The 248,206-nt window shown below is 42.5% G+C and overlaps 4 protein-coding genes across 8 annotated transcripts; 3 read left to right on the forward strand and 1 right to left on the reverse strand.

Annotated features, from left to right (window-relative positions):
- The first annotated feature begins 13,492 nt into the window (after positions 1 to 13,492).
- tead4 (TEA domain transcription factor 4) lies at positions 13,493 to 42,510 on the forward strand. Of its 5 annotated transcripts, none has more exons than XM_083972854.1 (11): positions 13,493 to 13,700; positions 25,578 to 25,642; positions 26,760 to 26,831; positions 28,337 to 28,471; positions 29,308 to 29,351; positions 29,629 to 29,690; positions 29,909 to 30,039; positions 31,088 to 31,261; positions 36,561 to 36,701; positions 40,387 to 40,539; positions 42,144 to 42,510. In XM_083972854.1, the coding sequence occupies exons 1-11, from the start codon at positions 13,694 to 13,696 to the stop codon at positions 42,255 to 42,257; spliced, it is 1,098 nt and encodes a 365-aa protein (XP_083828980.1). In that variant the 5' UTR covers positions 13,493 to 13,693; the 3' UTR covers positions 42,258 to 42,510. The 5 variants fall into 5 exon arrangements, with proteins under 5 accessions (XP_083828980.1, XP_083828981.1, XP_083828982.1 ...); XM_083972855.1 differs by having other exon boundaries at positions 26,760 to 26,822; XM_083972856.1 differs by having other exon boundaries at positions 13,641 to 13,695.
- Positions 42,511 to 47,158: 4,648 nt separating this feature from the next.
- mansc4 (MANSC domain containing 4) lies at positions 47,159 to 49,522 on the forward strand (the record flags this gene model as incomplete). Its single annotated transcript, XM_083973258.1, has 3 exons — positions 47,159 to 47,378; positions 47,502 to 47,636; positions 48,642 to 49,522. The coding sequence occupies 3 exons, from the start codon at positions 47,159 to 47,161 to the stop codon at positions 49,520 to 49,522; spliced, it is 1,236 nt and encodes a 411-aa protein (XP_083829384.1).
- Positions 49,523 to 50,453: 931 nt separating this feature from the next.
- mrps35 (mitochondrial ribosomal protein S35) lies at positions 50,454 to 58,531 on the reverse strand. Its single transcript, XM_083973243.1, has 8 exons — positions 58,395 to 58,531; positions 57,575 to 57,627; positions 57,250 to 57,417; positions 56,271 to 56,331; positions 56,037 to 56,176; positions 54,125 to 54,234; positions 53,959 to 54,028; positions 50,454 to 50,979 (listed from the first exon to the last, which is right to left on the reverse strand). Exons 1-8 carry the CDS (start codon positions 58,525 to 58,527, stop codon positions 50,710 to 50,712), a joined length of 1,005 nt encoding a protein of 334 aa, XP_083829369.1. The 5' UTR covers positions 58,528 to 58,531; the 3' UTR covers positions 50,454 to 50,709.
- A 14,112-nt stretch (positions 58,532 to 72,643) lies between these two features.
- kcnq1.2 (potassium voltage-gated channel, KQT-like subfamily, member 1.2) lies at positions 72,644 to 237,670 on the forward strand (the record flags this gene model as incomplete). Its single annotated transcript, XM_083974225.1, has 18 exons — positions 72,644 to 73,143; positions 87,017 to 87,107; positions 92,204 to 92,330; positions 92,526 to 92,604; positions 92,703 to 92,799; positions 94,129 to 94,269; positions 96,785 to 96,895; positions 97,116 to 97,211; positions 98,002 to 98,139; positions 101,040 to 101,205; positions 104,512 to 104,538; positions 106,205 to 106,258; positions 106,587 to 106,704; positions 174,847 to 174,922; positions 175,858 to 175,952; positions 177,286 to 177,326; positions 179,163 to 179,224; positions 237,359 to 237,670. The coding sequence occupies 18 exons, from the start codon at positions 72,644 to 72,646 to the stop codon at positions 237,503 to 237,505; spliced, it is 2,166 nt and encodes a 721-aa protein (XP_083830351.1). The 3' UTR covers positions 237,506 to 237,670.
- Positions 237,671 to 248,206: the final 10,536 nt, after the last annotated feature.

Below are 248,206 nucleotides of genomic sequence, written 5' to 3' on the forward strand. Positions count from 1 at the left end.
CTTCAAAAGATGAATTAATATCATGACACAATAAGATAACACACAATATGTGTGTAAGGCAGCTTTTTGTTCAGTGACCTAGAGAGCTCACCACTTAATAAAAGGGTCAGGGCTCTGAGGGCCGATGCACTTTTGATTTGAAGAAACACAATAGGCAGGATGTTTTTATCCTTTAAATGATCCAAGTAAAAACTGGTTCAGGACAAGTGTCATGGTGGTGAAGTACGGTAGTCAGGGCAACAAACTGGTGAGGACAGACTTTGCAAGAGATAGGCTACTGTAGATGAAAATAGAAAGGTCAAACTGTTGCAGCAGAGACTCAGATATAATTAATTTTTGTCTTTAGGCTGAGTCAAGCTCCAAAAACACCAGATGCTACGCTTCCCACAATGCAACTCAATCACATCTCAGTGTTGTCTTTCGTTGAAGTCAGGATTACTGCAGTTATTTCACGAAGTAATTTCCGTCTCCAGAGCCACGAAAGACATTATACAACATGTACACAGGCAGAGCGTGTGAGCAGTGAGTTGACTATGACATGTGAAATCAACATGTATTGTTGTCCTCGCCAACATAATGAGTCCTTTATAGCTCCAGGGGGCGCTGTTTGCCTCTTCTTAGCAAATAGACTGAAGTTTCCTTAGAGAAAAGGAGAGTAATGCCTGAGTGCATGGTTTTCACTACAATATATTATGTACAATATATATTTATAGGTATTCACTTAATTAGTAATGACACACCTTAATCATTGGTATTAGAGGTCAAAAGTTTAGTTTAACTTTTGTGTTGTCTATAAAAGAGTATAAAATAATGACTCAATAACTACGTCACATCTTTTCGGTCAACTTCATTCCAACTCATTCCTATGTCTTTTACAATTTCTTTTGGACTGTTATGGTCATTAGAGCTCTTTGACATAAAACCATATCTCATTTTTGGAATAATTTTGACTGCCAGAGGACCACATGTTGGTGGAACATCTCTAACAGGTCAAAATTTAATCAGGATACTGTGAAGTAAAGTGAAAACCATTACACATACATACATTTGGATGAAACGCCTAAAATTAAATGCAAATTGTGATCATTATTACATTTGCTAAAAGGTGAGGAACCATTTATTTCAGGGAGTTTTGTAAAACAGGACCATATTTCTGATATTAAAAAAAATAACAATAGAGATAATCAAGTCAGTATCTTTGCAAAAATTACACATCAGTGGAAACACTCCCACACCTGTAAAAAAAAAAAAAAAAAGGTGACTGGAAAGCACAAAGCTGTGCACAAATGATACTTTCAAGTGTCTCAGATCTGTCCCAGTGAACAAGTGACAATAGTCACACAACTGAGCACAAGTGAGAATCTCAACAAATGCTGTGTGAAATAAAGTTGGCCTATAGCTACTCATTTTTTAGAATAAAGGACTCAAACTAGTTATTTTAGAACTCAGGTCATGACTGTAGTAAATTTTGGCATCACTGCCAGTAGAAATAGATGTGTTAATGGAGTGTTCAATGGTATGTATTACCCAAAATGCCCACTAGAGGAGTCTGTAACCCAGTCCATGTTCTTCTGCACATGTTGTCTCACAGAGTCCAAAGGTCAGTTTCACATCTCAGACAATTAAGCCTTTAATGTCCTAAACAACATGTCCAACAGTGTGATGGGTTTTGTCCTCTCATGTGAGGACACAGGTTGGGTGAGAATGAGTGAAGACTTGGGCTGAAAAGAAAGAAAGACTGTTACAGGTGAACTTCCCAAAAAACATCACTTTGTTTAACTTAACGCTAAGCTTTAAAAACCCTCTTTAAATATTGAATCACCTGACAAGAGGCAACAGGGATGTGAGCTGCTAAGAGGGCACAGAAAGCAGTTGAATCATGCTCTAAATTTAGTTTGTAGAGGATAAACAAATTAATACTGAATATATGTTGTGACATGAAGCTTGGAATAAGCCATGGAGGCTGTAACATTACAGACATTTAAAATATTTAATGTCAACATTAAAGCATTATCTGTCCATGAAAAGTGGCATCAACACAGAAAAGTGGACTCGCTCATTGTTCCTTACAGCAAAGAATTGTTATAGCAGGAGAGAGAGATATTAACCTTACTGACATTATGGACACATTATGGAAAAATGTCCTTTGCAACACAACAATATAAAAAAAACAATGAGACAATTATCATTCAATGAATTATTTATTAATAACTCTTATAGTCTGATTTGGTACACTGCTAGAAGACAAAGTTGGAGAAAGTTGTAAAAAAAAAAAAAAAATCATTTTATTTTATTTCTAGATTTTAGCCATACAACCCTGACCCCCCCACCCCCCACCACCAGCAGATCTTCTCTCACCACCCCTTCCTTTGCTTTGCTTTCCTTTCCTTTTCGGAGCCCTCCTCCCCCTCGTCATTACGTGTTGACCGGTCAGACCTCCCTCCCTCCCCTCCCCTCGCCTCCCTCCCTCCGTCCCCTGCTTCCCTCCTTCCCCTCCCCTCCCCTCCTTCTCTCCCTTGGTCTTTTTCTCTGGCTTTTTCCAGGCTTCATGTCATACCACGGCTAATTCCTGAAATTCCTGCCCTCCTCTCGCTTCAAACAAACGGCTTAAGGAAGGGGACGAGGCAGCAGAAAACAAACAAAGAAAATATAGAAAAACCCTACAGAGTCCACTCTTCATTTAAAACAAACAAACAAAAAAATTATCTAATATCACTCTACCTGCCTGTCAGCTAATAGAGCCTCACCAGGTAAGCTCTTAACAATCATTTTATTTTATTAAGTGTTGAACTGTACAGACTTTAACTTCGTCTTACTGTCTGTGTGTAAACTTTGCCTGTTTTAATATCGTGGATGTGGAGTCCGGAGCTGTTTCTCTCGGCTTTCTCCGTCACTGTCGGAGATAACATTCCTCAAATATCTCACATTTCTTCGCTCGGATTCCTACATTTTTCTCTTTAATTCCTGTAGTGGAGCGCGCGGCTCCACTTCCTGTGCTCCAGCCGGAACTTTTTTTTTTTTTCCCAGCCGTGTGTGCGACTGTGCGGAGGGGCTCGCGTCATGGTGGTGCGGTCAAACATTAGCGCCTGTCTGGGTAAAGTTTTACACCGGGAAACTGAGCTCATTCAAATTGTGTATTTATTAACTCGCCCGGTAAATTCAGAGGCTTTCTTTTTCCTCCTGCCCTCTGTCAACAAGTGTGAGTAGACTCCAGTGTCCTGACGCTGCGCTGCTGCTCTGGCCGCGGTTGTTGCCTGTGAGCCGCTGCTCTGTCTCCGTCTGTGACGTGATTTCATTGTCTTGTCGGTAATTAAAACACCTGCGCTTTAATGACGCCTGTTGGACTTTAGGCTGCTTCAGTGAAAGTTAGAGACTGTGAGTGTCCTGCTTCTTAAACACGCACTAACCGCAGACGTGCAGATGTGGAGCCAGTGTTTACTTGAGTAAAAACAGTAAAAGTAGAAATAACCACATGTGTTAAATAGCCCACTGCAACACAGGTAAAAGTCGGACACGAGATTTGACTGAAGTGAAATAGGCTCGTAGCGGTGTGTAGCTAAACGTTATCTGTCAGGGCATGTACATTAGGCTACATTTATTGTTATTATAAAATATTTGAACAGCGTTATCTTTCTACCTGTAGCCTACAATGTGGCGCTGACTGTTGCTAATTGCAGCTAACTAATGACAACCATCAAAGGGCAGCCAAGGGTTTCAGCGAGGTAGAATAAAGCAGCAGGTGGAAGATGAAAGAAAAAAAAACTCGAGTTATTAAAAGCATCTTGTATTTAATGGTCCCTTCATAAATGTTCTAACATAATCTTGTATTGGATTAATATTTGTGCATGAATTGATTGTATCTGAAAGAGGTGGAATTAAAACTAATATTGTTTAATCTAATGCATTATTAGTCTATAGGTTGACAATAGGACCCTTTTGAAAATTAATAAGAAAAATATATGAAGTGGAGTTAATGCAGCATGAAGGAGTATAAGGAAACAGCAGTAGGACATGTAAATACCATAGTCATCCAGTGTAAAGTATATTTTTGCTGTACATGAATGTTATCATGTGCTTCTCTTCTGTTGTTTTTAATGTATAATTAATCATAATGTTATTATTAGTAGTATTTCTACAGTTGTGTGAAGTGCTTTCCTGGCCTGATGCTTTTTATTCTCTTAATAATCTCTGTGCCTCTGAAAACCATCCCCTATTTGTTTGCATTCATGTAGGATCATAGTCTGTTATATTACATTACATTTGGCAGTCACTTCAGTCTGAAGTGATGTGCAACAAGTGCATTCAAACATCACAGGGGCTTAGAGCTGGATGTCATCGAGATATGAACAAAGTGTTGTTCATAATAGAGCACTGGTGTAAACCGAGGTACGATTAATAACATCTACTGTGTTTAGTCCAATTATCAGATAATTATTTGAGTTTTATGCAACTTTATACCTCAGAGGCAAATGTCCTTCTTACTCCACTATATACATTTGACAGCTATGGTTACAAGTTACTTTGCAAACTATATCAAATATCAGCTCATAAAATATGACGCATTGCAAATGAAGTCCACCTCCACCAGCTACTGAATATGACCAAACCTCTGCTCAGAGTACAATGCATTATGAACCACACTGAATCATTTTGATCCACTTGTGTCATTCAACTGCATAATGCATACTTAAACCTTTCATACTTTATGTGTTGTCGATAATCCTGCTATACATTTATTTCACTGAGTATATTTAAAGGCTACATTATATTAATACTACGTTTAACAAAAGAACAATTGAAAATCAATAGACTTCTTCCTTTGCTGGGAATGAGACTTGGTTAATTAATATAGCTCATGCAGGTGTCTTCGAAGTAGAAAGTTGGACATCTCACACCTGGAAGAAAAATGCGGCTGTTTCCTTTTGAGACGCTCACTTCGGAAACTTGAATGGTTGGGTTATCAGTGATGATTCAGACATAACTTCCAAGGATTGTTTTGAACGAGGAGGAGCATTTCAGAAAGTACCATGTCTCATAATGTGGTGAGGTAATTCTGATGAAACACCTTAAAGACTGTTGAGCACAAGGTGAAATAACTTGTGTGGGGCTGCACTTAAAAAAATGTTTTTTTGTAATGATCATTTAATGTGCTGACTATTTAATGAAATATGAGAAAAAAAAAGTTGAATATTTATGATGGTATGATATTATGAACTCAGAAAGCTAGCAAATATTCACATTTTAAAAGAGAACCGGTTAAGTTTTGGCAAGATGTGCTTCATAATTTCAGCTTCACCAAATGTGCTTCTTCTTAAAAAGAAAACCCAAAACAAAACAAGTTTTCAAATTCCATCCTGTGTGCGATTGTGTAAGTACAGCAGGTCAGTGTGCGACACACTTTGTAGCCTACTGTCAAGTGTCTTTTGCTGGATTGTCTCAGAGAGAGCAGCGAGCGGGTAGTGAAATGTTTTCAGTCACGGTTCAAGATGGCCAACACGGGGTTGCAAGTGTGTGCATGTGTGTGTGTGTTATGGTGTCCCGCTGGGCAGCTGAGAGGAGTGTGTTTTCCGACAGGGCAACAGGTGGAATCGAGCAGTGTGACAGTGTGACAAAGGGCGGAGGGAGGGAGGGAGGGAGGGAGGGGGGTTAAAAACACACCTGTCAAAGCCTCCTCTGACGCGTCCGACATGCAGCCAGAGGAGTCTGGGGTTTTTCCAGGACTTGCTCCTTTTTGTTTCCAAAGGCTTTAGGTTGACTATTGTCTCAGCCAGATGAATATTGTAGTAACATGAACTCTAAGCTTGTATTGTTTGCCTCGGTTGTAGCTTTTGTGCATCTGCATGTGGGGGTTGTCGTGTGGGTGGATGTGGCTGGGCCTGGAGGTGGATGTGTGTACGTGTGTGTGGGTGATAGAGTGGAACAAGTGAGAGGGGAGGTGAAACAGTGTTTAAAAGGTGTGTGTATGTGAGCAAGCAGGGAAATGTGTGTTTCAACTTTGTTTGCGAGTCAGAGTGTGTGTATGTTGCGTTGCCCTGAGACAGGTCCTCTCTGTAGCGGAGGAGTTATTTTTCTTTTTTTTCTTCTCTTTTTGCATTGCTCATCCCACATAGCGATCATTCCTCCTCCGCTCGCACGAGAGAAAGGAATAATGCCTCAGATATGAGCCTTATAGAACAAAGACTTTCTACAACCCACCCCACCAACAGCACTGTGCACCCACAGCGCTGTGCCATGTGTGTGACTGTGTTGTTGTCTATTGATTCCAGTCCTGTCTGATGGATCTCTGTGTTTGGATTATCTGAGACTGATCTGATAGACTCTCTGTCCTCTTTAGGTAACGGCCACACAGTCCTGCCCCTCTGTTTCTCCTTGGATGCCGTTAGATGAGGAGGTGCAGCTGTGGGATTTTGAGGATCAGTAATAACAAATATACACTTCGCTACTTAGCAGCTCGTTTCATTTTCACTGAATATGAAATGAAAGAGATGATGGTGTGATGATTTTTCTTGGGGTTTGTACCAAACAAGCCCGTCCAGTAAATTTGAAGAATACGATAAAAAACCTAACTTAATTCAGTGAATATCACATGGTCTTATTGCAAGTATATTTTTGGGGCATTTTTTTTTGCCTTTATTTGACAGTATAGTTAGGATAGACAGGAAATGGGAAGAGGGCGCAGTAAGGGGCCACTCAATGTGGGATTTGAACCGAACCTCTGCATATGCCTGCTTAACTTAATTTAATTTACTGGTTTATTTGACAGGGACAGTGCAACACTAATCAACATAATTTAAAAGAAACTGCAAGTGAGCCAGAGTTAGCCAGTAAGGCTCCTTTTCATCCGTTGTCCCATGGCCAGATGTTACAGGAAACCTAAGAACCAAAAAAGGGTAACAATTAAGCAATGCATTAAAATACAACTGAACCTACATATCAATTTATCTAATAAAAGCTCATAATAACAAATAAAACATGTAGCCTATATAGAACTGACATAATTGCATGCTCAACCACTGTGCCACACGACACCTCGCTTATTGCATTTTTGATAATATTTCAATTAATTGTGCAGCCGCTCATATGATCTCATCTGCACAGTCATGTATTTTTTGATCCCTTTCAGTGGAAACAAGCTGTAAACAAATGATACGACACCAACACAAAGTGTCTCTGGCCACGTTCAGTTAGCTCTGTTTAGGGTCTCTATCGATTCCTGAGAGAAATATTAGTTTGATGCTTAATGCTCCTCTTATCTGCTAGTCTGCTGTTGTTTGAGTCTGTAAAGCCAAAACAATGAGCTGAAATCCGCTAAAACAAGAGCCAAGGCACAGAGCTGCTGGATGTTGATTTATTCTAGCTGCTTTAACTTCTAAATATTTTAGTTTTATTGGGTTACACTACTCAAAATTGATCAGATTGATCATTTAATTTGTATGTTTTAACATTTCCCTCCTATGATTCAAAAATGTTTAACTTCTTGTTAACATACTGTAAAAGTTTACCGCTCAGAAGTTCCATCTCTTCTATGTAATTAATGAGCTGAAATAACCAATGGATGAATCAGTCATTGACATTATTCTGATAATGGATTGTCTGAAGGAGGGGGATATTTCTTTGTATGTTCCTATGAACATGACTCATATCTCAAATGCAAAATCCAGAGTTGTATGTGTACACATAGCGTATGTGTAGGCTATTGAACGTGTGTGTGTGTTTGTGTGTAGGGCTCAGAGGCTCCCGCTGGTGCAGCTCTGTGGGACTCTGTGCCAGAGAACATGTCCTCTCAGCAAAAACCCGACAAAACAAACCCGTGTGTCTCCACTGGCTCTCACTGCCACTTTCCATCGCATAGCCTGATCCCATACTGCTGCCTTATTTTCACACTGTTTCCTGCCTTTACATTCCCGGCCTGATTAGTAGAGATTGTGACCAGTTGAGCACACACACACACACACATACACACACACACATGGTCACACGGTCACACATAGCCTACACACTCACCAAATACACACACACATGCATGCTCAGACAGATGTAGACTGGATGGATATTAGCAGGTACTGCAGCTTTGTGGACCTCATGAGACAAACAAACTTACATAAACATACTACTGTTTGCACTTATTCACAGGAATATTGACCAACTACAGGTGCAGATCAGAATGAATCATTTATTGATGGATGATTGATTACAAATTAGTTTTATTATTAACAAATCATCAGTTATATTAAATAGATTCATACTATGATTAACTGGATGTCTTTTTATTTGTTGGTAAAATTGTATTGTGCATTGTTTACTGTCTGTGGTTCTACATAAACTAAATGATTATATGATAAATCAATTAGTTGAAGATTGGCTGATTAACTGATAATGAAAGCACTGCTAATGAGGCAAAGGTGAACAGACGCTCAGTTAACCTGTTGATTCTCGTGGTGTGTGTCAGTGTGTGTATTGAATATGTTTTTTGTGTGACTGCTAGGTGTTGGTGTGTATTGCAGCCTTGCTTATGAACCTGTTCTGCTTGATTTTGTCAGCATGTGTGACTGTCTGTGGCTTGTGTGTGACATATATTTGCTCTAGTCTTTGTTGAAGTGTGCTATTTCCCTCTGAATGTGTTGTCATCACGAGTGTGTTTGTTAATCAGTGTGTGTGTGTGTGTGTGTGTGTGTGTGTGTGTGTGTGTGCAGTTGTGTTTAGTTGTAGGGCAGTCAGGGGGTTACGTGGCTCCCTGTCCGCAGCACCAGCTGAGGGATTATCCCGTTGAGCGGATCCAGGGAAGAGGGGCCCTCACTGGGGGTGGATGGGAGGCTGGGTGGGATGATGGGTGAGGGATGCAGGGTGGGGTGAGTTTGTATGGGGGTGGGGGGTGTAGGTGAAGGGGGCTCGTTTGAAGGCATAGCCCAGGTTAATTAACCCCACGGATGGTGTGACTGTGGCTTCAAGCAGCCGACCAACAGTTTATGGCCTCAACAGCTCAGAGTGGTCGTTGAAAGTGAAATTTGAGTTATGGTTTCTGATTGAGTTCATTAAAGCAGAAGTAAGTGGTCCGGTCGTTTTCGCTAATGCTGCGTTCCAGGCAGGCTTTTGAAATCGTAAATTACAGCTTCAAGTCACAACTCACGACTTTGTAGCGTTCCAGGCAACCCACTCGTGTTTTTCCGACCTGTTTTACCGGTGAAAGTCACTATAACGGCCACTCGTAACTTCCGACCGGTGAACTCGTACCAGATCGAACTGGTACGACTTCACGGTCGGAAAAATACGAGTTTCCTTGAACGCACCATAACAGTCCTCGTCCCTACGTCGCCACATTCACGGCGTCCCTTGGCTGCACACACAGCCCTGCATGCCGTTCTCTCTCCTCATTGGATAAAAACTGTAGGATACGATAAATGTTTTCTCTTCGGCTCAGAGCAGAGCAGAGGGACTGAGAGACCCGTGATTCAGACCAAACACTCTATGTAAGTGATTGCTGTCGGAAGATATAACTATTTAAGACTTATATTAACACAAATATATCACTTACTTCTGCTTTAAGTTTTGTTGGCCAAGGAGCTGAATCAGTGATTAAAGGGATAGTTCAACATTTTGGCAAATTGGCACATTGCCATAATCCCTATAGTTTTAGGAGTAGGTTTGTTACCTTTTAATTGTCGGTGCAAGCTATTACTAGGACGGCGGAGCAGAGCTGTGAGCTGCTCAGAGCTTCGCTACGGAGGCTAGTGGGATTTCTTGGTTTCCCTCATCAAACTCATCAAATACACAATCCATCAACTCCAAAACGCTCTGGTGGACAAGTTGTGACCTGCACATTCACCACGCTATGAGATAATAACAGAACGTTACCAGACAGAGTTGTTTTGGAGGTGAATTCATGCAAAAATAATCGGGGGCAGTTTTTCGGCAAGCAGTCTCTGCATTTGCCTCGAAAACAACTCCATCTCCTAATGTTCCGTTATCATCTCATAGCGTGGTGAATGTGCAGGTCACAACTTGTCCACGAGAGCGTTTTGGAGTTGTTGGATTGTGTATTTGATGAGTTTGATGAGGAAAACCAAGAAATTCCATCCGTAGCGTAGCTCTGAACAGCTCGTGGCTCTGCTCCGCTGTTCTAAAAATAGCTTCACTGACAATTAAAGGTAACGAACCTACTTCTAAAACTATAGGGATTATGGCAATGGGCCAATTTGCCAAAATGTTGAACTATCCCTTTAATATTATGGCAGAGTGGATTGTGATGAGTTGCTCTAATTGTAGTAGTATGTATTCCATTTTTATTGGACTTTTTGGATAACATACACAACAGCAAATTAGCACCATGACTACAACTGTAACATCATAGTATCTTTGTGATTTGATTTATTTTCTGTTTTGTTTTAATTAGAGGTTTTTTTTCTGTTCTTTTGATTTATTTCTGTAGTGGTTGATGTCTGGTTACATACTACTATTGATATACAGCTCATGTGAAAGCACTCTTTGTCTCACTTTCTTTTTGCCACACTTGCTCAGCTTGAACAGAGGCTGGTAAAGCAATCAGCTCCCTAAAACCTTCACAGCCTCACAAGAGAAGACCTGTTAACTAGATGATTGTGAGCAGTGTCACACTTCCTCCTGTTTGGTGGTGATTCAGATTTGTTATTGCAGGTAAATTACATAAACAATAAATAAATTAATCATCAGAATAGAAGGACATTTAAAAATATATATTGTTAAATATAAATGTTATATTGTTGCATTTGAACTGAGTTCCTTCAGGTGGTATTAGTGCTATAGCATTAACGTTTTGGTTTTCAGTAGCAGGATGTTTATTTAAAATATTTTTTTCAAAAGCCATGTAGCTAAGTACGACCTAACAGGAATATATCTAACGGAAAGACTGGATAGTGATTGAATATGAGGGTCTGGAACTAGGAAATGTTGTGGATTCCTTCAGAGAAATACATGTAAGTTGGATTATCAAAATACATGCTGAATGTGTTTTGGTCATTTGTTTAACAATAAATCGTACTAATGGTTTTAACCAATACCACCCCCAGTACCCGTATCATGCTGCTCATGTAGGTCTGTGGCTTTCTCTCTGTCCTCCAGCCCTTTAAGTGTTTCTGACCGTCTGTTAGTGTGTCAGAGTTTTGTTTGTAAGGGCAGGAGTTTATTTTATCCGCAGTGTCTCTTTGTGTACACATCTGTGTACACTGGTGAGTGTGAGAGAGGAGAGAGATGGGGAGAATGGCCAACTGGCCCGGACGCTTTGCAGGAAGTATTGTGGAACATCAGGGGGCTCAGAGGAAGAGCGAGGAGGAGGAGGAGGAGGGGTGGCGGGAGGACTGGACTGGCTGGAGAGTCTAACTCACTCCCTACAACTCACTGACTCAGATCACTGCGACCCCTCCTCGACTCCAGCCTCGCAGGAACTTGGACCCGTGTTCTGCCTCGACATGTTACACACACACACACACACACACACACACACACACACACACACTCATGGCTGGGATTATCACTGACGTAACACTCCCTGCTTTTCTCCTTGTTTCCCTAAATGGACATGGAGGTCTCTTCCATTCACGGTGGCAGGAAAAACCACTGATGACAAACACAAAAGCTCTGTTTGTACTGACTCACAGGTTTGTGAGCTCTCTCTTCACCGTGTCCCACCGTCCGTGCCCTGATTCCACTTTTCTCCTCCACGTCCGCCCGGAGGAAGAGGCGGAGCTCGTGTCTGTCTCATACTCTTCACCCAAATGTATAAGTGCGTGTGTGTAGTGTGCACATCCTAAACAAAGTGGTATGTAGAGAAAACAGGATATGAATATGTCGGCCGTCACACATGCCTTTTGCTGTCAGTTGTGTGTGGATCTCACTCGCTGTTCGGCCACTTTTTTCTGTCACAAATAGCCGATGGAATGTAAAATTAATCCTTTTAATTAGTCGTCTGGCTAATGGAATACTCCCCCACCCAAAATAATTCACATAACACATTAACTGGGATCTATAAGTTTAATAACACAGTCAGTTAGTGTGCTGATGAAGAAATGAGCAACATAAAAAGCCCCCTGGCCTTAATATCCTGGTATGATCCTCCTTGGCATGCATGTCTGAGGACGGTGATCCCACTTTAATGTGTCTCCTCATTTGTTTTGCTTGAGGCCCCCCCACCCCCCACCCCCTGCGCTCCCCTCTCTGTCTCAGTGCTAGGTGCCACGTTGTTATTTGTTTTCATGGTGGCACTAACCTAATTAATGATCTGAGGTGCTTTTTCCAAGTCAGGATTAGCAGCTGTGGGCCTGATGTGATCGTGTATTCGGCCACAACGTTCATGTGACAGTGGAGCAGCTAGGACGCTAACCAGCTGCTCAGGAGTATTTATTCAACAACAACAAACCACATATAAAATCCTTGTTGGTCTGACTTTGGTGGAGTTTATGAGACCATCCCTGAAAAGCTGTTTTTGTGAATGAATCATACAGTACTTAAATGTGGTGTGAAGTGTCAGTCTAAAGCAGCTTGATTTGATTAATTTGAACTTTGATGTGAGAATTGTACCCGTAATTAAGTATCTTTAACTACTCTGCAGACAAAATGGGCAATTGATAGACCACACCGTTGGTTAAGTTAAACGACCTGACAGGTTAAAGCAGTGGTTCCCAACCTTTTTTTTTGGCTCATGACCCCATTTTGACATCACAAATTTCTGGTGAGCGCCGTCATTCAAGATGCACAAGCTCAGATATTTGCTGCATTTTATTTGAACTCGATTTATATTTGAGAAAGTAAAATGATCAAATATAGTTGTTTAATATTGTGTGTGGCTTTTTTTTATCATCATTTTAAAATGAATAATAATTAGTTTAAAAATATTTTTATCAGTCTTTTTTATCAATTACTAGACATTTCAGGCGACCCCACGTGGGGTCCCAACCCCAAGGTTGAAAAACACTGGGTTAAAGCCTAAACGATTAATTGATAAATGGAAAAAAGGTATGAACACATTAATTGATCTTGTTGACAAATCTTAGTGGCAGCCCTTTCGATTACTTATTATGTATTCCCTTTTCTCCTTCATGTGTGTGTTTTCTGTATAAAGATTGCATGCTTGATTGTTTGATTGCTTGAATGAAGGTCACAAGGAGAACATGTGATCATGTCAGAAAGGTTTGTGTTATTGTTTCACAAAAAATATGTTTGTAGAAGAGCAACCTGAGAAGTCCTTCTCACGGAGGTTCAGGATTTTAGAAACCTCCTCCTTACACAGAAACACATTAGTTAATCTTCTTTCTCTTCCTTCCACAGGACTGTCCTGCCACACCCAGGCTCATCATCATCATCATCATCATCATCATCATCATCATCATCACACCTGTGGATTTCATACAAGCCGCTCCACTCCCTGCAGCCTCCTCCTCCTCCTTCGTCTCCGGCCCTCACCTCCCCCCGGCCCCCGGCCCCTGACCCTCCCCCCCCCCGGCTCTGTGGGTCCCCTCTCCGTCCTCCAACCACGTCTGCGGAGTGGGTGCAGGCTCCCTCCCCCAGGGGTGGGAGCGAGGAGCTGGGGGACGGACTCGACAAACCCCTGGAGAACGATGCAGAGGGCGTGTGGAGCCCGGACATCGAGCAGAGCTTCCAGGAGGCCCTGGCCATCTACCCCCCATGTGGCCGCAGGAAGATCATCCTCTCTGATGAGGGCAAGATGTACGGTACGCCCACCCCTTTCGTCTTCTGTCCACCTTCTTCCTCTCCAGTGTGATGATAAGCACAAGGCCTGGGGACCTGCTGACATGCAGTCCAGGGTTGAGGAAATACCTTAAATTCAAGTTAGTCAGAGAGTGATGGGCTATTTTCTTTTATATAGAACAAGAATTATAAATCTTAAATTTTTCATGCAAAATGTCCTGCATGAAAAATGTCTATAGACTACATTCCTTACAGTCTGAACTCATATCAAGCCATATCAATGGCTACAAAGTCTGAATATGCAGTTTGAAGAGGAATTTAAAGAAATAACAATAACCTTTGCTGCTGTGAAAAACGGCTCTGTTAAACCATTGGTATGTAGCGCTTTAGATTTTATGATGTGAATGAGAAGTTGATGATAGATTCATCTGCAGTGAAATAAATAGGGTAGCACTTTATTTGAAGCCTATCTCTATAATGCATTAAATAACCATACTTATAATGAGTTATAATGCAGTTATAGCACTGTATAACTTTAGTTATAAACACTCATAAATGATCAAAATGCTTTATAACAATTATCACAAGACACTATAAAACATTTTATCATGACTTATAAGGTCAGGTATTATAATACGTTATAATTTTTAGTAACTCACTGACAATGCCCACATCGATAATGCATTATAAATATAGTTATAATGTGTTATAACTGGCTTACAGACGTGTATAACTATCATTATGAACACTCATGAATTATCATAAGGCTTTATAACAATAAGCATTTATGAGTGTTTATAACTATAGGTATACAGTGCTATAACTGCATTATAACTCATTATAAGTATGGTTATAATGCGTTATAGAGATAGGCGTCAAATAAAGTGTTACCAAATATTTATTTCTTATTAACTGATACGTGACATCTCCTGTGTTGTGGAAAAAAACAAATACTCACTCCCTACTAAACTTCATATGGTCAAACAATTAGTTTCACACAGTCTCTCCCACACACAGAGACACACACACACACACACACACCCATTCACCACCACTCCTTGTGTTCATGTTTCACATCACTCCTGCTTCCTGCACAGCTGTCAGCGCCACTTGGTCCCGTAACGTTACAGTGCGGTGCGACGGGGGGCGATGTGTCAGACGCAAGGGCGCGCGCACTCATATCACTCCTTCCTCTTCTACGCAACATGGCCATCAGGCAGAGTTTGTTCATCTCGCATCAGAAGCAGCGATATTTAGCTGAGTCATTTTTTTGGCCAGACCTCTGTCTCATTGTATCTCTGGCTGTGAGAGTGGAAAGCACTTTACAGTATTCCTGTTACCGAAATGAATCGCTCACCATAAACATCTTTAGAGGAGCCCTTTCTCACTTCCTACCCAGAGTGCAATGCGTGTAATTAAATGGCGCTGCTGTTCATTTTGCCTGTTGCTGCTTCAGGTAAAATCAATCCGGAATAATGCAGGGATTTAGTAGCTTGATGAATTATCTCATTGTTCTTCTTATTTGACTACAGAGCGGCTGATTTCTTGATATGCCCCGCTCTGATTGTTTATTACCTCACATTTAACGATGATTTGAGGTTAAGGAACTGAATATCTACCCTGTAGGTATTTCCTCACTGAATCTTTGGATAATGTCACTGCCAAACAGGTGTTGGGAAGGTGAAGCGACATTCCTCCACGGCATCTCGCTGAAAGACGTCTGGTAACAGATGGCTCTGGCTGCGGAGCGTCCTCCTGCCTGACTGTGTGATAGTGGATCTGCTCGGTGGAAAAAACGGGGCGGATGGAGGTAGTGGCACTATCAGACAGCCTCTGTCATCGCCTCGTTTTGTCACTGCGCCAGACAGCTCCTTTAACTGTTAGGTCTGCCTAGCCTAGCTTAGCCACCTATCGAGGTCATGGCCATCCTCCGATCAACACTTAAACCCTTATAAAGCCTGTAATAATAGTTGGAGGAGGAGGGGGGTCAGGGGGGAGAGGGGGCAGGTGGCTCATGGTGTGGCTGGGTGGACAAAGGTGGTGGTGGTGGTGGTGGGGGAGATTCTTGGCAAGGCAGGCACTGAGGTGCCCCTTCCTCCCAGTGGGGGTCAGGGGCAGGTGATGCGCCAGGGAGCGCGTTGGCCCGCCAGGAATGGCATGTGTGCTTGGGAGCCTGAGGGTTCAAGGCAGCTCGGCTGTAACCCTAAACCAGAATAGACGTTTACCCTTTGAACGCCTGGAGGGGAGGAGGAGGAGGGGGGGGGGGGGGGGGGGGGGGGGGCAAATAAACACCAAGGTGGGCTGTGGTGTCTTGCGTGGCCTCTGGGCTCAGCAGACCACTCTCACACCTGTCCACTGTGTGTGTGTGTGTGGATATGTGTGTGTTGCAGGTTGATAAAGGTAGAGGTCTTCTGTGATTTAACTCCTCACATCTCTTTGTCTCAGCGTCCCTGTCTGTCTTTGTCCTTTATGAACAACCCCCCCCCCCCCCCCCCCGCTGCCACTCTCAGCCCGTCTGCCTTTCAGCTCACCCCCAGCTGCTCCCTGAGTTCAACCTCGCGGCCTCGCTGCAAATCCAGATTTATGACTCGAGAAATGAGGCAAGCAAGACCGAGGCCTGATGTGCGCGGCCCCCCGAGCTTTGCCCCCGTTGCCCCCGTGAACAGCTCGAACCGGCTTTTTCCCTCCCAGCTCCACGGTCCTCCCCTTTTATCACCATCCCTGGGGTCACAAGTGGCCAACAACTCAAGTCATTCAAGCCACCACAATCAATGCAAAGCCACTTTGAAGGTCTTTAGTGTTGTTAATGCTGTTAGAGCGCTGATGGGTGGTCTTAAATCACGCAGACAAATCAAATATCAGCTGAGAATATCTCTGAAAGCCGCACATGAAATGGTGAAGCGACGATTTGAGATGTTATTTGGTGTCCTTGCACAGGTTAAATATCAACACGTAGACAAAACAAACTCCTAGAAAAAAAGAAAAAAAAGAAACATTGACCGAGAGCGACATACTCCGAATTTCAGGTTGAATTCCCCTTTGAGGAATGAATGCCATTTTTCACCAAACAATATGATATTGAGTCTCCCAGCAGCGAAACAAAAGGAATGTGTTCGGATTGCCTTCTCCATTGTAAATTCCCAAATTGAATGGAATGTTTTTACCCCATATTCCATGTACATTCGCCGCATTTCTTTCCCATAATGCTGTGCATAGCACTGGCCCTCGCGCCCATTACTCAATAGACCTATTAGCTCGCTTATTAGGGACGGTGTCACGGATATTGTGGCCGTTATGTGCTCCGGGGGTAATTTGACATGCATCTGCCAAAGAAAACATTTCCTGCCTTGTGTGGCTCTCAGCGAGAGACGTGCCCTGTAGTCGGACTGAAGGCCTCATGCTGCAATAATGGAAAAACAGTCCCAAAAACTTTGTGCAGTGGAAACCAACGTGCTGACAGCTCTCACTAAAAGAATGTGCCATTAGAAATATGATTATGTTCCCTGTTTATTTGCTGCTATATAACTGCCATATGGATTTATGGGGGCCTCTTTTGCAATTGTAATTGTTTTATTTCATGATGCCTTTTGAATCATTTTTTTATTTAGCTACATTAAATCTTGCACCACATCATGTTTTATGCAGCTGTTTGGTTTCTTCACACTCGATTTCCTCACATCTGTTAGCGAGGCACCGTTTCTCACATTTGAATGCGTCTCGGTTCCTGTGGAAGCAGAGGAGATAGAGAGACGTGGATCAAGTCAACAGAGCTGCTCTCAGTAGCTGCCGTGTTTTTCTGTCAGCGCGGGACAAAGAATACCCACACAATGAATCACGGTTTCCACTCAGCTTGGCCTGTGTCACCACATTTGTTGTTGTTTTTTTGTCAGGCCGTGCAAATATGTTTTCATCTGAGGGCGATCCTTGTTAAGAATGTGATTAGAAGAGGTCGGCGGAAAGCAACAGCGAGTCCTCACCCAGGTTTAAACTCTGGCAGTAGAGTGAGAGATTCACCAGTGACCTTGACCCGTTGACCTCCTGAAGAGCCGGTGTTTTCAAGTGGTTTCCTTCCTTGTAATCACGTTTCTGCTCTCTGTTGGTAGACGTGCACTTGTGCAGCACATAACTACTTGATTTTTTTTGTTTTTGTCCACATCATCACATGATTCCACTGAAAGGCAATAGACATTAATATTAAATTAATGACAGCACGTGAATGCTAAAACACATTTGAACAGGACCTAAGGCTGTCGATGTCTGCAGCAGCAATTATTAAAAACTCTTCTGGTTGCTCTCTGTCAGGTTTTCGAGGAACTCCCCTGCTGATAATGAACTCCTGGAATCTAGGCACTGCTCCCTCCATCTCTATCACTCTCTTTCTCTATGCACTCGTCGTCTGTATCTCACAGAGCAACCCAGAGACCAACCGTGGTGAGCATTGGCAGCCATGTAACCGCGGTCGGTCCCTGTCACTTCATCTAGATGTCTCAGACCAGCAATGTGGAGGGTAGAAGGCTCCTTACAGAGCAGACATCTGTTGATCTGTCTATGCGATTAGCATACGTCCAGCCTCGTGCAAACTGCCTTGGCATAAATCTCTGTAATTGCAAAGACACTTGTGGCAGGTTGTGTTAATATAACATGACAACTGTTAAATTTACTCCTCGGCTAGAAATACTATACTTTGTCAGAAATCAAGAGCAAACTTTAGATTTGGCTCCTGACAGCAGTGCATGTGGTTACGGCGCTGATGAGTGGAGGTCTCTGCGCGTCTCTGCAGACAGGAAGCTTTGGCTTCTGCCAGCTTAAATAACACCTGTGAGAGACAGTCAGAGACGGACTCACACACACTGGGACAATAAGAGATGGGAAATAATCATTTTATAGAACTGTGTATATGGGCGCAGTGAGAGATGACTCAAGATATAAACCCCATTTCTTTATGACTGGAAACTTAATTTAACACATTTAATTGTCTTTAATTGACCTACCGATTACTTGAAATGAATTAATTGGAAATGTGTCAACTGTTCACTGCGTCTGTCGCTGTGTCTGTTTTGTATGCCTGAATTCAAAAAATATTTTTTTGTGAAAAGTAACTAGATTCCTTTTATTTTTTAAAAAAAAGTCTGTAGCAGCACATACTGAGAAAATAGTTATTGCAAGTTTAACATTATTTCATTCACACAGGCACCATTCTTAGATTTTGTGAATCTCTTTATTATTTGTTCATTTTATTTTTGTAAATTTGTAAATTTTTATTTGGGGAATAAAAAAACAACAGCAGATCAATTTATTGTTTAGTGCAAAAAAAAAAAAAAAAGTATGGTCAGTCACAAAGAAATTAACCAATAAGTTAAATGTCATTGATGCCAGCTCTAACTTTTGTATTAATAGTATATTATACTGATCAAACTACACATATTTGAACCTCCACCAGCTGAGCCGCTGCATCTGTCCTAATGTAGTCCCTGACTGGCTGCTGATGTGGAGGCTTCATAGAAGTCTTTTCAGTAGGCTGCGTCCAGGCTCTATCAGAGGGGAAATGACACCCAGCCAAGACATTCCTGCAGCCTAAATGTGACCTTTGTTTTCCTGTGCAGACAAAGTGGGGCATATGTGGTGCAGAGGGAAAACGTATGGCTGGCAGATGTGCCTCCATACAGGATGGCAGTTACACATACAGTACATGCACAACTGTGCTTACACACACTGAGCACATGATCAATAGCATACATTATATAAAAAAATATTATTAGAAATTATACATTTTAATGAATTACAATTAGAAATGACAGATTAGCATAAATGATAATTGACATGAAACCTAAACAACAATAACAACAACAACAGAAACATTCTGCCACAGACCTAAACATAGCAAAGCTCATACAAGGAAATACAGAGATGACTGACTCATTGGATTTAATGTTAATTATAATCTAAAACATAATTTAAGGGTTGGGGTTTATTTTGAAATAGAGTAGAGTCTCTGTACATAGAGTTGTTGTAGAACACGCACACAAACAGGACATGGACTCATGGGGTGATGTTGGAGCAGCAGATGTAAGACCCGGTGCGGACCAGTCAGTATATAGGAATGTGAGGAATGCACTGGGCAGAGAGAGAGAGAGAGAGAGAGAGAGAGACTGAGAAGGAGAGAGAGAGAAAGAGAGGGAGAGATCAGATCAGGCCAGTGATGACCGCAGCCACATGGGCAAAGGGCAGATTTACAACCAACCAGGCCTCAGTGGTTGGACACTGCAGGCCGCCTTCACTCACCCTGTGCACCTCTCTTTGACCTCCAACAGGCCGGAGGAGGAGGAGGAGGCAGGCGGCCCTTCAGCATCACCTCACTCCACGAGTGAATGTGACATATTATTTAGATTTTTCTCACAGATGTTTGTGTCGTTGTTTTCTTTTGTACTTGTGTGGATTTGGGGTCAAATGTTAACTTGCTGTTCCAGTGGTCCGCTCCAAATCCACCACCTTGAAGGGATGTTGGATCAGCACCATGACCTCATGAACCAGTCGGCCGTCATCTGAGTGATCCACATGTTATGTTAATATAGTGTTTATGCCATAGTCAAACATTCTCTTTGGGCTGCCAACACAATTTTAGTGCCACAGCATGAAAGTAAACCATTGAGTTTTATGTAGTCGGATGAATTTTAAAAAATGAAGTTACATTTAAGAACATGATATCAAATACAAATTCAAATTCAGTTTTTTGTCACTTTCATGAAAAACCTCTGTTTAACATGGGAGCGAGAAGCCGTTCTCCCTGTCATGTTGTATGCAAAGATAAAAAAAGGCGACACATTCTATTATTTAACCAAAAGGCAGTTCTGGGAAGAAATACATAACACACCTGACTCCACAACACTCTATCCAGCTCATATAAAACATAGCCAGGTTTTACTTGTGAGGACATCACATTAAACTGGCTGCGTCTTTCTGCAATTAGCACTTCTGGCTGGAGAATTAATCAAACGTTACACAGGTTGAGTTAGTCATAGGTGAAAAAAGTTGTAGGATACAATATCCCTCAGCCAGGGAAACTTTTAAAAGTGAAGAGGTGCTTTAAATACAGTTCTAACCCTGGCTATGTGGATACTGAAGCAACATGTAACAGCCAGATAAATATTTCTTATAAATAAGTGTTTCCTGCGTGTCACAACTCAGCAGTGTCCCCAACTCTGCAACACTTGACTTTGCTTCTGCTGCGGTCATTTTTCATGCCCTTAAGACATTTTTCCAGAATCAGATTTCCCCCAGACAAGTCCGTGACTGCAGGCGGTGTGATAAACAACATCAAACTGTGGACCAGTGGGTGATGGTATAATGTTCCTACTGACTTTCCTGCAGCCTCTGCTGGCACAGGTTCTCCGTCTGAGCTGCTCCCATTGGATATCATGATCTCATCGGTGTGTGACTGAGTCCCCTCTCTGATCTCATGGGTGTGTTGGAGGGTATTTTTGATGGGCCCTTCCCCAACCGCTCACTCTAGGAGTGGTAGGGCATCTGATACAAGTACACGAAGCAAACCCGCTTCGACAGCCCATTAAGGAAGCTGTTTAATGCTTGCAATACATATCCGGCTAATTTTGAATGTGGATACGGTCGATAAAACTGCGTGTCGTTTGCACTGCTGGTGGTAGAATACCTTATTAAATCATTATGGCCCAGAAGGCACTTGTATGTTTGTACATAATAAGGATGATCTGTATTAATAAAGCATTTTCAAAGTGTCTGACAAAAGGCAGAGACATAAAATCAATATAGGAAAAACAGATAAAACAATTACATGTATACAAGCCAATGCAGAGAGATTTTAAATAAAACAGTTGACTGGAAAATAAAACCAGGAAAAGGTCTCTGATAAAAGTCCAGACTAAAAGGAGGTCACAGATTCAGCTGACTTGATTTCCTCAGCAAGGTTGTTCCAGAGTCTCAGAGCAAGTTTTCAGGATGTACAGTATATATATTTATATGCATGTGCACAAATCCTTAGGTGACTATTTTGCCAAGCCCAGTCATGATGTATTCTCCTGCCCTCTTACCTTAACCTCACCATCTAACTGTCACAGCTGACTTTTTAACCTGTTTTAACCCTGAGGGATCTGCTATCATGACAGATTTGGCAAGATTAAGATTAAGATTTATTTGTCATTATGCATTTACAACAAAATAGTGTTGGAGCAAAACCCCCAGATGCCTAAAAAAAAAAGAAAGAGAGAGAGAAAGGACAAAGAAAAGCAACAACAATAGCTCATAGCTTTGTTAGCCATCCTGCTGAACAGATACGTTAGCGTTTTCACAGAGGAACATTACAGCTCTAATTTATGCATTGTTCACGCTCTCGTCTCCTCGTCCATGTGGTAACTTGGTTCCTCACTGGTCGACCGAGTTTGGATAAATCCATAACATAGTTTCACAACTGTGTGGCCGCCAAATGAAAAGAAGGAGCTGCTTTTCTGAATTCACAACGAGCTTTTCATTCATCTGTGGAGACATGTTCGCGCATCTGTGTCTGCTACTTTGAAAATCCCTATTGGATTGGATACACCATGTACATTTTACTGTACGCCGAGTGAAGTCTCCACGAGATAAAATGCTGGGAACTGGAGGAACTTGCTGCTGTAATGTGAGGAACTCGATACAGCCAACTTAATGTTCATTTGAGCAAAGCTCTCTGTTCGCCTTTTCAAGAGTTTGATTGCGAGGAAATGTGGAACTCTTTCTTAATCCCCGGGGAATTAAAGAAATATGTATTTAGGGGCTCGAACAATCGGCCGGCGAGTGCACCTCCTGATAAACTGTGAACGGTTGAGGAGTTTCAGCCCTGAAAGGAAAATAAGATTGAGACAGAATGAATGTCTTAACTGTGTGTGTGAGTTTATGTCTATATCTCTGTGTGCGACTGTGTGTGTATAAACCGAAGTAGACAGCATTTGAGAGAGGGGTTTAGCCCACAAAAGCTTCACACAAAGGCAGTTCTACAGCTGGTTAGTATGTGTGTGTGTTTCAGGGACGGTAGCTTTACAGGGACTAATATTGACCACCTTTCTTCCTCTTTTGCTTCTCAAGCCAACACTGATTCATTCACTGATTCACAAATAACATCACTCTGTTGTATAATCGCAACAGTTTTAACACTTTTTGAGATATAGAGTTTGCCGTTGCTTCCATACAGTTATTCTGCAGGCTGTGGAGAGATTTCCAGGAGATGTGATTCCCGCTCTTCCGAAAACCTCAGTCAGTCTTGGCCCTTAAAGTCACACAGAGCAAGAAACACATGAAATTTAAAAATGTTTCAAAGGAATTCCAAATTAATTTGGCAGAGAAAACTCAAAAATACACTAATTATGATGCATATTACTGTATAATTAGGTATAATAAGAAATAATAATCCTGCACAGTTTCCAGTAACCTTTACATAACCCCTCTTACTGAAGCTGTGAACTCACAGAGTTTATTAACAACATAATGGTTGCGTTCACTTTCAGCTTTACCTCAGAATAAACTGTTTAGACAACCTGACTAAACTGTTGGCTTGTTTACATCCTGTCTCATCGTCCGACTGCTGGTGTTTTTGTTGCCCTGTCTGACTGCATGTAATGGTGTTGCTGTGTTTCCAGTTACTTTGTTGATTGCAGTGGAAATGATGCAGACAGAGCCAGAGGATAAAGTGTTTTTTATTCTAAATGATCCTGATTTGACAGTTAAAGATCCCTTTATCCAATATGTACAAATTATAGAATATGACTGGAAAATCATGAGCAATAAGGAGGAAAGTCAGTCAGAAGTGATGATGGCCTCTATCAGTGCCTCCAGCCAAGTGCAGGGACCAGACGACCGGTTCACACGAGCACAGGGAAGAAACCGTGTTTTGCATTCCGCGCAGAATCTGATCACTTTTATTGGCTGACGAAATTTCTGATGAGGGTTCAGCCGGGTGTCAGTTTTCCTCTTTTCATCATGTGGGGGGGGGGGTCACTTGATTGGCTGGTTGTGTGGAGCGCTGTGAGGTCTGACCCCGAGCTCCGCTATGCCGGGGAAAATCTGACGGGTTCGTACCGGTTGTGTGTCGTGACTGATCTGTGTGTTAATTCTCATGGAGATGTGGTGCCAAGGGAAAAATGACCGTGTTTAAGAGGTGGTGCAAAGTCTAGCAAAGTCTTGTATGACTGTGTATGTGTGTGTGTGTGTGTGGGGGGGGGGGGCTGTGTGGGAGCGTGAGAGATGTCCTCTGAGTGCAAGAGTTGTGTGATTCACTCTGAAACTGATCTTGTGTTTGTCTTGTTCCTTTAGTTCCTCTTTGTAAAGGTGCTGATCCCAGATGTATGGCTGCTGTAAATGATTCTTCCTATTTATAATTAATTGGTTATTGCTGAGATTACTCTGACATTTTGTCCATATCTTTCCCATAATTTCCCAGAGAGCAATATGACATATTTAGATGGCTTGTTTTGGTTCAGATCCGCTGAACAACAGCTTTTAGAAGCTGCAAACAGAAAGAGTTAAGTTATTTTTTTGTCAAATATTGAGTCACATACCTGTCATTCCATCACTTTTTGCATGTATTCCCTTTACAATAAGCTTGTGTGTTTATACAGCCATATTGCTTTATATCCTGGTTCTAAATTTAACCCATTAAACCCTTTGTCTGTCGTTGTGCAACATTTTTTTTTCCCATTTTAGCCTCTAATCGAGAGGTTTTAGTTTGGGTGAAGACGGTGAAAAAAGCCAAATGACCGTTGCCGTCCGCTGTAACCCGACACCGTGGTTGGCGGGGAACGAGCCCAAGATTTACTGTGGGCGTAAAGGCATATTCCATAAACATTGACACACACGCCAGCTGCCTGGCAGCCTCACCAGACTGGGCCCCCTTTGGTCAGTGGCCTGCGCCGTGTCTGTCCTGAGTCCGGTCGCAGGATCTCATGGCTGCGGCCTCCACCTGCTCTGCCAATGTGACCTGTCTGTCAGCAGTTCAGGGGGGGGGCAGACAGAAACTGACGCAAGCTCTCACACAGACAGATGTATATACTTAGTATTACACTTACACTTGCAGTTTTCAGCGATGACACACTTGACAGCCGTGACACTTGCTTCGAGCGTGTGTGTTTGCACATGCGTCTCTATATGTGCATGCATGCAAACTCTTATAAACATGTGTGCACACACACACGGGCAGCTAATTTAGCTAATTATACAGTGACTTCATCTCTGTGTGCAAAAACAGAAACAGAGATATACAGTACACATATACATTCCCTCATTCCTCTGTCTCTTGTGTTCTGGTTTGGCCGAACATGCAGGCTCACTGATGAGTTAATAGTTAGCTTTGGTAAACATTTTTAATTCCTCCTCACTTAGATCTTGCTCTCTACACCCCCCCTCCCTCCTTTTTCCCTGTATCTGTGTACATATTGTCATATTTAATGTAATTATTTAAATGATTGTTTAATTATTATTTTTATTTTATTACATATTTAATCTCCTCAGGGTTTTTCAAGCTGCTCCAATCTTTCATGTGGTTGGATATAGCAGATAAAAGTGGGCAGCATAAAAATGTTATGTTAACAAAAACATCTCGAGTAAGAAATTTAACATGGAATTAAAAAAAGAGGAAAAATGCTCTTTGCTCTACCTCCTATTTAATATTCTGCCTTCATTTATTTTTTGGATGCTACAGTATTGCATGTTTGTATTCACATTTTAATGTTATTTTGCCTCTCAGTGAAAAATGAAGGACAGTTAGTCGAGAACTAACGGTCAAATTAATTTCATGATGTCAAGCCGGTTGCACGGTGGCTGACAACTCTGGAAAATGTCCAGATAAAACTTGTGCAGTTAGTTTTGTCAGACTGAAATAATGTTCTCTGGACTCTTTACAGGACGAAATGAGTTGATTGCACGGTATATCAAACTTCGCACAGGGAAGACGCGGACCAGGAAGCAGGTAAGTCCTGGAGCCAATGCCATTTGAATCTGCTCCTATTTTTGAACCGCTCCAAAAAGTCCTGTCCTGCTGAATGATGCCCCAGCACCCCGGGTACCCACACCACCCCCCTCCCCCCCTCCGGAGTTGGACATGACGATTGATTTAGGGCCAGGGCCCAATGCACAGATGCTATAGGATCAAGTGTCGGTGTTATTTCTTCACCACCTCGTGGATCTGGTGCTTGTTAGAAGGGGAAAGAAGCTGGGGAATATGGTGATCCGTACGGGAGGCTGAGGTGGGACGCGCTAGGGATTTGGAACTCTATCCACACTACGGTATCTGATATAGATGGACTGATGTATGGGCAGTGATGGATGTGGAGAGAAAGGGTCCCTGCTAAGTCATCTGGCAGAGTCAGTGAGAGAATGAGAAGAGATGAGTGGAGATGAGGGGAGATGAGGGGATAAGGGGGGGGGGGGGGGGTGGGGGAGGTGTGTGTGGGGAGAGGGGGTGGCAGTCACAGATCTGAGATGGATGGTGGGACAGGTTGGGGAGATAGAGGGACATCTGCTGGTGTCAGAGCAGCAGACTTAGTGACTGTTCTGTTGCACTACAGTTGAGTAACTGGGTGCAATTCAAAGAGAGGAAAATAAGATATGTTGTCATGTAGGGAAGATGACATACTTTCATTTTTGCAAAATAACTAATTTAATCCAGATATGATGTCAATTCATGCATATTAAAAAAAAAAACATATCATTCTACTTGGCTTCTTTGGTATCTGGCTGTGTGTGTAGTTAAGTTTTAATGTGTTTCACTTTTGAGATATCCACTTTTGAGATATCCACTCATCCTGTGTATTGTACCTGGGGTGTAGAACGTACTCCAGTGAGGTTCTGAGGAGGCTAGGTACATTGTGGACAGGTTGTCTCTCACACACACCTCTGGCCAATCTATAGTCTCAGATTCAGCAGTATGTTTTTAGTGGGAAATTAAAAAAAAAAAAAAGGCACCAAAACCTCAAGCTGGAAAATGATCAGCAACAGTGCAAAGGACAAAACCATCATTCCTCCTATATGGCCCATAAAGGCAACACTTTGTGTGCCAACAGTTATATGTTGTCTGTGTTGTCCAGGTATCCAGTCACATTCAGGTTCTGGCCCGACGGAAGGCCAGAGAGATCCAGGTGAAGCTGAAGGTACGCTACGTGAGTCAACTTCTCTGCTATTTTTTTTACATTCAGCAAATGTTTTTACAGTATTAATTGCTGTGCATGATTTTCAGGGGAATAAAGGAGAGTTAACAATACGTGAACTTCATCAGGTTCATAATTACAAATAAACACCCGAATGCACAGACACTTTAACAGGTTTCCTGCCAAGATGTTACCTGGGAGGAAAAGTCTGACTGTCATTAGCATGTTGCGTCGTTATTCGAGATGGAGTCATCCAGGGTTTTCAGATCATAATGGAGCCGTGGTGCCTGCATTGGCTGAGGTTATTATCCTGATTTTAATCAAGTTGAGCAGCAGCAGATGGAAAGAAGTTGAAAACATTATTACCCTGTGTTATTTCCTCCCGTAATGAAGTTTCATGTTTTGTTAAAGGTATTTCAACATGCATGGCCCCTTGCACTGCCATGTATTCACATTCCATTAACACAAAGGCACAAACCACTGGCTATTTTAATTGCGCTCCCTAATTGATGCTAGTTTTAAATGGCACGCTGACACATTTCGATGAAATGTGAACATATTTCTGGGAGCCCCGAGGCTTACTGTGCACAATTATGAACAAGATGAACCAAACGCAATTGTCAGGAAACAAATTAATCTCTGTATTATTCCTTCCAGGTATTACTCGTGGTAAGTACCTCAATAAAAGTTTTCCTGTGTGGTATGCTGAGAGCTTACACATCCCTGTCCCCCCAGTACTTTCTCAGTTTACATTTCTCATCCGCATACCCGCACCGGCAGCAGGCAACAGGACTCTCCCCTCACCTTGGACGGTAGCCACCAGGGTTCAGCTGGCAGAGCCCAGCGTCGGTCACAGGGTTGGCCCCCTGTCACAGGCCTTTTTTAAATACGTCTTTGGTGTAACTGAGCTCCCTACCACATGTACCCCCCATATTTCAGCTATGCCCTTGTGTTCGCCAGTTCTGGGAAGAAGAATGCACCGTGTGGCCTTGCCCATTAGGGCTGGGCGGCAAGTGCTTGTAGTCCTCTGTGGTTTGGAAACTGCTGAAGGAGTGGATTCAAAAAACAAGAGGCGTATCGCTTTACAGCGCAGCATAGGAGAGAAAGTTTTCTAGCGATCGTCTAGGCTGCTTTAAACTCTTTTCAGTGGCAGTAGTAATTTGCCATTTTGATTCTATTGTGATAAACATACTTAGATATCCCTGCTGTGCGCCTCGTCTTCCAATATGACCTCCAGCAGGAGCTGGTTGTCATCACCGGCTTGCCCCCGCCAAAGCAATAAACTTAACTCTTGACCCAAAGGCCCTTGACTGTAATATCACCTTCTCTCCAGCTCCCCGCCTGGCAGGGATTCACCGATGATGCAAGCTGGCCTCGACCCTTCGTTTCCCCTTTTAGGGCTCTGCCTGTGTTGCCGGTGAATGTTGGGAGCTGACTTAAATGGAGTCCTTTGACCACTCTCCTTTTGCGTGACCGTCTGTTTGTCTCACCCTCGCTCTCTGTCCTTCTCTCTCCAGGACCAGGCTGCCAAAGACAAGGCCCTGCAGAGTATGGCCACCATGTCCTCGGCCCAGATCATCTCACCCACGGCTTTCCAGAACAAGATGGCTCTCCAGGGCCTGTCCAGGCCAGCTTACCCCACTGCTGGTGGGGTGAGTCCCTGCCCACTGACCCCCTCCGCCATAGTGTGTTGATTAACTCAGAGCAGTAGAGCAGTTATAGCAGTAGCCAAATTTATGAAATAAAAAAAAAACGTGTTCATCCGAAGTGTGTTAGGGTTAGTTTTATTTCCACATCGCATTATTATTCCATCAATGTGTGTAGTGATGCACGTCCATCACTTTCCAGGATGTTGGTTGACTTTATATTGTAACTTATATCCATGTATAGCATTTTACAGATTTATAGGATAGTTCAACATTTTGGCAAATTGGCCCATTGCCATAATATTTATGGTCTTAGGAGTAGGTTCGTTACCTTTAATTGTCGGTGCAAGCTATTTTTAGAACGGCGGAGCAGAGCCTCGAGCTGCTTAGAGCTACACTATGGAGGCTCATGGAATTTCTTGGTTTCCCTCATCAAACTCATCAAATACACAACCTGAGCAGCTCGCGGCTCTGCTCCGCCGTTCTAAAAATGGCTTGCACCAACAATTAAAGGTAACGAACCTAGTCCTAAAGACCATATATGTTATGGCAATGGGCCAATTTGCCAAAATGTTGAACTATCCCCTTAACATTGTTTGCACCATTCACATTTATGAACCTGCGGTTTGAATACATATGAACTGACCCCTTTATAACTTCAATTAATTCAGAGTTAAAGTAGTTCCTATAGAGGTGTTTACTGTGTGTCCTGTAGAGAAACTTCAAAACTTTTTTATACGACACATTTAAGCTTGAATATCTTACATTTCTCAGCTCACGACAGACACAATTAAACAAATGTTGAGTAATTAATTAATTACACTTCTTTGTTTTTGTCCTAGTTTTGGCACGGGGCCCTTCCAGGACAGCCAGGAGGCCATGAAGAGTGAGTAGCCCTTCTTTCCACAGTGTTCATCAGTCATTTTTCATGTGATCAGCTTAATAACCATTAGATAAATTTCAGTCAGGAAGCGAATCTCAGAACAGATTAAAACACATCAGTGCAATTACAAAGAACAGTCTTCAGCTGTCTGACATTCAGCATACCACTCTGCCCCCTGCATCTTTAGAGGTCAGCCAGTCCAATTAGTATATGAGATGGGGTCATGAGGCCGAGACAGTGCATAACATGCCTCTCCTTCTCGTCTGTCTCGTCTCTCCAGCATTAAGCCCTTCTCCCAGCAGAGTTACACCATGCAAGCGTCCGGCCCGGCCCCCATAACAGGTGGGTGCTCTTTCTCCCCCCCCCCCCCCCCTCCTCCTCCTCCTCCCAGCTGTGTTGACAGAGGGCTGTCATGCCGGCAAAGTGATGAGACAACCCGGCTCGTGATGAAGAGCTCGCAAAAACCTCAGAGAAATAGCTGCAATGTCGCTGCATTTTCAAGTTTGACTTCAGCACACTAAAACCGCACATTCACGCACTCACTGCCCTCTCGTTTGCAGGTTATGAAAGCACAGCAGGGTTGTCCATGTCTCCCGGTGCCCCCCCTTGGCAGGGTCGAAGCATTGCCAGCTCTAAGCTGCGAATGCTGGAGTTCTCTGCCTTCCTGGAGCAACCGCAGGATCCAGAGACCGTGAGTAACAAGACTGGAGTTAACTCTGTCAAACACACACAAGTTTGTTTAGTTAACTTGATTTTTTTTTTTTATGATGACACATCTTACTGACAGTTGCATTAGACCAAAACTCACTTTATTCAGTTCTTTTAGATTTTTGTTGTTTTGTTTTTACTTGCTTCCAATCATACTCCAATTATTTTTATATGATATGTGTCATATCATATAAAAATAATTGGAGTATCATATGAACACCTACTGATAAACATTAGTTTCTGTCTAGATAAGAACATATGCTGTCTGAGACCTTTTTTTGCAGGACATATTTGTTAGAGAAAAAACTCTGGCACAGACTATGGCACAAATCTGTCTGAAATAAAACAGACGAGAATCCCTGCAGTTAGTCTGAGCTGTGATACAAAGAGTCGAGATACAAGGAGGCAAAACTTTTATAATAATAATACATTTTTTTGTTAAGCACAGATGCTCAAAGGCACTTTACATAGATAGATAACATTATAAAATAGATCAAAGTAGATAAATAGAAAATAGATAAAATAAGTGAAACAGTATTAGACACATAATCATACACATGATCATACATTAAAAGCTAATTTAAAAAGGTGAGTTTTGAGCAGGGATTGGATGTGTGTGCAGTCCTGGATGGATGTGGGGACCGATTTCCTGAGACCATCTTATACACAGAGTTCATCTTATACACAGAGACCAAGTTGAAATGATTCTTAATTCTTTAATCCTTCGTGGTTTTGATGAAGGCTGTGGCAGCGACTCACAGACATCACAGGATCAAAAGTATTAATACAGTGTACGCACAGCGGCTCATCACATGCTCATGAATGGTGCGAGTGAGGGAGAAAAGGGCGGGACCCTTGAGACAGGTGATAGGATGTTACAATAAATATGATGCAATGGAACAGCAGGCCCAATGTGACAGATGTCCTGGATTGCACGGTGCACTTGGCGTTAGATGCAACTCAGCAAAGTGGACATTTGACATTTTTGGCTCTGTTCGCCTCCTGATATGCACTTTTGTCTCCCTCTCCAGTTCAACAAACACCTGTTTGTGCATATCGGCCAGTCCAACCCGAGCTACAGCGACTCCTATCTGGAGTCGGTGGACGTCAGGCAGATCTATGACAAGTTCCCCGAGAAGAAAGGAGGCCTGAAGGAGCTGTTCGACAAAGGGCCGCACAATGCTTTCTTTCTCGTCAAGTTCTGGGTAAACAAGTCCACATTAAATCCACCTTCAATCCAGCTCTTTTCAAGTTCAACTGAATCACACTTTTTCCTGCATCCTCAGAGTGCATAATCCTCCCCACGCTATGAAGGTGAAGTGAGAGCACACTGAATACTCTTGTTAATGTTTTGTAGCACCTGTCGGCTGTTAATGGCCTAGCGGTGTTAACGGTGTTGAGATAGCTTAAGCGTTGGAGTTAAAGGAACTTAACTGTGATTTTAGGCTCAGAATGAATGGAAAGTCATCGCTCCCATGACCTGATTGGTGGTTTACATGCGAGCAGAGACAAAGACAGTGCGGCGCAGCGTGCATTTGGTGCGGGGGCCGCATTTGTATATGTCTGTGCTGTGTGTTTGTGTGTGTATTTGTGATTGTGTGTGATGGCAGCCTTGGGGAGAGTGGCAGGCCTGATCTTTCACTAGGGGAAATGTGAGCCTAGGCACCTGTCTCTGCACTATTACACTCCAACCCTCATGCCCTCCCCCAATATATTTATTTATAGATAAACCCCCCCCCCCAGAACGCACACACATACAGAGACAAACACACAACGCCACTGACTCACTGCAACACACCGAGAGAGGTGAGAGAGTCGATCACGATGACAAAGTTGACTTAAGACGCAGACGGATGGAGTGTGTGTGATATCATTGAAAAGACGAAAAGAACTATGTAAGTTGAGGCCAGGCAGACAGAGAGAGAGAGAGAGATCAGCGGAGGAAGAGACAGATGGAGAAATGGGGCGTATGAGGGGTGTAACTGAAGACGTTTACTTTGTTCATCTGTCTCATCTGGCCTCCTCGCTTTACATCAGGACAAGACCTTTGGTATTTGTATCATGCAGCACACGTACACAGTTACGAAACTGACCCTCTTCTTTACCTCAGGGCACCTCCCTACACGTATACACATACATGTATGTGCAATAAATAAGAGAAAGGTCTCTTGGACGTGAACTTCACAGAATTTTTGTAAAAATTCATGGTATATAATTCAATACCTCTCTACATGTATGGAATAAATTAAGTCAAATGAAATGGCAGTTCTCATCAGGCTTGAATCTTAAAGGGGAACTATGCAAGTCTGGTCACTTTTCTGCTGTTTTGCTAACCCTCCTCTCGGCCATGTGCATTTGTTTACAACAACCCAGGCAAGAAATCAATCAATAGGGCAGTATACAGCTCTGGAAAAAATTAAGAGACCAAGTCCAAAATGTTCTTAATAAATCAGCTTCTCTACGTGTGGCAGCCGTTCGATTCCAGTGTCTATTGACTTTCAACACAAGGACATTTTATTCTACTTAACCAGGCACTGATCATCTGATCACCTGAGCCAACTCATATTTAATGAAGGTTAAAAACCACTGTTGAGATTAAAAATTGAGATTATTCCACCACAGTGATTTCTGAAATCTTTCTAAATGAAAAAACATTAGTGTTGTGTTTTTTTTTTTTTGTAATTACTATGAACTTGTTTTCTTTGCATTATTCAGAGTCTGAATGAAAACACTGGAAATTTTTTTATTATTTTGACCAGTTGTCATACAAATGACCTCAATGACAATATTTTTATTTCAAATTTGGCAGAAATGTTGTCAGTAGTTTACAGAATAAAACAAAAGTGCTCCTTTCACTCAAACTCATTCCCATAAATACTAAAACCAGAGAAACTGATAATTTTAAAGTGGTCACTTAATTTTTTTCCAGAGCTATACTGTATATCATATACGTACGTGTTACGACGTGTATATTTGTGTAGCCGTTTCTGTCCTGTCATACAAGAGATTACGGGTTATGGGGTGCGATTCTGTCACGATGCGCAGAGACGAGAGCTGGGACACTGCGGCAGCGTCCCCGATCTTGCAAAAGTGTTTTTCAGCCAAGACACGCTAGGTGGACGGCAGAGAGCCTCCATTCTCCCTGTAACAAGTTACATGTCATTTATTTAACCATCACAAAAAACAAAATGTAGCATAGTTAAGCTAAAAACCCTGCATAGCTCCTCTTTAATGGCTCTTAACAAACTCATCATGTTTGTAGCCTCAGAGATGTTGTGAGTCTGACTGTGTGTGCAGCATCTCAGAGTCATGAGAGCCTTGACTCATGAGGTTGTCTGAGGCTGAGCATCGCGCCTGCCATGCTCTTTGTCTGCCGTAACCTCCTCTCTTCGACACCGAGCGGCTGAGGGACGGTTGCTCCAATAGCAGAGAGACAACCACGCACCGCAGACCCAGGGGTCCCATACACCTCCACCCAAAGGGGGTGAGCTGTTGGCTGCCAGAGGAAACCACAGCTGACAATGGTTTTCCTGCTGTGGTGTTCAGTGAGCAGATCAGCATCCACCTGCCACAGCCGAGTCCAAACCAACAGGGGATCACCTTTAGACTCAAAGTCAGCCACAGTGCTTTGTGAAGTTGTTTGGAGCTTTTAGCAAATATCTGATTTGGGAGAATGGATTTTGACGGTAGAGACACACTTCAGAGAAAGAGTGATGACAAACCATCATCTTCACAGCTGTGACACATGATTGCCATCACGATCCACTTGATCAAAACTGCGTTATGTCAAGGTCAGGGGTGGCTTGCAAAGCAGATGAATAATATAACTGGTGTGGTTTGAAGAGCGAATGTCAACTTCAAAGTGCTGTCTTACAATCCCATGCCACCAGATGGCTTTGTATGTATGGCATTACCCTTCACATATGTTTGACTGCCACATTATTTATTGTGGGCAGATAAAAGACATTGGTGAGTGACACCATATTTGCAAGTAGTCTTCTCCAGTCCTTGGACAGAGCAGCTGGTCGAGCCATGGCATTTGATTCGGGGGCGAGGGGGAAGGAGGGGATGAGCTGCCCTGTCATATATCATAAAGGAAAAAGAGAGCAAGACAAGCAATAAAGAGCAGGAGATAGAAATAGGGACACACAGACAGTGTGAACAAGAGACAGGGATGGCAAGAGAAACGGTGGATGGCATGCAACCAACAAGTCGTACATCAGTGAAATATTACTCTCTTGATTCATGCGGTAGGATGGTGGAGTCAACAGTTATGACCCATGCAGCTCTGTGCTGGAGGAAAACAAGCTCATATCACTGTCCCCTCTCAGTTGTGTTCATCTTTCTGTATCCCAAGGGGGTCCTCCAATTCTCAAGGCATCCATGACAAAACACAGAAATACTCCAAAACAGCTGGGCATTTCAACACCCTTGCTCGAAAAAAAAAAAACAACCAAAGAAAAAAAACAGCAAAGATGCTCTCGGCCATGAAAATAAGCAAAATGAAATCCTCAACACCTCCGAAAATACGATTAACCTCATTTATGCCATTGTAAAAGATGGGAAGGGCCCGTTTGATGTCGCCACAATGACACAGCCACGTGGCAGGTCATGACTCGAGGGTGTGCTGAGGCGCAGGTTGGCATGGTGACGGTGACAGGCGGCTGGCCCAACTCCAAAGCTATGGCATTCTAGATTGAATTTCCAGCAAACCCCCCTGTCGGCCGCTGGCTGCCCCTGTCCCTCTCCCCACCTTCCTCCTCGCCCCCTCAGCGCCCGTGGCCCTGTCCTAACGGATTGTCTCACGCCTTTGAAGTGCCGAGGGAATCCGATTTGAGCTGGCTCTGCTAAATTGTTACACAGCCAGCCTGCCCGCCATGATCTAATCAGCCAATTGCACACTTCTGATTGTAATTGGATGAATTCCCTCGCAGGCTGTTAGGGAAGCAGGGAATGGCGGTTCGGGGAGGGTCACCAGGCCCCAGGGATGAAGACAAATAGAGGAATTACATGAGCCAGGGATGAAGATGAACGGGTGATGAAGAGATGAGAGGAGGCTGAGCGGTGTCTCAATGGCCCATTAGGAGACAAGAGCCTGACAGGGGAAAAGGTAAAACAGCCCAGCTGTCTGATGGAGGAGGCGGCACCTCAGTCTGATCCACAATCAGATTATACCTGCCTCAATTCAAACTTGAACCAGTGGCTGGATCAGAGGAAGATGAACATCCACCTGAAGATGAAGAAGCATATACATTTAACTTGATGTCATATTTCCAACATAGGAAGTTCAATCTTTCCTTTTTGCAAAAATAGATTTTGTTAACAGCAATTTCAATGTCACTTTTAGGAATGAAGCCTTGTATAAAGATGAAAAAGTAACTTTGGCTTGATTATTAGTTTCTGGTTCATTGGTAAGAATCTTGGTTCTTAAAGGGATAGTTCAATATTTTGGCAAATTAGCCCATTGCCATAATCCCTATAGTCATAGCAGTAGGTTGGTTACCTTTAATTGTCGGTGCAAGCTATTTTTAGAACGGCGGAGCAGAGCCGCAAGCTGCTCAGAGCTACAGTACGCTACGGAGGCTCATGGGATTTCTTGGTTTCCCTCATCAAACTCATCATACACAATCCAACAACTCCAAAACACTCTGGTGGACAAGTTGTGACCTGCACATTCACCACGCTATGAGATAATAACGGAACATTACCAGACAGAGTTGTTTTCTGGGCAAATGCAGAGACTGCTTGCCAAAAACCTGCCCCTGACAGGAATGCACATCAGCGGTTTTGCATGAATTTACCTCTAAAACAACTCTGTCTCGTAAAATTCAGTTATTATCTCATAGCGTGGTGAATGTGCAGGTCACAACTTGTCCACCAGAGCGTTTTGGAGTTGTTGGATTGTGTATTTGATGAGTTTGATGAGGGAAACCAAGAAATTCCATTAGCCTCCGTAGCGTAGCTCTGAGCAGCTCGTGGCTCTGCTCCACCATTCTAAAAATAGTACTGGCTGGAGACACCATAGAATTGCACCGACAATTAAAGGTAACAAACCTACTGCTATGACTATAGGGATTATGGCAATGGGTCAATTTGCCAAAATGTTGAACTATCCCTTTAAGAATTTTATGTATTATCATCGTAGGACTTAAAAGACACACTCACACAAAGAGATACACAACATCTTGGGAATCTTGAGGCTGGATTTGACAGTGTTACACTAGGTCAACAAGGATCTGGCCATTGGATGCCTTGTGGCTTTACAGGGAATCACTGAGCTTTTGTTGAGCGGTAACACTTTGGTGATGCGTCTTTGAGACAATCTTTAAGAGCAGAATAGTAGGGCTTGATATTTTGTTATAGATTATGGAGTCAGTACTGTATATCCCTGAGATTTTGGATGCCCAGTGCAGAGGGTGGCACATGTCTTCAGTTAGAGGGGGGGGGGGGGGTTCCTTTTGGGTTGGATCGACACGTGACACGTTCTCTGTGTCTTCTCTCCAGGCGGATCTCAGTGTGAACCTGCAGGATGACAGCAGCTTCTTCTATGGTGTCTCCAGCCAGTACGAGAGCTCCGAGAACATGATTATCACCTCATCCACCAAAGTCTGCTCCTTTGGCAAGCAGGTGGTGGAGAAAGTGGAGGTAAGACAAGTGCCATCAATTGGCATTTCATTAAAGGTTAACTTGAACAGAGGTATTTCAGTAGTCAGGCACTTTCAGTACCCTGCATTTATTATGAAATATTACTATATTTCTTAGAGGGTTGTGTATTTGTACTTTTCAGAGAGAAAGGAATGTGTGTTTGCAGCCATACAGCACAAACATTACATGACAATGTGCAGTAAATTTTTAGCAGCTGCTTTCAAGGGCATCAATTTTTTCTGGCGACAAGAGGGGGTCACGTGTCCCTTTCACTTTTCAAAATTCCAATTATGTTCCCCACACTTTTCTGTTTTATAGGGTTCACCAACTATGAAGCCCTCATAGTACAGATGAAAGAAGTTAAAAAAAATACAGATATACGCATCAAGGTCATCTTGTCTTTGTGAGATCACTACTTTGCCTCTAAGGTCTGCCGTTCAGGCTCTAACCATGTGATTGGTTGAACTTGTAAAGTAAAAGGGAGAACTGGATTTCTAGTTAAGGTTGTATAGGCTGATAAAGGTTTCCTTGGCTCTGATGGGTCCAAATCATATGAGGAAATTTAACAGAACAGAACAGAAATTAAATTAGTCATTTTACAGCTTTTCATTTTCAAACAACTGTACTTTAAACAGACGAAACATCCACAAGCATCACATTACTTTCATGATAGATTCTGCTCAAGGGTAAAAATGTACTATGTCTACTGTCTTTGTTACATTATTTTTTGTGAAAATTATGATTAATGTTTTTTATGTACCAGTGACAGCACATAATTATAGTTTTCTTCTGAAAAGATGCCAAATTTGAGCATTGTATTATTGATATAGAAATTAATAACTTGTTAGTAGCTATATGTATATGTTCATTATTATTATTATTTTATTTAATCATCAATTGAGCAGTTATACCCCCATAAATGTAGGAAATTTCCTTCAAAATTAGAATTTTATTCCTTCTTCTTTATATTATCATTCATCATTATTGTGATGATTATTATTATTATTGAAAACCCAGTGTTGTGGCTGTTACAGTATATAAATCAAGAAGTTGCATCACTGATTTCTGGACAGATTAGTGCTATTTCGACATTTCGGGTTCATGACCACGTCAAAACCCACACTTATCATCCAGAGGAGTGAGTAAGTGCTACTTGTGCAGATGGATTCCAGTCACTTAACGGCTGATCTGTGGTCAGGAAACTGACGTGATTCTCAAATCTCCCCTGCATGACTAACTGCCGCGCTTCCCGTTAACTAGACACAATAGTGGCCCTGCCCCCACCCACCGCTGATGGATTGTACAATATAAACACATACGGGTGGTTGACGAATAACACAATTCTGACTGTCCGGGTGTCACATAATGATACAAAATTATATTTTTTAAGAATATATATGTAAATGTTGTTCCTCTGACAAGATATAGTACAATAATACCAACGTTGTTGGTGGTGTATTAAGATTTCTACTCAGAATTTTGATCCAAACATCAAAAATGTCATACGGTGTGACTGTCCGGCATATGTGTGACCTTAATAATAAGAGCATATTTCCAAATAAATTATAAATATTTGATAGTTGTACAATGCATATAAAATAATGAGGTGTTTTTAAAGCCCACAGAAAGATTTGATGTCTGTGCATAATGTCCAAACAAGTTTTGACCAAATACATTTTGTCCGCAAAATGGGCGTCATACGGTGTGACACTATTTTGTATATTTTGAATGGGCAATAATTTGGACATCTTAATGATAAAGAGGACCACACTCAACCAGGAAGTTACAGTAACATCTCTGGAGTGGTATGCCAGGTCAAGAGGTGAGTTCTGCCTTTTAGATTTTTATTTAAAAAGCAATATATCTGACATCATCAATAGTGGTCAATGTTTTGTGTCTTATGGTGTGACATTATTTGCATTAAAAATAATTATTTTTCACAAATATTACTTATTAATGCTTAAAAAGTATTGCTGCCATGTGGTGAATAACATGATAACTATAGGCTAGCTGTTTTTAGTTGGCTAATATATTAACTTAACTGAGCAGAATGTCATGTGGTGTGACACTTTGTCATAACGGTGTGACGGTTTTTCTAAGTCACACCATATGACATATCTGTCACACCATATGACATTCACTTTATTTTGCATTAATATTAATATAAATAAATATACAAAACACACAAATTTAAGAAGTTTGATGTTAGATTTTTTTATCTATACAAATAATATTTCACATTCCAATTTTATATTTCATGTAACCATATTTTACCATTTGCCATGCTGTGCATATTAACAGATCCTATTTAAAAATAAATTTAAGTAGACTGGTGAAATGACATGTGGAAAGGATCGTCTCTGTCAGGAGTCGAAGTGGCAATCAGGGCTTCAGTCGTATGCCAACATGGGACATATTGTCTAACGACTTGACCACTGAGCACCCCCGACTGGGAAATAATGTTAAATGTTTGATGTTTTTTTCAAAACTGTGTTGATAATTTTTTGTCCTAATGTAGAAATGTTAACATTTCATCATAAAATATTCACATTAACTCATAAGTAGATTTTAACTGCTAATTCATGCTGAGTACACAATGTAATGTAATGTGTCTATATTGGACCATGGTTTTGTGGATGATGTTATTGTTCTAAGACTTTAGTTCAGCAATTGGAATTCCCGTGTAACCTGTGCCCAAAATCAGTTTTTTATTACAAGATATGACCTCAATTGTTTTTGTTTGAATGTCAAATACATAAAATACACTTTTTTGCATTTTTGGTGCAGTTTGTCATGTGGTGTGACACTCATGTCATTTGGTGTGACGCTCACAATTGTGACAAGAAAACAGCTTTGTTAGTGATAAATTGTGAAAATATCCATAGACCACAAGGAAAATAGAACTACCAAGAGTCTCAAGCATTGTGTTAGAGTTATTACAAGGTTTAACAGAATTATTCTAAAATATCTTGAAAGATTGAGGAGCGATGTCATCCTTTGTATGATCATTTTGAAAAATAATCCAAAATATAATACATTTTCACAAGGAAATGTTAAATATCAAATCAGTCATGATTAAAATGTATGAATCAGTCAGTTAGAAAAGAAAAAAGTACCCCATTTTCATTTTATATAACATAGCTTTCATGTCACACCGTATGACAATTTAAGGCACTGATACAGCAAATTGATGAAAAAATGCTAATTTTGATGCAAAATCTTCAAGAACACATATATATGTGTAAAGTTAAGAGTCACGACAACACAAAAAAATTATTTTCAGGGATAATATTTGAAGTTTTAAAAAAAATCTTTTTTTCGGCTTATATGTCAACCACCCATACACACACATCCCTAGGTAGAGCCATCTGCCTCAATAGGCCACATGATGATATTTAATGGCTTCATCATTCGATTATGGTTGTCACGAGAAATATGTTTATTGTCATATCTGGCATGCCGTATGCTGCATTAGGTATATTATATTACACATATTGCACCTTATCACATAGATGTCCATATCTGCTGTATCCAATTGGCTTACAATGGAAGATATATCCTTGTTTTTTTTCCATATTATTTCACATTTGATCCTTTAAAGTGTTTTAAAATCTCCCATCACGTATTGCATGTTCTCATATTTTGGACTGTATGCCTTTTAAGTATATTGCATCTGTTTCTCCAGACGGAGTATGCACGTTTTGAGAATGGGCGCTACATGTTTCGGATCCATCGTTCCCCATTATGTGAATACATGATCAACTTCATCCACAAGCTTAAACACCTGCCAGAGAAGTACATGATGAACAGCGTACTGGAGAACTTCACTATCTTACAGGTAAACACAATGGTCAGAACTGTATATGAACTGTGTGTGAGTGTGTAGAGGCTGCGGATTTTATTTTATATAAGATGTTGGGCTTTTCTGTTACATATTGGGATAAAGAGTTGGGCCCCTCCTGGTTTTAACTGTGGCAGAGAATGGTGTAAAGTAGGAACAGCTTCTCCTGCCTTGAAATGAATTTGAACCGATTCATGCATGATAATTGTCCTTCATCATTCACTTCATTCCATTCGTGCTATTAAGAGACGATAAAGCACACAGGGCCAAACTGCTTCGTCCTAAAATCAAAGTGGTTGCGCTGTTTTCTATGTGTAACCATGGTAGCTGGTGGCATTTTGTTATGTTGTCACAATGTTTGTCATGTTTTGTAATGTTCTTGCAGAGTGAAAACATATTTTTTCATGTGTCTGGTTGGACTTTTCTGAATGAGTCGGTGTGCTCCTCAGACAGCTGAGAGAATGGAGTCACCATAGTAACTAAGTGGTCCTCGATACCAGGGTTCAAAGACATTGGTGTCCCTTCCATTGGCGGCTGCATTCCTACTGGACAAGGGACAATGACCATATTGAGCCCACACTGACGACTATATGGCAGCATGTCATTAGGTTCCTCAATGGGCTTATTTAGTTCATATTAACCACAAACAGCTCACACACAGATGTTCACACACACACACACACACACACACACACACACACACACACACACACACACACACACACACACACACACACACACAGACAAACAACGAATGCACGCACACACTGCGTGGCCAAGAACAATGGATCAATATGCCCCAAGTGTACCTAGTGTTCAGTGCAATGCAATGAGCATAATGAATCGATGAAGTTGTGCGTTTGTCTTAGGCTTGCTCTATTTCTACACGCCTGCATTTTAGACACAAACTAACCATGCATATATAATAAGAGATTGTGTATTATATATTATTTATTATTAGTGTTCTATTATTATGTAGCACTTTAGAGGGTTTGCATTTCTATCTACTACAGCAATGTTAATCATCTCCTATAGTGTCAATAAATAGATTTGTTGGTGTAGTATGTTCATATTGGTATGTCAAGTGTGACTGTTAAAGAGGAACAATGATCTTAGAAGCAAAGGAGTGACATTAAAAGAAGTAACAGCATTATTGTGGCAAAAAATGTGGAAGCAAATGCTGCTGTTATTAGATTTTATTGGAATTAACATACTTCTATTTTTCTATTTTTTATTATTTTATTTCTATTTTATGTTTTTTTTTTTTTACTTGAATACAATAAAGGCATGCATAAACATACTTCATACTACTGCTTTGGTATTGAAGCCATGTTTCTATCAAAACCACACATGTAGTGGTAGATAGAATTTGCTTTGTATTCTAATAATGTGGCTCTGTGAGGACATTTCACACACTTTGGTGACACTGAGGCTTTCACACTCTACAAAGGCCCTATTGCACGTTTCAGTGGGAGAGTGAATATATTACATTAATATCAGAGGTTATGTTTTCTATGAATATGTGTCAAAAACGTGTTTGTAGTGTCACTTTAAAAACATGGGTAACCACAGTTGGGTTCGTCTTTGTGTTTTCTCCACAGGTGGTGACTAACAGGGACACACTGGAGACCCTGCTGTGCGTAGCCTACGTCTTTGAAGTGTCCACTAGCGAGCATGGCGCACAGCACCATATCTACAGGCTAGTGAAAGACTGACACAGTCACACAGTTGGAACTTACCTGCTATAGACCCACTGTAGCACCTCAGTGAGCAACAACACTAAACAATGGACTACTTCCTCCGTGAGCTTAGAGCTGAAACCATACAACTCGGTCAGGAGCCCAGAGAAACACTGGCTTTGTCAGCACGCCCAGGAACGCTACTACTGCTGAGGAGGAGCTGGATTTGAGACTGTGGAAGCTGACACAGGCTTTGTGTGAAAAGTGACGTGACGAAGAAGAAGAAGAAGAAGAGGAAGATGAGGACCATAATACACTGTGGTCTCTATACCAAAGGAGCCAAACCTAGCCAACAAGACCTGCATGAGAGAGTTGTCATTGGTGGTGTTTTCATCTCATTTTATTAGTGCTTGTTTTTGATTTAGGTTCTTTTACACACTTTGCATGTGCAGGAGAAGTTTGCTACAGAGGAGTTTGGCTGCCTCAGCGCGCCACCTAGTGACGTAAATATGAATAACAACGGGGAAACGTAATTGAAATTAGACTGAGAATCCCTCCTTTGCACATCCATAAAATATCACTGTTTTTTGGTGCCAATCTTTTGTGTTATTTGAGCAATTGAGTAATTATGTACAGTGCCACATCCATCATCTCCTCTTAACAGCGTTATGAAAAAAAAGAGGCTAAACTGATTTAAAAGAAAGAGCTATTGTATTCACTTTGTTTGATGTTGTCTTATGTTTCTTGTATTGTCTTACTGTTTTTGATTGAAGAGTATCTGACTACAACAAAAGGCACATAATAACACTGCTAACTTGAACCAGATTTGAATCTGTAAGCTGATTACAGAATTTGTCTGTAACTGTAACTTGCCCTGAAGTGTCAGATGAAAATACAAAGTGTTTCTTACATAACTCTGTTGCCGAGTTTTGAATGATGTGAAAACTGTGGCCACACACTGTAAACCTACAAATATATATAATGATCAGTCTACGGGGTTTATTATCAATATCTACATAAGTATATTTTATTTATATTATCCATACACATATAGTTAGTATCAGAACAATGCTTTCACATTTCCTGATTCGTTCAAACGCATTGGCAAATGCATTGGCATTGTTCAGGTTACATCACCAAGGTTACAGATCAGTGAATAAACACAGCTAAAAATCATAAATTAAATAAACTGCACTTTTGAACGTGATTTTATGAAACAGTCTGTGTCTAAGGTGTTGGATTGCAAATGAATGTTAAGGCACATGAAAATCAAAGAGCTAGTATGCAGAGTAAAACCTTTAGATGTTTTTCTGTTGCTTTACAGGTGGGCAACTGGACATATTGGATTGTGTTAGCTCCTTCCTACATACTAATGAACTCGAGAGGTAAATAGCAAAAATAATACTGACTCTTACAGTAGGCTATGGTATTGGTGAACTATGTGTTTCCCACAGTGCACAGGGGTAGTAGAGAAGTTGCTTGCACCTAAAGAATTAGCCTAGTTCCAAAAAGACCTCAAGCAAATACAAGGGGTAGGAGGTCCTGTTTTTCCTCTATTGATTATTTGTTCTGATTCAGTTATTTATTAGTCCACATCATGGTTAAAACTGCCTAGTGCAAGTCTCACAGGCTGAGGTGACCCTTCAGGTTAATGATGACAAACAGATCTTAAAGACACGAAACACCAGTACACCACTGAATAAACTTCGTCACTATACTGGCTCGTGCGCTTTCAGTAGAAAAGGCTGTAGTACCTCCTCCAGGCCTGTGTGGAGCGTGTGTGGCGCTGTGGCGCTGCCACACATAAACACCAACAACAGAGAAGAAGACAGACAGCTTCCCCGCACGATTCAAACTCCAAACATTATAAGTGGATTAAATGTTGACTGGGAGTCGTGTCAGTGCAAATATGACGATCGATAATGATTCAACGGGTATAAAAGTAAGGTCCAGGTGCTTCAGCTGGCCTTTGAGAGAGACTTGACCCGAAAATGTAGGCTACAACCCAGTGGAAAGACGCTGTTCTTCGAGTGGCCATTCGCCGCATAAGTTACTCTTCTAAAGGTAACGCTAAGCCTTCTTTTAATGCATTTTGCCCCCCCGTGGCATTGTTTATAACACTTAAAGCTGAGTGGGGTTTTGTCCTGTCTGAATGTATGCTGCATCTGGCTGTGTGGTCTCCTAGCCAGTTGTTTCAGTGGGTAATGGCTGCGTGCGTGAGTAAAAGAGAGATGAGAGGCACACTGTGCAAAGACGGTTTATAAATCCATATTGAATATCTTTGCGCTGTGTGTGTGTGTGTGTGTGTGTGTGTGTGTGTGTGTGTGTGTGTGTGTGTGTGTGTGTGTGTGTGTGTGTGTGTGTGTGTGTGTGTGTGTGTGTGTGTGTGTGTGTGTGTGTGTGTGAGTGAGAGAGAGAGAGAAAGAGAGAGGAGAGAGAGAGGACTGTAATTTCTTCGATGTGAAAACCATAGACTGTAAGGTGAAAACGTGCTCCTTTGTCAGCTTGTTTGAATTAAAAATGAATGAAAATTGAGTGCTATTGAATATGCCATTATTATAAGTTTTAAAAAATTAAAGTGACGGGTAAAATTAGGCTATGACGGAATTTTTATGACCCCGTCAGTCAACGAAAAGGTTTAGCGCAGCCTCTGCTGGATGTGTCTGTTGCCATCTGGTGGTGTTGGGGCTTCATTACAGTTTTCTCACCCACAGTTCACCTTGGTGAAATCTTCAGGCTGAGTTGAACCAGAGACGTTCCGTTGAACAAAATGACTGAAAACTTCACTGTGTTTTCTGGTCTGGTTGCCATGGTAATCATCCTGTCACTGTTCCAAATCAATGCATAAATTGAGAGCAGATAGATCAGACATTATAAAACCCTATATCCACATGTGAGTCTGCTGGATATGTGTCTAATAGAGCTACTTTATACTTCCAGTAAAAACTATTTGGCAAATTGTGTAATTATTTTTATTTTTATTTTATTTTTGGTGATAAATTAAATGTAAAAGTAGTTAAGAGGTTGTGGAATCTAAGACCAGATGTCTCTGCTGTCAACTAAATCCAATCCCACTCTCATAAAACTGAATTACACAGAATTGTTTCCTTGTGGGTTGTAGCCTATTCACTCCTTAGCCTCTTTGTCCCAGAAAGGTGCTGCAGACTCCCAGGTGTAAACTGAGAGCATGGCACTGTGAATGAGAGAGCAGCTCACACAGAGTGAGAGACAGCTGCAGCAAATCCCAAACCAAGGAGTGAAAGGCTTATTCTGATAATCCCATTTGAAAGAATTGAGGCAGATTGCTACAATTATGTCAATCCACTCTCAAATGCCTGACCTCACTGAGAACACACAGCTTATTCCTAACAGAGGTTAGGCCCTACTGGTATTTTTAGCCTGGTTCCTATGAAACTAGAGTAAGTTTTACTTTACAGTGTGATGTGGTGAGGTAATACCTGCACTGTGGAGATGCGTTGAAACCCCAGCAACAGGGAGGGATTAGCTACAACAGGCCTAAATAATTGACACTGTGCTACACATTTACAGTCACAGAACCCCTAGATGGGATTTTACATTCAATGAACAATTAGGTTTCTTTTTAACATCCTTAACTTGGAAGACATTTACATATTTATATACATTATTTATATTATAAATTAGCCTATTATTATCATATTTATATTTGATATGTGCTGTCTGTTGTGTCCAATCTGGACTACTGTCTTTTATAATAAATTGGGACACTACAGGTGAATAGGGTAAACATTTTAAATAACAGGTATCACCATGAAACTTCCCAAGTTTATCACTTACATTTAGACAAATATTTTTTGTATTAAAAGTTTTGTCAAATTGTATGTTTAAATATGTAAATGGGGCAATATCTAATGAAATAGCCTATGTGCTAATTTGCCTACATTTCCAGAACAGAAATCTGAACAATGGATAAAGCCCCTTTCAAAATTCTTGTTTTATTTTGTTGACATATTAGAGTCAGAGGTTTTTACAGAGGGGATTTTGGATATCTCTTTTATCACTCTGTAAATGAGAAAATACTTTCACCAGCCCTAAAAAAGGCTTTGAATGATTGGCTAGGAATATCAACAATCCACTCTGTAAAAACCTTCAGAATATAGACAGTAATAAAACTGGAAGGTTTGGTGTCTGTAAGTGCTGCTGAAGTGAAGATTCGGGCTCAGAGTCTGAGGAAAGATCATTTTGAGAAAACGGCCTTTACTTGTACTGTAAAATTCCATATTAATTCCATATTGTTAATGTAAATCGTACTTTTACGATTGGTTGCAGATACGGAGGAAACAACCATTTATAGAGCCTAATTGTTCGGGACTGAGAGAGCTTTACATGATATCTGACATGGCATGGGTCAGACAAGGACACCGCTATGTTAACTTTTGGTGAATTCAGGAAAAATCTAGCCTACTTACGAAAGAGACAAAATGAAGTAAAATTTAAAACCTTAATGTGGATTTTCTACCATTTCTTTAGATTTTTCTGAAAGAATATAGGCTACATGTTAAGGAAGAAAAATAGCCCCAAATCTCAAAATTGATCAGTGCATGAAAAAACAGTGTTTTTGCCTGTAGTGTCTCGCCTTAAAGCTGTAGTGAATATTCCCGATCTGCATGCTGTGATGTAGTCGTGTCAGGAGGAAGAACTGATGTGGTTTAGAGATCGTAGATGGGCCCTGGCCATGTTCCTATAACAAAGCGCTCAGTCTGGACTCCTGACGCACGGCTGGGTCTCCACCTCCTCCAGGTGCGTCGCTCTGACTCACCTGGAGAGGGTCTGGTCTGGTACCAGTAACACCTGACCACCAGCTGCACTCCACTCCACGCCTGTCAACTCCAAGTCATCATCCCCTCAGACATGTCGATGCTTCGTAATTTAACCTGGTCTGATTTACATTATGCGCCATGAACGTCACATGGGGTTTGCTGACGGTCTTGAGTGTGGTGTGCCGCACTGAGTCGAGGTGCTCTCCGACCTCTTACTACAAAAACTGCTGGATCCGACGTTTCCCGGGAATTTTCATCGACATCGAGGAGTCTCAGAGGAGAGGAGCGCAGCTGCTCAGGCATTACCAGGAGGAGACGGCGCTGAAATGCAGCCGCACCTGCTGCCTGACCAGAAACTGTGAGTAATGCGTCCGAACCAGAGGAGTCGACGCACACATGCGCTGAGCTGTGTATTATTGACATTCCTTTACTTTTAGTCCATTTGTAACAGCACACTCTACCTCCACCTCTCCTCCTACAGTTTCCTGCAATCTGGCGATATTTCACTATGACAGCACTCAAGAAAACGTGAACTGCTTCCACCTGCACTGTCCAACACTGGAGAGCTGTATCCTCAGCCACAGAGGCAACGTTGTTCTGTACAATATCACTAAGGGTAAGGAGGCAACCTGTACTCCAGACTATAATAACATGCTGAGAACATCTGTTACATGAGTTTATTCTAATTTGAACCTATGTAGTCTGTTTATACATGGCCTATCTATGTGTTTTTATTAGCATACAGTGTCCTGTTTGTATGAAAACTGAAACCAGGGCCTACAGCTATTCTTTAAGTAATTTGGACTGTAAGATGCATATTAATCATTACTACTTCTAGATCTACAGTAGGGGTAGTGGGGAGTTACTGGTACAGTTAATCAGTGAATGAAGTGCTTATGTAGTTTGTATAGTTGGCTTTGCAGGTTCACATTTTACATTACATTACATTTTATCTGTTACTATCCAGCAGTGCTCTAACTGGCAACTGCTGACAACAATTACATGTTACTGACACACACACCTATTAACAACCTCAACATTTCAAGATGGAAAATACTTTTACTTCTGATACTTCTCAAATCAACCCAGCTTTATATACATTAGCACATTCAACAAAATGCAGAGATTGATCAGCAATCTCAATTCACAGCAACAAAAGAAAATAAACGTAATAGAAAAAGAAATTATGATGAAATTATGAATTGTAAGACGGGAATCAGGCCAGGCACTGTTAAAATCAGGTACAGTTAAAAGCTAGGGAGAAGAAGTGAGTTTTAAGGTGACATTTAAAGGAATCAACAGTCGGAGGGGAGAATCAGATGTAGAGGGGGAGGGAACTCCAGAGTTCAGTGGAGAAGGCCCTGTCCCATAGCGGTTAGTTTAGTCCTTCATACTTGAAGTTCATACATTTTTCATCAATATTAACTTATTGGTAGAACTTTTTGAGCCAAAGTAAAACCTGCTATAAAAACATCTACTTTTATTCCTACTACTAACAACTATAGTCATAATATAAAAAGTTGTTTTTGTTTATCAATTTCAAGTCAGCTAATACGCATTGATTATTCATAATAATAATAATAATAATTTTAAAAAGCGTATATAACTCTTCATGTCTCAGGTGTGGATCCTGACCTGCTGGTGTTTGGAAAGTACTTCACCTCCAACGTGCGTGTGTTACCCCACCACTACAGTCGGGTCAACGCCTCAGAGCCACTGCCCTCAGACAAACGCCAGTTCATACATCCACCTCCGCCTGCGGCCCTGCCACCCACGTCCACACCAACAGAAAAACCCCCTACGACGACAGGCAGCGTGCTCACCACCACCACCACCACCACCTCCACCACAGCAGCTGCTACCACTACACTGCAGAGCACCAGTCAGCCTACAACAGCTTCCACAACAGATTCCACAACAGTTTCCACCACTACAGCCACATTGTCTCCCACCTCATCTGCTCCTCTGACTGCCCCGGAGAACCATGCACAAACAACAGCGACAACCAACACCCCCACCATTTCTCCTGCACCCAGCTTTACTACAGCTCCCTCAGCAGCCACAGCCGCAGCCACAGCCTCCACCCTCGGCCGTCACAATCCTGAGACGACTCCTCTCTCATCCGCCACAACTGCACAGCCCTCCACATCCGGGTCTACCCAGCAGCACGCGGCCACCTTCTCTCAGTCGACCAAGCAATACCCCAATGACACCAAGGGCAGCCTGGGGAGGAACCACACGGCGGGCGGGGAGGGAGGTCAGGGAGCCGGCGGAGAGGACACTTTAGGGGGGTTGGGACCCGGGTGGCACGTAGCCGCTCACACCCTGCTGGTGGCTGTGGCCATCTGTATCACAGTGCTGCTGAGCTGCTGTTGCTCCATCCTGCTGGTGGTGAGCTGGAGGGGTCAGAGGAAGAGGATGGGACGCTACCGAACATCGTGGAGAGGAAAGAGAGGCTCCATGCGACTGATAAAGTATGTGCTGGTCAGAGAGAGCTCCTGAAAGAGAGAGGCCAAGAAAAACAAACACAGGACTGACACTTCTTTGTTTTTAATGAATGAATACTCCATGAAAAGACATTTGATACAAGTAAAAAAAAAAAAAAAGTTTTATTTTTCTGAAACAGGCTTATTGCTCACTGGATAATTAAATAACAAAGATATGCTTTACATAGCTTTACTTTAAACATATAGGGTAGGAAATGTATGTTATTGTCAACTGATGCATTGAGGCAGAAATACTGTATATTTAAACTGAGCAGGCAGACATATTTTATGGCTTAGATGAGATTATCAAAACATTGTTACCATGATTTTGGTTTCACTTGTGACTTAATAACTTTTGACAGAGGAACCGAACACAGCCAAATGTGTTTGACCACAGCAATTTGCCTCGAGAAAGACGATACGATGTACGTTTGGCTGACCTATATTTTGATGTGCTTCAATGAGTTTAAACTGATGTTGATGCCAAACCTTGAGGACATTTGCCAGTTGTCTGCAACTGGTCTCTTAAGTGGGACTTGGGCGCTCCTAAGCAAGCAAAAAAAAAAAAAAAAAAGCAGCTACAATTCAAGTGTTGTTCAGCTTGTCAACAATGTGTTGTCCTTTATGAGGCTAAAGGAGGAACACGTTTTTGCTTTGTGGCCCTCAGTGTTTAACCCTTCCACATTTGAGGACATCTCGGTGCATTGGGTTTCTCCTGACCTAGAAGTGAACGGACCACAGACCAAAACTCTTAAAAGAGGGGTGAGGAAGGGCGAGGTGGTTTTCAATCGCCTGCAGCTGAAAGCATCCTTTCACTGTGGTCCCGCTCCTCGACCTGACAGTGACGAGAGTGGGATGGGAGCTCGGGCTGGGCCAGGAACTGACTGAATGGAGCTTTTATCAGATACAAGCTTTTACCCATCATGCACATGAACTTCAAGACAGAACGCTGATCAACAACAGCACATGTCAGACTTTTATTTTGTATTAAAGACATCTGATATCACACTCTTGATAAGACAGTAGATTTATTTTGGAAAATAAATACATTAGTTGAGACCTACGAGGCTGCAGTTATCTGGAATAATCTCCTGTTTGTGTTACTGGTGTGTAGATGAAGGTTGTTTTTGTAGATTCTGTTACAGCCCAGTGTTGCTCTTGGTCACTGTCTTCATGTAAATACATTTTGTACATTAAGCTGGATCACAGGTTGAGTACTTTCTTGACAGCCTCTTTATACTGAAGCATGGTGCTTTCATTCTCTCCTTCGTTCTTCAGCCGTGTGACCGAGTCCTTATACTCCTTCACCTCGCTTTTTCCCAGCAGCTGCTCTCGCACTTCCTCCTTTTCTCCTTCCCCAGCTACTTTCATGCGTACGAGCGTATCTAAGATGTTCTTTTGGGACGTGCTGTCCTCCCAGCTGTATTCCTCCATGTCTGCCACCGTCTTCTCGGCCTCCCAGGCTTCCGTTTTCTGAACGATGAGAAAAACAGAGCATCTCTTAGCTTTACACGCAGATGGAAAACTGACCCAACTGGCCTGAAAACAGAAGCTGTCCTGTTAGTGCTGGATTGGAGTGGTGTGTACATTTTATTACATGCAGCTATGATGTTACATGTATTTGTAGCAACAAAAGATATAAAGAAGCATGTTTAGCGTATCCATTTGATGTTGAAGACTCTAGTTTGGAACACCATATGGCTGCAGATGTAAAATATGAGGGTCTTTGATGCTACTCTCACAGAGATAGTATTTCTCCATATGTAGTGCTCTGTCCGTTGCCTGTCTAGCTGTCATCACATTCCCTGGAGAACAATAGGCTCCACTGTGCAGCAGCTTAAAGCAGGGCACTGACAGAGCCTGAGCCCTGCTGCTCTCCAGGTGTTTGAGGTTAATGACCATCATTACTGTTATACATATCTGATCCACATAACATCCCATCTGGACCGGATCCAGGTCCTAGTGAGTGAAGAGCACTAGATACTTGCGAGTAGATGAGTAGCTTTGTTTTTGAAATATTGAAAACCTACCGAGTTGTTTTAGTTTAAGATCGCTATGCTGGAATGATGGATCTTACTTTATCCTTTTGAAGTGAGGTTTTTGATTTTTAATTGTGAAATTTGTAACCCTTTATTTTACAGGCTGCTAATTCCGTGATAATGTCAAGAAATAACAATTAATTGTGTAGTAATGTCAAGAAATAGCCTAGAAATAACGGTCAATTTCATAGAAATGTTATGTTTTTCAAAGCAAAAGATTACACATGCTTTTCATGCTTTGAATTCTTTGGCAAAGGTCAGATTTTGTGCATTTCTTTCTTCAAACTAATTTCTGGGCTATTTCTATGCAATCAATCGTTATTTCTTGGCTATATTTCTCGACATTACTATGAAATTGACTGTTATTTCTATGCTATTTCTAGACATTATGATGCAATTACTTATTATTTCTTGACATTATCACATAATCAGCGGCCTGTAAATTAAAGGGTTACCGGAAATCCTTCCATTACTAAGAAGTTTGGTCATCATAAAGAATATCTGATAATGTGGAAGGAGACAAGGAGTCACCTGTTTTCTCAACTGAGCTTATGGACCTGTCAAATAGCATTTATATTTTCAGTTAGGGGAACAAGTGTTAGGCACAAAAGCCCCTAGTAGTTAACGCCCCCCCCCCCATGTTGGAGGCAGCTTTGAGCAGTCAGAACCAGCACTGGCCTGGATTAGCACACACACTGGAATTAGCAGGGAAGGTCTGCCCCTCTTAGTGGGGAGATAAAATCACCTTAGTTGCTGCAAACAATTGGTCTCTTTGTGGGATAGCGTTACGACCTGAACGCTACGGCGCTCTCACAGCTTCCACAAGCCTGCTGGACAAGCACTGTGCCTTCCATTGTGTGTCCGAAAAGGGCAATGGACAGTGTTCTGCCTCCTGGCTCGGACACCTTTCCCGACTGAGAGATTTTTCTTTTAATGTGACTAAGCCGTGATGGGAAAAGCTCCTGAAGGCAGAGGTTGCACAATAGGGGGAGTCATTTTCCTTTATGTGGCTGGCTGCACATTCATGCCATCAGCGCCTGGGCTAATGACCTGGTGGCAGACTCCTCTGATGTGGCATGGTTGGCTTAATGCAAATGAGTATCAGGGTCAACACCTGATAGGGGGGAGTCTGTTTTCTCCTCATCTGTGGGGAAATGTCAGCTGGACAATGCTGCTGTTTGCCATCCTTCTGCCCATTCAACTCCGAGACCTCCCTAATGGGCCTGGTCTCTCAGATCCCAGAGCAAGATGGACCAGTATTCCCCTGGTAAAACGTGATTGTGCTGTGATGCTTGCAGGGTGTAAATGTCACGAAGGAGTACAAATATTTAACAAAATGTGCCCAAATAGATTAATGCCCTACTTTCTGAATACCACCACAAATTCTAGGAAAACTATGTGAATTATACAGAATAATACATGCAGCAGTAGATGAGATCAGCCATTATACTGGATGTGATCTCAAATCTTTCAGAAGAAGAAAACACTAATGGAAAGTGAAGGCAGATCATCAGTACAAGCACTGCAGGAGAGCAGCCAGCAGATGAATGAATAGTTGTTGAGAGAGAATAAAAGGTCAGTAAACAAAACAAGAGACAGAGGACAAGGCCAAATTAAATTCTGAGCTGGTTGGGGTTAAGGTGGGGGCTGAGGATGTGTCTTTTGAACAGCTCATCTGAAATAGTGACATGTTGATTAAACTGGCATTATGTTAAAGGGATAGTTCAACATTTTGGCAAATTGGCCAATTGCTATAATCCCTATAGTTTTAGGAGTAGATTCGTTATTGTCAGTTGAGTGTAAGCTATTTTTAGAACGGCAGAGCAGAGCTGTGAGCTGCTCAGAGCTACGCTACGGAGGCTCATGGAATTTCTTGGTTTCCCTCATCAAACTCATCAAATACACAATCCAACAACTCCAAAACGCTCTGGAGGACAAGTTGTGACCTGCATGTTCACCACGCTATGAGATAATAACAGAACGTTACGAGACAGAGTTGTTTTCGAGGTGAATTCATGCAAAACTGCTGATGCGTGTTCCTGTCAGAGCCACTTTTTCGACAAGCAGTCACTGCATTTGCCTCAAAAAGAACTCTGTCTCATAAGTTTGATGAGGGAAACCAAGAAATTCCATTAGCCTCTGTAGCGTAGCTCTGAGCAGGTCACTTCTCTGCTCCGCCAATCTAAAAATAGCTCGCACCTACAATTAAAGGTAACGAACCTACTCCTGAAACTATGGCAATAGGTCAATTTGCCAAAATGTTGAACTATCCCTTTAATCTGTCTGACAACTGCTGCTTCTTGGTTTTGGCAAGGGCCTTGTTTTCCACTCCAACTGATGTATCTGTCTTCAGTTATTACAGACACATGTTGGACACAGAATTGACGTGGAGAAAAACCAAATTCTTCCTCACCCAAGACTCGTGGTAAAGCACAGTCAGCAGGTACATGGCGTAGTCGTGATTCTGCCGTCTCAGGGGGCAGCTGGCAGAGAGAGGGAGGTAAAGGTGAAAAGGGGAAATAATTTTTATTTCCTTACTTGATCGTTAGATGTAGAAAACTCAAGAGAGCGATGTCTACCTGTCGGTTGTGATGGTGAGGACGTCTGTATTTTTGCAGTATCTCTCCCCAACAAGCTTCAGCATCTTCTTGCGTGCGTGGTCATCCAGATTCAAACTGGACAGCTTCACCTTTGTGAGCAATGACACCAAAGATTATCACAGGAGAAACTGAACATAATATGGAATTGTTTATGCAGCAGTTTCTCACATAAGCCTGTGGGATGAATACATTATGAGAATGTAAAGACAGATATACAAAAAGATTAGTGAACAAGTGATTTTCATTGTGGACTGTCTCTCTCTCTTGACATACACAAACAGTGTTTAGATTTTTACCTGCACAGAGCTTTGACTGTGTTGATTAAAATACTATACTTTTACAGATGAAATCACAGCATGTATGCTGTGGCCCGGGATAACCTCTAAGCCCCATGCAGAGATGATAGACAATGTAATCAAGGAATAATCTCTGCTTGTCCATCTATCATGGCTCAGATTTATAATTCATACAATGGGGGGGGGGGGGGGGGGGGGGGGGGGGGGGTGCATTTATAGGTAATATAAAAGGTAATGTGTGCACATGTTTCTGTGTATTAAACATGATGAAGTGACAGCACAAAGGTGAAATAGTTTTAAAGTGTTTGGACAAACATGCTGTCAAAGTCTGTTGGTTTCAGTCACATGCCAGTTTTTTCTTTCCTCAGTTTCCTCCACGACTCTCTAACTAAAGCAAAACCTACAGTGTGTGCTGCTCATTCAAAACACTGAATCAAACACTAAACCTAATTTAATTTTTTTTTTCATCAAAGTTAAAATGGTTTGGAAACTGACCGTGTGAGATTAGCTCCCCAATCTATCTCTCAGCCTAATCCACCAGGATTAATGTCTGTATAATTCCTACCTTGCTGATATAATCTAAGGCAAAGTGTCAGTGGAGCAGATGGCTGGTGATTAATGGTTAAAAAAAAAAAAAAAAAAGAGAGACACACATTTCCACCTTTTTAAAAGGGCAGTTGAAGTTCTGCGTATAAAACAGAATTGCTTTTGACATGATTTGTGAAGAGTGTAAACACATTCATGATAAACAAAGAGCCATCAGCACAGACAGTCTAATTATCCACATAATGAAAACAACATAAGCAAAACAGTTATATAAAACTGAAAGCTACAAAAGTCACAATGACCTTGTTTATAACTGATGCAGAGTGTCACTGAATTTAACTTTCATTTTCCAGGTCAATTATAATCTTATAATTCAACAGACCACTTACATATTATCGCTGATGATTTTGTCTAAATTCTCACGTGGATTTTCAATGTGTAACTTCTTGGTGATGGACTGCGGGTGTTACGTGTTCTGTGTGTGTTTACATGTATGGCTCTGGTGTGTGGGGAGGATTGCATATCTGTGGATTAGTGGTTGGGGGGGATTAAGAGGAATATTAAAATGTCTCAACAAATATGTCAGTGGCAAAAATGTTTTGGTACTTCTTTCAGTGAAAATATGAAACTATTAAATAAATAAATAAACACTTTTCCAGAAAACTAAGAACCTAAACTAACACGAAAACAACAATTTAGCCTAAGCACATACTTATATGTAAAATAATTCTCCAGCACTAATCTCTGTAGACTTGATGGCATAATTTCTTAGGTTTGAGGTCAACAGACAATGAACGTCTCTCCAGGATAAGTCACAGGGACATGATGTCAGCTGGTGATTATGCATCTCTGTAAATCTCCAATTTGATGTGGGAAGTCGAGTGTGGAGAATCCTGACATGTAAAATGAAATGTTCACGGTTCGCCACACTTGACTTCATGTACATCAACAGAACTCAGTTAAAAGTCAATATCATTGTATAAAAACAACTCAAATCAAGACAGAATCCACACAGAAGATATTGATAATGATGTAGCAGGGAAACTCACCTTGAGATGAACTATACGAGCTGAGGGGTTTCTGATAGACGGGCCGGCAGACAAGTAATCCGTGCTCGCTACTTTAATGGGAAAGTGCTCATCACATTTGGCATCAGTGTCCAAGGCAGACGGCCACTCTGTACAGAATGCTGATGGTGGAGAAAGACAATTTTACAATGCTATTATATAACCCAATTAGCTGCTGACGAACACTCAGAGAAAAGACTTGTACGAAGAACTTACGTTTCAGAGCCTCACAGTGTTTCTTGATGGCCCCGGGTGTCAAATGCAGAAAGTTTGGTACCTGAGAGAGATAAAGAGTGAGAGGTTACGTGAATGGAACAAAAACATGAAAATAAGCAGCAGTTTTAATATCTAGGAATGAATTCCAGAGAATGTAAACAAACTCACTATGGCTGTATTACTGCAAAAATTATTTAATGCTGGATTTCAGAATTGACTGGTTTTAAAAGGGTAAGGTAACAACCATCCTCTTCCATCATTTGAATAAAGGGTATTATATAATTTACAATTACATAATACCTTCTATTCTATACCTACGTCAAACTGAATTTCTCATAAATCCCATTATTGGCTTGAGTGTGGTCAACAGCACAACATCTATGAGTTGTGGTCGAACAAAAAGTGATATAAAAGGATAACATATATATTTCATGCGAATATGTGTATGGATGCAATGCAACGCACTTTAACCCATCCAAACAGAGTTTAAGACCAGTGTTTGTCTGCACGACACAACTTCAGCTGTGGCGGGTGAAAGCAGTGGCTCTCCTCTGCATGTGGCCTGAGTCCAGATGGAGCAGCTGGTGTTTGGACACAGCAGCACAATAATCCGGGCAAAGGGACTTGGCCATCAGAGCCACGCAGCAGAGCAAAGAGTGCTCCATCAGTGCTGCAAGAGCACTGGCCTGCTGGTCAGAGTGAATAACTTCTAAGATAGTAGGGTAGCTCACAAACAGACAGAACCCACAGTCAATTATAGAAGAATGTGGTCACTTTCAATCATATGCATATAGCTGTAAAACTAATGCAATGCCCAGTACACAAGTCAAGTGCTCTGTTTCTACTGTATCTAATGAGTCATTTATGCATATTTCTGAGGAAGTGGTTCCCTGTTTTTCTTGTTCATCTTTAATCTTGAGAAGCTGCAAGTGCAACCCTCCATGTCTGTTCAGCGTAACCCCACATCATGAGGTCTGACCTTGATCAACTCCAGGTTTCCGTGCTTCTCTGGAGGAACGCCTCCCCTCACAGGGTAGCCCATCCTCACAGGCAGGGGGACGGCGTTGGGTTTAAAGGGGGCTGCTGCTGGATAAACTGCAGTCCAGTCCTGATCCAGAGCCATCTTCTCTGTCCTGGGCTCCCCTGCCTGAGTTCCCAAAGCACAGATCAGCAAAGAAAACTTTATTATGAGCAAAATGAAAAATATTCTCTGTTCATTATCTAAACCAACATGCCAACTTCATGGATGTAAATCACCATAAGTGCCAGTAAAACAATATGCAACACAAATGCAGTACACTTACATCTCTCTTAGATTTCCTGGCCGAGGATCCTCTACCGCCTCTCCCATTGGGGCCTAAAATTAATAACAAGTTAAACCACACACACAAGCAATTTTTAATGTGACAAGATCCAGAATAAATGCCGAAACACACTTAATTCTGCTAACACTATTTTCTAAAGATAAGGACACATTTACTGCCAGACACTACTATTTATTAAGTGCGCTTTTGTATGAGCATTCAACAGGCTTACAAATAGGTCCACTGTAATTAATGTGTAAATGGCAGGTGATATCTGCAACACTGGCTTATCCATTTGTTTGTTTTGCTTCTTGTTGAGCCTTTTATGGTCAATTAAAGCTCAAAACATTAGATGATTTGCCTGTCAAGAAATTGTTTAACTGTCTTCACACTACCCCCTTGGTCAAGTTTTAGTGTAGCCTAAATGTATTCATGGGCATTGCTGTCTTTGTGAAATGAGACAAACAAGTTAATTTCTTGCCACGACCTTGAGCTTTAGTAAACTGTAATGGACATGTAACAAAGTAAGAATAGCAGAGTACGTTAACGGAGGTCAAAAGGCTGCAGCCCTGTGGTGAAGACCTTAAAAGAAAGAGAGGGGGCTGAATCTGTCTGTGAACATAGATGCACTGACATCGTCATGCAGCTGCATGTTAGTTTTGCCTATTTAAGTTAACTAACTCCAAGTTACAGTCATAGACAGTCCTCCTGTCCTGTCAAAGGACATGAGGTGGCTACCAGCCTGTCCATCGGTTAGCTTAGCGTGCAGCTGTACGTCCTTCCGCTGTCAAAGCCTCCGCTGTCAAACAGAGACACTCACCTGTGTTTCCAGCAGAGGAGTTTACGGACACCGCCGTGGAGTACGTGACTCTGTTGACTGGTCTCTGAAGTCCGAGACCAGTTACATTTATTCGACCTAGACACACAATTGCCTTGCTTGTGAGTGAAGCCATGTTTTTCACTGTCTGGGTGAACTCGGCTAGCTCATTGGTTACTGCTTTATGTCGCCGTTCTGCGTCTGCGCGGTCGCCATGTTGGAGCGTTCAAGACCCCTCGGTAAAAACATGACAGAGACGACAATAACTGAACAGTCCAACAAGTCACTACAAACTTGACCCTACGTTTTTAGGGAGTTCCATACTCCATATCATGTTGTGTACAACATACTACACGTTTGCATGCTTACATAGTTTGTTTTTGAAACTAGTAGGCTAGCCTAGGCTAAATCATTTTCTGATAGGTAGCCTAACATGAAAACATCCTACAGTTTGGAAAACACAAGCAGAGCTGGTTTAATGGCCTCTTGGTAATGACATGTGCTATACAATGTATCTAATGAACAGTTGGCAAAAGGGGGTGACCAGGCTTCAGCTAGTATGCCTACTGTCATTTGTGGAAAAAAATGAAAGTACGGTAATTTTTTCTATCAGAGGACAGCAAGCTGGTTGCTCTAGCTCTCCTGCCAACAACACCTGAGATTTTGGACAGTGGGAACAATGCCTATTCAGCCTTGTAGCCTACTAAAAAAACACTGTGTTCAGGGACAAAGATGAACAAGCTACAAAAATACCTGCAGCAGGAGAGTACTACTACTTCGCTCCTCTCTCACATATTCCTAACATGCACCTGTAAAGCCATACATAAGACTTATTTTAATTTTTCTCCCAAAAAGGTAAACATACTGATGTGTCAGTCAAAGTAGCCTACTATTTTAGTCAACCAAAGGGGGGAAATTTAGATAATTTCAGTGATGACTTTATTTGTAAGCTGAATTCAAGACCTGTCTTTTACAGTGTTGTAATTCATTTTCTGTTTTCATTAGAGGAATGGATGAAAATGAGGAGCTGGAGCTATGTTGAGTATCTCTCCTACAAAGCTATCTCTGCAGGGCTGTAAGCAAACAAGCTTTAGGAACAGAGATATTCATAACCTAAAAAGAAATGGAAAGAAAGGTATCAACTGGTGGATTGCTGGCCACGTTAGTGCAGTGTGGATGGTAAAGACACAGGGCTTGACATTTGCTGGGTTTTTTTTGTTGTTGTCTCCATTCAGTTGCTGCCATATGGAAAAGGTTTTGCTGCAGGTTACTCATTTAGATTTTACCAGCCTACACTGATATATTTTATTGCTTTCTATTGATAAAGATGAGTGTAAGTTCACTCATTGCCCACTTCTTACTTTGCTCCAAGTAATACAACACAGAAGTTTCATAATAAAACTCAGACTCTTTCCCCCCATATCCCCGCCGGACTGTAGAACTCTGGACGTCATTCATCTTTTCTTTCTCTCTCTCTCTGTCTCTCTCTGTCTCTCTCTGTCTCTCTCTCTCTCTCTCTCTCTCTCTCTCTCTCTTTTCTCTCTCATATTTGTCCCCTCTTCTTTGTGTGTATATCTTGTTGCTGCTTTCTTGGCCAGGCCTTGCTTGTAAAAGAGATTTTTTTTTTTATCTCAAGCAATTTGCCTGGTAAAATAAAGGTAAAATAAAATAAAATAAACAACGCATACCATTAATTGCACTGGTTTGGTAATGTTAGTTATTGCACACATTGCATTTCTGTGTTTCACACTGGTCTCTAAAGCAAATGTTAGCCTGTCCATGTCCAAATATAAAGACAATGTCGGACTATCAGTGTAAAGTTGATTACACAAGATGTTTCCTCCACCTGTTGTGGTGCTATTTGTTCCTGTTTTACTGTAGATACTCCAGCAACTGTTGAGGCTGATCTGAGCTAATTCATTACAAATCTCTCTTTTCTCTCTCCTGTAGTGATGAAGTGGTTTTCCTGCTCCCTGACTGCGCAGCTGCCCCCTGCAGCAGTAGCACTGAGCCTCTCATCTCAATGGGACATTCCTGCAGTCATTCAGTCCAAGTTTGACCACCATTTAGATAGTAACCAATGCACATGGCTGCAAAGGTAACCCAACCTTTTATAGCATGGGGACATAGAATACTTACTGAAAACACCTGCTGCAGCCTCTTCAGTCCAAATGTTAGATTTGTCTGAATTTTCACAGGTGAAACACCGTCTTTGATTTTGTACATAGGGCTCTTGTTTAACAATGTGAAGCGCATGGTCTGAGTCGCATGGTGCAAGCCAATTTAGAATGTGTATGTGAATGTCTTTTTTGCAATTTTACCACCAGAAAAAAACTCTGTATGCTGGGCCAGGCACATGGGCGAAGGCGGTTGTAATTTCTTGTTAATTGTTCATGGGAGTGTTTTAGGTCTGACTAATCCCAGTGCCTTCTCCCATTTCCTTAAAAAGCTGTGTGTACTTGCCCCTCTGCATGTTGCTATAACAATGGCACAGTTTTTCATGCAGAGTAAGAATCTGTTTACGGTCAGGTGATTACATATTGTCACCGACCAGTGACCCAGTGTCCTGACACATGTGGTGTGGCCTTTGCACTCTGAGGGGCAAAGAAAGGCTGAGCGAATCAAGAAACAGCATCATGTCAGACACATTATGAGTGGATAAATTTAGGTGATGAATGGTAAAGAGTTAGTAAGAAACAATGCATGTCTGGGGGTCCGCGCAGCATTTGTCCATATAATTTTTTTTGAACAATTTCTCATGTCGGGGCTACAATACAAGAGGGACATTACAGACGAGCAGGGAGGTATTTGGATGTTTTTTGGTGTGTCTTTTTGGACGAAGAAAAGTGAGCACCATTCACAACCATTAGGCTATATGGACAAATACTACAGCTGTGCGGACCCCCCCTTCTCCGAGAAGGCACGGAGGACTCTGAAAATTCTCCCAGCCCTTAGTCGACATGAGGGTGAGTAGATAATGAGTGAAATTTGAATTTTGGGTGAACTATCCCTTTAACATAGAGATGATTTTGGGGAATTGTGCCCAATCGGGTTTAACTCTAAACAATCTAAGGCAGTAATCTTCTTAAACATCTCAACATGCTTAAACCATATTCACCAGTATTTGCAACAGCCTATTCAACTAATTAATGGCAGTGGATTAACTTCTGCAGTAAAGAAATCCACTCCTGGTAATATATGGCTAAAGCCTGGTTAAACCATCCGCACAAGCAATGGATGGATACAAGCAATAAGGACTTTGGTTAAGGTAAGTTCATTTGAGTCACTTGCTGTGTTACCTCCTCTAGCCTACCCTGGGCCGTAAAGTATACCCCCGCAGCCCCCGCGAGGCGGGGGGGCCCCCGCCCGTTAAACCGGGTTTCCACCGAATCAACCTTTTTTTTTTTTTTTTACACCGCAACATATGGTTCACGTCATGATAACTTCTGTATTATGGCCATTGAAGCTTCCACAGTCCATAGTTCTCCTCTTTGTTTGATATTTCAAGAGACTTCCTAACCATGGATAGCTCCTATAGGCAGGATTGCTCTGTAGTGGGGCAGATAACTGTAATAATCGTTCACTTCTGGAAACAAGCACCAAAATTGGCACACATACTCTTTAGGGATTGCTCTTTTGATAAAACCCGTTAGCCACCTAAAAATTAAAGATGGCGGCCATTTTTCAAGATGGCCGCCATTGAATATACAGTAAAATTGCCTTTCGGAATACAATCGCAAAGACTTGTCCTATTTTAATGATCTTAGTATCAAATAATACATTTTTCACTATGCAGAATCCAAATTTGGACCCATGGACTTACTCACTGGCTTCCTTGTACCATATATCAGTCCTGGAATCCTAATATTATGCTAAATTAGAGGTTAATTATGTCTGACTCGGCTAAAATGCACGGTAGTGTATATCGTAGTAGTGTTAGAGGTTTAGTGTGTGTAGCATATTCCTGTACTAGGCTTCCAAGCTGGATATGACACAATTAAGTGTGTATGTGTGTGTAGGCCCCCACATACTAGACTCCGCGGACTCAATGCAGACCCAAAGCGGATACAGTAATATTGCATTTCGGAATACAATTGCAAAGACTTGTCCTATTTGAATGATCTTGGTGTCAAATAATACATTTTTCACTATGTAGAATCTGAATTTTCATGTTAAAAAATGTTGGGGGGAGTCTTGTACTCCTGGCAGGGTTACCCAAGCCGAACAGGTCGAAGAGTACAGACTAGACAAAGAGTGATCCCCCGTCGCTATTAGTCAAGTCAAGTCAAGTCAATTTTATTTCTAGAGCACATTTAAAAACAACAGGTGTTGACCAAAGTGCTTTACATACAAGATTAATTCAAACAAAGACGGGACAGACACAAAGGAACATTAAAAACAACAAGTGAGGGGGAATGATGGTATGATGGTATGGGAGGTTCCAATGAGACTGAATTAAAAGCCAGAGAGAAGAGATAAGTTTTTAGCTGAGTTTTAGATGTCTGTGGAGGGTGAAGATCTGATTGTTTGTGGGAGACTATTCCATAGTTTGGGACCAATAACTGAAAAGACTCTGTCACCTCTTGTTTTTAGTTTTGTAGGTGGGATGAACAGCAATTACTTGTCAGTGGATCTGAGCAGACGAGAGGTAGAGTAGGGGATGAGGAGTTCTGAAATATAATCAGGTGCTAATCCATGCAATGCTTTAAAAACAAATAAAAGTATCTTAAAATGAATCCTATATTTAACAGGTAACCAGTGAAGTGTGGCCAATATAGGAGAGATATGGTTGATCTTTCTGGTACCAGTGATGAGTCTTGCTGCTGCATTTTGGATTAACTGTAAACGGGATAGGGCTGATTGGGTGAAAAAACTAGGGGCTCAGTTTTATTTTGATTGAGCTGAAGGAAACTTTGAGCTATCCAAGATTTGATGTCCTTTATGCATAGTAATAGTGCACTGACACTACCCAAGTCAGATATTTTCAACGGGAGATGTAACTATGAATCATCGGCATAACAGTGGTAAGAGATATTGTATTTTCTTATCGAGCCCAGAGGAAGCATGTATAAAAAGAATAAAATAGGTCCTAAGATGGAGCCTTGTGGAACCCCACAAGGGATGGATGCAGAGGAAGAGTACATATTGTGCATTTGGACAGAGGCTGATCGACCTTGGAGATATGAGGAAAACCACTGAAGGGCCATTCCCTGGATACCAACAAGATGTTCTAGGTGGTCTTAGAGGATGGGGTGGTCTACAGTATTGAAAGCTGCTGAAAGATTTAATAGAATCAAGATGCAATGATCACCAGAGTCTAGAGATGTTAATAATTACTAACCCTCACCTGGCTGGCAGTGAGAGTAATAGACCTGGAGTTGCAACATGGTTGACTAGGTTTTGGAGTCTCACATAGAAATGAGGTGGAGAACATTATTGGCCAATGATCAGACAGAACATACAGTAACTATTGACTTGAACAATCAGGTCAGGGAGACCAGATGTTAAAATCAAGTCAAGAGTATGACCATGCACATGAGTAGGTTCTGTGACAGACTGGGTAAGATTGAAAGACTCATGCAGAAAATCACAGGTAAGTGCATTAGAAGGACAGCAGACATGGATGTTGAAGTCACCTAGAATTATTACATTGTCAGAATTAATGAGCACTGATGATAAAAAGTGGGAAAATTCTTCAATGAATGATTTGTTAAATTTAGAGGGGCTATATATGAGTACACAGAGTACTGGAATTGATCTTTCAATCTTACACACCATATATGCAAAGCTTGTGTAATCATTAGTTGAGAAAAGTTTACAGTTAAAATTTTACTTAAAAACCATAGCAAGTCCTCCTCCCTGGCCAGTGGTGTGTGGTGAGTTAAGATATTTTTGGAGGACACAATGCAGAAAAGGAGCTGATATCACCAGGTCTTTGCCAGGTTTCAGTAAGACATAAGGAGTCCAGGTTGTGAGTTGAAATAAAGTAATTTAGAATGAGACTTTTGTTTGAGAGTGATCTGACATTGATGAGTGACATTTGAGTCACAGCACTTGTAGAAGTATGGAGAAATGTACAAGGGTGATGGGCCAGGATAAGCAGCTGAAGGCCTAATGCTGATCAGGTTGTTGTGATTTTGTGGAGATCTACCAGGGACACTATGATTTGACATGGAGCTGGTGATGACTACATGTAATCTACACTAGATGCTAAGCTTATTAGACAGCACTGATAAATGGTACAAGTAAGCCAGTGAGTAAGTCCATGGGTCCAAATTTGGATTCTACATAGTGAAAAATGTATTATTTGACACCAAGATCATTCAAATAGGACAAGTCCTTGCAATTGTATTCCGAAATGCAATATTACTGTATCCGCTTTGGGTCTGCATTGAGTCCGCGGAGTCTAGTATGTGGGGGCCTACACACACATACACACCTAATTGTGTCATATCCAGCTTGGAAGCCTAGTACAGGAATATGCTACACATACCAAACCTCTTACACTACTACGATATACACTACCGTGCATTTTAGCCGAGTCAGACATAATTAACCTCTAATTTAGCATAATATTAGGATTCCAGGACTGATATATGGTACAAGGAAGCCAGTGAGTAAGTCCATGGGTCCAAATTTGGATTCTGCATAGTAAAAAATGTATTATTTGATACCAAGATCATTAAAATAGGACAAGTCTTTGCGATTGTATTCCGAAATGCAATTTTACTGTATATTCAATGGCGGCCATCTTGAAAAATGGCCGCCATCTTTAATTTTTAGGTGGCTAACGGGTTTTATCAAAAGAGCAATCCCTAAGGAGTATGTGTGCCAATTTTGGTGCTTGTTTCCAGAAGTGAACGATTCTTTTGTAATTTTGCAGTTATCTGCCCCACTACTGCTGTGTTGTCGCCGCCGCCGTCCCCCCCCCGTCATCGCGGCCATCGCCCCGCCGCCGTCGCCGTCACCACCACCACCACCACCACCACCCCCCCCCCCCCCCCCCCCCCCCCCGCGCGCCATCCCGCGGCGGAAGGCCGCGGGGGGCCCCGCACGGTTACGGTACGGCGCTGAGCCTACCCTTAGGTCAAAGCATAGCACTGGTTTAAAAACCATCTTTGGCATAGCCTACGGGCTATGGGTAGCCTGACAAGCCAGACTAATGACTATATCTATTAACCATAGCTATTAACATGATATTTTTGCTGCGCTAGGGCAGAGACGTTATATGCCTAGAAGGACTTTGGCTAGGGTCATAGAGGGTGCGTCTAGATTTCTAGGCTAAAGTTGGCCAAATGAAGACCCCAGATCCTGATTGGCCAGCTTAGATGGTTGGGAAGCCAATGAGCTGTCTTGGTGGACGTCACATGGTGGAAGAATGCGGAAGGCGGGAGCCCAGCCAATCTCCTAATTAACACACCTGGAGGAAAGACGGAACACGGGGAGGAGGACGAGACTAATACATCCATGGACGAGACACCTAACACAACACCCTGTGTTGGGGGGGTGTAAATTGCATGACTTGTGTGGTTAAATGACTAGCGGAAGCCGGAAGACGAGGTAGGTGAGTAGCACCAACTATGTCTGCCTAGCAACTGCATTTGTTTTGTTAGCTAACAAGCTAATTAGCTTGTGAATTAATTAGCGTTGGCTCAAGACACACTGACGCCCTGTGTTAACCATAGCTACTTGCAGGATAACCTTAGTTATTAAGTGTCACGCCTGGGCTCCACATGCCCACCTCCTTTTGCACTGCCAAGGCGGTGATTGCAGAGCTGCTCACTCTGAGCTACTGGCTGCAGCCAACACTGTTGGGACTTTTCCATATTCTGAAATGTTGTTACTGTTAGCTGGCTTAACAGCCAGCAGGTCATGGCACTTGTGTGTTGTTTTTGGTTGGCTCTAATGAAGACAGGCTTTATTGATCTGTGCTGTTAACTTTGTGTTGAGTGGCAGTTTTCATTGTCTTTGAGATGCCTTGTTAGGGACTTGTGGCTAGAGGTGTGTAAAATGAGTCTTTTGTTTTGGTCTGAGATGCTGATTATTTAGTCTGACATCTAGTGATAATTATTTATAAGCTTTTCTTTTAATAAGAAATATATTTTGATTAATTGTATGTAGCCTAATTATTACCACAGTCAAAATCAGACAATATGGAGCTATGAAGAACTTTTGTAAAATTAAGGTAATAGGGGTCATGTTAAAAAAAATAACTAGCTATGGCAAAAGTAATAATGGTGGTATTATAGATGCTACAGTAACTCTAATCATGCGTCTCTTCTTGCACGACATACTGTTTATCGATGAGTAGTTTTGCAAATGCTTGAAAAGTATATGAATTTGAAGTGGACTGTGCTCTATTTCCTGATGTTGACAAAAAATGGCAGTGCCTCATTGCCAGTGTATGTGCAGCTACATTACGATGTAAAAGTAATATAATTTAACCTACCTAATCAGCTGCCAACTTCATGGATAGTGATCTCTTAAAGTAAATAAAGAAACCATCATTAGTCAGGAAACCCATCAGTTCCGTTTGGAGGGTATCGTGATTCAGATGGCTGGAATGAGATTTATGTGTCTCCGCAGTACCTGACTCACCGTCTACTGCATAACTACCAGCACCAGGAGGGAGCCATCAAAAAACTACAGCAGGGCGCCTTTGGACAGGCTTTCCGCTCAGACCACAGTTCTCACAAAGGTCACCTTTTCATGTGGGACCATGTCATCATATCCTTTCATGGATGAGGGTTGAATCTGAGATAGAGAAATTGCTGAGGCCTGTGTGCCACATCAGTGAAAGGATGGGGAGAGACGGGTAAGAAATAATTGACATTGCTCCAGTAATTACTGTTTTCATGATTACAATATTTTTTCCTTGTGCTCTTTTTAGGGATTGTGATGCAGCACATGAGGGTGTGAGAATCTTTTGCAGGAGAGAATCTGAACTGGGATGCCTAATGAACTACTGATGTCATTGGTCCTCAAGCCACTTCTGGTAATCAGCTGAATAAGTGTATGAAAATCCCATAGGCAACATCTGAGGCGATTTCTGTGACTCCGTCTCAAAGCATCGTCAAAGATGCTGATAGCTGTTCTGACATTCAACCTTCTTTTTGTCTAGCGCGGTATATTCAGCAGGTGTACATCCTCTGTGGATGCCTTGGTGATCATAACGCCTATCTTGTACAAGCATGGAAGAATGGTGTAGCTGAACCAGAGGCAGGGCAAAGTAACTAAAGTTCCTGTTTGGATCCCCATCAGAGGCACATCTCAGCGTGAAAGTGACCACTTCCATCGGGCACAGTGAGTCACAAGAGCAAGCGTTTCCTCTGAGCTGTTTCAAACTCAGGAGTTGATGGGGGAGGCGTGGTAGAATTAGCACGTCTGGTGGCTCGGAGCTGCCAGGTGTTGGACTTCCAGCTATCTTTGATTCAACTTTGATTCTTGACCTCAGTGCAGTCTTGGAGCAGGTTCTGGGGGTGAGAGGTATCCTACTCTTCATCCCACTAGCAGTGGAACCGGAGAGAAGTTTGGTCTAGTGTGTATTCAGTGTGATTACTGTCCAGCTCTTTTAGACTGTCATAAGCACAGGACCAGGACAGACTCTACCAAGCTGTTTCAGTTTCCCTCCTGTTCACCTGCAGCTCCACCATCTAAAATAAATTTAAATAATAAATCAATTTTATGTGTAGCAGAAGTGACAGTGAGGGGACCACTTTCTATCACTACCATAGATTACTACTGTAGATAAATAATACTAGACAGAATAATTTGTTTTGCTATTTGACAGTGGATTATCAGCCATATAACCTTGTGTTTTGAAGTTTTTTCCAGAGGGGGAAGGTCTTTATTTTGGACCTCAAGTGCTTGCCAGCTCCAATGAAAAATCTCAATTTTATTTTTGACTTTGTGTGTGTGTCTTGTCTTCAAACTCGTAGCCTATACAGTAACTCCACTGAATACTGAATGCTTTGACCATTGTATAAACAATGCCACAAATATTGTAAATTTAAAATATTGAATTTTCATTAGACACCAAGATATATGGGACTGAATATGATAATACAATCTGCAAAAGGACTCTTATGCATTTCGATCCACCTTCAGTAACTATCAGTATCATGTTCAGTTCTACATGGGAACCAACAAAAGGGCAAATGGTAAGCATGTGGCAATGGCATTGTGAAGGGTTTGACTCTGCACTGAGTGGGTGAATTTTTAGTGCCTCCTGCAGGTGAACAGGTGTAAGGCTCATCAAGGCAGGGCTACTAACTGGGTGGGTAAGGGGGTCAACTGTCTACAGTGATCCCAGAACTTCAGGGGCCCCAAAACAACATGTTTATACTCCATTTCATGTTTTTGAAAATGAGTTAGAGACTTGCACCATATCAGAAAAACCAATAGTACCCAACTTGTGTCTATTATCTTGCCAAAATCTAAGCTTCAAGGCCTGAATTATTTGATACAAAATTGTATAGTGTGAAAAATATGCAGTATGTAATGTTTTTAAGGCTATTAACTTGCTTTATTACTTAATAGCCCCCCCCCCCCCCTTATTATTATTATTTTTTTTACACACAAAGCCTTGATTGAAATGTAAACATGTTGAGTTTAGATACAACTTGGATATTTAATGAGTTGACACATTTGAACTAGTAAAACTTAATAATCATCTCAGCTGGAGCAAGGGGATAATGAGGCAGTATGATGGAATGTCAGTAAGTAGGCTAATACATAAGTAATACAGAAACAACTCTTGAAAAAGTAATTTCAAGAATTAATGACAACAACCCTTCATCATCTGTATTTACACTGGTGTATTATCTGTATCCACATGTGACCAGCCGATGTCCCTCTGCCAGCTGCCGCTTTTTGCAAGTGTGGTACGTTCAAATATCCTCGTAAAAAACAATTTCCCCCGATGTTGGAAACAAACATTGCCCTGTGGCTATAGCTTCCCTCACGAAAACACTCCCACAGCAACACAAGAGTGAGGTATTGGTCTTGTTTTTGGCTGGAACCGGTTTCAACACACCTTAAGATAAGGTAAGGGAGGTCTATTTGTGATCTGTAGCCTATTACTTTAAAAACAGGCTGACAAATACCTTTTATACAGCTCATTATATTTAAAGTAATTAAATTAAAGTAGGCTATTGTAGGGATACATTTGGCATCAAACAAACCGTGGCCGTAAAAGATAGGAATCTGTATAGAAATGTCTGACACTAGTTTGTCTTATTTCTGTGTGTCTGTTTTCCATCATCCTGGTTATAGGACACAAAAAACTCGCTAATATGGTTTAAGAGTCGGGATCAAACCAATTGATTTTGTCTGCTCTAATGGATACTTGAGCCTACATTGAATAGCTACAGTAATAGAACATTACAAGGGTACCACTCCGCTGAGCACTCATGTCGTGTCAAAAAAAAGTCCGTAAACCTTGAACGCAGCATTTTGGTCCAGGCACAGGCGGCGATGCACTTCAAAGGGACAGGTCCTGCAGGCAGCAGCCGATTGAAGACTTGTGCGCTCACAGTGTGTTACCCATGTGTCTGAGCGACTGGGATCATTTGTAATTTCTGTAGTTAAATTTATTTACCACTCGGTCCTGTTTAGATTATAAATAACAAACACAAAAGCAACAAACAAACAAAAATCACGGACTTGTCTGGCTTCAGGGATAATGTCATATTTGGCGCCGTTAACAACTTGAGACGTGTTTTTGGACTCGCAGGTAAGATTTGGCACTTTGGTTTGACATAATTTTGTTGTTTAATTTTTCAGTGTCTCAGCTGCGACCAGTAGCGTCCAGGATTAATTCATTCAAACATTGACATAACATTTGCGTGATTATGCAGCTTCATTAAACATGCTTATTTGACTAGTGTCGAGTTGGGATCAGCTGATAATTTGAGGAAAAGTTTATTTGTTTGGGGGGTGCTTAATTTACTCTAGCCTACACGCGGTTATTTAATTTATAGAAGGCTGCGGATACTACTGTAAGTCAGGGTCGGTTCAGTATAACGGAAAGTCACCCAATACTGTAACTGTAGAGTCCCCCAGCAGCCTGTGCAGACATGACGGTTCATTGTGTGTCTCAGGACTGTGTGTTTTTAAAGGTAGAAACTCTATCTAGAGGGAGACAGGAGCGCCTGTGGCTCCTGTCATCAGTCCATCCGTAGTTGAGGACAGATATGGACGGGGCTGGCTGCTTCCAATTAGCCCACCTCTTTTACCCCGTGAGACTTTTTCCGATCCATTTAGGCAACATCCGGCCATCTATCACACTACCTGGGTCAGTATCTTTCCACAGAAGACACTAACCCACCTACTTACCACTGATACTCTAAGGGATGTAAGTCGCAAACGTGGCGTGGACACTGCAGACGGAAAATGTTTTAGTCAAGTTTTCACGCTGGCTCAGACTCGGTTACAGTCTTATTTCATTGCCATTTGTAGGCAAAAGTCATTTACAGTAAGTTGCATTCCACTTAATATTTAGGTTGTGTTTCTGATTTCAGCTCCCGTTTGTGCACTGATAGGTACTGTACCTGAGTCTCTGCATCTGCTGTGCATCATCACCTCTTGATGTCAGGTGGTGTGTGCCTACAGTGTGTAGTGGGATCAAAAAGTTTGAGACCTCCTTAGGAAACCACTAACATACTCGCCCTTCATAGGCTGTGTGCATATAGGCTACTGTATTGTCTATATAGAGAATTCACAACCTAAAAACCTGTAGGTGGTCTAAATTATGTGGCTGATCAGTGGAAATTCAATTACTATCCTCAATAATGGCCAAGAATCCCCTTTATTATTAATGAATATTGATGACAATTTAGACTCTTGATATGAGTAATTATTCCCTTTATTCTTAATTTTTGATTGGCATTTGGTTTTATGTGCGTTTTTAAATAATGTGTTTGGCTCACAGGGCTGCAGCCATCGACTGCTTTAATCTGTCTACTTTTTGTCCGGTTGCACGACGATTAAGCTTTTGTGATGTGGCAATGTTTTGTGAAACTAGAAAGGAAGGTCATGCAACTGTGGTGGTTTAATGTGTTGTGGGCTGGTGTACATACAGGATTATTTTCTCTAAATGTGAGTTAAGTGCATGTTGTGCATTATTTTTTTTTCACTTTAACCAGATAGGGAACTAGGCAGGTGTTGACACCCATCAAAGACGCAACAGGATGTTGTTGTTGTTTTTTTTACAGTATGAAATCCTAATAGAGAAAGCTGGCGGAAACGGATTTGTGTACTGACCTATGGCTGCCACATTAACTCATACGATTCTATTCTGGGAATATTACGTGCCAGTTATGCTTTTGTTATGCTTACAGGTCATAAGTCACAGTGTCAGAACCCATAATCATTTGCAAAAGTTCATAGAAATGGAAATCCCCCTCTTTTTTTCCTTCTTTTCTTTTAGCTTCAGCAACACACCCTGGTGTGGTACATGCTGTAGAAGCAGGTTAGAGTCAGAACTAGGACTGTTACTCGATGAAAACCCCTAACTGGCATCAGTGACCTATAAGCACAACAGGTTTTTGATCCTAATATGGCTATAGTTCAAAAGTAACATGTTAGAGGGAAACACCTTTAGTATTTGTGGGACTCTTATCTGATGGTATTAAGAATTTAGTCATGAAAACAGCAAGTCACTTCCTGTCAAGATCTTTCAACCATTGAATGTATTTTTTGGCAACCTTCACCGCTTTACTACTCACACAATTAAAAGAAATTTGTATTGTGAGTTTTATGTTGGGACTACAGATGGAAATTAGCCCTAGTGGCTAAATCTGGTACAACCATCTCTTCATTGTTCTAAAATTGATTAATGGTATTGTACACTGTCCTGTGATAATAAACTAAACTAAACTAAATGTTTTTTGGAAATACACCCCCTGTAAAGAAAATACATAGAGTATGAAATCACCGTCACTGTATTTGTATGATAGCAAAGTAGTGTTGATTAGGCAAACAAACGTTTACAACATCTATGACTATGACAGACGTTAGTTTAGCAGGATCATTGCTGGTGGGGAAGGCTACTATCTCCATGACTCATGTCATTTCTTCCACTGCAGGTATGGACGCACATGCAGCTCAGCAGACAGAACTCCTGTCTGCAGCAGGTAGCTAGGTGTGCCCAGCCAGGTGTTTTACCCTGCCTGCACCTACAATCTCCAGAACCCTCCAGAACTTTAAGTGTCCTTGGACCTCTCTGAGCTAGACCACCCTGTGGGGGCAACATGGGGGAAAGACGGGCGCGCTCCTTCCACATGACGTGCCATGTGCAGCGCGACTACGGCAGCAGGATGGGGAGTTCCTTCATTAGTTGCAGTCCCAATGGATACGCCAGCACGAGCCTCAGCCTCAGCCTGGACCAGGACATGGACGCTGACCTAGCAGCCTCCACCGGCACTCCAACCAGCAGCACTGCCGTACGGGCTCTTGCACCCGACAGGAGCCACTACTCTCCTGTTTCATTGGAACTGGACCCCACAGCGGTGAATAATGGATCAGGCATTCCCTGCTGTCCGCCTGCAGACACAAAGGACCCAGCGCAGCAGACGATACACAGCCAGCCGTCTATCACCTCTGTCCCACCACCTCTCCCTCGTTCGAGCTGGCTGCATCATCACCAAAAGGATTTCCGCAGCCCTTACACCAAGACTAGCATGCAGGGGGATGTTTACAACTTCCTAGAGAGACCTGCTGGACTGAAATGCTTCCTCTACCACTTCCTTGTGTGAGTACCTGTCTAGTTCTGTGTACAGTACAGACTTCAGGTCAGTTTGGCAGGATCAGTAGATGTCCTGATCATAGTTTATGACGACCTTGTTTAAAGCTTTAACGGATGAATTATAATAAATAGACTCTATAAAGTAAGTTAATTCCATAAGTGCACATACAGAAACATTCTCCCTGAAAACAATGCAGCATAAAATCCAAAACACAGTCCACAAACTTTGACAAACTAAATAAAACTAAACCTGATAAGGCTTAACTCTAATGTCAGGGCTAAGAACCGTTAAAAAAAAAAATTCAAACAAAAGTCAAGTGCCTCTTAAGCCAAGCGACACAGGTCTGCGCGATGTCTCTTAGCGCCAATCCCTCTCTCGTTAATTACATCTAGGGCAGCTCCTTTCCAGTATTAGGTTCTGGTTCACAGTAACACAAGTAGAGGTGTCTGTGGCCTGCTGGCTGTCAGCGTTTGTTTTAAGATAGCCCAACAGAAGCAGGTCAGTGTGATCTGTTCAACCACACCTCTGGCCTTGATGAGCCTGCTCTTTTCTGCTCTTCAACCATCATCAAACCAGCAACCTCATGCATGAAACATGGAGCTGCCTTCTTGATGCTGCTAAGATGACCTGCAAGAAGAGCGCACTGACCTACAGTTGACACATAACTTGAATGAGTCATTTTATTAACTGTCACCTAGGAATGTCGTCTCTCCTTTGTCGGAGCTCAGACTATGATTAAGCTAGAGTGTTTTAGCAGGGTGGAATGATGGGAAAAGACTGTGCTTCACAATTTGTTTGGGATAATATATTGTTTTTGTGTTGGAATGAGTGGTAGAAACCATGTAATCTAATGCTCGTTCTGGAAAATAATCAAACTTTTTTTTAAACTTAATTCATACATCACCTTTTTTGCGAAGACTATTAAATATCTGATTAATGTATGAGAAACCAAATAGAATCTTTTATTCTCTTTTGAACACTACCCAGTGCTAGTTTAAGCTTTAATTCAAACGTGTTTAGCACACTGGATAAATATTTGTATCACAGAAAGTTTCCAGTTTAATAAATCACCTACGGTGAATACAACTATGGAACAATATGTTTTGATTATTGTGTTGCAGTAAGAGCACCGTTACAATTATCTTACATTTTTTCAAAAATCTAAACAAAACTCTTCCAAGGCCACAATTAATTTCCAGGCCAAGAATAAACACCCAAGCATGTGACGGCAGGATCTTGCATGATCTCCCAAGTGTCCCACAATTTAGCCCTAGACATCATAGTAAACCCTGAGCCCATGGATTTAAAGCAGCTTAGATCAAAATATGAATGATAATAATAGTTAAGTTGAAAGGCCTCTAGTGAACTGCTCTGTTTACACCCAGCTGCATCATACAGTAAGTCAAAAGAGAGAGAAACTCATTCCGGCACTGTGGCGGTGTGAAGGCTTCAGAGCTCTGTTTCAAGGAATTATTTAATTGCACTGTACTGCAGCCCCACAACCACAGTGGACTTTTAAAATGTATTTTCCATATATCTACAGATTTAGGCAGAATAGAAACATGCTAATACAGCATCCTCATCTTTCTACCAACTCATTCTAAAAGGATGTTAGGAGGATTATTGCTGCTGCCACTGCTGCTGCTATAGTTACACATGCAAATAACAGTATCCACCACTCCATGGATTGCTTTCTTGCCAGTTTTGTTGAAAACAAATACACATGGCTGGGAGGAGGGTTAGCAAAACAGAGAAAAGGTGTCTGGACTTGCATAGTTCCCCTTTAAATAAGATTATTTTATGTACAAACTCTAAACCACATGGTGCATATTGACCACTGGCCTCTAATAACCACCACAGTAGCTACAAAACTTGACTTTCTTGTTTATTACCTTAGCAGCATTTACCAACTCATATAACCTCCTTTGATGTAGGGTCATAAGGACGTAACATTTTTGACATTTTAGGACTTTGTATGGTAATTTGTGCTAATGAGACTTGAAATATTGTGACCTGTTGCAAAACAAGTTTTTTTTTTTTGCATCCTGTTTTCCTGTTTATTTTATTTGCAGAAACATAGACGCTGTGGTCACATGTGGCTACCAAATATTTATATTTTTTCAAAATGTGCAGTCAAGGATGAATTAAAAAAGGTACAAGTTAGACGATAATCTTGTTGTGGTGTGAGTGGGCAGTGGCCAAGGAAATCACAAGTTTATCCTCTCATTGAAATATTATGATCGTCATCAGTTTGCTCACAATGTAGTGCATCTCACTTTTTGGTTATGACTCAGCGGTTAGGCAACTCTGACTAAAAATACACATGACATTGTTTATTTTACTGTGCAACTCCTGGCAACAGTTTTGACATCTTCAACCTCTCGGATGCTCCGTTCCTACAAATCATCCCTGATACAAACACATTTATCTCTACAGTTCTTTAACTTAGTTGCTTTCCAAAGGATTTAATTATTTTAACATCCCAGACTAACTTTAAGTCATTAGAAATAGTAGGTACACCCAACACTTTTCAGCTGTGTCAGTGTGAAATTGTGCATGAAGAGAGGCTGAATTAGTCTCTCCATCTCATTAAAATAATACCTTTGTCAGGCACAGACGGATGGAAACCCTGCAGTGATTCTCAATTCTACTGGTTGTTTGTGTGTTTTGTGTGCCATGCATTGCTGATAATCCGTCCCAGCAGTAATTGAGGCTCTAATGTTCTCCCCTCACAGAGGAGAGAGAACCCGAGCCTGTCCTTCATTTAGTATTAAACCCTTCTGACTGATTCCCGCTGACACTCCTTTAAGTAACTCTTACTTGTCGATGGCTATCACTGGTGGCCATCTATTCTCCTGGCCTCTTTAGAGATTGGCAGGGGAGAAGGGACGCATAAAGGGCCGTATGCGGCACTCATGACAGCCCTAATAGCCGTGCTCCACAATAGGATGACACACACACACACAGACACAGGTGGCTGCTTTATTCATCACTACCTTTATTGTGTGCGGATCAGCAACAGTTCCACCACTGGCAGCAATTTCAGCACACACACTGCCAGTACATGTTTGCATGTTTGCAGACACACAGACATGCGTCTATAAGATCACACACATGCAGAGGGTTGGATTGCATAAAACAATGAAAGGAAATACTCAAAACACTGACTCATAAAGGCTCATCTCAACACCCCATCTGGCTGCTTCAAAACATCTGTCCAATCAACAGGTACCATAAATAGGACACACACCATTTACAAAATAGAGATTAAGCAACCCTGACGAATCTATGCACAATGTACACATAGTGTAAGAGCATTGAGGTATTCATTAGATTTGCTTTTTTGCTTTAGTCTCAAGAAAAGTTTTTGAGTTAATTCCTTTACTCGCCAACAGCTGTCTCCATCAGTGGAACACTCTTTTCTACTGTAGTTAGCATGCTGACCAGCTAGCCCCAGCCCGGCCTGTCACTTTCTGATCACATTTCACCATAGCCCACTTTTCCTTTTATATTATGAAGACGATGATGGCTGCTGCTGGCTAGAAACCGCATTTGGCAGCAGAGTAAATATGATATTAATTTCATATAAGTGGTGTATCAGTAAATAGTTCAATCAAATCTAAGAAGACATGGTTACTATTTTAGACTTTATGTCATAACAATAAGCAGTGAGTGGTTAATTTAAATGATATGCCACAAAATGCATATAATATATTAAATGTCACATATGTCCAATCCCCAAAGGTGATGGACAGAAATGGGTAGAAATCCCTTGGACTTGGTGCGGTATATGTGAACATGTGTCCGAAAAGAGTCTTATGCAATTGCATGCAGACTCACCAGCTCACAGACAACCTGGGACAATGATCCCCCTCACAATTAGGCCACTCCATCTGAGTCTTTTACATAACCAAAGGGAATAAACATTTATGTCCTGATGATTTCCAAATGCCCTTCTCAGACTGAAAGCAGATTACAGCCATACCTCTCAGTCTTCTTATCCACCCAAGTCTCACAGTTCACTTTCTTACTGAAGAAAACGTCTACTTGCATTTGAGACAAAAATGTCTAAGTCAAACCATGAAGAAAATGTGAGCCCAAATTTCTGGTTTAATCCTTCATTTCTTTAAATTATCCTTGTTTGCAATCATACATGGTGTATCTGATCAAGGTCATTTCCGCTGTAACGTCATCACACCGCAACCCGTTTGCCGCGGAGAAAGCATTGCACCTGTTTATCCTCGTGAATATGCAGCAGGCCAGATGTTGTTTGGAATACTTGGTTCTGTTGTGTATTTTTATATCTGGGCAGATTATTGAAATGGCTATAGTGAATCCTCAGCTTCCAGGCTTTCCCCTACATCTATGCAGAAAGGAAACCTCTTGTTGGATATCTGCTTACAAGAGATTACTGACTGACTGAAGAGCACTGTATGGCTCGCTCTCATTTCTCTAGTTAGTTAGTAGTAAGTTAGCACTGGGGAATATTTTTTCAGGTAAAGGCAGTTATTAAGTCACTTCACCTTGCACTTTTAGTCACCTGGCACTGGCACATTTGTGGTTTTTTTTGCTATGTTATTTTTGCTTGTTAGATGTAGGCCTAATACTTAGATATGTAAATAACTTCTTAAAGCCTTATTTTTTTTTACACCAAATAATTTAAAGCTTCAGTTTATTAAACCAGAATTGTGTAGTCAATACAGCCTAAATAAAATGTCCATAAGTATCTCACAGTTCACAGACCATCTCAGATGTCATTCTTTGTCACACCCCAAATGCATGGTACTCAATTTAATAATAAGGCTGCAAAATAAGCAGAAAGCATCATTTTGCAATTTTATGTACAGATATTGTGATTGCCATATGCAGTTGTGATTTCAGTTGGAATAGTAATTTTTGCTTTTCATTTTTACACAACTAACATAAATGTGAGTATGTGATTTTTCCCCCCCCTGAGTCTTGAACCAAGCAAATATGTCCCTTTAGATCTTTAGGACATGATTTGGCCAGGGTTTTTACCTTACCACATTTTACCTTGTGATTAATTGCGCACCCCTATTAGATATTATAGTCTCTTTGATTCAATAGTGGGCAAACATATTGATTTTATTCCCATAAATAATCATTGCAGCCTGAATTGGAAATAACAATGTTTTTATTTATCGATTGTGATTGTGAAATGCTACCATCACTACATTGTCTTGGCCTTTGAATTTTTAGTGGTGTTTTTTAAACTTGTAGCACTGTTGTCGTGTTGTGACCATATTCTTTACAATGGCGCATGAATCTCCAACTGAATTAAACTCAGAAGTTTAGGCCACTGCACTTTGGTTATGTATATTGATGATGCTGAACCTGACATATTTGTTGAAGTTACTTATGAATGACACTGTCACTGCTGTCTGACACCCCTCCCAACTATTTCTCTTTTCATTCATCTTGCCCTCCAACCTGTAAGGAGATTTACATCTATTTTCCAAGTATTTGGTGGACAAGCTGATGGCTAAGCCAGGATGGAATATCCATGTTTGTGGCTGGTGGCTGATGTGGTGTAATCCACCCTAAGCTCTTCCATGGATGGGATAGGGGGTGGGGGGTGTTAGGGCTAGCAGTCATGTCCAGGGCAATTTGCATGCTTTTAGGTTGAACTTTGTGCTTGTCAAAGTCACAAGCTCCTTTCCTCATGCAATACCCCAAGAAGAAGCTTCAGAACAGAGAAATGTTAAACTGAGAGAAATTTTTTAAACAGGAAGTAAAGTAATCGGACTAACAAGGAACATATTTTACAAACAGTATGGACAATGTCTACTCTGATATAACCTTAGACTCAATGCAGGTGTTTTCCTTAAATGACCTTCCTCAGCAGTCATATCAGCTGCAGCATTAGCAGTATTGCACCAGCATATGCATAGCATCACTGATTTAAATAGAACGCAAATTTTTACTCAAATGTGAGAGGTAAGTGACAGTTTTAAATAGAAATATGTGACTCTGACTTAGAGGAAAGTGAGTGGTTTGGATCTTTGGATCTCATGATGTTTGCTGTGGAGGTAGCTTGTTTGGTAGTTTACACTAAACACTGAAAATACAGTTGGATTGTGGTAGAAAGTTCTCCCAGCCTGAAATATAATATTTGTTTGAGCTGATTGTGGAATTGTGTAACCTTTGGATTTTGTTTTGTGGTAATATTGGCAGAGAGATTACAAATGGCTACTTGGCACTAATAATAACACATGGTAATGGTTTTGTGAGACTAAATTGGTTTGAATGTTCACTTTATGATGTTGGATGTCTCCATTGTTTGATGTTTAGGGTAGTTTTGTTTGAGAATCCCAACAGTTATTGTAAACCTGATGACACTATTGACACACCTTCATTCATATGTCCATCTACATAAGAGCGACTGAAGGCAAATGCTGCAATATGAGACTACTTACTGTAATCATCTTAACTTTCTACATCCTTTGTTACCAGAAGGTTAAGTTGGTTTGTCACGGATCTTAATGAACCGTGGACTGGACACCTGAGGGATAGCTTTCTTGTAAAAATGAGGCAATATAAGCTTAATAAACATCACCTATAGTACATACAGACTGGTCTCAAAAGTGTGGTTAATGAGACATGTTTACACTTGAAAGTGAATATGATGATGAGTACATACATATTTTCTCCACTTATGTCCAAACTGAAACAGACACACTAACACACCAAGGAATCAGGTTACTATGGAATGTAAGAAGGAACAGTGACAACATCTTCTTGAGAAGATCACCTTGAGAAGCACAAGAACCATTAAGAAATTAACAAAACCTTAAAGGGATAGTTCAACATTTTGGCAAATTCGCCTACTGCCATATTGCCTATAGTCCTAGGAGTAGGTTCATTACCTTTAAATATCGGTGTGGTTTTGAGATCCGTGGGGCAGAGATGTGAGGTGCTCAGCTAACATGGTATGATCCCCTGTCCGTCAAAACTCATCAAATACACAATCGCTCTCGTGGACAAGTTGTGACCTGCACATTCACCACGCTATGAAATAATTATGTAACATTACAACACACGAAGCAAATACTCGGAACTAGTACTTGTGCTTTTGAAATCACTCCGCCCAGTAGCCATGTCTGGAATGTAGTTCCGGCTATGCATTTGCCTCGAAAACAACTCTGTCTCGTAATGTTACATGATTATTTCATAGCGTGGTGAATGTACAGGTCACAACTTGTCCATGAGAGCGTTTTGGAGTTTTTGGATTGTATATTTGATGAGTTTTGAGGGACAGGGGACCTGTACTGTTACCTCAGTTGTGTTCGCTGAGCAGCTCGCGTCTCTGCCCCGCAGATCTCAAAACAACATGCACTGATAATTAAAGGTAATGAACCTACCCCTAGGACTATAGGGAATATGGCAATAGGCAAATTTGCCAAAATGTTACTCGTCGTCATCATATTCACTTTCAAGTGTAAACATGTCTCATTAACCACACTTTTGAGACCAGTCTGTATGTAGGTGGTGTTTACTAAGCTTATATTGCCTTAGGTTCACTGTTGATTGAGTGGAGGGTTTGGTGTGGCTCTATGTTGGACTTATTTTAGTGAAGCTGGAAGGATCTGCAGTCAGTAATTCTCACTAAAGCCCCAGATGTTTTGTTTTAATCAGATCCCAGGGGTTTGGCCTGGCTACATAAGGTTGGCTAATGGTCGTGAGTGAGTGACCCAGTCCTGTCTGCAGCAGACACCTCCCCGGGGTGTCAATCCAGAATGCTTTTGGATATGACATTGGAAAAATGCTGAATTGTGCTGTCTAGTTACAGTATCTTCACACAGCCTGACTAAATGCAGCATCTCAAATCATTACAGTCAGGTTTTAGCAGTGGTTTTATCAGGGCTGTGTGTTTTGTGTTATTTATTTAATTTTGTGACTCCAATCTTCAGACAGACACACAGGTTTTGATTTTCTTTTTTAATTCTTGGCATGAAACAAAAACAAAACTCTTGATCAGTCTGACCCTGCTGATGTACTTGAGAAGTTGTGTGAACAACAAATATTCCATTTCGGTCTCTTTAATGCCAATCAAAAATTTGAAGAGATACTATGCTGATACATACAATATAGAATTTGCTGCAGTCTGCTGTTGATTATCCTTTCTAGTCAGTTATGGCATTCATCCCATTTCTGGCACAGTGTTTGGAGTCCTGCGGATATTGCAGTGCACCGTTATCCCTTTAAAACAAAACAAATGCCAAGTCCCATACGCTGAAGGGAAACAGATTACATGACCTGGTCAAGGACCTACATGACCGTGACATCATATTTATACTTATCCTAATAAAATGATCTTATTTCAACACAAGGGGAAAGGATTTTGAGTTGACTTGACATAGCTTTGTTCTGACTCTGGCTGACTGGTCTTTGATAATGCCACTGCCTGAGAGCCTAGCAACATGTAACAAGTAGTTGGTCCCACTGATCAGTCGTTGCACACTTCAGGTCAGTGAATGCTGAGATAACCACAGTGGAAAGATCTGCACGCATGATTTTCATGCACTGATGATTAAGAATATCAATGTTTTGTTATATAGTGTGTTCATTTGCATACAATCGTGGGAAATTTGTTTTTTAAAGCTGAGAATGTTAGTTTTTAGTAGCCAGCAGAATTCAACAGCTCCATCAGATATTTTAATGTCAATATTTTTTTTCCGTTAACAAATGGCTATACATTTCATTTGTCTGAACAAGTTCCCAAAACTCAGACACAGATGAAAACTGAAATTATATGTTTCATGAACTTGAAAAAATTTAGATGGCACAGAAGGAACATCTGTAGATTCTACTAAAGACTGATGAAGCAATGAAGTGTAGTTCAGTGTAACTCAGAGTCTGTCCATCCATCCATCCATCCATCCATCCATCCATCCATCCATCCATCCATCCATCCATCCATCCATCCATCCATCCATCCATCCATCCATCCATCCATCCATCCATCCATCCATCCATCCATCCATCCATCCATTAATTATCTGGGGTTGGGTTGTGATGGGAGTAGGTTAAGCAGAGGGTTCCAGGTGGCCCTCTATTACTTTTATTAAATACCAAATACAAATAATAGTACAAATAAAAAACATTTATTCTGTATGTTGTAAAAAAAAAAAAATTGATTGAAAAAACATCTTGTTAATCCTGTATTTTTGAAATCATATTTAAAATTGAGAACTAAGACAGCTTTGACATGACTGGCTCATTCCTCACTGGTGAGCTCTCCTGCTCCTGCTTTTATGTCGCGGCCTGCATGTGGAATCGTTTGCTTTTAGTGAGATGTACACTCTACAGGGGGTTGGATTGGCTCTGAGCTTAGTTTTTAGATGTCATACACATCTGAAATCCTTCACTCCCATATGTCGAGGACACGGCACCAAGGGCGTGTCTAACCATGGAATCTCATTGGCTACCCCAGTCGGCACTCCAACATCCCCCAAGATGTGATTGGCTGCTTTCAAAGTCAAAGGCTGAACCATTTTATCAACACAACACATGCTGTTCATTTCAATTGAATTTAGTTTAATTATAATTTATTTCCAGAGCAAAGAGAAGACCAAACCAAAATCTGATCCTCACTCCAACAGTGGGATGCCTTGTTTTATATCTTTGTCTGGTTGAGGTGACATGTACACTCCATGAACCCGTAGTAAGGCAGAGGAGATGATGTCACCTCAGCTCACCCCTGTTGATGGCTGCTTTCCTCATACTGTAGGTTTGGGTCTACACTGAGGACATTGTGCTCTGAAGCCTCTGCATTTTTCTTGTATTTGAGTTTTAAAAAACAATCCAAGGGAGGAAGGGGGGTGGATTGTGGAGAGGGGTAGTGAGAACTAATCCTTTGAATAAAATCACTGTCCCATCTGGTCAATGTGTTACAGTGTGTGTGCAAGGGGAATCCTCCTTTAGGAGTCTTGCCCTCCATCACCCCACTCTGTATTCTGCTTATTCTATCACCTGAGTGACCAGAAATGAGCAAGATCTTTTTAATATACAGTATCACACCCTCTACTCCGCCTCCTTAGAAATTTGGATCATGTGTTTGAATATACAGGTGAGTCTAAATTGGGTGTCTCAAACACTCCTCTTTTGGGGATACTCTTGATAATTTAGAAATTACCGGTATAGATCAAACCAGAAGTGTGGTAGTCTCTGCATTTCCTGGAATATATATGTTTCCGCATTATTTAGTATGTTCCATGAACAATGATAAACAACAGACACTTACATAACTCTCCCAGCATATGGCATGTAATCCAGCTTGTAGTACACAGCATCATAATGCACCCACTGCTGTGTTTTTAAAGTGAGCCTGATCGTGATGATGATGATGATGATGCATGCAAACACTTATGATATGTCATGTAAAAGCACTTAAAAGACGTGTTCTGTGGATTATTTCTGGGATGGTGAAAATGCACACAACAGATTCTGCTCTTAGTCCTGCATGGTCAGAGAAGACTCAGCAAAGCCGCTCATAAGACTCTGAAAATTTAGAATGAACCAGTGAACAAGTACATTAACAGCAGTGGCTTAAGAAGTAAATACACCTTTTAACAGAGTTGGTAAATAAAAAAATTAATAAAGATATAAAGTAGCTGGGATTAAATGTTCTGAAGTTGCAAAAATAATGCAAGTAATGCTCACTTTAAAAAAAATAAAAGCAAACAATCAGATTTTTTAGGTGAATTTGATTTTAAGAAAAGCAATGAACATAAAAATAAACAAATATAGGATGTCACTATCACAATCAATCGGTTTGTAGGACTTTGATTTTATTGTTCACTTTGTGGAGAGACTTTCTCTGTTTTTGGCTTCTCCAGTCCGAGGCTGTGATGTGTGATAGCAAACTGAATGTCTCTGGCCTGTTCCTCAGGCTCTGGGAGGACACGTATAAAGATAGATTGCAGATGAAACAGTAAATTGAGAAAATAAATCAGCAAATGTATTGCTGTTAAATACCTGTTGGTTTCAGCCTTACCTTCCTCCCCCACTTCAACCCCCCCCTCTCCCTCTTTCCTTTTCCATGTCCTCTGCCTTCATGTAGGTGAGCTGGTGGTGGATGTCCCACTCGCATGGCTATATTTGTAGACTATGTATATACACTGACAGATGGACGGTCTTGTCGGTATGTTTCAATGTTGCTAGGAGACGTGGAAACATCCTGCAAGCTGTTAATACAAGCAGATTGATGACAAAAAGAAAAACTGACAAAGTACCTTGACATTCGTGCAGGACAACTGGTTAGTAAATCTCTTGACTCTTTTAATTTATAGTAAATAGTATAATTCTCCAGTGTATGTCCCAGTGTCAAACACAGAAGGGTTGGATGATTTGTCTGTGGAAAAATGGTTTTCAGTAGTAAAAATCTACATATCTTCTTTATAATTTGTCCCATTCAGGTGAAAACACATCAAAAAGGCCAAAAAGAGTGAATTTAATCCAGGTAAAAAGTGGCACCGTGAAAAAGTGTGAATGCAATTGAAGGTTTCAGTCAAAACATCATTGTCAGAAAAACTTATAGACAACATAGTGGCAAAATAGTGTATTAGACAATTAAATATAAAACACATAAAGCTATATAGCTAACTGGGAATCAACAACAACAAAGAAATGTGATTGTTTTTGGGTTGTCTGTGTCAGTCTCGTGGACATAATATCTCAGTAATGTCTTGATGGAACTTCAGAATTGGCAACATTGTTCAATGGAACTCAAGGATTGACTGATTACACGTAAGGGGTCAAAGGTCAAGGCCGTGGTGACCTTACAAAACATGGTTTTTGCTGTGTGAAAGAAATTTCTCCAGAATTTATTTAGGGAGTCATTTTAGAGTTTTGCATATTTGGTGGTCAAAGGCAGGAGGTCGTGGTGACCTCACAAACACTTCAAGCAATTAAAGCAACACATCACACAGATGGTTAATATTTCAAATGATCAACCACATCACACATACCATTAACACACGTAAACGTACAAAGATTCCACACACATCCAAAAGAGGGAGAGTGAGGAGGAGGGGGGGGGGGGGGGGGGGGAAGTATGTACATACAGTATGTCATTGATAGGGGAGGAGGTGGGAGGGGGGGCTGGAGTGGTGAGGGGTGATGGGGTGATGGGGGGTGGGGGGTGGGTATTGCAAATGTTACATGTTTAAACTATGTGTTTGCTCATCTATCTATCTGATGTTTTTTTTTTTTATTTATTTATTTTTATTATTATTATCATTATTATTTTGCATTAATTAATTTTTATCTGATTTATTTTTTCTCTTTTGTATGTACACCGAGCCAACAGCCCACTACACTACAGTACATGCATCAATTTTCCCCTCTCTACTTTCATTTTCACTCCCACCCTCTATTCTATTCTCATCATTCTCACTCCTTGTTTTTGTTTTTTTCTTGCCTAATTATTTCACCCTCTGCTCTGCCCTCCCTTCCTGTCCCCCCCTCCCTCCATTCGTGCATTTATTTAGTCACCTAGTTACCTCCCTCGATGCCAGAGGTGGGGGACCATCTCGGCTGCCCACGGGAGCTGAGGGGCTCCAGGGATGGGTAGGCTGGGGGACTGGGGGGAAGATTGACGGATATGACTGCTTTTGGATAAGACATGAACATGATCGTAACCCTCTCCAATCATAAAAACTGCCCTTCGGACCAACCTGAGTGGAACCCTCCCGTAGGGGTGGGTTCCACTCTAAAAGGAACCGACTTACAACGGACTGGCCACCTCCCTCGGGTCTGGTGGCAGCCCAAAGTACGCAATAATTAATGTGATGGAGAGAGGTAAGAATAATCAAAACGAATCTAATATTTTAAGAATAAAACAAACAAAATAAACCCAAATCAGGGAAGGAAGGGAAAAAGAAAAGAAAAGAGAAAGAATGATTAATTAATTGATACCCCTCCAGTCCCGCCCTCCTCCCACCCTGGAGGTCTTGGCCCCCGGGGCATGCTGGGGATCTAAAACAATGTTACCCTCTATCCTTTCTTACGAGACTATTTTGCTTCTTCCTGTCTCTCATCTGTCTCCTCCCCCTTGTCCCCACCTCCATCTCATGCTTCCATCGCATACTCTCATCCCCTCTGTACTTTTCTCTGCAATCTTACACAAGAAGTCATTCACACATGTGTACACACACACACACACACACACACACACACACACACACACACACACACACACACACACACACACACACACACACACACACACACACACACACACACACACACACACACACACACACACACACACTCTCACAAGAGAAAAATAGCCTAAATCTTTACCTACCTTTGATTATTCATTTTCGCATTCTATTTGTATTTATTTCTTCATGATATAGCTATATCCTTCTTTTTTTCTTTTCTTCTTTCATTTATTATGAAATTTACTAACTTTATTACCATTATCATAAGTATATATGTGTCTTGTTTTGTTCTTGTCTCTTCTCTGTTTGCCTATTTGAAGTCTTGTTGGTATGATATTGTTATTTGTTAATCACCCACGTTGCACCTTTGTAGTTTGTCCGTAGTAACTGTATGTCTTTTCACTATATGGCACTATTAAAAAAAGAAAAAAAAAAAAAAAAAAAAAAAAAAAAAATATTTCAAATGATCCTGGATAAACAGGGAGGTAGCCCGAAAACTCTGAGCGGCAGAGACACACAACAGTGAGCTGGTGATTGTCGTTTCTAAATGCAGCGAGTAAAACCGAAAGATACTGACACAGAACTTACAACAATGAAGTATCGCTACTTTGTTACTGTTCATTAGTGGAGCAGTGAGTGATAAATGGTGAGTGGAGATGACTGACTGTGTGCACTGTGTCCCTCCCTACAGCTTCCTCATGGTCCTGGTGTGTCTAATCTTCAGTGTCTTGTCAACCATAGAGCAATATGCAGACTTTGCCACCGGGACTCTCTTCTGGATGGTGAGTACCTTCGTTGTGCTGCTGATAATCAACAAACCACAGTTCTGCTGATATGATGCTAATAGATGAGCTGGCAGAAAATTTGCAACTATTTTCCCAAGCGATGAAGCATCAAGTGATTTATGAATAAAAAGAAAGTTGCAGCTTCTCAATTGTGAGAATTTGCTCCTTTTTTGCTTTGCTTGACCTAAACAAACCTTTTTGATAGATGATGCCTTGTGCTCTGAGACCTTTATTGTGTGGTTTTAACTTTTAGTTACCGTAAATAATCTAAACTGAAAATGATTATTCATTGCAGCCCAAGTGGTGCTCTCTTGATGATGCATTACCACTAATCTAAGAGAAACAAGGCATGTGTCAACTATAGTAAAACATTGAACATTTGCTTTTTGTTTGTAGTTTAATAGGTTTTCCTAATACCTTAACAGATATTTTCTAGAAAGGTCCTGACAGAGACTGACACCTGAGACAACAGACTGAACTGTGCTGCAGTACCCTCCTGTATCCACACGATGGAGACAGATGATTTGGGCTGGGAGGGATCTGAACCCGCCATCTTACACCACAGCTCAAAGATATTACAAAGCTCAAAAAGATTAATCACTCGAAGTTAGTGCGAGTTGGTCTACACCTGCCAGCTTGTATTACATGCACCCAAAGCACTTTACAACAACTAATATGTGTACAGAGATTATGAGCATGGGTATGTTCAGGAGCACCACTGTGTCAACACTGGTTATGCAGAGCTATTTGGCTCCACACAGACTATATACTTGCTGATACTTGCTGCTAAATGGACTTTTTTGTGGCTTATTAGGCCATTAAGGCTGCTAAGTGATGCAATAAATCCAGGGCTTACAACAGGTAGAGAAAATTACGACTGCCGTTTTGGAAGCTCTACAAAGAGTTTGCATCATCTGTCTCCTGCCAGCACACTGTGAATATAAATACACACGTAGCTACTGCATACTCGTGCACAGTTTACACAGACACTTACACAAAGGCTGCACACACACAGACACACACGCGGCCACGGGCAGGCACACACACTCTCACAAGAGCACAAACACACACACACACGTACCACCTCCTGAGTCCTGGGGGCAATCAGAGGACAGAGTGGACACTGTGTTCTGTAAACTTTTGGCCAGTGCCCTTTGAAGACCTATTATCACAGTTATTCATTTATTTATGTGCAGGAAGAGCCAAATACTCTCTGTCATTATCTCTCTCTTCTCTTCTCCCTGACTTTCTTCTTTTCGGTCTCTCCCCACCCTCTACCCTGCTCTCTCCTCTCCCTACACCTTTTTTCTGTTGCTTCATTGCTCAAGATAGCAGCAACCAGCAGCCTCGTAGCCTTAAGACATCAAAAAAATCACATAAATGTAGTTTTTTTTCTTTCACATGGTTTATTTCAGTGTGTATAGTGGGATCCAACGTCTGACACCACTCCCCCATTAACTTGTATGTGTAAGTGAGTGAGGGTGAGTGTGTGTGTGAGGGGGTGGAGCTGTGTGAGTGGTGTCATGGTGGCGTATACTGGAGTTAGCAGCTATACTTGGAAAGTTCAGGGTTAGTTGACATGTGTGACTCGCAGGCTGCTTGTTTTGGATGGCAGAGGGGGCATTAGGCCTTGAGGAGATTTGGCCTTCAGGGCAGCTGCCAGAGTAAAGCTGTCCAGGCGGGGCAGGAGGCGTACAGGCCCACACGTGTCTCCCTCTGCCCAGGTCATGCTCATCAATTCACTGTTCGAATTTTGATACATATCACACAGCTATCCCTCTGCCCTCACTGTGTGTGTAGGTGCACACAAGCTGCAACAGCACACCTCAGTGAAGCAGGAGAGAGGCGGGACAGATCCTTTAAGTCTGAAGTCATTAATAAACTAATCATATAATAAATTAACATGGTTTTACATAACATCTTTAAATATGGAATCAGTTATCCTTTTTTTTTTTTTACATTTTGTTGTGGCCTATGCTGGGTTTGGCTCAGCTGTCCACCGTTGCAGTAAAGCTAAAGCCTCAAGAAGAAACCTTATTATTTTTGTTTCATGTTTATGCATTTCTGTTACCGAAATGAAAGATTATAACTAATTTAATTTAGTTTAAATTATAACTAAAAACTACTAGTTTTCTCAGAGGTGTGAAGGGTTTGTGAAAGGTGATGCAACACAGTAGATTAGGAGGATATGAAATATTTAATTCAATGATAATTGTACACTTTGTTGGTCCTTACCACCAGAGAGAGAAAATAAATAATGTAAGAACACCCCCCCCCCCCACCCCACTTACACACACCCATACACCACACACAGACACAGATTGGTTAAGTTGAGGAGGTGATGGTGGTTTGCCCTCTGTGGTTTACACTGAAAGCATGTGTGAAGTTGTGAAAGCAGCACAAGATGACAATTTTGATGACAGTGATTGGAAATCAGAAAATGATGACTAATCGGAAACCTAGAGATTGACCAAAGTTATTGTGAAACAAGTAGACGTAGAGACGGTGAAATAAGTTACCTCCATCGTGCATCAGGTCAGGAAGAACCAATGTATCAGCAGATCAAAGATCAACATTAATTTTCCAGGAAGTACAGTACGGTAAATAATTTAACAAACATGTTCACAGTGCAAGAGTAAAATTAAGAACAGTAGAAGACACAAGTTATCCCAGCAGTCATTTCACAGTGACTTACAATGCTGCATTAGCACTCATTAACTCATAGCTAGCTCGTTTATGCTGACCTTGGTTAAAAGTAAGTTGATCATGGAAAAACATAATTCTACTAAATCATAAATTAACAGATTCTTCTGCATGGAGGGCATGTGAGGAGTCTATAAAGATGCTGCTTATAACAGTGTAAGTTAAAAACTGAACTCGGCCTCCAGCACTTTGGTCTCCATACTAATGTAAAAACCTTACTGTGGAAGGAGAAGTAAGTTGGCTGCTGAGAGTAGGTTTTACCTTGTGATTATCAAGAATTCATGAGTGAATCTTACATACTAGAGGAAAAAACACACTTTGTAATATCTTTAATTCTGAGATCTGAAATGACTTTCCTCTGAAGCGTATGCAATTGAAATGGGATTGACTTAATAGTCTGGGATCCAACTTAAATAACAAGTCTATTACTTTGGATTGTGTCCCATCCATGAATTGCAAAAGCTTTGCAAAGCTTAGGTCAATATAGATGTAATTATGAGCGACTATTTGTGTCTCTATGCGCGTACGTGCACCTCCTTTGTAGTGGGACACACGGATGAAGCAATCTAATCACATTTTCATCTGATACCGTAATTCCCAAGCAGCTCCTCAAATGAGCTTCATCCGCGTCTGGCTTGATGAGATTACCGCCGCGTGAACAGGCAGCTGTTTTCAGCAAACATGTAGTTGCCAGTGTCTGATACACAAAAATACCCCAACATCTGGGTGACCCATTTTATAGAATTATTAAGAGTAATCCTTTCAAATGCCCCAAATTCACGTGTACCTTTGACTTTCAAATGTAACCCAGATGTCCTAATTACTAAGCTTAATGAACTGGGATTCTGTAGACACTTTGTGCTGGTGCTGATGTTTTGGTCTCACGGTGTGGCAGTGTTAGTGAAAGCTTATTGTTTTTTTTCCCCTAAAAACATATATACAATGGACATTATTACCCCCCATGATAAGGTAACCAGAGCTTTTGTAAATAGAGTGGAAGTTCCCACCTTGTTGGCCACTGACTGCTTCAGTTTCATCTGGACTGTTCAGATATCTGTGCAGATATAACCCTGTGTTGTCCACAATTTTTTAAGTGTTAAACAGATTTAGAAATGGAAGAGATAGAGCAGGTAGCCCGGTTCCATCTTCCAAGAGTTAAAATCACATGGTCTTTCAGCCTGAGCATCAGGTTATTTCATAGATTTACTGAACCTCTCTGTCTCTTTTTATCGCTCGGTGTTTGTCTCAAACTCAGTGACAATGAATAAAAAGAATAGAATAGAATAGAATAGGAATAACAGTTCTGACAACTTAAGTGCAAAAAAGACAGTTAATGAACGAATATAAGCAAAATACAAATATTGAAAGCAGAAAACGGATCTCTCTGTCTCTCACTGTGATGAACATAATGAGGGCCATGTTAGCTTTCAAATTAAAAATCATTCCCACTCTAATTTTGCAAAAGTGTCATTAATTTTACAAGTCAGTGCAATTTTTGTACTAGACTGACTGTGTACTAGGATAGGGTCTGGTGTGATTGACAGGTCATTGTTTTTGGGCTGTGTGGTGCCGTGTTATTGCAGCAGGGCTCGTGGTATTGCGTTTCATACACGGGGTGGTCAGGGATCAGCCAGTGTGAGCAGTCAACGAGATGGCCACCCACATGGCCTCAGATTGAACAGACAGTATGGTGGCTAAATATCACAGATACACAGTGGCCAGGAAAGTGATCTCCATTGGACAGACTTAATTAGTTCATAGTTGCACATTCTAGAGAAACAAATGCACAATGGCACACAGTGGAACATAATTAAAAATCACCAACCTGAACAGATATTTAGGTGAATGATTATCGCTCCAATCAAACCATTATTTGTCAGGTTTTCATTACAAGCATCTTTATCTATCTTCAGGTGAGATAGAAAGGTTTACATTTTTACATTCTGTTTACATTTTCCACAGGAGCTTTCCACATCAGATGCTTATTTATTATTCTTATCAGTGTGATGGCATTTTATCCTGTGCTTTCAATCACTTAGCCATTGACCCTGTCTCAATGAGAGCTGTCACCAGCCATGTTATCAGCCTTCATCTTTTCTCCTGGGTGGTTTGGTGGTCTGTGTCCTCCTAGACCGCCTCGGTGTGTCTTTTTCTCTATGTCACACACCTGTCATTGCCCACTCATATCACATCGTGAACCATGATGATTGATTATAATGGTCTTAATGCTTTTAGACTCGTGTTAATGCGTGGCAGTGCGTTATCACCGCTTTTAAATGATACCTTATCTACTTCCACATCCTCTTGTCCTGTATGTGTTTCACAATTACTGTCTCTGTACCAATGGTTTAATGTAACCCCTTGCTCTGTGTTTGCATTGTGCTCCACAGGAGATTGTACTGGTGCTGTTCTTTGGCACAGAATACATGGTCCGGCTGTGGTCGGCAGGCTGTCGCAGCAAATATGCAGGCATCAAAGGACGTCTCCGCTTTATCAGGAAGCCCATATCAATCATAGGTGCACCTGGGATTTTGCTTTGTTCCCATTTAATGCAATGGATGAATGAACTGTTCTTGTAGATCAACAGCTTAAATCATTCAAACCATGTAAAGCTTTATTTTAACACAACCTATACCAATTCCATCCATGAGTTTATGACAGTTTTCAATTTTCAATTTTTTTTATGTGTGTCTGTCTCTTTTCCCCTCACAGATTTGATTGTGGTCATTGCCTCAATCATTGTGCTGGGTGTAGGGTCCAATGGCCAAGTGTTTGCCACGTCTGCCATCAGGTACAGATATTATTTTGCTCTTTAATTCATAATTTACTCAGAGCTATTTTATTCTGTAGAAGATCATAAAACAGATGAGGTGTTGTTTTGTCTTGCAGGGGCATCCGCTTCCTACAGATCTTGCGCATGCTGCACGTGGATCGACAGGGGGGAACATGGAGGCTTCTGGGATCTGTAGTTTTCATTCATCGACAGGTGGGTTTAAAGGTCCCTATATTTTACCAGTGTTGCATTTGAAATTCTGATATCCTAATATGGTTGTATTTCTAAAAACAAAAGTCATATCAATGTAGTTGCACATCTTCTCTTGGTAGCTCTAGTAACAGTAGGGTGGTAGCTGGTAGGTGTCAGAAGCGAGGCTTTGAGCCATAGCCACTAATATAATCACATATCTCATAAGCAGAGTGAAAAGGAAATGCGTTTATTCTTGTGTTGTGTCATTTAGCAGCAGCTTCCCCCCATACGCTGCTCATACACCAGGCAGCAGCTGTAATCCATACCCTAGTCACAGCTTATTACGACAAATCCAGCATGCACAGTCGGACATAAATGCACACATGTGCACAAATATGCTGCAGCAGACCAGGCTATATAAGGAGAAGAGAGTAGTCAACGTTGCCTCTATTTTTTTTCTTTTTTCATTGTATCCTGGTACACTCACTTTAGTACTTTCTCAGGCTGATACACAATGAAGGCAGAGGATGTAATGTTCTTTCCTTAATCCCTGAAGTAGACAGTGTTCTTTGGTTGTAGTCAAACCTGACATTCATCTCTCTTTGATGCACAAAGAACAGGACTGATTACTGAGGATTGTGTGCAAAGGTCAAGAAAATAAATGTAGAGATGAATCGAGGATGAGCCTAATGTGATTCGTTACCATCCCCTTTTGTCAGATGACCACTTCATCAAATTATCTCCTCTGTTTAGTGGAAATAGATTTATTTTCATAAAACTACGGTCCACATGGGTTTCAGCCTCTAACATGGCCCCAAAAACTGTGATCCCTCTCTGCAATGACACTTTCAAAGAAATATCAAATGTATAAATGTCACTTTTTCACCTCATCTGACTGGTTAAGTTATGTTGAAGTATAACATGTGCGAAAACACTCTGTGCCTCTGGCATAGTGACGCTACAAGCTGGTCTCCTTAGCACACACAGACATGGCAAAGACCCAGACAGGGATAAACCAATCTGACAGCTCTTGTTATATACAGTAGGAGGAAGTTTGGCATCAGTTAGGGGCAGCACGCAGCATGTCATTTGAAACTTCTGCGTTGTTTTGAAGTGATGCTGATGTGCGCTGTCAGCAACCTGGCTCTGTAACGCCTAGAAAATAGATGAGGACAGATCGTCAGGATACATTTTGTATGATGATTCTTGCCCTTTAAAAGCATTACTTTAATACTATTTATTTATTTTTGCAGCTAATAGCAAATGGTAAAATAGTACAATTTCTTTTACACAACCTTGGTCTTGGTATATCCTTCATGCATATATAATCTCTCACACCTTTTTTTTCAGGAGCTGATCACTACGCTGTACATTGGGTTCCTGGGCCTGATCTTTTCCTCCTACTTTGTGTATTTGGCGGAGAAGGATGCTGTGGATGAGGAGGGCAAGACAGGCTTCTCAAGCTACGCTGATGCACTGTGGTGGGGAGTGGTAAGGAAGCGAAGAAATGCTTTAATGGGAATTTGTAGGCATTTCCAAATATTTGTGGGATTACATCTTCTGAAGTTACCTTTTGCAGCACATAATACTGGGATCCCTGAATGCTACTTGGATTTTCTCAGTATAGTTTATACACTTGAAAGGCCTAACCACATGCATATGAAAAAAAATTCTTCTGTGTGAAGAGCTGGAACAAATCATTTGTACAATGCACTCTCAAGTGGAGCCTTGACTGGAGAAAATGGAGATGGCCACTCTCGTTAGACCAATTATGAACCCCCTTGTGTTTTTTTTTTATTCTCTCCATTAGTTCTTCATGTAGCATGCATGTGTTGGTGCAACACTTAACACAGAGGCAGGTGTGGTGAGTGGAGCTGGTTTTGCCTATTGCTCTCTGTGCAGAGGCTCAGGTTTCCGGAGCAGTTAATTAAACATTTGAATTGAAGCCGCAGAGTAATGAGAAACCTATGGCAGCCTTGTGCAGGGGATCAGAGTGCCACAAAGAAACGGTAATAAACCATTCACCTCTGGGCTCTTTGGCTCAAAGAACTTTTAAAGCACCTATATAAAGTGTCAGTTCCCTTAATTAAAACTTTAATTGTAGGATTACTACCTTTATGTAACGGAGGTTAGAGCGGGCACAGCGCTCCTCTCTCCTCTATGGAGAGATGCAGAAAGGCTGTTGTTTGTGTTGCTCCGTTCACAATGTTGTGAAAGACACAATCACAGTTGGGTATTGGCACCTTTTTTGTTTTTTTGGAGACTGTAAGCTTGAGGATCGTATTATCGTACAAAAGCTCACAATTTGCTCAGGTTTGTAAGTGTGTGTGTGTGTGTGTGCGTATTGAAATGAGATTGTGCTGATTAGACAACACTAAGCTCTCCCAGCATGTATTCCTTCTCCTGGCATGGTTTCCACATTCGGATGTGCAGGTGCAGGGCACAGCTGGAGGACAAGCCAATGCCATGATTCATATCCTTCTCTCTCTTTCTCTCTCTGTCTCTTACTCTCTTTCTCTCTCCATTTCCCTGCTTCTCTTCATCTTTTGCCAATTGCTGATGGATAGGTAATGGCAATTATATTAATAACTTTTCTGAATTCAAAAGGGACACAGTGTGGTGGGGGAAAATGAGGGAAGATGATATCGCCAGGCTTGTAATTTTGTGGATGGCACTCATGTACAGTTTGAATCACATGCACTGTATATGTACACAACTCAGCACAGCAATCAGGTGTGTGACCTTTGTGTAGATATGAAGAGGTTTTCGCCACACACCCTACACTCTGAATGAGGGGTGTTTTTGAGGAGACCATTCCACTCTGACGGTCAGGAGGACATTGTTTAGTCATCGGATTTGTGGATGAGGGATTAAATCCCCCACCGCTGCCCCAGCCACCACCACCCTCCCCGCCCCTGCTCCTTCTTTTTTAACTTCCCAAAGCCCTTTTAAGTATCTCACCTTACATCAGCCGCTTTGTGTTAGTGCACAGCAGTGGCTCACGAGGTGATACCCCATAGACACCCACGGTAAGCCAAGTGTGTTCTGAATGTGTCAGAATTGGCTCGGCTTTCAGAGTGGGTGTACATGCAAATGCAAGAGGTATTTGTCCCCCCCCCCCCCCTCACCCTGGCAAATTCCTACACTCACTGAGGATTAGTGGGTGGGAATCTTATTCCCTTTGAGGAGCAAAAGCCTGAAATGCTCAGGCCATCGCTGACAGTTGTGAAGCAAGGCCAGAAAGGCTGATGAACTTTTCCTTTATTGTCTAACTCCTGTTATTGACTGCTCTGCTAAGAGCTCTGCACTGACTGACATTTGTACAACAATGAAAGGGGATTTTTATCCCTCTCACTCAAGTTTGATTTAATTGTACATTTTTTATTGAAGCAAGAGACAATGCTGCATTGGAGGTCTAATTATTCATGTTTATTTCACATTTGTATGGGGAAAGATGAATTCAGTAGCCACAGAATTAAAAGAAATGTGTTTATTAATTTTCTTCATAAACAAACATACAAAAGACAGGACCGGACTAAACAGCAAAACCACACAACAATTACAACAACAACAACAACAACAACAACAAGCTGGGAATAGTAATGCAAAAACCCAAACAACTCAGTTCTGGGTAAATGTGACAGATACATTATACAACTTAGGGTGTAATACAGTGGAAGCTAGACAGGGATAAAAATAAAAATAAAATAAATTATACCGTATTTTTTATACAAATGCTCTTGTCAGGTATTTTTAAATTGCTGACTCTTCTGACAGACTTTGTTTTTATAGTCAGACCTTTTTTGGGAAATGAGAATGAACTCACCGTGGTTTCCATACAGTAGTGTAGCTTTATTAGTTTTTCTACTCTCTGATGTTTCCTGGCCTTCCTTGCGTCAATATAGGGCCCTGAAATGTGTGGAGATTTGCATGTTTGAGTTTTTACAATTTGTCCCTGTTAATCTTGATATTTGTTATCAGATCCTCATTCCCTGTCTGTCTCTAGGTGACCGTCACCACCATTGGTTATGGAGACAAAATCCCTCAAACGTGGATAGGCAAGGCCATCGCCTCCTGCTTCAGTGTCTTCGCCATCTCCTTCTTCGCTCTGCCTGCTGTAAATACAATTTTAATCCAAATTATATGAAATTCGTGAGCAGTAAAGAAAAACTTTTAATATTTATCACCATTGTTTTTCATTTTAATTTAGACTTTTCTGTCGCTGTCCTTTTTAGTAATGATATGATAAAACATGTGAATTTATACCTGTAATGTGATATTCATACATTTTATAGAAGTGTAAATGGATATGAAACAACCTAATTTTCCCCAATCAGGGTATCCTGGGCTCAGGGTTTGCCCTCAAGGTCCAACAGAAGCAGAGACAGAAGCATTTCAACAGACAGATCCCTGCTGCAGCCTCCCTCATTCAGGTAAATGTTAGCATTGGATGGACGCTTCTTGACTGTTAGGGCATAATTCTGATGAAAAATAGAAACACTTCTGAGTTCACTATCATATTCCAAAACTGTATATTAAAATCAAATTCAGAAGATGCAGCCAAATATTGTTGAATGTGAATATACATTAGGTACCCGGTCTGACACTGTCCAGCAGTAATTTAATAGACACATGCTCTCTCCACCATCGTTTGTACTGGCCCCTGAACATGGCTACAAAATCTTCTCAATCTGATTCTTATTATTTGAAAAGGTGTAAACTTAGACTTTGCAGATCTTGCCAGTGCAAATCTCAGAAAACATTGGACACTGAACAGAGAAAAAAGTAATAGTGTTTGTTGTCTGGAAATTCCCACCGAGCCGTGGAAAAGGTGAGCTGCACACCACTTGCCAAGAGTAAAATGGTGGATGACCAAGCAACTATTTTGTGCCAAAGCTAACCAATACACGGATAACAGTTACTCTGGACACACTGAGACACAAGTGCATGCAGTCTAGACACCTGTAACACCTGAATGCCTAACTGTCTATAAAGAAAGAAGTACTGTATATCAGGATCAAACTTAATTCAACTTGATGATGAATAATGATTTTATCTAAAATTTTCTTTAATTGAACACAATTTGTATTCCACAGAAATAGAACAAATTTAAACCAAAACTCCATCAGCACTTGTCAAAGCAAACTGCAAATTTGCCTGCATTCGTGGCTGATTTTGATTAGTGTGATGAACCATTTCTTTGTGTTAACCTGTCCTCCTCAGACGCTGTGGAGGTGCTATGCTGCAGAGAAGCCAGGTGGCTGTGCTGCGACGTGGAAAATGTACGTGCTGACTCCAGAGGCTGTCACCACAGTGGAATCTGACAACTCCAGTCCTTATGTCAGGAAACTCAACATATCGGTAATTATTCAATATAACTTCAAGTCTCAGCCGATGATTAGTAAAATTTGCAGCTGCAATTGTTTTACTCTTCTCAATCATTACCTCAATCAAGGGGTTTGTTTTGTCACCTGTGTCTGTTTGTTTACTTGTCAGATTACACAAAAATACTCAGTGTTTTGCGCCAAACTTGCTATAGGGATGGGGCAGGATCCAGGGACAAACGCATTCAGTTTTCATGCAAAGCTAATACAGAGATGGTTCCAGGATTTTTTTTCACGTTCACTTGAAATCGCAAGATAACAATAACAATAGCAGATGTGACATAGCAGTGAGACAGCTGTAGAGCTGTATGACTTTTATAATGCTGACGCCATCGTTTCACACAACAGGTAATAAAACCAAACAGCTGTCCTGCATAAGGATTAAAGGCAATAAATAGATAAATCTAGACTTAAGAACAAAAGACACCATTGTTTGGCCTCTGCTGAGGCCACTCCAGTTCCCCTGAAAATCAATATTAAGTTTGTCTTTGATGCTAACCTGGTGACACCCTTTGTTTAAATCCTTGTCTCTCTCCTCCACTGTGTATGGTGTCTCCATTTTGATCTTATTGTTAAGGTGAAACCCCACCTTGAAAAAGTTAGTCTTTAAACTTTGGGCATGTGACCATTATTTGTTCATCCTCTGATCTATCAAAACACACACATTTCTCATAATGCATACAAAAGCATTTAAGTTTTGCAGTCGACATTTGACCAAGTCTTTTGAACCTGACCTGTGGAACATCATGAACCCTTCAAAAGAGTGTTGTCAGAAGAAGCCATCAGGCTGCCATACTGCAGGGCAGAGGGCAGTTTTGCATCCGTCTGGCCCACATCGTATTGTCTCCTTGTGCAGTTCACCTTTCACAACAATATTAGCTATGTTGCGTCTGGGCTATACAGCATAAAAGGGCAAGTTTAGTTCCCACAAACATACACACAAGCTGAAGGACACACAACACAAAACAAAACACACAAAACTCGTGCACACACAGCACCCCCCCACCTCCCACCCTCCCCTCGAAGGCCTGACTCCACCAGGATGACTCGAGGCCTTTGTCTCCGCCGCACAAAGACTCAGTCAGTTGAGATGATGTCACCGCCGCCTTTCTCATGGGAGTAAACCTTTGTCTAGTAGAACAACAACAAAAAAATCTTTGTGTAGCATTGAACCCACATATATTGGGGAGAATGAAGGCTGCTTCCGCTCTTTTCTGTTTCAGCATGTGACTTTCTCCTCTGACTTTCCTCTCTCCCTTTTCGCTGTCTTTCAACACCCTCTCCCTCTCTCTCTCTCTCTCTCTCTCTCTGTCTCTCGCTCACTCCTGTTTCTTCTCTGTCTAGCAGACTTTATTTTACCCTCTCTTTCTTTCTTGCTTTTTCTGTTTCCTCTCATTCTGAGTATTTCCCTCTGCCTTGCTCCAATTCACATCACTCATTCTCCTACATCTTGTTCTGTCTAACTCCACCACTCTGTCTGTTTTTCTTTTTCCTTTCTCTTAAAATCAGCGTAAGTTACAGTTTCTACCTCTCTCTCCATCTTTCTCTCTTTTCTCTCTTTGAGTCACCACCCCTCCTCTCTCACTCTCTTTCCTAATGAGTCATTCAAACTTTGCGTATTTGGATTGAACTGCTGGCCACTTGTCAATGCCAAAGTCTGACCCACTGAGTCCAGATAATTGAGTTTCTACAAAGGCCACGTCCATGACGTTGGTGTGGATTAGTCGGTCTAAGGATTGGACTGGGGGACCGCTGAGCTCCAGAAACTCACTGACACATAACACATGGCTGTGAAAACCTATGTGTTAAAATGAGATAAACAGCTACCGCTTATGTCAGCAGTGTGAGAGCACAGATTTTGGGAAGATTATGGCGTATAACTACGGTATGAACGAGTCAGGTAATAAAAGAAATGATGTGTCTTGGTATGTCAGTGCTTTGGCAGGGTTTGGGTTTTTAACACTAGTGTGAAATCACTAAATTAGTTGATTCATTGTTCCAAAAATAATGTTTCCTGAACAACTTTGAACACCGGAACTGTATTCAGATGTACTGTGCTGCTACCAGGCTATCACACAAAATGTATACTGAGCTATAGTATTACAGTGTCCTGTAGTGTTCAGTTCACAGATGCAAACTGAGTTGGTAAATGGAAATGGAATATATTTGATTTACAGGAAAACTAGTTGTAAACACTACGTCTAACATACAGTTTTGGAAGTGAACCAGTCGCAGATCTGCACACAGGAAAACACAAGTAACCAGCATTTTTGGTAACAAGAAGATTGTGCAGGTGGATCTCACCTTTAGAGTAATGCAAGAGCTGAAACTTCAGTTGGAATGGTTTAATCTATGGGACCAAACTCCTGGCCCTCCTTATTCTCCTGGCAGAGAATGAGACAATTGTTTCTGTATAGCTGTATGTTGCAGTGACAAATAGTCTGTAATACAGAGTAGGTAGATACAGTACAGTATATACTGTATATGTCCATCTTCATAGAGAAAAACTTTTTGTGAATGCACAATGAGTATGAGAATGAGTGGAGGGTCACACCTCTCACACCACTTTTTTCTTTCTTTCTTTCTTTCTTTCTTTTTTTTTTACTGATCTTTTATTTCCATTTGCTTCGTCAAGTTTGAGTGTTCTGTTTCCAGCCAACGAAAAGTAGGTGGGATGGGGTGACACTAAAATAAAAATGCTGCATTTGCCAACTTCAGATTAGAAGTGAGGCTCTGCCCCAAGTGATGGTTTTGATGGACCTCTGTTTTATTTCTACCTATTTACACAATGGATGATGATGGAAGATCAGCATGACTCTGCTGATTAAAATAACTTTTAATTGTGTTAACGGGGCTGATGTTTCCTGTGTCTGCCAGAAAAGGGGGACCAAGAGGAGGCTGAAGTCCAGAGGTAATGGCTCCATGGGTGTGGCCTCAGAAAGGGCTGTGTCAATCCCCCAGATCACCTATGACCACATTGACGATTCTACGGAGAAGAAAGATGCCTCGTTCTTCCTGGAGGAGCCGAGGGGGAGTGTTGAAGGTAATGCAGTGAAAAGACTGAACTGCTCATGTTACCATAATGTGCAGCGACAGTAACAGGTTGATACTGTAGATGTTCACTCACACATATTTTATATGTTCACTCTGACGTCCACTAAGTCTAACAGGTTTTTCTTCCAGCGTCTCTCAGACGAGTCAACCAGCCAAGATTACACATGAAAGATCTAAGCCCTGTTTTATTACTGCTGAATCCAACTGACTTCATTTTGGATGTCTTCATAACAGAGGTTTTATTCAGAACCTGACACCTCAGAACGCCATGTTCTATGAAGGTGTTTTGGAGGAAGGCGTTTCTCTTTTCAATTGCATTGGATATTGTTGCATCGATATCTTTGCCATTTTTAATACAGTTTCAAGCCAGCTGGCAACGGAGCCAGTGTCATGTGGAGCACACTCAACGAACTGAGTTACTGCAGTAATGAAACCAACCTTTCTCTCTTCTTCTTAATACAGTTTTGTTTGGTGATATAATGTGTGTTGAGGGATGTGAAGTGATGTCATGCTGCCTTAAAGGCCTTGGAAATCCATTATTTCAGTAAACGTTTGGTGTGTTTTTTGCATTCAGGGAATTCAAGTGGCCAAAACAACTCCATGGGAATGACATTTGTTATGGCACTTTCTTTAGAAATATTAGCTGTCAGATACGATTTCTGTTTGTCATTCTGATTTTGTACGTCTGTGAAAATAATACAGACGATACACGTATTCTTACACTTTTAGGAAAGTAGAGTCACCACAAAGGCTGTAAAGCCAAGATCTCACCGAGTGCCACTAAGATTGGTCTGACAGCTGAAGATGAAGGGCTATTCAAATGCATTTACACTTGAGGTATGGGTGCTTATTGCTGCAACTGCAGCCACATGGCACAAGCTGACAAGAAATCACAATTGATGTTCATAGTGGGGATGTTCATAGTGGGTAAGTGCTGCAAAGACAAATTACATGTGTGAGAAAAGCTGGTGATGACAGAGGGTGATGATTACGTCAGTATACTGAATGGGCAAAAAGCATGCTGTATATTTGGAAAAAAAAGGCTAGTCAGTCCAATAATACGTGTTTATTGCTGTCTAAATTCAGTAAATGTTATGTTTAGTAAATGTTAGCTTACTTAATACTACCCGAATCAAAATGGTTTGCACATTAAATCTACATAGTAAACATCAGCATGTTTATTTTGTAAATGCTCTCACAGACAATAGCATATCTCTGTGTCACTCACAGAGCTGCTGGCATGGCTGTAGTCATGTTTAAAGTTTTGTCATTATCACATTGTCATTGTTGCACTAATCTGAAGTAGTTTAATTACAGAACAGACATCCATCTATTTGACTGTTGTTTTTAGAGCTAATCTCTTGTAAAAGATTGCAGATCGGTCCTCTCAGTTCATACAAACAGTGCAGACCATTACACACTATTGGTGGAGTTGTTATGTGAGGGTTTCTCATTCTCACACAGTAAACAGAGGCCCTGTCCTGATCCTCTTAGAGCCAAGATGGCTGCCAGGTGTCTCTTGCAGGCCAGATGGAAGCCATTACAGTCTCAGTGGTGATTAGAGGTCATGGTAACAAGCTCTTTACTGCTTCACTTGTCCTCTTCGCAGGCCACAGACACTCACATTGGGCTTAGATGGAAGAAAAATGACTTTTCAAGGTTACAAGTGTGAAATTGTTTTTATACCACTTGCCATTCACCAATATTGTTGTAATTCTGCCAAAACCCAGTGTAGTGCTTTTGTCATGAGTGTGAGAATACTGTAGCTCGACCAGACTCAATGTGTTTATTTTAAATAAATCTGTGTGCAGATAATTATAATTTAACATATAGTGATTCCTAATTGTTACCCACAATAAAAACAATGTTTCTGCTTTAAATACAGGTCTGCACAAGCAGTATGTCATTGATGGCTGATTGATGAAGGCAACAATTGTTTGACTTCCTGTGTTAAAAGCCAGCCCTGCCAGATGAATTGACCTAGACTCCGGGTTAATAAATGCACTTAATGAGTTTTTCCTGTCAAAGCGTGCAGTCATAAAATGAGCTGGAGTAACATAAACTTGACATAAAGGCAGGCCATCACAAGAGGATCAACCACTTATGAGGGGAAAAGTTGTTTAAGATCCACCCAATTAAGCAGGAAACTCCAAAGGAGAGAACATGTGCTCTGTGGAAAGTGTGTGTGTGTGTGGAAAAAAATCTATTATCAAATTTAAAGGCAAGGCATCTTTATTTATATAGGACATTTCATACCAAGGGGCAACTGAATGTGCTTTACATAAAGACAAAACATTTAACAGTAAGAACTAGAAACATAAAAAATTCCATAAAAATATACAATAAAAAAAATAAAAAAAACCCAGAATAGTAAAAAATTATAAACATTAAACATACAGTTAAAAGCAATATATTATGTATTAAAACAATTAAAGCTGAAACAGTTGGTAACACATTTTATCCAGTATCCATTCACATATTCACATGCGTCATAATCATCAATGGATAAGTCGTTGTTCTAATAATTTAATTTTGTTTTCTAATATAATTACTTAAGTGTAAGGCAAGTTGAGACTATGCAAGTGAAAACCTGACAAAACGGTGAATGTACAGTATAAAACCTGACAAGATGGTGAATGTATAAAACTGTGTAAAGAAGGCAGAGTCTGCAGCCTCCTGTCACTAATGATAACAGAAAACAGTGTGGGACTGTATGAACTTTGATTCAGATCCATCCATAAAACAGGCATGAAACAATGAAGTCATCCGTCCACACTGGGCCTCCTGCTTTTTTATTTATAGTTTTAGGTATCACTACTTCATTTTGGCAGTTGCAAAGATATTATTTTAAAAAGCTAAGCAATTGCCTTTGAGACAGGTCACCCAGCCTTTGAAAGAGTCACGTATGCACATCATGCATTAGGTTTGGTGTTTTATAAACCACATTTTGCTGTATGGGGATTCTGAGTCAGCAAACATTGTTCTGCGGTTTGATTGTGTCAGAGGGAGGGTTAGTGGCGGGCAGGGGGAGCGTCAGGGTCTGAAATGTCAAGAGAGTCAGTAAAATGGCAAAAGTGGGCAGAGAGTGAATGAATGCAGGAATGAACTGTGACACACTGTTGTATTCAAAGAATATGAATGAAATGAAATACAATGAAACGGTTGTGTGAAGGAAAGCTTCTAGAGATGGTTGATTACATTAGTTATAAGTTTGATAAGATCTTGGGACAAATTGTTGTGAGCTCCAGCTATGCTGCAGACCCATATTAATAATATTCTCTGGCTTTCTTCACAGGCATCACTCAGCTGTTCAGACAGACAGGTGAGTCTTTCTAACACCACCATCACAGCTGAGATACACTGAATGGGACTCTGGAGATTAGGTTTTCCGTTGACAAATATTTTAGTGCACTCTGTTCTCATGGCAGCTCCTTCAAGTTTCCATTCCATAATCTTGTGTTTCAAGACATAAACTGGACCAAAATGCAAGTGACAAGAAGATAACAATGAAGACTGGTTTTATATAGTCGTTTTTCTTTGTCAAAACGACACGCACAAAGACTGATTACATGGTGTGTGTGTGTGTGTGTGTGTGTGTGTGTGTGTGTGTGTGTGTGTGTGTGTGTGTGTGTGTGTGTGTGTGTAACTATTGCACTGTCTAACCAGGAGCCTCTTCCACTGTTTAAGTACTTCTTTTTCTCCCATTAAAAACTCCTCTGTGTTAATCATTAGCTAGCCTGCCTTTTTAATGTGGCCCAGACAGTATTTTAATTAGACTCACTGGCTGGCTGGGCCTTTGTCCCCAACTGGACCAAACCAGAGCCAAGTACAGAGAATTCAGACACTGGTCCTGGGTTGACCTGGCCTGTTTTCTTTACTGGGTGCCCTGCCAACACCACGGGTGAGGAACAGGGCTGGCCTGGCTAGGAATGGGCAGGGGCCTAGGGGACCATGGGGACCTAGACAGGGACACCGGAGAGAGGGAGGGGGTTGTGGAGTTGATAAGCGCCCATTGTGGAGCACCAGTGGTCAGAAATAAACTGGTCATTGTTTGATTTAGTCAATGTCCGGCTTATCGCTCCACTTATCTGTCTGGCCCCACCTACCTCCCTGTCTGTGAGAATCTCTCAATGGTGCTCTCTCTCTCTCTCTCTCTCTCTCTCTCTCTCTCTCTCTCTCTCCCTCTCCTTCCATATCTCTACCTCATTGACTTTTTTTTTTACTGTAATTATTTTCGTTCTTTCTCTCTCCCCTGAACTTGGCTTGTTCTCTCTCAACCAAACACGTTTGCACTGATGGGCTAGATAAACTACATAATGTTAATAAACCCTTATCCTGTTTGTGTAGCTGATAAGCGGGTTCACGTCTCCTTCAGTGAGCTGAAGTTGGGGCTAAAGGTGGCTCTGGTTAGCTTTAGTTACCCCCCCTCCCCACCCCTTCTTTCTCTTTCTCCCACTTTCTCTCCCTCTCGACGGCCCTGTTTCTCTCTATTGCCGTCTACGCTTCCGGATTGGACAATGTTAAACAAACTCGATGATGGAATACAAGAGCGACTGAATGGCTTTTACTTGAATTGGAATGGTCATTCTGTTCTCGGACACAGATTTGCCTCTCCATTCTTTTTTACAATGGAGGCCTGGTGGTTTGGAGGAGAGACTTGTCAAACTTCGCTGACAGTCTGACTGCAGGTCAAGACCCTGCTACACATGTTGTTCTTTGCTGTTGTTTTTAGCTGTGCCAGCAGCCATCCAGCTGCACTGCTACACCAGAGCACTGCCCTTTCTGCTTCTGCACATGTTGACTCCTTGTGGAAATTGTCAAATAGAAAGTTCCCTGATATATAGAGAGATATTTTTTGAAAGCATACATGTTAACTCCCAATGAAGAAACCCATTGATATAAATGGTGTGTATTTCAACTTGTTTTCCTTCTTTTTTCTTTCTCCTGTCTTTCTTTTCTCCTATTCTAATCATTTTGCATGGCATCAGGCCCTCATTATCATTCTTGGTCGTCTTTCGCTCTGAGCTGCCCTAGCTCTCCAGGTATCTTTGTTTCTTTGTGTTTCTGTGTGTGTTTTGTGTTACTCACACTCACTATTACAGCAGCTTATTTCGCAAATTATGTCATTCATAGTTACCTTAATGTCCTATATACGGTAGTATAAAATGAGTCTCTCTTTTGATTGGCACAGAGACCTGTGAGAGGATGTAAAAAATAGAATTTGGGACAGTTAACACCTGCAGTGTCTTTGTTCTGAATTAATTGAAAAACATTTCCTCAGAATAGATTAAGCAGATTCTAACCTGTGTACAGTTCACAAGCTCAGTATGAGTGTAGTAAAATAATACATGTTATTTTTGTGCTTTGCAGTAAGGAAGAATCATAACAACAGCACGTCCGTCGACATCTCCCGTGCCAACAGCTTAACCGACGAGCTGGACTTCATGAGTGAAGACATTCCCCTGCCAGTGGTGACTCGCAAAACTCAGTAAGTCCCACAACGTTTTCCCTTCGCTCTTCTCTGGAGCCCCCCTATCTCCCTCCCATCCATCACCCCGCACTGACCTCCATTCTCTGATCCATATTATACTGATTTCCCCACTCGTCATCGTACCTAAAGGCCTTTTGTGAGACCACAGAGCCCCTCTAGCTGCTGTCTAAATGAAGTTGTTTTGTTGAACTCTCTTGAGGGTTAAAGAGACTCTCAAGGACCAAGGCCATATCAGGTACAGAGAGTTATAAAGAGGATTATCCCTTTAGTCTTGAGGGAAATGTCAAAGAAATCCCTCTCAATAGGTTGTAGGACATGTAAAGGTACTGAGAGCTTGTCGCTGCATGCCCTCTTAAGGTTGAACATTCTCCACCGTTGGGTGCTGTGTGAATTGTAAATGCGTTTCGATGACGTTTGTTCCTCCCATTGATCCACTCATATAAATGAGTTGCATTAATGTAAACCAAAGTGTAATTCTGAAGTACTTTGCTTTCTTTGGGAAAACACGTTAATGAGGAACACAACAACAATGTGAACCCTCCACTTCTCTATTGATTCCTCCTGTCTTTTCACCTGCATCAACAGACCAGTACACATGGGGCCTGATCTACTAAGATCTCAGATAAGGGCCGCTAAATTGTGTGCTCCTGGTAAAATTTTGTTTAAAGGACTTTTAACACACCTGAAAAACTGCCACAGTTTGCTGGAATGACCCGGATGCGAGGAAATGCAGAGATATAAGAGCCTTTGCCCTGGCAGGAATTAAATCAGTAAAAGAAAAAAGCTGTGCCAGTTAAGACTTGCCTTTCAAACGTACTAAATAAAGACGCAAAAACTTCCACCACAATCTGTTTCAGGTTTGGTTAATCACGTTGCGTGTGCTAAATAAATCTATTTGCATCTACTCCTCCCAATATTTTGCACGTTCTGGCAGAAACGCCCATATTTGGATATTCATCGAGGCAAACGTACTAAATGCATCACATATGCTTTTTTGCCTGTTTGAGAGACGCAATCCTCAGTGCGCCCGGTTAGTAGATCAGCTTGCGCATTTTTTTGCGAGTGACATCAAGTTTGCACACGTTTTTATACAAGCAAACCTTTAGTAGATCAGGCCCAGTGTGTTTTCATGTGTTTACACCAAGAGCATTTACTATAGAAAGACAACATGTTGTCTCTACTGTTTGGCTTATTCCCTGCAGTGTGGAGACTATTTTAATGCTTTTCCTATTGGAAAACAGTCATGTAGCATCTGATGCTTCCAGATTAGGTGATTGCATACTTGTCTTTAAAAAACAGTGCAACACAGGATTATTGTGTAGATGATGGTTTTTGTCTATCATGAATAATGGATAAGGTTAATCCATAGTGTTCGACTGCCTCAGTGACCTGCAGCTCATGTGCCCTCAAGTCTTTGGAATGTAATTTGAGTGTTATCATATGACACTGTGACATGTGAACATGAGGTATTGTTATGTCTTTGTGTTACATTGTGCCTGTAGTTCGGATATTTATCCTGTGGTCCAGAGGAAAGCTTGTGAACCAACACATTTTGGTTGGTTTGTTTCCTTTGTTTTTGTTACTTTCTTGTTTGTCATCATGTCCAGTATGTGTTGTTGAAACCATCAAAATTGTATTTTTGATGGTTGATGGTTGTTCCTCTTTGTGCCCAGTCTTTGTGGTTTATACCACAACACTGTGTGTGTGTGCTGCAAATTCACATTGGTGTGAATTTGATTATTTTTCAGCACTAGGGCACATGAGACTAGATCTTTGTCATAGTTGTTTTTAAGTATTTACTTCTTAGTTAGCATTGTTCTCCCTCTGGTGGCCCTGCTAATATACAGTCACCTCTGTCACTCAACTCCATTTCTGGCCTCTGGCATTTCTGACTCACTCTACATTCTCCTCCTCTTTGTGTCCTCTTGAAAACAAAAAGCCTTGTGCACCTTTTGTACAGAGGACCACAGAGTTATTGCCATGTACGGCAAAGCTCTTACATAATATCCCCTAATTTCTTGTTTGTAGTTTAGTTTACTAATATTGACAGGGTGATAAAAACTCCCCAGCCCTTCAGCCCCAAGTAAAGACATTAACAAACCAAACTCAAACAGAAAAACGAGAGTTATGAGCTGCGGAATGCCTCTTCTCTCTCTTGCAGTCTCTTGACCTGCCCGTTTGTGGCAATGGTCCAGGACTCTTTCTCCACACACCACTTGAATTCCACAAGGTACTGTACTGGCTCTCCGGCTATTCTTCTTCTTCTTCTTCTCTCTCTCTCTCTCTCTCTCTCTCTCTCTCTCTCTCTCTCTCTCTCTCTCTCTCTCTCTCTCTCTCTCTCTCTCTCTCTCTCTCTCTCCCCTTTTTCCCCACCTCTGCATCCCACCATCCACCCTGATCTTATCTGAGGGTCCAAAGAACACCACGGAAAATGTCAGTGTTGGGTTTAGACAGCATAGAAACCACGACTAGCCACCACCCAAACTCCTATTAATCATTTCAAATGTGATATGTGCGCCACTCCTGGAAAATGTGATTATACTTTCACATATTTTACTTTTTGGGTGTTTTTATTCCTCAACAGAAACCAATTGTTTTTTTGTTTTTGTTTTTCAAATTAGTCTACATCATTCTTGAAACGTCCAGACTGTTGCAGTGTCTATGATTATGTCCACCCATGAATCAAACAGCATTAAGATACTGTAACAGTGACTGATATGTAAAGCATGAAGGTAATGTAAGGAAAGGCCTGTGGGTTCTTATGCATCTGATATTGCCTGCGCTGCATTATTGTCACTATCACACATTATTATATAATTGATGGATATCAGCCATACAGTACATGTCATAAATACACGTTTTGTATTTCTCTATAGTGTTTTTTTTTCCTGTTCAGTGAGTCCTGGTGTTTTTAGAAACTGTTACATAACAGCAGGGTCATAGGTCACATCTCCATCACAGCTGCCATGTTTATTACTGTTAAAAGTGGTAAACTTAAAATCCCAAAGTGTCAGTGAATACTCCAAGTTTGTTTTAAAAGAATATGCAAAGAAACATGTCATGTGTACTAATCCAGTCCGTGTACCCCTAACAGAAGATGGCGCTTGACCTTTACTGTATGCAGGCAACATGTTCGTACAATATACCATAACCCACAGTGTTGTATTGTTATTGTGAGTACAGCCTGAGTTACAGTCAGCTTGAATTGTCATTTTATATCACATTGGATCCTGTAGTTAATCTCAGTTGAAGGACAGAGTCAGATTTCCTGCCAGTTCACTAATCTGTCCTCCTTTATTATAAATTACATAAATAGTAATCTGTCAAAGATAATTCAATGCCATTTTGTGGCCTGGACATTTGTGTACATGTTTATATGTATATGTGACTTATTTGTGCGTGCATGTGGGTGTGAGACTGCTGGCTGTTAATGCCCAAGTGTGTGAGAAGGAGTCTTCCAGCTGCAGAGCCAGACAGTGTCTATTTGTATCTGTTGCAGTGCTGCTGTGCCCATAACTCAGCTGTAACAGCCAGGCACCGAGCTGAGCCATGCTGGGCACTCCCATAACAGCTGGGTTGTTTTGCTCCCAGTGTCACGCCACTAAGGACAGCACTGTCATTTGGCATCCTTATCTGGATTTCTGCAGACAGCTACCAGATCCACCCTTACTGCCTCAGGCAGCATGCACGCACACACACACACACACACACACACACACACACACACACACACACACACACACACACACACACACACACACACACACACACACACACACACACACACACACACACACACACACACACACACACACACACACACAGTATCAGCTTTCTGTTATTTTATATATAGAAACTGGAGCTTCTCCTCACCCACTAGCCTTAATGTAAATTTGACATGAGCTGGCTCCTTCCTCAGTTTTTATTGCTGCCTTCATCTATACATTTCTGGTATTTCTATCACTTTTATTTCTCTGTGCCAGTGTTGGGTAGAACATTCAACTGTTTGTTTGGCTTTGCTGAAACAGGCTCTCAAAATGTGTGTGTGTGTGTGTTTGTTCACATGTGAGAGAGGCATCAATACAGCTGGCTGTGACGTCTCTGGGCTTCTGAAAAGGAAGTGGTGCAGGGCAGTGTCCACACGCAATCATGTCTTTTTCTCCTCTAGACCCAAAACACACTCACATGCTCACATGCGCACACACACATATACATGCGCACACACACACACAGGCAAAAGCAACTCTGAGGAGATAAATCTTTATTATTAGTGTTTGTTTGTTTAAAACCACCTTACGGCAGTGATTGTTGGATTTTATGAAATGTCTCAAATAGAAGAAAATTCAAACAAACCGTACACTTGTTCCACAGCCGTCAACATAGTTCTTCCCTTTTTACCGTAAACACTTCCTTCATTATTTGTTTACTTGGCCCTGTGTAAATGAGGCTTGATTTTGTTACAGTTCAGACAAACACTGATTTCCGTTGATTGTGTACATGCGTTAGAATGTGTGAGAACCAAGTGGCTTAGTAGTTTGATATGATACAGTGTGTGTGTGTGTGTGTGTGTGTGTGTGTACAGCTGTATGCTTTGAGGATGTGCATTTCTGAGATTTACTGGTTAACTGTTGGATGAAATCATAACAAACCCCGGCGAGGCTGCTGATCCTAAATCCACTCTGAAGCAGGTTGACTTTTAGCCTCTTGAAGAATGAGTAAATGTTTCCAAGTACACTTGTACGGCCCCAAACAGAGGAAGGCCTTGTTTAGCTGATTGCAGTGATTGTGTCCTATCTCTCCTTCTCCCTGCTCTCTGCTGTGATTCCCTCTCTGCTCTGCCTCATCTCTCAGCCTCTCCATGCACCCCAAAGTCCCATCGCCTGCTTCTTCACTCTGTCAAGCAGCACCCAGATCAGTAATGTCCATCACCCTCTGACCTGAGGCGGTCGCCCCTTCTCCCTTGCTGGGTGTGGCCAGGCTCTGTAACCCCCCCCCCCCACTCACCCCCCCTCCCTCTCCTCTTCCCCCTCCTCCCCCTCGTCTCCTTTCAGACCTGTAAAAGCATGCATTGGCCACCTACAGGCAGCTCTTAATTAGTTCCCCTCTTACAAGCTAGCCGGAGATAAACAATGAAAACCCACTGCAGCGCCACAGGAGGGGACTGCAGGCAGAGACACATGCATCATGGCCCGTCGTCTTCAAGTAGGGGCCTCTCTCTGCTGAGCAACTGGCGTCTTTTGTGCAGAGCTCTGAACAAATTGACTTTTTGTCTGCGCGGCTTCTGTATGCCTGTCTTGTACACTGTACCCTGATATTAATGACATAGAGGGGCGTTTGGAACATATGTTGTTTAGTCGAGAGGAAAACATCTAAAATGTATTCATGGTTAATGTTGCAGGAGTCTTTTTAAACCTTGGATATCGTCCCTTTGACAAATGTTTGTGATATAAGCTTCTGCCACAGCCCTCCCCTCCCCCTCCTCAACTTTGTGCCTCAAACATTTGCCAAGAAGTTATTTTATAGGGCTTCATGCAAGATTCAGCAGTGAATCTAAAGTGAAAATATCCAATAAATCCTCTTAATATTTTTGGCTTCAGTGCCAAGTATTAGAATGACAAACTAGACAAGGCAAGGGCCCCACTTCGGGCACATGTGCAAGACACACATGCGCACACACACGTATGCACACAGACAAACGGATGGGGTAAGATCTGTGGCCTCCTGCCCTGCAGCAAGAAAAGCTGCCCGGGCGCTGTTGCTTTATGAAAAGATAGAGAAAGGAACGAAAGAAAGAAAGAAAAGAACAAATTGTGCCCCAGTTTCTTGACTTTCTGCCAATTTCTAGAGCATTAAAAAAGACAGAAAATAGTCTTGGGGCAGTAAAACAGCCACACACTGATTCATATTCTCTGTGCATGGAGGGATTCAGAAGTTAATCTCATTACAGACCCTGGGCTTTTTATGTGGTTACTGACCTCCACTCTACCTTTACTCACTTGGACATATTAGAAATAGTTTAATTGCTCTCACTCGGCCAAAATGCAACCAGCATAAATGCTACACTTAGGCTGGCAGTACAGTGCAATTAAAATGGAAATTGGCTTGTTCTTACAGGCATTAAGTTGGCTGGGGTTGCCGGGTTTGAGAGCGTACAGGCCTCCAGTCAAAACCTTTCAAAACTTAACCACAAACATTCATTGCCCCTGTTACGATGTGTCTTCATTGGGTAAACAATGTCATGCGATTAGTTGCAACATTTTACATGTGGGCTTTAAGCGTCATGTCAACCAGCTGACTTGTTGTTATTGTATTGTTTGCCCTGTAGTGATTTAGTTACATACTGAAGCATGAAGCATCGCCCAACAATGCAACAATGCAGATTTGTTTGTTTTGCTCCAATTTTTTCAAAGATGTCTATTGCCAAGGATGTTATCAGTTGTAATAACTACCTCATAGGGTGTAAGCATGTAAGGCATTCAGACCTCAAGCACTGGTCAGGAAGAATGTAACTGAATATGTGTTAATGCTATACAATTAATTCTGGGTTGTTGATAAGAATATTCTCTGAGTAGACTTCTACTACTCCTTCATGCTTTATGTTGTCGCAGGTCACAAGTGAGTCTTCTGGTATGGCGTTTGCTTGCAGATACAGGTGGAGAATATCCAGTGTGAACAGCACCGCCTACTGCAGTAAAAATCATCAGGCTTTTATCTAAACTAGTTATTTTTAAGTGTTGCAGAGCTCACTAAATGAGATACTGTAAGAAGTATTTGTGAAAAAGCCAAGTCTTGGAATCTCTTACTTCTTCCTGTAAAACACGTAGCTGATTGGATCAGGACACAGTCTGATCTAAACCTCATACTGTATGCTGCAGAGAGAGAGAGAGAGAGAGAGAGAGAGAGAGAGAGAGAGAGAGAGAGAGAGAGATGATAAAGACCTCACCAGAGCCACGAGAGAATCAACAGGCCGTCTTTTATAGCACAATACGTCACACCCAGGGCAATAAAAGGCATTTTCATTAAGTACTTAATTAAAGAGCACATTTTCTCAGGCTTGACTCTGGCCATCCGGCGTTAATGAAGGCCCTCGTGCTGCTGTTTTAAGGGATGAGAGTGTTTACTCCCTTCGGTGGTGTTGGTGGTTCTGGAGGGCTTTTTATGGCGAGAGACCATCAGTGAAGGGTGGGGTGGGGGGGGGATGGCCCACTTTATTGCCTCTCACTGCTTGTTGGAAAGTCCAGAGACTCCACCAGCTCTGCCTAAATAAACCATTCCAGGCCAAATTAAAAGATACTCTTACCAACGTGATCTCTAACTACTGTATCCAGATGATGGCTCGTGGCGGTGGGTTATCATACGAGTGCCATTCTTGGGTCTTTTAGCGTCAATGAAATCTTCCTGGAGGGTACACGGTGGTAGAGTGAAGGGGAGCCTGTCACTGCATGCTGGTTTGGTGAGTATCCTGGTGTGGTTGCAGTGTATCAGGGTTCAATCCAGCGTCGGTATGAACCAGGCCAGACTGTGTACAGTAGCATAGCAAGCCGCAGCAAGCCAAAAAGAGCTAGGCCGACAGCAGGTGGGTTCATAACCTGTAGTTCAGTATCAGATTATCTCTTGCTGAGTTATTTGACATTATGTTTTTGTATAGAAGATGATACTGTGCACTGTGCATGTTTTCCATGTCTTTTCTCTCCTTAATCCAAAGTGGGTTCACTTGGATGCTGGCAATGTACTCTGTGGTACATTCAATCGGTTGCTTTTAGTTAATAATCATATAATATAATCACAACAAGAGCTTATTCACTCTCATAATGAGGCTTGAAATGCTTTAAAAAAATCAGGACTGTTGCACTATGTGTGTATTCTTATCACAGCGTGGTCACACAGGACAGATGTGTGTCTGGAGGAGAAATGTGTTTTATGTTTTGGTGTGTGTGTGGTTGTGTGTGCGCAAAAATCTTAGTTCTCTACCCGAGCTTCCCTCTGTGCCCTGCTTTGCTTTGTTCAGTATCAGTTTCTCTTCATCATTCCTCCAGGTAGAACCGTCACCTGTACTCCGTCAAATGTAGAACCAACTTAAACAGAAAGTCAGAAAAGATAACAGTAATAATAACAATAGTAATAATAATAATACAAGGAAATAAAAACAAACAGATCTCGGTAAAAGAAAACTGACACAGGAAATTGCTGTTTTCACATGACTCACTGGGCCGCTTTGTGTGACAGCTGCAATTTTTTTGTTTAGGGGCAAGACAATTTCAGAAAGACTGGGAAACGTATTTGTTTTGATTAGACCTTGGTGTTACACACTCACAGGACAAATATAATGACAATTAGTGTTTTTGTTAGCTTAATTGTTTCCATACTGGACTTTATTTGGCTATTTGGAATTTGTTTTATTCAATAATGTTTGTGCTAATGGATTGTAGCATTGCAACAATGAGGTTAAACATACAAATTAAACAAATTAACCAACATAATTACCCAAAATTAAATTATTAAGATGCCAGTAATGAAAGTCAGAACAATGTGGCTTGAGGATATTTTTCCCCTGCACAAACACGGCCATAAATGAACTGATGATAAACTCCAGAGGGCATGGAAGTGGTTTTCATTAACCTTGATTAATTGCTGCTCAATTACATTCACATATAATCACATGAAATACAAAACAGGAAGTCACAAAATCACATTAAGTGGAGGCCAACAAGAATTTGATCTAAATGAAGATTGTTAATGCAATAATGATGTTGTATCTATGCAATTACATGTTTGGTTTAATGGCGGCCGGTTACAGTTTTAGTAAATGTTCTGAGATATTCTATTAAATGTTTCGTATTGAATATTATAGAAAATAGAAAAAAAAAATGCTAGAAATAGTTATTTATCTTAAGCATTTTTTTCTTTTCTTTACTCAATGCATAGGCCTACATGTTCCTGACCAACAAACCTATTAGTTTTTTAATATGAAATGATCAAATTGCATCTATAGTGTATTCAGAAAGTATTCAGACCCTTTCACTTTTTCATACTTTGCCATGTTGCAGCCCATGATGAAATCACATGAATACATTTCTTTCCCTTATCATTCCCTTAGTATCACATCATGATGATTTTTTTTTTCTTTCCAAATTTATGTAAAAGGAAAAACTAAAATATCACCTTGATGTGTAACAAATATTCAGAACCATCTAGTCCCTGAGCCTCTCCTGTGTTGTCCAGGACATGTGCTCTGGGTCACTGTCCTGTGGGAAGGCGAACATACAGCCCGGTCTTGATTGCTTTGAAACCAGGTTTTCATTAGGTTATCTCTGTTCTTTCCACCATTCAGCTTTTCATCAACCCTGACCAATTAGAGACACGACGGTCAGAACTGAGGCCAAACTGTTTAATCTTGGTTTCATCAGACCAGAGGATCTTTTTTTCTCTCATCGTTTCAGAGTCCTTTAGGAGCTTTTTGTGAGCAAAGTCCAACCTGCTTTCCCTGGAAGTTTTCCCCTTCTACACACAGAATCTCTGGAGCTCGATGAGAGTGACCCCTCGGGTCCTTGGTCACATCTTTTACTAAAGTCCTTTTCCTTTGATTACTCACCCGTCAGAAGAGTCCTGGTTGTTTTAAACTTCTTCCCTTTAAGAATTATGAAAACTATTGTGCTCTTGGGAATCTTTAGTACAGCAGAAATATCACTGTAGCCTTCCTCAGACCCTGAAACACTGCTGCCTCTGATCTCTACAGGCAGTTCCTTCCTCATCATGGTTTTTGTTTTTTTGCCTGAAATGCATTGTCAGCTATAAGACTTTAAACAGGTGTGTGCATTTCAAAACCATCTGCAGGTGTAGAAAGATGATCAAGAGGAATAGGAGCCATCACTGTCATAGCAAAATAAATAAATATGTGTATCTGTATATTAATGTTATATTTTAGATGTTGTGTGTAGATTGATTAGGAGGGAAAATTAATCTAATTGATTTCAGCATAAAACCCCAGCAAATCACAATATGAACACAGTCAAGGGGTCTGAAAACTTTCCGAACGAACTGTGTGGTGTTTAAAATATTTTTTGGTAAACACTGCAGTTCCCCTGATCTTGTAGTTGCTGCTGACTGTGGAATAAAACATAGTAATTCAAATTATGTGACAGTAAGTCATCAGTACTTTCTTGGGAGTGAGTGGGTTGGACTTCTTGGTACCTGGTAGCAGAATTAATTTGAAGGTGATTCTCTGAAGTAAAGTTTCAATCGAAGTCCCGGCCTCAGAATGTTTCTTATCACTCTGACCACTGTGAAAAACAACAGCGTGCAAGACTCACTTCCCTCTATCACAATGCCATCAATAGGCCTTGCACAAGTTTTACAGGCGACACCCCTCAAAGCCCCACACATTTGCAGCTTCACCACAGAGAGTATGCTGGAATTTGGCGCGCTCTTTGCTTCTCAGAGAAACCCAACCACAGTGTTCTTGTGGTTGTGGAATTGGAAGTTTATCTTACATGTGACAGCTTGGCAGTACGAAGAAAAAAGATAAGCAATGCAGAGAATTAAAGCGACCAAAAAGGCTTTTCTTGTACATGCACTGTAGTCTTATGATAAAGAAGCAGTCGGCAGGTTATCAGTCACAACCTTAAACTTGTCCGAAACCAGATGTTTTAAAGCAGGGGGAGTAAAAAGCTGTAAATCATAGAAGTTGGACAGGTAAGCCACGGCAATGCGTTTGTCACCTCCACCCCCACACGCACACGCACACACACACACACACACACACACACACACACACACACACACACACACACACACACACACACACACACACACACACACACACACACACACACACACACACACACACACACACACACACACACACACACACACACACACACACACACACACACTTCTTTCTACTCCCCAAGCATATTTTTTCCACTGCTGTTAATAGGAGCCATATAGAGCCCAGTTCATAATGAAAGACCCCCAGGGGCCATGGTAGTAAATGAAACTAATAACCCTCTAAATAAGTCTCTTCTAGTGCTGAAAGGCCGGTCTCTTTATACTGAAAGTGTATATGTGCTGTAAAGTCTTTTCCAGCCTACTACTGTAATTTTATGGCTCTGTTTTATCCTTTTCTTTTAAAGCCTGTCAGAGAAATTGGGAGGGAAGTCAGAGAGAGAGTGTCAGTGGATCAAAGTGCTGCAGGCTCTCCTAGTTCGAGGCTCCGAAATGTAGTAAAAAACAAATCATAAAATTACATCATGTAAAAATATCTTGCATGTTTTTATCTTTTTTTAGGAACTGTATGTAACAACTCATAGCCTGACATGAATGGCACGTGTCATGTGAAAGAGTTGTCCGAAAAGTCATGCAATAAATTAGGGGCGACATAATAGAGCAGTATAATCCAGGATTTGTGAGAATTTGTATGCAGTTGGACAGAAAGTGTCCATTGTGTGTGTTGTGTGTGAATGAGCTGAAGGCATCTTTCAGTTAATATGGATAAAGAGAGGATAGAAGTCATGCTCCAGTCAGGTTGAAAATCAAACAAGTAACACAACATATAAAACTCTTAAAATTTACATTTAATAATTCAGATTAAGTTAACGATGAGTCTGTCTCAAAGATGACGAGTCTGGCACGAGAATTAAAAATTTTCCAGACCAAACCATAAGTGTGTAAAATAGATACCACAAATTATCAACATGATAATAGAACCATAAATTGTTTCAACCAAAAACACACTTTATAAAAATAAAAAAACGGCAAAAAAAAATTACAGATTCAGATATTAGAAGAAGCCCTTCAAAATTCATGTGTTTTCACTAGGACAACAGTAAATTTGACCCCATTACAGATGTTTTGATGGCGACAGAGGTGATGACATTGTTCCACACTTAGCTCATAGAAACACTGTATAGACCACATGCTGGGGTTTGTCAGAGCAGCGCAGAGTGGTGCAGCTACAGTTAATGTTTCTAACTGAGTCAGAGGGTGGGGATGGAACAAACTGTGAAACACCATCACACAGACCCATTCCCACTGAACACATCCACACCATTTATTTATTTATTTATTTATTTTTGAGTCATCCACATTTGGGTCTAATTAACTAGGTCGGGGCCAGGGTTTTACAAATACTACTGTAGTACTATTCTATATATTATTTTATAACCTATTACATGTTGCTGCACTACACTCTATATAATGTTATACTGTATTACCATACCTCTCCTTATGTTTCATATCCCATAACTGTTTAATACTATATTATGTTACTATCTATTTCTATTAGATGATATATGATATTGCATTTCTGTTATATTATATATATATATAGTATACTTTTTTATTTTGTGTTTTAATATTATTCTGTGGTTTCAATTCCTATTTATGTTTTTGGTCTTAATTTATATTCTTGTATCTATTTTCAGTTTTTCTCTGTGTGTGTAGCTCTGCAGCTGCAGAATGGATTTTCCCACTCAGAAATGTCAACTTATCTTACACTACTACAATAATATTTTAGCACTAATGTCTCATTGAAAAAATGCTTTTAATTAAATTTAAAAAAAATCTCCTGGCCTTTTTCTGTGAGTTTTGTCATTACTTTAAAGGCAGGATTCCTGTCTTGATCATTTAAAAAATGTTTTAGTGCTGTCCCCCCAAAAAACAAATGATCACTACAGGCAATATAAGTCTGAGTGTGAAATGATGAAACTACTTTCATCCTCTTAGTATGGTCTAAAAAAAAGAGGCAAAGTCAGAGCTATAAAAAAGCAGCTTGTGTGACATTAAAAATGTAGAAAACAAAAAAGTAAAGATTCCCATATCACACAACTGTAGTTTTCTTAATGGTGACTGTCACTGCAGCTCTGGAACTAAAACTGTTTTGAAAGTTTTCTTTTTACCAATAGTATAAAGAAAAAAAAAGTGTAAAAAAAAAAAAAAAAAAGGCTTATTGTGCCTGAGGCAGAGACGTATGATTCAACGGTGAAAACACAGGTCGACAGTATTCCAACAAGAGGTTGAATCTTTCAGTCTCTTGTGCTCACCATGTGTGTTTATGAGGTGTGAGCAGCAGTGTCAGTGGGTGAAAGGACGAACATGCTCGCACTGTAAGTGACTCAGTCTGCTTGAAAGGAGACGTTTTTTTTGTTAGTTCTTGTTTTGTTTGGTCTGTAGATGCTTCTTTAGACTGAAGGACTGAAATAACACAGCAGTGTAAAAAAGCCAAACGTCAGCAGTACCACAGCGAGTGGAGGAGGGGAAGGACGGAGAGTTCCCCGTGTGACCAGCAGGCTGTGCTGTAGCAACATCACTCCTCTACTCACTGACGGGCAACCTACAATCACTTCTCTCTCTCTTTTTTATTTATTCTTTTTTGTTCAAATTTTTTTAGTGTAGATTTAATAATTCGGCCTCTGCTTGGTTTTCCACAGAGAGTAAGAAGGAAATGGTAAGTGTAGGGTTGAGCTCAAGTGGAAATGTCCTTGTCGGGGTGTTTTCATGAGTTTGGTGTCTGCAGTCGGGTGTGCCCATTACCAAAACCATCAACACTACCACCACCACCACCACCACCACCACCACCATCGTCGCTGCTCACCCGGTCAACCTCTCTGCCTGCAATTCATTATGTTTCTATCCCGCTTTTTTTCCGATCTGCAGCAAGAAAGAAAGAGAAAAGTTGAGATGCATGAAAATAATTGACAAAACCACACTTTCCCTCGCCTGTTTTTCTTGTTGCGGTCCGGCAGTGCTCAGGTTTTTTTTTTTTTTGTGTGTCAGACATTCTGCTCTGGTCGAGCTGTGAACAATAGCTGTGGTGTGCCAGTTCCAAAACATTTGATAACAGTTTGGCTTCAGATGAAGATTGTGCGCAGCCACTTTTATCTTTGAATATAGAGCTATCTCAGTCTGGGGCTAAAGGACTGATCAAAAGCTGCAAGTGTGTATATAAGTGTGTGTGTTTGCGTGTGCATGTATACAGTGGGTGTTGCTGTGAATTTGCAAGCTCCATTTGGTGTGTCACTCCAGTATTTACAACATTCTTCCTGACTGTAGGTCAAGTCACCCTCTCTCTCTCTCTCTCTCTTTCTCTCTTTTTCCCTCCTGTTCTCTCTCCCTTTCCTCTCTGTCTCTCGGTCTCTCTCTTCCTCTGTCTCTTGCACGTTTGGCCTGGCCTCGGTACAACTCCTAGCAGTTGTCAGTTTCAGGAAATGCACTGCGCTCTGTTGGGAAGTGAGGTATCTGCCTCTGGGCCAGCCGTTTTTTTTTTTTTTTTTTGGTAATTTTTATCGGCTGCTTACGGGAAGCAAAGCTCCTCCGTGCACACAGAACCACTCACTCAGCCTTGCTCTCTTCTCTTTCTCGTGATTGCATTTCAGACTGATACATACACTGGCCAGATGAGTACCGGTAGATTGAGGTATTTAAACAAATAGATAGCTGGATGGATAGAAGCCTCTTGTGCACACACATGCGCACACACACACACACACACACTCACTCACACACATGCTTGCCTCTGAACAGTGTATCAGATTAAAACAGAACTCACATGATCTGCAGGGCAGTGCTGCAGAGAGGTGTTCAGGAAAGCAAGGAAAACAAGTTGTATGTTTTTGGCTGGTGGCTCAACTGTGACATATGATCAAGGCAAGTGTGTGCATGAATGTGTGAGTGTGTGTGTGTGTGTAGGACTGGGGAGAGTGGCACGAGTCCAAACAGGATATTGTAGTACACGGGAGCACAGATTCTTCCTGCGGCATTTTGGCTCTGTGGGTTCAGGACAGCCTCGACGACAAGCAGACAGCAGCCCCCTACATTGTCATACACACACACACACACACACACACACACACACACACACACACACACACACACACACACACACACACACACACACACACACACACACACACACACACACACACACACACACACACACACACACACATCCTAGCCTCCTATCAGATGACTGACTGAACAGCCAGCCTCCCTTTCTGAAAGGAAAACAATATTATTGGACTCAGTGACAGTTTCCTGAAGGAAAGAGCAAGCTCCATAGAAACAGAATAAAAACAATCAGTCAGTTTCATGTGAAGTTTTGGGCACTCATCAAGAAAATAATCATGTTTAAATGCAACACATCCTCTCACACCACACATTTTAACTTTGCACTAGAAAAATCTTGATAAATGCAGTTTAAATTCTTGGATATAATTCTGCTCAGCCTTTCAGCCTTGAATCTGAATACATAACAAGTTGGCCTTGAACATTTATGGTGTTTTGCTACAGTCAAATCACACCTCCGACTAAAGTGCATTCTTCACACTCATTCTAATGGAGTAAAGACTCAGGCATCCCCCAGACTTTCTCCTTAACATAGTTTGTCCTTTTTGCACAAACTTCGGATTGGAGTGGAAGTGAAGGAAAAAGTGTGAGAGGGAGGGAGGGAGGGAGGGAGGGAGGAATGGTGTAAGTAGGACCTCATCTCACAGACCTGTCGGGAGCATTAAAACAAGCTGTTTGTCAAGTGCCAAAGCCAGCAGCACCCATCCACTCACTCTATCCTGGGTGCTTCATCCTCAGTGGTAGCAGCAGTGTGTGTTTGTGTGTGTGTGTGTAACTGTGTGAGTTTATGTGTCTCCTGGTCTAGATAAATAGAGGGACAGCCAGCTAGTTAGGTGGATGGACAGTCGGACAGACAGAGAGAAAGCAGTTCTGAGCACCATATGGACGTACTGTAAAAAAAAAAAAAAAAAAAGATCAGATCTTGAATATAAACACTGAACCAATTTGAGCAGAATGTGAGTCAGGGCTAACTAAACTATTGGTTTTGGGTTAAGACCAACAATTCTCATTTTCCTCCATTCCCCTGTGTTTCTCCCTGTTTCTCAGTAGCTCTATAAAACGTTGTTTGGACAAGAAAGCAGACATTGTTATTTGCCTAAATTTTATTAGTAAATATTACTTTATGAGCTCTGAGTTTCCATCATTTTTGAGCAATTTGCATTTGGTCATTTGTGTGCTATGAAATCTAAATCAGGTCCTCATTTGTTATTAAACGCACAGGATTTTGTATTGAACGAGAAACAGCCGTAATAGTGTTATTCATTTAGTTTCCAAACAAAATTTCTTATGAAATGATCAGTAATGATCATCAATTTGTTCCATGAAAATCTAGAGGGAGTTTTCCATTCACAGTTTCATGTAAAAACTTGGCAAAAGAGGTTCAATCTGCTAAAAATTAAATACACACCATGGGAATGACCTCCGATTTAAATCTGTTCTGGTTTGTTCACTTTTTAAAAAATTGTTTATTCATAACAAACTCACTCATAAACCTACTAAAAACACCCCCTGACCATTCTTCATGTGTTCCTTCTTAATTAGCAAGGTTATGACTGATAAAAGATGAACCTATCCCACTGCCTTTGCTGGGAGTAGATTCATATTAACCCCCAAGCAGGGAAAAGCAATAGGAAGCCAAAGCAATAAAAGGCTTTGACATTGATGGGCCTGTTTCCCAAACACTTAGACGACCTTAAGTCGTCTCCTCTCAAGTCTGGCTGGAGGGGCCAGGGCTCCACTTCTTATTGCTGTGTCTGACCAGAGTCGCCATGCCCCAGAGAGGGCCGACGTTTGGTCTTGGCCCCTTAGTTCCTGTCTGTCTGTCTGTCTGTCTTCTGAACATGCTACAGAAGTCGGGGGGCAGCGCTGGTGGGTGAGGAATTTCTGTGTGTGTTGAAGGCCTCCAGCAAACAGTCCTCACAGTGTCAAAGCAAATACAGAGAGCAGCTCTCTTGTGCATAAAAAGCACTATCGCTGCCTGTCTACTGATTAGACACAAGTGAAAAAGAGAACAAGAGCAAGACTGGTGATAATAAGCAGAAAATTTCATGTGTGTCAAACACAGATGCTTTTGATTGTACAGTAAATTTGTCACGGAAGAGTCTCATGACGAAACACCAAAGCAGAAATGAAAACGGCTGAATTTATTTTTTCTTTGAACCCTGCAGTTGAGGAAAACACAAACAAAGTTGGAGAGTTTCACTACAGAGACAGAATCATTTTCAGCATCAGAAAAATGACTCGGCTTCACTTTCATGTTACATTGAGAGGATTAAAAGCCCACACAACCTTCTCCTTTTCAGGTTGCTGTTGAACAACTTCTTAACCCCCTCCGTCCGTCCGTTTGGCTTTACTGACTGGATTAGGTTCATGCACAAGGCCCCTACTCATGCCAGTGGATTGCTTATGACAGGCCCTTATGCAGACACCTTGACTGCCATGAGCAATTACTTTAAATACACAGGAGAGGGCCAGAGCTGGGCTGACCTGTGGGAGGGTGAGAGGTGGAGAGAGACAGAGGGAGAGAGAGAGAGAGAGGTAAAGAAGAAAAAAAGAGAAACAGCCCACAGCTAATTGTAGATTAGGAAAAATTTCTCCTGAAGCAGTTTATGAAGGCTCAAAGAGAAAAGTATCAATACAAAACACAAGTGGGGGAAGAAACAATACAAGCTCTTGAAATTACATGTGAAACATCTATGAAACCTATGGCTGTCATTTGTAATCAGATAGTATCCACATTCCCATCATGCAACTGAATCTGTTTCCACCCTGTGGTTCTTACAACCTGTTGTTGGCGTTGCTGAAATCCATCCACGCCTCTGTTCATTTGCTACACTTCAGATAGATTTACGTGTGTGTGTGTCTGACAGTGGCAGAACTGACAGCAGTACCGATCCCTCCCCGTCTCCTTGAGCCTGGTCTGTCTGTTGATCAGGTTTCACACAGATCTGGACTAGCTCTGTTACACTACAGGCCTTGTCCGTGCTGCTGCTGCTGCTGCTGCTGCTGCTGCTGTGTGTGTGTTTCTGCTGGCTCTGCTCTGTTTCACCTAAAATAAGGGAGGGTCGTCAGACACTCACTGGGCTTGAAGAGTGCAAAGGGTTCGTGGGGTTGTTGATGTTGAGGCTTAGTTTGCAATTTCTATAAAAGAGAAGGACTTGTTTCTAATGAGGCTGTGAAAGGCAGTGGTGCTGGGTTTGCTTCTAGGTCCAGGTTGTGGTTGTTAAGATTCAGCAAAAAATAAAAGAAAATAAATGAGGAAAGAAAAGAAGCAAATTGTTTTTATTATATCATTATAATCATTTTTACATTTTCTCTAACTGCTAAACTTGGACCCTGCTTCTACATGGAAAGATGTTTTCTTACATAGCTGAGACCATCATCATCCCTGTATGTTAAAGGGATAGTTCAACATTTTGGCAATTTGGCCCATTGCCATAATCCCTATAGGAGTTTCGTTACCTTTATTTGTCAGTGCAAGATATTTTTAGAGTGGCGGAGCAGAGCCGTGAGCTGCTCAGAGCTATGCTACGGAGGCTCATGGGATTTCTTGGTTTACCTCATCAAACTCATCAAATACACAATCCAACAACTCCAAAACGCTCTGGTGGACAAGTTGTGACCTGCACATTCACCACGCTATGAGATAATAACGGAGCGTTACGAGACAGAGTTGTTTTCGAGGCAAATGAAGAGACTAAACTGCCCACGACAGGAACGCACATCAGTGGTTTTGCATGAACTTACCTCAAAAACAACTCTGTCTCGTAGTTTTCCATTATTATGTCATAGCGTCGTGAATGTGTAGGTCACAACTTGTCCACAAGAGCGTTTTGGAGTTGTTGGATTGTGTTTTTGATGAGAGAAACCAAGAAATCCCATTAGCCTCCATAGCGTACTGTAGCTGTGAGCAGCTCGCAGCTCTGCTCTGCCGTTCTAAAAATAGCTTGCACCAACAATTAAAGGTAACGAACCTACTCCTAAAACTATAGGGATTATGGCAATGGACCAATTTGCCAAAATGTCGAACTATCCCTTTAAATAATGCTGGACTCTTCAGGTTCATTGCAAAGACAGGAAACGCAATGTGATCAGACAGGTTTTAATCACACCTGATATTAGCCAGATCTATTTTGCAGAGAAAACAATGGTGAATGGTGAAATGTCCTGATCGGTCAGTGGTTAACACCCATCACTGACGCCTTCGGCTTTGACCTACTGTACTTTTTTCCCCCCTCAACATTCTGTGCTCACTTTCAGTTTTTGTCTTCAAAGGAACTTTATTAGTCTACAACCTGTCCAATCATCTGACAGCTTGTTTCCCTCTGGTCTTTCCACATCCCTGTGTTGACTTAACCAATACGGCGTTAGGGCCAATACAACACAAATAAAAATCCGCTGTTAAAAAATGTTTTTTTTCCTTTAGCCTTAATGTCCGTCTGTGTGCGAGTGTGTCCGTGTGTGTGTGTGTTGCGAGCGGAGGTAGTGTGTGTGGACAGCAGCACAAGAGACCAGTTGATGAGAGTGTTAGATCTGTGAGGGAATGAAGAAGTGGTGAAGGCCAGAGTTTGTGTGAGGTGAACCAGAGCTTTTGCACTTTGCTTTGCTTCACTTCTTTGCTTCGCTCCTTCTCTGCATCGTCTCTTCTCCTCCTGACACACACGCACGCACGCACGCACACACACACACAAGCTGTAATGACTAGAAGTGTGTGGAGCTGCTGAGCTGTTCCACATGTGTAGGGTGCGTCAGATCAAATTAGGCCTCGCTGACAAAGGGCCTTTTACACACAGGTGGATGATGGGGGAGCTGGGGGTGGGCTGCAGTCGACCAATCAGTCCAAAAGCCAGTCAGTCAGCAAAAGCAGCCAGTCAGTAAGTTAATCAGTCAAACTGCCACTCAGACAGCAGAGACTTCAGCTGCGCTGTGTGTGATGTTTGGACCGGCCAAGTGTGACCTGACAGCTTTTCCTCCGCTCCAGAAGAACTCTCAGAAATGTGTGTGGATGTCTGGGTTTTCTTCAACTGTCTCACCGTCATCATCATCGTTGTCGTCGTCGTCATCGCTGTGAAACATCCTGACCCTGACTCTAACATACTTCGGTGAAAATCGGGGCCCTGCCTGCTTGTTGCACTTTCTGAGAGGAATATATACAGCAAGCCTCGCCTTGACACACGCACTTCACCCCATCTAATCACAACACACAACACAAAATCACAACAGCATGTCAACTGGCTGTGTTTGTGAGATGAAAAGTACAATTTCCAAATGTTTGCGACTGTGTTTACGTCTCTTTCCCAAAGTTTATTACATCCTCTCTCCAAGTTGTCACTTTTCATATGTGAGCATACCGTAAATACCCCTATGGCACACACACTGACACACACACATATACAACCCCCTGGGTGCCGGGGTAACCATAATGCTGCTGCGGTAGTGCAGGCTGAGTTATTACGTTTAATCCGTCTAATTGTTGAGTTTCATAGAATGGGACCCAGTCTGCCTTGGAACTAATTCTGTCTGGGCATTCTATTTAATTCGCCACACTGGGCCCTAAGCTCTTCTAAAGGCAGGCTGCCCCCTCCCCTCCACATCGCTCCCTCCACCCCACCCTTTAAGAATATAAACCCCTTATCTTCTTCTCTCCCTCCCTCTCTTGCATGGCAGAACACTGGGTGACTTGTGCTGGAGAGTGATTTCTCAACAATCCATAAAACATTCTTCTGACGTTTTGGACATCCACTCTAATGAGGCAGGATAATGGGCACAGAGCTATCATGAGCGGCAGAAAAGGGCCCGGCAACACCGGCTTTGCTACAGCAGACACTTTTAAACAACAACAATATGCAAGTCGGTGGGGCAAGGCATGAAATGAATGGAAATTGAGATGCACGTCTGGAGACGGCTAAAGAGGAGCGTATTGACAGCATCACGTGTACGAGCCAGACCGCAGAAATACCCGTGTTATGACACAAAAGCTCTCCAAAAAAATAAATCCAGGCCCAAAACCAATCGCGGATGTTGCATGTGTGCGTGGAAGTGTGCGCTGCAGCTGGTGCTTAATTGTTGCCACTGTACCAAAGTTGAAACAATGAAGTCGGCGTAGCTTAGCTGACGTGGTTGCAGGCTCGCCCCCCAAAAACAATGCTGCTTTAACCGATCAGGCTGGTGGGGGGTTGATTGGTCGGTTGGTTGCCTGCTTGCGTGGCTGAACGGTGATAATCCGCACTCGCAAATCCCATGCGTTTAGTCAAATTATTCCAGGCCTTAAGGCTCCCATTGTGGCCGCTGGCTGGTGTGCTGATGTCTGAGTCCCCCCACAGGGACAACAATGCCACCATTCAAGGCCACTCGCTGCTGCTGACGGGCAATTTCAGGTGTGAATTGGCTGTGTAGCCAGTGGCTTATATTAAATGACCTGAGACATGACCTCCAAGGGGTAGGAGAGGATAGAAAAGGGAGGGGGGAGAGACAGAGTAAGCATTTGGAAAAGAAAGAGAGATTATGTGGAAGAGGGGTTGCCCGCAATCTTGTCAAGTGCTGTCATCTTTTTTTGCTTTGATGGTCTTAAAAAACTGGCAAGAGCTGCATTATTTGGAGAAGAAATGAAGAATGAGAGGGAGGTAAAGAATGATCCCTTTGGCCTGATATACTGTCCTCTCTTCGCTCTACTCTGTTCCTGCAGAACCTCTCCTCTGTCCTCCCTCCTTCCCCCCAATAATGTGCTTTTAATCATATCTCCTTGGCTGGCTCGCTTGCGTGGGTGAGCGCCGCGTCCAGGCCCTTTGATGGGAATCTACGATGCGCCCAAAAGTCTTTTGAAGTGGCCGGCCGGGGAGCTACAGGGGGGCTAGCTATGGGGCCGGGAGCTTTGATGTGCCAGGGCCTGGAGAGGCCGGCTGCATGCTGCCCTGCACCGATCTGTCAGTAGCACAGCTGCAGTGCTCGCCGGGGAGCCCCTGCCTCCAACCCTGACTGACTGACTGACTGACTTACTCACCTAGTTGACTGTATACACGCTGTACCTGCAGAAATCAACACCGGCAGTCAGAGGAAGGTTGACGCTTTGGTCTGTGGTCCACCGACAATGTGGGTCAACTTCATACATACAGTGTAACTGCTCTGTATAAGCATTTATTAATATGTTGTTTTGAGTGAATATATCCCCAGAGGTTATTTGAATCCAAGTCCTGCTGCAGAGCGTTGAGTTTCATTTCTTCTTTGCTTCTCCTGCTATTTCCTTTATTTTCTGTCAGGCAGCTCACGGAGAAAAAAACACTTAGCGGACGACTGTTTTCTGCTCAAAGTCTATGTAAATGTGCCATTGGGAATTTTTTTTTTTCAGTTTGACTATTGCCAAATGGAATCTGTTTTCTCCGCAGCTGCACGAAACCATTAAAAAGAGACCATGTGTTCTAACCTGTTAGGTTTCAGTCGAGCTCAACCTTGGCTCAACTCTCCACCTGGAGAGGAGAGCACTTTCCAAGGCTGAAGCTATTGACACTTAGCTCACTGCACAGATTTTCTCCCCTCTAGAAGGAAGATGCATTAATTGCATGACTGAAACTGAGAACATTATTCAACGGCACAGATATTTCTTTTATGTGCATTACCACTCCACATTTCTTTTTAGTGTGATTTATTTCAATCTTCCATATCATTGCGTACAGCCGTTAAATGATGATGAATGGTGCAGAGGGTACAGCAGTGTGACAGCTGTACAGCTTAAATAAAGAGTGACCCAAAGTCTTTATTTAACTGAACATTGTCAGATAAATTATCATTTATTTATAAGTCAGATCACACAGCCAGGAGAAACCAATACTATATTTGATTATTTCAAAGAGAAACATTCAGTTTCTTTATTTTTTTTTTTTACCATGGGCTCTAAGACTAAATAAAAATGAAATAAAAACTAAAACTAAGCCAAGTTATGGGTTTGCTGATTTATCCATCTGTACTAATAATAGCATGTGTATTTTTTATGGAGCACAGCCCCGTGTGAGCGAAACTATACGACGGCAGCACTCGCACATACCAGAAAGCACTGGATTTTCTAACTGTGCTGGCAAAGTCAGACTCTGCAATAAATGTTTTTCAGCATCGGCGTACTTTCACTCACCACACTCATTCACATCCATCACCTCACTCCCCCTTTCTCAGGCACCTATGAAGTGCTAGCGTATTTGCTCGGTCTAGAAAAGTCGACTGAACACATACAGTAGGTGTGCTCTTTTTCAGCAGCACCCTGCTTCACACTTACGCACTTTTTACACACGTTCACACCTGAGAGTCGCCCAGTGTAACTGCACAGGGTGTTCTGTGCTGTTATAGCCACCACGCATTTCCTTTTAGTTTCCTACTGTAGTGTCAGTACAGTAGTTGTACTCGCACATTCACTTTTCTTTTTTCTTTTTTTTTTGCAGTCAGTGCCAAAACCTGCAGACAAATGGCTCCAAACCAAAAAAATAACTGGCTTTAGCAACCGCTGTGGTAGTAATGGTGGACGGACAAGGGGGTAGATAAATGATGGGATGACTGTGAGTAGTACCCCAGTAGGAGTCATCCATTCCTGAAGGATTAGCTTGACTGTAATGAAAAATGACAATGGTGAATGGCTCTCCAGTGGCAGTTTGTTTGTTGACTTTGCCTCTGGATCCTTCCGTCCTCTGGAGGACGTATCATCCTCAGTTAACCTCAGCTTCAGTAAACATCACTTAGATTTATGGCTCTCCGCCTTTCACCTGTGGTAGCAATCCACTGCAGCAGCACAACAGACCCGCGCTCCATTTTTAGCCTCCATCCGTCACTGTATGTGGGAATTAATTAAATCTGTTTTCAAGTTTAATTTTTGCGCTTATTAATCATCTTAAAACACATCGTCCTTCTGAGGCTGCGTTTCATTTGCTTGCTTAAGTAACTTTGAGGCTGGAAAATTAATGTCATTCCCCACGGTCTGACATCATCATTTATACTGAGCTCGTTCCTGCTCTTTGTTTAAGTTGCATGGTGATGTTTTCCCCACGCTTTTCACATTTACACTTCTTTCCATTAGGTGGGAATTTTCTGCATGTCTTATACATTATTCTATACATTTCCACTCAAATTTAGACTGACATATTTTGTATATTTGAAAACTTTGAGCTCTCCTCGTGGCCAAGGTTCCCCCATCAATGGGTCAGGGGGGGTTTAAGGTGTTCCCACAACAAGGACGGAGAAAGTTCTGCCCACTCACCTCAATTTGAGTTTAACATACACATACCAGAGCTTGTTACAAATCTCTGCTAAGGGTTCTGGCATGGCTCTGACTCGTTTTTTGGGGCAAAAGGCGGAATACAAATCTGCATGCAGCTCTTCACAGTTGCTGGTGAGAGCTGGACTCCTCTGGTGCCGGGCTCATCAGATGCCCTCAGCATGACCTGCGAATGCAAACCCGCTATCTCCAACACATCTGTGCCTAGTTAAATGAAGGTTGTATTTTAGGCCTATTATAGTCAAGGAGACAACGCGGCCCGACTGCTAGTTTGACCACTCACCCCTATCTGACTTGCACATGTGGTCAGTCACCATGGCAACGTGCTGAAAAGACTGCTTCCTGAGACTTTGTTGTGTTTGGGGCTTGGCAGGGCATTGTAACCTAGATATTATTTTTAGTCCGTCAGCAAAGGCCCCAGTGTGTGTTGATTTAGGATGTGAGCTGACTGCCTGTTGGTGCACACACACTTATGAACACACAACCTTCTGAGTACACTAATTCACTGACCCACAGAGACAGACGATATCAGACAGTTTTAACTTGCAAAATCATCTATTGACAGTTTGTGTTTCTGAAAGCGCAGACATCTGTCAGCCAATCTCAGGTCATTGAAGTCATCATCAGCAGTGACGGTATGTGAAAAGCTCTCTGTTTCTCTGCTCCTCAGCTGTGTTGTCCCACACCCATCTGTGGCCTTTTATTGCTTTTCTCTCTCTCTCTCTTTTTTTCTTTGACTCTCTCTCTCTCTCTCTCACTCTCTCTCTATGCCTGTGGCAGGCAGTAATAAAGGTCTGACAGGCAGAGCGTGAAGGTCATGGTTATTAGATGGTAAAGGCGAGAGCCACAGCTGGGCTGGGCAGGCCTCCTCTCTGGCAAAAGTGATGAGTTGTGTGCATTGGTGGGGGGGTGTGGGGGCTTCTTATTTGACACAACGTTTTTTTCTTTCCTTGGGGGCCACCTGGTTTGGTGAGCGAAAGGCCTCGGGCTCTTTTGATGAAGTGTGAGGTGTGAGTGAGAAGAAGGGGTAGTGATTAAGACCAAGCCAACAAATGGAAATACTGTCCAAGTGATGTGTGTGCGTGCATGTGTGTGTGTATGCGTGTGTATGTATGTGAGCTGGTCTGAGAGCCCCGCGGGTGTTCACACCTGCTGCTCCTCCAGCTCTTCTTGAGCTTCTGGTGGCCAAGGTTGCAAGAGCTCAGCGGTGACACATGTAGAAACATGCACACACTGCAATCCCTTTTTGATGAGATGGTAGCTTTTTAATCCCTCAGTTACTCAGACCAGGCCAAAGATCTGTAAGTGTCACTAAAACAAAGCACTGAGACTAAGTTCAGCTGAGGTCCACGTCCTTAAAAGTGGAAAAATGGCGCCGTGTAACATCTATAAATAAGAACTCATTGAAATGAATTTTCCCTGAGAGCACAGTGAGATAAATAGACTCATTAAGATAAAACAAACATCATGAATACATTACAACAGCTCTTAACTGTCATTGTTTCATGCATGCACTTTTAGCGTAACACTTAAAGGGGTGCCGAGTGGCGCAGTGGGTTAAGCAGGCGCCCCATGTGTTGAGGCTATAGTCCTCGTGCAGGCGGCCCCGGTTTGAGTCCCGCATCGGACAGTCCTTTCCTGCGTGTCATTCCCCCTCTCTCTGCCTCCCCGTTTCCCGTCTGTCTCGACTGTACTGTCAAATAAAGGCATAAAAAAGGCCCAAAAAATATACTTAAAAAAAAAAAAAAAAAAACCCAACAGAAGTAAAGCAGACACTGTAATGTGACTACATGGACATATATTTCTTAACATTGACAGGGTAATAAAGATGTTGTGATCCAAGGCTGATGTCAGTTCATGTTTAACAACATCTCAGAAATAATTGTCACTAGCCTGAAGGTGTAAATGACATGAGCTCCTCCTGCTGACACCTCAGCAAGCTCAGAAGGTAAACTCTGCATTTTCTGACTTTTTCTGGAGAATAGACTCTTTAATAGTACTTTCTTATCTTGTGCATAATCATCTCAAACACACAGGGATCTTGGCTCTTCAACTTGGCTGCTGCTGGACTGTTTGATCAATTGTGATGGATGAATATTTAAATCATTATTCTACATATTTTGGTCTTAATTTAGTCTTAGCTAGTGTCATCATACACAACGTACACAGTTTGCGCTCTTCCGTGCAAGAGGGAGTCAACTTCAGAAATGAGGAAATGCTTGTTTTTGACCAATGACCTGCTTGAGCTGGAGCCACCAGCAAAACAACATAAAAGCACTGTGCTGAGAATTCATCAGTGTAGCAGGTTGTAGCTCTGCCCAAAACATTTCAGACCTCTGTTTTCAGGGTTTTGGAAAAGACCCTTGTTGATTTATCAAAAGCAAAACAATAGCTATAACTTGATACACATATAAGTGATTCTCACTTGAGACAAAGACACAGAGAATCAAACAGAAATGTAATAAGTATAGATGGTTTGTATTATGTCCTCTTTTTTATCAAAAATATTGTCTTTGGGTGACGTCCAACTTTTCTCCCAGTCTCTGCCAAAATCTGACTCTTCCAAACCTCAAGTATTCTCAAGGGCTTAGAGCTGTTATGGAAAAATAGTGCAGAGAGAGAGAGAGAGAGAGAGAGAGAGAGAGAGAGAGCAAAGTAGAGTAGCTCCACGTCGTAGTGATGCATTCAGCAGAGACTGAATCAGCCTGCTTTTATCTGCTCCATACACAAATCTCATCTGCAAAATGCCTCATCTCCCAAAGCGTTCTAGGATGAACTCCTCTCCAACCTCATTTGCATTGATATGAAATTTGGACAAAAATCTGATAAAGGGGGACACCCCTGGGTGGTTACGGGGTCACTAGCCAACCATAAAGGAGAATCCCCGCGAGCCGCCGCCACCAAGGGCCAAGAAAAGACGCACCGCATCGGGAGAAAACAGGACTCAGACTAGGGCTCATTGTGTCTGCTATCTGTTGCTACACAATGAGCCGTCTCATTCTTTGGGACGGGTGTCAGGAGTTCAGCCTTTATCGCCACGACCTGCGTTTGACCTCGCAGGAGGGTAGAGATGCAGCTGAAGAGGCCTCGTCTAAGCTGTTGAGACAGACGCACACCCCCGGGTGCTTCTATTAGGCTCATCACTCAGGAGGAGCCAGGAAAACAACACCGACACACAGACGCGCACTCGCACATACGACACTCTTAAACAGGCATACATTTCACAGATGAGTGACGGAGAACACTATGAAAAAAAAAAAATCTAGAACATGTCACCCCCCCCTCTGCTGACGGGCAGATAGAGAGTTTAAGTAAACATCAACAGGCACATAGTGATGTGCAGTGTTATGGCCCCCTGACAACAATGTTTATTGTCTTCTGAGGAGTGAAGAGGTGAGGGAGAGGATCAAGACGGGAGACGAGTTAGAAATGACAAGGCTTCAACCATATCTGCAGCTGGAGAGCAGGTTGAACTGGATGTTACTGAAGTTCAAGGTCAAACGACGGTGATCTGAGTCGACAAACAGCTCCTCACACACATTCACACACACCCATGAATGGGTTACAGTAACACCTACTCTACAGCAGTAAAACGATCTCTCTATAGTTTATGGTTGTCCACATTAATCATGTAATCCATTTGTTTTTGTTTTACAAAATTAACATAAGGCCTCTGTGACTTCATGCATTTTCTGTTTTGGGATTTACATCCATGAATTGGACTTTCCATTGTTTGATTTTTTTTCTATACTTGAGGTGATGCAATAGCCTGAGTTGTCTTATATGAAACAAATGGATACAAATCTAAAACATCTAATGCGAAATGAATTTTTTTTTTTTTTTACAGCACTTTAATATATTTTTTTAATATATGATAGGGCAATCCTAAAATATTTATATGAATTGGATCAACCGATCATTTGTTATATCATACAGTAGGTATCACCTGTCATGATCAGCTGACTCAGCTGTGTCACTCTGCTCTGCTCTTTGTAGAGTTCGTTTTGTTTGTTTTAACACACTTTAACTCCACTGGCAGCTCATGTCATATCCACTGATCAACCACAATATTGAGATGACTCAATGCTTTTTATGTTGAGCATTCTGTATAATATACAATATGTTTACGCTCACACAACCCTACAACATGTACTGTATGTGTTCGTGAGATAGTGGTTTCACATTGGGGAAGTGGTGTCTGACGTTATGACTCTACATATTGTACTGTATATGTATACATGATCAGACACAGCATTGCCCCATCAGTTCTCATCTTGTGGAGGATTGGTGTAAACCCACTGTACACTCAGTGCCATGATAGAGCAGTTCACTTAGCAGCTATCGTGTGAACATGATGAAGTTGTTGCAGTTGAGTGGGTTGATTGCAGACAAAAACAAACCTGCAATTAAGATAATTAAGATTGGGCCTAATTCACCACAAACACAAAGCTAATGTTAATCAGTGTCTATTACATCTCTAATGTGTAATGTTTTGCTTCTAGCTTGTTCCATTGACCCAAGTGGCCAACAGATGAGTCAGTGCAGCTTTAAATCAGGAACTACCTAATTGAGAAATAAGTTAGTGTATAATTTCTCATCCATTACTGCACAGTATGTACACACAGCACCACCATCATCATAACCAACACCGTCATTACCGACCTCATCCCTGTTGTCATTTTAGCTGTCATCGGTTGAACCACTCATTTTTTTGTCAGTATGAATTACCAACATCTCAACCGAACCCCGTATTATAAAGTGTTGTTCTTCCATAGGCAAGAATCCCACCCCGCCCAACACACACACACACACACACACACACACACACACACACTTGCAGAAATCTTCCACGAAGGAAATACTCCAGTTTGATTTCCACTGGTTTTGGAACAGATTAAACAGTTACACTCTGCTCCCGGGTCAACACCGACACTCATACTGTACAAACATTCCACATCCGTCTGAAGGCAGGGCGGACCTGCTGTCAGTCAGAGGAGGTGGAAAACATTTACAGTCACATCGTTTGGACATCCAGCACGAGCTTATGGATACACAGGCGTCAGCTTTGCCGTCACCAAAATACATCTGCAGGGGCCTCTGGATTTAAACAGGGCCCATGGATGAATTTGGGGTCTGACTATGTCCTTGCTTATTATATAAAAACATAATGACATACCACATGTTTGCTGTTCAGCGAGCTTGTTCAGTGTGATGAGCTTGTGTCTGAGCTGTCAGGTGAGACTGCATCAGACTGAGCGATGAGGTGTAAAGTTTGCATTTCTAGTCACTCTTTACATGCAAAAGTCTCCTGTGTCCTATAGTTCTCCTTCCTCGTTTCTTCTTCTCTATATTTAATTTGTTCCTGTCTTCCCTGCTGTATGGTCACATCAGTCTATCATTGCCTCTGTTTTCTTCATCATCTTGTTCCCTGTCTTCTCTTTTATTGGTCCTTTGTTTCTCCTTTCTCTCCTTTTCACCTCACTTCACACTGTGAGAAAGGCAGCTGTGTGTTCGATGTGGTTGTGTGTGGGTTTGTGTTTGTGAGTGCGCATCACGCTGTTAATGTGCTCGCGATCTGTGCTGTGTGTTGTGTGCTGTGTTTCCACTGTATGTTTCTATAGCTATATGTGAGCGTGTGTGTGTGTATGGTATATGTATCAGTCATCTGTGGAGATAAGCAGGTTACAGCACCTTTGCAAACATGTCTTAAACAGGAAGTGGATAACTGTGGTGGGGCTGAGTACCAGCATCAAAAACAATTCCCCACATGAAACAACATTTGTTCTGCCAGTTGTGCCTCTGTATCTATTAGCATATCCACAGTTCACACAGTCTGCTTTGTTTTTATCACAATGCTGAAAATCAATTTTGGATCCCCGATTCATGAAATGCTCTAATTACTCAGGAACCTGATTTTGATGCATGCATGTGATTGTCTGTGCAATCAAGTGTATAAACTGCAAAAAATGATGTATTCATGAAAGCTGCCTTTTACCATCTTTTTTCAGTTTTAAAGGGATAGTTCAACATTTTGGCAAATTGGCCCATTGCAATAATCCCTATAGTCTTAGCAGTAGGTTCGTTACCTTTAATTGTTTGAGCAAGCTATTTTTTACAACGGCGGAGCAAAGCTGCTGATGAGGGAAACCAAGAAATCCCATTAGCCTCCGTAGCGTAGCTCTGAGCAGCTAGCGGCCCTGCTCCGCCGTTCTAAAAATAGCTTGCACTGACAATTAAAACCAACCAACCTACTCCTAAAACTATAGGGATTATGGCAATGGGCCAATTTGCCAAAATGTTGGAACCATCCCTTTCTTGTTTATTTGTCCTTTAGTGCACTACAAGCGTGGCTTGATATGTCTTGGCCTGACAATAATATTGTCTTCATTGCGTTCCCTGTTGACACAACAGTCATGCACCCCTCCATCACACTCCAGCTCTTGTCTCATAGTGTAAAGTCGGGAGAGGAAAACCAACACACAGTCCTAACTCTGCCAATCCACTCCCCTCCTCTCATTTCAGCGTCGCTAGGCAGCACCTCTTTTTTTTCTGCACCCTCTTTCTCTTCTTCCTTTCGTGCATCTGAAAGGGGTCAATGCCTCTGCATGATGGAACCACAGGGCTAAAAGTCTTTGGGCCAGACACTGGAGGAGTCCACTACTAATTGCTCTCAGCGAATCCCCAACCATTGTCCCCCACTGGGTTCGAATTTGAATTTGAATGGAGGTAGCTAGCTGGTGCTGAGAGTGTAAGGTACACAAATGACTGTCACTGGGAATGGATAGCAGCGCTACAGGGATTGTGAACTTGTCCCCTAAATAAGCACTGTTGGCTTTTTGGCTCTGCATAAGTTACGGTGTGTTTGCTCTAGCATAAGCGCCATATTGATGTACGCTTGGCTGAAGTAGTATTGGGATTGAATGGGAGATGTTTTGAGGTGGACATTTTGTCAAGAGGATTTGGCTGCGAGGGGAGGTGCCCGCTTGTTCTTTGCCCTTTTGCAGCATCACATTACGTCACCACACGCTGGCATTAAGGTGTTCTACTCGATCTCCACTCTTTTTTTTTTTTTATCCTTTAACCCTTCCCATGTATGTGTCTTCCAGGCCACTGTAAGACAAGTTCAAGTTGCCCCTCAAGAGCAAAAGCTAAGTCAATATGTCCAAAAGAAAGATGGAAGGACAGTGAGAAAGACTGGCTAAGTCTGCTCCGACGGACAGACAGACAGCTGAACAAATTGCCAGACCTCCCCCTCCCTGCAGTTCACTTGTTCCTTCTCTATAGAGGCGAGGCTCCTGGTCCGTGTCCCCCTCTTCTCCTGCCCCACTAGTGGTTAATTGAGCCCCTGCCAAGCCTCACCCCTTTATTGCCTCCATTTGTCAAAGCCTACAGGCCTGAATGGTGCCAGAGACCTTATACAAATGAAGAGCCTCCTCGCCTCTCCATCTCTCTCCATCCCTCCATCCCTTTATCACTCTCTCCATCCATCGAGAGCAAACAGGTCTGGCCTAGGGCAGCTCAGGGCAAACACTGGCTCAACAAAGGCGGTGGCTAAGTCGGGGTGGGGGGTGGGGGGTGGGGGGCAGGTGGCTGATGTTTCCTTGACACCTCCAAGGTCAGTGGTGCTAAATCTAACCGTGGCAGATGTGATGAGCTTATCATGGCGTGCACATCTTCTCCCCCCCCCCCCTCAAAAAAAAAAAAAAGCTGGCCGCAAAAGTCAGAGAGTCACATGCATGCTCAAAGAGCGTCAGGGTTGTGCGGTGGATTAGTCCAGACCTTGTGTGGACCTGTGAGCAGGGGACAGGTGTACAGTGGGAGGTATTGTATGGCGCCAGAGTCTGTCCAGTGTGAGGCTGTCATCAGCACATGTGCTGCTGCCATCCCGCGGCCCGCATACTGCAGATAAGAGCAGCCATTCAGCCACAGACGCTAACCATTCACTATAGTCATCTTTGTTTGGCCGCGCTGGAGACAGACCTGTAACGTACAGAGAAAGACATGGGAGGGGACAGGAGCTCTTACACAGAACAAAATACAAGGAAGAATGACTGAATGAAGGAAACACCAAATGAAAGAGAGGGAATCGGTGCGGTGCCATATGGAATTGAAGCCAACAGGAGACTGTTTGTCTGTGCTGCGTGTGTCGGCTGCCGCACAGACCATATCAGATTAACGCAAAATTACAATTATAATCGAAGACAAGAGAGTTTCATTAGACCATGTGGCCGGCTGGTTCTTTGTGGATTCTCTTCTTGTCATAGACATGTTTTTCCTGAATCCTATAGCCATTAAAGTCACACAAGACACAAGATGTGTGTCCTAAGATCTTAACCCTTCAGGCTTTGGCAGAACAAAGATCCTGTTCAACATGTGAACAACATTTAATAGTTAAGTTTTCAAACTCAAAAGTCATTTGAAAAATCATCTTTTTACTAACAAAGAGTTGAATAAAACAGTTTTTACAGTATTTTCCAGTAAATGTGCATTGGAGACAAGTATGAGGTGTACCTCTCAACAACATCCATCTGTTCTTCCACTCACACAGTTAGCTGCTTTAAAATAGTACAAAAGATGTTAAAATGACACATTTAAAACACATGTTCTTTGTCCAGTGATAAAGTGTCAGAAAGAGGCTCCTGCTGATAGTGCAGCAATTAGGTAGTGAGCGTGGCTCAGCAGCGTGGCAGGGGGTATGATACACACTGCTTTGCTGGGAACCATCAGGTAATATTTGTGCTCTGGGGCAACTTAAACTGACTCATCATGGTGAAGTTCCAGCATGACTTTTTTTTTTATTGCTGAGGGAGGAGGGGTTCAAAACGTTTATAAACCGCATCCAGCAGCCTGAAAAGAGATTTTCACTTGAACTTAATCACTCTAAACTGTTGTGACATTTCTTTTTCTCACAGGCAGAATTATTGATGTCAGCACTTGTCTGTCAAAGTAATAATTTTCTTCAGCAGAATCTGTAATTTATAAAATAATCAAAGCTTCTGTCGGTGCAGTAACAATGCAAGATGCACCCCACACATCCATAACAACAACGGGAAGATGAACACACAGAGCGCTATTTTTTTCTGGTTGTTTTTGTTTTGAAGCCCTGCACAGAATTCAGCGGGAAGGATTCGGTAACGTAGCTGCTATAAAATTGCGCCGAAATCGGAAACAAATTGCTTCAACATTAAAGCGAGTATCATCTGGCTTTCAGCTTCCAACTCCAGATTTAAGTTCGTCCTCTCATGCATCATCCATTGATGTTTGTTTTCCCAGTTGGCCCGAGACATTGCGTCATACGCGCCTGTCTTTTCCATGGGTGATCCACCCTCAGCGCGTTTGAAGTTCAAGTTCATCACCAGGATCTTGAAAGTTCACGTTCATGTCCAAGTGCAAAAAAACACCACCATGTTCCCGCAGTCCAAAAATGCTCAGAGACACGTGGGACACATTTGTATGTGTGCGAGAGCGGTTGACAGGGTAACGAGAAATTGATATGTGATGAAGAAGTTGAGGCTTCGAACTAGAAACCGTTGTTTTCTAAAGAGATGGTTTCTTTTTACTATTTGGACTTCCTTAGAACAGCTTTGGACAAAATGCAAAACATATTTTTAAGTAATTGGTTCTGCTCTTGAAAATGCCTTAATAATTTGTTGAACAATTAGCTCCAGACTGGGCCCTTAGAGTATGTAATGACCCAAAATAAGTTAAGGGCATGTTTCCTTTGTGGATCATAAATTCTCCACAAACCTTCAAACATCTCTATATCTTGGTGTATTGTATATTGTTTAAGTATGCTAGATTGTGTGTGTGTGTGTGTGTGTGTGTGTGTGTGTGTGTGTGTGTGTGTGTCTGCACAGACGTGTTGTATGTATTTGTATTCAAATGTGTTGTGTTGTGTGCATGTGTCGGCTCCACCCGCCGGGGTGCCATGCCCCGGTTCAGAGGTCTTTGTTGTAAGTGCGGAGCCATGAGTCAGGCCTGTGGGAACAAGCCCAGCTTCTTCTCCTCTCTCTCCCACGCTTCCACACTCATCCCATCCTGTGTAGCTCTGCTTCACCCCCGGTGATGAGGAGGTGGCATGTAGTGAGCGCTCGCTGTGGAAAAACTCACACATGTATGTGTAAGAGTCATCAGACCCTGAGAAAAAAGGATGTGCATGTTATTGTTGGGCACATACGTGTTTGCAGGCGTGTACAGCTATGTGTGATTTTCTTTTTCTACTGACTCATGTTGTCGCTGGTTGTGCTGCCGGGCCTATTAACAGCTCTGCTTTAAAACTGTTATTAATAGACATAAAGTACACCAATGTATTTTTCAGAATAGAGGTCAGGGGCTGAATGCAGCCTACACTCTTACTAAGTGAAACCTCAACTGTGTGTTTGAGGTTGAGTCATACACATACATCTTGTAGTTTATTTTAGTTCTCTGGTGTGATGTGAATAATACTGATGACCACAGAGAGGGAAGGGCACTTTCAACCCACGCATGCCCTTATTATGACCTCAATCTTTATCATATCACATATAAAAATATTTAATTTCCTTTCAATATATACAATGAGTACACTGATGAACATGTTCTTATCTTTCTTATATATTTATCGTATAAACCAATATTTCTGTGACTTTCTTTTTTCCTATTTGTAAGCATGGATATTTCTAAATTGATTACTAAATTGAGATTTGGCTGTCTGTGGATTAGCTGGCGTTAGGAGAGCCTTGTCTGTGTGTGTGTGTGTGTGTGTGTTTGTGTGTGTGTGTGTGTGTGTGTATAAGTCCTGTAATGTGTTTCACTGTATTTCTCCCCCCCCCAATTTTGTATTTTTATCACTTTGTGGAAGGATCCCCCCAAAAATGAGATGATTTATCTCAACAGTCCTGAATAAATAAATTCAAATTCATGTGCTCAATAGACGGGGATCAAATACAAAACAATAGACCGATGATGAAATCATCCAGTGTGGTACCCAGGCTCCCATGAAGCCTTGCCAGTGTCGTATTTTCCTCCCAGTCTCAATCTGGCAGTACCCAGTGATCCCCATCCAGTGGGTGCCATCTGGCTGGCTGTGCCCCAGTCAAAGAGCTCATTCTGGGGGTTAACTCAGCAGCAGCAGCGCAATGGGGGAGGGTGGGGAAGGGCAGAACCAGGCAGCCAGACCAGACCCAGGCCAGGGGGCTTTGAAACCCCTCACCCTAGCCCACAGACAGGGGGTCTGGGCTCAGCAGCCAAAGCCAGAGAGTAGGGCCTTTATCAGCAAAACCCCAAGCACAATTGCGGTGTGCAGTGTGGGAGTTGGGGGAGTTAACTCTTTGTATAGATGAATGGATGAATAGAAGAGGAGGGCTGAAACACTAGCATGTCCCCCTCCTCACTAACCCACCCTCCCACCCCCCCACGCTGGATCTCTGTATGTTTTAGGTCGCCCATCTCGGGGCCCCAGGGCCCCTCTCCATGGACAGACCGACAGATACCATCAATTACCAAGGCCAGCCTCTGGCCACCATATGGCCGGTGGCTGTATAGGAAAGGAGCCTGCTCACTTCACAGCACCAGCCCTGCATATGCTGCAGCCAGCTCACTGAGATGCTGTGCAAATGGTGTGTCTCCATGTGTGTGTGTGTGCTATGCTCTGCACCGGCATAGTTTGGCTAGTGTTACAGGCCTGCCTAAGTGTCAAGGGGTCAGGATTGAGTTACAGGATTGAGTTATACCTGTGTGTGTTGGTTTGTGTGTGTGTGCTCTTATACGTCTACCTTTGTGGGGACTAGTTTGAGTTTTACACCTTGAAGTTTAAGACATTTTATTAAAATTAGAAACATTTGTGTGTCCATACTGTACATATTCATAGGCCTTTTTGAAGATCCACATTCAGTACGTTTACATGACACTTGAAAAAAATGAATTATCGCCTTAATCTGACTATAACTGGACAACTGAAGTGCATGTAAACGCGTTAGTCTGACTGATATCGGAGTTCTCCAACTCCGATTAAGAAACCCAGATAATGCGATTGGAAAACAATTTTCTTCAGCATGTATACGCCTTAATCGACTGAAACTGCAATGCATGTGCGCATGCTCCACAAGAGACGGCACAAAGTGGAGCAGACAAGCCGCCCGCACCCGGCCAAGTGAAGAAAAAAAAACACGCCGTCAGCGCCGATTCAGTGGCTTTCACACAGTGCGACCAGCGAGAGGTTGTGTTTTATTTAAAAAAGAGAGAGAGAGAGGAAGCCCGTGGAGCGTCATTTGTATCCTATTCTCAGCCTGAACCCGGCCCAGACCGGCGCGCCTGGTTCGGGAGTGATGTTGAGAATTTATTATCTTAAGTTGTTTATATTCAGTTTTTTGCTCAGGGACAGAAAAGTCAACAGGACAGGCAGCCGTATTAACCCGCTGAAACGATGCACATCACCCCCTGAGGATGCGGACACCGTCAGTTATTTGATTTTCTCTTTTGCATGTAAACTAAGACAAGGACATAAGTCTATTACAGTAGATGCCAAAATCGAATTTTGAGCATAGCACGATTAAGCTGTGTATGTAAACAGACTGACTGACCTGTATGGTTAAGACCTTGTGGAACAACATCATTTTATGCTGAAAAACTATTCAAAAGTAGTAGTAGTGTCCCAGAGCCAAACTGTGGGCAATGTTCTCTGTGGTTGTCAACACACTGTCTCTAACAACTGATGTGTGCATGACTTATGTGAGTCAAACTTTCACCTTTGTGTCCTCAAGCACACAGGGTGAAGTTGATGGATGTAGGAAAATGTGCACATGGTGGATCTCCATTGTGCAACACACTTGGGTGATATGTCTGCAAACAGAACTGTTCCATGTCTTGTGCATCAGGTTGTCTGTTGCAGTTTCACAAGTTGTGCAATGGAGAGGTTTGCAGGTGTGCATACTGTAGGTCTCTGAGATTGTAAGATTGAGCCTGCCATGTAGTCTGTTTCAGTAGAAATCCCCTCAGTGTCTGCCAGGTACAGTTTTCCCTGCTGAACCCCAGGGGCAGTCACACAAGACTGGCAATAAACACGCAAACACATTCCACTGTCAGAGTGAAGATGCAGCTTTATTTGGTTCAGCTCAGACTGCTGCAGCTTTGACTTATCTTCTACACTGTGGTCATGTTAAGTTGGGTTTGGTCTCCCCCTGTAAATTTACATGTGGACATGTAAGTACTAAATGAAGATGTGAAAACCAAATAAGAGAGAGGGCAAGGGAACACATGTCAGTGTGGATACACTGTATGTACTTATTAGTGTGCATGTGTGCGCACAACTGCTTCATGTTTCAGCTGCCAAAGCCACCATCAAGTGACTGCCAATCTATCCACATGTATTCTACATATTAAAGGGATAGTTCAACATTTTGGCAAATTGGTCCATTTCCATAATCCCTATAGTTTTAGGAGTAGGTTTGTTACCTTTAATTGTCGGTGCAAGCTATTTTTAGAATGGCGCAGCAGAGCCGCGAACTGCTCAGAGCTACGCTACTGAGGCTAATGGGATTTCTTGGTTTCCCTCATCAAATTCTTCAAATACACAATCCTACAACTCCAAAACACTCTCGTGGACAAGTTGGGACCTGCACATTCACCACGCTATGAGATAATGACGGAGTGTTACGAGACAGAGTTGTCTTCGAGGTAAATTCGTACAAAACCGCTGATGCGCTTTTCCGTTGTGGGCAGTTTTTCGGCAAGCAGTCTCTCTCATTTGCCTCGAAAACAACTCTGTCTCATAACGTTCCGTTATTGTTGTTCCGTATTTGATGAGTTGGTGAGGGAAACCAAGAAATCCCATTAGCCTCTGAGCAGCTCGCGGCTCTGCTCCGCCGTTCTAAAAATAGCTTTCACCAACAATTATAGGTAACGAACCTACTCCTAAAACTATAGGGATTATGGCAATGGACCAATTTGCCAAAATGTTGAACTATCCCTTTAAATTATTTTGTCATTTTCATGCTACATATCATATCATATCATTCCTTTATTATCTCTTTTAAAGTACTTGATATTGTCATCCATCGCTGGGACTAATAAAAGAAAATCTTGTCCCATCCTGTCCTGTGAGACACCTGTGAAGCGCTGGAAACTGGGGCTTGTTTTTTGCAGACTAAATGCACCCACACTGTAGAAGTGACAGTCAAACTGTCTCTCTGCTCTGCACTCCAACTTCTTGAAAAAAAGGGACAAATCTGCCCAAATTCATTGTAATTTAATTAGACGTGTCTGTTTGAAATCAAACTGCAAGTGGAAAAGAAACCCTACTCTTGCTGGTCCGCCTCCACTCACTATGCCCATTAACAAAAAACACATTGCCTTATGGGTGGGGGGGGGGGGGGGGGGGGGTGGGGGGGGGGGTGGAGGGACAGTTTGAACGTGAGGGAGAGAGAGAGAGAAGGAGAGAGAGGGAGAGATGTTTCTGTTTGATATATAATGTGAGAAAGAGCCAACAGCAAAACAAGGAAACATCTGGGTGATTAATCTTTTTGGAGGGAGGAAAACAGGGAGGCAAATAGTACCAGCCAGAATAGGCACATACACTTGCACACATGAACACACACTGCACGCGCACACACTGCGCACATACACATGCTTGCACAAACAGCTGGGAGCCAGAGACAGTGATCCATGTGAGTCACAATCCTCATTAATATTATATCAAAGCCTCTTTGATTGTGGCTCTGGTTGCATTATTTTGCTGAAAAAAAAAAGAAATGAAGGGGAACTTCAGTAAACTGCTTCAGGACCCTCATCTCCACTCATCTCTAAAGTTTCTTTTTAATAGTCTCTTTTAGTCTTTCAATCCTAAAAAAAAAAAAGTGTTGTTTTTGTTTTTTAAACCTCTACTCAGGGCACTTTTACAGGGAACATATGCTCTTCTCGTTCATTCAGTAACACACATTCACACTTCAGAAGCTGCCCAGTGTGACCACAGCAGTTTCACTTATTGCCACTGTGCTTAAACTCCACTGCAGCAGCTGTGGGCAAAGCACCTTGCCTAGAGGAGGGAAAGTGTTACTCACTCACTTTCCCTCCACCCAAATTATGCCTTTCTTGGGATTTCAACCACAGACCTACTTATCATAAACCAGCCTCTGTAACCTATAGGCCACCAGAGTGTTAATAACACAGCACACAAGGTCACTATAGACTATGTGGGTTGTCGTGACGCTGGAAAATCAGCTCTTCAATGCTTTTGCCACTTTATGTTGACGTTGGCACTGGTTTCACTTCACTGGGTTGATTATGCATTCATTCTGTAACAGGGCACGCTACAAGTCTTTCTTAGTGCACAGCAGGAGCTACATTTGCACCGTCTCACCATCACATTAAAAGTAAATCTGCCATTAATCTATATTAAATACAGTTTGTTTAGCATTTTCACATTTTAAAAGATGCTAAACAAACTGCATTTTGTTACGTTTCTGTTCAGAATTGATAGATTTTGTTTTCTGTGATACACAGGCAGCTGTAGTGTGGAGCTGTGGGACTGACTCTTTTTAATTCCCTCAGGCCCCCAGTGTTATGAATCCTCCAGGCAGGACAGGGCACCACTGTTTACTTTAGCTGAAGCTGCCTCACAGTAACAGGGACAGTGACAGTGACAGGCTGCAGCATAACAACCCAAGACCCAAGTTGAAACCAACACAACTCTGTTGCCACACACCCTGATGAGATGTACAGATAGACAAGGAACATCTGCTAAACTTTCACACACACACACCCAGACCCAGCTGGACCCCAACAAGGATCCTATCGTAGTCACTACAGGTGTCTTGTGATAGGTACACACTGGACCACACACACAGTACACACCAGTGACGTTAAAGCTAAAAAAAAAAGAAGAAAAAAAAAACATAGACTAGCTCACACACACACACACTTGGCACTGTGATACTGCAACTGGCCCATATTGGCACCATCTGTGCTTCAGAGGGAATTTGCCTCACAACAATGTAACATGTAAATCGTTTTTTTTTTTTTTTTTTTTTTACTTTAGTGACATCTCCAATAACAGAAAAGAGCAATGTATTGTTCCAAGCCTTTGTCCAGGTTGTGTCAGTTAGTTATTTGCATTTTGTGTACCTTTTTTAAATATCAACCACCACAATACAATGATGTAAATCTCATTTAGCAATCCTGTACAACCGTAATCCACTCTGAAACTGACACTCACACACACTGAAATGCACTGACCACTGAATAACACACATATTATATCAGACTGTGTATGTATATATACATGCACAGAAAAAAAAAACATTTAAGTCTTCTGCTGCTGATTGACAGTGAAATAATTTTCTTTATGCAGACACACATACACACACACACACACACTGTTCTGTTAGTGGTGGCGGATGGCCAGTCTGAAGTCAGGGCCCGGTCTCATTGTGCTGGGGTTTTCCACTCAGACACATTGGCATTGGAGGGCCCGGCCAGCCTCATGTGAACCCTCCTACAAAACCAGATTGCACACACAGACATGTGCTCGTGCACAAAAACACATGCGCACATGCACTACACAATGTACTGCAGAGGTTTACACAAAGTATAATTAGAAAAAGCACCTAACAAAACACATGCACAGAGGCAGGAAGTGCAGCCAGTGGCTCTTGGCTGCTAGTTCAAACCTCTCCTGTTCGTCATGAGACCAGATCCTTTATGAATGTCCTCGCTCCAATTCAGTGGATATAGAGTGACGGACAAGGCTGCCCACTACAGAGGAGGGGGCATCTGTAGCCCTCTGTGTGAGTGTGTGTGTGTGTGTGTGTGTGTGTGTGTGTGTGTGTGTGTGTGTGTGTGTGTGTGTGTGTGTGTGTGTGTGTGTGTGTGTGTGTGTGTGTGTGTGAAGCTTAATCCAGGATGTGCCTCCTCTCCAAGGAGTGGAGCTCAAGCAGCAATGAGCATTCTTCACAGTGTTCTCAGGTCTTACACCGAAAGGCTTGTCCTAATAGTCCCACATTCATTCAAATCTATTCAGTTTTACATTACTATTATTTTACTTTTAAAAGCAGCAATATGTTTAAATTCATGGGTACAAGAAGTTTGGCCTTTCATCTAATGGGGTGTTGAAAAGACTGTTTTGTATCTTCTTTGGTTTAAAAAAAAATCTGTGAAGTGAATATTTAACAAACAAGTAATAAGCTCACTCTTCAGGCTGTTTGTGTCTCAGAAGCCTACATCTAAATACTTATAATTTTTTCAGGTCTTAAACACACTGATACAAGGTCTTATTTGAATCTAGATTGTTTCTGTTTTTCAAAGGTCAGCCCTATTGCTTTGTAGTTTGTAGGAATTCAAGATCCAAGTTGCACTTTCCGAATGAGACAAACCTGGTTTAAATGTGTTTGATTTGTCTATTGGCATCAGCAATCTGAATGTGAGCTGCACACTGAGCTGATCACCAGTTTGATCGTCATAAGCCATCTGCAACTTCCATTTGGCTCGAAAAGACTTCACAAAAGCTGCAATGTTATTTTGCGTCTTCTTCATTTTCGTGATTCTCTATTATTCCGCCACCAGCGTTCCCATTGTTATTCCAGTCAACCTCTAACCAGTTTCAACCAGAGCTGATAGCTGCTGCACTTAGTAGCTACAATAACTCTCCCACAGCCAGCGAGCTGGAAGCGGTGGATGCAGACCTGAAATCCCTACTTCCCCTCCTCATTCCCATACCGCTCTCTGTCCCAGTCCTGTTGTGGGGACAAAAAGGGATCCATCCGGTCACACGCTGTGCAAAATCACGCAGTTAGGTCAGGGGGATCGTTGCTGGCTGCAACCGTGCCAGATTGTTATCACTGGATAATCCCTTCTGAGAAGAGGCAATGACACATCAACTCTGTTATTGTGCGACACTGCAGATGATTTCTGTAGTATGGCCTCACATGAGCTATTAGAAATATGTCTTTTAAAGGTCAGTTGATTATTGCTTTAATGATGACCACAGCATCTCAGACAGGAGCCACAGAAAGGCCACTTAGGAAAGATGTGAGTGTTGCACTCTTACTGTATGACACTAAATAAGAGCTGTGATTTACATGGCATGTTGTATGTAAAATTACAAATTGCACATATTACAATAAATTGTACCATGCATTTGAATGTTTAGAAATGTTTTGTTTTTAGCTCTAATCTTCTGGCAGACTCTTAATGAAAGAGGTTATAGCTTGACTTGATAAAGAACTAAAAGGCCAGTGTTAGGACAGAGGGATTTACCTTCCAAAACCTTAGAAATATGATCAAGTGCTAATTGGTCCAATGATGAATTATAAAGTCTATTCAAAGACAAACATGCAGGCGATGAAAGAGGTCAAAACCAAGAAAATATGTGCTTTTCCCTCCCTGACTTGGCTGTTTGATTTGGGGTAATTTAGCAATTTATCATGGCCTTATTTTGGTTACACCAGAAAATACAGCATAACAGACTAATAGTCTGCTCCCATAGTCTCCTCATTATAGAAGTGGCTGCACTTTGGCAGTATGTGTAATACACACACATTGGGTTACATCAGTGACTGGTTTGTGCTAAAAATACTACAAAAATATAAATAGATTCTTATTGTTAATATATAATATATAATATAAAAAAGAGCATTGATTAAACTGTAATGAGGAATATTTATGTTTACATATTTTTGTGCACAGTTGATGTGTGATTGCAAGGGAAAGGATGGGGATGTGACATTATCTTTGCACATACACACTGACAAAAGGAAACGCATTAGTCAGGCTTTGGCATGAAGGTGTGTAAAGCAACATAGCTTTAGCAAGACAGTGGGAGAGGTCGGCGCACCGTGGGTCCCCATAGCGACGGACCAAGAGAGAAGGATCCATATCATTGTCCGTATGAGCTGAGGCTCCCCTGGGCTTGTTGCTTTAAACAAATCCCTGCTCTTCCTATCTCAGTCATAACACTCCCACTGCTGCAGCACTACCGCTCTGTCTGTGAGTGTGTGTGTGTTTGTGTCCGTGTGTGTGGGAGAACATGTGACCTGCCACCAACAGCAGACTCCGTCACCAGAAATTGATTTCACACACACACACACACAAACAGAGAGAGACAAAGTGGGAGCGACGCACTTACAACTGGGAGTCTGTGTTTGTTTTAGAGCAGTTCAGAGTTCAGACAACATTACAGTAGTGTTTGTATCCACCGCATTTGTTTTGATCTACCACTATATTAATGAAAAACGTACCGAAAGTTGTTTAATCTCATGATTTTCATGACCCTTTTAATGTTTGTCAAGCACTTCTCAAACAGATATTCCTCTAAATACTCATCTTCTACAACCTCGGCTCTAAATCTACTAACCAAATGGTGCTTATAATGTCTCGGCTAATTAGCGTCAAACTAAACTAGCATGAACGCTTCAGTTCCAATGCAAATTCCCTTTCCTGGGTCTTGCCCTGGGAGATTGTACTACGTGGCCTGAGTGAGCGAACCAAAGCGAAGCCACATATGTCTTGCATTTGGACATTAAAGCCGACTATTATGAGATTAAATCAGGGACTTGTGATATTCGGTTCAAATCTCAGCTCCCACCAGCCCCAGTCACGCAGAGGGAACTTTCAAACTGATATTATGTTCAGTTTCTGCCAAAGCTTCACAATCAGCCACAAGGAACAGGAAGTGAGTAAAGGTGTTTTGTCTTGAATTGTAGCTCAGATTGATTCGGGCCGAGGGGAAGATTCAACCGATACTGTACAACTCTTTTTAAACTGCAGGTTACGGGGGTCGAAGGCCTCCTCGGAACAGTTAGGAAAATGCAAATATGTGTAGCTCACTATCTTTTGACCACAGAACCTTTTTCTTTCTTTTATTTCTGGTGGGTGCTGTGAGGACTTGACTGGCCAGCCACTTAAAGTGTTCATTTGTGTGTGTGTGTGTGTGTGTGTGTGTGTGTGTGTGTGTGTGTGTGTGTGTGTGTGTGTGTGTGTGTGTGTGTGTGTGTGTGTGTATTTTTTAAAGCTGAAATATGCTATCATGTGTGATGAATTATCATAAAAAGGGGCCTGTAGCAGCAGCTTGGTGATATTGGATGTTAACGTTGTTCTTTGCACCCACTCCCTCAGCTGATGAGCCAGAGCCCTGTTTTTTTTTTTTTTTAAAGCCTTTTATTATGTGGTGAATATTGTGACATCTGTAATAAAAATCACAGGGAGGGTGAGGAAACCTGCAACATGTTAGTGTGCTTAAATGAGAGAGGAGACATCTGAATGAGCGAGTGTGCTTATGTGGTATTAGTGTGTGTGCTAGCATTTGGTTGTGTGTCTCATGCCTTATTCATGCATATACCTCAAGTTGTCGTCCCTGTACAAAACATCCTGGTGCCCTTTTCAGTCCGTGCAGCGATACTGTGTGTGTGTGTGTGTGTGTGTGTGTGTGTGTGTGTGTGTGTGTGTGTGTGTGTGTGTGTGTGTGTGTTTGGCAGACTGGGTGCTGTGCTGTCCCTGTCCTTTGGGCCTTTTAGGTGATGAATGACCTTCAGGCCCATAAGTGACAACTCGGCTCCTAATGACTAACTGGCTGACTGACTGGTCACAATGGAGGAACTGCAGAGCTCTGGGGAGGGCATCAAACACACACACACACACACACACACACACACACACACACACACACACACACACACACACACACACACACACACACACACACACACACACACACACACACACACACACACTGCAGGGTTAATTGTGACATGTATCCTTGCATTAAACAGGGGACTGAAACATACACTATTACAGGATACATTACACATACTGTAAGGGTGGGAATATATTTTCTCTTCTCTCCCTGGTGAAAGAAACACATGACCAGACTTGTTCCTATTTATCACTGACACAAGGTCTGATTGTATCATATTACTTTGGCTAAAGCCCTGATGTTTGGGAGGCTTTGAATTTGATCCTAGATCAGATCAGTAAAAGTGAATGGCAACAAGTATTTTTTTTCTTTTTTTTTTTCCATATTTTCCTTTCCAGCTCTGAGACCTAATAGCCCCTTCCAAAGAAGCTGGAGAGGGAGGCCAGGGCAGAGCACGAAGAGAAATGGATAGAGAGAAGGGAAGGGAGAGGCAGAAAGGAAATGGGAAGAAAAGGAGAGAAAGAAATACGCAGAGAGAGCGAGAGAAATGGTTCGGTTACCGGCTGCAGTCAGCCAGCTGGGCTCGGTCCAGTTGCTAGGGGTTCTGGAAAAAGAAGCCATCATCTGCGAACCATCATGCACTGTGTCCACACTTGGACCGGCTTTCAGCACCTGTCACCCGTCCCGTCAGTGTGACAAACGCAAATAAATGTCCAAAATTAATCACACCATTTAGCACCAAGCCCAACTGCCATCTTCCTATGGCTATACCTTAAGTTTAAAAAATAAATAAATAAATAAAAATCCTGCAACAGGGTTTGTTTTGTGTTATAGTTTTTTTCTTCTTCCATTCCTTCATTTATGTTTAATTGTTACGAGGCACATGTGTGTTCATATGCAAAGCTGTCAAAAGTCTGGGTGTGGTTTACAAGCCATTTAGTCACGGTGCAGCGAGGGAGGGCAACGCGGTTGGTTGTTTCATTGCTGGGTTTCTCCCAAGGTCTGTTTTACACTGCGATGCACTGTATCAGCGTGGTCGGCCTCTTTAGAAGACAACTGTCTTTGGGTGCACACATCCTGCAAGATTTGTTTGGAATTAATTAAAGCAGTCAGCTGCCATGTGGGCTGCTGTAATGTGCACCAGACGAGGCCAACATGTTCTAGGGTGTGAATGTGAGCTAAACACTGATCTGCTACACACTAGTGTCTTGTTTTGCTGGTGAGCATGAGTCGCAGCCATTATGAAACAAATCGAGGTGAACATGTTTAGTAACTCTAATGAAAATATTTAACTATATTTTGTTGTATCCAGTTATTTTCCCTCAAATCTTTTTTGTTTCTCGTACAAAAATAATTTTGGGGGTTTCTGGGACTTTTTGTAGATTTTTTTTCTTTTCCAGTAATCCGATTTCCCGTGTTGTAAGGATGGCAGAGTTGGTGGTCAGTGGTCCCAACTGAAATATCACAGAGACTATTGGATGACCTGCTGTGAGATTTGGTACATACTGTAAACCCATGGTGTCCGAACGGCGACCACGTGAAGCTATGGCCTGGACATGTGATCGCACTAAAAGCATGGAGGAGCTTGAAAGACACAGCAGTGACTTTTCAAAGGTTCTCAGCATTAGCTTCACTAAACCAGCTCTACTGACAAGAGGGACATGGTGAAAAGCTGATGTTAACGTCCTGCAACGCAAAACCAGAGATTTCCTACGCCTGTAACCAGGGATGTTCCCAATGACTCATTTTCCTGCTGATTAAAGTGACATTTTATGACTTAGTTAGTCTAAAATTAGGAAAACACCCAGAAAGCAGCCCCAAATCACAGTTTAATTGGATTCTGGGGGTAAATGATTACGTAAAGGTTTGCCAAACCTAGTCAGCATTCGGTGCTATAACGCCAGGAACGTTCATACGCTTATGCAATTTTCTCTGCCGCAAAACTTGTTCTTGTTGTTGTTCTCATTAGACAAGTGCTGTGGCCATGGTTGTCTTGACGTAACAACATCTTATGTTCTGCCCTCTCAGCAGTGCGACATTGTCGAAGCAGATTGGAGGTTACATTGAGTGGCTATTTGAAAGAGAAGGATTAGCCTAGCTGGTTAGCTTTCTAACTAGAGACAAGAGTTAACACTGGAGTTGCTTTCTTCAACTGGAGAAAAATAACAAAGTTTGATGTTGAACTCACTGTGGTAAGTAAACAGCTGTTGATTCCAATGCAGGTTTTAAAACTAGCCCCTCTAAGTAGCCCCTTTAACTTCCACATGTCTGTGCTGACTGTGGTTAAGCATTGCTGCAGTTAAGGTGGATCCACGCCTTTAATTTGACACAATTTAAATAAAACCTTGTTTTCATTTTTTTTTTACAAAGCAATAAACTAGCAAACATCTTGCTTGTTTACAGAATCGTGGCATTAGCATGAGAAGAGGGAGCGCTGCAGCCCCAGCTAGTGATGGATGACTGTAGCATCTTGGACAATATTACCCCTATTAACTTGTGTTATACATGAATATAATATCAGTAATTAGTTTGAATTTGAGTTAGTATTGCTGGTGCCAACAATTAACAAGGGTAACAACATTTAGGTAAGGCCGAGTTGCAACCATACTCCTCTCTGACTGACTGCAGGGTTCTTGTTGGACACAGCCAAGTCTAACAAAACTGCATCTGTCTCATCCTTGACTGATAGCAAGAAATTCCTACACAAGAAGGGAAAAGAAAAGGAAATGAGCAGATTCAATAGCCATTCCTCTTTCATTGAGTTAGAACGGTTCTCTGTGAAGATGAGTGCCAGCCCTGAAACTACATGGACTCCAGAAGAAAGAAAACTCTGAGGTCAAGATTTGTGCTGGCAGGAGTAGCAGGGAGGCTGTAGAGCACTACTGTGTGTTGACCAAATGAAGGCTATACATATAATTTTGGGGCCGATTTGTTGTCTTTAGTCATTGAAAACCAAAACAAAGTTGCTTTTATCTGCAGCATAGTGTATTATAGGCTGTCTGTCATTGTCATTTTTCATGTCCACAGAAAATACGTTTTCTCTTGATTGGATTTAGAGTCTATTTCTATTTTTATACTGTTTTGATGAAAAAGAAATGCACTCCAAAGAAACTTTTACAGCCTGAACGTTGCTGAAACAGGCCAAGAACCTTGTGTCTTTGTGCAGCTGTGTGGTCGCCTCTATTGTACTGTACTGTATTGTGTTGTGAAGTTTTTTCCATGCTTGGTGTTTCCATGGTTTTACTGCATTGCAGGTGTGTTTATGGTGCAGCAGGTGCTGCTGGCTGCCATGCTGTGCGGCAGCAGAGGGAGGGTGTCATGGCCAATATACGAGGGAAAGAACCTCTCACACATGGCACTGGTATTGGAGGCCTCTGGAAAATCCATTTAAACACTCACACAGCCTGACACACGCTCACAGCCAGTCCGGGACATGCACATAAGTCACATAAATACACAGAGCCATGCTTGAGGAGAAGACACATGTGGATATGAGGAGGCACCTTTTCTTCACATTTGCACACACACACACACACACACACACACACACACACACACACACACACACACACACACACACACACACACACACACACACACACACACACACACACACACACACACACACACACACACACACACACACAGAGAAAGATTCTCCAATACTGGCTTGTTTTATACATGAAAGAAACTCAATTTTCTTGAAAAACTATACGGCAGCGGATGATTCAGTATTCTGCTTCAGGGAGGATGAAAAATGTCTGTGTTTCATCCAAGTGACTTTTTTGCTTGGAAATCACGAAAGCTTCCATCATCTGTTAAAATGGGGAATAATTCTCCTATGTAGTCTGCCACATCAAATAACCACTGATTCATGTAAGTGAAAAACAAAACAAAAAATAAGCCAGTTTTTTTAAGATAAAGTTTTACTGATACAGTAATATACGTACATCAGTGGTTGCACGGATGCCAAGCTCTTTTTGCCTTCTCTCTCTCTCTCTCTCTCTCTCTCTCTCTCTCTCTCTCTCTCTCTCTCTCTCTCTCTCTCTCTCTCTCTCTCTCTCTCTCTCTCTCTCTCTCTCTCTCTCTCTCTAATGTTTTTCCCCTTTGTCTCTCTCCCTCAGTGTCAAGGTCACTGCAGTCAGAGTTTTCTGTAGGGGGCACTCTCCCTCTTCTTGCCTCTCTCTGTCATGTTTCTGTCAATCCGTAAATTGTTTCTCTCATGTACTTTTTATTTATTTATTTATTTGTTTATTTAAATGGAACAGTGCACATTAATTGACCAAAAAAACATGTAAATGTGTCGGATTGTAGCAAGGTGCTAATTTCCATCCGGAGTGCCATAAACATAATAACAGTTTCTCACCTCATTCTCTCTATATTTCTCCATGTTGTTGAATTATCTTCCTCTTTTTTTTCTGTGTTACTCTCACACACACACACTCGCCCCCTGCACCAGTGTAAACAGTTGAGGCCGTTTGTGTCTGCATGGCAACGCCAGCAGGGATAGTGGGGTGTGTGAGTCTGCCTCAGTTGCATAGGGGTCATGGGGGTTGCCTGACAGTAACCTATGCTACCCCCACACCCCCGCCCTCCACCCTTCCACCCCCCGACGCACTTTCCCATTCATTAGCGCACACATACAAAACACACTTATGTTTTCTTCTTGCTGTGTGACTCTATTTTCCCCGCTGACCCGACTCTCTGGCTGTTGTGTCTTCCACTCAAATAAATCCCCAGCTCGTTATCACAGAGCAACAAATATTTACGTCTACCCTAAATCTCAGAGAAACATTCTCATGGCCTCCTCCATCGGTTATGTCATCGGCGGTCCCGCTGTGCCAGCACAACCTCATTTTTAGTCATGAATCATTGTCCAGCAGCACGGCTCCTTTACCGACTCCCCCCTTTGTGCCCATGGGGCTTGTGGGTAATTACTATATTTACGTCCTAGTGGATGGGGCCAGGCTGGCGGTCACCTGGGTAGCTGCACAGGTATTCCTGTCGTACTGTGTAATTTTCATTTTATACCAGGGGCAAGCTAAATATTTGCATTCCACTGCAGGACGAGCCTCCCCCACAAAACACTAAACTCTCCCACGTATAAAACTCAACCAGCAGCTCTTCTCCTGGCCCCCCTGAGAACCGCTGAGGTGTTTGTGGCCCCCAACCTGCCATTACACCATCCAGTGATATCATAGTGAGGGTTTATGTCGAAACAAACAAACAAAAAATTGGCTGGGGCCGTTTATTTGTACATGTATGTGTGTGTGTTCCCGTAGCGTGTCAGGTGCAGTGGACAGCTCCACGTACAGGACGGGAAGAGAGTCACTTCCTCATCAGACTTTGATGTCGAGTCTCATTTCCTGTCATCGCAGTACTAGAAAGAGCAGGGAAGGGGAAAAGAACATGCTCCTTTGAAAGGGCAGCCTTTGTTTTGGCTAGAGGCCTTTTCTCATTACATGCAGAATAGTGATTGCGCCAGTTGGGATTGTGCGAGCTTCAAACTCATCAAAGCTGGAGCGACTTCCATATTTCAGTAATGTTTTTCCAAGGTTAATTTTACGGATGACTACTGTGACATGGGAAAATATTGAGTTTCTGAACAAATGAGCGTTCATTCCACTCAATCTCCGTTCGGTGTCATTTTGTCAGACCCGCAACTCCTGAGGACCAACGTCTACATCCAAACCCATCTGTAAAAAATATTGAGACTGAGAATCTTTAACCGGCCCCCAGGGAGTAAACCAGAACATTCTGTTATTGTTTTCAGAAAGGAAATAATCCGTTAACAGTAGGATGCGCTCCGCTGGCTGCCTTATTTATTCCCTTTCAGAAGCAATTAGGGTCCGTTAATTAAGGCCATAAAATGCAGGCAGAAGTTATGCTTCAGGCGTAGCCATGGCACTTAACCTGGCACGTTTCTAGGAAATGAAATGGTGAAGTTTAATCATTCATTGGAAATGGAAAAGGCGAGTCAGCAGGGGAGACCTGGTCTTAATCTGTGGGGGAAATACATTGAAGTTGTGCTCCACCATAAAGGAAAGCTGCCCTGGGAATGTTATTCATGAAGCAGATTATTTTAAAGTAAAATGTGAAATGGAAACATCAAGGTACATAGAATCTGGCCAGCGTTTCCTCTGGGCCTTCATCAAATCACAAATTCAATATACTTATAATAAATGACGCCACTTTGCCAACAGAGAGAAGTTTGGCCGTTTATAAACATCCCACAGAGCTACAGTATAGTATGTGTCTTTTCTCGTCAAACAAGACACTTAACAATAACCTGTGATTATTATGTGGTGGTGCAGGTGACAGATGTTAGCGGGTTAGTGGCAGACGCTTCTCTGATGAACTGTCAGCGTTGCCGTTGTGACAGCCCTCGGCAACCCGGGGCCCGAGGGCCCACAGAGCTGCTGCAAGGCTCTGAAACATCACCGTCTGTGTCCATATGTGGAAGTGTCAGTGCACTGTAGTGTATCATCACGTACACAGTGTGTCTGTGTGCAAACGGCTTTTTTCTCTCCCCCCCTGATGTATTGCTAACATATGTGTGCATGCATTAATAATGTAGTGTGAATGCACCCTTTTGTGTGTGTAGGGTTGTCTAGGGATCAGCACACCTGTAGGTGGGTGTTCATTACAGCGGGCCTGAGTGATGGCTTGGCCTATGGGAGGCCGTTGTTCATTGTCATCTCCCTTCACTTAATTAGCCCTCACTCACAGGTTACAGGAGACCACTGAAGGCCCCCTTGTGTGTTTGTGTGCGCTCATACATGCATATTTGTAGGATTTAGCTTTGTACTTTATGTGGGAGCCAGGGGGATACACAAGTGTGCACGTGCATACACACGTACTCAGGCACACACTGTATCTACACCTCCTCGCCTTATCAGCAAACCACCTGTGCACAATTTTAAGACGGATTAGACTGGCACAGGCCGGCCCTTGTTTCACTGATATGTTGAAATTACACCTCAGTAGTTGTTCAGAAACAGCAGCACAGAACCAAATGTCTCTCTGTTTCCACCTCTATCAGGGACTTTCACTGCAGGAGATTAGCAGTTGACTCGTTACTGGAAATGCTATAAGCGGGCGTCATTGTTGTGAAACGACACTGAGCTCCGCTGCAAAAAAAAAGAAAAAGAAAAACAACTTTTTTTTTTTAACAGACCATTTTTAAAGTGATACACTATGGTTTAAGACCAGCCTCTAATGCAGTGTTTTTCAACCTTGGGTCACCTGGAATTCAAATGGGGTCGCCTGAAATGTGGCTAGTATTTGAAAAAAAAATACTGATTTTTTTTTTTAAACTAATTGATATTCTTAAAAAAAAACAAAAAAAAAAACACCACGCCAAGTTTATAATAGTGTAGGATTTTTCATTATAGTTTAGTTTTATTTTGCTTTGACTTTCTTTGTCTCTAGTTCAGTTAGTTTTAATTAGTTTTTAGAGCACTTTTAAAGTGCACATTTATCTGGTCGTGCACAGAGCCAGACAGCTGATAATGTACTTTTTTGTGATTTGTGATGTCAAAATGGGTAGGGAACCACTGATCACTGATCTAATGCATTATAGGGGCAGGAGTAATTAGAAATATTAATTTCAGAATAAAATAGTAATCATAAATACATTTCTGGGGCAGATCATGACACAGAGGAGACTTTCATTGAAACATTGTCTTTAGATGTGATAGAAAGTCCTCTGCTCTATGCCAGGCATAAAGCAGAGTGAAGACATTTTTTACAGTGTAGGTGCCTGTGCAGGTCGTTCTCTGTGGCATGTGTGCAGGAGTTAAGCTGCTTATTAAATGACATCGCTATACCCCACCTTGGGCCCGGACCCGCTTGGCCTCCAGTGAGGGGAGAGGAAAGAGCATGAAAGTGAAACAGGAGCAGTGAAGGAGAAAACAGAGAGAAGAGAGGGTGTACAGGGTTAGGATATGAAGAATGAAATAATAATGACAGTAACTGAAACTAAATAACTGAGAGTGTGTGCTGTGAATTTTCAATGAGTGAGTGAGAGTTTTTCTGTGACTAAAAGAGAAACCTGATCATGTTCATTCATATCATGTCTGAATATGACTGTTAAAGTCATAAAATGGCCACACCCCCAAAACCTCTGTATGACTGCAACACAGTTTAAACTGACAAAGATGACTGACTGAGGTCGTTAAATTGACAGTCAGTCAGTCAGGTGATGTGAGATTGTAAATCTTTTAAAATACAGTATTATCTTCAGAGCAATAGTTTTTTGAGTGTACTGTTTGTGTATACACGGTCTTCCTGGTTCTTCGTTTTTAAAGTAATTTTATCATGTTGACTTCCTTTGCACCGTCAGCCAGAGAAAAGTGGAGCTTTCAGGGGGAGTAGTGAGTCCTCCCAGCTAATAACATTTCATTTAGTGGAGTCAGTAGTATTTCTGCTCTCTGCTCCCTAACTTACACGCGTCCACTCCCTTCAACGCCACTCACATGTGCTTTGGCATCGCTCCGGGGCCTGGGGGTTGTGGAAGACGAGGAGAAGGAGGAGGAGGAGGAGGAGAGGGTTGGGTTGGTGGGTGGGTGGGTGTGTGGAGCAGGCGGACTCCTTTAGCTCCTCTTCCCTTCCCTCTCTCGGACCTGTCAGGCAGGCGGCCAGGGAGTAATGTGGAAATGTGGCTGGCTGGCGTCGACTTGATTAAGTCTGCGCACGTGTCTGTGCAGAGAGGAGACCCCGGGCTTAATCACCCCTAGCCCCGACACTCTCCTCCTCCTCTGCTCTCTCTCTCTTTTCTCCATATCTCTTTTTTTCCCTCTTTTTCTCTGTCCTCCTTCTCTGCGCCTCTCCCTCTCACTCCTCCCATTCTAAGACTGAAGGCAGATTTTTTTTCCTCTGTCCTTTTTTTTTTTTTTTTTTTGCTGATTTTCGTTTTTCACCGCTTTTTTTCCCCCTGCCCTCCTCGCTCCCTGTGTGTAACTGACTTTTCTTTTGTTTGTGAAGCCCTTCTTTCACTCTCTTTATCTTGCACTCTTTCTCCCACTGCCCTTTCTCTCCACTCCCCCCAAACCCCTTTCTTTCTCTGTTGTTTCTGTGCGCATGTGTTCGAGCCGGTCTTTGTGTGTGTATGTGTATCCTTATCTGTGAGAGGAGCGTTGAATACACATATGAGCTTTTGTGTGTATGTGTGTGTGTGTTGTGAGGTTGTGTTTCTCATAGCGCAGTAGTGGGCACCGTGCAGGACGAGCACCGCTCCTGACAGCTCCTGGCGACCTCACCTCCTTCCTGGAGAGGATTTCATCTATGAAACGTCCTCCTCCTGGACTGGCCTCAGGCCAGCTGTAGCAGACTTTAAGATCACATGCTGGGTTACCCACTGAGCTTTTACATCTATATTAGTTTGCTATTTTTATAACAAATGAATTCATATGGCTTTCTATCTTTAGGAAAATACTGGTGAAGGACTGATCCTGCAGGTCTGTGGGCTCCCTGGGATGAACTCCCTTCATTATTCTCCCTGACAGTGGTGGTGTCTCTCATGATGGCCCAAAATTTCCCATAGGTGTCCACTTGATTTGAGATTTGGTGACTGAAGTAGCAAGTGATTCACTTCATTGTCGCACTCATCAATGTGCATTGACTCATACCATAACAAATACCATAACTGACAATGACTTTGGTAAAAGTTAAAGTCAACCATAAGAAAACCATTTGAGTAAAAGTCTTAAAGTAGCTCACATTAAATGTACTTACAGTAAGTATCAAAAGTATCTTGTGAAAAAATATACTCAAGTATCAAAAGTACAATTAAGTCCAAAGTATTGTTATATACAGTAGTACGCATAAAAAGAAGCAAAACAACCAAGAATGGTTCTCCCTTTGTTCTCTTTATTTCACTTTCAGGTGAATCAGATAGATGTGGTATGATAAAACAAAAAAACACCAGAGCAAACATGTAGAGTGAGGGAATCAAGTGTCTGGTGTCTGCCTGAGAACAGAACTATAAATAAAGCATCTGTCTGCCTAAGGACACGTGTCTGTGGAGGTAGCTATGTTGATCTCCACCACCCCGCGCATCCCGCCCTTACCTTTAATCTTCGCCAGAGTACCGTGCGTTGTTCTTCTTGTCCCCTCAGACACGCCCATTCCAGATAATCCGTGATTAATTATATTTCTATTTTAATTTCTAATGAGTAACGAGGTGGCAAACATCAAAGTAACGGAGTGAAAGTATATTTTTTAACTTTCAAGTGTAGTAGAGTAAAAGTAAAAGTCCTGATTAAAGGAGAAAAACTCAAGTGAAGTACAGATCCTCAAAAAAACGTAGTAGTGTAACATAGTACATCTACTTCGTTTCTGGTATAGTGTTGTGAAAGATGAAGATCTGCAAGTCCTGGAGGTGTTTTTTGCATCATACTGGCTTCACATCAGTGGTTTCTTGAATATCAGCATGGATCTCTTAACGAGTTGTGTTATGTTCCTAAGTTGTAAATATCTTTGTACCAGGGCAAATGGCTGTAAACGCTGTGGAAACACTGGCCTCACTGGCCTTTGCTGTGGTAAATATGCCGGCCAAGGTCACAAATCAGAGCTGTCGCAACTTTAAAGTACTTTGTTGTAAACTGACCTCATCTCAAATTGTACACGGCACCATCCCAAACTTGAGCCTGCCATAGTGTTGCCTATCACTGAGTTATCCCAGTCTTGAAAGGTCTCAACGGCCATTTTCTCTGCAAAAAATAAACAGGACACTTTATTTCAGTGTCCTGACCGCCTGACCAAACTCCTCTCATTTTACTAGGTTTAATAGGTGTGGGCGCGCACACACTAGCGCAGTATAAACTGTAGATGTATACTGCACTGCAGTAATCACAATGGCAGCATGCAAAATTTTAATTATTCCAATTTTCTCCATGCTCTCTAACTTGGAAGCGGTGACCCAGTCTCGCATTTTGTGTCAACAAATAAAAAGCAAGAAAAGATAACATTTCTAAAGTCAGTGTTATCCACAGTATATTTCTTTTGCCTGTGTAAGTTTGGAAATTTGGAGGTCAGTGGCAAGCTGTGAGTGACAGTTTGTTTTTGGGAGCAGGGAGGGCACACAGCGTAGTGGGCTTTCCAAAAGCAACATGCCCAGTCATCATTTTACTCACACGCTCAGAGATAGACAAGGCTGTGTGCATTTTGCCAAGAGAGGGCCTTTGCCATGCTCATACACACACACACACAGATCCCAGTGCCCGCACCTCTAGTGTACTACCTACCACTGCAGTGAGTCAGCAGGGTAACGTGGCAGCAGCAGCAGCAGCAGCAGCAGCAGCAGCAGCAGCAGATGCAGATGCAGGGCCTTCGCTCCATCCATCACATGCTGTCGTTATCCCAGTGTGCTAAATGATTCTATTAGCGCGTCACGCTGGCCCCTCAAAGCTCCCACTGTTCCCACCTCCACAATGTGGTTCCAGCAATCCAACCCATGCGTTGATAATTTGCCCTGAAAAATTGGCCGGGGACAAGCATCCAATTATGGCTTTGCACCCCGTTCCCAGCGCCTCGTTTCAGATAACCGCTCTCATAACTGAGCTCTTTGAAAAGAAGATGAATCCTGCACTGCTTCTGCTTCTGCTTCGTCTTCGTCCTCGTCCTGGTCTTCTTCTTCTTCTTCTTCATCATATTTGTGCAGTTTTTTTTCTCTCCCTCTGTTTTTTCTCTCCCCATCCCTCACGGTCTCCAAGAGTTTCTGTTTGATGTAAACATTGCTGACATGGTCCCTCAGTGTTGTATCAGACTGGAATTAAGTGAGGCATGTTGACAGATATCAGCTGATCTCAAGTTAGTTAAGTATTATGACAAATAAATGCGTCTGAACTTCAGTCTGTCATTTAATGCTCTGGGCGCCGAGCCAGCTCGTCTGTTTTCCCTGTCTGTCACTGTGGAATAGTGTTGGAAGTCATATTTCATCAGATTCATTACCCTGGCTTGCAGGCTGCATCATGTTATTGGGTCAGTGTTGTTATATCATGATAGTATTACATCAGTAACAATAAAGTGTGCGTGTCCTTGCATGAATCTCACTATCTGTCTCATATTTTCGCGCTGACATTTGAGAGTTTAGATAATTCCTTAACTCTGACATATTATTATTCTAACTCATTATTGCCTTATATATTATATATTCTTGAGTGTTTTGTTTGGAGTTTGGTCTTATCCTTCTGGGATGATAAATTGGACGCTCGCTTCACTGTGTTCTGTTTCTGAGGTTGGCAGGCGCTCCTGTTTTCAACATTGTCCCAAATATTCTGGCTATTGTTTGTTCTCCCACTCAAATTGGATTTCATGTCTTTTGGAGCCCAGTCTAAAGATCAGCAGATCTGGCTGCTCGCTGTTGCAGAAATTTCACCCAAAATGATTTCAAACTCTGCTGGAACTGGATTCAAACAGCATGCACAAGTGTTCCAAGTTCAAAACGGTGTCACTGAGAAATATCTACAACAAATTGTGAAGTTATGTGTTTTTTTAACTTCATGTCAGGCGGGGTGATTCAGTTCATTTTAGATTGCACAGCACTGAAGAGGCAAATGAAGCACATTGACTCAAAACGCTGAAATGACAAGTTTGATTGCAAGATGACACCTTAGTTATCAATAGCAGGGTGGTGTTAAAAGAGCCGAGAGGAGTTCAACCAACTGTTTGCATTTTTAAAGGAGCTTAAGAACAGTGATATATGGCCATAATTCGCCCTGACACACTACCCTCTCACATCTCATCTCAGCAGAGAACATTAGGAGGGTCAATTTGACCAATCATAGACCCTGCTGCACCCACCGGGCCCTCTGATCATCTTTCACCTCCTCCTGGGCCTGTGAACTCTCAGTGTACAGTCATCTGATCCCACAATAGCAGCGAGCGAGAGGCAGTTCCTGACCTGGACCGCGTACACACTTTGAGAGGTGGGATCACAGCCTGGAGTCAGCCTTTTAAATGGAACAGTGTTCCTCGACCTCATTGGACATAAACATAGAGGAAATGATATGGACTGTCATTTGTTCCAGTCACACGACACTGTGCTGTGTTCAGGCTGTCCTGCAGAAAATGTAAGGTTGACCCTCGACTGGGCTGCATTAGGTAAATGAAAAGACAAGCTCTGTCAAATAGTATAAAAGTACACTTAAGAAATCTCACAAACTTACATTTACAGCAGTAGTTGAAGTGGTTGTAGATTGTTGATTGAGTCAAAGATGGATGAAAATACAGTACAGTTTATGATCTGTTTAGAAAGAGAAGGTGTAGGGGCGATCTTGTAGTGTTAGAGTTAGACAGAAGTAAATAAGACACATTATACTGTAGTACACACTCTACATCGTGTTTATTTGGTGAGGGTGAGTTGGAGAGTGTGGGCCTGTATCACCTCTCCTCTGTCTGCCTACCTGCCCGTCTCTGTGGCTGTGTGGAGACTGCTGCTGTAATTACTGTCCAGGCAGAGACAGACCTGGAGACAGAGACCGGACCAGGAACGGAGGCTATTAAAGCAAGTCTGCCAAGACATTTATCAGCCTCATCTACTGCCATAAATCCCTCCTCTCCACTGCAACGTACTGATGTCACAATCACTACTGTTAGTCCTGATTCTTCGTATTGGAAGCCCAAGAACAAACCAGAGAAGTCTTTCGTACAAAAGTAGTAACGTTTACTCAGGTCACAGATCAAGTACATCAGCGCTGGACTCGTAGTGACAGAGCTCTCGCAGGATCTCGGCCAGGAGTGAGTCTGACAGAGCTCTCACGAGATCTCCATCAGGAGCGAGCCCTGGTTTCAGGAAATGGTTCATATTTATCTTCTTGGGCTGGGCCTGCCCTGTACAGAGGTTGGGTCTCACACGACAGAATATAATTGGCCAGTTACCGGTGATGTGGACAGGACACTGTCCACGCATGTTCTCAGAATGTGATAAGCAACATGTGTGTGTGTGTTGTTGTTGTTGTTCAGGCGTGTATCTAATGCAACAGACAGACTAAGAGAACTCAGCAGTTACATTATGTCCTTGTTTATCAGGCTAGAGTCACACTATCTGGCTTCATGTTCACACACATCAGGTTATGTGCGTTCAAGTACTAAAATAGAATACATGATATCTCAAAACATACATCACGTCATTCAAGTATAAAAACAGAGTACCTAACGTCCCAGAACATATCCAGTTGTAACACTACCTCCAACACATGATCTCTCTCTCTCTGTCATCCTGTCCATCATGCTGCTTCTTTCTCTTGCTCTCACTCGCATTTTATTTAATATGTTAATTGTGTTGTGTATTGATTGCTGGTTCATAGAAACTGAGTACTAGTAGTTCCCCTCTTATCTTCATCTAAGTAGCAGAAATAAATGAAAACCAAACTAAACCAGAGACAAACACAGACTTATAAACTGAACCTGAACCTGATTTATGAGATTGTTTATCAGCACACTTTTGTACCACTACTTTTCTGTCTCCTCTCCTCTCCTCTTCTCTCCTCTCCAGATGGAAATGTTCAACAGTTTTCTTCAGCTATTGATTAAAAAGCTGCATTAATTGACAGAGGATGCTCCTTTTGCTCATCTTTGCTCTACTTTCTCTGCCTTTCTCATACACAAACTCATACACAGACCCGTAGCAGAGGCTGTTGTGCCATCGGGGGGCCAGCCAGGCCTCCCATAGCTGAAAGCAGGAACAAAAAAGCTGACCAGTGTAGAAAGGCCTAATTAAACAGCAGTCTTTAATGTCAGTCAGCCCCACCACTGTAGCCCCAACCACACATGAATGAAAGAATAATGCTCTTTTGAAAAGGAGCACAGTTTTATAATCTGGACCCACTGGCTTATGAAAGGGAAGCCCCTTAGCTAAGAAGGCCCAGAGGTCACCCTCCATCTCTTCCCTTCTCCCTCTCTCTCATTCTTCCCTGCTCCCTCTCTTCTCCTCTACGTCTTCTTTGTCCTCTGGGGTTAAGCCAGGCTGAACGTGGGCTGGTCTGTGACTGCCACCTCCAGCAGGCTCTGGGTCCTCAAAGGGCAAGGTGGTGCTAATAGTCTCTGGACATATGCTCACACACAAAACACACATGAACAAGCATGTGTGTTGGCATGACCAACTGCTGGGCTCATGTGCTTGGATTATCACAGCGCTATGAGAGAAAAACAGCCAATTTAATCCAAAAATAGTGGCTGTAGTGGGACTAAGAGTGCAGAGGAAGGAGGAGGGGGGGTTCAGGAGCCTCAGTGCCAGGGGTTATCCCAGAAAATGAGCAGGGGGAAAAAAATGTAAAGGTCCAGCATATACCCCCCTCCCCCTCCTCCTACCGACCTCACCTCACCACCCTCTACCCCTAAAAACCTCCCCACCCCACCCAGGAGGGGGGACCCCCCGACTTGCAGCAATAAATAGATTCTTTCTCTAACATGCCTAATCCTGCTAAACAGCAACAAATCCTATTAGGCCATGAATTATAAATCCTTCTTCACCACCTCACCCCCCTCCTCCCCTCCTGACGGGAGAAACCCAATCGCCCTCCTGTCTTTAGAACGTGCATGCGCACAATCCGCGCACAACAAAACACACCAGATCTCAAGAATGTTGCTCTTATGTGTATGTTGGTGTATGCGGATTTGTGTGTGTGGCCCATTGCACGGCTTTAGCAGTCCCCACACGTCAAGTCAGTCAACAGTGAAGTCAAATTAGATACAAAAATAAATGCGAAAGCAGGGAATGTAAAAGTATAAACCAGAGGTAAATAATGGTCCCAACAAGTGTCAGTCGACTCCTACACACTGCTCCTCTTAAATGACTATAGATAGTTGATTTGTGTGAGTTTACATATGACCATCTGGAAAAGTGTTGGAACCACAGAGCAAAAGGAAATCATCAAACTACTGTATTACAACATGTAATGACAAAAACCTCTTATTGGAGCCTCCGCCCCACATTGGATGCTTCATAACAAAAGACAAAAGAAGAAAGTACACATGTCAATCCAGGGACAGACTGGACAGCTGACACAGGACTGTGCTTGGAAAATAGGACGGTGGGGCGTTATTCCAGCTGGTTGATGCAGGTCTACACATTTTTTCAAACCGTCGAATGCTTTTCTTCAAACTGTAAAAAACAAACAAACAAAAAAACACAATGGTCAAACCACATTCACCAAACCTCTGACCTCAGAACTGTTTTTTTGTGCTCAAAATCAAATTCTGTGTTCAGATCAAACACAAGCCAATCAAAAAATGTATTTTATATTTTACAAAAATCATCAATTATCATTAAAATGTATAGTCTGGCAATGACCGGTAGTCCTCGACTCAATCCAGGGGGCGGGATGAAGGCTGTCTTTCAAACTGCCTCTGCACGCAATAGGGTAGCGCTACGACTAATCAGAGCAAAGAGCAGGATGACGTTAGCCTGACAAGCCAATTAAAATGTATGTCGTCATCGCGTTAAGCCCGCCCAACGAGTCTAAACAGATAGATTGCTGTGATTGGTGAACACAAACGGTGTTCGAGACTCAAAAAGTTCCTATGGCTCGTTTCTAGACCCACCTACAGTACGGAGCAAATATATTTGCTGCCTCTAGGGTGCGTCTAGAGTTCTAGGCTACACAACTTAGCTACAGTCTGATCTACTGTTAGTACTGTATACTTCCCTGTATATGAACTAGAACATGGTCCATTACAGTTGTTCAAATTTCCTCTGAATGTTGTTGGTCTTGCTCTTCCTTTTCCTCTTCCTTTTGTACTTCTCAGATCTCTTTCCTCCATTGTTTCTTTCAAACTTCAGCCTTCAACAACCTGAGTTTATGTTGGTTTCATCACATAGTTTGCAAAAAGTATGAAGGGTCTTGTGTCTAAGCGATGACTCCTGTGCTGTAAATGTGTTTAACTTCTTCAATCTGTGTTTACCATCATGCATCACAGTGCATGGTGTGTTGTAGTGAGTGAAATTGTGTTTGAAATTTTGCAAAAAGGTCACAGACATGAGATCTCCAACTTGTGTCTGAGATCTGTAACTGCTTTCACCAAAAGAGTGATTGAATCAATAAATGGGTTCAGGGCAGGCCACTGAGGACAGCAATTCAGAAAGACTGTAAGATGTCATGCAGGCTCATTGGGATGCTCTGGTGTGTGTCATATTGTAAAAACCCTCATGCAGATTTCCAGACAGTCTTTCCAGGTTAGTATTTATAATGTTAGAGAGAGCAGTTAACCCCCGGTATGAATATTTTGGAAAGCTACAGAAATGGCAGGACACAGCCCCCCTCCAACCTGAAGTGGTAGAGGGGGGGGGCTTTCAGAAGCAACTCACCCATTCAAAGAAAAGCTCTGATGATGCAGGCATGCCTCAAGAATCTATACAGTAGCCACACCAGGGGCTTAATGGGGCTCTAATGCTCACTGCAAAGTAAACCAAAGTGTTAGAGAGATAAACTAAACACCAAATTATTAGGAAAATAGAACCTTGCTGAAACAGTGTGATGTAAAGTGGCTGTCCAACTGATAGACTGATCTCCTCCCCTACAGCTATGCTATGGGCTATTCACCACTAGAGCCAAACTAGCTATAAAAGTCAAATGAATGGGCAGAAATTGCCTCTGCAAAGAGAACCTTTAGGCTGATTGGTGACTAACATGCATGTCCACTTTACTGACACACCTTAGGCTAAACATCTAGACTAGTAGTGGGTCTGGCACCAAAGAGGGAGGTCATTAACCCCAGCTCTATTTGACTCTTTAATTAGGCTCACTTTGAAGAGAAGTTACAGCCACATCCTCCTCTTTAGGCCGCACCTTCAGCCTGGAACATTAACCCTCAGACCATGAATTAGTCTGGCCCCATCTATAGGTAGCTATTGTCCCAACTGCTTTTTACTCCACCCAATTTGCTGAAGATAGGAGCTGGAATACAATATACAGAAAACATTATCTATATTCTGTATTCTGACCCATGGGAACTAAATATTCTTAAAATACTTCCAATCACATTTGTGGTCTGTGCTTTACAGGTTACAATCTAAGTTCCTTGTCGGCTTCATTCACATGTTTCCCACGGCCGTAGTTTTTCATCTTCTCCGCTCTCTAACTGGAAACATCCTCACCTAAATCTCTTAGTTAATTTGGCAGTTAGACTTGTGTCAGGAAGAGTTCACCAGTCATTAGCGTACTTGTGAGAAGCTCACTCCTCTCCAATCTTCTCAGCGTGTGGTGGGAAAAAGCTGTGACTGTCTCTGTTCTTCTCAAATAATGACAGGTTGTGAGACGTGCCGTCATTGGAATTAAACAAGGGCGGGACTCCTCTGAGGTCACCAGGGTGTCGACCATCCCTCCAGAGGGGTTATTTTCATTGGTGGGATTCTTCATAACCTTTACTCACATATACCTTAGTGACTGTGTGTTTGTGTGTTGGTGTGTGTGTGTGTGTGAGAGAGAGAGAGAGAGAGAGAGAGAGAGAGAGAGAGAGACCAGATTAAACTGTGATTCTACAAGCAGCGTACTAGTTTCTAATGATGGAAATCTTAAGTAATATCACCGCCAAATTCAAATCACATGCTCCTGTTTCTTTTAACTAGTAAAAAAAAAAGAAGAAGAAAATCAGACATTGTGGGCTACACTTGAGTGGAAAATGAAGTGTGACGGAGAGGGAATGGTAGTACTTGTCAGCTTTTGCCTTACACATTCCTGCATGTATTTACACAAACATGTCCTTCGTGATGGAGATAGAGAGCCGACAGTATCTTCGGCCTCTTTTTTTCTTCTCCCCTCTCTGTCTCTCTGTGGCCACACACATCAAACATGGCACGCTCTCTTTGTTCTCTCTTTGTCATCAGCTCCTAATGGGCATGCCGCTTTGATGTGGCTTGCTCGCCAGTATTGTCTCCAGCGTGTCTTGATCAGTGTCTATTGATCTGGGAATGAGGGACATGAAAACAACTGGAGCAGAGACACTGGGAGGAGGGAAACTGTTGTAGTACCAGTGGCCATATTTAACCAGCTGCATGGCGGTCTGTAGGTTCAGGTTCTGAATAATGTCAAGTTCAGGAAGGGCAAATAAAATAAATAATGGTCCCAAAAAGTGTCAGTCTACTTCTACACACTGCTCCTCTTAAAAGGATAGTTCAACATTTTGGCAAATTGGCCCATTGCCATAATCCCTATAGTTTTAGGAGGAGGGTCGTTACCTTTAATTGTCGGTGCAAGCTATTATTAGAACGGCGGAGCAGAGCTGCGAGCTGCTCAGAGCTACACTTTGGAGGCTCATGGGATTTCTTGGTTTCCCTCATCAAACTCATCAAATACACAATCCAACAACTCCAAAACGCTCTGGTGGACAAGTTGTGACCTGCACACTCACCACGCTATGAGACAATAACAGAACTGTTGTAGTACCAGTGGCCATATTTAACCAGCTTCTGCCTGGCTGCGTGACGGTCTGTAGGTTCAGGTTCTGAATATGTCAAGTTCAGGAAAGGCAAATAAAATAACTATAATAATGCTGGACAGAAAGAGAGAGAAAGTGAGGGTGATGACCTTATATAGAATAGTGTCATAAAATACTGATATGATGACATTTTTAGATTTAAACATTTTATCATTGACACAATCTAACAAAAGAAACAAAGTGGTGTTCTTCTTCTCTCACAGCTGCGTGGTTTCATTTCTCATTAGACCAGCCATCAAAGGTTAATCCACATCGGGGGCATTGTGTTTGAACTGCATTGAAGCCCATTCATTTGAAATCCGCCATGAATGGTGAAACTTAGCTGTTGCGATATATTGTCTCAGCAGTGCACCCTTATAATTCTTACCACGGCACCCTCTGGTATGCCATCACTTATAGATCAAACATGCCTGAAAGAATGTAGCGGTCTTATCCCTCTCAGATATGATAAAGGAACGTCTGTTTTTGTGGAGAACAGAAGAGGAGCACATCTCTTTGATGGACCAAAGCACCAGTTATAAAGCTTATCTCACACACACACACACACACACACACACACACACACACACACACACACACACACACACACACACACACACACACACACACACACACACACACTGGCCAGCAGTCTTGCTGGGTCCTGACCAGAGAACATTGATGTCTAAGGCTGCTTTCTCCTGACTGACTCCAAGGTTATTGCAGCGCACCATGGAAGCACAGGATATTTGACGGTCCCCTGCCAAAGAAAGAGCAGAGGGGGTGGGGAATGAGGGAGAGTTGCCATTGACAACTCTGGGATCTCCAAAGTGACCATCGGAAAATGAAAGAAGAGAAAACTTATTAAGAGCGAAGGGTCCAGGGGAGGCCGTGGGGCTAAATCTGTCACAGCTTTACAAGCAGTTCATGACTCCACTATGAGTCAGTATAGCTCCTATATGACTTCTACAGTTGACCCAATGAAGAATGGTCCGGCTGATGAGAAGAAGCTAGAAGTTGGGGTTTTAATCCGTGGACGAAAGAAAGCACGCACAAGCAGCCCTCCCAGTAGAGAGAGTGAATCATACAGCGCAGCATAATGGAAAGAATATTGAAATCGTGGTGGGTGAGATCTGAGCTGCGCTGACTGGAGAATCACCAGGATACGCTGTGTGTCTAACGTTATGCACAGATGAAAAATAAACACAAAGAGGAGAAAAGGCCGGGTGGGCGGGGTAGGAGCAGATCAGTAAAGAGCAAAGTCAGAGGCAGGAAAAGTGTTTGAAGGGCAGCATCAGCAGAGAGACGTGGGAATAACATTCCTTCACTTTCTGTTTGCCAAATGTTTTTAACGTGAGGGGGCGAGAAAAAAAAATCCTTCTCATTGATGATGGAGAGCGAAGAAGTGGTGGGGGGTGGACCGTTTTTACCCCAAAATAGGGCCTCACTCTCTTTATATTTAGTGTTGTTTGTGTGCATTTCCTCCTATAGCTCGGTCAGGGAGGAAAAAAGACAGCAGCCCGCCGGCCTTTGATGTTCAGGTTTTATGGTCCCATGTCAACGCATTGTCTGTTAAGTCCTTTTGTTGTTCCTCTGCCTAATTAAGACCTCAGAGCGACTTGTTGACTCCACAAAGACCCTTGTTTGGGCAGGGGGAGGGGGGTGTATGCATTTCTGTGTGTCAAGTGTGTGTGTGCATGTGCATGTGGGTGTGTCTGCTTTGACTGAGACATAGCTGGAGAGACATGCTCAAAACAACACACACACACATGCATTAGCAGCCGACATACAAAAGCATGTAGGCTCTGACATGAGAATGGAGGCATTCATTTTCTGTTTGAGAGCCTTTTAAGTGGAGAAGAACTTATCTGTAGTCACGCTCAGAGTAGCAGCAAAGAGCACTTACTGCACACACACACACACACACACACACACACACACACACACACACACACACACACACACACACACACACACACACACACACACACACACACACACACACACATGCAAACAAATACAGTGTGTTCTGAAACTGCATTGCATGTCATTACACACACACACAGTATATATGCTCCAGAGTGTGTGTAAACAATAATTTTGATAATTTTAGTATTTACTGCAAACAGAGGAGCATTTCTTTGCTTTCACATTTGTTTGCAGTGGCATTTTACTGTTTTCAATTCCTTTTTTCTTTCTGCATCTCTTGAGCATCAGTTTGATGTAAATCCACCGTCTCTCTCTCTGTCTCTCTCTCTCTCTCTCTCTCTCTCTCTCTCTCTGTCTCTCTCACACACACACACACACACACACACTGTCTTGCAGCTTACCAGCTTAACTTTGATGTCTGTGATACCACCAGATGGCCGAAAGGTCACCTGTCTGAGACATATTGTACATGAAATAGACTAGAAGACAGAGAAATGGGCATAGGAAACATGGAGCAAGGAGAAGTCCTGCTCATTTAGAAGACAGGAGCAGTTCTATTAAATATCTTAATGTAAACAAAAGCTCTTAGATCATTTACAGTATAACACTTACAGTTAGTGTTGGAATAAAGTCTTTCAATTGATAAATGTACAGTATTAGTGGTCTTTCACATTTCAATACCCAGACACTATAATGGTGGATTGGCACACGGCAGAATAAGAGGTAGTGGTCACCACTGATGTACTGAGCTCTTAACTTTTGCACTAGTTCATGCGTCTGTGACCTTCTGACCCTTGAAGTTGATTGTGTTCAGTATTCAACTTCCCCATAGACATAGACACTCACTGTGAAGATTATCTTCATAGCATAAATACAAATGTGACTGTATTCAATTTTTATCATGAGTCACGAGTGCAGAGAGATGAAATCAATGTTTTTTAAAGTGAGGTCATATTAGGTATCATTTATTAGATATTTCTAATTGGTTTTAGTATTAAAACCTGATGCTGGAATAACGCTCATCCACACTGGCACTGGACCGTCAAGTAGGGCTGTGTTATGTCGTCATGTAGACAAGGGAATTCTAATAAATCTTGTATTGCTAATAGGGCTAAACAATATCCAGAGTATTTTATTTTCAATGAAAAAAATAAATATATATATATATATGATGTCATTTTTATTGAGTCTTGTACATCTCTTATTCAGCTGTCAATCCGGAGAATTTTCCAACCCAGAGCCAGTGTGTCTGTCTGCGTCTCTTAGGTTCTCAGACGTGATTTGGTGCGTGCGTGTGTGTGGCTGTGACCATCCATGTCTGCACTCACTGTTTGTGTATTTTCAGTCGCTCGGACCAGTGAAATCCAGTCACTCAACAAAATCGCAGTCCGTGTTTTCTCATCATCCATTTTCACTCATCATCATACATCATCCGAACGGGCTGCTGTCACACGTAGACGTGTGTCAGCGTTTTCTGACAAGTAAACCAAATGAGCACCGGTGCGTAGCACACAGAGTGCCTCCTTGAGAAAACAAACATGTGTGCATGCCATACACTCACTATGTATGAGTTTATGTGTGTTGTTTGCATCCGGTGGTTTCTGTTTCAGTGTTCAGCTCCGTACCAGTGGGTTTTCCTTTGTGTTGACACAGATGTGCCGCTTGGAGCCGAGGGACGTGTGTTTCTGGAGGCTCCTCGAGTCTGCTTTTCTTCTGTCTCACTTTGAACCAGGCTGCAGAGTCGTAATTGTGACTGATAAGGCTGGAACCGATAGGGAGCAGCCGTTAATCTGCGTTGACACACATCTCTATAGCTTAAATGTGTGTTTTTGTACATACATGAATGCAGAAACCTGTCATGAGTGTGCTGTCCTGTTGGCGGCCACATGTGCTTTGCTGTTACGTACTTTTTTCTTTGACCATTGAATGCAACATGTGACACTTACAAAAGGCCTGAAACATGCATCCACCTGTATCATTTGATCCATATACGTATAACATTTATAAGTCATTACAGACAGGCAACAGGAAACAGTTTGTACAAAACAAACCTGCAAACATCTGCAGGCCTAACCATCAGTGTCCCCCTCTGTCACAGGCTGTCCCACGCCCAGAGATCAGCAGTGAAAGTCCTCCGCAGGATGCAGTACTTTGTGGCCAGGAAGAAGTTTCAGGTAAGCAAGAGGAAATCCAGAGGAGAGGAGGAACATAGAAATAAAGAGAGAGACAGATTGAGAGTGAGAGAAGTGTTTTGTGTGTGTGTGCAGTTGTACAGGAAGAGGAGGAGGGGGGGAGGGGGGCCCAAAGGCATATATCAGCTGCAGCGCTGCTGTGAATGTGCATGTGTGTACGTGCGTGTTTGTGTGTAAATGCCTGGAACTTGCACCTGCATGTCTTCTTTGTGCTCACTTCAGTTCAGGCGTAGTATCATGGGAAATCTACTAACCTGTCTCTGGGGCTACAGTAGGAATTCACTTACTGTACTGCGCACACACACACACTCACACTCACAGTCACACACACAAATAAAAATATACGCTTACACACAGTGGGGCATGGCCTCACTTAGCACTGAAGTCAGCAGAAAATCTGTGAAAAAGTGTTTGTGCAGTAAAATAGTTGAGTTAACAAAACATAATCATGATATGTAGCCATCATTTTCATGCTACATGTTATTGCAGAACGGTTCCTATATTCCTGCCATCTCCACGTCTTCTATATGTTTTCAATTATGGCCTAAGTGATCTCAGCTGCACAGGCTATACTTTGTGTATACTAAGGATACCCTAAAGAGTTCACTGGGTTCGCTCTGACGCTGCTTGTCTCAACGTCACACTCAACAAAGCTGTGAAAGGACCTTAACACGATTGCTTTCTACATGACTATGCACTTGTCAGTGCACGCGCTCACGCACACACGCACACACACGCACACACAATGAGTTAACAATGAACTCTTTGCACCCAAGGGGGTTGGGGATGTTTTCGGGGACCAAGCAACAGAGGGCATGGTTGACAATGGCTTTTGTGTCCCTGTGTGTGTGTGCGTGTGTGTGTGTGTGTGTTTTGTGTTGTTGTATATGTGTGTGTGCGCACTCATGGATCCACAGCAAGCGCGGAAGCCGTATGACGTGCGAGACGTGATCGAGCAGTATTCCCAGGGTCACCTCAACATGATGGTTCGCATCAAGGAGCTACAGAGAAGGTGGTGTCTTTGATCTCGTCTCTGTTTCCGTCTCCCAACTGTTTTTTTTTTTTGTTTTGTTTTTTTCCCACGTCTTCTGCACCATTGTGTTGGAAACCACCTCGTACAAAAGCCAGCACACATAAGACATCTTCTCATTTTCAAACAAAATAAATCCAGTTAGATCTTACCATACCGTTTTCCCATTGGCTGTGAAGTGTCTCATTATACCATGTTGCTTATCTTGACCTTAACTAAGCTGCACTGACATCAAGTCAAATGAAGGCAGCAGGAAAAGGCTCCATTACAAATGTATTTTTCAGCTCATAACAGATTCTGTCAGTCACACATTGTTATTGTTCTCACTGTTGGTCTGACAGACAGCAGCCTCTCTGCTCTCTGATCTGTTACACCTTGTTGTACTTTGTGGAGCTGGAATGAAGTTCAGACCGCCCTCAAGAAAAAGCCTTGGTGCTGTTTATAAGTGAACGCTCTCCAGTGAAGGAGGTCAGTTAGATAATAAATTGGGTCAAACTTATGTAAGTGGGTCACCTGGACCTCATTACACCTTTTGCAGTAATTCTGCTGAACCATGGTAATGCACTGTGAAATTTTTTAAACCATGTATCAGTAAATCAACAATAGACTGATCCTTTTTCTCTTTTTTTTTACTGTTTAATTTGATTTATACTGAAAACTTTAATACAATACAAAGAAACAGTCAAGAGTTGCTCATAGTAACAATTATAGCAAGTTCTTCTATTTTTTTTTTTTTTTTTATAAAAGCCAAGTTGTTGACAGAACTTTTTGTAAGCCTAAAAAAGATTTAAACTGAAACATAAAAGTTAATGGGGAAAACAAGTATAAAGACAATATCACAGCACTGGTTACATCTGACTTTTGCAACAACAGAGTGGTCTTTTTGTATCAAATGGGGTCACCAGTGTAAATGAAGGATAATTAAAGACATGTGATTGCTGTGATAAATATCCACCCCCAATTTAAGGTGATGAAAAGAATAGAGTGGCTTTACAATGCTTATTGAAATGCCCCACCCCCCCGCTTCACCAGATTTATTGTTAACTAACGGTCCACATGGGCAAGTGAAACCTCTCAAACTCTTATTGTTTATTTTCAAAGCTTGACATCTCAGTATTGAATTCATTAATTTACCTCTTTAAAACTTGCATGCGGGTTTGTCTCAAAGCAGCGTCCACTCTGTTGAAGCTGACGCCATTTGTTTAGTTTTATTGGCTCTTTACTAAATTGGCTTATGTTATTTTACTGTTTGGAATAAAGCACTGGCCAGTGTTTCTACCTTCCCTGTCTAATTTCTTCTGTCTCTTATCCCCAGGCTGGACGGCACACTGGGGAAGCCAGGAATGTTTCTTCCAGGTAAATACACAGCAAACACAGCAGTCTACATCTGATAGACAGCCATCACTCCTCACTCCAGCTCTGTGTTTATAACTCACACGTACACAAGCTGTGGCAGACTAAATAAGAGAGAGAGACGGTCCCTGATGTGTGTGCAATATCTCTGTGTTTTGATGTGGGTATGTTTATGTGTGTCGCTTGTTTCGCTATGCATACAGGCATGTGTTAGCAAGTATGTGTAGATGTATGCGTGTGGAGTTCAGTTTGCACATCTGCTTCAGATTCATAGAGAAAATCAGTAATAAGTTTGGAATTAATTGTTTAGAGTCTTCTAATGACATAATAACTGCCATCAATTTGATGCGTTTTTAAATTAGATATTATTTGTCTTTTTGGTAATGACATAAATAAAGAAAGCATGTACAAACATTATGTCAGCCATGTTATAAATTGCAGTTGATGTTAACTACGTTCAGTCAACAGTGAATGATGCCAGGTTTGACACCACCCTTTTATAAAGTCAGCTGCACAACGTGAACATATGAACTTCAAATACAGCAGAACCACAGGTTTTTTTTCCCTCAACCGACTCAAGCACAGTGAAACTCCAGCATGCTGTCATTGTTTGAACAAAGACAGCAACTCTTCTTCAGTCTTCATGCTCACATTGCACCAGTGAAATCCTGTTGATATGAATCCATCAGTTTTTACTGGTTACACAGCCTATACGTGTGCAGGGTCATGGGTCCCAGCTGCCATACTGTAGGGCGAGAGCAGGGCTCAACCTGGACAGATCAGCAGTCAACGTCACGCATGCACACATTTACGTCTGTGGGCAAATTAGAGTCGCCAGTCAACCTAATGTGCATGTGTGTGTGTGAGAAGAAGCCTGAACGAACAGGGAGGACAACTCCAGGGCCTCGCACTAAGCAATGTGATAGTTCCCAATATTAATATGACATCCAGACCTGATTTATAATCAAAATAGACATGGAAATCTCATTTTATGCAATATGGGCCCTGAGAAATTGGCGTCACTAACAGCCTGGTTACAGAGCCTTGAAAACTTACATCTCCAAGTTATCCTACAGTATTCAATCAAGTCAATCAAGTTTATTTGAAGAGTTCATTTGCAAAAGCAGATAAATGCCATTTTGAAAAAGATGAGCTGATGCTTTTGAATTATTCTTTGCATAGTGTTGTTTTCAACACACCACTCTCCTTGGTCAAAGCCAGTCAACTTTGGTTTGACTGATATCACCTGGTGTAAATAATAATTAAAAATTGTTTTGACTGTTTTTTTTTCAAACAGAGTTATCTGCTTTTGCAAATGAACTCTAGTTGAGCAAAGTGCTGTACAGTTAAAAATGCAGGCATAATACAAAGAATTGCGAAAAGTGATAAAACAAGAAAAGCAGCAGTATCCACATACTGTACTCCAGAGTGAAAGTAGTGAAGAATGGAGTTTATTTTCTTGTTTCTTTCAAGGCCACATAAGTCTTTACTGTGTGCATTACAGAAGGGGGTTGTAAACTGTCTCTGTGACTTGTACCCACAAAAGCAGCAGGAAATGAATGAATGGTCTCACTGGGAATCACCAGGCTGTAGGGCTTTTACTGCTAATGTAATGTTTGTGATGTGTGTGTGAGTGTGCATTAATGGATCTGAGTATGACAGATATTACCACCACTACTATGATACTTTTCTACATCTGTTTTTATATGCTTGCTCTAAGTAACTCAGGACTGAAATCTTGTCATCAACCCCATATGTAGTTCTGTTATGTCATTGTTGAGTGTTTGTATGTGTTTACCCACAGCATGTTTGATGTTTTCTTTCTTTTTCATTCCCCAGGAAAAGGAGAAGATAAAGAATACCCAACTATTGGCGCACGACTGATCAGGCTAGAAGATAAGGTGAGGCACACTCCTGCTGCTCCCTCCTTCTGTGTGTGTATGAAAGAGATAAAATGATTAGATTACACTCGATGCAGAAGTATGTGTGTGAGCGCGCAACTGTTTTTGTGTGTGACTGTGGCGCTGCCTGCTTATGTCTGTGTTATCAGATGAATGCGTGTGGTGGAATCTTTTGATAAGGCTCATGTTGTGGCTGGGTGCAGTCAATCTGTGCCAGCGTCAAACACACACACCTCCCCCTCCGTGCTCCACATTATCATCACTGCTCACTGTTTGTGTTGCTGCACATTTCTGTTGATTCTGGGGTTTTTTTCTTTCCTCAACTATTATTCAGGGAGCGGTAATTTTGATCATTTTCCAGGCTAGCCCTTCTTTTTTCCCCTTTAATGCCAGCTAGGTTGGTTTGATGTTTATGTTTCCATCATTAAAAGAAGTGGTGGCATTATGTTTTTTGGGGGGGGGGTGGGGGGGTTAAAGAAAAAAAAGAAGTCTGTATGCAGTGAGGCATAGCCAAAAGGCAACAGCTGTGTTATGAAGCCCACGGGTATAACTAGGCGTGTCCTGTCACATAGAGGAGCGGGCACAACGTGACGCCAGCATGATGCCGACTCTGGTACCAGTGTGATGCCAAGATACACATTTCCCCTGTGGGGACTCTGTACCAGTTGGACCGGTGTGTGAAAGTGTCTGCCCTCCTGTCTGTCTCGGTGTCTGTCTGTGTGCAAATCAGAGGGTATGAATTAAAGAGTGTTTGTACGTCTGCTGTCTGTTTGTGTGATCGGTGGCATCGCTGGCATCGCTTTGAGTGAAGCGTGTTGGTGTTTTTTTTTTTTTTGGGGGGGGGGGGGGGTTTGTACTAGCCTTTTAGTCGAGTTGTTCTCACATCTTACAGTAAAAGAAAAACTCCTATACAATAGAACAATGCATTCTGCAGCCACCTCTTTTCAATTCGGAGTGAGCCAGCTCAGGATTTCCCCCTCTTCGCCTCAACGTTTACCTTCCCATCTCTGTGTGCGCCCATCAGCGCTGATGTTCTCCAACGTTTGCATGCGTTTACTGTTTTCAGATCCCTTTGTTACAGAGAGAGGAGTAATGGTCTTGAACCAATGTACGCTCTGAGCCTAAAGACCTCCCTCAGTGATTGAGTTCTGGCCCATTTGCTCTGGGCTACATGTTGTGATCATAATCTCCTGATTGGAAACATAAACCTGAGCTCAGTTCTACCTACGACTCTCCTCCCGCTGCCTCTTTTCCCTCCTCCACTTGTTCTCCCTCCCCACGCTGCCTTGACATGAAGGCAAAATAAAACTGAGAGGTGGGTAATTGGGAAGCAAATCAGTGGAAACCCACTGATGCAGGCTGCTTTTCCCTGTTTTAAAGGAGACATATTATGCCCGTGTTCCACAAAATAAAATAGTTCCCAGGTGTCTTAAAGACATGTCTGTGACATGCTTTGGTCAAAATACTTAATTCTCACATTTTGGGGGCCGGAAGGCAAGACAAACACCCAAATATATGTTAAAGAGCCTTCAGAGAGTGATATTTCCATAATGCGTCCCCTTTATCAATGTGGAGCTAATAACCGTTCCCCTGATCAGAGCTGTGCATTGCTGCAACAAGCCAGCTTTTAAGGTGGAACAGAGGAGCGCCACGAGCTGCCCATCCTTCATAATTACTGTTTTTCTCACCTCAGCTCCCGCCCCCTTCCTATCTTTCCTTTGTGGATGTGTGAACTTCTTGTTTTGATGGTCCTGGCGGGCCAGCACACCAGCACACCTGTTAATATGGAAAAGGAGGCTTCCTTTTCCCCTCAGGCAGCAGGTGAACGAACCCATTGACCTTCATTATTCTGTACATTCCCTTGTCCTCCTTCCAATGGACCTGCACCTTAAAGCTCCAATAGCACTTTGCACATAGCGTTGTCCTCACTAGATAAACTAAATGTGTCAGTTTCTAAAAGGTGGAGCTTATGTAATTACATTCACAATATAATCGTCCTAATGAAACACAGCATTTCCTCTGTACTCTTGCCTGATTTTCCAACACTGCTTGTAGTTTACAGGAGATGTGCAATTAGATTCAATACGCAATGAATGGAGTTTGTTGTCGCCTCTAAATTCGGTTGTCGGTTGTTTGCAACCAAATCTCTGGCGCTGTCACTTTTGTTTGTCTCGCATCGCTGCCCGTATTTCATAACGTTGCGTCACCTCCGCTCCTGCATGTTGTTCATAATAGTAAACCTAATCACACAACCCTGGTGTCACAGTTGAATCACCTCTGAATAGGATCTTTCCCAACAGCCCTGAGGAATAATTCATCAACTCTGTTCCCTAACGCTTGTGTGTTTGGCGTCGTGTGTGCATAAGAGTGTGTTCCCATGCCTTTTTCTATACTTGCTCTTGGTCGGCCTCCAGCTATTTTTTTTTTTTTTTGACTAATTCCCATTTGCCTGTAAAACCCCAGACATGGCCCAGTCCGACTGTGTGGTGTAGCAGCGGAGTGAGTGAGATAGAGCCATTGTCAGCACATCACTTGTAGATGAATTTATCTTTAGTGGGCTGAAGGGGGCTCGGGCATTGTGTGTCCTGTACAGGGTCAGACAGTGATTTATAACACACAGACAAAGCAGATATAGGTCTTCACACACATACACTCGCACACACATGAACATAGAGTCGATTAATCACCAGTGTGTCTAACCCCACACTCTCAAGATTGAATTCTCCAGGAGTGACTTGGAAACGAAGATGGATGGCGCTCTGTGACAGTGTGTTATCTTTCTGTCAGGCGCACTCGATGAAAAATACCCAAACGACAAGCTCAAACAGCGGCCAGTGTCTGTGAGCGGCAGCGTGGCCTTTCAGCAGGGAGCTCGCTGCGTGCTTTAGGATGAAGACGGCCCACTGCTTGTGGTAAATCTCTCCCACTTTTATAGGAACAGGATTTTTTTCTCATAGCAATAGACAGAAAGGGCAGTGAGTGAAATTACAGCAATATGCTTTCACACAGCCTGTAAATGTCTGTTTGAAAACCAGCTCATTCTTTTTTTGTCTGATCCTATTTTTCTTCTCATCCATTTAACAGTATTTTGAAGTGTTGGGCTGAAGTTGGTGTGTGAAGCTGAACGAGCAGCCTTTAATTATGTAGGGAGAGAAATTTGTTTTGTTCGTGGTTGAAAGATTTTCACAAGGCTGACAAAAATGTTAGTCCACACTAAACATTTTGATGGTAAAATTTGTTCTTTTCTGGAATTAAAGAAATTATAATATAAAATAGTTAAACATAATTAATCACTATATTAAATAAGACAAAAAAAAAAGTATGGTTTGAAAAAAAAAATCAAATTAAGTTTAAAAGCCAAAGATACTGCAGGACAAAGTTATAAATACTGTTTATCAAGACTTGTATTGTTAATTTTATCTATTAGAATTAATGCATTTGCAGTTATAGATAACTGCTCAAACCCAATTCACCTATGTATGAACACACATTTGTGAGAAATGACAATAAAGTGTTTTGAAGTCTTGAAAATACCAGACTCTGATTTAGCTTTAACCTCAAATTAAAGAGAGATTAACTGTCTTGCCCTGATTTACAGAAACATTTCTGTGATAAAATTACATTATTTACAAATCCAGACTCAACACAACATAAAAGTTTAAACCGTGTGGAAAAAAGATTCTCTTTGAATTGTAAAAATACTTTCAAGAGTCTGAGTCTATTGCACTATAGAGCTCACTTGAATAAAAAACAAAACAAAATCATAGTTATGCAGCAAGGGTGAAGTTGTATAGTTTTTGCTCTCCAGTCAATAAGTCAATCGAGCTGTAATGACTTGAGTTTGTAAATAGCAGAAAGTAGGTGGGTGTAAAACCATCAGCAGCGTGGAGCGAGGAAAACATCCCGTAATGTGCCCTCCAGACCTGCACAGACACGTCTCTGCTCCGCACATCATTATTTGTGTTGCTCTAAGTGCGCTACATGGACCATAGATCACACTCACTCTGTGGTTAACTTCAGTCTGCTATATTAGGGCAAATATACTGTTCTGTGTATGTCACGCTTATATCATGTGCATTAGCACCAGGCGTACGCACAAGAATGCCATGCCCTGAACTTAATAGCATCTCAATTAGGTAAGTATGCTGTAAATTACAGCAAGGCCAAATACTGGGAATACTTGAGGGCCGAGACAGAGTGTTGTGTTTGTTAGGAGTCCATCTGTAAGGCATTTAGGGCCCCTCGTCTCTAAAAGCATGGCTTTGAGGGGGGCAGGAGTGTGTCTGCATGAGTGTATGGGTGTGTGTTTAGACTGGTCCAATCCAGACCCAGCGCAGAGCTTAAGAGATGAGGGCCTGGTAAACACACACGCACACATACATATTTATACATTAGACCATATACAAAAATACAAGTGGATATCCAGACACACATAAATATACAAACGCAGTCACACACACAAACACAGACACACGCACACAGTGTTGTCCATTCAGCAGTGGCTCCGCTGGGCTCGGCTCTCAGCAGCGCTGCAGCAAACAGGAACAGCTTCATTATCTCCTCTGCCAGGACAGGATGGGTTAGAGACTGAACAGCTGGAGGGGAGCAGAGGAGGAAAATGCATTTCAATCTTTTAATCTATTAATGATCTGCAGTGTGTGCATCAATAAATGTATCGTATCCAATGTTTTCCTCGGTATTGGATATTGGCCAATCGAACAAGTTAAGCCCAAATAACTGGGAACTGTTATCCCTTTTTAGTGCCCGGGGTGCTGTCTCAGTAACTGTGATGTTATCTTTGCCACAGAAATTTTGAATTTTACAATCACAACAAAATTTATTGCAAAAGAATTAAAGTCCAGAGGGAATATTAACTCTTAACCGAAACTAAGTAATAGAGATAATAAAAAAAACGTTTTTTTAAAGGAGATTTTTTGAAATTTTGAACTTGCTTCAGAGTTCAGCAAGTTCCCACTGTTCTTATGTCATGCTCTATTGAATTTTTGGGAGAATGCTTGTTTTTCGGCTTCACTGGAAAGATTTAGAGGATTTAAAGCTACAGTGGACAATATTTTTCTGTCGTCAATAAAAGGGGGAACTATCTGCATGCACGCTGTGAATAGGCATGCTTTTTTATTATTATTGTTTATCACTTTGACTTGTGGATATTGAGTTCATTGCAGTAAACTGCAACTGTTGTGTCAGGCACAGAGGGTTTGGGGCTAAAAACCTTCACAGCAGCATCAACAGGAATAATGTAATTATGACTTCTTAATAGCACTTTAATCTTATTCCATTATGAAGTCATACAATTATTGCAAATATAACCCACAACGTTGCAATTCAGCTTTAGTAGTCACACATAAACACCAAAGCAGTGAGAGGTCCAGCTCAGAGACTGTACCTCATCTCAAACCAGTTTCTTCAACTGGGACAAAAACTTGCTTTATTGTCGTTGTGCTTGGTGCCAGCGTTGTTTGCAAAGTGGTGATGAACACAGACGTGTCTCCACTTCCTGCCACTACAATGATGAAGCCAAAATACAGCACTGCCATCTTCCACTGGTGACAGATGGTGCCATGACCCCCTTACAACTGTAACTATAACTATAATTAAAACCTAACTTATCAGAACACTTGAACACACCATGCCTTACGGGAACCAACCTAAAATGACAGACACTTTCTTTTGGAATGTTATCCAATGTGTACTTTTCCCATTAACATGGAGGAACTGGGTGTTATGGCCTATACTGCAGCCAGACAGCAGGGGGCCGCCATAATGCCTTGGCTTCACTTTTGGAGAGCTGATCATATCCTCCATCTTTATATACCGTCATTGACACGTATACAGTAACACAAGGATGTGACTCTAAGCCTGTTGATGAGTCGACCAACTCCAAACTGATTAGCACCAGCCCACGACTAGGTTTTCTGCGATGAAAAGAGGTTAACTGTGTCGTCCTATTAGTGTTTGTTGCTTCCGATTTGTCAGTGATGCAAAACCACTTCACTTTAGTGGAATGGAAAATAATGAAGAAGGATTCATTCAGAGATATCAAAGTGGCCTAAGAATTTTCCCACCCTCAGCGTGACATCAGAGGGAAATGGCCACCGTGTGAATATGGTCTATTCATTCTTCCACTTGTCTGCATCTTCATCTCTTCCCCTTTCCCTCTGTAATTGGAGTGATGGACACAGTGACCCACTGTCTGTCCTTTTCCGTCTGCCCGTCAGTGAGTCCACTGCCATCCCACCTCCTCTTGTCCAACAGTTATCTCTTCAGTCCTCTGTTCCCCCTCTCTCATACAGACAGCAGCCTGTCTCCTCTCTGAACTCCCCTTTGCTCCTATTCCCAGCACCTCTCTGCCCTACACGCACCCTGCCTGTTGTTGTGCTGTGTTTTGATATATGTGTGTATTTGGCTGCAGTGTGCTCAGCGGGGAGCCGGACTGACCGGGCCGGTCTAAACAAAGAGAGGAAACTTGGCAAAGGAAGCGCATGCATACACACACACACACACACACACACACACACACACACACACACACACACACACACACACACAAATCCTGGAACATAGAGCCTCATTGCAGTGGCCGTACTCCGAACTGCCCTGCTGCTGCAGACAACTTAATACAGTATCTCCGTGCATGTCTGGACTTGTCCTGTATATCACAGGACAAGTCCAGACATGCACGGAGATACTGCAGCACAACAATTTCAAATGGTTTTCCTGTTTTCCTTTTTTTTTGATTGAATCTAGTTTGCTGACTCCTGCTCAGGCTTCTCTCCACTGCCTCTGGTCTCTGGATTTGAGAGAACTATACTGTATTTGTGCAGAGTTGTGTTGACATGCAGGACAGGGAGAAATGCATTTATCCTAAAAAAAAGACTTTTCTTTTCAGTCCCCCTGCCTCAGGGAGGTCAGAGGTCATTGTCCTCTACAAGAACAGCGCCCCCTGGAGCCGTGGGTCATTGCAATGGGGAGAGAAAGCATCAGACTGAGTCATTAGCGAATGTATTAGACTGTGTCAAATATGCAACCTCATTCATTTCTGGTGGATTCCTGCAAACAAAGAACAGTCCCGAATGAAAACTTTGCCAAACTATTGCCTTCGTGTCATGCTGAGTCATCTGGTAACACAATGTGCCGGCCAGTTAAATGTGTGCAAGCGCAACAGCCCGGGTAGAAAACCCTCTCACATGAACAGTGTTCCTCTTCTGGAAAAGACGACAGTCACAGTGAGTCGTAAAATCCCTTCACAGCAGATTATCAACTGCTGTGTGGTGTTTTGCTGCCTGATAAACCTCCAGAAATCCAGTAATGTCTTTCAGTTTCTTACTTGTACCTGTTGCAACATATCCACATCAGTGCTGCCCCTCACGGCTTCTATGCACACACTTATTTCGGGGGGGCTAATTCTGTCCATAGTGCTGACCCAGCACTGACTTCCCACTACTGATGCCATATCTTTATAGTGTTTGTGAACTCGATGCGAGCGGTGTGTGCTGCTGCCTGCGAGGTAGATAGCGCAGCAGGGCATGGTGTGTGCTGTTTGTAGCGCAGCCCAGCAGTAAATCGTGTTTTCGGCAGCGCGCTGGGGATGCAGCCCCTGGCAGCTCCCAGACGGCCTTTGGCTCTGCTTCTCTTCTCTTAGCGCCACTCTCTAATTTCAGAGCCGGGACCCTGCCTACTACTGTGTCTTTACCGCATTCCCACAAACCAGAGACGGACAGTCTGCCTGCATGTCTGGCTGCCTCGCTCTCCATCTCGCAGTCTCTCTCCCTTTTCTATCTCTCTCTCTCTCTCTCTCTCTCTCTCTGCTTTTGTGTCTCTCTGTCTCTGCTTTGCTCTCGCTCCCTGTTTTTCGCCTGCTGTCACAAACTCTCTTTTGCTGTGGCTCTTGGTCTCTCATTCCCAGAGCGTGCCCCTGCGCCTTGCCTCTGTCTCTGTCTGGTTCTGTGCCTTCAGGATTATAGGTCTGCAGTCTCACTCACAGCATCTAAATCATGTTGTACACTGCCACTGTCTCCCGTCAGCTCTCTCCCTCCCTCTCCCTCTCTTTCTCCTTTTCTCTCTCTGCATCTCTCGAGCACCCACTGTGGGCTCACTTGTTGGCTGTAAATACCCATGCTACATTTCCATTTTAATTGCCCAAGTTTCGCAGGGCCCTGGGATATATTTTTTGCACATATATTTTATTGTCTTGGCCAAACGCCCCCACTGCTTAGTTGGGCCTGACCACTAATATACTTCTACATGGAGCAGTTCATTATCAGCAGGGAGGTGTGAGCTTATTTAAGAAGGTTACGAAGGGGTCGATGTACAGTTCATGAAACAGAGGTCTGTGTTTTATTGGGACCTGTAGTTCTACTAATACACAGTGCTAAGTAGCCCTGGTGCCACCCTACTTTGGAGTGCTATTAAATCAGTCTACTGCGTGGAACAGTAAAGCAGCTGTGAATAATGCCAAACTGTGTAAATTACTCCAGAGACCATGAGTGTAAATGTCACTGCTGTTAAGTCAAACTGGTACCTGGGGAATGTATAATAGGGCAGTAGGTGCAAATGTATAATACTGCATGTCTGCGTGTGTGTGTTTTAGCAGATGTGTGTCACTGCTCTTCAACCAACAGGCCCCCATAAACCCCCATAAATCTGTAAATAAAAGCTATTGTTAGTGAGCTGATCATACTCTGACTCAGTAGTTTGTCTTGTTTCCCATCATGCCGGCTGCTGGTTCAGGTTCATCCCCCCTTCGGAGGAGATGCTTAATCTTATTCTCCTTCTAGTTTCCTTAGTTTCTGATCACTTATTTTAATTGTGATATTAAAATTTTATGTCGGCAAAATTCTGGTAATTTAAAATTCATGGTGACACTAAAATAACGGGCAGGGGTCAGCATTCATTATCCTGTGGGGATGTGAATATTTGCAAAAAAAAGAAAAAGAAAAAAAAGAAAATCAATCCATCGGGTAGATGATGAAACATGTCAGTTTGTGCTATAATGGTGAACCAACCAGGAGTCAGAGTGACACTGCCATCCCACAATACAGGGGTAGATTAAAAATATTATAAGGTGTATTTTATTATTGTGGCAGGATGTTGTGCCATTGCAGGCTAGCGCCTCAGGTTCATGGAATGGTTTTAACTAGCTGTTGCTAATGCAGGCGTGTTTATGACTGTGTAAGGAATTGACTGGTTCAGACATTGGCCCATAGTAACTCTGAGCCCACGCAGACACATCCCTCAGGCAGCAGTTGGTTTGGTAGTGCCTACAGTAAATCACAGAGTATGTGTATGTGCATGCACACCTACGTGTTTGCCCAGCTCGCTCCAACCCACCGTGCGCCAAGTCCCCTGTCGTCTCCCATTTGATTTAACGGCGTCAGGTTTTTGCTAAACACTTAACAAGCTTGTCTGTATTCCATAGTGAGGTTTATTCTTAATAAATGACTAATGATTTTATGGACGTGTAATGGTGGGTGTTTTTCTGTACCTCTGGGCCCTGCATTTCCCCGTTGAACAATTAAACTGGCACACCTTTCAATTGTGTGTAATTAACTTTGTAGTCCACACAGGATATGGGCCTCGCCTAGTCTTGTACGGTACAATGGATAAAATCAGGAAGCTGTTATTTGAGGCTGAATCAGTGAATGGGACCATGAATGGCAACTGCATATTTACACTTTGAATGGCGGCCATCATAAAAGGCCCCCCCCCCCCCACCCTACGTCTGTTGTGCAGCTATAGACCGACTGTACGGACGCAGGCGGCAGAGCTTATCCTGTCTTGAATGTTTTTACAGAGCAGAAACGGCCACATCATCTCTCACATACCTGACAAGTCACACACTTCATAGAAAATCATGCTTTGGTGTCTCTGACGCAATCCTACAGTACAAAGAAAGTCTCGCCCAGTGACGCTATCAGAGAGAATTGAAAGCATGTTTTGTAATCCTGGTTCAGTGGTAGATTAGATTAGATTAGATTAGATTAATAAACTTCATCACGATAGGGAAACTGGTTTACCACCGGAGCAGCAATACATACACATACATAGCACACACGGCCATTGAAACATGATTAAAAGCCATTAAGACAAAATACTGATCCAATCCAGACGGCTCTTCCAGAGGATTCACATTGCTCTGCCAGTGCTGTCAGTGGAGGGGCTTCAGCACGAGGCCTATGCTATTTTCTTTTTTCTTTTTGCTGTGGTCCAGGACAGTTATTGCTGCCTCTAATTAGCTCTGAGTGACACAGATAAAGCCCTTTGTTAATTTTCCGTATGTAACACTCACTACCCATTTGTCTCCTGAGGGCCTTCCTTTCCAGGAACGTTTCGACATGGGTCAAGAGAAGGAAAGTAACAAAAACCGTGGTAGTCACAAGAGAAGTCTTCTGCAAGTATTGCTCAATATAAACAGAATGCTCATCATGTCACATGGGAACAAATAACATTAGGAAAATATACACTGGTGCCCTGTTTCCAGTTCTGCTTTATTTTGTGTGGACATGTGATTGTACGATTCCTGTTGAATTGTCACATCATTGTTATGTTTAAGTCACTAGTAAAGGCTTAGACACACAATAACATGGATATCATGCTTCAGGTTTCACATGTGAGAAATGATTAAGAACAGAAAACAAAAGAGAGGTGTTCACACACACACAGACACGTTCTTGAACAAATTATAAAATATTCAGATCTATGTGATGCTACACATGCGTATGTACATGCAAGACACAGTGTGATCCGTCAGTTTGCTCCCGTCCCAGTGCTACTTAAGAACAGACATACACAGAGATTGTGGCAAGACAAGTATATAGAGATAGAACAGGAGACGGACATTAGTTTAGAGATCTGGATACCCCCGTGTCTCCTCCGTGACATACTGCTGAGGAAGAGGGAGGCCGGGAGTGTCTGAGCTGAAGTCGGCCTGATAAGCAGAGAAGATAAAGGGTTGAAGTGAACCTCAGGCAGAGATGAGAGCGCAGCAGAAGGCCGAGCTGAGATACGTCTCTTCCCTCACACACAAGGAGGAGTTCTCAGAAAAGACTGGAGAGAATGGACCAAAGGCAGAGCGATAAGGAACAGATAAGATTCTGCTGTGTCTTCTGTTTTCACTGAATCTGGACAAAGAGGACAAAGGTGGAATTGAAATGACTCAATATTTTTGTTTCATCTTGCTTATTTTGTATTCATGAATCCCTGCTTACTTTTCCATGCTCCTCTTAAGCCTGGTACACACATAAAGATTTTATAAATCTCAACCGATCAAACGTGATCTGACGTACTATGTTGATTGTAGCCATGGAGACGGTAGCCACACTGGTTTGCTATGCGATGTGTTCTTCTGTCAGCTCGCTTCTTTATTGGTTAGAGTCAATTTCACGTCACATTCCGCGGAGTCAGTGACACACACAAGCCGACTTTTGATCCAAACGGTGACGAGATTGAACATGTTTAATATTTACAATCGTCGGCACCGGCCGTTTTCCGAGCCGATTATCGGGAGAACTTCACTCGTAACACACCACACGCTACAGGAGAATCTCATAAAATAATCTTAAGAGCCTAAGATAATCGGGCAAAATCAGCCAGATTATCTATATCTGAGTGTGGTAGGCTTTAGGTGATGTTGATGCTCACACACTTACGAAGCTCAGCAGGGTAGCGCACACACTCACACATACACACACACACACACACACACACAAACGACAGCTCACACGGACACATCAAGTGCAGCTTGTGGTGAGAAGTGAACATCCAAAGGTCGGTGTCGGTCAAAGGGTCATTCCCACCAGTCCGCCGCTGACCAAACAGCCTGTGTCTGGGGGTCAGGGGTCATCCCAGCAGGCCTGCTCATTAGAGCACAATGGAGTCCATTCTGGACGTCTGTGCCACTGTGCGTCTTGTCTTGTCAGTTTGTCTCCGCTGACAGGAGGTTGTGCACAGCTCCGGAGAGAGGTGAAGAGGGAAGCAACAACAGTTTCCTCTAGAGGGAAAAGGGCGAGTAAAGCACTTGAGGGCAGTGTGTGTGTGTGTGTGTGTGTGTGTGTGTGTGTTCACAAGCATCTGAATGTGCACATGTTTACGTGTTCACTGCTGAATCTTGCAGGAAGGCAAGCGAGGAGTACGTTTGTGCATGGGGCTATTTTTGACCTCACATTGAGAGTAAGCCTGTGTGTGTGTGTGTGTGTGTGTGTGTGTGTGTGTGTGTGTGTGTGTGTGTGTGTGTGTGTGTGTGTGTGTGTGTGTGTGTGTGTGTGTGTGTGTGTGTGGAGCTCCCCGTCTTGGCTCACTCAGCACCTTGATATTGGCACTGAGCCTCTGTGGAGATCTGCTGCCTCAGCTGGATCGCTCTCCTCCCTTTTCCCCTGACCATTCTCCCCCCTCCATCACTCACTCCCCCCTCCCCACTCCTGCTCTACTCCCACCTCTGCTGCAGGCCCTTCCAGCTGCCCTCAACCAGGGGAGAAGAGCTTAAATCACTCCCTTCTCTCTGTCTCTGGAAGCCCCCCCCCCCTCTCCTCCCCCTACACACACTTGCCCAGTCCCTCCCTTCTTTCTGATAGTGTCAGGGAGGGGGGATGGGTTGTGTGACTGTTGACTTGGACTACTGTGGGAATGCAGGTGCCGTGTGTGTGTGTGTGTGTGTGCGTGCTTTGAAAGCCCCTCCCTAGACTTGCCAGGCCAGCTCGGTGTCTGTCGTCTGTCACAGCAGCCGTTCAGACTGTGCCGTCATCGCTATGACAGCATGCTATGGCAGATGGCTGCGAAATATCAAAACAGTCTCTTCTTAGCTCTCACGCAACTAAGGTTTAAGTCAGAGGTAATTAGCTTCTGATTTATGCGTTTCATTATTAGTGCAGCATCGATTATTTTCATGCTCAAATCCGTGAATTACTTTTTTGATTAATTATGTAGTCGGTCAGATGTTGCTTCTGTTGTTTAACCAACAGCACCAAACCCAAAGACAGCAGTTGTTGTTTACTTTTTTAGCACTGTTATTGGCATTCGCATAGCCTACCTCTGACTCTGTGGATGCTTTATTCGATATGAGCACTTAAAAGGATAGTTCAACATTTTGGCAAATTGGCCCATTGCCATAATCCCTATAGTTTTAAGAGTTGATTCGTTACCTTTAGTTGTCGGTGCAAGCTATTTTTTGAACGCCGGAGCACAGCTGCGAGCTGCTCAGAGCTACGCTACGGAGGCTAATAGGATTTCTTGGTTTCTCTCATCAAACTCATCAAATACACAATCCAACAACTCCAAAACGCTCTGGTGGACAAGTTGTGACCTGCACATTCACCACGCTATAAAATAATAATGGAACGTTACGAGATAGAGTTGTTTTCGAGGCAAATGAAGAGACTAAACTGCCCCCGACAGTAACGCACATCAGCGGTTTTGCATGAATTTACCTCTAAAACAACTCTGTCTCGTAACGTTCTGTTATTATCTCATAGCGTGGTGAATGTGCAGGTCACAACTTGTCCACAAGAGCCAAGAAATTCCATTAGCCTGCGTAGCATAGCTCTGAGCAGCTCTGCTCCGCCGTTCTAATAATATCTTGCACCGACAATTAAAGGTAACAAACCTACTCCTAAAACTATAGGGATTATGGCAATGGGCCAATTTGCCAAAATTTTGAACTATCCCTTAAAAATAGACTCTAATCAGACACGATTGCATCCAGCAACAAGTGTTTCTACTGTAAACCTATGAAGGAACAGTTCAACACAAACCCTGTTTCACCAGTTAATTTAAGATTCAGAGGAGCAGATTTGTTTCAGACACTTGAACAGGTTAAAGATAGAAGCTACATATAAAGAAAACCTGATGTATTGAAAACAGAATGTACTGTTCCTTTAAATAGTGCAATAAGGAGCTATTTTCCAGTGGAGGTATTTGACAATAACAGCCCTGACAGTCTTTTGCAGCCTTATCTCCCCCGTCCCAACAATGACAGATGGTATCTGTTGCAAGTGGTAAGCCGTCATGTCACCGTGCACAATAAGTCCTCCTTCCATACCATGTTCCCACTCTGACTGTAAACAAAATGCACAGCAGGCGTGGCCACACCACCACCACCACTTTGTTTTGCACGAGTTCGCTGAGACCAACCCACCCACCCCTCTATATCTGTCCCCGCCTTTGTTTCGTCTCCTCTCCTTTTCTTTTCTTTCACTTTATTCCTTTTTTTGTGTTTTTCTTTTGTTTTGTCTTCCTCTCTCTCTCTTTCTCTCCCTCTCTTCTCTTGGCCGTTGAGGTTAACCACCGCTTGTATTACACTGCATTACAACTCATCAACAATATGCCGGGCAGAAAGAAAAACAACCCACACTCGTTGTCCTCTCGCTCCCTTTTTCTCTCTGTCTTTTCTCTCTTTAGCTAAATCACAAAACAAGTGGGCCAAAAACAGTGAATTGCCTAGAAACCCAATATGGACTCCACCCTGGAGATTACACGGTCAGCTCAGCCAGCCTGCACTAGAATAACAGCCTGGCCTGCTCTCACTGTCCCCTGCCCAGTGTGTGTGTGTTTATGTGTGTGTGCTTTTGTGCGCATGTGCACACAAGAACCTCACCTTTTTTGACACAGTGACAACATGTGTGTGTCTATGTATGTGTATGTGTGTGTGTGTGCGTGCATTCGGAGCTATAGGTTTGCGTGCATGTGAGCCTCTTTGGTCACGTGGGCTTGGTTTACCTCAGAGTTTCAGCAATGAATCATTCTTCATCAGCTGTTGGCCAGGAATGTGTTGTAGTACAGCTGTACAAAGTGTGTTTTCTTGTTGTGTGACACATCTACACTTCATACCACTTCACACCTGCCAATAATCATGTCACTCTGCGCAGGCAGCTGTGTTTTTGACTGATGACTTCTTTAGTCCCTGTGTAAAAAATTCAGTTCTAAACATAGTATATATTAGGTAATACAAGGAACAAAATAGTAGTTAGCTTAATGCATCAAATATAAATTGCCGTGATTTCTCAATATTCACTGCATTATTATGACAATGTCTAGATTATGTAACAGTGACCTATATACACACATGAAGCAACTACTTTAAGAATAGTAGGTCACTTCTGCAAACTTAATTAGTAACGATTTTTGCAACAAAAGACCATCACAGTGAACCATAGGGCTTGAAATATTTCACTGAAAAAAGAATACATAATTAAATTTAGATAAAAGTTCCCTTGACATTTTAATTTTGCAATTTAACAACATTTGTGTTATACAGCTTTTGTAATTGTTGGATTGCAACAAATCAGTGACTCAACAGGAGGAATCTGCACACATTAACTTTTAGACACAGTTACTGTTTACTAAATATGACAGTAAGTGGTTTAGATAATGGGATAAAACTCCACAGAGGAACTTGCTTCTAAAATCTTTATAACTTTTTACTTCCCTCTTACCTGTTATTCCACGTCATTTAGTAGACAGTATATAGTACAGTCGTTATTTATTTTCATAAAGGCAAAACTTCCTGGAGGTTTGATTCATACACCATCAGGAAGTGCATTTTATCCATGTCAGTAAAAACTGTAATTTTTTACAATTCTTGTGAAAAAATGCATGTACACACAGTATATCTACAACTATTCACTGTGCACTTTCTCCATGCTTTAATAGCATTCACAAATCATATTAATAATCATCTGTTAATGTTGGATGAACTCACATTTTCCAGCTGTATAAAGCCTGAGCTTATGGTCATATGTTGACAATATATGACGATCAATAAATTTTATGTCCAGGCATTCAGCATGTATGGTCGAAATGGGGGGGAAAGGCTATTTTGATTTGGGTTTCTGTGATTATACTGCCCATAGTTTAGAAAGCTGGATACAATCTGAGGCCAGTCAGGCTGTGGTGATGGAGGCTTCTCTAATGCTAGGTCTGTAGGTCTGCAACGCCTGAGTCTGGCCTACGACTGGGGCAGAGTGGCTGATTGTTTCCAGCTATGATGAAGGTAATGAGGGGGTGGTGGTCATTGTGATACACACTTACACACACAAACACACACACAGAGACTGACCTACAGTATAAGTGAATATTCCTACAGGCGTGCGTGCGTGCGTGTGTGTGAGTGTGTGCGTTTTCAAGCCACAGCACACTGGCTCTCTCCACAGACCACGGGGTCGCTCTGCTGCAGTTGCTCATTAGTGGTCACTTCTACCGGAGGACACACACACAAACACACACATGCACATGCACATCCACACATACAAACAAGTCACCACTGACTTTGCACTTGCAAAGTTAGCGCGCACACACCTTACTGTGACTCCACTCATCCAGCACGCACTATTGTGTTTGATGCACGCCATGTTAGAAGCCTTAAAGTGAAACCACATGCAGCACCGTTCAAGCAGATCTGCTAAATCTCTGTCAAAAGGTGGCTGAGTCATGTCTGTACTGGGCGTGCAATCACGCATGTGTGGTTGCTGTATCACAAGATGTAGTGTGACAGGCCTCGGGGTGGAAAGCTGATAAACACACAGAAATATCTCCTTTCTCACACCAGTGCACACAGACAGGCCCTTGACGTAATAGTAGTCTGCTAACTGAAGCAACTGGGGAAGTACGCCTCTTTAATCAAAAACATCGCAAGTGAGGAAGATGCAGCTTGTTTCTCACAAGATTACATTTTCAAAAGAATTTCACAAGTTGTGTTCTTAGACGTTTAGGGAAGTAGGTTTCAAGGTCACCAGGCACCATGAACAGCTTCAAAGAATGACTGTGTGACGGTCTAACCCACTGTATACTACACATTGACAACACTGCTCCTTAGGTTATTCCAGTGAGCAGCACAATGATATTAAAGCTGCAATCAAAGGTTCAGATAAAAACTTTTCCTACTGTCTCTCATGCTACATTCTCCACTCTGAAGTCCTTAATGATAGACCTAGAGCTATCAGTAAAGCTTTATCACACTTTGTGACAATTTAAAGCGCTGCCATGAAATCGGGTGTGAATGGTGTGGTTACATAGGATAGCATTTTCCCACGCTTTAGCAGTTGTGCGCTAAGATTTTCCCATAGTTGAGCCCATCTTTTCCCAGCCAAATGTCCCAAATCTGGTGTGGCAGGAAAAGCTCCCTCTCCAAATCTACGGTTACGGACGGCCCTGACACACCAAGCCAACCAGTCAGAGCGTTGGTAGACGACCTCTGGCCATAATTTTGGCAGTATGTCTTGTGTCAACGCCAGTCTTTTTTGGAGTTTACTGCCGTTGCCTTGAGTTCATGTTTGTCCAGTGGTACAGCATGGCTGTCGATGTACAAGTCTCCAGCAAAAATAGGAAAAAATGAAAATGCAACATAATGTTATAAGGATAAAATGGTTATTGTAGTGATAACTTATCAGAGATGTAAAAACTTTTCTCACACTTAGATAGAATAGTGCAGAGTTTTGGCCTCCAAACTTGGGATCTATTCCTTATACCTGGCTTCCAGACTCAAAGTTTATTGTCTCTGAGGGAACATGTGTAGCCAAAGTAACAATTTATTCCCTTTGCATTTTATTAACAGCAGTTTTGGATCTGAATGTTCACTGGAAATGCGGAGACAGAGGGTCGATGACATGCTGTAAAGGTCCCCAGTTGGATTTGAACCAGGGACGTTCCATTTACATGTTTTGTGTCTTTTGTCCTCCAGACCTCCAGGACACCTCGGTTATGTCACTCGTTTGGTTTAGTTTCCTTCTGTTTTTTACATCTGTACATTATTTTGTTCTAGGGCAACCAAAGACCAGGCTGACAAGGGCAGTGCAAAGCAAAACAACCAGTAATTTCCTCTTATTCATCGTAGAACACATGTCCATGTTGGTGGTCAGCTGGTCATCGGGGCCAGTTGTTGCTGTGTGTTCAAGTGCAAAGTCTTTACATAGGATGTGAAGCAACACAACGTCTTTGATCATCCCTCCATTGTTGCCACAACTTCTTTGAGGCTTTGAGGCTTGGTGAGTCGGGTGCTGTCAAAGATCTGGACAAAACTAACAACCCTGATTGTCACCTGTTCCTCCGGCACCAGTCGAATAGGTTACACATTAACCAGCCACGCGAACAACACCAGCTCCTGCTTCTCTGCTGCTGTGAGCAACATTTATTGCAGCATAAAAAACCCACTTCAGCATGGGATAGTAATGGAGGAAAGTTTATAATATCATCTAATTTTAGTGCCTTGGGTAACATATTAAACAGAACAGGGCACTGAAACAGTTCAACTGAAAGTTAAAGTCTAATCATTGAAAATAGGAGATAATGTCTCTGTCTCTGGGCACAACCAAGATTAAATAAAATAAAATACAATACACTTAGTTCTTAACAGAAACAAAGTACATGAAATGAAATAGACTTTATAATCACATCCATTGTCTATGGTTTGATGGTTTTCAGACTGGATGAGTGACCGAAAGGAGTTTTTATTATGTTTTAACAAATGTTATTCATTGACTGGTACCAAGCATCCCAACCAGGTGTTTCTCAGTCTATAAAGCACAAACTGCTGCCTAAAGAAAACAGGCCCAGGGCTAATCATTTAAAAAAAAAAAACGGACATTAAACACCCTCTTTTTTTTTTTTGCATTGATAATGGAATAATTGAGCAGTGGTTCACATACATAGGTGTGTATAAATGGAACATGATGATCCTGTGGTCGAGACACAACCACTGGCCCAGTCGGTCAGAGCCCGAGATCTGAAACCTTTTTTATACTCGCTGTTAACAAGTTATAATAATTAGTGATGCCACTCCTTGAGAGAGAAAATACCAACAGCGTGATCACCTAATGTTAAATGCTTGACTATTAACTATTAGTCAATTACCCTTCTAATTATCCATACAGGAAGAAAATCCATCCCATGAACATGTGGAGCAGGCAATAAAAAAATGATTTTATGGAAATTAACATCCCGACTTATCCAGGATTACAGTTTGTCATCTTAAATATTTTTCTCTACAGAACTTCAGTTAGTCATTCCTTTAAATCTTTAAGCCCATGTCATTATGTGTGTCAGTGCCTCAGTTGCAGCTTGCACAGCCATCAGCCCTTTTCCTTGGGATGGAAAGCTCATTTGGAGCTTGTAGGAAAGGCTGAAGTTCCCAGTCCAACTGTGGTTGTGAGTCTGGAGCTCCGGGATGTACCAGATGGGATGCTTTTCCGATAGATGTAAGCATTACGTAGCACCAGGGTGTGGTTTCTAAGTACATGACTGTGGCTGCTGCTCAAAGTCTGTAGTATGTATGGGTAAATCATTGCCATGTTTGTCGGTGGTGTAACCTCTTAGGTATTAGGGCTGGTTTTAGAATGAAGGGGGGAAGCACAGGAGTGAGGTTATTGACCATGTGCACTAGAGATGAAGGTCCGCCAGGTAACACAATATTCCCCACTCCCCTGCGTGTCAAGGTGAGCTAACACGCTCACCTGAAAACGTAGCTTGATCTAACCACCACACAGCCCGTCCAATACTTCTTACATATTTGCATGGAGACCTATGTTTGCTCGTTCAACAGTCAAAGTCCATATTTGCATAGCATCTGCAGTGGGTATCACTGCTTCTATACATATACTCTTAATGTTGTTTTGCATACAAACACGAACATGCTTTGCATATCAATACATAGCTTGTGTCAACTTGACGTTCCCAAAAAGTACCAAGCGGAGCTGGCTAGTTGGTTCCATTCACTGCACTCTGAGGAGGGCCTGCCCTGTGTATGAATAGCCTGTAATTGCAGCTTGATGGAAAACACTAATGCAGCTCGTAAAAAACGGGACACTTAAGACTGGTACAATTACTCTTTCCAGCAGACAAAGCCAAGAAAACACACCATGCAGTGCACTCTTCAAGTCATCAGGCTTCTGACCAACAAACAAGCAGATCAATCCAGACTACTGTTTGTTCTTGTTGCTTCTTTAAAACTAAACTGTGCCCCCGCCGAATTAGAACGAACTGAAGAAGCCACCACACAGGGAAGAACCGTCGTAACCATAAATCTGCCTGACATCAAGACAGAGTAATGGTTGCGTTATTAATAGTATTGCATTAAAATGCTTGTTTATGCCTGTAAATATATCAACTCAGCTATAAGTCATCAAGACTGCGAAGACAGACGCAGAGAGTGGGCCTGAGCCTATGGGTATTTAGTCAGACTCATGCAAAGCAATCAGCCGAGCATGCTGCAATCACAGCAGATAAGGTTGCGCTGAAAAACACTGCAAGCCTTTAACTATTTGATGACCAATAAATCATTAATCTCTGTGCAGGATTTCTGCAGAGTCGTTCTGGCACAAGATTCCCCCATCTTGAGAAATATCCAATATCACCGCGGAATTGCATTAATCATGAAGTCATGACAGACCCAAAACAGTGTCAGGCCCGTTTTCAGGGAACTTTCAACATCCTTATTTTTTAGTAAATTTAAGCAGCGTCCATTAAACTGGAGAAGTTTGCAGGGAAACGTCTGGATGAATCACATCACGCTAAATAGACCAGAACATGGAAAATATGGCTTATTGCTGTTTTGAGGGGGCCTTTATGTGCTAGCGTAGGTGTGCATATGTGAGTGTGTGTTTTCTGGTGCAGAAGAAGCTGTGTGTGTGTGTGTGTGTGTGTGTGTGTGTGTGTGTGTGTGTGTGTGTGTGTGTGTGTGTGTGTGTGTGTGTGTGTGTGTGTGTGTGTGTGTGTGTGTGTGTGTGTGTGTGTGTGTGTGTGTGCATGCCTGCCTGCTTGGGAATGAGCACAGGTGTGTTAAATGTGTTATTCGGTCATTGCGAACCAGTGTGTGTGTCTTTGTTTATACTGCTGTGTGTGTGTGCTGGGTCAGTCATTGACTATGCCTGACTCACAGTTCCCATGGGCCTCACTCTGCTGACTCGTCTTCCCGCCACTTTCGCTCCTCTTCTTCCTTTCACCGGCTGTGTCCTCCCACCCAGTCCTTTGTTTTGATTGATGCCGACATTATTTTTTACCCCTTTTACCCTTTACTCTGTACTAATTATCCCGTGTGATGATGGTAATGAGTGTGCGTCACTTCGGGCAAAGCTTTGTAGGTTTTCCCACTCGGGCTGTCTTCTCTTTTTTCTTTTTTTTTTTACTGTGGTTTGTCCTCAAAGCAATTTGTGGGTGCAAAAACAAAGAGGAGCTTGTTAGGAGCTCACAATCAATAGATTATAACTCTGTTGGCCGATTAAGAAAGAAAGGGAGCGAGCGTGAGAGATAACAAGAGAACCAGAGGGAAGTAAAATTATATGTCTGTGTGGTTTTTCATGTCTGTATTTCTGTGCTTGACTGACTATTTGTGTCGCCTCTCTTTGTGTGTGTGTCTGTGTGTACAGTGTGTCTGCACAGTATGTTTGCTCACCTAATTTATTTTTCCAGTGTTTGTTTTCAATGTTTACCTTCCCATTAACAATGCAGTTTATCTTATTAACCTGTCGATAGAAGATGGTTCAATTTGTCTTATCATAGATTAATTTCCAAATGAATCTTTTTTCCATAAAATGACAGGAAAATAATGAGTCTAATGTGACATTTTATACACAACCAGCACCAACCAGAGATAGATTTAATTTACAATGACAATAAAACTGAAGAAAATAATAAGTTAAATAAAAAACATTCAAACTTGTTCAACAGTTTCAGCAAAATTTAGACAAGAGTCTATTTTTCAGTGGGCACAAGAGGTTCTACTCAAATGTTTATGACCATACAGAAAAACGCAGATACTTGTACATATGGTCTCTGCATGTCAGTTTTTGTCCCACTAGTTTCAGGACAGGAGGTCTGTTGGTCTGTCCTGTTAGACAGTGAGTGTGTCCACAGCTACTGGCCATTAAACGTAGTATGGATATTCGTATGGTTCTGCAGGCTCCAGAGCACATGAGGATAAAAAGAAATCTAGCATATAAAATGAATTTGTGCTGAATTCAACAGTCCCTGGTGTGTTGTTACACTTGATTCCACATGCAAAGAGACAATCCCTCTTGCTATGGCTCACTGGGGAAAGTCCTTTTAAACATTATACCAGGATTGTGGGTTGTAGAGATCTGGATATTGTCCTGCCTTCCCCCCATCCACTGTGACAGCTCCAGGCCCACAGAGCAGCAACCGGACAGGAGAGGAGGGAAAGTAAAAGGTACATGAGTACAAGAGAGAGTGAGGAGGAAAAAAAACAGTACAGTGTTGTAAACTGCTGTGTCGACCTGTGCTGACATGTGGCCAGCTGCTGCTGGTGGGTGTTCAAAAAAAAAAAAAAGAAAAGTCTGCAGTCATGATCATATCATTCAGTGCCAGTGTATTTTGGACTCAACAGGTCATGACTAGATCGCGGAAAAACCACAGTACAGTTATAATCAGAGGATGGATTTGTTACATTCAGTCATCTCAGTCAGATTGCTGTTAAGGCGTACCGAGGATAAACAACCATGATTGTAATTTAATTTTGTCGTTTGATCTACCATCACCCTCAGGACAAACTTTACAATCTTCTGCTGGAGCTTTTAGACAGCTCAATCACAATCTGGTTACTGGACCATCCAGGGACTGCTAGAGGAGCTCCAGGGTCTGAGTCTTGACTCGATGGATCAGTTGTACCTTAGTATCATTATTGTGAACAAACACATGCATAGAACAAGATGAGTTTTTCTCATAAGCAAACATCTACCTTTAAAAAATCTGTCCCTATGCCCTCTTGTTAGGTCTCATCATTTGTTTTCTTTTTGACTTTATTGATGAGGATATACTAGTAGCTACTTCTTGGACTGCCATCTGAAAACACATTGGACACTTCATTCCTACTCTTTGGGGCCAGAAATCCATTGTGGTGGTCAGGCATGGACTCTAAGGGGGGAGTGTAAAGAGTGGAGGTGGCTGTCCTGGCGGTCTTCTCAGCTGTTTACACTTTAAACATGTGAAAAGGTGTGAACCTACTGTGGACTTTCCCGTTCTATCTCACACTATCACCGCCCCGAAGCAGCCGGCCGCTGCATGTACTGTTTCTTCGCTCCTATCCCCTGCAGTCTCGCTCTCGCAGCCCCATATCACGTTCCCGCCGGGCCTGTCCATCACTGGCACAAGGCCCCTGCTTAGCGGCAGAGAAAGTCCTCGGGGTCAGCTCATAATGGACCTAAATGCAGCTCATTATCCTGATAAGGCAGGGGCGGTGGACGGGCAACGGCCGCCTGACTGGCTGGATGACAGCCACACAGCTCTGACAGGTAGACAGAGGTAGACACAACCATGGCGGCTATCTGATGGACCCGGCTGACAGATCCAGTTGCACCGACCTGCTGCTCTGAGGCAATGGAAGGGGTTGGAAACTGGACGCCACTGAGCCACACAATGATCCCTCTAGGTCTGGCCCTCTGCTGTGTGATGGAGTGCTATGAATTGGACTCCCCCTCCCTCTGGGGGTGTGCACTGCAAAACAGCATTTGTATATCTTAAAGGGATAGTTCAACATTTTGGCAAATTGGCCCATTGCCATAATCCCTATAGTCTTACGAGTAGGTTCGTTACCTTTAATTGTCAGTGCAAGCTATTTTTAGAATGGCAGAGCAGAGTCGTGAGCTGGTTTCCCTCATCAAACTCATCAAATACACAATCCAACAACTCTAAAACACTCTGGTGGACAAGTTGTGACGTGCACATTCACCACGCTATGAGATATTAACTCATTGAGTGCCGCGCTCCTTTCCAAAGTTTTAGTCAAGTGTACCGGCAATTTAGACCATTTTTGACGATTTTTGTAGAGCCATAGTGTATTCTATATTATTGCCACCAACACATACTGTGGCTCATTTGAAAGGTGTAACTTTATGCTTCAAATGGCCACAAACCGTTTGTTTCTACGTGCCTCCGTTCCTGAGAAAACTCAAGCTAAACATGGCTGGGTTTCACCAAAATCCCTCCTTTTTTTCTAGAAAAGGAGATAGAGCGTCTTTTATGAAAGGTGCTCTGTTTGTGCCTGTCGCTCTTCTGACACTTGCATTTCTGGATCAAAGGGCTCGTGTAAGAAAAATATATACAACAATTGTTGTTCTATTCACAAATCCACCAAAAAACGAGAAATTACGTGGTTGGCACTCAATGAGTTAACAGAACGTTACGAGACAGAGTTGTTTAAGAGATAAATTCAGAGACTGCTTGCCGAAAAACTGCCCCCCGACGGGAACGCGCATCAGAAGTTTTGCATGAATTTACCTCAAAAACAACTCAATTTCGTAGAGTTGTTTTTATCTCATAGCGTGGTGAATGTGCAGGTCACAACTCACAACTTGTCCACCAGAGCGTTTTGGAGTTGTTGGAATGTGTATTTGATGAGTTTGATGGGAGAAACCAAGAAATCCCATTAGCCTCTGTAGCGTAGCTCTGAGCAGCTCGCGGCTCTGCTCCGCCGTTCTAAAAATAACTTGCACCGACAATTAAAGGTTATGAACCTACTCCTAAAACTATAGGGATTATGGCAATGGGCCAATTTGCCAAAATGTTGAACTATCCCTTTAATATATTAAGTCACTGTACATGGTTAGATTGAATATGTTGCTTATCTTTCTGTAGCCAAGGGGGCCATAGTCTGGGACATACTTTATCACTGGGTACTGACACTGGGTCTGTTTGTTTACTGTATTTGCAGGGTTTTTATTATCATATTTCAAAGATCAAGAGTTTGACCTATTTTCCCAAATAGAAATGAAGTGACCCATCTTTTCTTGAAGTGTTGTACAATTTTTCCTATTGCTGAAGGATGTAAATCTGCATCTGCAAGATTTTATGAATGCACATTAGAGTGAATTTGCTTAGAACTTTGTTGCAGCATTTTGTGTGTGTGTGTGTGTGTGTGTGTGTGTGTGTGTGTGTGTGTGTGTGTGTGTGTGTGTGTGTGTGTGTGTGTGTGTGTGTGTGTGTGTGTGTGTGTGTGTGTATGCATGATTTCCACTGTGGTGCAGTCACAGAGGAAAGCCACATTGTCCCCTCACTATCGGTGCTTGCCATCAGGCAGGAGGAGGTGGGAGGGGACTGTCAACGGCCCCAGGCCCCGGGGCATCTAAGTAGCCACAGATTCTCTTACAGCCAGATGTCAGCCATAACAGCACCACACACTCTCACTCACAAATCAACTTCTGCGTGTCTCTCTCACCCATAACAGTATCCTTTCTCCCCTCTCTCTGCCCTTAGGTGTGTCAGTGTGGGTGTGTGTGCGCCTCCAGTTTCTCTTTGTTTCGCTTGCTTGTGTGCGTGCCTCTGCGGCTGTGTGTGCGAGGGAGGTGTGTCGGCCCGTGTTGATATGCCCGGTGGGGGCATGTTGGGCCCATGCCGACTTTCCATCAGTGGGCGTTTGGCAGCCGCGAAGAAGGGGGGAAACACGGGCATAGGTGTCATACGATGTACAAATCTGATGCTTCCCTCTTGCCTTTGGCACACACTGCTCTGGTATAGGGTGACATGGTAAGAGATAGCCCCAAATGGTACGCTTTGGGCACTACACACACACACAACACACTCACTTCTCTGTTCAGACATTTACAACACAAGACAAAAAAAATCCAAATCACAACTAAACACACCAATAGACGATGATTAAACACACCGAAACCAGCTCATTTTACATGGTTTTATACTCTGTCTATTACTGCACCGAGCTTTCCGAAGGGCAGACAGTCTGAGGGTGAGGAGGTATGCACCTTGATAAAAGAGCGGCGGTTGAATCACAGTATCATGCCACACAGCGTATTTTACCACAATCTCTCAGACCCATAATTTTGACAAAGCATTCCTTGTGAAGTTGCCATCTCCAGTGTAAATCTACATTATCCAGGCACATCTACACTACCTGCACACCCTTTTTTGAACGCGCTTACACTGTGCTTAAGCAGATTAGGAAACGGTTTTCGGTCTTAGATGGAGATCTTGTGGGCGTTTTGATTGTCTGCTGCAGGCCCGCTCCCCTCCACACCTCGGTAAGATGTAAAATGCTTGATTGCTGCTTTCTCTCAGACGTACAATTACAGCTGGCTGCTTCTTGGTCTTTTTGCGCCTACCAACAAAGGGCATGGAATATCATATAAAGTCCCATCTGTTATTTCAAGTTGGAGTCAAGCCAAGGAATGAATTCATGATTGCCATGATGTCTGAAATTTACCATATCTGCTTTTTTATGTTGGACAGGAGGTTTCATATTGTTCTGAAGTGACCTATGCTCTGTTTCTCACACCCATATATATACTCTATATATATATGCACACATAGACACAGAGCACCCACCTCTGTTTCTCATATCACTCTGAAATAGCTCCTTGTTCACCTCTGATGAGAGAGGTGGGGGAGGTAGCGAGAAATGGCAAAAAGAGACAGAGAAATGCGAGAAAGGGTGAGAGTTGACCTTTGGGTCTTGCTGAAGCGAGCTCTGTAAGTGAGGGGGCGGGTTGCTGAACTAAGTGGCTGATTCATTTCCCCAGAGAGCCCCTTCCCCCAAGCCCTCACACACACACACACACACACACACACACACACACACACACACACACACACACACACACACACACACACACCCTCTTCCCCTTGTGGATGGGTCCAGTGATCCAGGTGCCGGCCTCTGCAGAGATTGCAGCATGGCCTCCGTTGACCCTAAGGGAGCCCAGCTGGGGTGTAAGGTCACGGCAGAATCCTCCCACTGTCGGTCCGTGTGTGTTTTTGGCTGTGAAGACCACAGGCGGAGCCTCAGGAAATATGGCTGCCACCGGGCCCCGGCTGACCCCGCGTCATTTTTTTTCATCTTTTGACAACAGAGAGGACCAGGGAGAAAGAAGAAAGCAAAGTCTGCAGAGTTCAGACGGGTTCAGACACCGAGGTAGAAATGAGCATTAAGGCTTGAAAGGAACAAGGAGTCTTTGAATAGAGTTAACGTTTAAGTGTTGATGAATCAGGGTCATTTAGGGTCTTCTGACTTTTTATAAGTCAGAGGCATTTGCTCAGTTTCTATTGTATTTGCATAATTTAGGGCTATTGCTTTTAAATCCACCCATGTCATTGACTGTATCTTCTCACCACCTTGTCTTTCTATCAACTTTGTGCTTATTCAAGACAAAGCCTCTAGCATTCAGTATCACACATGAACTTGGTACACAAATGTACTTGTTCTCTTCCCGCAGCGCCCCCTCCCCCCCTCCCTAGCTCACTCCCTAGCTCACTCCCTAGCTCACTCCCTAGCTCCCACCTCCCCTCCCCTCCCTCCATCCCTCCCTCCATCCCTACCTTGCCGGTGTTTCCTTTCAGCCTGATGCTAAGTCAAGCAGCTGTCCTGTTTTGGGTTACGGTGACCGACGCTCAGGTAACAAAAGCTCCACACTGCCCCGTCAGCACCCCCCCCCCCCCTGCCGGCGGTGCACTGAGACAGGTGTTAGCTGAGGCTGAGATACCAACGCGATGCCCAGAGCATACACACAGCACTGACGGCTTCATAAATTAGAAATGATCACTTTGTGAGTGACACAATGGTCCTGAATTAGAAATGTTCAGTGGGGAAATTAAGAGGCGAGCATGAGAGCATGAGTCTTGCATCATAAATGAAGCTTTTTGTTCTATGGTGATAACTGATAATCATGGAGACATTACTGGAGGAGGTTTCCCATCCACTATTTCAAAACATCACAGACTGACTGTGTGTGTTCAAGTCTTTAACTACATTTGATCCTGAGTTTCCCACACTGATGTTTGGACCGTCTGTTAAGGAAGCAGACATCAGAATCTGTGTTACAATGTTTTGTTGGGGCTTTTTATTTATGTGTCTGTGTCCATCTGCTTGCTCAGAGTTGACAGTAAAGAGTTGAGTTTAGTTGAGTAAAGAGAGGTTAGACTCTAGTCGTTTTTAGATGTTGGTTTGGTGAAATGATAATAATTGCATTTAAGCGTACATAGGAAAACATATGAGACTATTATCCATGATGGGTCCTGATGCCAAATTTTAAAGTAGCATGGAAAAAGCAAGTGGATGGTGCATCTCTGAGATGTGAGGGGGCTGCTGGATGAAGACAGGCTGTACAGACGCGGCACAGCGTCGTGAAAGTTGCACAGACATGATATTGACGAGTTTGCAGGCAGGAAACAGACGACAACAAACACACTGGGAGCATCTGCAGACTGAATAATTACAGGCTGAACAGAGACAAAGATGGTAAAGACGCACACACACACTTGCGCACACACACACACACTCATGCATTGTGCAGTAAGGACGGTGGGGGTTTTAAGGATAAAGAGGGATAGACTTTACACACTCAAGCCCCCCCCCCTCTCTATCGTTCCAAACAGAGACCCGAAAGATACTACTCACAAAGATGCTGAGTGACAGGAAGAAAGGGAGAAAAGAGGCTCAAAGAGTAAGACGGAGTGGCACCTAGTAAAGGAAGAGACAGCGTGTCTTTACTACTTCCTGCTGCCTGGCAGCTGAAGCTGAGAGGAAGAGCCTCGTCTCCCTCTGCCTCCTTTTAATTATGGCCAATTACAAGGCTAGCACGCCAGAACTTATTACACGGCAACCAAAGAGCCCCCCTTGAGTATGTTTGTGGGACCGAGGCGCATATTATGGAGGTTTAGCGTAGCGAAATTTCCAAGGCCCGGGCTCCAAGGGGCCTTTGCAGTCCTCTTTTTGTGGTTTTAATGAGAACTGAAAGCATGAAAATGCAGCAGCAGAAGAAGGCCCCCCACTATAAATGAGCAGCACTCTTCTCTAGTTTGCCACAGGCTAGCTTTTGAGGTAGCAGGGGGACAATACTGTTACACATTTGTCATTCCTCAAACTGTGTTATGGTAGCTGGTAATGTCTTTATCATAACTGTGCATGATGGAGGGGTAAAGGGGCAGTGACAGCTTTAATGGAGATCTGAGTCCACTATCATATTCCCATACTTACTAATACACACATGGTATGTGTGTATCCATATATGTGTATTAGTTTAGTTTAATATGTTTATTTGTATCAGGGACAATGTACAAAATAACATTAGTCTCAAAATGAGAGAAGATGCTTTGTACCGGATTTAGCTTACTAGCTACTTTCCATCCGTAGTCCCTGGGCAGGTGAGTAAGAACAATAAAAAGATAAAAATGATCAACTTATATAACAAAACAAACGTCAGTACACATGTGCATATACACCCACTCACACATCACAAACATTCAGGTACAAAACATATTTCATAACAGAAGGAAATAGGAACAAATACTTGATTCTTTGACAAAGTTAAAAATAATTTAGGTTTAAGATTAATGCCGACATGACTGGTTTCTTAGGATCCATTTTTTGACTTCCCGGGAAAAAACGTTGAAGTCTGTACAAAGTTTCAGATTAGTTGGGAGATTGTTCCATGATCTGACAGCTTTAAAAGGAAAAGCAGATTGAGCAAAGGAGCTACGCTTAGGGATGTTATTATGATGTATTGTTTGTGCACCTCTAACATAGACTATTAATTTATTGCAGCCTCTTCAACCAGTGGATCATTTCATCATGAGGGAACATGGGAAAAGCAAACTTTGTGGCATTTCGATTCTAAAGAGTTTTTCATGCTCCTCTTTAGAAACATACACGTCTATATCTTGGCACACATCGTGCGCTGCGTCCCTCCTCTGGTTGGCAGGTGTAAATAGGACCGATTAAGGCCTCTCTTGGCTCTTTTGTGGCTTTGAGTGTTGGGACACCTCCTTGGCATGAGGTTCGAGGGCACGACCGCCGGCGAGTGCCAAGTTTGCGCGTCGGTGACACAGATTCAACAGAGGAGAGCTTGTCATGCGCCAGCGTGTGACAATACAGCGTGATGTCAGGTGGGTGGTCACTCACATTAGGGCCGCGTCATTCCCTCCATTCTGTCAGTTTATAGCGCCTAATGATGTGGTAACGTCACATCATCCATAAACACTGACCTAACTCTGTTATGGCCTTAATGTCACACACCTGTAGGTGTCTCACCGATGCCACTCAGAGTCTGAAAATGTAGGTTGGAATTTACAGAACGTTCCTCGTAAAATTATACGATTATTAGAAAATTAGGTATTAGCAATAAAGCAGAAAGGTTGAATTACATTTGAGCCGGAATAGTAAAATGACAATCTGCAAAGCGGCTTTGCCCACAGTGGCCAGCTCATAAATTCCCACAACACTTTTTTCCTCCCTTTCTTCCGTGCCTCCCTCTTCCAGCTGCAGGCTGGAGTTAGCATTAGCCTTTAGTAGTGCAGGGAGATGTCAGTGGCACAGCATGCAAAGACAAAGCGCCGTCTGATATTAAATCACCTCATCTGCAGCTCACTGGGCCACTTTTAAGGGGAAGAGGGGTTTCCAGGGTTTGGAGGGCATTCCGGGCCCCTGATTTATACCCCAGTGCTGCATAAAACAGATGAATGGCTCACAATAAGAGGAACGTCGTTAAATCTGCAGCGAGGGAGAAGAGGGGAAGGCGAGGAGAGAGATAGCGAGAGGGGAAATAAAAAACGGGTTAAAGGGACCTGTGGAGATACCCAGAGTAGGAGCAGACCTGTTTTACTTTTAGTGGGCCTTAGCTTTTCTGTGTGATTAAATTTTAAATTTGAACCACAGGGATGAAACAAGTGAATGAAATCACCATCTGTCAGCTGTATACCCAACAGTTCACGCTTGTCCTTTCAATCTCCCACAAAAGATTTCAGTCCAAATGTTTATTGTCTCCGCGATGACCTTTGATGTTTTTTTGTGTAAGAGCAGGAGCCCACATTTGTTCTTAACAAACAAAATGGCAAATTAAGCTCCGCCTCCCCTCCGCACTCTCCACAGTGTGGAAACCGCTCCAACAGGAAGCTCACAGCAAACATTAACGGGGCTCTGACGTTAGTTACACATTACACATCCGTCTGTCACCAGACTTCAGTCACCTCCTTCCCTATTAGCTCAGTCACATTCATCCCAGTCCAGCACATCAGTGTTTTTTCCCTTGCTCTCTCAGTTCTACCTACTCGTCTCTTCCTCCCTCCCTCCCTCCCTCCCTCGCTCTCCATCACGTAAACACACACACGCGCATTCCCCAGACTGAGCTCATCTAATCAGCATCTTATCAGCCATCTTGCGAGCGTGCCATTGTTATGACTAAAACTGTTTCTATTCCCAGAATGGGGTTGACACTGAAATAGAACATTCCCATGTAGCCGTTCAAACATTCCGGTTTCAGTAACTCATCATCAACATCATCATCATCATCATCGTCTTCTTGTCCTTCTTCTCAGCTCATCTCTGAGCTCATCCCTCCTACAATGTTTTGCACTGAAAGACACGAGATTCTTGCGTAAAAAACATCGAGCTGTGCCAAGATGAGATTCCTGTCAGGCTTAGAAACAATACATTCTTCATACTTGAAGTGCCTGAGTCATTTTTAGTGAGAGCTGTAAATGTTTGGTTTAATCTAAATGCAGATGTTTTGAAACATTTACACGGGTATCATTTACACTTGCCCGGGCATGAAACTGAGCAGTCTGATAACATGAGACCGGGTTTATACCACTATGTAGTATCATTTTTGAGAGCTTTAATTTTTTTTTTTAAATTCAGTGAGTGAGCTCATGCACACCTCTGGGAAGTCTTATCAACAGGTGTGTAGGAAAAGACTAGAGCAAGAATAAGAATAGAAGAAATTCCAGTAAAAGTCAAAACAACAAACTACCTAAAGCAGGTGGTATACATTAAAGGTCAGTTGTTCACCTATAGTTTGAATGTGGTTTTGTTTTCGGGATGGCCATACATTTTCATTACAGGGATAGTTCACCCAAAATTCAAATTTCACTCATTTTCTACTCACCGTCATGTCGACTAAGGGTTGGGAGAAGTTTCAGAGTCATCTGTGCCTTTTTGGAGTTACAGGGGGGGTCCATGCAGCACTGCATGTCCATATGACGGTAGCGAACGGGGCTCACTTTTCTTCGTCCAAAAACCATCCAAATTCCTCCATACTGCTCGTCTCTAATGTCCCTCTTGTATTGAAACCCCCACATGAGAAATTGTTCCGGAAAAATGAAATAAGTCTATATTTTAAGCTTGTTTGTAGCAGAAGCTCCCAGTGTCTCAGTTCACTGCTCTGCCGGTGTTTTAGACCTAAAATGTTAAAATACAGCCCTGAGTTGAATTTGCCCGGAATTGTCCTTTAAAATTGTTTTAAGATTTTGTCAATTCTCACATTTTAGGGGGCCCGAAGGCATGACAAACACCCAAATGTATGTTATATATTATTATTATATATCTTACCCTTTAAGCTGCCTGATTAACGCAACCAGCTCACAATTTAGTGTCCCCCCCCCACCCACCCCCTCTCTCTCTCCTCCCAACTCCAACCCACCTTTAACATGTGGCCCCTCGCACACACTAATGGTCTCGGCTACTATAGCGCAAGAGAAAAACAATGAGCCGGAGGTCCAGCCGGGTTCCCCTCTCCACCCAGTGGAGCCTTTGATGGGGCCGGGGGCAGCCAGCGAGTGCGGAGCCTGAGGAGCCTGAGGGGGGTTCGGGGGGCAGCGAGCAGCCGTTTCTCCTCTAAAACCCCGTAACTCCATCTTGGGTCATGAGCTAGAGGAGCGGCAGGCACGTGCCGCAGGAGCGCCGCAGGCCCCCTCCCCGGCCCCGCTGTTGCTTTTGGACGATGCGGCGGTTCGAGGGGCTGCTATTGAGCACAGGACTCGGTGTCGAGTTCTTTAGGGGGGCCTCCGAGATGAGACGGTGAGATTTTGTACAGGTGCCGGCGCTAAAAGGACTCACACACACCGTACACACAGACGTGATCCTGGGGAAGATTTGCACAGCTGTGTGAAGGGGACCCCTCCCTTGCCAAACGTAGCAGTTAGCCCCTCTGTGAAGCGCACTCCAACACACACAGATGAAGAGCGGCTGCTCTTGAACGGCGCACCACTCACCAGGCAGCACAAGAAAAATAAAGTTCAAGGGCCTGGCTCGCTCTTCTTTTACATTAATTACTTTTATGTGTTTATTCAACTCACACTAAAAGGCCGTCTCCAGATCCTGCTCATTTCAGGCCCGCTCTCTCATGATTAAGGGTGATGTTCAGATGCTTGTGTGTTATCCCATGGTCAGGGTTGGGGTCAGAGTACACACAAGTTGGTTTGTGTGTGTGTGTGTCAACATCCCTTTATTCACGCATGAGGTTTGCATTTATGAGGTGTGTAGGACAGTCATACGAAGTCTGATCCTGGGGGTGTCGAGGCAGAGCTGCAGGTAATCAGCTCACTACACATGAAGTAACTGGAAATTTCCTGCCTGTTTTTAAATGGATCTTGATCTGGGAAATGATTCGTCATCGAGAGCTGCAGCTGCACGCTTCACTTCCCTTCGCTGGGCAGAGCAGCAGCACTGGAACATCTGTCTCCCTCTCTCTCCCTCTCTCCCTCTCTCTCTCTCTCTCTCTGTCGCTCTGTCCTTCACACTCACAGCGTTCTCTCTTCGCTCTGCTTCTTCTGTTTTTGACTCGTTTTCTCTCAGCTGTCGCTACTTGAGTTTGTTGATTCACAAGTTCATTTACATCATTGACAGGAACAGTGTTGCTGAAGAGGCAGAGTTCAAATGCATAAAATCCACAAACACCAGCTCATTTGTTTGTATTTGATAGGCTAGCCAGTCATTTAAAGTCATGTAGATTTTTACACCCATAAACAAACAGTTGCAATAGAGTGCAGTTGTATGGGTACAAGGCAGACATGTGCATTTCAAGGTATTTTTTTTTTACAAAGATTTATATTTTCAAAGCAGTGGATTAAACTGTAACAACACAAAAAAACAAACTAAAAAATGCCGCCCTCGACACAGACACACACGCTCTGTCTCTGCGTTTTTGCCATTCACCACTCCACACACCCTTCCCCTCCCCTTCCCTCCCTCCTTTTAGCCCACTCCAGATGTGCAAGGACAGAGGGAGCCCAGTCATATTTAGTCAGTCAGTCACTTTCTCCCCGGAGTGAAAGTGAAACACCACCTGTGTGTGTGTCTGTCTGCGCAGCGTTTCAATAGCCAGAGCTGTAACCCTGTGCCTCACCACAGGCCAGCCAGAGAGCCTCGCTGATGGCTTCCCAAGCTGGAGGACAGTGAGGTGATGTAGGGAGAGAGGGGGAGACATCTTTACACTGTAAAAACAGACTCTCTTTTTAATAAATCAGTGCCATGAGATATTTTGTAACTTGTTTCCTATCTAAAATACTACACTAGAAGTTTTCACTTTAAGAAACACAGCTAATAAGAAACACATTCAGAGCTTGACAGAGCAGACATTACTTGATGCATACTGTATATTTGCTTGGTATGTCCTGTAATTTGTGCAACTATCGGTAGATTTTTTAAATTTTTGACAAGAATAATGATTATGTAACAACTGTATGGAGGCTACATATCTGGTGATTTATTAGATATTTGTTTCTAGAATAAATAAGAAAAACGCATACAGATGAGATGAAAATTTGACTGAAAGAGTAGTTTGATGATAAAGACAAGAAAAGGAAAACAATCCATTTTGACAATATTGTACTTAAGTGCAGTCATGTCATTAAAAGAAATTTAGATTGAGCTTGAGTTGTAAACAGTCAGAAAAGAAAGAAAAGCTGAACTAAACAGGAAATGAGAAGACTGGTGTGCCAAGGGAATTCAACAGATGAAGAAAAACAGTCCGTCTTCATAAAACAGACAGAGGCTTTTCAGTCAGGAGGAAAAGAAGTTCACCTAGTAGAAACACAGAGGTGGGGAGGGAAGTAGAGGAGAAAAAAAAAAAACCTCAGCACACTCCTGCTGCAGCCCCTGTTAGTATCCCTCCCTCCACACTGAGCCCCAGCAGGCCCCAGCAGAGTGGTGATCCAACACCAAGCTTTATAGCCCACAGGGACCAGGCCTGAATCTGATAGTGGGCCTCTTAACACACACATAAAGTCAGCACATCCCTCAGCCTGATGAAAACAGTCCATATACCTTCACCTTTACAATAATAGTCTCTTTATCTGCGTGCCATTTGGATGAAGGTATTCCTCAGATTCCCACTCAGGACACAGCTCTAATGTGAGGACTGTTTTAATAAGTCAGGGAAGACAATGACATGAAGTACACTGCTGTGTAAGGACAGAGGGAACTTCCTAGTATAGGAGCTGGGAGGCTTTGCGCATAATGTCAGATGTACTTTAAAGGGATAGGTCAACATTTTGGCAAATTAGCCCATTGCCATAATCCCTATAGTCATAGCAGTAGGTTCGTTATCTTTAATTGTCGGAGCTATTTTTAGAACCGTGGAGCAGAGCCGTGAGCTGCTCAGAGCTATGCTACGGAGGCTCATGGGATTTCTTGGTTTCCCTCATCAAACAGAGTTGTTTTGGAGGTAAATTCATGCAAAACCGCTGAGGCGTGTTCCTGTCAGGAGCAGTTTCTTGGCAAGCAGTCTCTGCATTTGCCTTGCCATTTGCCATTTGCAGTCTCATAACATTCCGTTAATTATCTCATAGCGTGGTGAATGTGCAGCTCACAACTTGTCCACCAGAGATTGTTTGTCATTATGTGTCATACAGCCAGTGGGCTAATGGATGGATGGACAGATAGAACACAGTGTGGCCTGCACTGCAAGGCTGCAATGTTTTTTCACTTGTTATCCATCTGTGCACATAATTTGAATCTCATTGCAGCGTGCTGCTGGGTGATGCTGCCCTGCACTCTGAAGAATAGACTTTGTGATGGACACAATGATTGTCTATCTGTAAGTGTATCACTTCTGGTCTTGTAAACAGGATATCACAGAAATAATGGAACTTACAGTATCCTTCTAGATTTTGGTGGCTGAAGGTCAAAGTCATGGTGACCTCACAATCTTGACCTTGTGAGCTCAATATGTTCAGATGTCCTCAAGGGAATCCCTTCACATATGGGATTCTGTGATTCTGGATAAAAAGAGATGTAACCTGAAACTAGCCTGAGTGGCAGAGGCAGAAAACCACAAGGCTGTGTGTTGGTTGTCTCTTTGAGGTGGATGAGTAACCTGCTATTTGATACACTGGAATCATATAGTCTAAGTCTTGTCTTCTTAGGTGTTTTTGATATGAACATGTTGTTTACATACTCTGCTCTGATTGGACAGTTTATTCACATGATATGTTTCTGTTTTGCCGTTTCAAATCGCAATACCTTGTTCAACATAATGTTGAATCAGTTTTCTTGCATTTTGATTGAAGAAAACATCTTTTTTCAATATCCAGAGTGAATTACATTAGTCACTCCTCCATGTCAGAGGACACTGTGCAATTGAGTAAGGGTCAGACTTTTATTATCTGGCCCTGGGATTCAAATTCTTCAGTCTTATCATCACACAAATATATATTCTGGTCATGAAAGGGTAAAACGGTACTGTTAGTTCTGCTGTTTGGCATAGAAGTAAAGTATCTCTGTCTGCCCTGAAGAGATTCTTTCCCTTTCAAAATGCTGAAGATGACTTTGACCTTGACAATGAAGTAACACGAGCAATAGCCCTGAGAGATATTTACCATCGTGCCAGAATTATCTCCATATTTTGGATAAGTGACATTCTCTGTGATGACTCAAGGTAAAGAGTTTTCTACTTATCACAGGCTCAAGTTGCATCTCTAGATTGTCCTGTGTTATCACATTAGGGAGAGTGCTGCGGTCAGCGTGCTCTCCCTGCTAGCCTTCCTATAGTATCAGCCCTCCGGAAACACTCCTGTTTTCATAAGGAGGAGGCCACAGAGATGCAGTAATACTAAAGTAACCACAGCAGGTAGCCGGGTTACAGCATGTCATCAAACATCCCTCCATCACTGCTCTCTGCTAACTGCTGAGCTAACTCACTAACTCCACAACAAATCTCAGAGTTTGCCACCACAAAGCCCAGGTCAAAAGGCCAGCGAGACAAACAAACCCTTGTCTGTCTTTCTGTTTGGACAAGGATTTGTTCCGGAAAAGCCTTCACTCTGTCTTCCTTCCTGATGTGTTTATTTGCACTTGGGCTCCCACCAGCACATCAGCTGTTTACAGTGTTTGAATCATTTCTATTTTATTTTTCAAAAAAAAAAAAAAGTCTGTTTTTAGCCTCTTGTTTGGACAATGATAGTTTGTTTCTTGACCCATAAATATTACCAGGCAGGATAGACATCCTTCCCATCACCGGAGGTCAACCAATTAGCTGAGGGAAACCATTGGTCCTGGGGGTGTTTTTATCTGCATCACGACCCTGTTTCTTTTGCCAATACTGTGGGGTTCGTGACATCATTGGGCAGAAGAAGTGTAAAAATGTTACAGCCTCTTCTACTTTCTGTTTTATAGGCTGGGCTGCACTTTCGTTCATCTCTTGTACCTTCATATTTACCCCTTGCAATCACAAGCGTTTCAATGTCAAGAAACTCCAGTCCCTTTACATTCAAGATCAATTAAAGATACATTTGTTTTTTAAAATGTAGAAAGTATCCAGCAAATGTGCCTTTGCAATCAAATGTGTTGATTTCGACCAAATGTCACACAGGCACAATGAAAATAGAAATCAATAGAAGAGGTAATTGTTTCAGCACTACATATTGATTTCATTGACAGCATATTAAGATGTAAATAGTCTCTGTAACATCGCCCATATACTTTTGAGGAGCACTTTTGAAGCTCAGAGAGGGCTGCTTCAATGTCTTCAACATGGCAGGGCCTGAGTCCTCCTCACTCTCAGCTGATCCAAAAATGTGCAAATGTGACAATTAAAGGTAACAAACCTACTCCTAAAACTATAGGGATTATGGCAATGGGCCAATTTGTCGAAATGTTGAACTATCCCTATCTCTTGACTTTTTGTGAAAAGTCCTGTGTATCCTATAAGGAAACATATTGTACCACAGTATGTCTCCTGCAATGTTGGCTAATGTTAGATTTTTTTTTTTGCTGAAATCTCCAAATTTACTCATGTGATCCAGTTCTAGTCAGTGTTTTTCAGTCTGATTCATCCTTTGACTCAGAGAGTGACTCAAAGTGCTCGTATCTTCCACAACCACCACCGCTGGTGCTGTAGCATCCTCCCAGGTACGGAGTTGATGGTTCACTAGTATGCTGGCAGGAGTGGTCCGGATGTTAGGGGTTGGCTACAGAGAGGTTAATCAGGATCAGAGCTCAGACCCTCCGGCCTTGTTCAGAACCAGCAAAGCATACAGCTCTCTGTTTTCACAATACACCCTCACTGCCATTAGTGCTGTGTCACCAGACAAGGCCTTGTGTGTGTGTGTCTGCGTGTGTGTCTGCCTCTGTGTGTTTGTGAGCAGAAAATGTTGTCAGCCTCAGGAATCAGGAACCTCTATTTGCAGACGTACACACTTACATATTCATAGTCACATGAACTCAACCCACACACTTTTGGAGGACAGGTCTCATTAGTCACCTCCTGACTCTGGGTGTATTTAGAGGAAGTGGGGGCTGCTGGGACCCCTGCTTACTCATGCCTGGAAGTGACAAAACGTCACTGGCCCACTCAGACTTCCACGAAAAGGCTATTTAGTGATTTGTCCTCCAAATAAGGCCATGTGTGCTCACTTTGCTTCCCCTCCTGTCACCTGTTCACCCTTTGGTTTCCTCAAGTAAATACTCAGCAAAGACACCAGCTTGAATGGAGGGAGTGAGGGATGAGGTGAATGATAACATTCATTGTCAGACAACGGAGACTTGCCTCCTTTCAGAGATGTTACACATTATCTCTGTTTTAAAGGCTGCATTGCAAATAATAAGCAGGGCTTATTATGGCAACATCTCACCTGGATATTTGGACATACAATTTCATATATCATATCCTGGTATTGTTGCACTGGCCACAATATAAAATGTGCATATAAACATTTAGCAGTAGAAAACATGTTATCCATATTCATGCACATTTTTCAACAGTCCATTAAATGGGGTCGTGCTCTTGACCCTAAGAATTCATTCCAAATCATTAGTGTGATTTGAACCTTAATTTGTAGTTCCAGTTATCATCCACAGTTTCTTTTGTTTCCTCAAGTCACAAAAATACACAGACCACTCACAGCAATAAAACCACTAATGTGTTTGACTGTATTTGGTGGGGATCTACTGTTAGTTTTAATATTTTTTTCACAGTTCCATCAGGGTTCAGTTTGCCATCTCAAGTTTTAACTGATTCAAATCCATCTTCTCCTGCTCCTTGGACCTGTCACTTGGCCAATCACTTAGAAACTTGTATTGTAAAACATAAAGAAAAACTTTTTTTCCAACTGCACATGAATTGTATTTGTCACCATTGTTAACAAGATATACTGCAACTCTTTTTAAATATATAATAATAATACATAGTTTCAAATGTTACTGGTAGGAATAGTAAAAGACAAAAGAGCCACACTGAGAGGTTTGAAGGAACAAAAGCTCACTATATCCTGAATGATCCAGCATATCTCCAACATGTTATACAAGTAAACAATGCCTTTCATTACGCCACTCTGTTGGATGGAAAAACCACTCATGCTGTGTGTGCGCACCACAAAATCTGATAGTGGTTGCTCGTGGCATTGCAGAGCATGGGTGTCCCAACCGTGTGGAAAAATCTATTTATGACTTGTTAGTGAAGAGCTGCTCCCTTTTTTTCATGCAGTGCAGTCGCCAAAGCTTTAGGTTGTGTCTTTTAGTTTGGGTTTGGGGGGTTGGGGGCTTTAATTTGATACTTTCTGTACCGTCATAACTAGTCATGATTGTGGTCAAATGTACTGCAGCAAAGAATACACAGAAAAAGAGATGGTGGGTTGTTATTCTGCATTTCAGCTTTGCAAGAGAAGTCATCTTTGCTCTGAACAGATTGGTGACTGCTATAGTCTTATTGGTGACACACCTGAGCCATGGGCCACAGCTCTCACTGGCCTTGACATGTATCTGCTCCGTCTGACTCATCTTGCCTGAGGCAGCGTGATAACGTGACCTCAAGTGTCGTGATGTTTGTCACGGAGCCATTCCTTCTATTAAGAACCACAATCTGTGCAGAGGAGTGGCACTCCGCCGCCGTCGCCCAACTTGGGTGGCTTCCCTGCCTTTCTCATCGCATGCGCTCACCCGGGAGAAAATTGTACAACATCAAATTAGCCAAGTCTTCAGTTTTTTTCCACGCTAAGTGATGAATGCTCAGCCATACATGTGGAAGTTTAATTTTCCTCTTTCCTCTTTTTCTCGCGTTTAGCCACAAACCTCTTTTTTTCAGTATTTACACAGCCCGAAATAGACCAAGTTGGGGCGGTGGGGTATAAGTAATGACATACACACACACACACACACACACACACTGTAGACTATATTTCCAGCGTGTCCTGTAGTGGCTGTGGCAGCGGCAGAACATGTCTCTGTACGTGTTTGACTCTCTCTGACAGACAGTGGGCACAGTGTGCCAAGGTGGTGTGGTTGTTAAAAATAGAAGGAGTTAATTCAGCGCAGCACTTGAAAAGATTTGGCTACCTGCAGACATTTCCTGCGTAATGCCACATTTCCTCCCCGTTTCTAGATCAACAATCGCTAAATGAGGACTGTGATCTGTCCTGACTGCTTCCTTTGAGAAGGTGGGGGGGGGGTAGGAGGGGGGACAGTGACGGAGGAGACGGCGCAAGATGGAGAGGCAGGGGGAAACGGAGAGAAAGCGAGAAGGGCAGGGGGGGTTGTGTCTGAAGAAAGCCTGGCTCTTTGTTTACTACAAGCTAAAAATAATACCCAGCCTGGTTTGCAGCAGGCACGGCGGGGTGGGTGGGGGGGGGCTGTGTACATGTGTGTGTCTGTCGTCCCGAACCCAACAGCTGGACGCCCCGAGGGGCTGAGAGAGGGTCCCACATCGCTGTGGGGGGAGCAACAGGTGGAGAAGAAGGCGTGTGGTTCCGTGTTTGTGCCGTATGTCTGAGTGTGTGTGCTGGCTTAAGTGTTACATGTGTGTATGTATGTGTGTGTGTGTGACTGGGCCTGGGTGTAAGCGTGTGCAGAAATCTGTGCATACATGTACATGAGCTTTACACACACCAGTAGCTTTTCCAAACCCCCCAAGTGTCACACGGAGTCTGTCTCTGGTTAAACCCAGGCCTGAATTGTCTTATTCATGCTCGGTAATCTATTTAAATCCTGACTGAGGCAGCGCTATGAATCAAAATTAATGACTGTGTTGTTGATGCTGATGTTAAAGCTCTGGTATGAGTGCTGTATTGGCCATTCAGGGCAGCGGCTCGCTCACTGGGCCTCTATTTTTACACATGTGTGAGTGTGTAGGGGGGGGGGGGAGGGGGGGGGGGGGGGGGGGCATGTGGGCATTTGCGTCTTTCCCCACTACTTGCTTTTACCCTGATGACAAGAGGCAATTGGCCTTCTCAAATGACAGTGAATAGGTACTGTGAGAGTGATTGTATTCAGACAGCTGTGCATCTCGCTCCCTCTCTCCCTCTCTCTCGCCCTCAGTCCCCCTCCATATATCTTAAATGAAAGTAGTTACTGATCCTGTGATTAAATACCTTCCTGTTTGTGCGCAGGCGATCAGATAAAGGTCACCACGGAGGGAATGTTGAGGGCTAAAAACAAGGTGAAGCTGGCGGCCAACGCACTTCCCCGGCTCATTTTTGTCATACCTGAGACGCTGCGAGCTCACCGGATGGCTGCACCGAAGCAGGAAATTGCATGTGGACAACAGCATAATAGAGATATGAGTCAGCAGATCAACAGTTTTTTTTTTTTAAGTGTTTTATAGTTTTTATTGATGGTAATTCTTCCCCATATACTCCCCTCCTTAGTCATATTACTGTAACCCATTGAACCTTCCTCTTAGAGTTTACCACCATCCTCTTGTGTGTGGGCTTCTTTCTGTTTGACCAGCTGACATTGCATTGCCATATAGTGGTGTTCACATACACACTCCAGAGTGAACTTTAAAGGGATAGTTTAACATTTTGGCAAATTGGCCCATTGCCATAATCCCTATAGTTTTAGGAGTAGGTTCGTTACCTTTAATTGTCGGTGCAAGCTATTTTTAGAACGGCGGAGCAGAACCACGAGCTGAGCATTTTGGAGTTGTTGGATTGTGTATTTTGACAAGAAATTCCATTAGCCTCCATAGCGTAGCTCTGAGCAGGTCACTTCTCTGCTCCGCCGTTCTAAAAGTAGCTTGCACTGACAAATAAAGTTAACAATGCTACTCCTAAAACTATAGGGATTATGGCAATGGGCTAATTTGCCAAAATGTTGAACTATCCCTTTACATTTCTTACAGTACCTCATAGAGACTAAGAATTTGAAGGAACACAGACAAAAACAGCCTTAAAACTTTTTATGGTCTGTTACTGCGCTCATTCTAACCCTGTGAATCACCATATACACCCATGAAATCATTCAAATACAGTAGCAGCTTTAGGGCAGAGGTAGTGAACACAGGATATTCGTTCAGCCGTGATGGCCGGCCAAATGAGTGGAATAGTTTCATCTGGCCTTATCAGTTTCATGTCTTGTTTTGTCTGCTGAGCCTGGCAGGCCCACTGACGGTCTTCAGGAAAAAATGTGGGGTCATCAAGCGGGGCTGATGGGAGTTATTATGAAATTTGGCTCTGGAATAACACCAGATTTCCCTGTCCACTTTAAATGGGAAATGGTCTGTCCACATGTCATTCCAGCAGCATTTGGTAATGCCACAAGGAAGCTGTTTCATTCACATTTTCTGACATTCTGCTTTTGCGTAATTTACGGTTAAATGAGCACAGTCCTGAGAGCTCCGTAGACCCGCTGACCTCTCTGCAGTTCCCCTGGACACTCCGACCAATCGCGTGTCTCCAAACACCGTCACTGGCCAACCAGGCGTCTCCAGTCTGCAAAATCATCCTCCCCAGCTTCCTTTCGACATGTGCAGACGCCATCAAAACATCACTCCTCAAAAAGCCAAACAAACATCTCTACGGAGCGAGGCTCCCGACCAACACCGCTCCTCATGTCTGCGTCTTTGATGAGGAAAAAACATCACCATAACAAAAACAAGAGGCCGAGTGGGACGGGGGGGGAAAGATGCTATATTTGGAAACAGACAAACGGGCGACAAGATGTCTCTTCTCTTTCTTGTTCTGTCTCTCATTGCTCTACTGGGCTGTCTGTGTACGAGGCCAGCTGTGGCCGCATAGCATAATAAGGCTCTATCTGAAATAATGGCTTTAACGCTGGTTAAAAGTGGAAAGGGGGTTGGTTGGGGTCAGGCTGACTCCTGCGCCCAAGGATCAGCTGGCATGCCGTCGAGGGCCGTGGCACCAGGCACAGGGCCACTGTCTGGGCAGGGTAGACAGCTGGCGGGGTGGGGGGGGTGGGGCGGGGGGGATTCTCTCTGTCTGGGATACACACACACACACACACACACACACACACACACACACACACACACACACACACACACACACACACACACACACACACACACACATATCATCTTTAATTCCTTCCACTGTACCTTGGCAACTCCTGTTTACATCGCATCTGAGCTGTATCTTGTCTAAGTCGCCTGGTCGTTACAGTTGGGGAAAATGAAACGAGACGCTGGTTAACGTAGACTCCACTGTACTTCTGTCCAGATATTGAAGTTTTTATTGGAAAATACTGCAATCCTCTCTTTATGAAAGACTGCAGTCAAAGCACAATAACTAATAATAATTATTATTTAGTGTGAAAACAAACTGATATGTGACCAGTTATTTGACTGGTAGAAAACAGTCAGCATCATCCACAGTCATTGGTTGTAGCTTTTCGAGTGTGATCCTTTTTTTTCTACATAATCATGAATTGAAAATCAAAACAATGTTGGACAGATGGAAAAAGCAGTGTAAAGACTTCAGTGAACTTGTGTTGGAGTATTTTACACTGACAAAACAGCAGCTGAAAAAATATAAGTTAATATAATATATAATATATGACAATTATTAGCAGGGTATTATTACTATATTTATATACTATATAGTGTGTGCACCACAATTATATGAGGTCTTGTGGTGTGTGTGGTTGAAGGAAGGTCTTTTCTGTGTAGAAGCCATGATGCCATTAGTATCCATTTCAATAGTGGCCCTCAACCTAGACCAAAGTGCTGGCACGCCCCTTGTCATTTATAATATCAGGCTGACTGGCCTATTGATGATGAGAACAAAGCCACAGTGTGGCCGACCTACAGCAGTGGCCGTAGTAACATGGCACCTCCCCGGTGACTGACGATGCCACGCTGGCTGCCACCACAGCCTGGCACAGGAGGGGGAGGGGGGAGGGGGGGTGCATGCGTGTGTTTGGGGGGCATTTGGTGGTTGTGGCAGCTGGCAGAGAGAAGGCAAGCGAAGGAGGGGCTTCATTTATAAAGACTACCCTGTGTCAACCGCATGCATGGCCACACCCTGGATGCAATCTCCAGATCGGTTGCCGAGGTGCACGTACACATGCTCACACACACGCACACACACACACACTGTCAGATAAACACAGATATGCAGCAGCAGGGACGAGGCAGCTGACAGATCACCTTTAAACACACCACGGCCCAGATCCCGCTCCACCGCTGCTCCTTTCATGTTTGTCGATGTGCATATCAACATTTTGCGTTCACGTGCACGTGTGTGTGTTTTCTTTTCAATGGATGAGCGTGTGTAACGCAGACACAGGAGTGTGTTGAGTCACTGCTGAAATGCAGAGTGGTGTCACGCCACTGAGCTGTTTATTAGCTCTAAACAGACAGGGGAATGTAATCAAACTGTCCCCATTGAGTCATGTGACGACTATTCATCTTCCCAAATTAGTGGTGACCATGAAGAAATATTAGTGTTTGCTTCATTGGATGTGTTGAAATGATTCTTAGACAAGAAGAGGCCTTAAACTGTGTGTGTGTGTGTGTGTGTGTGTGTGTGTGTGTGTGTGTGTGTGTGTGTGTGTGTGTGTGTGTGTGTGTGTGTGTGTGTGTGTGTGTGTGTGTGTGTGTGAGAGAGAGAGAGAGAGAGAGAGAGAGAGAGAGGACACAGTTTAGTTCGGGTGTATGTGTATTGGTTTATACAGTGGTTTTGTATTTATATATGTTTGGAGTTTTTTCTACTGTTTGTGTTTCACTTTTTGTGCGAATGCAAAATTTCAAAAAGTGTGTTGTGGCCGTGTCCTGCCACACTGGGGACCAGTCAGGAGCAGATCACGTCCAGCTGTCTCTGAGGACAAATGCTCCATCAGGCAACTGCTTAGTCCCCCCACCCCCAGCCCCACCACCCCCCGCTGTGTTTACTCGACTTTACTTGCTAAAACCCATTGGGAGTGCTTTCCTGGGCCCGGTCACAGGCCCGGTGAGGCCGTGTGTGTGGTGACAGCTCCCTGGAAACAAGGCGCAGGTTGACGTGTTTATGGATCGACGACGACTTGTTTTATGGGTTTTCACATGTAATGGAGGATAATGGACGTTTGACGTTTGTGTTTTTCCATTTGTTCAAACTCTGCCCTCCCACTGGTTTCTGATTAGGAACTGAACAGACAAAATGTAATACATACATGACATTTAACTTTTTCTTGATCAATTCTATACATAAAAATTCTTATTAATTACCCACATAGAGATTTTGGGCTTTCCAGTTTGGTATTCATTCATTATATTTCAGCAGCATGTATGACAAATGACACATCAGAGCTCACCCACACCCATGTTCCTCTCATCTCTTATCATAATTCACCTCTTGTGACTTGTTTATGCTGAACATTTATTTTGTTTGCTGTAACATTTCACCCACCCTCACATCCCTCAACCTGAAAAACGCTAATGCAGCTCCAACACGACATCAAAGCCTCTCCCTCACCCAACACTCTCTCTGGCTGTTTTGACTTTTGGACCTTTTTTTTTTTACCTTCTCACAGCATGAAAGACCGCCAGTATTTCCCACACGTACATACAGTATATACATGGACACACACACACACACACACACCTACACCACCACATGGGGATGCACATATGCACACACTTTCTCTCTCACTCTCGGCCGCACAGTCATGTCTAAACAGAATGATCAGTAAATCAAATAAAACACCCACAGGGTTTCAGAGAGAGGGAGTGTGCTCCGAACAACGGAGAGATAAAAAAGGGAAAAAAGAGACGGAGAGGAGGAGGGTAGGAGTGGACGCGGGGGGATTGTACGTCCTCGTGAAAGTAGCCCTCAGAAACAAAAGCAGCTTTGAGTGCGCGCCCACTCAGAAGAGAGATTAGCCGGTACACACCCCCCTTAACACACCACCACCACCACCCCAGCAGAAAAAGAGCTTTGGCTGCAGTTTAGCGGCACGTGGCGCAGCCCTTGATACTTATCATGTGCATCAGGTGCTCTCACTTGGTTTCCTGTTCTTTAAAACATAACCACCATTTCCCTCTTTCACTCCCTCCTTCTTCTCTCTCTCTCTCTCTCTCTTTCTCTCAGCCCAGAAGCAATCCATCCGCACCGCTCCCACCCAGCCTCACCCTTCATTTCTCCTGCCTCTCTTTCCCCTCTCTCCCTCTCTCTCTCTCTCTCTCTCTCTCTCTCTCTCTCTCTCTCTCTCTCTCTCTCTCTCTCTCTCTCTCTCTCTCTCTCTCTCTCTCAGACTCTGTCCATCTCTTTCTCCTGCTTTTTACAAATACAAAGAACATATTGTATCTGCCAGCGTTAAAGTGAATCCATTCTCCTTGGCAGCGGCCCGGCCCGTGGTGAATCTGAGCCGGGCTAGTTCTGTTTTCCAGTTGGCACCGAGGCCGCTGGTGGAGCGGATTGGTTTGCTTGTTGGGTTGGTGAATTTGAGTCCAGCTGACACGTTGGTTTAGGATTCATTCACGCGGTCTGTCGTTCTTGTTCTCCATCGTTCTCATTTTCTCTCAACTTGCAAATGCGTGACCCCGGCTCACCTCGCTTTGAGGATGCTGGGTTATAGCTTCATTTACACAAAGTATTACTCCATACAGGAATTTGTGTGATATCACGAGCTTGGATTTGAATAAATTCTCTGAGGAAGTTTCACAAATGGGTCATATGAATGTGCTAGACTGACAGTTTCACACATTCGCTGCATTAGCTGGTGGTTTTCAGTTGCCCTTTCTTTTATCAGAATGGAAACCAGACTGTCGAGTCCTGTAGAAACCAGAGGAAGAACATTTTAAGGTTAAAGGGATAGTTCAACATTTTGGCAAATTGGCCCATTGCCATAATCCCTAAAGTCATAGCAGTAGGTTCGTTACCTTTAATTGTCGGTGCAAGCTATTTTTAGAACGGCGGAGCAGAGCCGCGAGCTGCTCAGAGCTACGCTACGGAGGCTAATGGAATTTCTTGGTTTCCCTCATCAAATACACAATCCAACAACTCCAAAACGCTCTTGTGGACAAGTTGTGACCTGCACATTCACCACGCTATGAGATAATAGCAAACATAATAATTTTGAGTGGCTCGCTGCTCTTCTCCACCATTCTAAAAATAGCTTGCACCGACAATTAAAGGTAACGAACCTATTCCTAAAACTGTAGGGATTATGGCAATGGGCCAGTTTGCCAAAATGTTGAACTATCCCTTTAAATTGTGGAAACCCTTGGGATTAGGATCACAGCAGGAAGCCTGAAAACAAAGTTTCAGAAAGTTGACTGTACTGTACACATGAAGCCTGAAACTACTGAAATATACAAATGACTAATAATAACTAATATATACATAGCAACATACGCACACAGCTTAAGATCCCAAACATATTACCAGAGCTGCACACTGATTCGTGAAAGCTGATCTAAACACACAGTGACACAAACACACCAATAATGAGATGCTATCAGGTTTCATAATCATGGTTCAGGCCTAGAAACCGAACACAATCCTCCTCCCCTCCCCTCAAAAATGAAAGAACCCAGAAGATGAGTCAACACACTCACAAGGCAGCAAAAACAAACTGTTGAGGAAAGGCCACCAGAGCCTTTTGAAGTCTGCCTGACTGTCCCCCTCCTCTCCCTTCTCTCTCCTCCATCTTTCATCCATCCATTTATCCATGCATCTCCTGCCCTGGCCTCACTTAACCACCAGCTCGTGCTTGTCATCAAACAATTACACGTCTTCGCTTCTGTTTGTATTTCTCCTTTACGATGTATATCTGTGTGGTTTGATCGGTGTCTTTGATTTTTCCAAGGTTTCTTTGAACATTTGAAAGTGCTCGTGCTGGTCTTTATAAATGTAGTGACTTTGCTTCCCAAGCCAAGGCCGTCGCATTGTGCATTTATGTGTTTCTCTGACTGTTCTTCAAACAAATTCCACACCTCTTCTGAAGATGATAAAGAAAGCCGTGTTTTAGAGATACTGCTCAATTACCCAGATCGTCTGTTAGAAAGAAATCAGTGCGAAATCTCCAAAAATAGAGATGGAGAACCTGCAGCAGCTCTGAGTTAAACTGGGAGTAATTGAAAATGACACGGAGCAAAGTACAGCAGATTTGTGTAGGAGAGTAGGAAAGTGTAAGCTCATGAAGCCATCCTAAATCTTTCAAATTCAGTTACTGAGACAAGAGCTTCATTTGTAAAACACACACACGGTGCATCAAGCGAGCCCAGCAGCTAAGTGGTAATGATATGACTCACTGACGAGACTCTTTAAAGTCATAAACAAGCCTCGTTACATGAAGTTTGACCGCGCAGCTGCGCCGCCCGTCCTTTACTTTTGAGTTTACTTAAAAAACTGGTGTCAATTAAACAGAAAGTTGATCCTGTTTCCATGTAGAATAGCTGCCATGCATGTTTTCTCCATTTTAAAACTCAGGAGGATTCGTTCAATCAGCTGCAGCAGCAGCAGCTCGTGCTGATGTGTCAGTGGAGCAGAGGGCCCGGCAGCCCCGACTCCCATCCTAACAGATTCCTGCCCAGCTGGCTTTCAGAGCAGGAGGTAAAACAAATGAAAAGCATTACCGCCTAATGTCACAAACCTCTGCTAACAACGCTCCATAAAAACGTTAAGGTGGTGGTGTGCAATTAAATGTCACGACACAGAGGGAGAGTTCGCTGCTCCCCTGAAGCTCTGAGAACAATCTGTGTACAGCTGGGTTGGATTTATAAGTTTCAGTGGTTTGTCCTTTTGACAATATCAGCACAACTGTGGCCTGACTGACTTTGGTGGTTTAATGGTGTGTGTGCATGTGTGTGTGTGTGTGTTAACCCCCGAACACAAAAGTCACCACTGCTTTCAAATTTATTTTCCTTTTTCCTCCTTCTTTTGGCCTTTTTTCATTTCCCTCTTCGTTGACTCTCTCTCTTTCTGGTCTCTCTCTCTCTCTCTCTCTCTCTCTCTCTCTCTCTCTCCCTCTCTCTCTCTCTCTCTCTCTCTCTCCCTCCCTCTCTCCCCACACCCCTGATCTCCATTCTCCATTCATGCTGCCCTGTCACAGTGATGATAATGATGACCTCTGTGTAATGCTAGCTTGTTATTGGCCCACCAGCGAGGCCAGTGTGTACACCCTCTGTTGCTTTTTCTGCATTGTCCATTGTGTTAAGAGAGAAACGCTGGATCGTGTGTGTGTGTGTGTGTGTGTGTGTGTGATGGTGAAACACAAAGACCAGGCAGGGCGGTCTGGGTGAGCTGCACAGGGATCTATGGAGAGGCAGAGACATTCACCTGAACTGACCCTCTGCTGCAGCAGGTTGTTGTTGTTGTTCTGTAGGAGTCACAGGAAATAACTTGTCTAGTCTCCACATGTCACATGATGAAGATCCATGTAGTGCTAATATTTGTGAGGTATTTGAATGTTATTACACATTTTGATTTATCTTTATTTATTAAATTCCAATTTGTTGTGAGTTGATAACAGCACTGTGGCTTTAACCTGCTGTCTGAATGAATTAGAGCATTGATGTTTTTGGTCACTTGGGGGCAGTGGAACAAGCTGTAGGCCTGAACCACTCCACCACCCCCCACAACACTGAGAGATTATCACCTGGAAAAGTTTACAGTTTCTGCTTCATTCTGGGGACATGTTTGTGGAAGTCTGATAATATTCACTGTTTTTAGCTTTAGTCTGGTCCACAGCTGGTGATGGGCTGGTACTGTACAGTGGGTTTATCAGAGCTGAAAGCAGATGTCTGCCACAGCTGGAAGAGAGCTGATAAAAAAAGGTGGAAGTGAACCGAAACAATGAATGTGCATGCTGTAAAAATAAGTACGTAAATAAATAAATAAAAAGATTTAAAAAGAAAGAAAGAAAGAAAAAACAAACAAACAAAAAAAAGCTTTGGGTTGAAAAATTAGTCATGATGGGAGTTCCTTTGTATATTACAGTCTCTTAAAGGCCCAGTGTGTAAAATGAGGGGAAAACAGTGACATCTAGCATTCCGATTCTATTATTTATCTATAAATAATCAATTAATTGTTTATTCATGAACATGAAATTCTTGAAACGTGCTCTCTGGTTGGCTGGATTTTCCATTCCGTACGAACATGGCGGCACAAGATGGCAACACTCTCTAAACAAGACCCTTGCTATATGTACATATAAAAGACAAGTTATAAGGCTATGAAAACCAAACAGATTTTATTTTATGGCGATTACACACTTATACAAATACTATATTCATAGTTAGTATATTCAGATTTTGACAATAAATCTGACCTTATGTCATTATTTATGTAAAAACCGGTATTTAATTTAGAGTGACATGATGCAGGACAGGACAATCTAAAGCAGCATCTGTTAGAGAGAGAAAGATTTATTTAATTGAAGTCAAGGGTTTTGAAAAACCTTTAAAAGTATGTTGTTCTTGGAAAGGTCGTGGGGTTTGGCTAACTGAAAGATTTTTTATTGTGAATTTCATAGTTTAGCATTTTAAATCTAGAGGTTAGGTGATCATACAAGAAATCTTTCTTTACAGGCCCCATGTGGATTCTCTTTTCTGTTTACACGAGGACTGAACAATGTGTGAACAAAAAACTGTATTACAAACCAAACAAGCATTTACATGTGGAGAATATTATCTGTAGAGCAGGGATCTCTGTAGCACCACAATGCTTCATTCATGATAGGCTGTGACACATTTGCAGCTCCTGTTCTTAAGATATGGCACTTGTCCATATTGTGATTTCACTTTTTCCTTTTTGGTTCATTGTCATAATTCCCTGTTTTCTGTTTATATACATTTACACAATCATTTTGAAAAATAGTTGTGGTTTCTGAGCATTTACCCATTTTTATATGCGTTAACCACATGCACTCTGCTATACACAGTCCTGCTGAGGGTTTTGTCTCAACAAACATAGCAGAGTACCAAAAGTCAGCGAAGAAGACAGATAGACTCTAAACAATACAGATTTGGAAAATATGGTTTAAATTTCTTTGGGAATGTTTTTCTAGGGAGACAATGGATTCACAATCACACAATGTGGTCTGGTATAACTTTATTCATTTAAAAGAAATCTCCACGCGGGGCCTTGAAGTTATTAGTGTATTTAGTCTGAGCTACTGTTTCACTGTTGGACAAATGTAACTTATCATAGAAAGTTTTAGTTTTTTCTTGAGTAAATGTGATTTTTATTTTTTTTTAAAACCAGACCATATTAGTGTGAGTTGAGATAACTGAAATGGACTTCAGTGGGAAAGACAACAACATTTTAGAGCCTCACTTTGTAATTCAAAAACACCCAGTGGGATATTAAAGAATTTCCTCTCCAGTTGGAACGAACCCCATGTGAGTCATGCGAGCGCTTGTATGAGTAGGCACAGTCATAACAAAGGTGAGAAGAAATGACGCTTTCAGTCTGTCTGGTGCTAACGCAGGTCTGAAGCTGGAGGCCGCCTGAGGTCACGGCGGTGGGAAAACACATCACACATTGATTACAGCCTGGAGGGCCACTGGCCACTGCTTGTTGTTTCCCTCTCGTCTTATCTCTCTTTCTGTCCCGGCTCTGTCTCCATTGTCTCCGTGCGATTGAGAGCGTTTTCAATGACAGGAATCTTGTTTTGTTGAATAGCGCGGCCTGGTCCGACACAGATGCCAAGACATTCCAGGAGCTGGTAGTCTTTCCTTCTGGCAGCCCCGCACCTCTGTCTCCTCCACTCCACTCTCCTTCTATTTTCTCTATTTTCACTGCTTCTCATTCCTCAGTCCTCCTCAAGGTGACTGTCAGAGGGAGCAAGAAATGTGCCTGTGTTTTTGTTTGCCTGTGTGTCCATATGGTGAATGTTCAGAGTAAAGACTCTCTGCTCAGTAATCCAGTCAGGACTGCTCTATACAGTGAATATACCAGCCTTGTTCCCCCTGCTGAATAAGACACACCACTTTATAACACCTAATTACCATTCATTACATGTCAAGGCTACCACACACTCCCTCATTCTACCTCATCCAAGTATCTCAAATCCCTCCTACATGTCAAATCTCCATGTGTCAGTAATCATGCGATGGTAGACTTTGGCCTGGATCAGAGAATGCAGCGATAGCAGCCCCGAGCTTTTCTCCAGCCTTTAGAACTCCCCAACAGATGGCAGTGTGAATTGCTCTATCAGCACCGGCCGGCTCCAGACGACCGTGTGTGAATAAGGGATCGTTGTTCTACATGAAATTCATAGTGAGGAAGACACGTCTTCTCTTCTCTTCTCTTCTCTTCTCTTCTCTTCTCTTCTCTTCTCTTCTCTTCTCTTCTCTTCTCTTCTCTTCTCTTCTCTTCTCTTCTCTTCTCTTCTCTTCTCTTTGACCTCTTCAACTCTGATTTTTTCTCTTAGATCTCTAAACATGTTAGGAAAACTCATTGTCAGTGTGTGAAGTCAGGTTATTCTGTGTCTGTTGTAGCTCTATACATTCAAAACTGAGGCACTATATTGTCTCTTACATCATATTATACATGTCTCCTAAAATTCCTCTTGACATGTCAAACATCTCTGGAAACCTTTGCTTTGTGATGAGAAATAAAGTTGTGTTTTTTTGAACAGTGCTTGGCCACACAGCACTTGTAGTAAGTCTTCTAGGGTTTATAAAGCAAATATCTGTGTGACATAATGTGCTATATGTGTGTGACATATGTTGTTTTTAATGCAGGCTGCTTCTATTGGTCTTATAGTTGCTGATGGCTCAGCATCTAAAAAAGAATGTCTCCTGTGGGGTTTCTGGGTTATTTCATCTTTTTTTTTTTTTTGCTTGATTCCTCACAACCTAATGTGAGCAGGCTGGAAAAGCCTTGCTCTCTGCTTTATTATAAGCAGCAGAATTTTGCTACATCAGCTAATTACCATCACACATTTCATTTACAGGACTGAATGTCAGTTGGGCCCATGATGACGTTTAGCCAGTGGTGTCACTCAGTTGATTACTCTCAACAGGTCTTTATTAGTTTTCCATCATTACGCTCTTCCCCTCCAGCTCTTTGGCCACAGTTAATGCCCTAACAAGGATGCCGTCCCTCGTTTACTCTCTGTTTGTTTGTTGTTTCCTCGGTGACAGGCCGAGTAGCGTACACAAGTATGTGTACATATTTGTATGTGTATTTGTTTGTCCCCTCGTACCCTTGTGTGTTTGTTGTCGTGTAGCAGATAACAGACACACAGTCCCAGGGGAGGGCAGGAAGGTGGTGCAGGAAGGGTGTTCCTGTGTGAACAGGAGCTCTGTGTCCTCCCCACGTCTCCACCACTGACTGGAAGTTCATCAAGTACAGGTCAAAGATCAAACCTGCTAGATAATTCTTGGTGAATGGCATATTTATTCAATATCCCTTTCTGTTCCCACCGCCTATCTCACCCGCTTCATATTTTTAAGATAATGATACACAATAATTATTGTTCTCAATCTCTTTTTGTTGTAAATTCAAAAGTTTAAAAAAAATCAAAACTTTGGGTTTGAATTGTTGAAACAAGCACTTGTGCAGTTTTTAAGCAATTTATAAATGAAATTATGAAAAAAAAAAAAGGGTATGGGATCATCTATATCAGTCCTGTATCTCATGTTTTTTTCAAAGTCATTGTCTCCTTTTTGAATGAAAATCATTCTCTATATCTCTGTATTTATGTGCTGTGTTGTATTTATAGAATATGTATTTCTTCATGTCAGGTGATAAAGAATAGAAGGTTACACAAGTTTGCAGTTCATGTTCACAAACTGGAAAAGAAGCGATAAGAAAAAAAAGGCATCTTCCACAACATCTAAAAAACACAACATGTAGAGCTGAACTTCCATCAAGTGACTGGATTCAAAAGATCTGGCTGGACACGTCTCTCTCTCTCTCTCTCTCTCTCTCTCTCTCTCTCTCTCTCTCTCTCTCTCTCTCTCTCTATATATATATATATATATATATATATATATATATATATATATATATATATATATATATATATATATATATATCTCAATTCAATTTAAATTTGCTTTATTGGCATGAATGTTACGAGAACTATGTTCCCAAAGCATCAAGAATCAATGAAACAAAACAAATACAACTCACAGAATCAAATATATACATATATTATATATATATATAGTATATATACATAAAATTCAAATAAAAAGTATATATACATTTACAGTATGAAGTGCTGTCTCTTTCTCTTATACATTGGGTTATACACAAATTAAGTGTTCTTAGGCAGTTGCAAGTTGTTATATATAATGAAAAATATATACATAGTTCATATTAAATGATAATGATACATAAATAACAACAACAACAACAACAATATTATATTATAGCAACAATGGTTCTGATAGGCCGACCTAGCTCTTTCTCTCTCTCAGTTAGAGGAGCTTATCTGGGTGCAGGGAAACCCCTGCTGCTGCAGCGTCAGGCCAGTTTGTGTGTGTCCCATGTGTTGTCTGTGGTCAGAGGGAGGGTCGGGGACAGCTGGAGCATCACCTGTCACTGGATCACATGCGTTTATATGACACAGCAGTGGTGACACCCAACCCGAGCGTTTACACACTACACAGAGAGCACAAATTAACAAAACAGCCTCCCAAACACAATGGGCTTATAGTCAATGACAATTTAGAGGAACCCAGTGTAACTCTCTGTAAACAAGTGAATTAATTATTCACGTAACAAGAGAATTGTATTCAATTAATTAGAAAATATTACCATTGGTCAGCACAAATGACTTCCCAATTCTCAGCTTCTACTGAAGTCCATGCTGTATAGCATGTGTAAGGATCAGTAGAATGTGTTGTAAGCACTGCAAAATGATGTCATTTGGGAAAAGGACGAATCATGATTGACAACATGCAATAGTGTGTTTCAAACACTGTAGGGAAGTTTGTTAACCAAGAGGAACGGTGTTCACAGACTCATATAACAGGATATTTGCATAAGAGAATAAAACTCCACCCTCACAGATGACCTGTGACCTGAGTCATCACCTCTGATTGTTCAACTACTGACTGTCAAACCAAGAGGTTGCTTTGATTTGGTCCACTCTCCAGTGTTTTCTCTCTACACACAAACACACACACACAAAAAAACACCAAGACTCAAACTCCACTCTCACCTGCTTTCGCTTTTTCTCATTTGTAATCGCTCACACCATCTCTCTCGCCCACATCCACACTTGGAGACAAATATGAGGAGATGTACTCTTGCAACACACGCTTACCCTCCCCTTCCCTCTGCCTCCCTCCAACTGTTGCATCCCTCTCCCACATTCATGCCCAGAGAACTGGAGAACACACACCTAACTGCACGCTTAGTTTGCAGCAATACACAAGTGTTGTGTGTATTTGCAACACGCCTGTCTAATTATGTGTTTTCTTGTCTCTCTGTGAGTCTCCTGGGCCAACTCCTCTAACACACACACACACACACACACACAGCGGGAGGAATTCCTGATCCATTTTAAGCCCCAACGAGAATGTTGATAAGTCTGTAGATTACTGCCCAACATGTTTATGATAGCCTATTATTCTCTAAGCTTCATCCGGGCCCAGCGCGTGCTTCGTCTACTTAGCACAACTATTTAGGTCATGGTACAATCTCAGAGGAAAAGCGCTGTGGATGGTGAAATATCAGTGAACCCCGGAGGAAAAAAAAAAGGTCAAAAAGAAGTTATTGCTGCCCCATTATACGGTATATTTCAGAGCAACGCCAACATTTACCCTGGATGGAAAGAAAAGTCATCCAGTTTACGTCCACATTAGCTCACACATGAGCTGAAGTTTACGGTCTTCAACTGTAGATTTACGCAACTCTCAAGCAAAGATTGTGTAGTAATGAGATGTAGAAAGCTGACCCGCCCTAAAAAGTTGACAACATAGATGTTTGCTGGCAAAGACAAAAAGCAAAACTACTAAGTTTGTCCGGGCTCGTAATGTTTGTCAGACGCTTTGACAGTGTTCAGTCGCGCATAAATTACGATCATTGGCGCGCTCTGATGTGATTTCATTCTTCGCTGTGACGCATTCTGATATTTCAGATTTATGCATCCTATTATGGCTCATATTTCAACAACAATAATAGCTGCTAAATGTCCTGCTCTACCATAAAAACGTCCGGGCCATCAGGCGCACGCACTAAAAGACGAGGAGAGAGAGGGGCCATACCCTTAAGCCTATGAAAATGCCATTGATGTTAACTATCTGACCGTGTCCTGCCAGAAATGCTGCAGCCGTGCCCGAGTTGTTTCGCTATCAGTTCATAATAGAGACGGGAGTCTGCATCTGTCTGTTCTGCCTGGTGCGTGAGATGTTATGGCTCTTTGATGTGCTTCTCTGTTGAGGCTTTGATTTACGAAGCACCATCTTTATCATTTCCCTGGTTTCTTAAAGCCATTGGAGCCATCAGAGGACATTGGTGTGTGTGTGTGTGTGTGTGTGTGTGTGTGTGTGTGTGTGTGTGTGTGTGTGTGTGTGTGTGTGTGTGTGTGTGTGTGTGTGTGTGTGTGTGTGTGTGTGTGTGTGTGTGTGTGTGCACTGACTAAGTATTTCTGGAGGGGCTAACTAGATAAGTACAGAGGTAAAACCAAGGCCAAGGCTGTGAAGATGTAGAAAATCCCTTTGAAGTCACAAGGGCTGTGTGCAGCGAGCCTCAGCACCTTTTCTTTTTTTTTGTGGTTGAGAGTGTGTGCGCCGTACACAAGCGCATCTGGGTGTGTGTACGTATGCAGATGCCCTCATTGTATTTGCATGTCACCAGGCAGTCTGTTGTCTGTTTACTTCCATCGCCCAGGTGTTTCATCTATACAAGTAATGTTTCCAAGCTGTCATTTTTGAATATATTTGAGTACACTTCAACTTTTCAATTTCCCTTATACTAATCTTCAACAATTATACAAATAATTTCCAACCATTTCATACAGCCTCCTTCTTCTATGTATTCTCAGCTATTGTTTCAGCTATGTTAGCATTGTTTCATCAGTTTTCTGTGCTTCAACATTGTTTCAACAATTTCTTCAGCTCATTCAGCATTGCTTCATCAATGGCATTGAGCTTTCAGCTTTCATCCGTACTTCCTTCAGGAAATGCATTCTCTGGTTGTATTTGCATGTCACCAGGCAGTCTGTTGTCTGTTTACTTCCATCGCTCAGGTGGAGCCATTCATCTGCATTCACACTATAGTTAGGCTGGCTGCGCCTCGTCAGAGACGTCTCTGTTGGGTGACACACCTGTGTTTACGGTCGGTAAAGCGTGTAAACAACAGTCGCCTTGCATATACGTGTGTGTCTGTCTGTCTGTGTGTGTGTGTGTCTGTCTGTCTGTCTGTCTGTGTGTGTGTGTGTGTGTGTGTGTGTGTGTGTGTGTGTGTGTGTGTGTGTGTGTGTGTGTGTGTGTGTGTGTGTGTGTGTGTGTGTGTGTGTGTGTGTGTGTGTGTGTGTGTGTGTGTGTGTGTGTGTGTGTGTGCGTGTCTGTCTGCCCACTCAGGGATCATATTGCTCAACAGCTTTTGTAATGAGTGGCTTCGGCAGGTAGACAGCAACTGGCAGGCTAACATGTCATTATACCCTGCGCTGCTCTGTCATTGGGATGGCAACTGTATTAAAGAGGCAGATGGATGCGAAACAAAAGCATGAACTCAGTGACATTCTTTGTTTCATTACACTGTACTTACGCTCAGGGTGTTTATCCTGGAGGCACTCGGCCGACCTAACCTGTTTGTGTCTTGTCACCGTGTCGACTCCAGGTCCAGCTGATGGATCAGAAGATGGACTCAGTCCTGCATATCCTGATGGAGCAGTTCCCGCCCAAGCCCGAGCTGACGTCCAAGCCCTCCATCCGCAGGGTGACCATCCAGAAAGCCATGGGCACCAGCATCGACGAGGGTCCCTGATGTCACAGAGACGTCACAGCGGGTATGATGATGTCATCATCATCAAAGGACAACTAAAAGGGCAGGAGTATACATAGTACATAGACAGCCTAGCCCCCCTTGCGTGGGGGGCCTGAAAAATAACAAGGGGACTCAATCTTTCCTCTCTTCCTTTTACAATCCCAATTTTTCTCACAGACTTTTGACCCCTGAGAAGAGAACAACCTTTAATTGCCCACTTGGGGGCGAAAGAACCGAGTGCGGGACTCATGGTGTGGACAGACGGCCGACCGGTCTCTTCCTTCTGATGATTGTCGGGCCTGTTTGGCTCTTTCTTTGTCGTCTATTTGTAGCTTCCTCTTCTACACGGGCATCGTGGGCCCTCGGTCTTCCCCTGCAGCGCACAGTCATTTATTTCACTACATTAACCTCATAATCGCACTACTCAGATGATGTTAATTTATGTGTGGCCTGTCACTGAGCTGCATTCCTCTACTCCAAATATTATTCCAAAGCTAACTAACCCAGTAATGAAGTCGTAATGCAATCAAAGCACTCAAGTTCCCCAAAGACACAGAGAAAAACTGAGAGTCCAGCCATGGCAGAGGCATTCCTCAAATCCTTCTGATTATCTTGGCACCATCCACACCCAGTACACAACAGGGTTATTTCCATAGCCACATATCCATCTAGCCTAACTGTACTTAGACTGCAGCGGGTGTTTGTTAGTAGTGATCAAATAACACGAGGGGGGAAAGGCAGATTATCTGTTGACTTTGCGCTGTGTTAGAGACCGGAAGGCTGGAGTAAAAAGAAATGGGACTAAAGAAATGTGTCTGGGTTGGGTCGGGTGGCTAACGTGGTGCTGATTTACAGCTACGCTAGAGCTAATAAAAATAGCCAAACTGCGGAGAGAGGGCCCGGTGCTGCGTTACAGGAACACAGTCAGAAGTTATGGCGCGGCCTGTGTTTGCTCTCACTGGGAGAGATTTCATACAGTACGTATATCGATCTCAAACCCCTTCCAGCAGCTTCCACCTCACACACCCCGCTTAATATCCTCTACTCCCCTCTTCAGGGGCGGGGAGGGGGGGGGGGGGGGGGGGGGGCTCACGCTGCTGTGTGCAATTTGAAATAAATTTGCCCCATTAAAGCTCTGATTATTTTTTCACTCCTGAGCTAATTAAGTGCTGAATTCCTGGTAAGGGGAGATTACTCACTGTGAGCGTCTAATGAAAAGAAACACTGGGAAATGTGCAGAATTTAAACAGTGAGCTTTGAGGAGCAGGCGCACTAATTCTGTGTGAAAGGTTGGGAAACATCAGGCTACCACCAAAACCCCACGTTTCGAAAAGGAGGAGACAATGCTCTCACTTTGTTCCCGTGTTCATTGTGTTTTATCTGACAGGCCATGTAGGAAGTAGAAAATAGAAAATAACTCAACTATGTAGCTACTGTATGAAAGGCCTCCCGTAATTATAGCATGCACATTCCTGAAAAGACGGATGCACACACAAAAGAAGGGTGAACAAGAGACGCGGAAAGAGGAGAGGTTTTCTCTCTGCACTAACATATATTTTCATATTTTTGCAGTGGTTAAAAATTAGCTGTTATTTATCTTCTACGAAATCAAGTGGTTGTATTTAAATTTTTGTGACAGACCTCGATACATATCTGCCTGTCTTGTCCTGTACAGTTTTGTAAGAGATGTAAATAGAAACATTGCCTTATTGTACTGTATTTATTATCATGTGGAAAGATCAACCTGGAACATGTCTTGCTTGTTGGAGTGATGAGAAACACAGAGACCGGGAGACTGCTCCTGTTGTACAGATGGATGGAAATGATTGTAAATGATATTCACGCACACCCTCTGCACTGTAGCTCTGCTGTAAATAATAAAAAAACTCCATTTCATTACGCTCTGGCCTGCTCTCTTGGCTCGGGAAGAATTTGATTACCAGCTCATCCATTCCATAATTTGCTTTCATTGGAGGGTGAAACCTGTCTTATAGTTTTTCTGAGCTGTTTGTTCAAATCGTGAGCAGAGCTGGGTCAAGGTAAGCCAACGGGCCGGAGTTTCCATCCAAATAAAATCTCCTCAGCTCCTCATTTCACTAAAATTCCTTTCACACTGCAATCACCACGAAGGGAGAGGAGAAAAGAAGGAATAACACGTTCACTGCGCCTACTTTGAACTTCAATATTCCATAACCCATTGAGCGAGGCATGCAGAGGAAAAAGAGAATACGTCTCATGTTACCACTCAATTATATTTGCCTTCAAAGGCCAAAAAATACTGGGGATGTCCCAAGATCAGCATGGTCCAGTGCTGAGGGAGAGAGAGAGAGATAGGGGGTGGGGGGGAGAGGGCTGTCCCGGGAGAGGGGCGGACAAGCAGGGGAGAAAGAGAGGAGGAGGAGGAGGAGGAGAGGCAGAGGGAGGACAGCGGGAGCATAAGTGAGCAGGGGAAGAGAGCAAAGAGGAGAGGAAAGCCATTTTCAATTAGCCAGAGAGACTACATGGGCCGGAGGGCCGCGGTGCTCCGCTGCCTCTTCTGGTTTCTATCACTGCTGGAGGATTTTGGCAGGCAGAGAGAGAGAGAGAGAGACCCCATGGCTACCTCCGTCTGCAGAGGCCACTCTGTGTCGCCCTGTGCTCCTCTTTCATCTCAAGGCTAGACAGAGAGAAGAGAGAGAGAGACTCCCACTTCAAAAGACAGTTTGATCTCAGAAGTACACAGGAGCGCAACCTAAAAGAGGATCTGAGAAAGCAGTTAAAAGGAGAATATAAGGGACACACTGTCACACACACTGGACAGTGAGATCTGGCAATCCCAGGGTCTGCGTGGAGGAGGAACCCATGCTAGGCCGTGAAACGCTAGACCTCTCTGAGGTTTGCTGATCGTCCATGTCCTCTTTGATCCTGCCACCTTAGACACGCTCAGAATAGAACAGAAGCTCATTCTGCTGCTGAAAATAGGCTGGTGGGACAGAGGGGCCAGAAATCACACAAACCATGGATGTATTGTGGAAGTTGTACATCTAATCAGCTAAGATAATATTTGATGCAGTGACCTTTTTTGTATTTTAACAAGATACAGAACCACTAGTGTGCTTCCCCCGGCCCCTGAGACTCTTCACACTCCTGAACCAATGACTTCAACTCTCAGCTCTTTTGCTCTGGGCAGGTTCAACTGGCTTGCGTAAACTTGGCGACGTATAATTTTATGTGATCAGGCATCAGTCGGATTTATTGTTATTTTGGTTTGTGCATACAGAAGCATTGGCTGTCAGTGAAAACGGTTCCGACAGCATCCCTCTCACATCGGAAGAAGTCATTCATTTCATTAAAATCAGATAATCTAATGTGGTCCTATCATGAATTTCAGTTCACCCACAGGAACTGATCGGTCACCTCCACCCTGCAGAGCATTTTTATTTGTCATCTTTATTTTTGGTTCAGACTTTCTATCACAAGTCTATCACAAGTCACAAGTATCACTTTCAGAGGCATCATGCAGCTGCGTCTGAACACTCTGATTAAAGCTCTGCATGTGAAAGGCCTGATAAAACCACTGTACTGACTCACAGCTCAGCGGAGCACTGAGCAGCGAAGAGAACACAACATGAAGAGTCGCTGTCAGACTTGTTACCTGGATAAACACAACACCGAATGAATGCTCCACTGAATGGAAGTTCTGTGTCTGTAATTAATTCAATTCTATTCAATACTTTATTGTCATTGTCATAGTAACACAGTTATAAATAACAACAAGATAAGGAGATAATTGTCACCGCAATGAAGCCACTGTGCTGACTATGTCAAAGTTGAGATTACAGTTTGTTGGCACGCCCTTAAAAAAGATTCAAATCATTCATACTGAAAGACTTCTATTCTATGACATCATCTTTGAAATTATTCTGACAGTACAACTTTTTTTGTAGCTATGTGTTGCATGTAGTCAGGCAGCTGCCCAGCAACAGAGTTAAATGTAGATACTTGGTTGAAACTTGTGACATTGTGTTTATCAGACACAACGTCTACTGCTATCCCCAGTTTGATTTATATATATAAAAAAAAAAGAACTTAACCACAGCTGACATTAATATTTTGTTGGTTTTTAGGTTGTGTTGTTTTGTAATCAAAGTCCAACATCTGCCAAACATCTCGTGCCACCTTGACAAATAAAACACACACAGTCTAGTTGTGAGCAAAATGCACATCTGCTAAACATCACAATGTCAGTTGGGCGACTTTGAGTTTTGACGTCAAACAATGTCTTTCTGACATTACATACCCGTCCAGTGCAGGGGTTTATCACGGAGGGGGTGGGGTGTGGTGAGGGGGATCAAATAGCGGAATGATCACAAAAACATCTAAGTGTAAATGTATCCAACTGAAGTGAATCTGATTATGTGATCTACATCTGGAAGTCTCCTCGGTCCTTTTGATAAAGAAAGCTAAAGTTACACTAATGTTTCACAGAAATTAGCCGTCATTCTCTGCTTCATTGAAGCAACAAGGCAGAAATGTCCCAAATCCAAAGTACAGTGATCTGCTGGAACATTTATCTGCTCTGTGATCAATTCAACCACTGGGAGCAAGAGAGTATTAATCTGTACAGGTGAGCGAGAGGCCTTGGTCAGAGCCTGTGAAGATGATGATAAACTTTTGTCCCGCTCATAGTTGAGGAAAATAATTCATGCATGTTTTTTATGTTAGTTTATGCTAGTCATTAGCTAATGCTGATTTGCATAGAGAAAAAGAGAAAAATTAGATCAGTGATTTGGCCAAGGGATGTACTATATACTGTGTAAGTGGAAAAGTGTGAATTAAATGTCTTAAATCTCATCTGAATTTTATCTGGATACTTGAAATGATGAGGATCCAGATAAACAGAGCCTCAGTGTGCCTCAATAAAAAAAAAATCTAATTCACATGCAGTAATGGAAAAAACATACCAAAAACAGCCCAACGGCTCAGCAGGGAAGCTGCTGCTGGGGAGCGGTGGTGGTTGTCAGGCTGTGCGGCCGTGCCTGCCCACCGTGGGGTATGCTTAGGAGGCCACCTGTCTAGAGAGGCCCAGGCATGTAGAGGCCCAGCAGTGCTATATGAAAGCAGATATGAGTCAACAGGTGTGTGTGCATGCGCATGTGTGTGTGTTTGTACTGAATCAACCAAGATTGTGTGACAAACAATGTCAGCAGCAGCTGATGCCAGGCTCCCTGTCAGGAGTTGTCCCTAAATAGCTGAGGCCAGCAGTTGCCTGGAGGACAGTTGCTCTACCTCCTCGCCCTCGCCCTCGCCCTCCCCTCCCCTCCCCCCTGCCTCTCTTTAGCATAGAATATTTGACATTACCATTTTTGGTGACTTTTTTTTCCCTGATTGGTTGAATCTGACTCAAGGCCATCATAAAACACCCAATAAACACACACCTGTGATCCCAAGAATCAATGTGCTACCAATGAAAACAATCCCAACTCATACAGGAAGAAGGGTTAACCTTGAGCTACGAGCTCCCAGCAGCACCTCTTCCATGTCAAAGTCAATGTAAAGCTGTTATATTACTTAAGTATTTACTCGGCCCTTGTGGGAAATGCAGCCATGTTTTAAATGGCCCCACCTTGAGCTAAATGTCACCTCAGGTCCTGTTTGTGGGGTCTCTGCGTCCCCCTTATCCCCAACTCCCAAAAAAAACTGTTTTTTTGTGTAGCCTTCCACAACAGCTACACATACAGTATGCCCTTTGACCTCTTCTCTGTTTGGTCCGAGCAGGACGACATCACCCCATGGGATAATAAATCAACCAGAGGCCAGGAGGTTAGATTGACCCCCTGTGACCTTTGGCCTTACGAGATTTCCCCCTCAACCATATGTCTGCGGCTCCACCAGGCCCCACCTCTCCTCGAGACCAGAGGAACACTGAGCGGCCAAGAACAACAGCACAAACCCGACCCCATCCAGGTCCACGGATCCAACGGAGCTGCTCAGTTTCACATCCTGGGTCCAGCCAGCCATCAGCCCTAGAAACCCCACCCAGGGCTGGCTACGCTGAGTAGGACTGCTGCTAATGTGTTGTTACGGCTGCTGCAGAGGTCCAGGCACACTTTTGGTGTGCTGGGGCGGGGGGGGGGGGGGGGGGGGGGGGGGGGGGGGGGGGGGGTCGAGGTATGGTAGAAGGGGCAATGCATGCAAGGCTGGCTGGGGGGACTGCTTATATAGGTCAAATTATTGGGGACTTTACCCCCAGACAGGGAGCAAATTCCTGGCTTGAAACTGGAAGGACTTCAGTGGTGTGCTGGGGTTTGGCCAGCCGAGGCAGAATGTAAGGCATGGTAGACAGCTGCACGGAGCTACTGTAAGAGAGAGAGAGGGAGAAAATGTTGGGGGGGGGGGGGGGGGGATATACTGTACACGCTTTGAATATCTGCCGTTATGTTTAGGTGCTTTAAAATATTTAAGTAGAAAAAGGGAAGTGAAAATAGAACAAGGACTGAGGATTACTTGAAAAATGCGTCATGTCATTCTGTGTAACATGGTTTCACTTTACACACAACACAAATTCTCAGAAGTCATGTGTGAAGATTGAGGTTTCAAGGATGATATGGTAAACAAAGATTTCATCGACCGCTATCAAACTCCCCATCAACCTCTGTCTAGCCCATTATTTACAGCCGTCTCTTTTTTTTGAGAGCGAGTGATGGCTTCAGTGTGTGTAAACCAAAAAATGAAGAATCTTCCTCTCAGTCAAAGTAGCACAGCAAAGCAGCTCGAAATCCCCCAAACAGCAACACCGTAATCTGCAGCGAGTGAAAATTGAAAACAGACAGAAAAATTGAATATTGGGTCACCAATGGACCACATCTATGCTTGTCCAAAAAAGCAGGGGAAGGTTTCATATGGTGAAGAGTCTGTTTTTCTCATCAGGCCTCGTGTTGGAGAACATGTTCACTCATTCTTATGGCAGGAATCTTTTCAACACCAGAACTAAGGACTGTGCAGCAGCAGAAGCCCCACGAGCCTCCTGATGAGGGCAGCAGAAGCAGGACGAAAAAAAAGAAAAATGAAAGTTAGAAAGAGGTCTGGGTATATTCAAGTGAAATGTGGGCCACTTTATTACTCGTGAAACGTGGAAAGTCGTTGCATCTCTGGTGCCGGTCCAAAACAACACCGAAGACGACTTTCCATTCATTATAACCGTCAGTGTTCCCCTGTCCTTGGTTTATCCATCAGGGCATCAGGCCCGTGTGCACTCAGAGGATGGGATGTAAACTGTGATTTGATGTATACTGTGGTCGGTGTTGTAAGATGTTTGATTGACTGACTGGAATCATTACCACATAAACTTCTGCAAATGTTACAGAAAGTTGCATCATGTTGAAATGTTTTGCATCACGTCAAATTGACATGCCCATACTGTCATCATCATGTGTGTGGAAAAGCTCCTCTGCTAGTTTACACCTAGTTACTGCCTGTTTTACATTACACAACAGGGGAACCTTAAATCTATGCAACATTAAGTAAAATTAATATTCATGTTTTCTTTGAAGAATACCCCCTACCAATGAACTACTACTACTACTACTACACACATTGTCTGACCCCAAAAGGTCAAATAATTCAGGTTATGTATTTACTTATTTAATTAAATGTTCACATGAAAAGTAATTCAGACCATCACATGGACATCTACAGCAAATCTTATAACTGATTTAATCAATTATCAAATTTGTCATTAACTTTGCAAAAATGTACTGTTTTTTAAATCATTGCAAACCGAAGAGCTTTGAGTTTGGACTATTTTATTAATCGATTATTAATTCCAAAATAATAATTTAAAAAAAGATTGTTTTTATTTTATTTTATCTGTTTTAACCCTTTAAGGTTAATCCAGTGGTTCCCAACCTTTTTTGGCTCGTGACCCCATTTTATCACGAATTTCTGGTGACCCTCAATCAAGATGCACCAGCTCCGATATTTTTATGCTGCATTTTATTTGAACTCGATTTATATTTGAGAAAGTGAAAGTATAGAATACAGTTGTTTAAGATTGGGTGTGGTGTTTTTAATCATAATTTTAAAAAGAATAGTAATTGGTTAAAAAAAATATTTTATTATATTATATAAATTATTCAGTAATTTTTATCAATTACTAGACGTTTTAGGTGACCCCATTTGAATTCCAGGTGACCCCATGTGGGGTCCCAACCTCAAGGTTGAAAAACACTGGGTTAATCAGTGGTTACATATTAGGAAGAACAGTCACTGAATTTGTGAGAGGCCAAGTTTTTAAAAACCAGTTAGTCCCAGTTCTGTTTGAACATGTAGCTCACAAAGTCAGAAGGGCCTGTGACCTGAAGTGACGGTGACTGCATTCAGATGAGAGTGGCAGCAGGAGTTTGTCAAGAGTTTTCAAGAGAGATTTTGTAGATAAAAAGAATGGAGAGGGTAAAGTTGATTATGTATTTACTGCAGTTAATGAAAGAGGACGTCACAGTGAGGTTGACAGTCAGAGCCCTCGCCAAGAAATAAAACCTCTGTCTATCTGCTCTGCACAGATGTTTTCAGCTGGAAGCTCCGTCTCTGTTTCTCAGCCAAATGCATCTAAACGCATCCTTTTGAGCATTCCTGATGGGATTACTGGTCCAGGTACAATCCACTGGTCAGAGGAGAGAGAGAGATAAAGAGAGAATGAGTCAGAGTGAGCGAGCAGCACAGCCTGCTTGTTTTCACGTCTCGCGCTGCGTGCTTGAGCAGATTTGCCTTGATAAAAGATAAAGGCCCTTTGATAGGCTGCAGGTGCGCTGCTTTAATGAGCGTTACCACGGGCCATCCATCCCCCACCCCGTCCCCCCACCCCCACCCCCTCCTCCTGCAAAAACGCACCACAGATGCACATCTGCACATCTGTCATTCGATGCTCTGCAACATCTCCCTAACCTCTCCTCCCCCCTCCCCCTCTGCCTGTCACTCATCCCCAGGCTCTCTCTTTTTCTCTCTCCCTCTCCTTACACACACACACACACACATATCTCTCACACTCTGCACATTACACTCCTCGCACCATTTGAGGAACCAAAGCCTCAGTGCGTCAGTGCATTTTCTATTGAATGAAATAGTTTTCCGGTATTGATACAGCTTTCCTGGCTCACTGCATACGATTGAGCTGTCCAAAAAGACATCCAAACCCCACCCACTCAGGGCATTCCATGCTAAAACAAATGCTCGGCGAAAATGGGGAAAAAAAATACAGTAATTCAGATGCAAGTTGGCCTGTTCGCAGCCTGTTAGAAGAACAGGAACAGAAGGAGAGAGACAGAAAGAGAGGGATGTTAGGTGTTTGTTTGTGGGCACTTCTTTCCCCTCATTCAGGGCCCGAGGTGCCAGGGGAATAGCTTGATGACGTGGGTTGTGGCCTGGGCAGGAAACATGGGGAGGAACTTGTGGCTTTATATTAAGTGCTGGGGAGGTTCGCAGGAAAAGATAACCTGTTTCTGTTGATATAGCAAGGAAGTGTGAATTCTTGGCACACGCAAGATGTCGCAGAGAGGAACAAGCCGTCGATGCCTCTGCACATCTGATCGACCGGCTTACTGGAATTTCCTCAAGTTTGCCGTGGTTTTGTTTGGGTGGCTGTGATGGAGTGTTGGAGAGGTACAGGAATGCTCTCAGGGACATTCCTGCTGGAGCAGAGAAAGGTGTTTCTTATGCAAGGAGCAACTCTGCATTATGGTGCTGCCTTATCAATGACCTATTGAATAAGTGACCCTGTGTTATCTGAGGTCAATTTGTGTTGCTCTCAGAGGCTGATTCACATTGTGGAACGGTTTGTGTGAAAGGATGAGGATGAGCCACTCTGAGAAATATAACATGTAATATCTGTCAATGCAGTAATTCTGAAATTGAAAAGCACCAAATAGGTTTTTTTTTCTTTAAATTCAAGTCAAAAAATGTATTTCTATTTCTTTCCCCAAATAATTGTAATTCATACAGAAATTTGTCAGACTGTTGCAAACTGCATAGCATTGTGTAAGCACTGTGTGTAATTATTTCATCAGTATGGTGGGAATATACCTCCTGTTGCCTGGAGACATAAGAAAATGCCCACGTTGCACTTGTGTAATAAGAGGTTTGTCACACCATGCACAGAGCTGTACACTGCACTGTGTAGAAAATATACTTATCTATGGTAGTAATTCGGCCTTTGCAGGCATGCAATGCACACACACTTACAAACACACCAGCAGCATCAGCCTTTATGTCTGGACTTTTTACACTAACCTAAAATGCACATTTCTTGATTGCCATATGTTTTGCGAAGCCTAATTGGAAATAATTCCCTATGTGCATCCTATATGCAACCTACATGTTCTAACTTACACTGACCGCAATATGCCACAACTCTATTTTATTTTCCCCCAAATTCTCAAAGCATTGCACCTGTGCACACAAGCAGTGTAACTGTCATAATTACATTGGGGGGGGGGGATTCTATGGAAATGCACATGTGTTTTGTGATTACAAGAAATAATTTGCATTAAATACTGAAAGCTTATTCAAAGTAAGAGACACTGTTGTTCAGGGTACTTCAGGCTGGATGAGACACTTCCTCCCTGCCTCCGATCGATCAGTCAACCACAGAGACAGCTAATAAGCCACCTAGCCGAGCAGTCAGTCAGTCAGTCAGTCAGTCAGTCAGTCAGTCAGTCAGTCAGTCAG

Source organism: Trachurus trachurus (genome assembly GCF_905171665.1).
Source record: "Trachurus trachurus genome assembly, chromosome: 6".
NCBI classification, from domain to species: Eukaryota; Metazoa; Chordata; class Actinopteri; order Carangiformes; family Carangidae; genus Trachurus; species Trachurus trachurus.

Bases quoted from the DNA above. Each gene is read 5' to 3' on its own strand.
- tead4 (XM_083972854.1), top strand. The intron at 25,643-26,759 runs GTAAGTCCTGGA...TGTGTTGTCCAG, and splicing joins AGACGCGGACCAGGAAGCAG to GTATCCAGTCACATTCAGGT. The intron at 29,352-29,628 runs GTGAGTAGCCCT...TCGTCTCTCCAG, and splicing joins CAGCCAGGAGGCCATGAAGA to CATTAAGCCCTTCTCCCAGC.
- mrps35 (XM_083973243.1), bottom strand. From the start codon at position 58,527: ATGGCTTCACTCACAAGCAAGGCAATTGTGTGTCTAGGTCGAATAAAT. The intron at 57,418-57,574 runs GTAAGTGTACTG...TTGGGAACTCAG, and splicing joins CCAGGAAATCTAAGAGAGAT to GCAGGGGAGCCCAGGACAGA. The intron at 56,332-57,249 runs GTCAGACCTCAT...TATCTCTCTCAG, and splicing joins GAAACCTGGAGTTGATCAAG to GTACCAAACTTTCTGCATTT.